The sequence below is a fragment of the Arvicanthis niloticus genome, chromosome 6 (assembly GCF_011762505.2).
Source record: "Arvicanthis niloticus isolate mArvNil1 chromosome 6, mArvNil1.pat.X, whole genome shotgun sequence".
NCBI classification, from domain to species: Eukaryota; Metazoa; Chordata; class Mammalia; order Rodentia; family Muridae; genus Arvicanthis; species Arvicanthis niloticus.
Genome location: NC_047663.1, coordinates 87706904 through 87995261, shown reverse-complemented (window position 1 = coordinate 87995261; position 288358 = coordinate 87706904). Strand labels below are relative to the sequence as shown.

General features: G+C 46.3%; 5 protein-coding genes and 2 long non-coding RNA genes across 20 annotated transcripts; 2 read left to right on the top strand and 5 right to left on the bottom strand.

Moving 5' to 3' along the window:
- Window positions 1-33764: 33764 nt before the first annotated feature.
- On the bottom strand, window positions 33765-44576 carry Bnip1 (BCL2 interacting protein 1). Of its 2 annotated transcripts, none has more exons than XM_034507908.2 (6): window positions 44287-44576; window positions 41894-41986; window positions 38989-39080; window positions 37286-37387; window positions 35304-35422; window positions 33765-34357 (listed from the first exon to the last, which is right to left on the bottom strand). In XM_034507908.2, exons 1-6 carry the CDS (start codon window positions 44368-44370, stop codon window positions 34161-34163), a joined length of 687 nt encoding a protein of 228 aa, XP_034363799.1. In that variant the 5' UTR covers window positions 44371-44576; the 3' UTR covers window positions 33765-34160. The 2 variants fall into 2 exon arrangements, with proteins under 2 accessions (XP_034363799.1, XP_076793189.1); XM_076937074.1 differs by having other exon boundaries at window positions 44162-44296.
- Window positions 44577-51106: 6530 nt separating this feature from the next.
- Crebrf (CREB3 regulatory factor) lies at window positions 51107-103871 on the bottom strand. 3 transcript variants are annotated; one of them, XM_034505481.2, is made up of 9 exons: window positions 103712-103871; window positions 83604-83798; window positions 81013-81138; window positions 77432-78518; window positions 64329-64523; window positions 62591-62780; window positions 60254-60327; window positions 59113-59235; window positions 51107-54264 (listed from the first exon to the last, which is right to left on the bottom strand). In XM_034505481.2, the coding sequence occupies exons 2-9, from the start codon at window positions 83610-83612 to the stop codon at window positions 54149-54151; spliced, it is 1920 nt and encodes a 639-aa protein (XP_034361372.1). In that variant the 5' UTR covers window positions 83613-83798; window positions 103712-103871; the 3' UTR covers window positions 51107-54148. The 3 variants fall into 3 exon arrangements, with proteins under 3 accessions (XP_034361372.1, XP_076793187.1, XP_076793188.1); XM_076937072.1 differs by having other exon boundaries at window positions 83604-83771; window positions 103712-103865; XM_076937073.1 differs by lacking the exon at window positions 83604-83798 and having other exon boundaries at window positions 103712-103866.
- Window positions 103872-120078: 16207 nt separating this feature from the next.
- Atp6v0e1 (ATPase H+ transporting V0 subunit e1) lies at window positions 120079-143736 on the bottom strand. Of its 2 annotated transcripts, XM_034507840.2 has the most exons (4): window positions 143541-143728; window positions 137370-137417; window positions 124897-125027; window positions 120079-120527 (listed from the first exon to the last, which is right to left on the bottom strand). In XM_034507840.2, the coding sequence occupies exons 1-3, from the start codon at window positions 143642-143644 to the stop codon at window positions 124934-124936; spliced, it is 246 nt and encodes an 81-aa protein (XP_034363731.1). In that variant the 5' UTR covers window positions 143645-143728; the 3' UTR covers window positions 120079-120527; window positions 124897-124933. The 2 variants fall into 2 exon arrangements, with proteins under 2 accessions (XP_034363731.1, XP_076793186.1); XM_076937071.1 differs by lacking the exon at window positions 124897-125027 and having other exon boundaries at window positions 143541-143736.
- An 11341-nt stretch (window positions 143737-155077) lies between these two features.
- Window positions 155078-158794, bottom strand: LOC117711595 (uncharacterized). The gene is given in 5 exon segments (XM_076935272.1): window positions 155078-155184; window positions 155186-155361; window positions 156483-156538; window positions 157455-157806; window positions 158651-158794. Coding segments are annotated over 5 exon segments (801 nt in total). The 3' UTR covers window positions 155078-155111.
- Window positions 158795-164981: 6187 nt separating this feature from the next.
- On the bottom strand, window positions 164982-258152 carry Ergic1 (endoplasmic reticulum-golgi intermediate compartment 1). Of its 5 annotated transcripts, XM_076937067.1 has the most exons (12): window positions 219581-219608; window positions 211331-211392; window positions 208685-208889; window positions 205413-205485; window positions 195658-195752; window positions 191799-191923; window positions 186997-187101; window positions 185540-185600; window positions 182907-183007; window positions 180079-180201; window positions 171146-171203; window positions 164982-166884 (listed from the first exon to the last, which is right to left on the bottom strand). In XM_076937067.1, the coding sequence occupies exons 1-12, from the start codon at window positions 219591-219593 to the stop codon at window positions 166757-166759; spliced, it is 1149 nt and encodes a 382-aa protein (XP_076793182.1). In that variant the 5' UTR covers window positions 219594-219608; the 3' UTR covers window positions 164982-166756. The 5 variants fall into 5 exon arrangements, with proteins under 5 accessions (XP_076793182.1, XP_076793183.1, XP_076793184.1 ...); XM_076937068.1 differs by lacking the exons at window positions 208685-208889; window positions 219581-219608 and adding an exon at window positions 220726-220928; XM_076937069.1 differs by lacking the exon at window positions 208685-208889 and having other exon boundaries at window positions 219581-219639.
- Window positions 204793-220719, top strand: LOC143442844 (uncharacterized). The gene is made up of 3 exons (XR_013111384.1): window positions 204793-205180; window positions 212591-212658; window positions 219341-220719. It is a non-coding gene; the product is annotated as an uncharacterized LOC143442844 (long non-coding RNA).
- LOC143442843 (uncharacterized) lies at window positions 256402-281635 on the top strand. Of its 6 annotated transcripts, none has more exons than XR_013111383.1 (4): window positions 256402-256639; window positions 256941-257097; window positions 257289-257662; window positions 263979-265302. It is a non-coding gene; the product is annotated as an uncharacterized LOC143442843 (long non-coding RNA). The 6 variants fall into 6 exon arrangements; XR_013111381.1 differs by lacking the exon at window positions 263979-265302 and adding an exon at window positions 281477-281635 and having other exon boundaries at window positions 256486-256639; window positions 257289-257548; XR_013111380.1 differs by lacking the exon at window positions 257289-257662 and adding an exon at window positions 263619-263760 and having other exon boundaries at window positions 256486-256639.
- Window positions 281636-288358: the final 6723 nt, after the last annotated feature.

Below are 288358 nucleotides of genomic sequence, written 5' to 3'. Positions count from 1 at the left end.
CCAAGCTGGCTTATTACTCTCATTGGTCGGCAAAGGACAGTTTTTTGAGCCCTGGAGCAGTACTGAAGAGTCGGGGCAACCTTGGGTCAGGAGTGCCCTAAACTAACACACTGAGAGTCCCCCTCTGGTCTCCCTCATCCAAGTCTGTGCTAGTTTTGTTTTCAATTGTCCCATAAAGGATGTGTGCAGGATACGAAGATTAAACTAGGGCAAAAACATGGGAAGCGGGGTAGCTGTCAAGAGGTTAAGAGTCAGCCGTGGGGAGGTGCAGGTCTGGCGTCGGTCTTGTGCACCCGGTGGCAGTGGGGAGCACAGGGAGTTGGTTTCTCTTGTTTATTTTCAAAAAGCACTGGAACAGACCATGCACAGTTTAAAAATATTCTGAGAAAAAATGGTGGTAGTGGAGGAAGTGAGGTCCTGGAATCGGGAGTCCATCAGGTGAAGCCAGGTCATCCCTCCCCATCCAGGCCCTGCGGCACCCAGCCCAAGGTTTGCCTGATTGGAACAATTCCTGTCTTAATTAGAATAGCTCCGCCTTCCTTATTAACATCATTATTGTTGCTTTGTGTGTACACTAGAATGTGCGTGTGTGTGTGTGTGTGTGTGTGTGTGTGTGTGTGAGAGAGAGAGAGAGAGAGAGAGAGAGAGAGAGAGAGAGAGAGAGAGGGGGGGGGGGAGGAAGAAAGTTGGCATGTGATGTTTGAGGGTAGCCATGCAAATGTCACCACACATATGTGGAACGCAGGCCTCCTGGTGACCAGACTTTGCCTTCTCATTTTGCTTAAATTGTCGCAGAACCCAACACCAGGTTATGTATCTAAAACCACTATTTAGCCAAACAGAGGGGACCTTAGGACCCAGACCTGAGAAGCACCCACATGTGATCCCTCAGGTCTTTGAGACTTTCCAAAATATTTCCTCCCAACTCTCCTCACTCCCAGCAGATCTTGGCTGGAGATAGCAGCCCCATGTCCCCCAGTCTAAAAGGCTGGGCTCTTGGAGGAAGGAACTGCGGCTTGGTGTCACTGAGTCCTTCAGAGGTGACAGTGAACTGACTGCTTTGGGACTGTGAGCCCTTTGAGCTGTACTGGGAAAATTCGTGAAAAAGTTGTCTTGTCCTCCACCCCCAAAGGAGCAGGAGCTTGCCCAAGGGCACACAGTCAGAGTTTGCTTTCAAATCCCAGCAACCCAACTCCAGGGCCTCTTTCCCTGTGCTGCTCAGGGCTGGTAAAGAGCAGACACCAAAAAGGTCTTTAAGTCAGTTAAGCAACACAGTGATGAGACTAGCTCCCACTCGGTGGGAGATTTCCTCATTCCCCTCCCCCAAACCTGTTAAGCGAGGAATCCCTCAAGGTGAAGGCATGCTAGCTGCTTGGATCTTGGATTACTGGATTGCCAGTCTAACCTGCTGGCGCCATTCTGCTCCTCTTCAGAGAGTCTGTCTCCAGAATATTGTGAGCAGTGAAGGCAGATTCACAGATGGTAAGCTAGAGCCAGTACACCGGCCCCACCGCCCACCCCATTTAGATGGCTCACTGCTTTACACCCCATGGTACAGGCTGGGGTAGGGTGGGGTGATAGTGCTAACAGGCTGACCCTATATCTCTGTTATCATTCTTCTCAGAAGGAAATCGACAGCCAGACAAGTTAAAGACATCACTTACCATTCAGGTTTGAATCCAGAAGGTTCCAGGAGAACCAACTCCCTAGGCACTCAGTAGCAGTCCTCAAACTTGCCAGAAGACATGCGCTGCCCCTGGAGCCCCTGCCTGCCCAGCTTCATAGTGGATGCCTAGGTCAGGGGGAGACTGTATCCATAACCTGGAGGTAGTAGGCTCCAGCTCTTGACCTCGGAGAAACCTGGAGTCAAGTTTCTAGGCCCTGCTCCTTGTACTCAACTTGTATTGACTCTGTATTCATTGTGGTCCCTGGCAGAGACAAAGTCGGGCAGCACTTAGGACCCCAAGGAGTTGGCAGAGAGTGGGGGAGGGAGCCACTTGCTTTGACTGAAAAGGCAAAGGGTCTGAGTAAAAACCATCTCTTGCTAGAGACATTTTCTTTGCCCAGATTCCAGACTGCACCTTGGTGACATCTTGCAGAAGAAGGAGGGAGACCCAGCCCATATTGTCTGACTGTGTCAGTTGTAAGGTTACTCCTTGGCTTCATTGTACTGTGGAAGGGAAGTAAGGCTTTAAAACGTCATGTTTCTTGCCCTGTCCCTACACTCAAGAAGTAGCTAAGCCAAAGGCTGACACCAGCCCTTTGCTTTCAGGCAGACCAGCCAGCCTCCAGCCAGCCCCCACTAACCTCCAGCTTGGTGAGAACCACACTTGGCCCAGGTTGGCTCTGCCGCTCCCACTGTCACAGGCTTCTACACTGACAGTGGGGTAAAGAGGGCTCTCATCACCAAGGAGGCCCACAGAAACCTTGTATGACCGACCTCTCATAGGAAGCATGACTCCCTGGTGACTTTGTTGTACACCCTACTTTGCATTTGAAAAAGGAGTTTGGGGCTGGAGAGAAGGTTCTGTGGTTAAGGGCACTTGTTGCTCTTGCACAGAACCGAGGCTTGGTTCAAGGCCACCTGTGACTTCAGTTCCAGTGGATGATGTCCTCAGGCACTCCAGGCAGGTGGTCTATACACCCATAGACATAAAATAAAAATAAAATACAAGTTTCCTCTTCTCCCCCCAAATCCATCAAACATTAAAAGTGTCACCTTATTTTTCCTCATTGAACCCTTCCTGCCATCCAGTTTCCTAGCTGACTAGGACAAGCACTTACAAACACTCTTGGGGGAGACTTGAGGTTCATAACATATAAATGCTCGGTACTTTAAGATGCCCCAGAAAGGCCGATGGATCTATGTAATCCCGAAGTGTAGTGTAATACCAGTATGCTCTCTGTAACTTCAGAAGTTTAGAAATGAGAGAGGAAACTAGGCTGAGTGACTCAGTGGTTAGAACACTGCCTGCTCTTGCAGAAGACCTGGGTTTGGTTCCCAGCACCCACATGAAGTTCCAACCATTTTTAACTCTGGATCCAGTGGGTTCGATGCCTCCAAAGACACTGTCCTCATGTGATACACAGACACACACACAGGCAAAACACTCAGACACATAAAATAAAAACAAAGAAGATATTTTTAAAAACATAGGGAAATACAGAGAAAGTATGAAGGTCTAAGAATAGCCAAAATATTTGTAATAAGTGAGTCAGGGAGATCTTTCCCTATCAGGCAAAGAAGCAGGTAATATCACAGTGTGATGTCAGGGAGACAGATTGTCCATCAAGTAGAAGAGTGTCCAGAATCAGAACCACATAGGACTGGAGACAAGTGTGTTTCTGAAGGTCAGTGGGAAAAGCATGGGTTTTCTATAAATGATCCTCACATCCTAGAGCTAACCCAGCCCAGCCCCACCAAGCCTCTGAGACAGGTCATGTGGCTGCAAGTCTCCATAACACAGACCAAATGAAATCAAGTCCCTACCTCACACCACTCACAAATCACATCCAGGTTGCAAATAAACCATTTGCAAAATAAGTCTCCCCAACATCTAGGGATAAAGTTGGAAAATGTTCCTTGGTCTTAGAGTAGGAAAAGAGCACAAGGCCAGAGGGAAAGGTTTAAACCATCGCACCACACTGTGGGAGACAAGGCAAGTTGGAGTTGGAAGAAGTGTTTGGCCATATAGACAGACAGACAGACAGACAGACAGACAGACAGACAGACATCTATATGTGTGTGTGTGTGTGTATATACTTGTGTGAGTGTGTACATGTGCGTGCGTGTGTGTGTGTGTGTGTGTGTGTGTAAATTGACACCCAGAATACATAGTAAGATTCTGTCACTCACCATTGCTGTCCCACTCTAGTCTTCAGCTTCCTTGACATTAGCAGAGCCTCATACTTTCCTGCCTCAGGGATTTGCATTAGCTGTTGCTTCACCCAGAACGCCCTATATAGCTGCCTGGTAAATGTCTCCTCTCTTTAAATCTTTACTCCAATGTTACCTTATCAGAAGGTCCATCCTGGGCATTTCATTTATTTTGTTTTGTTTTGTTTTACTTTGATTGAGACAGGGTCTATTATGTAGCTCTGGCTGTCTTAGAACTTGCTAAGTAGGCATAAAACTCACAGAGATCTACCTCCCGAGTGTTGGGATTAAAGGTGTTGTGTCACTGTGCCCAGCCTTCTGGGTATTCCACTTAAGATAGCTATCTATACACAGTCCTGGAGGCCTCTTTCAGCCATGGTTTTTTTCTCCATTAGCTTTTTTGACTTCTGTATATTTGTGTGCTGGGGATTAAGGCTTTACCTCAGAGCTTCGCTCCAGTTCCTCCACTATTCTCTGAGGAACACTTTGCTCGGTGATGTAATCTAGCACCAAGAAGGTCTGGATGTGATGAAAGGATGTGATGGATGGATGGATGGATGGATGGATGGATGTGATGGATGGATGGATGTGATGGATGGATGGATGTGATGGATGGATGGATGTGATGGATGGATGGATGGATGTGATGGATGGATGGATGGATGGATGTGATGGATGGATGTGATGGATGGATGGATGTGATGGATGGATGGATGTGATAGATGGATGGATGTGATGGATGGATGTGATGGATGGATGGATGGATGGATGGATGTGATGGATGGATGTGATGGATGGATGTGATGGATGTATGGATGTGATGGATGGATGGATGTGATAGATGGATGTGATGGATGGATGGATGTGATGGATGGATGGATGTGATGGATGGATGTGATGGATGGATGGAAGGATGGATGTGATGGATGGATGGATGTGATGGATGGATGGATGGATGGATGGATGGATGGATGTGATAGATGGATGGATGTGATGGATGGATGTGATGGATGGATGGATGTGATGGATGGATGGATGTGATGTATGGATGTGATGGATGGATGGATGTGATGTATGGATGGATGTGATGTATGGATGTGATGGATGGATGGAAGGATGGATGTGATGGATGGATGGATGTGATGGATGGATGTGATGGATGGATGTGATGGATGGATGGATGTGATAGATGGATGTGATAGATGGATGAATGTGATAGATGGATGTGATGGATGGATGGATGTGATGGATGGATGGATGTGATGCATGGATGGATGTGATGCATGGATGGATGTGATGGATGGATGGAAGGATGGAAGTGATGGATGGATGGATGTGATGGATGTGATGGATGGATGATGGATGGATGGATGTGATGGATGTGATGGATGTGATGGATGTGATGGATGGATGTGATGGATGGATGGATGGATATGATGGATGTGATGGATGGATGGATGTGATGGATGGATGGATGGATGTGATGGATGGATGGATGTGATGGATGGATGGATGGATGTGATGGATGGATGGATGGATGGATGTGATAGATGGATGTGATGGATGGATGGAAGGATGGATGTGATGGATGGATGTGATAGATGGATGGATGTGATGGATGGATGGATGTGATAGATGGATGGATGTGATGGATGGATGGATGGATGGATGTGATGGATGGATGGATGGATGTGATAGATGGATGTGATGGATGGATGGATGGATGTGATGGATGGATGGATGGATGTGATGGATGGATGGATGGATGTGATGGATGGATGGATGTGATGGATGGGTGGATGTGATGGATGGGTGGATGTAAGGATGGATGTGATGGATGTGATGGATGTGATGGATGGATGGATGTGATGGATGGATGTGATGGATGGATGGATGGATGGATGGATGTGATGGATGGATGTGATGGATGGATGTGATGGATGGATGGATGTGATGGATGGATGTGATGGATGGATGTGATGGATGGATGGATGTGATGGATGGGTGGATGTGATGGATGGATGGATGTGATGGATGGGTGGATGTAAGGATGGATGTGATGGATGGATGGATGGATGTGATGGATGGATGTGATGGATGGATGGATGTGATGGATGGATGGATGTGATGGATGGATGGATGTGATGGATGGATGGATGTGATGGATGGGTGGATGTAAGGATGGATGTGATGGATGTGATGGATGGATGTGATGGATGGATGTGATGGATGGATATGATGGATGTGATGAATGTGATGGATGGATGTGATGGATGGATGGATGGATGTGATGGATGGATGATGGATGGATGGATATGATGGATGTGATGGATGTGATGGATGTGATGGATGGATGATGGATGGATGGATGTGATGGATGTGATGGATGGATGTGATGGATGGATGGATGGATGGATATGATGGATGTGATGGATGGATGGATGTGAGGGATGGATGGATGTGATGGATGGATGTGATGGATGGATGTGATGGATGGATGGATGGATGGATGTGATGGATGGATGGATGGATGGATGGATGGATGGATGTGATGGATGGATGATGGATGGATGGATGTGATGGATGTGATGGATGGATGTGATGGATGTGATGGATGGATGGATGATGGATGGATGGATATGATGGATGTGATGGATGGATGGATGTGAGGGATGGATGATGGATGGATGGATGTGATGGATGTGATGGATGGATGTGATGGATGTGATGGATGGATGTGATGGATGTGATGGATGGATGTGATGGATGGATGTGATGGATGGATGGATGTGAGGGATGGATGGATGATGGATGGATGGATGTGATGGATGGATGTGATGGATGGATGTGATGGATGGATGGATGGATGTGATGGATGTGATGGATGGATGTGATGGATGGATGTGATGGATGTGATGGATGGATGATGGATGGATGATTGTGATGGATGAATGGATGGATGTGATGGATAGATGGGTGGGTGGATGGATGTGATGGATGGATGTGATAGATGGATGGATAATGGATGTGATGGATGGATGTGATAGATAGATGGATGGATACAGAACACACAGATATTTTATACCATCTAAGGACTAACTTTATGTCAAATGTCACATTTTCAACATTTGCTCATTCCTGGTTCACAATACCTCAGCCTGATGAGTCCAGCTGCTGTTTATACATAAAATGGAAGTGAAGTAGGCCCGCTGAATTAAGAAGTTTGCAAGTCCTGAGTGAGAACTCTCTGTCTCTCTGACCCACGTCAGTCCATCACACCAAATCTTTCTGAGGAGAGGACTGATGGGGCGGTGGAGGGATATGTACCACATGGGTTGGTCCGTGGTACAGTGCTCCAGCACTTCTTCAGGAGACTCTCCCTCAGACCTCACATGAGCTTTGCACACAGGATCACATGGGAAATACAGTTAGCTCAATGCCAAATTTACAGTACTGGGCAATGGATGGTTTGGGTCTCATTCCTTCAAATGCTCACAACTCAAACTTTTATACAGTATAAATGGGCATGGTGGCAGAGACCCACCCAGGATCTGAGCACCCAGGAAGCTGAGACAGGTAGACCTCAAGGTCAAGACCACCCTGAGCTGCATAATGATACATTTCCCTTTAAAAACTTCATATATAAGTGTTGACTTCCTTATAATCCATCTTCTACAATGTACATTGCAACACCAGATACAGCCTTGGTGTACAGGTAAGTACACATGAGCAGAGCAGCATGTCTGAGAGAGACTAGGCACTATATGGTAAAGCCAGAGGAGGTGGTTTACTGCCTTCTCCCCAGACCTTTGGTTCTCTGGTCATTGTCTGCATATCTGCAGCAGAAGCTCCTCACAGTGGTGCTTTGTTTGAAATTCCCAGGGCCTAGAACATTCCTGCAGAATCTGGATCAAATATTGACTATTTAGCACTTTAAACTAATTTTTAATAATGTGTGTGTGAAAGTATGTACATATGTGTATGTGTCCGTGTGTGCATATGTATGTGTGTGTTCATGTGTATGTGTGCTTATACATGTGTGCATGTGTGTATGCATGTGTATGATCATGTAGGCAGTAACCATTCACTTCTGCATCTGTGTGTGGAGGCCAGGAGACAACACTGGGTACCATCCTCAGGAGTACCATCAACTTCCTTTGGGTCTTTCACTGATCTGGAGCTCAGATGAGTGGGCTACACTGGCTGGCCAGAGAGTCCAAGGATCTGCCTGCCTGTTTCCCCTCCTATTTGAATCACAAGTGTGAACTGCCTGTAAGCTTAGAGTTTTGTAAAAACTAATTTTAATAAGGGTTTTTAAATGCTTTGATCCGCCCCCTTCTAGCCCACTCTCCAAAGGTGGGGGAGAAAAGATGGTGAATAGGGTGAAAGGATGTTTAGAAGTAGTTCTCTGAGGCGATTCCAATCTCTATTTGTCAGGATACCAATCACAAATTAGCAGTGGTGGCATGATCCAGCAGAAACTGCCAGGCCTTCACCAGATCAACATGATCAATGGGAACTACCGGAATCAGCCAGGATGATTCTACAGGAGTCAGAGCAGTTCTCTGCTGTTCCTCTCTCAATAAAGCAAAGATCAGTGAAGACATGAAACCAAGGATACAAATATGTCATCACTGTCTGTTGAGTCCCATTTACACTCTGTACGTAGAAAAAAAAAAACTCCTTATAAAAACATTTACTACTTTGGCTTTGGGCAGTGGCTTCACTTGCCAAGGAAGCGTGAGGACCAGACTTAGGATCCCAGCACCCATGTAAATGCCAGGTGGGTGTGCTGACCCATGTGTAATCCCCGTCCTTGGGAGGCAGACTCAGGATCTCCAGAGCAAACCAGGCAGCTGGACTAGCTAAGTTGACAAGCTCTGGGTTCAAGTAAGACACCCTGCCTTGAAACCAAAGACAAGAGCAACTGACAGCAAATGCACATGAACATAACCCCTGACATACAAATGCCACACGTGCAGCCACTTACATGCAAATGCATGCACATATACAGAACTGACAACCAAACGCATGCATGTACATATACATGTTATGTTTTTGTTTTGTCTTGAGGGCAGTTCACAGTAAGGGAAAACAAGTGCTGTTCTTCCTCCTCCTCTTCCTCCTCCTCTTCCTCCTCCTCCTCTTCCTCCTCTTCTTCTTCTTCCTCCTCCTCCCAGTCTACTTGCTACAGGGCAGCCCAAGTTGAGCACAAAACCAGCATCAGGTAGGTGCAACCTGATGTTTTAGTAGCCAAGACAGGGAAGTATATCACTATCAAAAAATAAACAAAAAAACCAAACCAGAGAAAGAGAGAGAGAGGAAAAGAAAAAGAAGAAGAAGAAGAAGAAGAAGAAGAAGAAGAAGAAGAAGAAGAAGAAGAAGAAGAAGAAGGAGAAGAAGGAGAACTCCGTATCTCATGGATGTGAGTACTTCAATCTGCCCATCCTCCACCCCACCCCTACCTCCACTTCTACCCTGTATCCTCATTGCTCTCTAGGTCACATTAACCATACCTCAGAGGTCCTTCTGTTTCTAACATCCCTTCGTCCTACTCGGCCTGTATCCCTTCAGGAGTTAAATGTTACTTCTCAGAATGGACATGCCGAGCAGTGTCTGACTGGGTCCTGAGTTCTGAGATCTGTCACCTGTATGCTGGCTCAGCAGCAGGCGTGGGACAGCAGGAATGGTGTCACCAGAGCTCATACATGCTCTTGCAATTACAAAGGACCAGGCTGTACCTGCCAAGCTACAGTGAGCACTCACAGTCACCCTGCACATTGACACTCTCACCCTCTTGAGTTTTTACTGATGTGGCTTGAGTCTCAGCCCACAGGACAGAGAGAAGGAGCAGATCCAGCAAGCACCTAAGTGGGCTGTCTCCAGAGCCAGTGCCTTCGTGCCCATGGTCCCACAAGGCCTCCGTCTTAGTGTTCACTGTTGCTGGGCACAGTAGTTTCACAGTAAATATGGAACACATGCAGGGATGTGACCTAGAGGTTTCCTGTGTGTCATAGTCTGTGTGGACCCCAAGTGCCACAAGCTTGGTGCCAGTGTAGGAATATTAAGAGGCTGAGTGGTATCTTTAAATGATGGAGCCTACAGAGAGGGAGGTTTTGGGTAATTGGAAAGGAATAATAGTGCATATGGGACCCCAGCTGCCTGCTGGCATCCAGTCTCACTGTGTGACCAAGCTCTTGTCATCTGCCACATGATGCATCTGGGAGAAGCCTCACCAGAGCCTGTGCCACGTTTGGCCTTTTGGTCTCTAAAAGCATCAGCCAAATAAACCTGTTTTCTTTATAAATTGACTGTATTGTTTGTTTGTTTGTTTGTTTGTTTGTTTGTTTGTTTTGAGACAAGGTCTTACTGTGTAGCTCTGCCTAGCCTGGAACTTTTTATGTAGATCAGGCTAGCCTTGAGCTCACATATATGTCTGCCTCTTGAGTGCTGGGATTAAAGACTTGTGCCATCCCACCCAGCCCAACATGTGATAATTTATCACACTAACAAACAATGGACAAATACAAGGCTCTGTCTTAAGGCTGAGAATTTGACACATTCTATGGGGAAAGTAAGGCTAGACAGGCATCCATGGAAACGAAATTCCTAGGGAAGTTCCAAGGTATCAAACTATGTGGAGCCACCTGTGCCTCTACTGCCTGCCCTGTGCCACTTTGTCCCCATTAAGGGCAGACCCCAAAGAGTCTCATCTTGCTGCAACGGAAACTGAGCCCCTGAGTGGCAGTGTTCACAGACAGGGCAGAGCCACCTGGAGAATAAGGGCTTTAAACCTGACAGTCACCCTCCAGAAAATTAGCATGGTGGCTCTGCAGGAATCATCTTCAAAGCCAGAGAAGCATTTAAAGCGCACGTGGAGAAGGACTGATGGGGCCCCAGCCAGATGGCTGGACTGCCCATTCTCTCGTGAGATGAGGAGCCAGTCCCCCACAGCTGTCCAGACTGTGGGCTGAAATCAAGACCTGGAATTCAGTTTCTGCTTTTATCCACAGCCTCTGGGGCCTGCGGTCTGGAGTCAAGGGAAGGTTGAGGGGTCTGTGGCGGGTGAGGCAAGCAATTAGCCTCCCCCGAGCCCTGCTGCTGCTTCTCTTATGCTCCTGATCATTTCAGCCATAGCACTGCTACCGTCCCCAGGCTGTGCTAGCTGGAAGCATCAGTCTCCAGAGGACTAGAAATGAAACATTTTCAAAGGCAAGGAGGTCCCGGCTGACGATGGCACCCACTCTGTCTTAACAGCCCCCCCCCCCCCGAAACATCACTGGAGAGCCAAGAAAATGGATATGAGCTGGGCAACAACGAGGACCTGCAAAGAAAGAATTGGTGCAATGCCACCACAGCACACAGGCAAATAGAGTGGCTGCACCAAAATAAAGGCTTTGCACATCAAACAAACGCCATGGACAGAACAAAAGACTGCACGGGGTGGGAAGAAGAAAGTGTCTGCAGTCACTATGAGTCTCTTCTCCCAACCTTCGGCTTTCTGAGACAGGGCCTCACTGTCCTGCAAGTGGCTATGTAGACTAGGCTGGCCTCGAACTCAAAGAGATCCCGAGTGCTGGAATTAAAGGTCTGTGCCATCATGCCTGGCTCTCTGTTATGAATCTTAATCCAAGACGTTCAACAGCCTGCCACAACTCAATAGCCACAGGAAACAAGCACCCCAATTTTAAAGTGGGCAAGTGAGTAGAACAGACATCTCCCCAAAGAAGCCCCAAGAATGCTGACACATACATAGGAATCTGTTCAGCATTATTATCAATGGGGGGGGGGCTACAGGGCGGAGCCAGAACTAGATGTCCCCTCCTTCCTGTAAGATGCAGGGAAATGCATTCCTGATGGAGAAACTATTAGATGGTACAGCTTCTAGGACTGACAGCACACAGCAAGCTTCAGACAGTGAGACAAAAACTAATCACAAGTTACAGCAAATGCACTCATGAGTACCTGACCAAAAGACATAAAAGAAGGAGGCAAAGGAGGTGGGGAGACCTGGGTTCACAGCAGCAATATGCACAGCAAACAGTGGAAAGTTGCAAACAACCATCAGCAACGATGCAGAAAAAACTATCCACTAGAACTCACAATGGACACTCACCATACATGACAAGGACACACTATGTGTTATCCACATACACTGGACACTCACTGCATGCCTCCCATGCACATGGATGCTCTCACCTCATGCTCCACATGCATGGTGGACATATCATGTGCTCTGCCATAGATAACAAGGAAGTAGACTCTGGTTACATTCTGTGCAAACCTGAAAGGCCCTTTGCTTGTTGAAATAAGGCTGACAACCTAGTATGCTTGTAGTTCATGCCTGATTCCAGCATTTCAGAGGTGGATGCAGGAGGATGCAGTTTTCAATACCAACCTTGATGCATAGGATCATCTCAAGATGGTGAGCATTATTGCATTTCGGGACAGCATCAGGAGGATGCAGGAGGGCCACCAGCCAGCCCCTGTCTCTGGCTGGTAGAGGCTTTTGGAGGGGTCGCAGACATGTAAGGGACCAAAGTGGCCCCAGTGGCAGTAAAGAAGAGACATAGTCTGTTGGATGTGCCACATGAATTTCCATGGAACTTGCAGAGGGGGTGACCACAGGAGTGAAAGGGTGCCCTGAGAACAGGCCAGGCAGATGTCTCAACCGCTTACCTGTACATCCCCTATTTCTGGTGGCCTTGGCTTTCCAATCTGCTCTGGTATTTAATTCATAAGGGACCCTGTGGGCAGGCAGAGGCACTTGGAAGCAGCACCATGCTGGGTACCAGAACATTCTGCAGTGACCAGTGGAAAGTCTCTGAAGCTTACAAAGTGACTTGACTGGGTACCAGAAAAATGGGAAGAGATCGTTGTTATGATCAAAAGGGGGATGGAGATAAGGGAGAAAGGGAGAAAGGGATGGGGTAGAGGGAGGGAGAGACAGACAGAGACACACAGAGAGACAGAGACACACAGAGAGACAGACACATACAGAGAGACAAACAGAGACAGAGAGACAGACACACAGAGAGACAGAGACAGAGAAACAAAAAGAGAGAGGGAGAGAGGGAAAGGGAGAGGGAGAGGGAAAGGGAGAGGGAGAGAGAGAGGGAGAGGGAGAGGGAGAGGGAGAGGGAGAGGGAGAGGGAGAGGGAGAGGGAGAGGGAGAGGGAGAGGGAGAGGGAGAGGGAGAGGGAGAGGGAGAGGGAGAGGGAGAGGTATCACGAACTGGACCACACATCTGATTATCACCACATTCGGAACCTCAGAGCAGCTCTGCCAAGCAGTCCCATCAGTCAAGGACCAGTCCTGGTCCAGAATGGGCCCTGCACACATCACCCAAATCCTAACAGCCACATGATACCTTGGAGTCAGGTCCTGGCTAGTCAGATCCTTGCCCTTCAGTCTCTCATTCTTAGGTGTGTGGGAAGCCTTCTTGGGCAGAGCTGTACTTGGTGCGTGTAAACCACCAGGCCGGTCTCCAGCAACACCACAGCCAGGATAATGAATGCCCCAGCAGTGGAATGGGACTCACCCTAGCTCTGTCCTCTGCTTACTGTTTGCTTAGACTTACCTCCAAATTCCCCATAACGGACTTCTGCCTGCGCTCACCAAGTCCCCAGTCATCATGGGCATGAGATTACAGCTTTGATGGGGCAGCTTTTCTTTCCCCAAAGAACTTGGACATAGCCAAAGTCCCTTACCCTGGACTGTGAGGGCTCAATGTGGTTGAGACTGACTCACAACCTGGGTTCTCAGCACTGCTGTCCAAGCTCAGATGGACTTCCACGTTGGCTGTATCACCCACTAACGGCTCTAACACATGACCTTGAGCAGACAGCAGAGGCAGCCTCCTGGGTATGAAGGAATTCTTTTTAAGTAGGAGTTATGAGCTGGCTAGAGGTCCTGAATGGACAGAGATGTCTACCTGTGGGAGGCAGGGCCACGCTCCGTACCCACAGGCCTGCTGGAGAAGCAGCTGGGGCACCTCCCCAAAACGCAACCAAATAAAATCCAGCAAGAGCCAGTCCTCTCCATGTGGCAGCTGTCTGCACCCTGGCCTCTGGGTCACAGTAGCTGTATTGACACCTCTGTTGGTAACTACCACAGTCAGTGCATGATGTCAGATCTGGGAACACCAGCCTGTGTCTTCCCTCTAATCCAGTCTTCACACTCTTTTGAAAAGAGTTCCCTGTGGTGGTCTCATCCAAACGGTCATGGCCTCAGGTGTCTAGAGCCAAGGTTGTTCCTAGGCACGTGGCTTGCCTGGGTGCTCATGTAACACGGCTCACAGTCTGCCGGGAATACAGGAAGTAGGCTGACACTGGTCACACAGCTCAGGGAGGCGGGCTCTGCAGCCAGACTAGCTCCTCTTTTTCCTAGCATCTTGCTTCTTGTGGCCTAGCATGCCGGGGACATACTGCCATCGCAGGGGGCTTCTGGCCAGCAGGCAGGCCTGGGCTCAGCTCTTCTACCTGATGCTCAGAGTAGGTGCTTTACCAGAGACCTGTGTTCCCTGTGTTCATAAGCATGCTGACTTTAAAATCAGATTTGGTGCCATGAGATGGTTCAGGCACTTGCATTCAGGCCTGATTCATCTGAACCCCAGATTCTGAAAGGTACCAGGCTAGAAGTGATTCCCAAGAGTTGTCCTTTGACCTCCCCACATGAATCCAGACTTTGAGAGTTGGAAAGTTAAGATACCTGGCCACAGAAGGTGGCCTTGTTTCCATGTGACAAATTAGAGACGCTGAACTGCAATCTGACTGGGGGCACCCACACTCTAATTTGCCACAGTCGGCATGATTACCCGTTGCTTTCTGTGGTAGTGTGGCTCCTAAGTGTTCTGTAGCACAGTGTGGTGGCATCTTCAAGAGGTGACATAATAGGAAGCTCAGCAGATTTGCTCTGCCATGGGCCACCGCTACAATTCGATGCTCTGCCTCACCCAAAGCAGCAGGGTCAACACTACAGTCCGAAGCTGTGAGCCGAAACAAACCCTGGGTCACCCCAGGTGTTAGTTACGGTCACAGAAAGCTGACTGACACAGCTTCCAACGAGCAGCTGCCGTAGAATCTTGTGGTTTCCACCGAGAATTTGTTCCTTCCTCTTACTGCTTAAGTTTGTGGTCTGGGAATCAACCCCAAGGCGGTGAGCTTGCATGGAAAGTGCTCTATGTGCTCATCCCTAACGTTTGTCTGACTTGTGGCCTGACGGGAATCAGACTCTTCCTATCTTATTCTGAAATTCACTGTCCATGTGCAGCAGTGAATTCACGGTCTGAGATGCCTCCACCATCAACATCGTGTTCCAGCCAGTGAGATGGGAGTGGGGGCCGGGGAGGAGCTCAGGGGGTGCTCTTGATCCTTTAAGAACACAACCCAGAATTCTCATTTGTGTTCCACTATCACCGCTACACCATAACTAGTTAGCTGCAAACAAACAAACAAACAAACAAAATAAAACAACCCCCTCCCAAAAAAACAAAACAAAAAACCTTCCTCAGTGTAAGTTTAACCAGGTGTTTAGTCCTGGCCTGTTTGCTTTTTGTTACTGTAACAAAAGACCTGCAGTTGTTTACTTTTTTTTTTTTTTCCTTCTGGTTGGTTACTTTTGAGGGGTTGGGGGTTGGCTACTTTTAAAAGATCTACTTGCTCTAATTTTGAGAGGCTGAAAATCTAAACAACGTAGTGCTGGTTCTGGTGAGAGACCTCTGCCCTGGGTGTGTCACTTCATGGTGGAAGCTGCAAAAGGGGTGCTGTGAACGGCTGTCCACAAGATGGGATGTGGCTCCTGCACATAAGAGCTCATTGCAACCCTGGTCACCTGCACAGCATCACGGCTAGGTGGCAGCACCTCCACCTGCTGGGCCATCTTGCCACCCTCCTTCTTCCCCAGCCTCCATAGGCATCAAACACATCACCAACCATGGGAACAGGGATGTCAATGGAGTGTTAGCCAACAGTGGGCCAGCAGAGGCTAGAGCAGCAGGTGCATGCCCAGGCATGCAGCTCTTTGTTCAGGGGCACGCAGATCCTGCATTCCAATTTCAGTGTGTATGCCACTGAACTGGGCACTCACGCTCACATTTCTGCCTTTCCCATGAAAGGAGCAGGAAGCTGTATATTCTGGGAGACAGCAAGGCATGCCCAGTGTTGGCCAATCTCATCTAGTCCCCAGATGGCTTATGACAGCCAAAGAACTCATCTCCTGCTTGCTGCTTTCTGCTACTGAGATTCCATACTATACTTTGTCACATGGCATTATCATGGCGGTTGCAAAAAGATACAAAAAGAATTATTAAAAAAAAAAAGCAAGTAAAATATAAGAGGGTCAGTACTATAGTAACAATTAGAGGTGTGAGATTGTGAACCAGGTTGTGTCCCCTTAGAATTCACGCTTCTAAACTCTGCTTTCCCTGCCCCCACCCCGCTCCTCCTAGACTCAGTGCTACCTAACATTTTGTGAATGAGATAAATAGTTTTCCCACTGATGCCTCAGGATGCACTGTAAGGACACTGGTCCTTGTGTACTGTCTACTTCCACCAGTTACAGAATAGTCCCACTCTCAAAGCCCAGGTGGCCCATAAGAGCCATTTGGCTCTAAAAGGCTGTTTCCAACCGTGGTCTTCTCCAGCTCCATCCTTTCCATGACATGATCTAATTCCTTGTTACCTGAAACCCCATTGTTTTTGGGTTTGTTTTTGTATGAGGAGGGATTGAATCTGGGGTTTCAGGCATGTCATCCAACGAGGAAGTCCTGGCCCAGTAGGCCAAGGCTAGCCATGGCTAGAGCAAGAACGCTTGGTGTGACAGATGGGAAACTGATTTCTTGGGGAAGCCAAAAGCAGGGTACAGGGGGTGTTCTTCCAAAAGAGACCCAAAGTCTGCTGGGAAATCAGTGGCTTTGTCATTGGTTGACAGGTTCTGAACCTGATGCTGCATAAGACTCCTTCAGCTAGCCAGGTAGGGGTAGCACACGCCTTTAGTCCCAGCACTCGGGAGGTAGAGGCAGGCTGATCTCTGTGAGTTTGAGGTCAGCCTGGTCTACATAGTGAATTCCAGGATAGTCAGGAATACACAGAGAAACCCTGTCTGGAAAAAAAATAACAATGACGAAAGAGAATTCTTCAGCACATCTTCCACTTGTGAGCCCTTACTTTTCTGAGTATGAGCCAAGGCTAGCCACCCCACCACACCCTGTTGTGGGACGTACAAAAGGGGATCCTGAAGAAGACTGCATCTACAAATACAGATTCCCTTTTCTGAGCTCAGCTAGAGCAGGAAACTGGGCCCCAGCAATTCCCACTGGAGCCAGGACTTCTTGTAGACACTCCTGAAAAGCAGAACCCAGTGTGAGATGGTAGACTGATCACCACCCAAGCCAGGCAGCCCTCAGTCCTGTTTCAAGGATGTATGACTTTGATCAAAGCCCTTTACTGGTGACTATCCATCCCCTTCCACAGTGCTGCCAGTGGACATGGAGGCCCAGAACCATGTCCACAGTGGCTGCTCAAGGACCAGAAAACCACAAAATGGTTCCAAGTCACAGAGTCTGATCAGGATGACGAGGTCACAGGCTCCACAGCTGCTGCCCAGCAATGGCCAGTATGGTCATTTCTTACAATGAGGTCTGTCCAGCATATTGTCCACTCCTCTCTATCTCTGTTCCCTAAGCACCTCAGGCCCATTTAATGTACCAAAAACAAAAGGTGTAATGGACCAGGGTGGGCTGAAAGGTGTGGGTGGCAGCCCCAGGTCTGTCATATATGAATGCCACATGCTGGAGGGGGGCTGGGACTGCATTGTGGCTTTCATGTTCTATATTTACCACTACTGGCCCATCTGATCCCTGTCCAGCGCCTGCCTGGCTCCTGGGGCACTGTTATCATTGGGCTGGGTGCCTTATCTCTAAGCAAGGCTCAAGCGGCATTCTGCTTTCAGGTTGGAATCTCCACAAATCAGACTTCAGATGCTTTCTACGTGACAGCCTATGTCCGGCAGTCACCTCCCTGATCCCCCTCGACTTGGTCTCTGTCCTTCCACAGTGGCTCAGAGGGGGCTTCCCACTCGAGCCACTCCCAAACCATTCTTTGGCCCTTTGAACTTTCCTCCCAAAGTGGGTAAATAGTCAAAAGGCTGCCACTGGTCCATGAGCCATCTTGGATGCTCAGACCTCTTCCAGGGACCTATGCAGACCAAGCTAAAAGATGATCTCTGGTCCTCTGCAGACCCCTCCCAGCTATAGGATGCCCCCTGATTGTCTGCACACCACTCCACCATTCGTCTTCCCTCCCTGAACTCTGCTCAGATGGAAGCTGAGTCCTGCCCAATGGTAACTCCCCACCGGTCCCAGCAGTGGAGCATAAGGCACTTAAAGGGTCGACTTTAAAGCCTGTAGTAGGACTTTGAAGACCTCAGGAGTAGTGGCCAGAAGAAACCTTAGAGGAGTCATTCAAAGGATAAAAGCTGAGTGGAGCTGTGGATGTGGCTCTGTTGGAACTTGGTATGCATGAAGCCCTGGCTTCAGTCCCGACTATCCACTAAAACTAGGTGTGGTGGTACATACCTACACAGTAGAGGTTCAGAAAGTCAAGGTCATTCTCAACTACACTAAGAGGCTAGCCTGGGCTACATGAGACCCTATCTTGAGAGAGAGAGAGAGAGAGAGAGAGAGAGAGAGAGAGAGAGAGAGAGAGAGAGAAGCAGTTAGTGGAGGGCCCACACTAGCTCTGCCAGGCTCAGCTCTGGGATTCTAGACGACCAATACCATCCCTCCTCCCTCCACAGACCATCAGACCAAACTGAGTTCACATTTTGTCTTAGCCAAGCCTAATGGTGGGAGGGGTGAATTGTGCTTCTCAAATATCTGTCTTTGTCAAATTCCTAGAGCATGTGCATATGGACTCCTTTTGAAAGGGGTCTCCTGCATTACCTAGGGACTCAAAACCCAGTGTCAAGTGTCCTTACCCACCTCTGAGGGGTACCCAGAGGGGGCAGTGAGATAGGAGACACTGTGTAAAGACAGAAGAGATACAGAGGTAGCCTCATGCAGCCGGGAGGACCAGGAAGGTCTCTCCCTCATATCCTTTGGGAGTGGCACAGCCTTCACATGCCTTCCCAGCCTCTGCCTCCAGACTGGAAGAGCATACACTTGGCCACTTTTGCTCACTTCTTATAGGAGCTATCATACTGGACAAGACATCCCACCTTCCTATTGAGTGAACTTGGGATACCCCAGTCCCAGTGTTGTAGTAAGGATGACCAACATAAGACAGTTTGTGTCACATTTAGCCTTACATAGGACAGGGGCCCAGGGAAGGCTGGTCCTTTCTGTTGGAAGCAAGGTCTGCTCTGTAATGGGTCTCAAAGCAGGGTGCTGAAACATGAAGACACAAAGCTCTCCTCAACTACCCACACCCTTACTGGCTATCTGTGGGGTACTGTCAATGGCCTTTGGGCTCCTGGACAAGAATGAACTCTAAGAGGATCAAATGTACTAAATCCACAGCACCTAAAGCAACTGACACATGTCTGCATGTCTGTGTGTCCTGAGCAACCCCTAGTGAACCTGCCTGCAGGAGCAAATGAACCTCAGGGGAGAAGAAGGTGAAGGAGAGAGAGGCGCCGCCATGAGTCAGGGGAGCCATAAAAACATGGTCCTGAGGGCGAACCAAATGGAGGTAAGAGCAGCCCAGATAAAACATAGCAAATAGTAACTCAGGGTTATGGATAGAAGATTCTAATAGCACAGAGGGTCGATCTCTGCCCAGCTCTTGTGCTGTTTAAGGATTATTGTAAATAATAAAAGTTGTGTGTCTTTTATCCAGGAACTGAATGATCAAAGATAGGGTAGAAACCCTTGACCGAGATTAAAAATCACAACAAATCCCTGCCATAGAATAGAATGTCCTAAGGACATTCTGCTATGACCATAGAATAATGTCTTGCCCAGCCTTCATCAGAGAAGTCTCTTCCTGCAGTAGACAGGAACTAATACAGAGACCCACAACTCAACAGTGTGCAGAGAGTGACTTTGGCCACTTCATCCTAAAGAGGAGGTCCCCATCCCCCATCAAACTCCTCCCCTCGCTGCTCAGAGATCTATGAAGAAGAAGCAGAAAGATTGTGAGAGCCAGAGGTGATGGATGTTACCAAGGAAACAGCGTCTTCTAGATACAGCAGGACTGATGCACATAAGAATTCACAGAGACTGTGGCAGCATCCACAGGGCCTGCACAGGCTCAAGCCAGATGGGGCCCTAGTGCTGAGATGGAGAGGTGGACTCAGGTAAGAAGTTGATACCTGCTGGCCGAAGAAAAAACTCAGTTTTCTTCAGTAGAGTCTCACTGGGCTTATTAGTCACACCCTAAGACAGACTGGTGCCCAGGAGGAGCTAACACAAAATGACATTTTTAAAGACCTTTTTTTTTCTCATTTTGCTTTGTTTGGGCATTTTTTTTGTCTTATCGGTCTTTTGCTTGTTTATTTTTATTTTCATTTGTGTGTGTGTTTTATTGTTGTTTTATTTCTCTTTATTTGTTTTAAAGAGAGAAAAGACAATGTTGGGTGGGTGGGAAGGTGAGGAGGATCTGGGAAAATTAGGGGGAAGGGAACATGACCAAACTATATTATATAAAAATTTTTAATTAAAAAACTTAAAAGTGTGTGTGTGTGTGTGTGTGTGTGTGTGTGTGTGTGTGTGCGTGTGTGCGTGCACACATGTGTCGGGGACCGCTCTGCCAAATGTTGGAACCCACACTGCCAAAAAGCTTGGGGGCCAAAATTGTTAGAGCCCGCACTGCTCCAAGCTTTTGGGGGCTAAATTGTCCCGGCTCGTACTGCTGCTCCGGTCCGCGGGTCAGGGTTCAGCAAGAGAGAGAGTGAGGGCAGACGCGAAGAATGGAGACCAGAGTGTGATTCAGTCCTGTTTATTCTCAAGTCTCTATTCTTCTCTTTTTCCAAGTCCCTCGTTCCTAGTCCAAGTCCCAAGTCTTGAGTTCCTAGTCCCTAGTTCCTACTCCCTAGTGCCTCCAGGTTCCAAGTTTCCAGCCCTTCATCTGTCTGCCTCTCACCTTTTATAAGTCTCACTTCTTAAGTCACGCCTTTAATTCACACCTTTAAGTCACACACACCCAAGGGAAAATCCTGGGTATATGAAACAAGATGTTATCAGAGTGTGCTCAGCTGTTGTAGGCTGTTGAAAACAAGTCTCTTGTCAGGGTATATGGCTCAAGCTGGCTGCAAGGATGATAACCGCCTTCTGTCAGCTCTCCACATACATGTGTGCAGATGAATGCAGGTGCCCCCCAGAGGACAGAGATATCAGATCCCCTTGGAGCTGGAATTACAGTGGTTACAGATGTGGATCTGGGACTTAAAGTCAGGCCCTCTGCAAGAACAGTGGTCCAGTTTGTTTTCTGATAAACACCATGACTAAAACCAATGGAGTTTATTTGGCTTACAACAGTTTATCAACAAGGGAAGCCAGGACAGGAACTCAAGGCAGGGACCTAGAGGCAGAAGCTGAAGCAGAGGCCTGGAGGGATGGGCTTACTGGCTTGTTCTCAGTTAACTCACAGCTACCTTTCTTACCTAACTCAGGGACACCTGCACACAGTGCTGGGAGCACTCCCTCAATCATTATTCAAGAAAATGTTTCATAGTTGTACGTGAACATCATGGTGGGAAGCAGACAGGCATGGCACTAGAATAGTAGCTGACAGCTTTACATCTGCAAGCAGCAGGGAGAGAGAAGGAGGGGGACAGGGACAGAGACAGACTGGCTGGGTCTGGTGTGGGTTTTAAAACCAAACCTCAAAGCCTACCCCTGATGACACACCTCCTCCAATAAGGCCACACCTCCTAATCCTTCCCAAATAGTTCCACTCTTTGGTGTCTAAGAGTTCAAATATGAGCCCACTGGGGGCCATTCTCATTCAAACCACCACAGTTGTGGTCCCCATAACATTTGGGTCAGCAGCAGACCTCACATGTATGATGATGGTTATATAGGATTGTATGACCTCGTGCGTCTTAGCCATCTTCGTTTGGGTAAGTACACACATTTGCAAAAAGATGAATGTCAGACTGCGTCCTCACAAAGTGACACACAACTTTAGTTGGAATTCAATATCAAAAGGCAAATGAAGCCAGGTGTGGCAGCTCAGACCTGCTATTCCACAGCGTCTAATTAGCATATCTTTGGTTAGATTGTGTTAGAATGCTTGATCCTAAAAGTATCTGTTTGCATTACTGATAAATTTGATTTTTTTAAGCGTCATCCACATGTTGAGTGGTTCTGAGCATGTGATGCTCTTGCAGAAGACCTGAGTGTTGCACATACCCTCAGATCCTTATGGAACACTATTCACAGTGCCCACATCTGTCAGATCACAATGGTCTGTAACTCCAACTCCAGCCAACACCCTTTTCTGGCTTCTGCAGGCACCTGCATACAAGTGATGCACATAAACTCACACATGCAAACACAAATACACATAAGTAAAAAAAAATGTAAATCTTAAAAATTCATTCATTGAATTTTGCCTTGGCATGGGAATAGAATTTCTAGTAAGTTCTGAAATGGCGCTAAACGGTGCTAAACATACTTCTGCCATTTGTAACTGTTTATTTGTGAAAAATAGCACTCTCAGAAGTGACCTTTATAAAATAAAAATACTGATCTATTCTGAAAAACATGTAAGATGCTCTACACCCCACAGCATCAAATGTTTAATTTTTATGGAGAATCAAGCAAGCACATCCATGTCATCCTCAGGCCCCGTTCTTCTCACCCTGTTTTGGAATGCACTAGGTTCCACCTTAAATAAACCTATTCCTTATGCCTAGGAGACAGGAGACTTTCACAACAAGACAGTCAAGGTCAGATTGCAGTAATAGGAAAAAGAACACTAAAGAAAAGGTGATTTGGGAACTGGTCCCCCATGTATGAGGTGTCAGCACAAAGGATTTCAGAGTGTGGCCCAGAGGCTCTGGCTCCCGCTGCCCAGGGTCTTTCGCTAGTTGGAAGAGAGCTTCACTCTCCCCTTAAATCCCAGCAGAAATGATAGAGCAGAGATGGGAGTGACAGGAGAGAGTCCTGGAGTCAGGACCCTGAGCTCACCCTGGTCCCAAGGCAGGCCAGACTCCCACAGCTTTCCTTCTAACCTGGGGCCACTCCAAAAGCTTCCAGTCCACTTAAAAGCTTTATTGCAGTGAAAAATGCAGACATTGTGTACCATGTACTCACAATGCACGAAATGGACTCCAGTTATCTTATGTAAGTGGGATTATGAAGTATTTGTCCTCTGGTTCATATCCATATTTCTGGGGTTTGTACCTGGAGTCAACTAAATATAAATCAAAACTCTTCAGGAGCAGGGGCTGCAGAGATGGCTCAGCACTTAGGAGGACTAATTGCTCTAGCAAAGGAGACAGGTTGGGTTCCAAACACCCACAGAGCGCCTAACAACCATCTATAACTCAAATTCCAAAGGATCTTCTGTCCTCTTCTGGCCTCCATGGGCACTTCATGCATGTTGTGACCAACATACATGTAGGCAAAATACCCATATGCATAAATATTTTAAATTTAAGAAGCTAAGGGAAAAAAAAAACCACTACCTACAATTCCACCGCAAGCTATCACATTCACCACTGGAAGGCACCCAGAGACGATTTACAGAGACTGTGCACAGCAGGTCCTAAGCAAATGCTACACTCTTCTAGATAAGGGACTTTGCACTGTGGATTTTGTGAATGTAAACAGGGACTGGGCCCAGTGCAGTGGCTTGCACCTGTAATCCCAGCATTTAGGAGATAGAGACAGGAGATTCTGAGTGCAAGGTATCCTGGGCTACAAAACAAGTTCCAGGCTAACCCAGGCAAGACACTGTTTCAAAGAGAAAAAATAATAATAATAAATGAAAACCAGGCTGGCGATGTAGCTGAGTCAATAGGACTGCCTGCCTAGCACGTGCAAAGGCCCAGGTTCCAGCCCCAGCATATCCATGGGCCCAGTTGTACATGCCTGTCATCCGAGCAATCAGGAAGTGGAAGAAGGAGGATCTGGAGTTCAGAGCCATCCTTAGGTGCACGTTGGGTTCAAGATGAGATGTGGACAAAACAAGTAAAGAAAATGTCAACCAGACCTACAGGTACTGAAGGGTGATTGTACAAAAAACCACTCAATTTACAACCCCCCTTATCCATGTTCCCAGGTAGAGATAATTTAGTCCCAGGACATAGATTAAACAGATATCTGAGAATCAAAAGGGCAAAAGAGAAGTGCATATGGGGGCAACACAGGCAGGAGCTAAAGGACAGCCCCGCCCTACAGCCCACCAAAAGTGGGAGGGGGGAGGGGCAGAGACCGCTGTATCTGGGGAGGGGTGTTTAGCTGTTTCAGTGCTTCTGAGGACATTGTCAGAAGCTGGCTCTTGGAATGTGAGGACAAACCATAAACCAGACCAACTACAGCTGTAAAATTTTATCATCTCAGACAAAACCAAAAAACTATTCATACTTTATGTGTATTTGCCGCTGTGCCTCTCTCCAGCCCAGCTCACTCAGTAATGCCCACGGATGGCAAGCTTCTCTCTGCCTTCCCCACACGTTGCTTTGTGCAGGGACCCACGTGATGATGCAGGTCTCCGCATACTTCACCTCCCACACTGCCACTTCCTGCCTCTCTACTTGCTTTTGGGTATACTGCCCCGCCCTGCTGTAATCCTCCGGCCCCGCCCTGCTGGAACCTTCTGGCTCCTCCCTGCTGTAATTCTCCGGCCCCGCCCTGCTGTAATCTTCCACCTCTGTGAGTCAGGGTTTTTATTCCATTCCTTCCCCCTAGAGACAGCACCTGGACTTCTTCCTGGAGACCACCACCCTACTTTCTTGTCTCAAGTGTTCTACCACCCTCTAGCTGTGTGATACCCCTCCCTAACTGTATGACACACACACCCCACACACAAACACACGTAAAAGTTAAAATCTGGGACCTGCATAAGAAAGAAAGCCCAAAATATCTGAGTCTGGTTTATTTTACTTACCACAAGAACGTCTAGCTCTATCCGTTTTCTTTATAAACATTTTTCTGCATGGCCAAATACAATTCCATTGAATATATTTACCATGTTTTCCTTATCAGTTCATCTGTAGATGGGCATCTTGGTTAGTTTCGTTTACCGGCTATTGTGAACAGTGTAATAGTAAACATGGATGCGTGTGTTTAAACCTGTGACAGGGTTTAACATCCTTAGGGGGTATATCCAGGAGAGGTATAGCTGGGTCATCCGGTCTTTCTTTTATTTTTATGCTTATGTATATGTGTCTGTGTGAATGTATGTCACATGTCAGGTGCCGAGGGAGGCCAAAAGAGGAGCCAGCACCATTGGAGCTAGAGTTAAAGGCTTTGTGAACCATTTAACACGGATGCTAAGGAATCAGCTTGGGTCTTCTGCAACAAGTTCTTTTAATCACTGAGCCGTCTCTCCAGTCCCAGGTCATTCTGGTTTGGGTTTATTTATTTTATTTATTTTGGTTTTCCGAGACAGGGTTTCTCTGTACAGTCCTGGCTGTTCTGGAACTCACTCTGTAGATCAGGCTAGTCTACCTGGCTCTGCCTCCCAAGTGCTGGGACTAAAGGTGTGCACCACCGCGCCTGGTTTATGTTTAGTTTTTTGAGAGCCCTCCACAGTTCACATTCACCCAGCACTGAATAAGACATCTTTGCCAGGATTAGTTTGCTTGTTTGTTTTCTCTCCCTCTTTTTAAATTTAAATTTTATGTATTTGGTTGTATGTGTCTATATACACTGTGCCTGGTGCCCGTAGAGGCAAGGGGATGGAATTGGATCCCCTGGAACTAGAAACAGATGGTTGTGAGCTGCCAGGCGGTGCTGGGGGTCAAATAAGTCTTCTGAAAGAGCGGCCAGTGCTTCGACCCTGAGCCCATCTCTCCCTCCAGCCCTCATTTGCTTTCTTGATGTTATTCTTGATGTCATTCTGACTGGGGTGAGATAAAATCTCAGAATACTATTTTTATTTATATTTCCCCAAAGGCTAAGGATGTGGAGTACCTTAAGGAACCTCTATTGACCACCTACCATCCCTTCTTTCTCTTTCTCTTTCCCTTTCTTTCTTTCTTCCTTTCTTTCTTTCTCTCTCTTTCCTTCTCTCTCTTTCTTTCTCTCTCTTTCTTTCTCTTTCTTTCTTTCTTTCTTTCTTTCTTTCTTTCTTTCTTTCTTTCTTTCTTTCTTTCTTTCTTTCTTTCTGTGAACTGTCCATTCAGGTCATTGGCTCATGCACTGACCAGATGATCTGGGCATTTTCTGCTGTTTAATTTCTGCTTTACATAGCCTATGCTTTACATATTTTAGATATGCACTCCTCAGGAGAAGTAACATTGACAAGGGCTTCCTGCAGCCCTGCAGTCTGCACTCTGATCTCTTGTGCTCTCCCTGCCAATTCTAGGAGTCAGTGACTGTGCTTCTGGACTCTTCCAGAAACACGTGACTTATGTCTTGAACTGTTTTCTCCTGGCAGTTTTGGCATTTAAGTTTTTTGTTGAAGACTTTGATCCATTTTTAATTGTGTGTGTGTGGTGTGGTGGGGGTGAGAAATATGCACTTGTTTCCCCTTGCTTTGGCTATTTGGGGGTGTCTTTTGTGTTTCCATATAAATTTTAGGATTTTTGTCTCCAGCTCTATGAAAAAATGTCACTGGAATTCTGGTGGGTTTTTTTTTTTGTTGTTGTTGTTGTTGAATCTGGAGACCACTTTCAGTAATATAGAGATTTTCAGAATTTTCTGCCAGCCTGCTGCTGTGCATTCATTCTGACTACCACTTAGGTAGTGTTTCTAGGGGGTACAGAGACATCTGTGTGGAGTCACATGGAAGCCCCACCGGCACTTCCTACCCTTTGATGTATTTGTTCGGCTTAAGGTCAGCCAGACTGCTGGACCTGAGAAGGGAGTGTGAGTGTCCCCTTCCGTCTTCAGGACACATCGGTGTCCCCAGCTGCACATCCACCAAGAGCAGGATGGACAGGAGGAGCTTCTCAGGAGCTTGGCACACCTACAACCACACTTGGTCCTCAAACCAACTGCCTCACGAAGGCAGATGGCCAGATGTGGTTGGCACTCTTGTCAACTTGACTATATCTGGAATTAACTAAAACCCAAAATTAGGGCACACCTGTTAGGGACTTTGCTTAATCAGAAGTGGGAAGATCAAATTTGAATCTGGATCTTTGAGGTGGAAAGACCAGTCTCTAATCTGGACCATGCCTTCTACTGGAAAGACAGACATGGAAGATTTTGCTTGCTTTTGTCTCACTAGCGAGTTCATTCCTTCAGAAGCGTTAGAGGTGGCGTCTTCAGGGTTCTGGTGGCTCCTGAAGGCCAGCTGAGACATCCAGCCTCGTGGACTGAAAACTTATAGGCAGCCATTGTTGGATTAGCGCCATAGCCTATAAGTCATTCTAATAAAGTCCCTTTCTCTGTCTCTGTCTCTCTCTCAATATATGTATATGTATATGTATATGTATATGTATATGTATATGTATATGTATATGTATATGTATATGTATATGTATATGTATATGTATATATATATGTGTGTGTGTGTGTGTATGTCTCTATGTGTATAGATATATAAAATAAATCCACAGAATAGCAAATTAATGTGACTGACATGTGAATAGCCAGTCAGTTTTCCTTGAAGAATTGATATACATATATATCATGTGTATTTTTATATATAGAGAGAATATTATAAATATAATATTCTCTCTATATATAATATTCTCTCTATATATAATATTCTCTCCTCTCTCTCTCTCTCTCTCTCTGTGTGTGTGTGTGTGTGTGTGTGTGTGGTTTCTGTAAGTAGTTTCCCTGACTAGCACACCAGGGAAGCACCTTTTATATGTGCCAGGAGCCTTTGTTTGAAACCATGACATTTTGGTTGGGGTCACTCTTGTGGGTTTACTTTTGGGAGGGTCATACCCAAGTCTTCAATGAAAACTGACTGGCTATTTGCTCATACATCAGTCACTATTAACTTGTTATTCTGTGGATTCACTGTATCTATGGATACCCTGCCAGCAAACAATATCACAGGGGAAGGGGAGGGGGAAAGTTGGAGACCCAGAGTGAGAACTTCACAAGCAGCAGCTATGGATTTGACCCATTTGCCTCCAACAGAATGAGAAAGCTGGCATGTGGTTGGGCCGCTCTGCTCAGATCCCTTCCCTCGAAAAGGTCTACCCTATCCTAGGTCTATCAGTCAGGCTCTCCTGAGGAACAGAACCTCATTCTACATTCTAGAGGGCCTTTCCTAGAGCAGATTCCATAATACAGGCTGTGTAGTCCAACAATGGCTGCAGGTACACGGGAGAGGCTGGTAGCTGCTCAGTCCACCAGGCTAGGTGCCTCAGCAGTACCAAACTGGTGCTGAAAGCCAGGGGGATTCCTAGAGAGCCAGAGACACTGGTGTTCACTCTATGTCAGAAGCTGAAGAAACTGGGTTCTGAGGTAGTGGTGGCAGAGGTACCGCCAGTGGCAGATGCACTCACCAGCAAGGAGGAGAATGGGCAGGCAAGGGCACAGTGTTTCCCTCAGATTTCCTTACATTTGTGTGACTCCTAGAAGGCTCTGCCATACTGTGCCCCCAGCTCAGTTACTCCTTTCCCAGGAAGTCCCCTCACAGACTCACCGGAAAGCATCTTAGTTGATCTCAGATCCAGTCAAGTTGAAAGCCAAAGATCATCCATCACACCTGGTCCTGATTTCTTTCCAACCCCAGCATCTTTATTAAAGCACATTTTACTCAAAATGAGAAAGAGGGATGAACCCATTTGCTTTTGCTTGGTGGTGATCAAAGAGTTTCTACACAAGTGACATGTGAGCAGCTGCTGTATTCATCCTGTCATCCTCCCAGGACTTTCTGAGACACTGTTACTGCCTAGAGGTGCCCTAGTCACAGACAAGGACTATAGCACAGATCTGGGACACAGGCCAGGGAGAGTACAATTAGGATTCAAGTCTCCCTGCCCATGCTACCATGGCCCATGTAAAGATCCAAGTACATATACACGCCCAATGCTGAGGGTCTCTGGGTGACTCTCGTAGCCTGAGCCCACTGTTAGAGTCTGGAGGGACGGTGGTGTGATAACACGCCCCCGCCCAGCCCCAGGCTTCACCCCTTCATCCCTGACAGCACCACCAGACCGTCTATCTCTTAGATAACTACAGCTATTTTTATTCTGCCCTTGCTCAAGCGCAACTTGGGGAAAGCGGTGAGGAGAGGCCGAGGGAAGACCACCACTGGCTCAGGGAAGAACACTGTTAACTCAGAAAGAAAAAAAAATTTTATAGTGCTGTCTTTAAAAAAAAAAATATCTTCAAGTTGGGTGTGGCATCGCACAGCTTTAATCCCAGCACTCAGGAGAGGGAGGCAGGAGGAACTCTGAGTTTGAGGTCAGCTTGGTCTACAGAGTGAGCTTCAGACAGAGAAACCCTGTCTTTAAAAATCCCCCTAACAATCCTTTTAAAATCATTTTGTTCCTTAAAGCACCTCTAAGTTGAATTCTCCTGCAGAACCCCGCACTGGGCATCAGAAGTCACCTACAGCTGGCAATGCAATGGTTCAGAATGGCTGGTTCAGTAGCAACACTGCAGTCTTACTTTCTGGTTTGCTACAAGGTTTTAAGAAGATGGGGTGGGTGAAGGGAGAAGGGACAGTGATGAAGGAGAGCATGACTGTCGTGCTTCCAGGATCATGGACCAGGCTATAAACTAAATGAGAATAGATCCGCACCAGGAAACCACACTTGGTTTTCTGTATGTGCACATGAAAATCCTGCAAACTGAGACCGTGAATGATCTTCCTCCAGCATCTGAGGTGCACAAGGAGCAAAAGGAGGAGGACCTGGGAAGAGATGGTGACTTTTGGTTGTTTTATGTAGCTGATGCCACTCAGGGAGTCAGGTGTGTGGAGCAGCCCTCTGCCACACAGATATGGCCAGATGTTGCTTTCAGTTTTTTTTAAAAAAGATTTATTTATTTTATATATGTGTGTACAGTGCAGCTGTCCTCAGACACAACAGAAGAGGGCATCAGATCCCATTACAGATGGTTATGAGCCACCATGTGGTTGCTGGGAATTGAACTCAGTACCTCTGGAAGAGCAGACAGTACTCTTAACCACTGAGCCATTTCTCCAGCCCGTTTTCATTTTTTTTTTTTTTTAAAGGAATGCCAGGCATGGTAGCACATACCCAGTACTTTGCAGAGACAGGCAGATCTCTGAGTTCAAGGCCATCCAGGTCTACAGAACAAGTTCTAGGACGGCTAGGGCTACATAGACCCCATCTCAAAACAAACAAGCAATTTTTAAAGATTTATATTATGTGTATGAGTGTCTGGCCTGTATGTGTGTATGTACCTGATGCCCACAGAGGTCAGAAGAGGACTTCAGATAACTCTGAGGTGTCATGTGGGTGCTAGGAATTGAACCCAGGTCCTCTGGAAAAGCAACAACAAAGTCATGTCTCCAGCCCCCAGAGAAGTCTGTCTTGAGTAGCCTATTCTGATCGCACACACTCACATTTTGGGATGGCGTATCCTTAGCCCTAACAGCCTCCAGGAAGAATTTTGTTGGGGAAGATGGAGCCTGGAGAAGGCCTAGGTGTTTGGCAAGAGGAAGACACAGGGACAGAGATGCCTGTGGTCCGAGCCCTGAGGAGGCTGTTCTGTCCTACAACTCTGGGACTGTTGATGCTCTTCCTCCATATGACTAAAGCCGTGGGCACATAGACCTCGGCCCTGAGAGATGGTGCAGGGCAAAGCAAGGGGAGCCTGATCTAAGCAAACACTCAGCACTTAGTGTTCAGAAAATGAACACACACACACACACACACACACACACACACACACACACACACACACACACCGTGAGAGAGAGAGCGAGAGAGAGAGAGAGAGACAGAGAGAGGCAGAAAAGTGAGGGAAAACAAGATGGCGTGTCACCTGAGAGCTGGTTAGGCCTTCAGGCCTGCGGGTGGCTGGCCCCACTTCTATCAGCTGACTACCTTTTTAAAAAAATTTTTCTCAGACCTAGTTTTACCATGCAGCCCTGTCTGGCAGGAAACTCAACATGTAGATCAGGCTGGCCAGCCTCTGCCTCCTTCGTGCTAGGAGTAAAGGTGTGTGCCACCACACCCGGCCCGGACCATGTTTAATATTGCAAAGCAACAAATGAAGTCTATGCAATATAAAATTTTTCTTTTTTTAAATGTTAGGTTGGTTGAATCTGCAGATGGGGAACACAAGGACACAGAAAGCTCACTGCTGCATCTTCTGGCATACTGAGGACATACACATTCAGCATGGACATCACTTATCATCTGTTGCCCTTGCCCACAGACTGCAGCTCCATGACACACGATGGCATACGGCCGATGCTCAGCACAATGCCTCTGAACGAATGAATAGCCCTTGGAAGCCTGCTCTGGATTCTTGATTCCATTAGCATGGGCCAATCGAAATGTAGTATATGAGCTTGCCTTACTGTTTAATAGAATATTAAAGGAACTTACGGAACAGAGCCCAACCCAGGCCTTGTGTATTTAGTTGTCTTTCCCCCTGCTCCCTCCTTTTTAAGGTAGCCTTGAGAGCATTTCAGCCACTGGAGATAGCTCTACTACTGTGAGAGTGCAGAGTAAGTGTGGACACTGCCCCCTCATGGCTGAGTACGGAAGGCTGCTTTCTGCACAGGAAGTTAGGCTGCAGATGGGGGAAGAAGAGGGTGGTCAAGATGCGGTCCTGGTGACTCATATAATAGGTCAAATCAGACTCTAGTCTCAGGAGGCAAGTAAAAGGGCCAAGGGGACACTTTTAGGGAGCGCAGAGCCCACACATTTGCACAGCATGAGAATGTTGACAGTTAGTGGGGAGGGTAAAGAGAAATGTAAAGACAAGACAAATCCCTGCTGGAGAACCCCCCACCTGCCGCTTCCAGCTGGAATCCCAGCGGGAGCAGTCCATCGGTCCATCGATCCATCGGTCCATCGATCCATCGGTCCATCGCGGCTGCCCTCTCAGATTAATCTATGATTTGTGTGTATAGTTTGCACCTCCAAGAGTCTATGGAGATCAAGAATTGTTTAAGAATGTATGAGTGTATATGTGGTGTGTATGTGTGTGGGATGTGTGTGGTGTGTGTGGTGTGTGTGTGTTTATGTGTGGGATGTGTATGTGGTATGTGTGTATGTGTGTGGGGGGTATGTGATGTGTGTGGTATGTATGTGGTGTATGTGGTATAGTATGTGGTGTGTGTGTATCTGTGGTATGTGTACATGGGGGTGTGTTTGTGTGGTAGGGATGTGTATGTGGTGTTTGTGTATGGGTGTGGGGTGTGTATGTGTGTGGGGTGTGTATGTGTGTGGGGTGTGTATGTGTGTGATGTGTATGTGTGTGGTGTGTATGTGTGTGGTGTGTGTGTGTGTTAAATCTGACTTTACATACCTTATCTGTGACGTGGCTCTTCATAGCTTTAGCTATCTATGGCCAACCACAGATGAAAATATAAAATGGAAAATTCCAGAACTGAACAGTTCATGGGTTTTTAGTCACACACCATCTTTACAGAAATCTCACGTATTTTTCCACACTGCCATGATGGAACCAACAACTTGGGTCTGTCCAGTGCAAGCTCTCTGTATATGCAATTCACCACTATGCCCTTAGGAGCTTTCCCAGTCAGCTGACTGACTGTTCAGTGTGAGTGCGTGGGATTACCCGTCGTCACACACACATACACACACACACCCCTTTCCACCTGCTCCTTCCCATTTCCCTTCATCACAACAGCCCTGTTTGGACTCTGACCTCTACTGTGTAGATGGGGAACTGGCCTGTAAGGTAACTTGCTCTGGGCCATGAAGTCTGAATATTTCCAGTTCTGGGCCTGTGATCTTCCACTCACCCTTCCCAGACCCTCCAGGGCTATGAACAGGTTATGAACTTCAAGGGCAATGCCAGCCAGATTTATAACATAGGGGACCTCTAGGGATGACCTAGCTGGGAGTCTGTACCTGGGACATGGATAGTACTGGCTTCTCACTATGTCATGCTTAGTCTGGACCAGAGAGAAGGGGGTCAGAGAGTTCCTCAGACACTGCATTGTCCCAGGCCCTGCCAGGCTGCTGGCAGAAAGACCCATCTCAGCACTTAGAGACTGCACTTGGAGCTGCTGCAGGCTGCTCCAGTTGCTGCTCTTTGTGGTCTCTCTCGCTGACACCTCTCCTCTGTTGCTACTGGAGGGAGAGTGTCAGCTTTACAAGTACAAGTGTAATGTCTGGTGCTGTCTAGGAGTCAGCCTGTGGCAGCCGCTCCACGCTTCTTTACCTTTTTTCTATTTGTGTGTATGCAGGGACGCAGCACACGCCACGGCTGCACAACGCCCTGGAGATGCGTTTCTCCTTCCACCCGTGGGGCAGAGGGAACTCAGGGCATCAGACTTACTCGCAAGTACCGCTAACACTGAGCCATCTTTCTCACCCTCAATAAATTAAAAACAGTATGTGCACGAGTGCTTGCCTTACATATGTAAGTACACCTTGTGCCTGCCCGGAGCCCACTGAGGGCATCAGGTCCCTGGAACTAGAGTAGCTGTGAGCCACCATGTGAGTGCTGGGAACAGAACCCTGGTCTTTTGAAAGAGCGGCCAGTGTTCTTAACCTCGGAGCGCTCCCTTGGCTGCAGTAACTCCTTGTCTAATATTAGAGTAATGTAACGTTACGTCCTAGGAGCTGGAACATGAGGAGGCATACACATTCCCAGAGACGTATCTTCTAGTATTAAGCATTTACCACTTCATTACATAAATGAGGTTTATTCAGGGAATAGCCATGAGCTGTAGTCACCTCCCCTCCCACAGGCCTCTCCTCTCTTCCCTCCACCAGACCCAGAACTCAGGCCTCTGGACAGGCAAGAGGAAGTGCACCAAGTCTCAGAGTTGACGTGCTCTGTGAGGCAGCTGCAGTCCTTGGAAGCTGGGTGAATGTGGAGTGCCTCTGTCCTGGAGGTTCCGGTCTCCTATGTTCCACACACCTTTCCAAGCCCTCTGGCAGGAAGCTGCGCTGCTGTGTTTCCCTCCGTTGGATTCACTGAGCACCTGAGGGAAAGGGGAAGCCCAGTGCGGCAGCCCGGCCAGTCCTTGAAAGCCTCGGGTCCTGACGCAGGAGTGCACAGGTCAAAGCTGGCAGCTCTCGCTTACAAAAATGGAAAGAGGCGCTTTTTCACAATATAGAGGACCGTGGCAAGGAACAGGGCCAGGGCGAGGAAGATGAGAAGTTTGTCCGTCAGTTCGCGGCGGTTGTATTTTGTGATGAGCTTCCGGCCCAACTGGATGGTTCCTGACATGGACTTAAACTCTTCGTTTGCATCCAGGAGAGTCCGTGAAGAGCTGACTGCAACAGAAGAGGAAGAAGCCTGAATCAGACTGTCCTGGTGATAATGAGCTGAAGCTGCTGGCTGGCTGTCAACAAGGCCTGAGCGGGTGTGTGTGTGTGTGGGGGGTGGTGAAACATATTCTTATTCTTGTTAATTATGTGCATATCTGGGTGTATGATGCACATGGGAGATGCCCTCAGTTATACACAATTGAAAGCTGCCTGACACGGGTGCTGGGGACTGAACTTGGGTTTTCTTCGGGAGCACTTCCCGCTTTTAACCACTGAGCCATCTCTCCAGCCCCCTTAGTAGTAGCTGTTAGATGTGCGGAGCTCTTTTCCTGGATGATGTCTGGGGTAGAGGATGAACTAAGGGTAGAAAGGAACCAAGATGGCTGAGGGACAGCCCAAACCTCGCTTACTTTGGTGGGCATGTGAAGTCTTATGAACAGCACACTCCTTTCCTGTTTCCTACACTGAAAGGCCTTGGAGGGGCAAAGTCTCTCCAGGAGCCATGGCAAGAAGGTACCTGGCAGGACTGCAGGTGTCCAACAGCCTCTCCTTGGCCAGTGGCTGGTACGTTTGAAAGGAACTCACAGTAACAGTCTTGCCAGTGGCCCCAATTCCCAAACCTTCCTGGCAATACTAGACCCATGAGCCCACACTCCAAACCAGACTCCCAGACCCCTTGTGAGCACTGCTGACACCATCTCCAGAGAGGCCAGCCAGTTCTGCTTCATAGGAACCTAGCAATGCTTCTTCTGGGAGGCACTGATGGCGCACAGTGTGTCTAGCACAGCTGCATAACTGGAAGAAGAGGAGGGTAGGACAGCTCCCCAACAGGAGCAAGCAGGCTCCTCATCTCCTAAGACACACTTGGGAAGCTTCGGTGGGGAGAGCCAGAGAACTGCGTGTGCAGAGGTTCCAGGGCGTGTGCTCTGGAGCAGCCTCCTCTCCCTCTTACCTAGAGTCTGCATAGCCTCCTCACTCTGTTGCACCTGCTGGGACATCATCCTGCTGATCCCCATGAGACTCTCGGTGATGGTGCTGGAGGTCTGGGCCAAGCTCTCTTTGGTAGTTTTCCTGCAAGTCCAGAGGAAGGAGCAGTAGCACAAAAGCCCAGCTTGCAAACGCATCATTTTAAACCTATCACATCAGTGCTTTTCTGTTTGTGCTCTGAGATGGGGCCTCAAAATGTAGCTCAGGCTGGCCTAGAAGGCAGAGTGTCCTTACTTCAGCCACCCCCAGGTGTGGGGAGCCGACAGAAGGCGACTATCATCCTTGCAGCCATCTTGAGCCATATACCCTGGCAAGAGACTTGATTACAACAGCCTACAACAGCTGAGCACACTCTGATAACATCTTGTTTTAGATACCCAGGATTTTCCCTTGGGTGTGTGAGACTTAAAGGTGTGTGACTTAAGGGCATGACTTAGAGATCAGATTTAGAAACAAGGCCTAAGGGCATGACTTAAAGGCGTGACTTAGAGGCGTGGCTTATAAGTGAGACATATAAAAGGTGAGAGGCAGACAGAAGAAATCAGTTAAAAATTAGGCATTGAGGAAGAAGGATTATTAAGTATTAGGCACTTGGAGTAGGCACTTGAGACAGGTAACTTAGCACTTGGAAGGTAACTTGGAAGAAAGAACTTGGAACTTGGAGGTACTAGGGACTAGGAACTAGGGACTAGGAACTAGGGACTAAGAACTCAAGACTTGGGACTTGGAGAGAAGAGAGACTGAAGAATAAATGGGATTGAATCACACTCTGTCTGGTCTCCATTCTTCACGTCCGTTCTCACTCTCTCTCTTGCTGAACCCGGACCCACACACCGGAGCAGCTTGGGGCAGTGTGAGCTCTAACAGTTTAGCCCCCAAGGCTTTTGGCAGTGCAGGTTCCAACATTAATAGAGTGGTCCCCGACATTTTGGCCTCCAAATATGGAGTAGTGCAGTTCGAAACACCCAGGTGCTCGGATGACAGGTGTGCGCTGACACAGCCAGCTAGCACACATTTATTTCCCTCCTTCCTTCCTGCCTCTCTTGTTTTCAAGACAGGGTTTCTCTGTGTAGCCCTGGCTGTCCTGGAACTCACTCTGTAGACCAGGCTGGCTTCAAACTCATAGAGATTCACCTGCCTCTGCCTCCCAAATGCTGAGATTAAACGTATGCACCACTGTTGCCCTGCTTGCACGTTTCTAAAACATCAGGCAGTGTGGCTAAAGATGCATGCTGTACCCACGTTCTCGAGCACTGCTGGGGGAACGGAAACCACAGTGCTGTCTGTAAAGCAACTTGCACTAGGTACAGAGAGACTCAGAAATGTCTGTTCACTCCCAGAGAACTTCTTCAAATGAACCAGACAAAGACCTGCCTTGATGCATCTCATATAATACTGAAAAGGCAGAATGCAGACACACCAACAGGACTGGTTAGTACCATAAATACTACTCATGTATGGTTAAAATGTCTTAAAAAAAAAAAAAAAAAACTAGGGGGGGAGGGCGGGACTGGGATAGGCATACTGGAAAGGCTCGGTGGTAGAATATCTGTCCTTTATGCATGAGGCCCTTGGTTCAACCCCCATTACTACAAAACGAAAATCAACCAACCAACCAACCAACCAACCAAACAAACAAACATCCCCAAACCAAGTTTATTCAAATTTAGTCAGGGCTGGGAACATAACTTGGCTAGTAGATGCTTGTCTCGAATGCACAAAGCCCTTGGTTACATCTCCAGCACTGCACAAACTCGGTGTGGCGGTACACACCTGTAAGATCACAGCAAGTTTGAGACCAGACTGGGATGTATGAGAGCCAGTATTAAAACAGAAAAAAAAAAGTTACTTATACAATAACATAAAGTGCAAATGTTCTGAAAACAAAAGGTCACCTCCCTTTTGTGGTGCTGAGACAGCAGACCCAGAAGGACAAACGGATGTTACCTTTGCCGTAAGGAGTCTCCTCCTTGCAGAAGTTCTGCCTTCTCCAGGTTGTCGATGGCAAGCTTGCACGTAAGATTGGCTTTCCGCCATGAGGTCTGGTTGCTGGAAAAGGAAGGGTCACAGGTGAGGTCCTGGTGGCTCCACCAGGCTGCTCTGTCTAACCAGGTCATCCTCCCTGGTGCGAGCCGGAGTTCAAGCTTGCCTCCTACACTTCTTCTTCTTGGTAACTGCTTTAGTGAAGTTTCTAACACCTCTCCCTTCAGTCTCTGGAAACAGTCTCTAAAATGTTGATATCCCTCTCCTGATTGGCACCTGGGAGACTCTGCTAGACAGGGCCGCAGTGGCTTTTCTGCCTGATGAGTGTCTGGGTGTCATCCTTGGAAACCGTGACTTAGCACTCCCCTCCATCCCTAAAACCGAGGCCCATTTCTCCCACAGGGCCTGCTACAGGGGTAAAAGCCACAAGAACCAATATTCTTCAGCATTCCTCCAGGTTTGCTACTTTTTGCGCATTTGACATCAAGCACAGGTACTACAAACATCACCGGGCGGGCGCCCTGACTCGTGGAGTTTATTCACGCTCTTCCCCTGCTCCTTTGTAAGCGACAGCTCGAATGTAAGCACCACCTGAGACTAGCAAGCGGTTCTTCACTGACAAAAGAAAAAAGCCAACTGTATCCCCCTGAGAATACAACCCAGGCTCTGGAACTCTCATATAGAAAGATCAAGACAAGTCTGCCAAGCCCTGGACACATACAATACTCAAACAGAACAATGAACTAATAAGGTGGCTTTTTCTTTAAAACAAAGTTGTTTTTAAAATATATGTGTGTATGATTGGGGTGGATGATGCATGCCACAGCGCATGTGTGGAGGTCAGAGGACAATTTTGTGGGTTGACTTTTTCTTTCCATCTTTTTTGTTTTGTTTTGGAGACAGGGTCTGTCTATTTAGCCCTGGCTGTCCTGAAACTCTGTGTAGACCAGGCTGACCTTGAACTCACAGAGATCCTCCTGCCTCTGCCTCCTGAGTGCTGAGATTAAAGGCGATTTTCAGATGGGCTCCCAGATGCCTGCATAGCACCTACTAGCCCATTCCACACCTGCCACTTCAAACAGCTCACCAGGAGTGCACATGTGCAGTATAGTAAGTTGCACCAAACACTGTCAGCTTAGTGTAGACATAAAATGAAGCACGCTCTAACCCCAGCAGAGACAGGAGGATCAGAAACCCAAGGCCATCCTCAGTGCCATGCTGAGTTTGAGGACAACCTGGAATACAAGAGACTCTGTCTCAAAAAATAAACAAATAATAACAGAACCAGGGCCATGGAGATGGCTCAGAGGGCAGAGGTGCTTGTGTACAGGCCTGATGAGCTGAGTACCACCCCAGAACTCAAGAAGTGTCAGGAAAGAACCAACACCACACGCAGCTCCCACACCTACAAAATGTACAACTCCTCCAATATAGATAGTGCCACACAAGGGTAACTATGCAAACGAGGTGAGCGCTGCACACATGCACAGCTCTGACTGTCTGTGCAGACTACTTATGCCCTCTCTCCTACATTTGAACTAGAGAACTTGCAGCCTGTGTGCTAATGATGCCACTATATCACCATTAAGCCAGATCAGACAAATACAGGTACAAGGCCCAAAGTCAGCAAGCCACCCAGTAGGGTGGCTGTGGGGAGCCCTGCCTACCTGAGCATCTGCTTTTTGTGGTTCTCCACTTCCTGAAGTAGAAGCTGTTTCTCTGACTCTTTGTCTTGCTCCCTTGCTGACTGCTCCAGCTCCTTGGAGGGGGAAAACAGCTGTTAGCCAGGATGAAAACCCAAGAGCACTTCTGTTTCTAGCAGAGGCACAAAAGCAACGGAAGCACCCTTTACAACAGACACTTGGGAGTGGGAGAGAGCATGCCCCAAATAATCAAATATCCTTTTAAACATATAGGCAAGTCTGCAAGAGGAGAAGGAAATCCTGGCAGCCCAAAGGTGAGCAGGAACCTGGGTGCTGGAGTGGTCAGCTCTACAATGCTGCCCTGGCTAGAGCAGGGGTTGCCACTCCTACAACCTCAAGCCTACAGAAACAAAGGAAGAAGAAAATGTCAAACAAGAGCCCTCCATCCCACTGTAATGCCAGAAGGACACCACACTGTCATGTGTTTTCAAACGCTGTCCGTTTCTGTGCTTTACTCCAACAGAGCTTTGGGGGTTTGAGCTCATATGTGAACATAACACGGAAGCCTAAGGCCACCTGGGGCTCATGCTGAGCCGGAAGCGTCACAAACCCAGGACCCACAGACGGTTTCAACAGCCATAAAACAGTCTCTGGATGTCCACTCTCCAGCAGAGCGAAAATGTGGACACATTTCTGGTTACTCTGTTTGGTTGGTGGGGACAGAAGTAAGTGCCCTATGAACTTTGGAAAGAGAAAAGATTTCTCTTTCCTGAGTGGTTTGAAAACTGAGGAAGCAAAACTAACACAAGCAGTGTCCCCAGACTTGTGACAATCCTTGGAACTGGGAGATGTGCACCTGCCTGACCAAGCTGCACGGACTCCATTAGAAGTGTGCAGAAGATGAGAGCTCATGATCCCAAAGTAACGAAGCACCCAGGGAAGGGGCTACCATGAGCAAAGGACGGCAGACCTGACCAACAGCATCAGTCCTAAGAACTCCGAGATAATGGAGTGGTCACTACTGTAAAGATGCCATACCACTTCATGTCTCACACACTGTAAAGATGCCATGGAGCTAAAACATCCACATATTACTTTATTCAGATAACAATCTACTTATCACTGTACAAATCTGGAACAAGCATGCATACCTATGTCATTTGAACAGCTCAGAAATTACACACCTTTAATCCCACCGCTCAGGGCAGAGGCAGTTGGGTCTCTGTGAGTTTGAGGCCAGCCTGCTCTGCAGAATGAATTTCAGTACAGCCAGAGCTACATAGTGAGACCGTGTCTCAAAAAAAAAAAAAAAAAAAAAACCCAAACAAAAAACAAAAAACAAAAAAACCCAAACAAACAAACAAAAAAAAGAAAAAGAAAAAAAAGTGCAAATCTCACCTATTCGCCATATTTTTTTGTTTAGACCCACCCCATTTCCTACAATGCAGTCACTGCACAAAGGCTTGTGTTCTATTTTTATCTCTTCTGCTTGGCAGTGAGTCACTGAGAGGAAGAATGGATGACAAGGAAGAAGGGAGACAGAAGAGAGGCAGGAGAAACGTACAGTCTCCTTAGAAAATGCTGCTTGGCAGTTGTCAGAGAGCCCAGACTCTCTGGAGAGATGGAAGTGCACTGTCACTGAATTCCAGCTGAAGAAACACAATGCAAAGACAGATGCTTACACACAGCTGTGCTGATGTTGACTGACTATGTAGGGAACAGCCAGTTCTCTCCTGTTAGCATACAACCTTACTGAAATACACAAAGGGCATTCACCTCAGAGCTTTCTGTGTCTCCAGGTCTAGACCATGCAAATTCTGAGGAACCGCAGATGAGAGCTGGGATCTCATTCACTGGCTTATCACCCTGCTAGATGTCAGCAACACATCTGTGCTGAAGGAGAGGCTGGAGCCAGGGGCAAGAGCATGACAAACGTGTAAATATATGGTGAGGACATTTACTTAAACCCAAGGAAGGAAATAAACACCAGGTTAGCATAGAGGTACTTAGGCAACAGTAGTAGTTAGAGTTACAGAGTTTGAAGAAAGGCATTTTAAGAAAACAAATTAGCTCTAAGAATCAAACCAGGCAAGCATCCCAAATGAATACTTGTTAGTAAAGAAATAGCTAGAAAAAACTACAGCTGTATACACAGGTCGGCAGGCTGGTCAGGTGGAGCTCCCCCACAAGGTTAGGCTGCAGCATGTCCACTGCCACAGGGGGAAGATACCAGAAAAACAAACCCTGGGAAGATGTGGAAGAAACAGAAAAGAGGAGGGGTGTAGAGAGGAAATAAAGGACGTCATCGAGACACATGATGGAGGCCAGAGGCTGTGGGCCCACACATATGCACATGCAAACGTAACACACAGGAAGCAAGATGCTTTGGAAAGTTCAAATGGTGGAAGCGGTAACTGAGATGGAGATCACCTAGGTACAGTGACAGTGCTGAAATTCTGAGGTCAGCTTTGAGGGCGGAAGCACATCTAAGCTTGCTAGCCTGCCAACTTCTCCACCAGCTCTGAAGAGACTGTCTTTATCGGCTAAGGAACGGTATCTGTTGAAGGACGGTTTGGGGACAATGTCATTTACCACGTGCAGCAAAGCCAGGTGGTTCTAGACCCACCAGGTGATAGGCAGAGGTAGCACTCATCCCTGGGGCACAGCAGTGGTAATGGCTCTGCTAGTCACATGGTTCCTTTCTCACTCTCTTAGTGTTTTGAGACAGCACAGACACGTACCTGGTCACAAACAGTGACTCTAGAAACCGGGAGGAGGCTACTACGCAAAATAATAGCTCGAAAACACGCGCTGGCAATGGGTGCAAGCAGGGAACTAGCATGTAGAATCCAAACTTTGTTAGTCTAGTCAGTCACCCTCACCCCTGCTACCCACCCTTAGCTAACAGTGGCTCTGTGGCCTCGCTTACCTGGATCCTGTGTTTTAATTGTTGGAACTTTTCTTTCACCTTAGTATTAAGTTCAGTAAGCTCACTTAAGGGCCCGGAACAATCTCGAATATCCTGGAAGACAATGAAGAGATAAGGGCCTTTCTCCTGTCAATGAGATGAAATGCCCTCAGCAGCACAGTAAGGAAGCCGATTCCGTCCACACTGCTGAGGTTACCCAAGCCCCTTGCTACCTCCTCCTGCTCAGCGCTGCTCTCCTCCGCACAAAGCAAAGCCACCATTTTCAGTTTCCTCATCCCTCTTCAGATTAACACCCAACCTAATATAAAAAGGGAGCTGGATGTATAGCTCAGTGGTACAGCATTTCCAGAGCATGCTTGGGGCTCTGGGTTGCAGCAGCAGCAGCAGCAGCAGCAGCAGCAGCAGCAGCAGCAGCAACACACACACACACACACACACACATATACATACACACACACATACACACACACACATACACACACACACCTGCACCTGCATAGACTCCATATGTATTGTATGTGTGTAGATAAGTAAACAGGTAAACCTCAACCTTAACTTAGACGTTTAACAAAACGCTATTCACTAGGAAAGGCTTAATCAGCTTCCATGTTCAACAAAAATGGACATCTAAAAAACACTGTAACTTCAAATCCTTCCAACTCTAAAATCCGGATGCCTAAATTCCTGGTAAAATTAATTTAGTCTGCTTTTACAAACCATCTGCTGCAAGTCAAAATGTTTTAAGATGGACTGAAAATTTGCTTCTGGAAAGAAAGTCGGAATCACGAGAGCCAAGTTTTAGAGCAGGCTCTAGACTTAGGCTATGTATATTCAAATCCTGGTTACAGCAATCTGTTAGTGCAGTCTTAGAAAACTTACGTTCTCTGTGCCTCCATTTCTTCATCTTACCTTCCTCAAGATTGCACTTCTCTTCATAGAACACTTACAGAACAGCTGGAACACCGTAAGAATACAATGTCTGGGGCTATGCTTACTCATTAGTAACCATAAGAACCCAAAACACAGATTTTATGATAATATAAAGTATTATGATATTATATAATTTCACATTATGATATAATATGAAAACACAACTTTCAAAATTTTGGATGGTATGGGTTTTTTTGTTTTTTTGTTTTGTTTTTTGTTTTTTTAAGACAGATCACTCTATGTAGTATAGGTTGGCCTCAAATGCATGACGATCCTGCCTATGCCTCCCAAGTGCTAGAGCTGCCACACTAGCAACTTTGTGTGAGTGTGTGTATGTGTGTTTGTGTGTATTTATAGATGCATTCTGAGGACTGAAACCAGAGCCTTGCACATGGCTAAACTTTAACTCTACACTAAGCTAAATTTAACCCCCCAGCCTCTGTTAATCTCACTTGTATAAACCCAATCTTGTTTATTTTTCTAGAATTGGCCCAGACTTTTTGTTTGTTTATTTACACATCTCAGGAGTGAAGTATGGGAGATGTAAGGTTGGCGGTTCTTCACTTGTTCTCCAGCTTACTCACGAAATCAGGCTTCCTCACAATAAACTGTTAATGTGGTATAGTGTACACTTACCAGAGAACACTACTCCCCACCCTCCTTTTTACAGGGGTTCACAAAGCAGAGCATACACCAGTAGACACAGCTCATTTATGTGGCACTGGGGATGGAACCCAGAGGTAGGCAAGTCCGCACCCCTACCCTTTCCTTATTTTCTATCACATCTTGTATTCTGAGCCGGTTGGGTTCCTCTTGACAAACTCTGTAGCCATTTCTACATTCCCTGCTCTTGCCTGTGTTCGATTTCTTGCGCCACTGTGCTCTGTCTCCTACTTAGACCTGCTTCCGGATAAGGGATAAGCACCTCGCTTTCTGGTCTGTTTAGCCGAGTAGGGAAGCTCTAAAATGCTTTTCCTAATCTGGCTTTCCCCCCAGGTCCTAGTACTGGCACTGCCTGCCTTCTGAACCAAGAATTAGCACAATATTTGATTTCTTCATTCAAAAAATTACAACCACATCTCAGGTTAAATTAGCAGCTTCGGGCAGGGACTCCAGGGCCACATGGCCTTGGGTCCCCTCCGGTGCCTAACTCAAGGAAGTGGGCGTGGGTGGCGAGGGGGGCGGGGTGAGGGCGGGGCTACCGCCGATACTGCAGGTGGGCGGGCTAGCCCAAGACCTCTACAATCCAAGCGGCATGTTATCGAGTACTCCAGGGATGGGCAAGCCAACAGTACATGAAAGAAAAGCGCTGAAGGTCAGTGTCCCCGGGAAACCGACCGAATGGTGCCTGAGGAGCCGTCCTGGAGTGGGACCGTGGGCCTGGGAAGCTGGATCGGGCGCGAATGTTCTGGAAAATGCCAAGACAGCCATCAAGAGCCGGACAGGAGCCTAATAATATGTACCTGGATAAGCGCCTTCACCTCCAGGTCGAATTTGACAATCTCCTGGTTACAGATCCGGACGTGGACATCCTGGGGAGCCGCCATGTTGGAAACGCGGCTACGGCGAGCAGCGGCAGCCAAGCTTGAGCGCGTTCGCGTGGGCGCCTGCCCGCCTTTCCGAACCTCTCCGAATGTGGCGCCACGGGAGACCCGGTGTGGAGCAAACCAGGTCGTCAGTCCCGACCTGGAACTTTTCTTGTCATGTAGAACACGCACAGCTTCTCTGGTCTGCTCCTACTAAACGGAAAAGTGAAATGTGATTATGAAGAACCATTAGGGTTGAGGTGGGGGGGGGAGGGGGGTTACAACTCAGGTAATGATGGGCTGGCATGCCACATGGCCTTCAGTTTTGTTCCCAGTATTAGAGATACAACAACCTGCTATTCTAGTGACCTTTTGGATAGAGGGGGGAAAAAGGTCCAATTTGACAAAGTTGCATTTTTTTTTTTAAATTTTAAAGCAAAATTTCTACAGTAAGTATGCATTATGGAGTAAGACACAAAATTCGTAAAGGTGCAGAATTAAATACAGGTCACTGGAGCACTTCCATTAGTACAGCCATGATCCTGGGGCTTTCTCATATACAGAACCTACACCTCCTTCCTCACATTTCTATGGCGCTGCTTTTGGAGCCTGAGCATCTCGCAGGAGTAGTAATGACTGTGTAATCTAGTTTTAATAGAAACAATGTCAGTGCAAACCTCAAAGGAGGGTAGTTCTTTTAAAAATTATTTCTTAGTGAGCCATCACCACCACTGTCCACTTTCCTGTCCCCGGCCCTTTGGTATTCTCCAGGCTCTGTAGAATCTTCGACGTGGGGTTCTCTCTTTTTAAAATGTTTTTCTCAAACTGCACACAGAGACCCGTCTCCATACCTGCCTGTCTGTTCCCAAGCACCCTGTACCACCCACTTCCTAAAAAGTGCTCAGGAGCTCGCTGCAAGTAACAAAGGCCTGGATTCCAGGCTTGTAGTCAGCAACCCTGCTCTGGTTTCCTCAGAGGAACGTGATCATCAGTATCATCACTCCTAAGGTCGCCTGGAAGGTGGAATGAGGTAAGACATGAACCGCTCCAAGCACTGTTTATAACGTAGTAATGAACTCAGTGCTTGGTACTTGCTATTCATGTACTACAACACTCTGGGAGCACTTCTCTATGTGCAGCCGTTTTCTATTAAGTGCTTCTGCCACATAGCTACACTTGATTTGTTGGGCTATGGAAGTGGAAAGAGGAGGATGACAACAGAAACACATGGGACAGGTGAAAGGCCTTAAGTATCTTTGTTTTTCTGAGGCATGGTACTTGTAGCCCAAGCTGGTTTCCAGCTGCCTATGTAGCTAAGGATGACATAGAACTGCTGCTCTTCCTGCCTCAGTCTCTCAACCGCTGGAATTACAGGTACTGATTAACACCACAACTGTCGGACATTTTAGCTCCATAACAACTTTTTCTATATCCTTTTTATCTGGATGTGGTGGCACATGACTTTATCCCAACACTCAAGGAGTAGAGGCAGGGAGATCCCCCACGAGTTCCAAGCCAGCCTAGTGTATATAGTGAGTTGTAGACCAGCCAGGCGTAAAGCCCTGTCTTGTCATGCTGGTTCTATCAGTTTACACTGCACCAGAAAAATTGTGGAAATGCCTATTTCCTTTAGCCCCAGCAGTTTGGTGTGCTGACACTGGGGCTCTTATCATCTAGTTTCTTTCCCAAAAATTGTCTTTCTTTTGCATCTCTCATAATGAATGAGACTGAGAAACGTTTCAAAGGTATCATGTTTCCTTTGCTCATTTTTCTACTGGGTTATCAACCTACTCGGAATTAGTTTCCAGGAGCCCTTTCTGTATTGGTATTCACATGCGTTGCAAACTTTGTAGACTTTTGACTTTGTTGATGGTGCTTTTTACCTTAAGGAGGATTTAAATGGTCATAGTTTCCCATAGTATTGGAAGATCTTTATGACTCTTGGACTTGGGTCTATGTTAAAAAGCCCTTTCCACTCGACAGGATTTAGGATTGTCCTCATCCCCTTCTAGTGCCTATGCTTTTGTAACACTTGTATCCTTAGCCATTTTAAATATATATGGTTCATAGTGTGAGATGCAGAACCAACTTCATGTTGTCTAGGTTCCTCAGTAGCTCCAACACTACACCAGGACCCCATGTATTTCACCTTGGTTCTGAATGCCACACTGACCATGCTGTTTTTCTGTATATTTCAGACTATTTTCAAACTCTAATCTACTTGCCTGTCTACTCTTGCACTACATGTTTCTATACAGAGACTTTTTGTGACAGAGGATTAAATACTTGATTTATCCTCTCCCAACTACATGGCTCACCTATTTTTCCCTTACAACTTTAACACACTCTTGGTTTGTTAAGATAGTGTCACATTCTTAATGTGACTCAGAACCAGTAATTCCTAAGCTGTTGACAGGTTCTGTTGTGGAATCTGGTGTGTACTTTCATTCAGGTTTCTTCTGTACTCTCTATAGTACACTTTCCTTTCAATTTTGTACATTTTCTGTTCTTTAATCCAGCACTATTTTAAGATGAAAAACTTTTAAAGAACTAGGTTGCCATTCAAATCACCATAATGTTCTGAATAAAGCTATTTAAGACACTGGGAAAAACCCCAAAGTCAGCACTAGCCAGAATTTTCATGCTTTTGCATCCTCGCCTATCATCCTTCTTGGGGAAATTTCTATGCAATTAGCTGTCTGCAGCAGCCAAAGCAAGGAGCTCCCCATCTCTCTTACTTTCTGAGCCATTTTGTTCCAGTAAGATGACCTAAGCTGGAGGCTATCTTGAAGGAGCAGTTGCATGCCCTCTGCACCCAGTCCTGAATCCCTTCTGACTCTATTTTGCTCCTTTCACTCAGTATCTGATTTGACTACTACAATGGCTAGCTTCAGTTCATTTTGACTTTCACATTCTAAACAGACTGCTTTCCTCTGTGGGCATTCTTACAAATACTGGCCTGGTAAACCTGACATAGATATGAATTGTCCTCAGAACACCTCAGGCAGACTGGAATGTGACCCTAACTTCTCTATGATCCTTGGCTGGATATAGGGCTTGTCCTATCATCTGAGTGCTGTCAGACTCTTCTGGAGAAGAAACAAGGCCACCACCCTCAATGAGCCTGATAGTAGTCGAGGGCTCTTATTAAGAGAACAACTTGCAAGGCTTAAAGGGTGCCACCTCCAAACCTAAGGACATCTACTACTACCTTCTAATTCTGAATCTTTTAGCTGAATTAGGACAGAACTTAATTATTTTTCTTTCAAATTCTTCATTGCACTATAGCTTAAGAATTCACCAGTTAAACATGTATGGTGGTGCATGCCTTTAATCCCAGCACTCGGGAGGTAGAGGCAGGTAGATCTCTTCGAGTCTGAGGCCAACTTGGTCAACAAAGCAAATTTGAAGGACCGACAGCCAGAACTATTACACAGAGAACCAGATCATGCACTTCCCCAAAAAGAACAAAGGAATTCAGGAACTCACTAGTTGATGTATCTCACTGATGTTATCATGGAAGACTTAGTTCCCTCAAGACGGCATTGACCCAGATCACTAGCTACTAAGAGCACCCAACACTTGGAGAAGGATCCTCGTAAAGAATGGTCTTCAAACTTAAGTCCTGAAGCAGAATCCACCACAGGAAAGAACATTTACTTTGCTTTTTTATGGCCTCAGTATCACTCAAATGGGGGCATGTGGTGTCAAAATGGTCAAGTCTTATGTGTCTATGCGTAAGTCAGCTTCAGGTGTCATCCCTCTGGTGCTGTCCTGTTTTGGGGACAGGTCACTGGCTTCCAAGTAGGCTCTACTGGCCCGTGGGCCCCAGGGATCTACCAAGTGTCTACTTCAGACCTTGCTGTTCATTTGAATGTGGGAGATTGAACTCAGGTCCTCACATTTGCCTGGCACTCTAAAAACCTTGCACTCTCCCCAGCCCCCCATTGTCTTCTTTAACATCCCCACAGGATGTTATACCTTGAACTTCTTTTGTGTTTTCTGGCCACATGCCAACCCCGTTGGTGGACTGATTTTGTGGAGATCTCTTCAATCCTTCTGTAACCCAGCATCTACATACCCACCCTGGCAGAGTAGGTTCTCAACAAATGCTTGTTGCTGAAGAACATCTACTCCTATGACAACTTCACCCAGACAGGTTCCACTGGCTTAGGCTCACAGCTCCCCTGGCCTAAAGACAGTTTTGATACTTGTTTTTCTTGAAGAAATCTCTTGTCCAAGTTATCAAAGGACAAATTAAGTATAAACTATTGTTTACAAAAAAAGCAAATGTTTCTATCAAATAATTTCGGTATAGCTAAATCTCACTGAAAAAAGTTAAAAGCCAGCTTAGGGTGTCAATAAACCTTAGCTCTCTGTACATGCCCCAAAGAGAGGCAACATAGTCAGCTCCCTCTGCTCTGTAAGGCTGGAATAGTTTTTGAACAGGCTGTCTTGAGGAATGGATGGCTGCTGTGTTGCAGGCAATGGAAAGGAGAAAAGACAAAATATGAGGCAAACAATTCAAAACCTTTTCTTTTCATATTTTTTATTTTAAATTACAAAGGGTGCTGCATACACTGATGATTCTGTGTCTGACTACAAGTGCTGACAGGTTAGAGGGTGACAGAAAACAAAGTAACCTGTGCATGGCCTTCTCCTAAAAGGAAAACTGCACAGCTATTAACCAACATTGAATCATTTAAACAGCTCATGCGTGAACAAGGTAACAATTCTTTCTAGACAAGAGACAAGACTGAATCCAATAAAGTGTCACAGCTCCAGCTGGGGACAGGGAATAAACAAAACTATGGAGTATTTATAATCATATCACAGACAGGATCCTAAGCACAACTATTCAAAGAGGCTGCCAAACCATAGGAGAAAACGCTTTGTATTCTTGCCCTTCCATGTTGGCAGCTCCGGAGTCACTGTTAACTACAAATGCTACGCCATAGGAGAGACTCTAGGGCAAGAAGACAACAGCAGGCAGTGGGAGTACAGTGTCGTAAAACATGTAGAAAAGCAGATACAGTACACATACACTTTTGTTATTTAGTTCTGAAAACAAATGAACAAACAAAAAACCCCAAAGGACAAAGGGCAAGACACAGAATCAGTCCCACTCCTGGCACCCGGAACTGAATAACTACATAGGTGTTTACACTGTTACTAAAGAGGCAAGCCCAGTTGACACTTGGCACGCTGAGACATAAACCTGGGTGCTCTTTCCTAACCATGACGTCTTCAACTCCAAAATACTATCTGGAAGTAGCTATGAGGTTCCATCACCTTATTACCACCTCCAAAAGTCTCTTCAAAACAAAATGGCAATTTGGCATAGTGCAGTTCCTAGGTGTGATTTCTATTTTAGTCAGTTTTCTAAGCATGGGGACTATGCTTCAACACATAATCCCACTTGCCCGTGGAAGTGTGTAACTCTCAGTAGTACATTTTCATCACATTCCTCTATTATGCTTATTCCTTAAAACGAAACCACCATCCCTACTTCTGACATCATTGTTACATCCCACTGTGTTTGAAATAATAATAAAAAAAAAAGACATGGAGTCATTTTCTCATAATGCCCTTATTTAAGATGACAAAGATCACGGTAGAATCCACAAGTATCACGGCACTGTGTGAGACTCATTTGTCACGATCCAGGGAAGAACAAGACTGCAGTTCTGTGCAAAGTTGTGCAAGTGGTCGCAGTTCCATGGGAAATGGTATTCCACAAAAGACTCCACTAGAAACATAGTTGAGACCTTTTCTATTAACACTGAAATTCAATGCATTCTCAAAATTCAAGTTTCAAGATTTAGAGAGATGCTAACATTCTGTCACATAATTAACTAGAAAGTAGTTGAACAGAATTTTAGGAAGACTATATAAAGAAAGGGGACATGAGTTTTGTTAATTCTTGCTGAAGGCAACTTGAATTCATTTCTTAGGAAGTTAACTAAATCTTAGCAGCTAAAATATTGTTTAAATGTATGGAATAAAGAAAAGCACATCCATTCTTGACATTTTGGTGAATAAACTAACAGCTTTATTAATGAAGGCAAACATCAGGTAATTGTATGAATATTATATATAAAAGAGAAATTCATACCAATAGCATTGTATTTCAAAAGTACTGTACTTCAGTTTCTTTTAAAGAGACTTGTCATCTGTTGTAAAAAAACAAACAAAATGGGTATTCTCCTAAAAAGTTCTGGAAAACAAAATAATCACTTTCAAGCAGATGAAGTGAACACACCTGTCTGTAAATGCAGACTCTTGCTTAGGTGTGAATGAAGCCAAGCATCAGAGAGACGCAGGACAACCTCACAAAAGCCAGAGAGAAGGGATGTAGCAAGATTACTCGAAGGTCATTCAAAACTGTTCTTTCATACAAGTATAAAACAACTACAAAGAGAGGGAACTATGAAACCACGCCCATCTGAAATCCTTCATGATGCTTCTGGAATAGTTCTGGTTCTCTTACAAAAAGGACAAAGTTACGGTTTGGGAATTGGGAAGGAATGAAGATATCTCATTTAAGTGTACAAGTAAGGCACAAGATCAAGCCACACCTGAATCTCTCATGAAGGACGTGGAAAGAACAAGAACCCATACATGGTACAGCACAGCAAGCAACCACACTGACTGAAAATCTCACACACGACCTTAATAGGAGCAGCCGGCAGCATGCTCTCATGTGGGCACAGACTAAAGAATCCAGTGTATCTGAAACCAGGAAGCAGAAGGGTCATTGTTATTTTTTTTTTTTTTTTTTTTTTTTTTTACTGTAGTAGTACTATAGTCAGTTTATGGTTGCTTTTGGAACAGTGGGTTTATCTAAGGAGAATTCACAATTCCTTCACTTGAGGGAAGGTTCTGGACTTCATGAGCTATCTGTATACCATGTATGAACACAGAAAACCTATAGACAGCTCTCACGCTAATGATTTCCACCCAAAAATACATGCCACGATTTAAAAAAAAAAAAAAAAAAACACAACATGTACAACTGCTGGGTTTTTACATACTCGTGAGAACTGTCTGTGATGCACTAGGTGTAGGTATTTTAAAGACAATAGAGGAAGCAGTTCATTACTGGCATTGAAAGTACAACCATTTCTAGACGGTTTTAAATGCCACAGAGTCCCCTGGTTAAAATGTAAAGCTGCACAGCTTGCCTATGTCATCTTAAACAGCAAGAGGATTTAACTTGCACTCTACATTTTACTGCCAGGTTTTTATTTAGATCAAGTATCGCTGCAGCGTTCTGACCAGCCCAGGTTTAGCAGCAAATGGCAGGAATCATATAAAATGCAATTTTATAACAAAGTGCTTTTCTAAGATATACATACATATATAAATAGGTACAAAATAAAGTGTCAACATTAAAAAGCTCAACTATTTAAAGGCTTTCAACTATTTAACTTAAGGAGTACATATAAAACACTGAAATGCACGGGTATGGAATCTACTAAACAGATTCAAAGTTTTTTGAAATGCAAGACCAAAAAATCAGATTCTGGTTTGCAGACAAGAAAAGGGTATCAAAAACCAGAATCCCTAACAGGGCAGCTAGAAGGGGCGATTTTATAAACGTCACCAGCTGAATCACTGCCATGAGGCAATATTCACTTGACTGCAAAACGGCCACATTCTTGAACACTTTCCAGACTTCATACACTTTCATTTGTGAACCTATGGTTTGCTTTTTCCCACCTAAAAAGTAAAACCTTGAATTCTAGTAACCATGCCATGTGAGCTTATTATCTGTTAGGATGGATAAACTAACAGGTACATTTCCACCAAACACACAGGAACCTTATCAAAATTTCAGCTAGCGTGTCAAGATAAGTCTTGGTTTCTTATGATTCATGATGTCAAAGAGGCAAGTAAGACACATTTTTGGATTGTAACTGTGTTCTCAAATTGAACCTTCATGTGCTATAGCTTACAAAAGGGGAGGAGAAAGAAAAGGAAAGAAACTCCTGTGCAGACCAAGGACAACCATCTTAGTTCTATCAAAGTGTGGTGGAGAAACAGCAACTATGTCTGACATTTGAGGCTTTTCTTCTAGATATGTTTGTTTTTACTTTTGAAGCCACCAGTTTTCATAGTTCCAAACACAAGATTTGAGATTAAACAGTCAAGAAAGACAGGATGGAAGGAACTGTGGGAAGGTTTATAATGCTGCCTTGACATAGAAATTTCTCATCAAGAGGTAAAGCTTGAGCACAGTTAAAAACTGACTAATAAAGCCGTTTACGTGAGCAAAGAGCACCTAAAAACTAAACGTGTTCATGTTTCTCAAGTCTAGAAACTACAGAAGATAAGTCACATGTAAGTTTGAAGAAAATACCTGTACAAAAATATAAAAATTTATAAATTTGTTTTAAGCTTGTGTTGATCTTTGAAAATATTACATGCACAATAATACATCAATTGGAAAAGTGGCAACTAAAGTTATTAGATATTTTTAGCTTTTTTCTTTTTTTACATATATATACATAATACAATAAAAATAATCTGTATTTTGGTTGTTTGGTGGAAGTATACTATAATAAGCTAAATAAACTTTAATTTCAAAGTCAAAAACTATTTTATCAATAGCTTACTAGTATGAAATATATTAAAATTTTCTACAATAACTGCAGAAATAAAAGACACCTAAGTGGCCACCAACTTATCTACTATGGAAGCAAACTAGAGGACAGCAAAATAATATTTGTATTATGGATGCTCCTTCTGTAGATAATTGGACCCAAACAGAAATAAAATTCACAGTTGAGTAAGATCCCTAACCCTGACCTTTTAATTTTTCTCTTTTTTTCATACATTCATACAGTATCATGTAAGCTGTGCAAAACTTTACTTAGACTGGCAGTCTGCCATACCAGTTGCATTTGTCTTTGGTAGAAAAAATAAAACAATCGCAATAATGTGCAAGTATTTTCTTCCGGTCAAGTACCGAAATAGGAGTTTTCTAGAGCCATCTTTTTTTGTTTGTTTTTGTTTTGTTTTTTATACAATACACAGACTCTGTGGCATATATCTACATTTCAACATAGTCCTATATACATTCAAAAAATCTGAAAAAGAGTTGGAACAAAAAGACATTTAAACCCCATAATTTTCTCATCTATATATCTTGGTTTTCTTCATTAGGGTTTTCATCATACAAAATATTACCAGTTTTAGAGTTTTCCCAAAATACAAGGCACAAAGAATATGCTTTTTTCTTACTTGCACAGACAATTATATATATATATATATATATGTATTTATATATATCATATTGAGCTCTGAAAATAAACATCTAAACATGGTACACACGTGAGTGCTGGGTGTGCCATGTACAAGTGAGATTAATGGCTGTAAAAAATTAGAACAAAAAGCAGTCATTCTAAAAACAATCTAAATGGACTTTGAAAAAAAAATGCTTCCTCGGTATTTTTGTGTGGTTCAGAGCATAAACCCACTTTAACACTTAGCATTATACTAATATATTCACTCATCCAAAACGTTCTGCTTCAACAAATGTTTACAATCTGTACCTCACATTTACTTAATATGTGAGCTTCTTTCTAATGCCAGCAGCAGTTACTGGTTTATGCTCTGAAAATGCAATAATCAAGTATTTTGGATCATGCTTCACTTATGCTACAAGTTCTTAAAACAATGTAACCTAATTATAAATGTTTACATAATGCTAATTGACATGCAAAACAGAATGAAAATTTACAATGGATAACATGACAAAAACAGACATTTCTGACCAGTGGTCCAATGAGGCTGATTACACTTTTGATGCTGGTATCCTTAGTCCTACAAGGCCTCCAGTAGGGTTGCCTTCAGCAGTCTTCCCTAACACTTGGTTAACAAATTCTGAGGTTTGCCCAGCGACTGGGAGACCTGTAGAGAATAAAAGGCATACTTTTAAGACACAAATAGGAGAAGACATAAAGGGAAGGGAAGAAGTCTGAAACCTGATACTGGCCCCCAAACAAGGGCTCCAACACTTGCTACTGCAGCCCAGAAAAACCATCCTATGGCAGACTTCACTCCCAAGGAAACCCACACCAAGAGTCATGAAGTACTTTAATGTGGTAGATGATAAGTAGCAATCCCCAAAGAAACCTGAGGCCCACTGGCAGGCTGTTTCCTAAGCCTGTGAGTTTGTTGCCTGTGTCCTTCACCTGTTTGGACTTCACTGTGTTCTGTAGTTAGTGTGTGTGTGTGTGTGTGTGTGTGTGTGTGTATACATACACACACCTAAAACTGTAATCATAACAGATATACCTGACAATTTTTAAAATTACTCTGTAAGTTCCTTTGTCTTTATTTTAAATAAAAATGAATATAAAAAGGTAGAACAAAAGAGGGAGAGAAAATAGCAACATCACAAGTATGTTGACTTCCTTATCCTCTTCATTTTGGATGGCCAGGAAAATATTTCATGTTAGTACTTAAATAGCACAGGTATAACAATGTTACAGGTGCCGGGCAGTGGTGGCGCACACCTTTGATCCCAGCACTTGGGAGGCAGAGGCAGGTGGATTTCTGAGTTCGAGGCCAGCCTGGTCTACAGAGTGAGTTCCAGGACACAGAGAAACCCTGTCTCGAAAAACAAAAAAAAAAAAAAAAAAAAAGAAAGAAAGAAAGAAAGAAAGAAAGAAAGAAAGAAAGAAAGAAAGAAAGAATGTGTTACAGGTATAAGTTTTTTTTTTGTTGTTTTGTTTTGTTTTTTTAAGTATTAAGGAAAATGAAACTAGGCAGGATAGCACAAGTAATCTTAGCACTTGAGTGGTTAAGGCAGGAAGATCATGAGTTCAAGGCTAGCCTGGGCTACATAGTGAGACCTTGTCTGAAGGTGAAATGGGAAAATGGTAACACATAAGAAAAAGAGAGTGGAAATAGAAAACATTAATTTAATCACTGACTAAAAGACATATAACAAATCATAAAGATAGCAATGCTACCTTAACTGTTCAGTTAAGCTCAGGATGACCGCTGATACAAGCAAACTCACACCACACTCTTGGCTAATCGAACAGGAGAGATCTATTCTTACCAATAAACTTAACTCTATCTTGTACTCAATCAGTGAATCACTTGCTCCCCAAGCAGGAGGACTTGAGTTAGAAGACAAGCAGGAAAAAGCTGGGCTTGGTGTGGTTATGTGTTTGTCTATCCCAGAGCTGGAGTTGGAGATAGGAGGATCCCTGGGACTTGTTGGCCATCCAGCTTAGCCTAAAACCTTATTCAAAAAACATGGTGGATGACTTCTGAGGAAAAATATCTGATGTTGACATCTGGCCTCCACACAGGCCTCTACAATATATGCATGTACACTGTGTGTATGTGTGTACCTGCACACACAGATACAAAAATCACCCCACTTTATATGAAGAAACAGGTAAATCCAAATGTTGGGGCACTCAGAATCAATTACTTAGAATTTTCATTAAAAAAAAAAAAAGCTGAGAAAAAAATAGACAAAAGAGATGTAATTAAATCCAATGACTTACTCTCAAATCGAACACATACAATCACACACAGAAGGAGGAGAGGAGGTGGGGAGAGGGAGAGGGAGAAGCAGGCATAACTGAGCAGGCAGCAGGGTTTGTAAGCTTGGGCTCCATACTGGAGGTCACAACAGTACTCATGGGTCTAGATATAATTCTGATCCTGTGGCTAAGACAACATACTTGCTGGATGTAGTGGTGTACACATTTAATTCCAGCACCTTTGCGTTTGAGGCCAGCTTGATCTACACAGTAAGTTCCAGGGCAGCCAGGGCTACATAGAGTGACTCTTAAAAACAAAATAAAGCCATTTTTTTGTTTTAAAAGATGCATGCTGAAATAGGAATAAAGAATCATAATACAATTTAGCTCCAAATATTCCCCTCAAATATACATGTACACAGGAACAGAAATAAATAAGAATAAATATCAGCCATTGGTGAAATGAGGACAATGAAATACAGACATCCATTGTGCTATTTCTTTCTCCTCTTCCACTGTAGGATTCACATCTTAATACATAATAAAGATCTAGTAATACTAACTCCTATTCAAACATTAAGCATTTCAAAACCAAATAGGAGGTAAAACTCAAAACACATTTGCTAGAGCTTTTCTCAGTTCTATTAAGAACATATGGACCTATAGACAAAGAGGAAAACAACATAAAAGAGAAAGGTGAACTTCCTATCTTTGGGGGAATTTTATTTCACTTTTTTTGAGGGAGGGACTTGTGTAGCATAGGTTGCCTTAGACTCTTGATGTAGTTCAGGATGACCTTGAACGATCATCTTGCCTCTACCTCTGCCTCTATGATGCAGGTGCTAGGAGGTCAATACCATGATAGGCTGGGATTCTGTGATAACAGCTGTCTAGAGCTAACTCATGCTCTCTAAGCCAAATAAATGTACTAGTTCACCACAGTGAACTTGTGAGAGACCATTGCTTTGCTGTTGTTGGTATTTATCTAGCGTCAACACGTATTAGTTCATGTCTCTCCAGGAAAAAAGCATGCAACAATCTGTAAGTAACTGATCCAAGAAATAAAGAACAGCACAAAACACACACACACACACACACACACACACACACACACTCTCTGTCTGTCTGTCTGTCTGTCTATCAGTCTCTCTAAAATAGAGTAGCACCTACCATGGGCAGAGAGGAAACTAAAAACCAAATACTACTTTTGCACAATTTTAGTAAATTTAAGGATCTGGAAGAAACAGAATTTTCTAGAACTATATAAATGATCAGCTGACTCAACAAAGTTTCAATGTACAGCTTTCCATAAAAGAGATACAAGATTTCCAGAAGAAAAATTCTCTCTCTAGCCAAACAGCTGTTCCAAATGTTCTAGCAAACTAGTAATACAAAGGAACCCCAATGCTTTTAACCTGACAGAGACTCTGAGATGATAGCAGTCAGGCATTCAGGCATTCATTCATTCAAATTTTTTAGGATGAGTGTTTCTTTGTATTGGCCAGGATGGTCATGACATGAATTCAAGTAACTGTGATGTCTAGAAATGTGTCACCGCAACTGTGGTAGCAGAGATTTATTTTTATTTCTACACATACAACAAGTAGGCAGGCAAGATGCATAGCTAAATCCAAGCTCTCCATGGGTACATAGCAAGATCCTATCCTCAAAATAAATAAATAAATAAATAAATAAATAAATAAATAAATAAATAAAAAATAAAACAAAACAAACCCACAAATATTCTACCCCTGGAAAGCTGAGCTCATTGGTGCTCGTGTCTGCAGTCTCAGCAACCCAGAGGATCACGCTAGCTTAGGAGTTAGAACACCTCACCCAAGCCCCAAGCCCTAGGAAACACAACTCTTATCAACTCTTTCCTTTTTCTCTTTTTCCCTATGAAGCTTTAGATGGCTCAAAATTGGGCTTTTCCTGCTTTAGCCTCCCAAGTGCTAGAATTATGGATATGAAGCATCACATTTGGTAGAAACCGTTTTTAAAAATAGCCAGCCCATGGCACAGTGAAAAGGAATCTCTGTGAGATCTGGACTTTTCTGCATCCCTAACTTTCAAGGTATGAACAAGGTACCCAGATCTGCAAGACCTGCATGATGTCAACATTAACAGTCTATATGAGGCAAACAAAAGGAACCATACACCACACCTCACAACATGACACAAGAATGCTGAATAAGAAAAAGTGAACATGAAAAAATAAGGAGATAAAAAAGGTTAAAGAAGAAGCAACAAAGAGCAGAGATAAGCAAGGGTGATCTGATCTATAGGTAAGAAGATGTACCCAGGAGAAGCAGAGCAAAGTCAAGTAACAGAAACCTCAAGATGCACACTGAGAGAGACAGGTGAGCGGGACCTGAGGATCTGTATCTAGGCAAAAGTTACAAACAACCCACCAAGACACACCAATGCAGTATCAGCTCTCTAATAGAAAATGTTTTATGACAGAGGAGAAGGAGAAACAAGTTCAATACAGGCAAGGAAAGAAACGTGTGCCAAGCACTTTGTAACAGGTCAAGTTGTCTGTCTAGTATAAGAGAACATACATTAATGGATATACAAAAGCCTTTAAATTAAAAACCAAAAAGGTAAAAAGTAATTTTATCTTATAAAACTAAGTTCTCCCTCAAACTACTACACAAAAACCGAGATGCTTTTAAAGAAAAAAAATAATGGAAGTACTTTAAAAGAATACATAAAATTATCCATCTACTCAGGTCAAGCAAACTGCCTTACTGCTTCCTGTATGTAATTTCACAGGTACTAGGTGACTTTCTAGGACAACACTGGTGTTTAAGACCTGCTTTTCACCTGAGATTGTTTTTGATTATATTCAAGATGAACATCTGGCCTTTTAATGTGCTATGTGGGGGTTTCTGGGACAGCAATAGGCTGTACAGCCCTCAGGAAGTGTGACCTGACAGGTCATTTGCTCTTACTGTAACTGAGCTCTGACCCTGTAGCATCTCAAATTATGTACTAGATACTCATCCCACAAACCACCAACCAGCCTAGCCTCTCTGTGCCTGCCTCCTTGATCCTCTCCACAGTGTACAATCTGGTGAGGGATGAGAAGCCAGATATCCAAGTTTGTTAGAACCCTGTGAAAATACTGAGGAAGATAAATCCCTACCAAGAGGTGGAGGCAGATGGAGCAGGAGTGAAGGGGGAAAGAATTCCTCTTTGACTCTGGCACTGTAAGTCATAAGCTGTTATTCTCTAACAATGCTCTCCTTACCGAGTGTGTCTTTAATGAGGATTTCAAGCTTCTGCCCCATGCTGGGTCCTCTCTCCTCTCTTGGATTCTGAACTCGGTTTACAATGTCTTGCTTGATCGAGTTGATTACAAACAATAAATTGTCTACAAGACAGAACAAAAACACTTAGAATGTCACTAACATGAGAGAATTTACTTTTACTTTTACAATAAAACCATATTCAGTTGAAAATGGAAGGGCTGTAAACACAGTTCACTGGGTGAACACTCACCTTACTAGCATGCACAAAGCCTTGGGATGGATTTCTAACCATGAAAGAAAAAATAAGAGAACAAAATAACCCAGAATCTGGGGAATACAAAAAATATGGACTATGTTGGATATGATGGTGACTCTCTTTAATCCAGTCCCCAGGAAACAAAAGCAAGGAGAGTCTCTGCAAGTTTGTGACTAGCCTGATCTATATATAAGTTCTAGGCTAGCCAAAGCTATAGACTTGAGATATTTAACAACAACCAAAAAGAAAGTAGGAAAGAAAAGAAAAGGAAAGAAAAGGACTCCTGGGCTCTATTACAATTCAGAAAGTCTAAGAAAGTCCAGGACTCTACATTTTATTTTTATATATATGCATGGATTTATTTCAATGTGCAACTAATCTGAAAAGCACATATCTACATGATCTACACAATTCAAGTGAAGGGAAATACTCAAGTCAGTTGTCTACACTGGCTAGAAACACAATTACAACAAGAAACAACAAGCAAGACCTAACTACAGATTAGCTCATGAGAACAGTAGTAACATTTGTCTAAGGGACCAGAGATCCAGACAGTCAAACTTATAGACAAGAATGAAATGATGCTGGGCATGTGGCATTCTGAATAGATGAATGCAAAATAAGAGAGCCAAGCTGGGTGTGGTGTACCCCTTTAATCCCAGCACTTAGGAGGCAACAGAAGATAGATCTCTGTAAGTTCAAGGCTAGCCTGGTCTATATAGTAAGTTCCAGGACAGCTGGGGCTAATGTTGTCTCAAACCCTCAACAACAACAACAACAACAACAACAACAACAACAACAACAGAGGAGAGCTAAACAGTATATGGAGCTCAGGGAAGAATATGCACAGCAAAGAGAAAGCAAAGCTGAAGACTGAGGTTTACCATATTCAGTGTTGAGGCCCCACAACTTCACTTTATTAGCTTCATACTGGGCTTTCTTCTTTAGCCTACAAGCTCTGTGAAAGGAAGAGCTATTATTAGTTCATTTTCCCTTTTAAGAGACTTCAGAATGTTATTTCCCTAAATAAGAAAATTTTTTTCAAAAAATGAGTATGCTTCTTTTTATCATGATCAGACATTTTTCTCTTTGAAATTTTCTTCTTCATGTCTATATTAGAAAATGAGAATATACACGAGTGTGTGTTATGTGTTAGAGAACAAGAGAATGAAGAGAGTGAATGTGGGTGAATGAGTGTGTGGAGAGGTGGTAGAGAGCAAGAGAGTGTATGTGAATGTGTCTATGCGTTCAGACACATGTTATATGTATGCAGGTCAGAGAACAGATTTTAGAAGTTGGTTCTTTCCTACTGTGGGATCTGGGAATTGAATCTGTTCATGAGGCTCTCTCTATCGGCAAGTGCTTTCATATGCTGAAGCCATCTCACTGGCATCCATAGGCCATTTTCTTTTACTTTGTAAGATGTATTTTTATTTCCTGTGGGTTGGTGTGTATATAATGCTGTATGTTTGCAGGTACCTGCAGAGACCAGAAGAGGTCGCTGGATTCTTAAGGAGCTTGAGTTGTAGGCAGTTGTGAGCACCATGTGGGTGCTGGGAACAGAACTTGGGTGCCCGGAAAGAATAAGTGTTCTTAACCTGAGCCATTTCTCAAGCCTCCAAATGCTGATAATAGTAACTAAGTCACTTATTTACTTATGCTTATCAAAGAACCTAATTATAAACCACAAATCACCATTCAGCCAAATCAACACTAAAAAACTAAGTACACTTTCAAAAACTAAACTGACTTTAAAAAAAAAAAGGAAACAGCATCAGATAAGGCCCCAGCTGTTGTAGAGGATGTGAATCGGGTAGAGCTCTGTCTGTCTTGGGTTAAAACAGTTGTCAGAGCTACTCTGGAAGACAGTTTGGTTGATAGTTTTTTGGTTTGGTTTGGTATGGGTTTTTTTTGAGACAAGGTTTCTTTGTTGTAGCCCTGGCTGTCCTGGACCAGGACCACTCTGTAGACCAGGCTGGCCTCAAACTCAGAGAGATCCAACCTGCCTTTGCCTCTTGAGTCTTGGAATTAAATATGTGTACCACCATTGCCCAGATGACTGGTAGTGTTTTTGTTTTTTGTTTTTTTTTTTTGCAAAGAAAAACCATATAGACCTGGGCATATATTAAAAAAAAAAAATGTAAGCTCATACCCACACAAACATCTCTAATTCAAAGTTTATAGTAGCTTTATTCAAACATGCCAAAAACTGCAAAGATCTCAAAGGCATTCATCTGGTAAGCACATAAACTGTAGACTATTCCTATAAAGACTGTCTATACAGGAATCAAAGAAACCAGTTGTCCATGTTGTCGCATGATGTCAAAGGCATCCCATTAAATTAAAGACAAGACAGATTCAGGCCTCTATAGTACATTTCATCCATGTGACATTCTGGAACAGGACAGATCACTATGAGACACTGTTAATTTTTTAAAAGATCTTGGGGTCTTGAGAGATGGCCCAACAGTTTAGAGCAGTGGTTGCTCTTCCAGAGGTCCTTGGGTTCAATTCCCAGCACCCACACAGTGTTTCACAATCATCTGTGGCTCTAACACCTTTTCTGGCTTCTGTGGGCACTAGGCCCACAGAGGCTATATGGACAGACATACATGCAGGCAAAACACCCATACACAAAAAATAAAATAAATCAATGGTTGTGAAAGGATGATAATGAAAAGTTTGTTTTATAATCTTCCTCCTTTTTTTGTTTGGTTTTCCAGACAGGCTTTTCTTAGTCCTAGAACTAGCTCTGTAGACCAGCTTGGCTTTGACCTCAGAGATCCACCTACCTCTGCCTCTCTAGTGCTACAATTAAAGGTGTGTGCCATTACCACCAGGCTTGTAAGTTTTTAAGGTGTAATGTTAATGTATCTTGACCACATTAGGTGGTTATTTAACTGAGTACATGTCTCAAATTCATAATAGCATACTTAAATTAATTATTGCTAACTATATAGTCAAAAAAGCAAATCTAAGTTTTAAAACTTTTTAGTTATACCATAATACAGTACACTTACTGTGTTTGCCTCACCCCCAAAACTTTTTCTTATAAGCATAATGCCATCTTTCACTTAAAAAGTACAATTAACAACAAAAAACAACTCATTACAGTAGTTATTTGGTAAGTAAATTCTGAAGGTCACCTCTTCTATAAAATCTCAAGGTCTAATCTTACCTCCTAGAGACTATTCACATGGGTGAACAGCATTAGAATTTACCTGGAAGCCAGCTTATTTTTTTCTTTCCTTGACCTTGGTCTCGCTGTTAAGGGAAGCTCACTAACTGGAGTCAGATCACTGATCACCTTATTCAGCTTCCGTAATTCATTACCAATCTGGAGTAGTTTTTTAGGGTTTGGAGTCAGGTCTTCCACATCAGTTCTCCGTGACTTCTTAACTGCATATTTCCCTACAAGTCATTTGAAAGGAATGTAAGTTATATCATTTTAGTGAACAAGACATGCAATTTCTATAGCTACCAGCAGCACCCGTTCTTCATTTTAGATCTAGAACATTTCAGGAGGTACAGAATGTCCTAACTTAAAAGGACTAGCCCTCTCTCTTTCTCTCTCCATCTAGTCCTGTGGCTAGAGACATGACAATATCCTAGGGCTACAGCTCAGTAAGCAACAGAACCATTGGCTAGCTTACACAAAGCCCTGGATCCAGTCTCCAGCTAGGAACAAAACAGGCTGACCCCACTGTCTCAATACTGCCTCTCTGCTGCTCTCCTCTAGGTCTGATTCCCAGTGTGACAGAGTCGTAACTCTTTGCATAGTAGGACTAAGTATCTTAAATCTCAGCTTGGAACACAAATTCAACTGTACACAAAGTCCACGAGAGTTTACCTAAACCAAGCCATGAATCTGGGAATAAAGTAAAATAAGACAAAAGCTCTTCTTCAGCTTCCTCACTCACTCCCCTTTCTCCTCCATGTTTCCCAAGTGCTCCAATCCAATAACCACAGGGCCTCAAGCACACTAAGTAAACGCTGACCACTGAACCACACACCAATGCATTCCTCTCAAGTAGTATAGTACACCCAACAGATTTATTATGAGCTACAGGGAATTATTTACTGGACCTTATTTTTTTCATTTTTGATTAAAAAAAAAAAAAAAAAAAAGGCCTGAATGTAAAAAAAGAGAGATAAGAGTACAGACCTGGGACTAGGAAAACAAGGCCAGAGTAACAAACATGCTGGGAGTTAGTTCTCGTCTTCCAAAGTGTTCAGCAAGTGAAGTCTATGGCATGACTGTGCTTTCCTTACTGAGCTCATTCGTACCTTCTCTCTGCCTTTTTGGCAGACTACTTGATGTTAACGTGAAACAACAGAAGAAATTCTACTCAATCACAGCTTTCTGGATCCACAACTCTAGGCTTGATCTATCTAAACCATAAGCTTCTCCTGATTCCTATACACTCCTCTACTCTTTTTCCACAAACAGGTTTCTTTTTTTTCCCCCTCTGTTTTCCTCCTCATAGCCATTAAAGTTAATCTCCCCATTAAATGAAGTCTGGGGTGGAGGAAAATGGGAAGAGACTCATGAGAAAAGTCTTTTTTCTTCGACTGTGTTGCTTCTTTTTTCACAGGTCAAGAACCAATCATCTTGGCCATTTCTTGAAGGAAGTGGACCAAAAAGGGACCAGAAATGATGGCTCTCCAAACTGCTAGAAGATGTGTGTAAGAAGGGGCAGTTGTGACAGAAAAGCTCTCTCTGATGACCTCAAGTTGCCTATGAATGGCTGAAAACCCAAGCACACTAAGCATTTGGTTCCTTATCTCTGTTTACAGTGACAGAGTCCCAGAATCTAGAAGAATGAGACAGAGGATTCAACATTCAAGGCCAAACTGGGCTACACACTTAGAGGCCAGTCTAGGCTATATACTCAAAAAATATCTCCACCCTCTAAAAAAGAGAAAAGGGCACTAAATATTTTTTTCAAACCCTCTTACCATGATGTAAGCCATTTTTCTGGTACATATTACTTGGCAAGGTGTCTCGATTCCACTCAGATGGCCTCAGAATCCTCTCTTGCTGGGATGGTGTAAGCTGCTCACTATACTCCCAGAAGTACCTTCTTTTTCCTCTCTTCCGAGAAGATGTGGAAGTCATCTCCTTCAAGTCCTCTACAGAGTCATTTTCATAGCCTTAAGAAACATGGTCCCATAACTGTCAGAATAAGTCTCTCAGAATAAACAAACAAAAATCATTCTATTTGTAATGAGATATTTCTTTCATCTGAAGTATCAACATCAGAAACAATTCCAGTATGTAGATCTCAAATTTATAGTATCCAGAAATTAATAAACATTTCATTACATAGTTATCTGGCATGGGCTCCTTTTTGTTTCTGGAAATTAGTATAAGATATTGTAGTACCTTCACATGATTAAGAACACAATTAAATACTACACAGGAATCAATGTGCCATTATAATAAGTAACTATTAAGAAATGGTACCAGGCACCAAGCAGAAACTTAACTTCACTGATGTTTAGCTTTTTACAAATCAAGTATGCTGGATGTTTATAAATTTGTTCAGATGATGCAAAGTCTGGAAGAGATGCCAATGCTGGTGATACATTGAGAAGTATTCACACATATGTGTGTAATTTGAATTTTTAGAAAGTTTAACAATGTTGTCAACTATGGACAAAAGTACCCCAGTTTACCATGTTGGTTTAGGGTTAGACAGAATTAGCCTAGAAGAGTTCAAGTTACATTTATTCCATGTGTACAAGAGTATTGTACTGTATTAATGTTGTCCTTATCTACATGGAGTTGGTTATAGAAATTAATAGTCTATAAATAAAAAGGTACCACTATAGAATGGTACTTAGATACTACACTGTGGTTTCTAAATGTCTCCCTTTTAATATTTATGTCTACAAAACTGCTCACAAAGAACTGTGTCTACAGTGGCATCCTAGTTCCTTAGCAGCAGTGATTTTTCTTTTATTCTACTTCTTCTGAAAAAGTACAAAAAAGACAGTTCCTAAGCAAATAAATATACAAGTCTATTCTAGGTCATTCTTTAGTGGACTTGTTATTTTATTCTATACCATTGAAGGGTATATTTTTCTTACTAATGAAAAGTTCCAGAAAATATTTAATTCTGAGCTGCTGGAATTGTTGAACAAAGTCAGTGTAGGAAGCCTGGTAACCTAAAATGCTTCAGAGAATGATCATCATGGATGAAATCCACAGGGCAATGGTGGAAGGGTGATTGTACATGCCAAGTAAAATGACCAAGTTTTCCTTCTGAAACATGACTCTGGAACTCTCCCTACAAAGTGATGATACCTGTTCACTGGGGAGAAGGCTCTCTGAATATTAGAATTTTACCAACTTTCCTTCAGAGTCACAATCAGGAGAGAATGATTCTATTTTTATAAGAGAAGGCAAAAGAGGTACTGTAGCTCTCAGGGTTCAAGTAGAATCAGGGCTAATTATCTTGATTGTGATGGTTGTTACATGAGTGACTATGTTCACGTGTCAGAACTCACTCACCCAAAGTACTCATACAAGGGTGCATGACAAGCAGAGTCAAGTTTTGCTGTGTGAAAACTGTACCTCAACAAACAGGATTTAAAAAAAGAAGTCTGGATTCTAACTCAGTGTTTAGGGCCACTTAGTTGGCCTGTATGAGGTTTGTACTCAAAGGGGGCCGGGGGCGGGGCGGGGGGGAGAGGATAAAGTCACAGAATGGTTTCTGAGCACCAGTGCAGACAGACTCTGTGCTTCATTCCTAACATTCACAGTATATTCTGTGTGGCTCAGCAATGAAGAGAGATGTGACGTTTCTGCCTTTTCTGGCCTTCAAAGAGTTTACACAGAGATGATGAGGTACATGCTGTTGTATATGTTGAATGTGTTTCACTTCACCCCTGACCAAACTATATATCACAACCATTGTAGACTACCTTTAATCAAAAACAATGTGGAATGCAGAGTGACAATAAACCCTACGTTTTCTTAATTAAAAAACAAAAAAGGTGCATGGGCAAGTGAGATGGTTCTGCAGGTGAAGACCCTTGCTGCCAGATTCAACAACCTGAATTTGATCCCTAGGACCCAGACGGTGGACAGAGAGAACTGACTCCTACAAGTCGTCCCTGACCTCCATATATGTAACTGTGGCACCTACAGAATAATCAAACAGAGATAGATAAATAAAATACAAATCTTTTTAAAATGGTTTAATGTATATATTTTATTTTAGATAAAGAATTTTACCTTGTTCTAGTTATTAACCTATCTTTGGAAAAGAGGAAAGGGTCCCATTATGCCACCAGCTGAGGCTTTTTTGTTTTGTTTTTTGTTTTTGTTTGTTTGTTTGTTTGTTTTCGAGACAGGGTTTCTCTGTGTAGCCCTGGCTGTCCTGGAACTCACTCTGTAGACCAGGCTGGCCTCGAACTCAGAAATCCGCCTGCCTCTGCCTCCCAAGTGCTGGGATTAAAGGTGTGCACCACCACCGCCCGGCCAGCTGAGGCATTTTTAGTTGGTGCTTGCTCCATAGTAATTAAGCAAAAAATTACTGGCTTACAGAAATTACACAACACCAGACAGACAGATAACCAAAAGTATCTTGTCTCCCTACTAGCACCCATAACCAGTGTTTTGCACATTTAGTTCTACTCCAAAGCATAGGGACAGACTTTATTCCACTTTCTTAAGCACCCCCTTTCCCTCCATATTTCAGTATGTTCCCTTGGTCAGCATCTACCTTTGCTAGACTGCAGGTGGCAAGACACGTTCATTCACTCAATACTCATGCAATTCATTTGATATTTCTAAGAAGTGACTGCCTCAGCTGCACAGACTGACATGATGAGAGGCCTGGCATGAACAGGAGAACTGAGCTGGGTCAGCTCTTATGATTCAAGGAGCCCAGCTCCGAGACCACATCTTGCTCCACTTCCTAACTGATCGAGTAGTCTTTCTTACTTTATGCTGAATTTAGAGTCACAGCAATATTTATGTCTTCATCCCACTTAAACCAGGTATTATATTTATTTATGTGTTCAATTTGTTTCCCAAGGAGCATTTAGGAGCTGCCAGTTTTCTGACCCAACCTTTTGTATTAACGTGTCCCATAAATTTATTACCACTCCACTGCCAACTCACAGAGTGTCTCCAGCCATACATTTTTCAATATAAAGGCCATGGTAACCAAGTAAAATATAGAAAAATGACATACTTACTCACTGATCTAACATCCAAGACCATTCATTTTTCTCACAAAATATGCCCAAAGGAACTCTTTTCTGTAACAGAAGTCTAACTACCAACACCCAAAATGAATCTGTGGCTAAGGTAGGTTTTACAAAACTATGTTCCTGCATCCCTGGCTGGCCAAGCCACAGAACACATAAACATATTAATCGATTCTGAAAGAGCCTGGTATAGTGGTACACACATTTAAACCCAGTACTCAGGAGGCAAGTACAGGCATATCTCTGTAAGTTTGAGGTTAGCCTGGTCTACATGGTGAGTTTCTAGGACCCAGGGCTACAGAGAGACCCTATCTCAAAATAAATAAACAAACAAATAAATAGAAAAAGAAAAGCATGACTTTCAGAGGATCTGAGGAGGCTGCTTCATGGTGGAGCTGGTTATACCATACTGTGTGGAAGGCTGAAGGTTCAATCTCCACCACTGCAAAGGTAGGGAGGAATAACTGAAAAATTCCAGGAGCAAATAACTCTGTTCAACTCTAATTCTATTAAGGTAAGGATTCCATTAATCTCCATATAATTAAAATTAATACCTAATATATGCAATGCCTAACATAAAAGATACTAAAACATGTTTTGATAAATGATTTCTTGATTCCCTTCTCTATCCGCTTCTTTTTGTTGATATACTGCCATAATTAGCTAACTCATTTCTTGCTGACATGATTAAATTGAGATAGGAGTATGGTGTCCACTTTATGCTGGTACTTGGGAAATGAAGGTGAGAGGATCAGGAGTTCAAAGTCAACCGTAGGTATATACCAAGTCTAGGCCAGCCTGGACTACAGTAGATCTCGTGTCCCCAAAAACCAAACAGTAACAACAAAAAGGAAGTAAAATGCCGTATTTACAAAATGTCAAGCCACACAGCTATGGTCTGAACAGACTTACAGGTAAAGTCCACTGTGAAAAATGCTCAGTGAGACTTTTAAGGAAGTGAGTTCTAGTTCTTGAACCATGCACTTTTACAACCCAAACAGTTGTAGCCAGCCTACAGAATAGGCTCTATTAGCACTTGGCAGTCAGTTCAGAAGAAAGACTGAAACTCTATTTTGCACCTCTCCTGGAACTTTGCAAGCTCATCAACTGCATAGCCATTTGCCAAGAAACAGAATCTCAGGAGCTGGTCATCACAAAAGGGCCTTTGTAAACCAATAGCCCAACCCCAGACTTGTGCTCTGACAGGAGTATAACTAGCCTTACTTTATTGATTTCAAAAAACGTCTTCTTATTTCTCAGCCACAATTTTCTTTTCCACCTCTCAAGCTGGGTTAAATCTTTCTTTCAAGAAAAGAAATAATTTGTACAAAAATTTTTTTTAAATCCCAAATAAGTTCTACAAAATTGTGTTATATCTATGGTTCAAGTATGCCACTCACTAACATCTAGAGTACTGTACAAGCAATCGTAACCAAAAGATTCACTTCAAGTCAACTGAAAGTAAATGAATTTAAATGGCATATTCATCCAGACATTAAGCAGCATTATCATTTAGATCCAGGAAGAGCATCAGAGTCCACAAAATACCTACTAATACATAAAGCCACTGCCTCGCTGCTCAAGAAGAGCAGTTTCCAACCAAGGCTTATGCTATGGAAGAAAAGGAAAGAGGATGTGACTAGACAGATTAAAAACCTTGTAGTCTCTGTATAAATCAAAATTCTAAGAAAATGGAAATGCTGCCATGGGGACTGAGTTTTCTTGAGTTCACCTATGTGATCTCGAAAAACCAAAAATGCAAATCCAATAGCGTGGTCTGTTAGAAGAATCTCTGGGGAATAAACTGGGAAAAGCTAAATGCCTGCCATTCGAAGATGTGGACAGTAGCTGCACATCCATAGTCCAATAGTAAGAAAAACAGAAATGTATAAAGCAAAGAAGGACCTTTCTAATCTGCCAGCTACAGTGGAAGTGGTGTCCAGACACAGTTTTCCTGACCCTTATCGGGCAGGCCATCACATGCCTTCTAAACCCTCAGATACCATGGAAACCATAAAGGCCACAATCCAAGATAAGGAAGAATTTTTCCTGATTGGCAAAGGTTGATCTTTGCTGGTAAGCAACTACAAGAGTGATGTGCTTTGTCTGACACAACATTCGAAGTTGTCTACCTCCATCTTTTGTTGAGACCTTGTGGTGATGCTAAGGGAAGGAAGAAGCCACATACTACTAAAGAGGTTAAGTTGACTCTACTGAAATAAAAGAAAAACCCACAAGACAAAAAGAGTAACAACAAAAGCTTGCCAACCCATACTCTTGTAAAACACAAGAAAAGCATTACTGGAATGTGTGCTGAAACCTGGCAAGCAAACTGACTAAAACTGACTAAAGAAGACTGCATCAGAACCAACAAGTATTCAATAATGGCTGGAGACAGAGTTGGCAAAGAAACATAAAAGACATAAGTTCCAAGCAGCCTTGAACTCTGGAAGAACCTTCCCAAAGACAGACCAGTGACCTGTGACCCCAACTATGAAGAACAACTCAGAGTTTCACAGACATCTGAATGAGCAGGAAGGACCACTGAGAGTTGAGGTTGCAAGCAGCAATCAGGGGATACTGCATTCAGACTACACCCTACCAAACTCTTCCCTTTATATTTAATACCCAGTGCCAATTTAACCAAGTCGGTCTGTCCTGTTCTCCCTTTTACCTTTACTCATCTGGTCTGCTTTCTTTTTTCTTTTCTCCTAAGCTTATACCCTTTGTCTTTTCACCTTCTATTTGGTAGGTTTCCCCCAAAATTATAAGCTAACCTGATTTGCGGTTTCCTTATCTCATCCTGATGGGCCCTGGGAATCTTTTAGATTATTCTGTTGAATTTCTTTCCATCTTTCTATCATTCTCCTTTAGGGAGACTGACTGTGTCCCTATTTCACCTTCTCTCTTTACTTTTCCTTCCTCTATTTTTCCTGTATCAACCCAATACTAATCACTAAGTCTTTTCCCATTTTTACTTATCTGACAGAAACTGATATCTCAGTCTATCCTGCTATCAGTGTTCCTTTATTTCCTAAAATAATTAGAGCTTAAGGGGGAATTGTTACTTAACTATGACTATAAATTCATAGTAGGCCTATATTTTGCTAGTGATTTTTTTTCTGTAGACAATATTTTAGAGTCCTGGAGACTTAAAACTAGTGCACCAAGTACTAGTATAGCAAAGCAAAATGGCATCTCAACCCTATTACATCCTAGTCTCTCTTAAATGTTTTAAACATTTCTACTAGAAGAGTAAGAGTGATTTAAAAAGAAAAAATCAACAACCTAATTCCAGACGCATAAATCCCTATGCAAAAATATAAAAGCAATAAACCAAAAAGGCAAAATGACCCTTCCAAAATTTACCAATCTGACAGTAATATCCTCCAATGACAATGAATTAAATGAAATTCCAGACAACAATTATATTAAGAAACAAAAAGGACATAAACAAATTCCTGAATGAATTCCAAGAGAATATAAACAGCTAAACAAAAAAGGAAGTCAGCACTAGACACAAGTGCTGGCGAGTTTTTAAATGATAAATCAAACCAAAGAGATTTGTGATCATCTAACCACCTCTACAGAAGATACTTGAAGTAATGTTCTGAGCTAAAGAGAAAGATATACCCCACGAAGGGATCTGTCTATCTTATAAGGACACATATGTTTTCTCTCATTTTTGATTTCCTAGATTTTACATAAGATAGATGAAATCATCTATAACATGGAAGTACAAGTGACATCAGGGGAAAAAGGGGAACTACACAGGAAGGGGAAGCATGAAGATAAGGGACAGAGCAGTAGCAGGGCAGTGCTTCTCTGCCTTCCTAAAGTTCTGACCCTTTAGTATAGTTCCTCATGTTGTGGTGACTTCCAACCACAAAATTATTTTGTTGCTACTTCATAACTCTAATTTTGCTATTGTTATAAATCATAATGTAAATATTGGATATGGGATCCCGGTCATGACCCACTGGTTGAGAACAGGTATACTAGGGTATGAAGGGAATATACTCAATATTATATGTGTGTGTGTGTGTGTGTGTGTGTGTGTGTGTGAGAGAGAGAGAGAGAGAGAGAGAGAGAGAGAGAGAGAGAGAAAGAGAGAGAGAGAGAATATGAATGAATATGAATATGAAAGAACTAAAGACAAAGATTAGAGAGGCAGGAGGATTTCTGAGTTCGAGGCCAGCCTGGTCTACAGAGTGAGTTCCAGGACAGCCAGGGCTACACAGAGAAACCCTGTCTCGAAAAATGAAAGAAAAAAAAAGGGAAAAAAGGACAAAGATTAGAAGTATACCAACAGTGGTAGAATACTTTCCTAGCATATGCAAGTCCCAAGATTTGTTACCAGCATGTCAAAGTTACATGCTGACAGTCAGAAACCAACAAATTGAATAAATCTCTACCTATCAACACTTAATGATATCACAAAGTAAAGTGTGATAGAGAAATGCCTCTCATTCAGTACTTGGGTGGGTGAGGCAGGAGGACACAAGTTCAATACCAGTCTAAGGTACATAGCATATTTCAGGCAAAAGAGACAATGAAGTGAAAGTGAGATGGGAAGGTGGTCCATGACACTGTGGTACTAGACTTGGAGCAGACTTTAAGCAACAAGCTATCCCCAAAGATAAAGAAAGGGCTGAAGAGATGGCTCAGCAGTGAAGAGCACCGGCTGTACTTCCAGAGGCCTTGAGTTCAATTCCCAGCAATCCAAGGAGAATGACACTGAATTCACATATATAAAACTAAAAATAAAGAAAAGCTGTGTATGCTGATAAAATAAGTTAATTCATCAAGAAGATATAACTTGTAAATATTCTCACATCAAAACACCTAACTATATAAAGCAAATAACATTACTGACAAGAAAAAAATGCTTACTTTAGTGGTGAGGAACTTAAATACTACCCATCTTCAATAATGATAGATCAAAAAGAATGACTAAGGACATAGCAGACTTGAACAACATTGAAGACAAGATGGACATACACAGAAGTTTCCATCCCATAGCAGTGAACTTCAGATTCATTTAGAGAATAAACAGTATTCTCTGGGAAAGATTATTAAAACTACAAAACTAAACTAGTCGCACAAACTTATAAAGGATGAAACCATATCATTTTTAAAATTTCTGAACACACACACACGATACAATGAAAAACAAAAATGGTTTAAGGATTTTATTTCCAGACATGGTGGTTCTTGTCTGTAATTCAATTGGCTGTGGCAAGCGTGCCATGAGTTTAAGAAAAACCTGTATGTACTACACAGCAAGTACCAGGTCAACCAGGACAATACCATAAGACTTTGCAAAAAGAGGGAAAGCAAGAAAGGGAGAGAGGGACAGATAGGAACTACACAACAAAGGCCAACTGAAGTTTTTCCTTTTAATTCCTGTCTTAGTCAGGCTTTCTATTCCTGCACAAAGCATCATGGCCAAGAAGCAAGTTGAGGAGGAAAGGATTTATTCAGCTTACACTTGCACATTGCTGTTCATCACCAAAGGAAGTCAGGACTGGAACTCAAGCAGGTCAGGAAGCAGGAGGTGATACAGAGGCCATGGAGGGATGTTACTTACTGGCTTGCTTCCCTTGGCTTGCTCAGCTTGCTTTCTTATAAATCCCAGTCCTATCAGCCCAGGGATGGCACCACCCACAATGAGGCCTCCCACCCTTGATCACTAATTGAGAAAAATGCCTTACAGCTGGATCTCATGGAGGCATTTCCTCAAGGGAAGCTCCTTTCTATAATAACTCCAGCTTGTGTCAAGTTGACACACAAAACCAGCCAGTACAATTCCTTTTTATACAAGTATAGAGATTGTATATTTAACACACAAACCAGACAACTTTTAAGTAAAAAGTAACCTTATGTTTAATGTGAAGGAAAACAGCAGAGAAGAGGAGAAGAGGTGGTGGTACAGAGAAGAAAGAGAGGAGGGAGAAGGAAGAGAAAGGAAGAAAGAAGTAGTAAAGAACAGGGAGGAGACAGGAGCAGAATGGAGAAGACCACAGATCTTCCCCAAGTAACAAAGGTGATAGAAAAATCATGGGGGATGGTTCTTGATATTGATCTGGTAGATGAAAATCTTAGAGGTAAGACTCCATAACATAGACAATGCAAGTAGAAACAGAGGAATGGGATTTTGCCAAACTAAAAAGCTTGTGAACAACAAAACCAATCAAAAACAGTGAAGAGACAGCCTATAAAACAGAAGAAATATTACTAACAGTATATATAACATTATGTTAATATCTAAAACACAAAAAAACAAAAGATAACCTATCTTACAAACATGGTAAAGATCCTAAATAGGCATTTCTCAAAAGATATCCAAGTGTCCAACAAGGATATGAAAACATTCTCAATACCACTAATCATCAATAAAACACAAATCAAAAAAAATCAGAGAGACACTATGGCACATAGGTCACAATGATTCATCACAAGTTGGATAGACACTGTTGTCACAGAATTAGGGAAGAGAGAACTCTTTTCATTTTCAGTGAAAATGTAAACTTGTATGGTTTTTATGGAAAGCAGTATGGAAGGGCTTCCAAAAAATTGAAAATAGCTGGCATGGCAGCATGAACATAATCCCAGTACTCAGCCTGTGTTACAAGAGGACATCAAGTTAGAGACCACCATCCCAGATTATATATTCGGTGCTAATATAAAGGAGAGAACTAGACCCTAGCTCAAAAAAGGCAGGCCAGACACTGAGGATGTATCTCAGTGATATAGGACTTGTCTAACACAAGGAACAAACAGTTTTCCCCGTAGAGAAAAACAACAATGGCCATAGCTCAGTGGAAGCCCAGCACAGAATACACAGGCCCTGAGTTTGAGCACCAGCATCTAAACTAACTAAATACAACTTAAAATACCAAATGATTCAGCACTCCCACTTCCCTGAAAAGAGGCCTGGGAAATGGCTTTGCTCTTTCAGAAGACCAGAGTTTGATACTCAGTATCCATGTCAAGCCACTCACAACTGCCTGCAACTCCAACTTCGGGGAATCTGATACCTCTGGCCTCTGAAAGCACCTGCACTCAGGTGAGCATACCCACACACACATAATTTTTTAAAATAAGATTTATTTATTTTATGTGCAAGAGCATTCTGCCTGTGTGTGTTCATATACACCACATGTGTATCTGCTGTTCAAGGTCGTCAAAAGAGGGCATTGGACTCCCTAAACTGAAGTTACAAATAGTTGTAAGCCACTGCTTGGGTGCTGAGAACTAAATTCAGGTCCTCTGTAAGAGTAACAAAAGTGCTCCTAACCACCGAGCCATCTCTCCAGCCTCTCACAAACATAATTTAAAATAATAAAAACAAATCTTTTTTGGTTTGTTTCAAAAGGCCAGATGCATGCCTTTAATCAGAAGATATTCAGAAGACAGAAGCCCACAAATCTCTTGTGAGGTAGAGGCCAGGATGGTCTGCACAGCAAGTTCAGACTATGTCTCCAGAAATATTAATAAAAATAAAAAGCATTCTCTTGAAAGCTACCTGTACTCCTCCTACATTTACCACAATACTTCCAACACCCAAGCAAATGTACAGATACAAAAATGCAAGTACATACAATATAACTTATCCTCTAAGGCTGACATTTATGACAAGGTGAATTTACTTGTTATGCCAACTAAAACAGAACAGGCAGAGAAAGACAGACTGCAAAGTCTCCACATGTGGGACTAAAGTCAAACATACAGAAGTAGAGAACATGGTAGTCAGGAACTGAAGACACGTGGACATGTGAGGTGTTCATCAAAGAGCAAATTGCTGTATTGCAGAATAAGTTCTAGATATCTAATATACAAATAGTAACAGACAGTACAGGAAATACAGTTAATACTCAAAAAAGAAAACATAATTATGTCAAGTAATGGATGTTAATTAGCACATGATAACAACAATATAATAAATATATCAAAATACCATACTGTGTATCTTAAATATTTTTCAATGAAAGTAATACAAAGTCAAGGAAAAGCAAAATCACAATTAATATGGCATGAACAGCACACCTATTGCTTGCCTTGGTAATCCTAAAATTTAGTGATCTTAGGATCCACCTGCTTACAAGCACCACTGGAGAAGGCACTTCCTTCTTTACATTCCATTCCCCTTAGTTCTCTACCCTACCTGTGATAATACACTCCTTAGCACCCCACCTTAATTCTGTACAAGACTCTCATCCCTAGATTTAATCTGCCAGTCTTCAAGAGCTGCACCTGAACAACAATAGATGAAGCTTCAGAAACTACCCCTACTATACCCAGTCCAATTTCCTTTCTACATCTCAATGTAGACTTTATCAATGTACTATGAGAAAAATGGTCCTGGCAAAGAAAAAAGACAATTCTATCTAGATTATCCAGGATTCTAAAGTAAATCAAAGGAAAAAAGGTATAAACCCTTTTCCTCCAAGTTAACCTTGAAGTACTTTTTACTTACTTAAAAAATACCCAAGCCAAACAATTTGTGGTATCAAATGCATAAATCTAAACATTTGAATTTAAAAACTTACAAAATGAGAAAATCTTTGATGAATAATAATGCTTTGGAAGGATGTGGCTCAGAGGTCAGCTTACTTTAGCCTATGTGAGGCTGGGGGTTTAACCCAACATTGCATTAGCCACAGTCACAGCCACACCCACCCATGTGCTCTTGCACACACATATATATGCACACGCACAGACATACATACACAAACAGGCACACAGACACAGTGCTGCACTCTGACATAGTCACTGTCCACAGTTTCAAAAAATGTCAATATTTAGAGTGCCTGAAGTCACCATTTTAAACAAAAGGACTCTTTCATAATTTCATAAAGTTTAATTTTTAATTGGTTTTATGCAGAGTTATTAGTATCAAGACTAATTCTGAAGCAAGTAACTTTTGCTTAAAATTTAAACTCTTCACTTCTTTGTGTATTTTTAACCATGTGCCACTTGGCCACAACATTTTTATACATGTTTATAAGCCAACAGTCGCTCTAACCCAAACATGTAAATGCTGAATTGCACCAGCTCCCCACAGATCTGTTCCTTTTCTGTTTCATTTATACGTATTGTACAGGAAATGAAGTATCCTCCTTCATGCTCTTCAAATTGTAGCATCAACTTTCTCATCTTATGGCTTTTTGTTTTTGTTTATTTTTCGTATTTGTTGCTTTTTAAAGACAAGGTCTCACTATATAGTCCTGACTGCCCAGGCACTAACTAGACCAGGCTGACCTCAAACTTTTGGTGATCCTCTTACCTATGCTTTCATGTGTTGGGATTATAAGCATGTAACATATCTAGCATAATATATATTTTCCTATTACAGCAGACACAAAGAAAACGCTTGTCTTCAAACTGTTGACTGAGTAGGCTTTTGTTAACTATGAGCAAGAGTGACATGAGCTGACACCACTTGACTCTATTCTATATACACCTATCTTAGCCACATTAGAGGGGCACACGCAAAACAGGGCAACCTGTTTTAAACCAACATACTCTTGGAGTCTTTACTTAAGTGCTCAAGAGGGTGGTAAAATAGATAACAGAAAAAGAAAGAAAGAAAATAAGCCCTCAGAGAATCAAGATAAACTATGACATAGGCACAAATGATCATAAGTGCAAATAATGGTTTTAGAATCATGTGGCTAAAAGAAAGCTACTTTTAATCCAAATAAAGACATTAAGTTATTTATTTATTTATTTATTTATTTAATCCCCAAGCTAAAATATAGCAACCATCCAAATAAAAGCTTCCTATTTCCAACAGTGACTAGAAAGGTCAATTTAGTAGGCTCCAAGAGGTATACCTGGTTCAGAGAACGTGTCGCTGATATCATCATCTCTGTCATCCTCATAATCCTCTTCTTCTTCTTCTTCCTCGTCATTTTCAGAAAGCTCATGCTCACTACCAAATCCTTCATCATGGTCCTCATCATCAATATCATCTTCATCATCCTCATCGTATTCAGGACTGTATTTGGTTGGCTGTTCTCTCATGTTGTCAGAGACAAAAAGAGAATAATTGTGCTCTTCTTTTTTCTGGGATGAATCTGAAACAGAAGTGCTGGCAGAAAGGCCTGTCTCTGCTGTGGCAACCAACCCAGGACCATCCTGGGGCAGAGGACTAAGTAATAGTTCCTGGGTTTCTCTGAAAGGCAAAGCAGGAGTGCCATGACCCTGATGAGGCTCCAACCCCCTTCTCTCCTGTCTCTTTGCCACAGCTCCACAGTAGCAGGTGTTCTCCTTTGCAGCATCTATGTGGACCTGGCTCAGCAAGGGCCGACCCTGTTGCACAGGGTTGATCTTGACTTTTGCTTTTTTTACATAGTCTTTACATTCAACATGAAAATTCACCTTTTCATTATGATACATGTTGGTCTTCACCATGATCTGTGTGCTTGAAGTAGGTTTGCTTGCTTTTTGGACACAGTCTGACAATGGGACCTCAGCCTGAAGTGTCTTTGAAGAACACACAGGGGCAGCTGCTCTACTTGTGATCTTTTTACTAGGAAAAGAAGAGGGGGGCAAGGGATTTTGTTTGACACTGAAGAGTGAGTCAGGATAATAAAGGGAATCAGAAACAGACTGAGAGTCCTCACTATTGAGCTGGGCCAAGGTTGGAGTTTTACTGATGACCTCTTCATCTTGGTAAGGGCTAGAAAAGTCATCAAGACCCAGGTAATCCACTTCTTTTGTCCCCCAGATGTCACAGCTGGTTAGTTTGGTGTACTTAGTTAAGTCTTCACAGTATGTATCCCACTGTTCCCAGTTTGAAGTTAAAGCATCCTCATTATCCAGGACATCTGTGAAAGTTTCCAGATTTTCAATGTCTTTGCAGTCTTCCAAAGAAAGGAAGTTGTCTCTAGGATTCTGTTGATAATTCATCTCTCTATCCTAAGGAAGGTTTAAAACGGGAAGTCACATACCATGCTTTAGGAAGAAAATATTCACCTCCACCCATACCTGTAAATGCCAAAATAAATACTCTACCTCTGGTCTGTTTTAAGATAAAGGCTACTGACATGATACCTTCTGCTTATTTATATCTATATACCTTTATTTCATTGAGCAAGAAAAAGTGGGAAAACGCTTTCTTTGAGAGGCTGAAGTATGGGCCTAAACATCAAAGCCCTTAGAGGCATTCTTTAGAAATAAACGTCAAGGAAGAAATATTGAAGACTTCTTCACAGAATTCCTCCACTTAAGGAGGAAATTATATATGGAGACAAAGTGCCTAGAGAATGAAAAAGTTAATTGTAAAATTGTTAGGACTTGGATAAGACCTAGGTAACAATTCTTGGCATGGTAAGTCAAATAGTCCTCATGCACTACAAAAATGTGATTTTATGCTGGGCGGTGGTGGCGCACGCCTTTAATCCCAGCACTTGGGAGGCAGAGGCAGGCGGATTTCTGAGTTCGAGGCCAGCCTGGTCTACAGAGTGAGTTCCAGGACAGCCAAGACTACACAGAGAAACCCTGTCTCGAAAAACAAAAAAAAAAAAAAGTGATTTTATAATGTAGTGAAAGGCCTGGAGTGGTGGCACACACCTTTAATCCACTCAGAAGGCAGAAGCAGGATGATCTCTGTGAGTATGAGGCCAGCCTGGTCTACATAGCAAGTTCCAGGCCAGCCTGGTCTACATAGCAAATTTCAGCCAGAGTTTCACTATAAAACCCTGTCTCAAAAATAAAATAAATAAAAGGTAGTTATATTCTATAGCCATGGCAAATGAAGTTGAACCCTAACGTACTAACACAAAAGGTTGTCCATCACATATTTGTTTGTTTGTTTGTTTGTTTGTTTAGAAAAAGCAAACTCCAGCTGAAGAGAAGGCTCAGTGGGTAAAGGCTTAATGACAAGCCTGGCCACCTCGGTCCAACCCCTGGAACCCATATGATACAAGGAGGTAACCAGTCTCAGTTATCCTATGACCTAAACATATACACTGTGACATGTGTGCAGACACATACACGCAGACTAAATAAATGTGGGGTGGAGGCGGGGAGCAAACTATATATCGTCCATCCAAAGTAAAAGGCATATCCAAATGTTTACATATTCATCTACATCTGCTAGCAGTAGTTACCTTTTAGGGAAAAACTGAAGAGTGAAGGCTCGAAAAAGGAATGAGTTTTCATTTTCCAGTTTACTTCATTCCAATGAATTTTTAGCTTGTGTATGTGTGAGTAGCTTCACTTTAGTAGTTTATATACCATACTCTACTTTTATTAGATATAGAATTCAATGATTTTTAATGAACTCACAGGCTGATATATTCAACTTTACAAACTTTTAGCATCTCTGTGATGTTTAAATAACATGTGATTAAAATTATATTGGGGACTAGAAAATTGGCTCAGCAGTTAAGAGCACTTACTAACTTTTTAAAGAACCCAAGCTAGGCTCCCAGCACTGTTGTCTGGAAGCTCAAAAATCACCTTTAACTCCCAGCTCCAGAAATATGTGTCACCTCTGGCCTCCTTGGGTACTTTCACTCATTTGTACAGTTAAAATATAAGTTGCCCACCCCTGACCCTTGGGCTAGTCAAGGTGGCAAAAACCTTTAATTCAAGCACTCATGCGGCAGAAGTAGGCAGGTAGCTGTGAGGTTTCAGGCCAGCCAAAGCTACAAGTGAGATTCTGCCTTAAAAAAACCAACCAACCAACCAATCAACCAACCAACCAACCAAAAAGGAGTGGGTCTCCAGAGATGGTAGAGGTTAAGAACACTGCATGCTCTTGCAGAGGCCATGGCTTCCATTCCTAGCACCCACTTGGTGGCTCACAACTATCTAGTGCCACAGGATCACATACATTCTTTTAGCTTCTGTGGGTACTGCATACATGTAGTACACAGACATGTGCAGGTAAACTATCCCTGCACACAAAATAAAGTGTTATTTTTTTACCTTGGGAACTTTTTGTCTACCTCAGAAAATGACTCAATACCCTATGACACTGCTTCTAGTTGCTAATTTGTCTTACCATCTCTATCATACATCTTGTGCGTGTAGCACTCCTTCATCTGTGAGCTAAAAAGCCCATTAGCAGTTTACTGTATCACACAAATAGCTTACTTTCCTCATGAACAACTGGACAGATAATCTCTTCATATACTACTTTGATCAGTTTGGGGTATCTTTCTAAAATTTCCAGACTTAGTCACAAGAATCAAACCCAGGCCCTAATCACGACCCTATTCTTAAAACCAGACCTGTGTGGCCCCCACAATCCTCCTTCCTCAGCCTCTTGGGTAATGGTTTTACCTGTATGAGGCTCCACATCATGGACATTCTTTTCTCTTTTCAGACATTTATAAATAAAAACTCTACATCATTTTGATTCAAATTAATTAAAATAAAGCCAAAAAAAAAAAATGTTGCTTACCAGCTCATACATGAAATCTGGATCAGAACTGTTGGCTAAGAGATCTGTGCTCATCAGAGTTTGTTCTGAAAAGGTGTGGCTTCGAAAGGCATCCCCAAAAGGCGGGTCCATTCCGCTTACGCTGGGCTACAACAAAACCATTTTCACATTTCATTTACAGAGCTTCAAGCCCAAGTTACTATATGTAAGCCCATCCTTACCCCAGCACATAATTTATTTCAAGAAATAACCCTGTCTCTTTTGTGTAGCACACCAAGAGTTTTCCTAGCACTGAACATGGACCTCTATGAAGAAAAGAGCTAAGATATATATAAAAAAAATTAAAATAGATAAAAAATACCAGAACAGTAGATCTTAACAACTTCTAAAATTTGAAGTGTGGTCACTAGAGTCAGCATACAACATCGGGCTCTTTATTTTTTAAGCTACATAAACATTTCTTAAAATCCTCCTCTAACAAAACTCAGTTCTAATTCCCCTAAAGAAGAGAATGCCCTCTTGTTTTCTGAGGGCTGCAGCAATATTAAGTCAGACCTAAACTATATTCCTAAGTCCAATGCCTTACTTCCCCAAACAAAGAACATCTGGGTATCTTTTTAAGTTTTCTTTGGGGGGGAGGGGAAGGGAAGTTACTGGACAACTTGCGGATGTCAGTTTTCTCTTTCCATCATGAGGGTCTAGGAGACTGAACTCAAGCCAATCATGATCCGTGGCAAGAACCTTTCTTTATCCATGGAGCTATCTTGCCAACCCAATTTAGATATTTCAGTACAACCAAAAGGAACAACACAATAGCCTCCTAAAGTCTCTAAGACATGGCTAGAAATATGAACTTGCTCTCCTGTTTTCCTCTCTCTCCCTTTTATATTTCATCGCTTATCCAAACCACTTCAGCTGCACACCCTGGCTTAAATAAAAGAGAAGCCACACTCTGAAATCTAACTGCAAAAACTAAAAACATTCTTCTTACTCTCCTACAAGTTTCAAGAGTTTTATAAGGTATAGTTGCCTACCCACTTACTTCCTACTTATACCCCTCCTCACTTCCTACCCTGACCTGCCTTCTCTGTTCTCCTAGGTACTCTCACATCGCATGTGCTCAGCCTTGTTTGATTTCTGCCAGACCCTCCAAAACTTTGAGGTCTTTATTTTCACAAAAATCTAGCTTAAGCAAACAAGTTTCAGAGTCCTAATTCAAGCAGTCAACAGACAGCAGACCACACCTTGTGTGTGAGTCTTTGGGCACAGAGGTTGAGATACAAGTGACTTCTGGTCCATTAAGTGTCAGTTACCAAGTCTTCCTTGTTAGCCTCTGCTGCAAAGTCACCAAGCCATCCTGATTTTTCTTTTCTTTTTTTTTTCTTCTTTTCCTTTCCTTTTCTCTCCTCCCTCCCCCCTTCCTCTTCCCCCCCCCCCCAACCTCTCTCTCTCTTTCTTTTCTCCCTGTGCCCTGGGGATTAACTGTGGTGTGGATCCCACTTAGAGTATTCACCTGTTCTTTATTTTTAGATTTCTTCCCAGTACTCAAAATGGGGGGCGGGGCGGGGGGAGTATCCTGAATGAAAATTAGCCATGAATAGAAATAGGGAAAAGTCTGGATAAGAAAGTGGGGACAAATTGGGCAATGGTGGCGCACGCCTTTAATCCTAGCACTTGGGAGGCAGAGGCAGGTAGATTTCTGAGTTCAAGGCCAGCCTGGTCTACAGAGTGAGTTCCAAGATAGCCAGGGCTACACAGAGAAACCCTGTGTCGGAAAAACAAACAAACAAAAAAAAAACAAAAAAAAAAAAAAAAAAAAAAAAAGGAAAAGAAAAGAAAATGGAGACAAATAAGCTTCTGGTTTTTATTTAAGTGACTGCCTCAAACTCAAGAGACCAATTAAAAGGAGTTGTCTCAGCCTGATGTGGTACTCTATGCCTACGGATTCCAGCATCTTCAGGGCCAGGGCAGGAAGACTGTAAAATTGAAACCAGCTTCACCTACACTGCAAAACCAGGTCAAGAGAAAGAAAGAGCTAAATACACACACACACATACACACACACAGACACACACAGAGGTTAGAAGGTAAGAATATGAATATACCACTCTTGGATATGTTTACAGAACATACAGAAGCACATAAGTGTGTGCTTCTACGGGTGAGACAAAATCATCACTTATCAACTGTTGTAAAAGGGAAAGTTGGGAAGCAAAATATCAGAATATCAAAAATGAGAGCCAGGACTACACAGAGAAACCCTGTCTCGAAAAACAAAAACAAACAAAAAAAAAAAAAACAAAAAAAAATGAGATTTTGGTGGCAGATTATATTTCCGAGTAATTCATTCTGTCCTCAGAAGGTCAGCAGGTTTAGCAACTAACCTACTTACCTACCATGCTGCTTGTGTCAAGCCCATTGAAATCTTCAAGGCTACAACAAATAAGGAAACTGAGGCGCACATACTCACATCTAGGTGAGGGCAGAAATAAGCTGTCTTTGAAGCTAGTGTGCCAAGCTGTGTTAAGATGCAGAAGGCTTCCAGCAGCAACACCGTGCCCTTTTTATCACCACAGAGAATCACAGTATATACTATTCCCCATGTGATTTACCTGAGGCATTTCCAAGCCCAGATCCTGTGAGTCCAATTCCAAACTTCTTCTTTTTCTTGTTTGTAAATTCCTTTCCAGCTTTACTTTTAATTCCAAGATCAAAGATGGTTTTCACAATAAACAGCAGATTTTCCCAGAATACTTTCAGTTCAACTGCTTGGGTCACCACTTTTTTAAAAAAATAAATTTGCAGTTCTGTCAAATAACAGAAAGTAACTTCACTGAGCTCCATTGAAAACAAGTTAACCTTTCAAATGAACATTAATAAAGAAAAGAACACTGTGCTTTAAGTAAGTTTTATAGTTGAATTTTCAAGAATTTTGTCATGCTGCAATATCTACTATATCCTTTAAAATATATCCTTTAACATTATTTATTTCTGAAACAGGCTTGTCAATAACCAATTAGCAACTGAAAACAATGGCATGCACCTATAATGGGGTGTGGGGCAGCACTCTGGAGATGAGACAGGCAGATCACAAGGCTGGGCTACCCTTAGCTACAAAACAATTTTTAGGCCAGCCTAGGCTAAAAGATAAGTAAACAAATAAATCAGTAACAATCTTTTAAAAAAATCTTTATATTTATATTCTCACCTTTTCTGTGATTTGAAAGATAGATTAATAAATTAATTCTAATTTATTAATTAATTTAATTCTTTTAATTAATAATTTAATTCTAAAGTCAAGTTTTCATTCCCTTTATCACTGTTGTGAAGAAATAAATCTTAACATTTTACTGTATAATCATTGACTGAAAAGTAATCTATAGTTTATATATAGAGCATAACTATACAACTGTCATGAATAAACAGAAAGAGAAATTAACATATCCTCAACATTAAACATAACATCTGTAGATTCATCAACGTCATCCTTTGATTTATATATACATAAAAGCTGTCCCTTAGAAATTACTGTTTTAGGCTGTGAGGAGCTCTCTACTTGCTGCCCAGTCAAGTTCCCTCATAAAGTATACTCTAAACTATTGCTCCCAAAGAAAGAAAAAGCTACTCCATTTTTAATGGCATTCATATGGTAAATGGAACAAGAACTACCTTGCACAGTATTTCCAAGGGCTGGGTTAAGCTGACTGTAATCACCTGGCATGGGGTCTTAAAGAGGTGGAAGCTTTCTTTCCTTGCTTATGAAGACCTTAATGGAAAAAAATGAAAAGCTACACCCACCTGCATCCTCTCCAAAAAGTGATTCTTAGGGTATGATCTTAGAACCAACAACGTCAACCTATCCAGGCATTAGACATACAGAATCCTAGGCCCTAATCTCACCACCAGAACATACACTGAGAAGTGGAGCTCAGCAGTGCACTTTCATATGCTCTCCTAGACTCTACAGGGGCTAAGAACTAGTGTCCTGGTCTTGCTCTCAGTAGGTCCAGACACAATGTCACATCTTTAAAAAGAAAAAAAGGCATCACTCCCTAAATTGAACTGCCTTCTACAGTTCTCGAATTCAGCAGATTAGAGGATAAGAGTGGTACACTGCTCTGATTTCAAAGATTGATTGCTTGAACAAATAAGACTGGAGAAGGAACTCTAATTGTTCATTTAATTAGTCTAATGAGTTGACAGCCATTTGTATTTCCTGGATGGCTGCTGGCCCTTCCATAGCTGGCTCTCTCGCTCCTACTTATACAGGTCTAGCTGAGGAAACAGTGGCAGAGTAGGCCCAGAAACAGAGTCAACAATGCCTTTCAGCCCAGTCCAACAGTCTAAAGCAGTGGTTCTAAACTAGGTCTTGATTCCTTTGGCCTTTGTCAAAGATCTACCTCCAAGAACATTTATATTACAGTTCCTAACAGTAGCAAAATAATTTTATGGCTAGGAGTCACCACAACATGAGAAACTTTATTAAAAGGTTGCATGCAGCATTAGGAAGGTTGGAAATCACTGGTCCAAAAAGAGAAAAGACTATGCACACACCTGACAGACAAGCTTTTGCTCAGTTAACCTCCTGATGAGGCCCTACAGGTATGCAGCCTAGTCCTACTCTGATCTTCCCACCTGATTCCTGTGGGAACAAAGTCATGTCATCTTTTCCAGACCGAATATTTAGTTCCAAGAAGACAACTCCTTCATGCCATGCCACTCAGCCAAATAAACTAGTAAAACCCTGGTATCTACATCAGCTGAATTTGGGGCTGTTACTTTCTAAAACCTGAAACTTACCATTACAAGCACCAGGGTTTGAAAATGTGGAAAGAAATAAAATCCTAGTTCATACATACTTACTGGTTGTTTTATCCTAACAGCCTGGCCTAACAGAGCAGCCAGAAAAGGGCAACTCAACCAGTCACAATTTTCACTTGCACATTACACAGCATTGAATCATTTCTAAAAGGAAAAAGAAAATGAGAATGAAAAAGAAAAAGGGAATAGGAAAGGAAAAGAAAACACCTAATTGGTGAGATGCCATGTCTGCAATGCCAGTTACCCAGAAAACCTGCAGCAGAGAGTGGGAATTCAAAGTCAGCCTAGCTCAGTCTAGCTCAGAGGGAGGTAAGAAGAAAAGGCAATAGAAAACATGACATGAAAGCAGTAGGGGGACTATTCAGAGGCAGGAGTGGTGTAGAACAATGGGGGAAAATGGATGAATAAAGTATAATTACACATATGTACAAAGGTGGTGTAATGAGGCCCATTACGTTGTAAGGTAACTTTAAGGACTAATTAAAGGGCTGACCAGAGAGTTCAGAGAGCAAAGGCACTTGCTTCTCAAGCCTGAGCTCCATTCTCAGAACCCACATAAAAGTTGAAGGAGAGAAGTGACTACACAAAGTTGTCCTCCAACATCCACATTCACACTCTGGCATGCACATACACACACACAGCATACACAGCAATACATTTTTTAAAAAACTGAAAGGGCCTAGTGCACACAGCTTTAATGCCAACCTTTTTTCTTTTCTTTTTTCTTTTTTTTTTAAATGGCAACTCTTAGGAGTCAGGTAGGCAGATTTCTTTGAGTTCAAAGCCAGTATGTCTACATAGTGAGTTCCAGGCCTGCCAAGACTACATAGCAAGAGACCTTGTCTTAAAATAAAATAATGTCTTACCACTTAGATCTGTGATGTGGGTTATTTTTCTTTAACTGTGTAACAAGAGTGGAAGAAAAGAAAAAGGTAATAGCATTTACCATCACACAGCATCTCCCAGAGAAAGAACACTCTCTGACAAACAATGCTAAGAAGATTAGATATTCTTAGCCACCATATACAATATTAACTCCAGTGGAGAAAAGACCAACATTTAAGAGCCAACACTATAAAACATAAGGGAAAGCTTCATGATCTTGAATTTAGCAATTAAGAATGTTTGGAAAAGACACAGTAACAGTAATTCAACAACATTTCCTAGGTATCTTAATCAATTAGGCACCAGAGAGCCAGTTCTCTGAGGCAGGGAGGTGGGGGTTAGTAAATGCTGAGCAACAATAGTACAAGATACTTTCTAGTCTCTTTCATAGTCCTGTTCCTGCTCTCAGGTATTTCATTCTCTGAACATATGCTAAGGCTTACTATATATTGTAGACAAGGCAACAGCTAAAGCAAGGCAGTATACACAGTTAAAGGTCAGTTTATAAAAGTTTATTCCTAGTGCTCTGCAAACTATTCATCATAAGTGACTTCAAAAGCAAATCCAAGAGTTGACTAGCAAGCCCCCAGACCCTCTCTCTGCTCCTGGGTTTTGGTATACTCCCTAGTCACATCAAGAAACATAGAAGCCTCTTTATAGACTACTGGAAGCACGGTGGCTTATGCCAATAATCCCAGCACTTGCGGATTGAGGCAGAGGGATCATTGCTCAAATTCCAGGCTAATTTGGACTACATAATAAATCAGTCTCTCTCTTTGTGTGTCTCTGTCTCTCTCAAGATAAAAAGGAAAGAAACACACAAAACCCTCTTTATAAATATCTCATGAGTAAGCAGATACTATACATGACAATCAGAATTCCTTTTTATTGCCTTGGTTTAGGCCACTGACTCCTTTTAGTAACTTGAAAATAGCTCCTCACAGTAAGTAGTAAACTGCTTTCTGAGTCATCTAACATCACCAGAACAATGTTTTAAAATTTTTGACACACCCAACAGTATAGCTATTATCTAAAAAAAATTAAAACTAACAAGTGTTGAAGAGGATCCTCATGAACTGCTTGCTGGTAGAGATGTAGAATGATACATATGGTAAGGGAGAATCTGGCAGTTCCTCAAAAAGGTTAAAGGATTATCACATGATCCAGCAGCTCTACTCTTGATTTAAACAGCAAAATCCAAACAGATGTGTATTTCCACATTCAGAGTAGCATTAAACACAAGAATCAAGAGGTGAAAACAACTGAAATAGCCATGTATGGACACACAACAGAATATTGTTCGACCATAAAGATGAATACAGTTCTAAAAGATGCTACAACAAACCTTGAAAACAGTATGTGAAGTAAAATAAGTCTAATACAAAAGGACAACTATATGACTCCACTTATATCACGAGCCTAGAAGAGACAAAATTCATAAAGACAAGAAGTAGAACAGGGGTTACCAGGGGCTAGAAGTTGTGGTTTAATGGACAGTTTCTATTTAAGATGGTAAATCTAAAATGTTCTAGAACAGTGGTGATGGCTATACAAAACTGTCAATTACACACTTAAAACAGTAAAATGGTACCAGGAATGCTACTGACATGCCTGTAATCTCAGCACTGATGCATGAGGCTGAGGCAGAAGAATTGGCACAAGTTGGAAGTGAACCTTAGTAACACAGCAAGTAGGATCAGCCAGGATCACACAGTGAGAACCCATAACAAACAAATGTAAAATATTTTTGTGTATATTTTATATTTCTAAGCTGTTATTAGTAACATTTTATTATAAAGAACTTGTAAATAAAGGATTCCATACAGAAAGATTAGAATGACGTGAAGTCTACCAATCTCAATGAGCAGAGTTAGAGCAGCCATGCTGAAGCTATGAGATTCCCTTTGGATTTACACTTTGATTCACTTTGGATTTACACTTTAACAATCTATTATATGTTATGTACTTATTCATCATACAAAAACAAAAAATCCATGACAGTTAAAACTAGAAAAACAATTAGCTTTCTAGCAACTCATGTGTCCATTACTTGAGTTCTATCCTTTCTCATCATCTCATCACATACTTAACCTTTCTTGATCTCCTATGTGTTATACCCATATGTTCATTATGCATATATGCATATACACATTACAGGCTAGGAACTATATGAGGGAACATGTGGATTCCTTCTTTCTGAGATTGTGTGGCCTTAATCATAGTAATCCACTTTATGTATGCACCAGATTTTCATTATCCATTTATACCTGTTGATGAACAACTAGATTGGTTCCAATTCCTAGCTATAATGAATAAAGCAATAAATACTGGAAGGTGTGTGTACAAACGTCTAAATATTTTAGGCAAGAAATACCAATGCATTTTATATTATTATGTAATTCACAGACCATTGCTTATTTTGATCTGTCCTAATCTTTACTAGTGTGTATTCAGATTTTTTTCCCATATGATTAGAGGTCTTGGTATTTGTTATCTTTATTCTTTATCTTTATTTGTTAACTATACAGGCTAATAATTCTAAAATAAGGGAACTGAGATTGGGTACATTGCTCACATCTACTATGTCGGCATTCAGTAAGCAGAGGCAGGAGATCTTTGTGAGTCTAAGGCTAGCGTAGTTACACACAAGTTCCAGAAGAGCCAGGGTATGTATAAAGAAATCCCAGCTCATAAAAACAAAGAAAGGGTGGAACTTTTCCAACAGCTAATTTATATAATAGGTTTTCCCAGAGGCTTAAAGGAAGGGAACAAAGGAACAAAAGTTAGGAAACATAGAAAGGAAGAAAAGAGAAGACAGGAAGAGAGGAGGAGACAGTAAAGCAGAAGGCTAGACTACTGATTTGGATATGTATAAAGGTTTTACAATGGGTAAATCACAGAATTTCCTTGTTTGGCAAGAAAAACAGCTTACCAGTCATCTAAGGACCTTAGCAAACCAGAGCCCATCTGCCACACATGGTCTTATCCTGCCACACTTCATTCATTCTCTTTAACAATTCTTTCCCTTTTGAAAACTACTCTAACTCTGGTCAAATCAATCCTCCAGACATTATTAATTAAGCCACTGATTGCTGGTACAGCAGAGCTAAGAGGTCACAAGACCTTTACACCATTGACAAAGCAAAGGCCTCATCTGCAAGGATGCACTGGAGGCAAGGTCAGGGTCAAGAGCCCCACACAACACAGTCCTGCCTTGTGAAAAAAACTTCACTGCAGTTTACACTCTGCTAGAGTCCTTTAGACTCAAGAATTTACAGACATGTAAATCCCCAAATAGACAAGTACAGGTTGTATCAAGAATTATTAGCATAAGACCCTCATTGTTTATTTCTCAAGTCCTACTGCTGGTAGATCTTAAAGAGACAAACAAGGCAAGACAAGACAAAGAAGACAGATTAGATACGTTTTTTTAAGACCAAGGGAGTGAACTGGAGGGGAGCTGAGATTAATATGATAAAAATTCAGTGTATGCATGTATGAAATTCTCAAAGAATAAGTATTATTAAAAATAAAGATCAAAAGGTCATTTGAGAAGCCCAAACAGTATTGAGCCATTGTGATGCTTCTGCACTCCTACCTTGTAAACCCCTTTATTGCAGTCAATTCAAATATTCTATTAGCTTTACAGAATTTTAAAAATATAGGGGCTGAACTAGGTTTGTAATCAAAAGAAATAAATAAAAAGAATGAAAGCCACATTTTGCTGAAAATCCTGAGGAACTAAGAGTATCTTCAAGTCTCAAAAGTGCTTTCTCTTAGGGCTGGAGAGATGGCTCAGTGGTTAAGAGCACTTGTTAGCCAGGCGGTGGTGGCACATGCCTCTAATCCCAGCACTCTGGAGGCAGAGGCAGGTAGTCTGTCTACAGAGTAAGTTCCAGGACAGCCAGGACCAGACAGAAAAACCTTGTCTTGAAAAACGAGACAACAACAAAAGAAACACTTGTTATTAGAGAGGTTCTGTTCTCAGCATCATCATGGTGGCACACAACCATCTGTAACCCAGTAGTTCCAGGTGATCTAAAGCCTTCATCTGACATCTGTGGGCGCTAGGTACATGCACAGTGCACATGCATATACATAGGCAAAACACCCATGCACATAATAATCTTTTTTTTTAATTATCTCTCTCCTTGAACTTAAGTCTTGAAGACTTCTCACACTCTGTTCAGTTCCTTCAGAAGGCTGGGCTAAAAAGCCCTTTTAAGCAATAGGGAAGACATTAATGAACCAATCTAAGTTAGATGGAAGGGCTACTTCTTAGTTCTAAAACTTTCGTAGAGCCTGTGTTTTCTATTTAAATTGTTCCAGAGCACAAGGGCAGGGGTAACTTCTTGACAGAAGCAGAGACTTCATTCCTAACCTAGCTACTCTTAGTGATCACTATCAACGAAATATTCAGTTTATAGTTGTAGTGCTGTTTACAGATTCAAAGTACATGATAGAATCTAGTGAAGTAACAGGAGTCACTGTTTTGATAAAATTATACTGGTGAAAGTTCATCACTTTCTCATGTTGTCTATTTTATACTAATTTAAAAAACACACTTCAGTAAGAGTAAGAGATCTGCCTAAGGTCATTAACTAAATGATGCCTCTGAACAAACCTACCACCACAGACACTGTACTCTCAATTCCCCAATGTCTAAAAGATTCCCAAATTCCCTTCGACCTCCACATACACATGCATGTGCCTACCATCTTCAGCTAGGGTATCTCTGGGCTGATATCCCACCACCTCACCAATACTATGCCAGCAACTCCATTAAAGTGCTTGTATTATAAAACCTGTATCTCTCTGACAGTCAGGCATGGAGGACTGATCTCAGCTTCAACTCTCCCCTGACCACTTTACTAAATCACATTGTTGATTTATTAATAAAGATCTACTAAGCACACAAATACATCCATCTAACTGCAACCTTTACTTGGCTCTCATTATCTTGAATCATTCTAACATTTGCCTATACAGTTTTCTTCTCTCAAATCCTCAGGCTTTACTTCTATTTTTGTTGTTATTTTTAAGACAAAGGTTTCATTATATAACCCTGGCTGGCCTGGAACTGGAACTCACTATGTAGACCAGCCTGGCCAACTCACAAAGATCCTCCGGCCTCTGCCTCTCTGGGATTAAAGGTATATGCCGACACCACACACAGCCCTATTTCCCTAAAGAGCCTCAGGCTGGTCTTGAACTCAATCCTTCTGCCTGTGCCAGTTGGATGCTAGATCACAGGTTATGTGCTATCACACCTGGCAAAAGGCCTATTTGGAAGTTAATCTCCCTTGCCTGCAAGATCCTACTTAACACTGTACTTGGAAGTCTTCTGTAATATCTAAAATATTCAAGATAACAAGTAAAACAATCTTGCCAACCCTATAGTCCACTTTAAATAAACATGAATATTATACTGACCTCACAAGCTTCCCTGGCACCCTTGAGGTGCTTACAATCCAACTTCGCTTCCCCCAAGGCTCTCCAACAGTGAGACTTTGGCTTGTATTTTTTGCTCACGTTTTTCTTCTTCCTTTCTTTCACTGACAGAGATGTCTCTGAGACTAATCATCATATTCCTTTGTCTATTTCACTATAGTGCCAAAACCAATGCCAGAAATTGGACAGCTTGGCTGACAATGAATGAAAAATTTCTAAAGACCACAGATCCTTGGGGACAATGAGTCAGAGGTAAAACACTCTGACTCTCATACTCAATGAGGTCACCAGAGAGAAGTCTGACATTCAATATTTTGAGCTCTCTGTATGTGTGCCAAAGTATCTTACAACAACTTCCTAATTTGTCTTTAAAACACTAATGTCAGATAGAAAAAATATTAAAAGTTGAACTCTTGAATTTTTTTAATTCCCAGAAACCCTATATGAACTTAAGTTGATTTTAGAGACCTGCAATAATTCTTGTCTAGGGAGGAAAGCATGGAGGAATAATCAAAAGTAAAAAACAAACTCAACCCATGCTTTGAACTGACATAGATGTCATTTGTTCAGACTGTTTAAAATAATCCATCTCCCTTAACAAAACTGTTCTACAGAAAGTTAAGACTACAGGAAGAGAAACTATGATTAAGAACAGCAGCTTGAAAACCAGCACTGGTACAAGCTGCAATGTGCACATGCGTGCACCACGACAAGGAGACACCTGAAGACACCCTCACAACTCTAGTACTCCTGTCCTCAGTGACTTGGGCTGCTCTTCAAAACTCACTGTTCCCCTCTTTTTCAGATTTCACACTTTTCAATGATAACACAAGCTGTAACATGAGCATGGCACTACAGCAATAGGGCCTGTGATAGTCATCTCTTCTCAACTCAAAGACAAAAGCTGAGTGTTGTTTTAGCTTAGTGCCCAGAAAGACTTCTAAGAAAAAGAGAGTCTAGATAAAATACTCTGCTTAAGATGGACATAGTAGCCTATACTTGAAATTCTTACACTAGGGAGAGACAGAGGCAGAGGCACCAGCAGCAGCATAATGATTTCAAGTCATCTTACTTGAGGTACTGAGTTTCAGTCTGGGTTAAATTCAGACCCTTTCTCAAATACTAACTCTAAGGGCTAGAGAGATGACTCAACATAACAATTTGAAGCTCTTCCAGATGACTGGAGCTTGGATCCTAGTACCTACTTTGAGTTGCTCACAACTGCCTCCATCAAAACCCACAAGCATGTGACATACACAGACATATACACACAAAAAAACAAATCTTCAGGGGGAAAGAACTGTGGCTGATGAGATGGCTCCCTGGTCAAGAGTACTTACAGCTCTTAGAGAGGTCTTGAGTGAGGTTCTCAGAACCCATATCAGAAACCTTAAAACGACTTCTAACTCCAGCTCCAGGATCCCATACCCTCTTCTGGACTCAGTAGGCACGTTCACTCATATGCGTGCACACAAACATACACACACATACACTTTTTTAAAAATCTCAAAACAATAAAATCCAGACATAGTGACTTAAGCCTATGTCCCAAAGCTCAAGAGGCTGAGGCAGGACTACTCAAGGTATACCTTCTGAACCCACAAGTTCTGGGCCTGCTTAGGCTATAGAGTAAACCTTGTCTCAAAAATAAAACAAAACAACAACAACAAAAAAAACCAAAACAAAGAAAAGCTCAAAGACAATTTTAACAACTATCACCAAAAAAAAAAAAAAAAAAAAAAAAGTTTCTAAAAAGAAACATTTATTTTTGAGTCAGAGTCTCACTATGTAGCCTATGACTTGCTACCGGCTAGCCTAGTCTTTTCCCTTTTTCACAGTTGACTTTTCTGTTGTTGTTGCTGTTCTTTTTTTTTTTTTTTTTTTGAAACATAGCCTCACTACTGCATAGCCCAGTCTGGTCTCAAACTAATGATCCTTCTACTTCAGCCTCCAAAATGTTGTGATTAACCACCATGCTAGGGCTGGGCAGTGGTGCCACATGCCTTTAATCCCAGAACTTGGGAGGCAAAGACAGGCAGATTTCTGAGTTCGAGGCCAGCCTGGTCTACAGAGTGAGTTCCAGGACAGCCAGGGCTACACAGAGAAACCCTGTCTCAAAAAACAAAAAACAAAACAAAACTACAAAACAAAAAAACAAACAACAACAACAACAAAACACCATGCTAAGAAAGGGTTCTATTTCTTAAGTAAATATTGGGAACATCATTCCAGACATTTAATTGCCATTTTATATAAGAACTGTTCCATCTTACTTTGCAGGGATATTGTAATTCTGTGTTAAACTGTATAGCCAGAACACACAAAAAAAGACAATAAATGAAGGCCATTTTCTCAGATTCCTTCTTTGGTATTTAATCAAGTTCTTGGGATTCTGCTGTTATAAAGGTATAAACCCAAACCAAGTTCAGAATCTAATCCTTAAACTTATTACAAAAACTTAGTTGCCTGGAATTAAAGTGAGGGATACTCAGAGTGAGACTGTGGCACAAGACTACACTCCAACCTTCCTAGGGTAGTGGTTCTCAACTTGTGGGTCAATACTCCCTTGGAGGCCGAATGACTCTTTCACAGGAGTCACATATCAGATAGCCTGCATATCAAATATTAAGATTATAACATAATTAATAGTAGCAAAATCACAGTTATGAAGTAGTAACAAAAATAATTTTATGGTTGGGAGTCACCACGACATGAGCAATTATATTAAAGGGTTATAGCATTAGAAAGGTTGAGAACCACTGTTCTAGGGTAGAGGAGAACTATAATTTTAATAAATACATTTACTCAGGCCATTCAAGGTTATTAAACACTCTTGTCTGTTTTCTGAGTGTTACTGTGAATTATGCTGGCTTAACCAACAAAATGATTTTGGAAAACATATTACAAACCTGACAGCTAATCCCTAGAACCCACGTGTTGTCCTTCCCCCTCCAGATATGTGCCATGATGAGCTCATGCATATAAAATAAAATGTAAACCTGGGGCTTTCAACAATAACCAAGTTATTATGCTCAGCTATTTAAAGGGGGGGGGGGGGAGTTCAACATAACTAATGCATTCTGCCAGTAGAGAGTGCATTGCATTTCAAAGCAGAAGACTGAGTTGAGGATGTAGCTCAGAGAATGTAGCTCTGCTGGCAGACTGGGCGCTTGCACAGCATATACAAAACCCTGGGTTCCATCCCTAGGACCAAATAAACCAGACATGCAGTGCATGCCAGTAATCCCAGTACTAAGGAGATTTAGGCAGGAAGAGTTCCAAGATAAGCCTCAATACATAGTGAGTTCAAGGATAGCCTAAGATATGTGAGACCCTGTCTGGACAGTAAATAAAACTGAAGGCAGAAGTCAACATTTTAAAGCACAAGTATCAAAATGGACCACAGCCAGAAATCAATGTCCATAGAATGCTTCTGTTTAGCTCCCATACAAGGGTTGCTTGGTTTGGGAGTAGGGGAGGTCAGTTAACATTTTAAAATTTAACTACCAGCACTTAATGGAGAAATTTCAATTTCAAGTTTCTAATTTCTACTATCACTCTCTTGTTGGTAAAAATCAGACCCAACAACACTGGGCACATACTCCTAAGAAGATGACCACTGAACCCTGGTGAGACTATTTCCTCCACACTGTGCTCCCTAACTTTCTCCACTCTACCTAGACCATTTACATACAGGCATCTAAGCTGAAAGATGCTCTAAACTACAGACCTCACGCAAAGCCAATTTATGAAGGTAAACTCCAGGAATTTTCTTTCAACACTTCTGCAAGTATGTCAAGTAAAAGGTGGTTAATATTAGAAAAGTTATTTAAAAGACTAGCACAAAAATGTTTTCACCCACCATCAGCAACAGCCTAAAACCTGGATCAATTCAACTACCATGAACTGGTAATCAGAGAATCACTGTGGTATAGCCATGGGATAACTGATAAAGACCAAACTGGGCACACAGGGCATTTCAAGAGCTTTAGAGGTCAGGCTCAAAAGACAATGCAGTGTATGACATCATATATAGGAAATGTAATTGCTGACCATAACAAGAAAAACCAATTTCATGCCTGGGGCCTGTAGTAAGGGAAGGGGGCTAACCACAAAGGAGGCACTATGAAGTACTGTACAGTGTGACAACATTACAGATTTAGTCACAGCCATGGCTAGATGGTAGTATTTATTAAAGCTCAAAATTCTGTGAACTTTCTACTTCTATGGGGGGGGGGGGCAAGAGCAGTGTTGGGTCTGAATAAAGATTTATGTGATGTTCTTTAATAATGCTGATTTTAAAGAGGTATCTATCTGGGCATGGTGGCACATGCCTGGAATCTTAGCACTCAAGAGACTCAGAAGGGTGAATTGCCACGAGTTCAAGGGCAACCTGGGCTATAGAATGTTTCAGACCAACCCGGGCTTCATTATGAGTCCCTCATTCAAAAAGCAAAATAAGGTTGTGTATGGTGGCACACTCCTTTAATCCCAGTCCTCAGAGAAGAGGTGGATCTCAGTGAGTTCTCAGCCAGCCTGATCTACATAGTGATCATGCTAGTAAGGCTACATAGTAAGACCCTGCCTCAAAAAATTTTTTTAAGTTTAAAAAAAAAATGAAGGCTCAGTGGATAAGGGCACTTACCAGCAGGCTTGATGATCTGAGTTTAACTACTTAGGACCCACATGGTGGAAAGGGAGAACTGACTCCTCCGAGTTTCCACCACATGCGCACCATTGCAAATGTGCAACACAGGTACACATTCATCAACAAGCACATCATAAACACAAGTCAATTTAGAAAGGATAGTAAATAAGTGCAAATAAAATGTTAGACACACACACCCCTCCAAAAAGAAAGCACTATAGAAAGAGAATTAATCAAAGTTAAGAGTGTGTGGGGGTGAGATAAGGGGAAAGGAAAAATAGAGACAGACATATCAGAAACCTAACTGCAGGTGTCATCTCTCCTACTCATTGGACAACTCACTTCCAAGAGTACAGGCAAAAACCTTACTGAAAATCAGTTTAAAGACCTACTGTAAAAAGCTGAGAGGTGATGGTGCACGCTTTTAATCCCAGCATTTGTGATTAAAGTGGCCGGAGGATCTCTGAGTTCAAAAGTAGCCTGATCTACAGAGGGAGTTCCAGGACAGCCAGGGCTACACAGAGAAATCCAGACTTGAAGATAGGTAGGTAGGTAGGTAGGTAGGTAGGTAGGCAGACATACATACATATATATATATACACATTACATACAAACATACATACATACATACATACAAACCTATAAAAGTTGAGCTGTGAAATGGCTCAGTGGATGAAGTGTCTGCCACAAAAAGTACAAAGACCTAAATCAGGTCCCCAGAACCTATGTAAAAGTAAGGTGCTGCCACTGCATCTGTAAGCCCAGCACTGGGACTATGTGTGGTGAGCGGGAAAAGGGGGGACAAGCAGTTTCCTGGAGTTTACTAGCCAGCTAGTGAGCCAGCTCCAAGTTCTGTGAGTTCTGTCTCAAAGTAATCTCCCTTGTGACCTTCCCACTCTTGGGGAATCTTTTTTCTTTTTCCTAGTAAATCTGTTCACTCTGCTAAAAATGGAAAGAGAGTGAGAGGGGAAAGATAGCTCAGTAGGTAAAGGTGTTTGATGTGTAAATCAGTTATTCTGAATTAAATCTACATGAAAGTGGGAGGAAAGAACCAACTCTACAAAGTTGTTGTGCCAGGGTACAGATACCCACCCACAAACATCATGCATGCTCAAGTGCATAAATAATGTGTGACTAAGGAAGACACTTGAATAAAAGTATCACTTTTACCCACACATACATTACAAACACATTACACCATGAGCATGCTCACAAGCATACACACACACACCACCAGATAGTAACATTGTAAAAGTCTGACTTTAAAGTTTTTTATTATATTACAATTTCTTTGTGTGAATGCACAAGTAAGTCAGAGGAATTCTTACAGGAGACTGTTCTCTTTCCACCAGAGGACTGAATTCACTGTATCAGGCTTGTGGTAAGCACCTGTAGTCACTGAGCTATCTATCTCCTCAGATCTCCTCCACAGTACACTAAGCCTTGCTGTTTTAAGGTATTCTGAGTCTCTGTTTAAAATATTATTTACTGTATTTATATGTACAAGTGTTTTGTCTGGATGTATGTCTGTGCTCTGAATGTAAGAAATGCCTGGAACAGCCAGAAGAGGTGTAGGATCTCCTTAAATAGGAGTTACAGATAGTTGTGAGGTGCCATGTGGGTGCTGGGAAATACATGGGTGTCCTCTGCAAGAACAGCCAGTGTTCTTAACCACTAAACTATATCTCCAGCCCTTCTACACTGAAACTTATGAATAGACATCCACGCTATCCCTAACTCCTCCCCCATAACCATAAGGACTTTTTAAATTTTATTCTTGTAGTGTTTGAAATTCCTCAGTGAACAGCAAGTCTGTAACAGAGAAGGTGACAGGTCCATCAGGAAAAGCAAGCAGCAGCAAACCCTCAGACACAGTATTATATTCAATAAGGTACATGGAGACACCCACGAAACTGCTTGCCTGTAGTAGTGACACACACCCAATATCCAAGTAGTTAGATCTCTTGAGTTCCAGGCCAGCCTAGTCTACAGAGTGAGTTTCAAGACAGCCAGGGCCACACAGAGAAAGTCTGTCTGGAAATACTAAAATTATCAGCAAGCTTAGCAAAGTACTAAGACATTGGTCTTTAAACCCAGCACCTAGGAGACAGAGGCAGGTGGACTTTTATGAGTTCAAGGGCAAGCACTGTTACATAGTTAGATCCTATCTTAAGAAAGAAGAGATATTTAATTGAAAATAAAAGATATCACATCAGTGTTGGTGTTGAAAGGACAAAATAGTTGTTAAACTTGGTGTCTCATGCCTTGAATCACAGCACCTGAGAGGTGGAGGCAGGACTACTGGGAGCTCAAAGCCAATTTCAACTATATAGAACACAAGCCTAGTCTGAGATAGTCTCAGCAACTTAGAGAACTGCTTACAGAGTGACTTCAGATACAGATTTGGGGGTGAAAGGTCATAAACTTGGTGAAAAGCAGACAAGATGTGGCTAGTGATGGAACAGAACAGTACTACAGACATGAAGTAACACTGAAGTCCTCTACAAATCTCGTAGTCGACTTTGTCCCAGAAGTATGACTCAGATTAACCAGCAAGAATGACTTTACAGCCTGGCAAGATGGCTCAGTGAATAAAGGCACTCACTACCAAGCCTGACAACCTTGGAGTTTAATCCATAGGATCCAAACAATGAAAAAAGGAGTATCAACTCCTGCAAGTTGGCACCTGATTTTCTTGTGCATGTACATGTGATCTGTACACACAAATAAAATACATTTTTTTGAAAAAGAATTTGTGTTCCCCCACCTAAAGGGACCTTGCTATATAAAAGAAAAATCTTCACAAAGCAGATGTAGCATGGTGGCACACACCTTTAACCCAACCAAGTACTTGGAAGGCATCACCAGGCAGATAGATCTCTGTGAGTTCAAGGCTAGACTTGTCCACATAGAGTGTTTCAGGACAACCAGGGCTATGTAGACAGACCCTGTCTCAACAACAGTAGCAGCAACAAAAACCTCAATTATCACAAACCAATAAAATACAAGGCTCTTTCGAGCATGGTAGTGAACACCTATAATCCCCTCCTAGAATGGGAGATTGTAAGAGAATCAGGAATTCAAAGTCATATTCCTGGATACATAGTTTGAGATCAGCCTGACCATCAGGAGACACTATCTCAAAAAAACAAACAAAATCACACAACAACAAAAGTTGTAGGCCAGTTCAAAGCCAGCCTGGAATATATACCAAAAAGAAAGTCTCAGAAATGGAGGAGGGGACCTCTAAAACAAACAGGACTATACTAATATATACCAATAGTTAAACAGTTTCAAAACATCTACATGGATGCAAACTTTTGCAATAAGATTGTGCCCTATGTTCTTACAATGAAACCTTCTCAAGGTAGGAGATATATACAATAAACTATTGATCCAATACTATCTGAAATGTGTATTTATGTCCTCTGCCATTCCCTCTGCAAAAACTACAAATCAAGATGTCTTAAAAAGGAGGTTAACAATGATCATGGGCTACCAATAGACACATTTTACTCTTGTAAATAAAGTTTTATTGGTATATAGCCCAAATACATTTTCTATAATATCTTATCAGTCAGCACCATACAAATAGAAAAGCTGAACAGTCATTATGAAGATTATTAAATATTTACTATTTAATCCTATGCAGTAAAAAGTTCAACTACTCTTGTCCTGGTATAATTAGAACCAACAACTAGGCACTGTGGCATATCAATATGACTCCAGTAATGAAGGAACCTGATGCAGGAAGATCAGGAAGTTCAAAGCCAACCTGGACAATACTGAAAGGCCCCATCTCACAGAACCAAACAAAATAGTGTGATTTATGACCAGCCAAGTGTTTATCTTAAAATGAGACACTACTAAATGTAGTAAAAGTCAGTGAGACTGTTGCCAAAACAACCAGGTACAAACCTAACTGGAAATAAGCCTATGCTGATGACTCTCAAAACCCTTTCATCAGTTTTGACTAAAAATTAAGCTTTAAAAGCTAACAGTGAATTCAGTTTACTATTTTAAGATCCACTACACTGCCAAGTGTGGTAGTTCACACCTTTGATCCCAGCACTTGGGAGGAAGAGGCAGGCAGATATCTGTGGGTTCAAGGCCAACCTGGTCTTCACAATGAGTTCCAGCACAGCCAGAGCTACAAAAAACAAAACAAAACAAAAACAAAAAAAACACCCCACAAAAATAAAAACTACTATACTACAGTACTACAGTTAAGATGTTTCTGTACTCCCATTATCCAATGGATTTAGTCACCACCACCACCAATGACCCTTATCAGTTATCCTTTTAAGCCAGAACTTAACACTAATCAAACAGGTTATTTTCTTCATCAAAGTTTGTCTTCAGTTTGTTATGCAACATACAGAATGACAAGGTAAATGGAGAACCCAATATTGCTTCTTGAAGTATCTCTTGTTCTATTCTTACTATACTAATTCCTGAGCTACGCACAGTGGTACTTGTCTGTGGTCCCAGCAGGAAAGAAATGCTTGAGGCCCAGGAATTCAAAACCAACTGGACTACAAAGTAAAACCCTGTCGCAGTAGCAACATTTTGTAAACCCCAAAGTATATTAAGCATATGCAAGAATTTTAGCCAAAATAAGCTCTAATGTATATATTTGCCATTCTTAAGAAATTACTACATAAGCAATGAAAACTAACTTTTCATACAAAATGACAGTGAACACCCCTTGATTAAGTGTTCTAGGTTATCATCGAAACAACTCTTGCTTGATTTTAACTTTAGTTATACCCTTTTATAACTGATTGTGGCATTATGGCAGATTGGGACTTAGCAATAAAACATTAAGTGATAAAAACATAAAGCTAATACTTTATTCACTATAAAAACTATATATAGCCGGGTGGTGGTGGCCCATACCTTTGACCTTAGCACTTGAAGAGGCAGAAGGATATATGGGTATTTTTGAGTTCCAGGCCAGCCTGGTCTACAGGGTGAGTTCCAGGACAGGCTAGGGCTATGCAGAGAAATGGTGCCTCAGAAACAAACAAAAAAATTAAAAATTATATTTAATTGTAAAAATATATCAAATAACCTAGGATTATATTTTTACCAAGTTTTAACAAAACTGAGGATCAGTCACATAAAACCAATACCAAAGTAGATGAATAATCTATTTACTATTTGTTAATATTCTTCAGTTCAACTCTTTAAGAGCCTCCTAAGGTGATGTATCTATGATGTATTCCTACTCCTAAGTACTTAACCAAAGATGTATCAACAGCCTAGGACCTTTGACAATATGAATGTGGTCACAGTTATAAGCCCATCTTAAAAGAAGCTTTAAAAAGCATTTAAGAAAGCTAACATGGTGCCAAAACAACTCCAGTTTTGTATCCACAGCATTTCCCCCTTTGGTGTATCTCTCAGCTGTTTTAAACTAGCTAACACTGAAAAATATTTTAAAGTAGAATCAAGTGACAATCATTTTACCACAGATGACAAATTTTACAAAGGTTCCCTATTTCTGCTTTTTTAAAAAATAAGTCAGACCTTCATCCTTTTTCTCACCTGCTGGTACTGGAAAAATAAAAGTCCTAACGACTCATCAGACCTAAATACTTTTCTCAAGGTTCAGTTTTCTCATTAAGTTGATGCATGTCAGCTTCCAATTTATGTGAGCAAGGGAGACAAATTATGACTTGAAGCACAGGGGCCTAATCTTTGGAGGGTATCCACGTGGGAAAAAAAATACAAACGCCGCTCGTTCCTCAATTTTGTCTGCTTTTCCAGTCCCAATTTTCTCTTTGCAATACCCAGAAAAGCAGGAGTTCCTCAGAATGCCTGCCTCTAGAAGGAAGGCCCGATACAGGCACACACCCCTAACTACCGAAATACCTTCTTAAGGTAGTCTTAAGACTCAAGCCTACTCAGAAACAGCAGAACTGTTTGCTTTCTTGGGTTAAAGGAGGGCGATTACAGGGTTTGACGGCAGGATTTATCAAGCAGCCTAGGGCCGACCAAGAAGGAGAAGCCAGAGACTAAGCTCCATCTAGTCCCAGGAACCGCCCCCTGGGAGGCTAGACTGCCCTCGGCACTTCCCTGGCCGCCTCCACTCGGGAGCGGCCGAGCCGGGTCAGGCTCCTCCGGGCGGCTTCCGGGTCCTCCCGGACGCTAGCCCACACCCCGCCCGGCCCCGGCCCGGCCCGGCTCCGTTCCTTGCCCTTTGCCCCGTCTCCGCCCCACTCAGTGACCCCTTCAGGTCCGTCCCCTCCCATCTAATATGGCCGCCTCACCGGCCCAACCCCCAGGACAGCCTAACTTACTGGGGGCCCGCGGCACCGCCTCCCTGCGCCCATTGGCGCCACGGCCCCCGTTCGCCTCTTCCATTGGACAGCATCGGCCGCCACTCGGCAGCGAGGGCTCCGCCTCCGGGCCTCTCAAGCTGCTTAGAGAGGACATATAAACAAATCCCGAGAGGGAGGCCCCGGTCGCCCGCCGCCTCCGGGGAGGGGCCGGGGGGAGCAGCAGCCCCACGACGCCCCTGCCCGGAGTTTTCCCGGCCCGCTCCTCCGTCCCTGGCCTTCCGAGCGCCAGCTGTGCTGGTCTCCCTCACACGCCCCTCTCCTCCCCTCCCTCCCGGCCCCTCCCACCCGCTCGCCGCTCTGACAGGCCGGTTGCCGGCAGTCGCGGTCCCCGGTTCCCGGGAGCGCAAAGGGCACGGCCCTAACGGGGCCGCCCGCCCGCGCGCGCCCGCCTTTTATATAACTGTCGGCCGCGGGGGCAGCCTGGTCCGGCTGGCATCGGCGACCCCGTTCCGCGCGCCCTCGGCCCGGCGGCCCCCGCCCCGCTCGCCCGGAGCCGGGCACCCGCGCCTCACACCCGCGGTTCTCTGCCGCCGCATCCCGTCCGTCCGTGCGGCCGCTCGCCACTCACCTGAGGCTGAAGGCGGTTCAGGCACTGGGTCCGGCCGCGCTCCGGCGGCCGCGGCCCCTCTCCATGCTGCCTCGGTTTGTTTTGTTTATGTCCTTCCTGACGGGTTCCCGGAAATCGCGTGACTCGCCCCCCTCACGTGGGCCGCGGCGAGGAGGAGGAGGGAGGCGGGGGCCCGCCGCCCCAGGCCAATCGCGAGGCGCCCTGAAGTCTGGCCAATCAGGGGCTCGGCCCGGCTGGCGCCCTGTCACGTGACACCTGAGGGGCGGGTTGCTGGGGAAAACCAGGAAGAGAGGGCGGAGCGGGGGCTCTGAGGTTGCTCCTGAGCGTGGGCGTGGGCCGCTGGGGATGGCGAGCCATGAGCTCGCTTTCGTGCGTGATGTTCTTCTCAGAGGCTTCCATATTCAGCCTGTAGGCTCAGAACTAAGATGAGGACCGAGGAGTCCGAATGCCCACTTTACAGTTTAACTGAACCACGGGGGATTAAAGGGATATTAGTACTAGGGGCCTGCATCGACATTCTCTTTAGTAAGTGAATGTCGTTCCTGTTCCCGATAGAATTGGCCTTCAGTTGTTTGTTCATTCATCAACCCTTATTTATTGAGTCTGGATCCCCAGACCCTGAAGTCAGCTGCATGCACCTTTGGGGTAGGACCTGTATTCAGCTGTACAAACTGCTACTAGATGCTCTATGGACAAGGCTGTCTAACCTGTGATAATGTGATGACTTAAGCCTCTCAATTCCGTTCACAGCATCGGATGTGTGGTATGTGGAAGGTTCATTATCCCAAATAGTTCTCCCAACAGACACAATAAGAGAACCATTTTTTTTTTCAAAAGGAAAAATAAAACCTCAGAACTATTGTTCAAGGAAATAACCTACCTAATTATCACAGCCTGTGTTTCCAGAATTCTCTTTATACTCTGGATCCTCCTGTCTTAGTCTTCTGGGTGCGGGGTTACAGGTCTGCACCAGCACACACATATGAACACAGAAAATGCATTTTCTTAAGCATAGGAAAAAGATGAAAGGACAGAGAAACCTCATCAGATTCCCTTTGAATATCAGTTTTCCCTTGGGAGTACCCGTGGCTTCAAAGCAGGCAGGGATGGAGGACGGGGGTGTTGTGGTTGACCCTTGTGATCTCAGCACTGGAGAGGTGGAAGCAGGAGGATTGAAGTTTATTCTTAGCTACACTGAGTTGCATGCTGGGTCTTCATAAGACCAAGCCTCAAAACAACCTTATGCTCCCCACCAAAATAAGTTCCCCCTCCCCCATACACATAGCCCCAGGCAAGTGGTAAATCAGTGGTTCTCGACCTTCCTAATGTCTCAACCCTTTAATGTTCCTCATGTTGTGGTGATCCCAACCATAAAATTATTTTCATTGCTACTTCGTAACAGTAATTTTGCTCCTGTTATAAATCACAATGTAAATAACTGTATTTTCTGATGGTCTTAGGCAACCCCTGTGAAAGGGTCATTGGACCTCCAAAGGGGTCACAATCCACAGGTTGAGAACCACTGTAGTAGAGTCTCAGTGTCACAGTCATGGACTGGATGAGATGTGATGACACACATCTGTGACTCCAGCACTGGAGAGCCTGAGGCAGGTATGTCTGCATTCAAGGCAAGTGTGAACTACATTATAATGTGCTCCTTGATTCAAAAGCAAGCAACCATGGATTTGGAGATAAAAAACTTTGCCTAGACCATAGTCCTGAGAAAGGTTCGATGGGACTAACAATGTCCCTTGTCCTCTGTCCTCCATGCCAGACATATTATATAGCTGGTCACTATGTTACTGGCTTAGTAATAACCTGGATTGGAATCCTCTACCACATGTGAACCATGAAGCTAAATTTCTACCTTTGTAAAAATGGGATTGGTGTAAGAACTAGGTGAAATAATTAACATAGGGTTGCTACGATAGCTTAGTGGGTACAGCACTTATCACACAATTGTGAGGACCTGAATTTGAATTCCCAGAACCTATGTTAAAAACCATGTATCAGGAACATCTGTAATCCCAGCACTCCTTCAGGAAGATGGGAGTCTGAGTCACGAGAACCCCGGAAATTCATAGGCCAGCCAACCTGACACACAGTGATGCTGAGACCCTATCTCAAACAGCGTGGACGCTGGAGTACATGTGCATGCCTACATTCACACACCTGTGTTTAAGCAAACACATACACACACATAAACTGTATACACACATGCATAGATAATATAAAAATAAAAAGACTGTTTAAAAATAAGTCATATAAAGCGCTTACCAGAGTGCCTACCACATAATGAACTGCAGTAGCATTAGAATGGTCCAAGAACATCGTCTGGAAGACTAGCTGTAGACTGAGTAGCAAGCAAGGATGATTCTGGGGAATTCAGCAATTTAACAGCCAAGCTAACCTGAAACTCGTGACAATCTTCCTGCCTCTGCCTCCTGAGCACATGTATTACAAGCATGAACCTCCTCGCTGGGCTAAAACAAATCTTTTGGACTTCAGATTAATAGGTAGTATAGCTCCATAGGAAGAAAATAAAACAGTAAATCTCTCCCCTGAGTGCCAACTACAAGTAGGACCCTGATACCCAACAAAGCAATGAGTAGTTACCACACGGAAGCTAAAAGGATTATAATTATCTCCTTAAGTCTGACCATAGCTCCTTCTAATTTTCCCTACTAGGTGGAATTGAAAATTGAAAAAAAAAAAAATCCAATAGAAAAATTGGCTTGAGAAGTTGGAGCCAGGTTCCCTGGACTTGTTTCTCTGAGGCTCATGCTGTCAAACGCTAGGAGTTTGAGCCTCGCTTGTTTATCTTCTCAGAGTTTCATGTTTGGAAACATTCCCACAGAAGGCTAGCCCTTCTGCTAGCACACTACTTTTCAGGCAGGCATATGTACATCTACCAGGCTCACATCCTGTCACAGGGCTCTGCCATGAGTGGCATGTGCTGATCAGTTACACTGTCGTGGCCAGTGGAGACTTTCCATCAAGGTTTGTGACTGACTGTATATCCTGCTCTGGATGGAGTCAAACCACAGGCTCCTAATTGATTGGTGGCTTTGCGGGGGCTTGATGCAGCCAGATTCTACCACAACGTTGGCAGAAAGTCTCTGGGATAGTGTTGGCTTGAGAGTTAGAAGGTTTTTATCCTAACCACAAAATGGTGACCAGCTGGCATGCCGCTTCCAAAAGCATGTAACAATGTTCCTCAGAAAAACTTATGTTATACGACAGGCTGAATCAGAAAATTGAGAGTTATCCACAAAGGTGAGACAATGGCACAAGCACAGTAAAAGATACATTGGATGCCACTAAATTCTTCAAAGTAATTTAGTTTTCAATAGATGGCATCATATATGGTATAATATTCAAAAGCTCAAAAAGAACCAGGCACAGTGGTTCATACTTTATTCCAGTAGGCCAGCCTGGACTGCATAGTGAGTATGGACCTTACCTCAGAAAACAAAAGTATGCTAATGTATTGTACACAAACATATTTGACAAGTGTTAAGTAGCTTGGGCTTTGCAGAAGCTTCACAGGTATTCACTGTATACATGGACATCTCCCTCACTTTAAACCTTAGAGTGTGAGAGGCTGAAGCAGGTAAGCAGCTTGACTCCAGGGCTTTAGGGCCAGCCTTGGTAACACAGGGTATTCCTCTCTCAAAAACGGAGAGATTCAGGAAATGGTGATGCACACCTTTAATCACAGTATTCAGGAGGCAGAGGCAGTCAGATCTATACTGAGTTCCAGGCCAGCCTCATCTACACAGTGAGTACCAGGCCAGCCAGAGATACACAGTGAGATATTGTCTCAAAAACAAACAAACAAACAAGCTTTGGCCTAATTTGAGCTATGAGATCCACGGCAACCAGGGTTTCAAATTACTGTCCATCATTCTCTATGACCCTGTATGCTCTCACAGAGAACTAAGGTACTTTGTCCTGCAAAGTCGTGCTGGCAACTGCAACGTAAAATTCAGATGAAAAAGAGAGAAATTATTTTCTAAGAAACCACCTGTCAAAGCCTAGCACTTTCTTACTATGTGTTTATTTGGAGTCTAGGCCTTTATGGGGCTAAGGCTGGCCTTGAACTCCTGATCCTCCTGCCTCTGAATCCCAAGTGCTGGGATTACAGATGAACACCAGCATACCCAGCCTACATTGCGTTAGGACCTAAAGAGTGTACTGTGTGTGAATCCTCATTAGCAGACTGGGTTCTGCTTGTTGATTCCTGGTGCATCTTTTTAAGTGTCAACATTTCGGGACTAAGCGTTACTCTCTGAACAATGTGGACTGTGGGATACGTTCGGACGTCACAGCTTCAAAAGTGAGACTAATTAACTCAAACCTGGAAGATCTCCAGGAAAAGCTGTGTCGATCTGATATTTGGCACTGACTTTTTCCTGAGAAGATGACAGTATTGCTGAGTAGTCTAAAAGAGACTCATTGATGCTGGTAATTGGATCCCATCCTCATTCATCTCATCTAAAAAGTATTCTTTGGGGGAGAACTTGTCCCCACTGTGATCTCTCAATGGAACAGTGTCCTTACTTGATAGCTCTGAGTGTCAGTTTCTCATTTCTCCCTGAAAGTACCAAGTTCAGCCCGAAATACCCCATTATGTATCTATCCTGATTTAGCAGCCTACCCCAGACTCAGCAGCAGGCCTGCTGTGGCATGTGGCAGGCTTGTGGATCTGATGAACCAATTAAGATCCAAACCCTAGCCCATTTTTTAAGGTGCAAGGCCCCCTTATCCTTATCCTCCATGCAGTCTGCTTAAACCCTCACTCCTCTCCTCTTCCCCCTTACCCATCTAAGCACAGCATATAATACTTGCATTATTCATGCCGTGCATGCTGGTGTTGTTTCCTCAGTGTGCCAAGTGGGCATACACTCTAGCTACTGAGTTAAACATCCAAGCCTATCTTTATTGACAACTCATGGAAGGAGAGAAATGGACATTTGTTTGTCAAATACTGAACGTGCACACATGAGACACTGTCCTTGCCCCAAAGGGCCTCAGACCCTAGTGAGGGAAGATGATAAAATTCATGAGAAAGGACCCTCATGCTGATGGAGGCGTGGGCCACAGGCTTCAGTGTCCCTTTCTGTTAGCTTACTTGGGAAATTCCTAGCCCATCTGATGCTACATCCCTCTCCTCACTAGCCTCCCAGGTTGATCTGAAAGACTCTTGGTGCAGAAGAGGCTCCCCCACCTCTGCCTCTCGGGGAGAGATGTGACCAAAAACTTCTTAGAAGAAAGGGAGGCAGTTGAAAAGAAAACTGTCTCCTGGCAGAGCGGTGGTGGCAGGCGGCCGAGCTTGTCCTCTTATCTTCCAATACGGCACTCGAGTGAAAATTGTTTCATCTCTTTTGCTGACCGAACACTCCTGGGACAATGAATCGGGTTTTTAATTTTGTTTTATCAGTGCTGAGCTGAACATACACTGTTCGGCTCAGTGGCTGTAAGTGATAGCAAACTGGGAGGCTGGGGAGTGGGAACAATCTAGCGTTTGTTGTGGAAAGACTCCTTACACACAGGTATAATAAGACATTCTGCTGGCAAGGCCAGAGTGGGAGGATGAAAGCCAGAAGCGGAGGGACTGATGATAAGAGGTGGGAGCCCAGGCCTGCAGCCATGATAGCTTGAACTAGGAGAGGAGACTTGTTCCAAAAAACAAACAAACAAACAAACAAAAAAACAAGAAAAAACCCAAAAAACAAAACAAAACCCCCCAAAACACACAAAAAAACACAAAACAAAAACCCAAACTGGTATAACCACAAGACTCTCAGGGGCAGGAAGTAAACAATTCAGAAAGATTTCTAAGGGAAAGAAGTAATAAGAAGTAATAAGCTAAGAGAGTGAAGGGTAGAGCCAGGTCATCTGCAACTGAAGGTTTGAGTTAATGCAAATTTACTAGGTCACAAGTTTCCCAGAGATGCAGGGGGGAAAACCCAGGACATGCCCATCAGCTATGAGATATGACTGCTTTTTAGGTTTCAGTTTTCCTTCTGTTTTCCCAAAGCCTAGGCTCACTAAGTAATTAATCGGTTCAACATGCCACAACTACATCACCAAGTCACAAACATGATTAACAGTACCCAATAGCAGCTGCAGATTGTGTCGAGAGGCAATGCTCAGAAGGGCCAGGTCCTTATCTCAGCGCTTAGCTTAGCCTGCAAGGTATCTCTCTAGGTCCCCACAGAGTGGTAACCTGCCTTTCCAAACAGTTCCCAACTGCACCTGCTAATACTGCACTGAAGCTTGCTCCCCTTGGGTCGGGAGAGCCAGAAGATTCTGCCCACAGAGCTGGCTGGAACTCACTAGCTCCTAGCAACTAGCGCCTGTCAGCCAGGGAGTCCCCTCTTCCTAGCCTGGCGGAGGAGGCAGCTACCTCTGTGAGAGAGGAGTAATGATGGAATTGATGTGGGAATTAGAGCAAAGAATGCAGCGGTTACTCCTCCTCTTAACAAGGGAGGTAAGGGCAAGGTTAGGCTCCTGTAAACACCGTGGAGGAAGGGAGGGTCCAGCAGCGGCTTTCTTCTGTTCTGAGGGTGGGTAACTGAGGAGTTGAGATCAGGAAGGAGGCAAAAGCTTTGCTGCTCTTTGCTCTGATCCAACTCAGTTACAGTCTGGCAACATATACAACCAGCCTCGCACATGGCAAGCAATGCCTAAATGTTAGCTAGTAATATTGTAATTATTTTGAGGTACAAAGGCTTGAACCCCACCCCAGGGCTCTGCTATGCTAGAGAACTCCCCCCAGCTCCTTCTTATTTTTAGTTTGGAACAGAGTCTCACTAAATTGCACAAGCAGGCCTTAAACGTGTGTTCTTTCACAAGCCTTCTGAGAAGCTGGGAGTAAGGTGTGTACCACGACAACCGGCTGTTATCACTAATAAAAATGGTTCTGAATATTTCTGGGGGGGGGGGGGGGGGGGGGCGCAAAAGAACACCATAGATACAGGAATTTATGGATCCCAGCTAGGAACCATGGAACTCAGAAAGAGGCACCCTCGTATGCAGGACCAGCTATATAATTTTCAGAGCCAAATAAGAAACGAAAAGACCAGGACCCTGGTTCAAAAATGATGGACAGACTGAGACTGTCCTGGTGATGCATGCCTGCAATCCCAACATACTAGGGATGTTGGGACAGGAGGAGTACATACATGTTCAAGAACAGGTGGAGGTAGGGGAATCCGGACTACAGCTCAGTGGCTATGCAGTTGCCTTATACAAACACATGCACAAAGCTTTGGACTTGATACTAAGTACCATAACTATGGAAAAGAAGAGAAAAAGTATCATCACATCTCTCTGTCTGTATCTCTCTGTCTCTGTCTCTGTCTCTCTTTCAGTTTTTCTGGTTTCTCATGTAGCTTAGCTGCCCTGGAACTCACTCTGCAGCCCTGCAGCCCAGGCTGGTCTTGAACTCAGAGATCTGCCTGCCTCTCCTTCCTGAGTGCTGGGATTAAGGGTATGTGCCACCACTGCCTGCATCATAACTTTGAGCACAGGAAAGAGCATCGAAAAGTCTTTATAACTTTACAGCACTTGTGACATTGCTTTTTATTAACTCATTTCCCAAAGATCAGAATTTACCAAGTCAGAAGTCATCTCCCATGAGATTCTTTTTTTCCCATATTAACTTTAAGTAAATGAGCATCTCTGAATAACTCCTGCAAGCACAACTGTGGAAATCAAATACTGGAATAGGCCAGGTGTGTGGTGGCTCACTCCTAGAATCCAGACAGGATTTCTAAGCATTCAAGGGCAGATTCATCTATGTCATGAGTTCTAAGCAAGCCAGGGCTACACAGTAAGACATTTATCTCAAAAGAACCAACCAACCAACCAAATAAACCAACCAAATGATAACCGTATCCACAGAAATAAGCGGAGATTGCTGTGAGAAGCCAGAGGGGCCAGGTACCCTTAGGGGACTGCCTGGGCTCTACAGAGCTAAGCTGAGAGAAGGAAGGTGTCTCTGCAGATGACAGACACTGGCCTAGAATTCAAGTCCCTCCTCCCTCAGTCTCCTTGAATAACTGGGAGTACAGGCATGTGCTACCAGGTTCAGCCCTGGTAGGCTTCTAATAGGAGGTATCACATATTGTTGGACACAAGGGAAATGTCTGAGGTAGAGAAAGCTGTAAGTACCATGCAACTGAAAGGAGAAACTGAGAAAGACCATAACTGATCAAGGGGAGGAATTTTACCCTGGAAAAATGTCAAGGACCCTCAATAGCAGCCTTGGGCCCTAAAAGCAGACTTTCCTGTGCTTTGGTTATTTGTTTTACGTTTAAATTATCATGTGTGCATCTATATGTGGGTGTGTGCACTCATGAGCGTGGGTGTCCACAGAGGCCCGAATAGGGCATTGGATCGCCTGGAGCTGGAGTTATAGGTGGGGGTGAGTGATGGACGGACGTAATGTGTTAATGTGGGTGTAAGGAACCAAGCCCAAGGGTTGGTTTTTGTCAAGAGCAGTAGTGTTCTTAACCACTCCTGATGTTCCCTCAACTGCTGTTGCACCTGAGGCCTAAGCACTGGTAAATGGAACTGCCATGTTGTTACAGGCTAAACAACGGTAAGCAACAGCAACCCCCGAAACAGCTCTAAAAGTGCCCGAGATCTCAGAAATGGGATGAGACGTGGGTATAGGGCAAGTTGAACAAGAGCTGGTTGTGTTCATTCTTGGTTTAAATGTCCCCCAAAACTCCTTGGGCCATGGTCCCTTCAGACGGCTCCTCCTTACAGACTCCTTCTTCAGCTTGCCTCTTGGGGAGGGGTGCGTGAGTGTGAGGGTCTCTAGACATTAGCTTTCCTCACACAATCATGAGTCCCCCAGCTGTCTGTGTCAGCCTCTTAAGTCTCATCTCCAGCTAGACCTTCTTGCCCTCCAGACCCCGGGCAGCGGGGCCCCAGTCACTATCCCATGCAGACACCTGAGCTGTCAACAAGACTCGTCTATTGCTGAACTTCACTCTGCCAGGGCTACTGGATCACTGTGTCCTGATGGCAGCTGAAAGGATCCCCTCTACCAGGGACCTGGATGCCATCCTTAACCCCTCCCTGTCCCTGTCCTGCAGCCAACCTATCGCCACTGCTGATGTGTGGGAGCTGATGGCTACGGTCAAGGTGGCTGCTTCCTAGCTTCCTTTTCTTTCCGTCTACCACAACCCTGCATGTTTTCCTCTCCTGGGTCACGCAACCTCTTCTCTCAGCCTGGAATTCTTTAAGCTCTCTTCTTCTATGGGCTTGCCACTAAAGGCCTTTTTATTTTTCTTCTTCAAAATCCTTTCTCCCAGCATTAGTAATTTTAGTGCCGTACTTAGTAAATGTATTTTCCTAGGAAAAATTGGATGGGGTGGGAGTTGGGGTATAAACACATAAAGCAAAAGGCTTTACTTTAAAATTTTCAATTCTGTGTACATGTGTGCATCTGAGCATGCATATATATATATACACACATGTGTATATATGTATATAAGTATATATACACATATATATGCATATATACACATATATACACATGCACATATATACATATATATGCACATATACATATATATGTATATACATACATACATATATGTATGTATGTATATACATATATATATGTGCATGCCAGCAGAGGTCAAAAGACGGTGTCAGATCCCCTGCAGCTAGAGTTACAGGCAGTTTTGAGCCACCCAGTATAGGTGCTAGGAACCGAACTTGGGTCCTCAGGAAGAGCATTTGTACTCTTTTTCTCTAGCCACCTCCCATTCCTAACACTCCCCAACCCCACCCCCCAAAAAAAGGTTGATGGGGATCAAACCTGGGGTCTAAGCTTGCTATGTAAGTTCTAAACAACCCCTCTGGCCCTATAAGCAACCCTTTATCATGTGTCTCCCTTGATGCACAGGGCAGGGTTACCAGTTTGCTTATCATTTGCAAATAGGCTTCTCCTGTACAAACAGGGGCTGGAAATACCTGCTGAAAACACTGGGGTGGGAATGGGGGAAGGGGGCTGAGAGAGCTGCCCTCAGCTTGCTAAGCCATACTTCCTCAAACATTGGCTTACTTTATAAAACATCTACCCTGCTTGTTCCATTTTGGAATGGCAGCCCACGGTAGTAGTGTTCTTTGGTTAGTATGAAGACACTTTGGAAAACAAGCCAAAATCCTGAAAATGGTCTAAAACAGACTCTTGTTTGGCTGGAACACTGGGGCTTTCTTTAACCCATGTGGGACCCCAGCACATTTGCAGCCCCACAGTTCCACTTTCTACGTGGGCAGAATCAACATCAATGTTCCCTTTCATCACCGTCAAGGTCACTGTGAACACCTACACAAAAGGAAACCAGAGAGAGGCCTTACACCCTGAAGGCTCTGAACTGCCAGGGCCGTTCACAAGTTCCCTGTGAACCCACTGCTTTTTGATGATTCAGAACAGCTTCTGTGTCTCAAGAAATCTGACTGCACTCTCCCTGACCCTGAATGCTCAGGGGGTGAGGGAGGATGGAAGTACTAACTTTTTTGACAACAGTCCACAAGAAACACCTCCCCCCCTAAGAAAAGCATACATTAAGAAGTAATGCATGCGCCAGGCGGTGGTGGAGCACGCCTTTAATCCCAGCACTTGGGAGGCAGAGGCAGGTGGATTTCTAAGTTCGAGGCCAGCCTGGTCTACAGCATGAGTTCCAGGACAGCCAGAGCTACACAGAGAAACCCTGTCTCGAAACCCGCCCCCCTCACCCCCCAAAAAAAGAATGCATGGTTTCTGACAACTTGAAAACCATACAAAACTGTTAAAGAAGTAATCATTTATGATAAAACTGTGGACTACTTCCCCAGGGATTGTCTTTTACTATTCTATTATCATTTATCAGTAAACTTTTTTTCGTCATTATTACATTTGTGTTGGTTGAGACAGGATCTTGCTATGTAGTGCAGGCTGCTCTGGAATTCACTCTGCAGCCCAGGCTGGACCCTGATTCCAGACTCTCCCACTTCCCAAGGACTTGCAGGCAAGGCTTACACTTGCCTTTTAAATGTATTGTTTCCTTAGGGGCTGGCGAGATGGCTGAGTGGTTAAGACACTGCTGTTCCTCCAGAGGACCTGGGCTTGGTTCCCAGCACCCATGCGGTGGTTCACAACCACCTGCAACTCTAGTCCCAGGGGATCTGATGCCATCTTCTGGCCACCAAGGTAGCACATATATGGCACCCAGAAATACATGCAGGCAAAATATCCACACACATAAAAATGTTTTTGAAAATTAAAAATGAAACATTTGTGTATATGAATGTATGAATGTGTGTATGTGTGTGTGTGTATGTGTGTGTGTGTGTGTGTGTGTGTGTGTGTGTATCACATGTATGTAGGTGTCTGAAAGGGCAAAAAAAGGCTATTGGATTTCCTGAGCTGGGTTATGAGCAGTTGTGAACTGACACTTGAGTCCTCTGAAAGAGCAGAAATCCCTTTTAATTGAGACCCATACCATCTTTCTAGTTTTCCCCACAAGTCTTTAAATAGATTACATTTTTGCTAAAGAATGTGCTATAAAAGTTTAAAAAAAAAAAATCATTTGAAATTATTTAAAGGCACAGTGGTTTCAATGAGAACGGCTCCCATAGGCTCACGTTTGAATACTTGGTCCCCAGTTGGTAGAACTGTTTGGGAAGGATTAGAAGTTGTCGAAAGAGGTGTGTTACCATGCCTGTCTGCCTGCTGCCATGCTCCCTACCAATGATGGTGATGGACTCTTATCTCTCTGGAACATACGTCCTCAATATACCCTCCCTTCCATAAGTTGTCTTGGTCGTGATGTCTTATGACAGGGATACAAAAGTAACTACTATAGATGTTACTCTGCTCTTTCTCTTTCAAGTCTCTTCTAGAGAGACAATTTTAAACAGAACAGGCCAGTTATTAAAATGTGGCCTAGGAGGGACAGCTTCTATTTACCTATCCTCTCCCCTCATCTGTCCTAACTGTGCACTACCACACCTTTGTTTATTTACTCATTCATTCATTCATTCTTGGCTTCATTGAGACAGGGTTTCTCTGTGTGGCCCTGGCTGTTCTGGGACTTGCTCTGTATGCTAGAATGACCTTGAACTCAGAGATCCACCTGCCTCCTGAGTGCTGGGATGAAAGGCATGTGCCACTGCTGCCACCCAGCTCACATCTTGATAAGCCTTTGGCCTAGGACAGCAATGCTGTTTCCAGCTGTTCCATGACAAAAATTTCCTTTATGTAGTATTTCGGGTCATTTTCTTTATAAAATTCTAGATTTTCTACAACTTCATCCACTTAAGTAGAAAGCTTCAGAAGACACGCAGCATGGAAAAAATGCTTGCCGCTTAAGTCTTCATTTACACTGTAAATACATCTGTTCTCAAACAGGGGTATGAGTTACAGTCATTTAAAAATGCCTGGATCTAACAAAGCACTAACTTTTTTAGAAAAAAGATTTACTTGTTTTTTTATATATGGATGCTTGTCTACTGTACATACGTGCATCATATGCATGCCCGGTGCTTGTGGAGTGGGAAGGACATTAGATCCCCTGGAACTAGAGTTACAGATAGTTGTGAGGCCCCCATGTGGGTGCTGGGAACCACACTTGGGTGCTCTGTAGAGCAGCAGTGTTCTTAACTGCTGAGCCATCTCTCCAGCCCCGGTGCCAACGCTTATGTTTAGAAAAATGAAATCCAATCAGTTTTCAGGGTCTTAACAATAATTTTAAAAAGTTTCAGAAGCTAGGTGTGGTAGCCGTGTCTAAAACCTCAGCACTCAGGGAGCTGAGAGAGGATGCACAGGGCTCCATCCATAGCAACGGAAAGGCTTTTCTAAAAGATACTAGAACCCCTGAGGTGAGGTGGTAGAATCTGTAAGCCAGGAAGGGTGGGGTCCATGGCATGATCTCAGTGCTTAGGACAGGCACAGTGCCTTTTATTGATTTTTCTGGAGCCCTCTAAGTCAAATGACCTATCAAAAGGGAAATCTAGGTAGGAATTTAAAAAAAAAAAAAAAGTCAGCTGTCCCTCTGGGCTCTCCTATTCTAACAGAAAAGTACTGCCAGCATGCTCTGAGGATTTGAACATTAACTGGGCAAACATCCTGTGTGTATTATTACACTTTACAGATTGGTATCACCATCGTGACTTCATTTGGTAATAGCTTTGCATAATAGAAGAGGAGGGTAGAAGCTGGTTGTGCCAGCTCACACCTGTAATCCCACCTTTTAGGACACAGAGCTCAAAGGTCAGCTTGACCTTTTCGCATTGACAAAATACCATGAGGTGAGCAGAGGGCATCCCTGGCAGTCACCCCTGGCATGCTAAACAGACAGGCGAAATGAAAATGTCTTAAATGAAGAAACTGGAGCTCAAGAATAAACTGACTTCCTGGGAGAAAACACCTTACAAAGCTTTCCCCTTCCAACTGAATAGATGTCATTATCCCTTTATTTCAAAGCCACTAACATGGCTGAGTGACAAGAACAGCACCTGCCCTTTCAAGGCTTGCAAGCTTTTTTTCTGAGAAGTCTTCCATCTCCAGTTTGGCCAAATTCCTTTTTTCACCTCTCATGCTCTCCTGCTTCACACTGGTGCTATGAGGCCTCATCAGAAGAAAGTCACAGAAAGGCTGAGAGACAACACCGTGGGTCCAGGCCTTGTCCCTTGAGGGTTCTGGAGCAAGACAGTCACTACCTCAGAATCATCAATACCTGGCTGGCCCAGTACAGCCCCAGACTCCTCCACACGCACATCTGTCACTGACACTGTTGTCGGTAGAGGTAATAACACAGCAACCATCCTCACAGATGACTACAGGAAGCGACCCCACCAAATTGGAAACAAGATCACAAGCAAACCAGCAGAGTAATCCAGACCACTTCCTGATGAGTAATTTAATCAGAACACGGGAGAAGCGTAAAAGCAAACCCTCAGACACAGGTCAGCTGGGGATGTGAGTGCCTTCAACTATAGCTGCCATTAAGCCAGTCAGCCCCCAAAGCTGAACTCCACCGTCACTGCAAGGCACGACACAGCTAATGCTGTCCTCCCCCTGGCCAAGTGCAGCTACCCCCGCAGGATCAAGTGTGACGCAGCTTGAAGAACCCTATCTCGAAGCCACGGAAAGGGACTCAGTGGAGGGTAGCCCTGGCAACACAAGGAGACCAAGTCTTTTGCAGCAAACAATTGGGCAGACGCTTTGGTCTGCTGGAGACGGGGATACACAGTGGGAAGTAGAAGGTTCTGGATGGATTATCAGTGAGAGTGGGCTGCAAGGCTTCTCAGGGGATCCGTGGGCACACGGCTATGGCAGTTAACACTTCTGAGTGCTTAGAGCTGAGGCCTAAAGAGCCCTGTGCACCTGCTGTTGCTTCCATGACAAAGAATCATTAAAGGTCACATAAGTTGCTCTGGGGGGAGACAGCATGGTGCTCTGTAATGACAGATTCCTTTCCAAACCAGATACCCAGAGCAGGCTACTGGCCAGTCTGAGCGAGGCAGGGGTGGGTGACCAGGGACAAAGTACTTTAGAGTGGAAATTCTAAAGCTGGGGCTGGAGAGATGGCTCAGCAGTTAAGAGCACACTTGCTCCTCTTGTAAGAGGACTCTGGTTTGGTTCCCAGCACACACATGGCTGCCCACAACTATCTGTAAGTCCTGTACTAGGAGATCAAATGTCCTCTTCTAAGGGTACTAGGCACACTCAGAGCGTACAAACATACATGAAGACAAATCACTCATGTAGGTTACCATGGCAACTTCAACCTCAAATCTTTCTTTAGTGTTTAGTAGATTCCATGAAACTAACTAACTAAAGAGGTTCTTTGTGGGCCACCGAGATGACTCAGGGAGCAAAGGTGCTTGCTGCTAAGCCTGACAATCCAGAGTTCAATCCCCATAATTGACACTGTGGAAAGAGTGGGAACACTAACTTCTGCAAGTGACCTCCACATGCAGATTGAGGCATTTCCTTCCACCTACCCCCCCCAAATAAATACATGTAGTAAAAAACACACTTTTACATTTATAATATTTATAAATACTTAAATATAAAAAATAGGCTTCTTGGTGGGAAATACAAAGCATGGAGGTACCTAACTCTAAAAGAACTCTGTATATGTGTGTGTGTGTGTGTTGGGGGGGGGGGGAGGGACAAGAGGGTAGACTCAGAGAAACCCAGGGCTTTGCACATGCTAGGCCATCTACCTGAGCTACAATCCCCAGACAAACTTATAGACAAACTTTTAAGTTTAGTGACAGTAAAGGGCTGGGACTATATCTCAGGGCCAGAGCACTCACCTATGTGAATCACCTCACACTCACCACACACACACACACACACACACCGGTGAGGCTCTAGCTTCAAGCCCCAGTATGCAGAAAGAGTAGAAAGCAGGGTGGAGTCAAAGCTGAAATACAGAAACGAAAGCAGAAGACAGCTGGAGGGCGAGGCAGAAGGATCACAAGATTCGAGGTCAGCCTAGTGAGTCCCTGTCCAGCCTGAACTCAGACTTTGTGTCAGTGTAAGGGAGCAGGGCAGACACTTCAACTTGAAACTCTCTTTGGTCCTATGAGCAGAAGCCACGAGTCCAGACAGTCCAGGATGACCAGAAAAGTGCACACTGCAAAACAGGAAGTAGCTCTTGGCTAGCTGTCAGAGAACTGCGAGCTGATGAAAATTCAATCTATTTTAATTTTGAGTTTCTGAGAGCTTGGTATGTTCAAGACCCTTGTTCAACCCAGCACGGCAAGACAAAACTCATAAAGCCTTAACTTAGCAAATTTAAGATGTCTGCTATTAAAACATCCCCAACCCAAGCCTTTAATCAGCCTAGATCTCTTTTATCAGATTTCTGGGAGTGGGACAACCCTACCCAAGCCATATTTACCATCTTGTCCCCGTGGCTGGACATTGCCCTCAACTGTGTTACCTGGGCTGGCTGCCAAGTCCTGAGCTCAAGTGGCCCTCTTAGCCCAAGGAGCAGGGACTAAGCGGTATGTACCTGCCTCTCACCAAAGGTCAAGCATGACGTCATCCGACAGCTCTACGCATATGAACAATCTCTCCCCAAACAACCCGTGAGCTCACGAGCATGCAGGGAACCCGTTTCCAACATCTTTGCTTCCTCCGATGCCTTGTCTGCAGTAGGCACCCAAACAGTTATTAAATGAATGATCAAGAAAAGTACTTACCAGTCTCTTCAGGTCTCAAACTATGGGGCCCAGATGGATTATACATCCAACCTAAGGTTAGACACAACCTCACTTTGAAAAGGCATTATCTAGAGACAGAAGAGCTTAGGAAATTGAGCTTTTTAAACACTGGAGCCAGATTTCCATAGAAAGAAGAAAAATAATTTATTCCAAAAGATGTAGAAGTAAGAAATTCATCCTGAAAATAGAGCTTGATGTCCATCTGCTGGGGTAGAAAGCTTCTCTTGAGCAGGCGCTCCTGACTGGGCCACCGAGGCTTATTTGTCTCGCAGCAGTTCTTAAACACATCCCCGACTCTCATGCTGTGAGCTGGCAAGAGCCATATTCAAAGCCGCAGGCTTCAAGACAAGAGTAACAGATTTCCCAGAACAGCACCTTTTCTCTCAGCGGAGTGCAGACACATCTCAGCTACGCAGGCACATAATTCAAAGTGTAAAAAGGGTGAAGGAAAAAATACTGTATGCAGAGGAAGGTCTTCAAGTGTAAGGCAGGTAACGCCGGAAGAAGGCTATCGAGGAAGGAGGTCCGGTGCGCAGGTGATTCTGCATAGAAGGCTTCTGTCTGTGACCTGCAAAACAAAACTGGTCTAGTAACTTAAGGGCCTCTAACACCTCGGCCTTCACCCTCCTTCAAAAGAGCTGGAGAGACGGCTCAGCAGCAGCACTGGCTGCTCTTCCAGAGGACCTGGGTTCAATTCCTAGCATAGACATAGAGGCTTACAACCATTTGTAACTCCAGTCCTAGGGGACCTGATGAGGCACTACATATACACGGTGCCCAGACAAACATACTGAAGAAAACATCCATACACACAGGATTAAAGAAAGGGGGTGGGGTGGGGACAGGGACAAGAACTAGAAGTAGCCAGGGCTACAGCTTACATGCAGCAAAATTCCGTACGTATAAAATTTAACAGTGGCAGACAGCAGAGAACAGAGGAGAGCTAGAAGACAAAACAGGAAAGCAGCCAGGCCTGCAACCCCAGCTACCTAGGAGACAGAGCAAGGAATCAGAAAGCTAACCTCAGCAACTTAGGGAGATACTCTCAAAATAAAAAGTGAGCCAGGTGGTGATGGTACACACTTCACTCATGACCCTCGGGATGCAGAGGCAGGTGGATCTCTCCGAGTTCTAGGCCAATCTCTAATGAGTTCCAGTTGAACCAGAACTACATAGTGAGACACTGTCTCAAAAATAAAAAGTAGAAAGGAGGATTAGGGATAGAGTTAGTATTAAAAAAATTGAACCAAAGCTAGGCATGGTGCACCCAGGAGGCTAAGATAGCAGATGCTGAGCGTGAGACCAGTCTGGGCAATACAGTGGACTGTCTCATCCTCCTCCCCCTGACGCAAAGTTAACCAGACCAATACTTTTAAAACTCCGATGAAGAACAGGGTTACTCATCACACAGGTTTGGGTAGGTTCTAGAGCAGGTCCAATTACCAATTACTCTCACTTAGCTACACAAACAGCAATGTGACTTGCCAAAAGCAGGAGCCACGGAGCTGACCAACACAGAGCTGGCACTTAGTGAGTTCCTGTGCTTTTCACCTCCCTGTCAGGACAGACAGCTGGATGCCAATATGGGCACCCTCCATTCTGCCTTCACTGGCCTCCTGACTAGCAAGCTCCCTCTGTGTTGTATCCGCAGGACTCCAGGCTGCCTTTCAGGCTGTTCCCCATTATGACTACCCCAAGTACAGGTGACAGTGACAATGTCACCCATTTCAGGATGGCAAATGTCACTATCTTTACATGCTGGGCTGCTCAGTGGGAGCAGGACATCCTTAAGGTGTCCAGTGGGGCTGGGCAGTGGCCCAGCAGTTGAGAGGGTTTGTTGCTGGGCTGCAGAGGTGGCACCATTGAAGTAGGGCTCACAACCAAAAAGACAAGTGTTTGCTGCTCTTCCAGGAGCCCAGCTTGGTTCCCAGCAACGCCACCCAGACACTCACAGTCACCTTCTGGAGTCCCATTAAGTCCCAGTGCAGGAGACTGCAAATGATATGCATTTGACTCAAGATTTAATTAGAGGAGGTCTGGGGGTGTGGCTCCCTCACAGAGGGCAGCACAGAGAGCGTGACAAATGGCATTGCTCAGGGTGCCCTGGGCCCTCAGTTCAATCCCCAGCACCAGAAAACACAGAGGAAAGTGGAATTAACTCAAGGATGGTTTTTACAGTGCACTAGGAGAGGAGCACCAGGCTAAGGTGGCCACTGTCAGAGCAGACTGTTCCTGTGGTCACTTTCTGTCCCTGGCCTGGGCTGACAGAATAGCTGCTCTGTAGACACTCTGTTCTAGGCGGATGATAAAGTTGGCTCAAGAATGCAGATGTTTCTGTGGGAATCTTCTATGAACAGCACAGACAGACGTCTTTACCCTCTGGACTTTTTAAAGATGTATTTTATTTTTATGTGTGTGTGTGTGCACGTGTGTGTGTGTGCACGTGTGTGTGTGTGTGTGTGTGTGTGCTCATGTCAGTACAAGAGCTCTCACAGTCCACAAGAGGGCACTGGGTCTCTTGGAATTGGAGTTGCAAAATGTTGTGCATGGTCCAGTCTGGGTGCTAAGATTTGAACCTGGGCCCTCTGAAAGAAGAGCATGTACTCTTAACTCCTGGACCATCTCACCAGCCTTTCTTTTGGCTTTTTTTTCTTTTTTTTTTCAAACAAAGAATCACAAAGCAGGAAAATGACCTTTACTTTTTAATAAACCCACACAACTAGGAACTACTTTTTATTCATCTTCACTGGTGACAGCTGAACTAGAGTTAAGTGTGGTGCTCAGGGCGTGGTTCTGTGGTTGGATTAGCTAGGAAGTATGGAATCCTCTCCATGATGTGGAAATAGCTAGCTGTGGATGAAGCTGGAACAAACAATTCAGAATTTACAGTATTCTGTGTAAAACAATGGAATCACTAGGGTAGCCCAGAGAAAACCTGGGAATGGTGATGGGGAAAGGGACTAAGAAGCCGGGAACTTAAAAATACCAAGGCCAGCTGGGCAGTGATGGGGCACACCTTTAATAACAGCATTCAAATGGATCTCCATGGGTTGAAGGTTAGTCTGGTCTGTAATTCGAGTTCCAGGACAGCCAGGACTACACAGAGAAACCTGGTCTTGCAAACAACCAAAAACAAACAAAACAAACAAGAACAAAACAAAAACAATCAATCAACAACCAACCCAAAACAAAAACAAACAAGGCCAGAATGAAGAAATTCATTCAAAAAGGGTATATGAATGAATGTGTCTTTGTCTGTCTGACTCTTGTTTCTAAATCTTTGTTTTAGGTAAAATTTCAAACCATTCTTTATTATAATATGCAAAGGTAGTTTTATTCAACTACAAGACTTAGCCAGTCAGCACAGGCATTTAACCATTCAAGGGAATGTGCCGAAAGAGTGGTTAACAATTAGAAAACCACATGCATCTAGAGATGAAAGAACTCACGTAGAAACCATGGTCAGGAAGCAAGCACAGGATTCGCAGGATGAGCCCTGAAACATCTGAAGCATTAAGAGCTGGTGGGGGCTGAGGCAAAGCCAAGGCCATGTCCAGAGACACGTACTTGCTGACCTGCCTTCTAAGTGCAATGAACACAGTAGGGCAGTAAGAGGCAGAAGAGCTAAGTGTGCGACCAGGTCGAGAGTGTGGAAACATCAGGCCCAGAACCTCCGGGTCAGGAGCAGAGCAAGAAGGAAGAAGAAAAGGAGGTCCCAGGGCAGGCTAGGCAGGCCTTGAGGGGAGACCACAGTGGAGAGCTGCTCATAACCCGTAGATCAAATGTTCTCATTTTTCACGTTCCTGGTTCTGTGACTCAAGGGACCTTTGGTGACCCTGACCAAAGCTATGAGCATACACCTTACATTATGTCTTGAGAGGTGTGCTGTTCAAACTAGACACCTTAGGTTAAAGTAACAAAAGCCGAGCCCACCGCAGCCCAGAACTCTGCAAAGCTGCTAGGCAAACAGCAGTCTCTCTCTTTCCTCCTCAGGCACTCCACAAATGTGATTCATAGACACATGCAGAGAAACATTCATACATATAAAAGTAAAATAGATATGTAAATAAATAAATTGTTTTTAAAAGCAGGCCAAGAATATGGCTCGGCTCTGTTCTGAACACCTGACACTAACTTCCATTTAATAAAGTAGCAGAGAAGAAGGAGTCAGGTGACAAGGGACCTGCCACTCAGCCAGTGGACAAACCTTTGCACGCTGCCACTGTTTACCGCCTGGTCTCAGCATCAAATAAAAGCTGCAGTCTTGAGAGTCAGCCTCCTCTCTGTTCTGTGCTGTTTGAGACAAGGCCTCCTCACTCTGCAGCTGAAGTGGGTCTGGAACTTGCTATATGTAGCCCAAGCTGGCTTTGAACTTATCATCCTCTTGCCTCTGAAATCAGTGCTGGAATTATGGGCATATACAACTCCCAACCTTCAAAAGATGCTTGTCTCCCTCTCCCCAAAGCATTCTAAGACATTAATTTTCAATAGTTTAGCCACTTCTTCCTGTTGCTGGGTGTTATTAACTAAGAATACTCACTCTCTAATCTGTCAGAAGCCCGCCTGAGAGCTTACTGTCATGAACCACACACAGGCATATCAGAGAACAAGTGGCAGTCCCAACAGGTGGGTCATCCCAAAGACTGACCTCAGGTCTCCGGGCTTGGCAGCGAGTGATTTTACCCTGTGCACCATCTCTCCGGCCCTAAACTACACTATAAAAGGGCAGGGTAACCATAGACCCTAAGAGAAACTTATGGATAAATCCCTAAGAAACACTTGAAGAGAATGGTTTTCTCTAACTGTGACCTTGTTCTTTAGACCATATATCTTTTCAAACCAGTCTGCTCTTCAGCTGTCTTTGAGGAAGAAGCCATAGCAAACACTGTAGCTCACTGGCTGGCAACATCCACAAGGAAGGGCAAAGGCATAATCACCTCAGTGCCTGGGCAGCTGTGCAGCATGTCCTCCTCCTCAAGGCCAGTGGTACTTCAGATACCAGATGGTTTCATTTTTCAACTGTGGTCCAAACAGAGGATTGAGCTGCGCCAGAATTGCAATCAGCCAACTAAAATTCATGGGAGGAACAAAAGCAGAGAGTTGTGAAACTGGCTAGAATACAACCATTTTCATATACGATGGAAAAACCCATGTTAGTTCAACTTCAGTGTAGTCCATTCTGACCAAGCCTTCACTACACACTGCTCTCCTGGGACCAGAGAACACTCCCCAGGTTGCTTTGTGTCTTCATTTGAGACAATCCACAAAGTAGGGAGGCTCCACCACAGCTGAGTCTGCTTCTTCTCCATGACTTCATTACTGTGTGCCAAATATCTGAGCTTAAGACATCTTCGCCACCAAGTCAGTTCACATCCGCACAGTTTGTCACTGTTGCAACTTCCAGGCAAAATAGATGTATCTTCTCCAGCGTGCAGATATTAAGGTACTATTTTAGGGGTACACTTAAGATCTGGTTTCAGCCCACGGGGTTCCTAATCACCACCACAATAAAACATGTCAAAGCATTTTGTGGGTCCTACCACATGGAACCAAATGGGCATTTACTTCTGCATCTAAATCACAAGGTGCGCTTCTGTATTGCCCACGATTACAGAGGAAATACAAGCATCTCACATTATCTCAGAAACGGCACAGTTTTTTCTTATGCTGTTCACGGGGTTCTGTATAAGCCATTTTCTATCTGATAAGGTAATTCACAGGCCCAGTGACATCTGAGAACCAGGCTAAGGACAAAAGCAAGGAATAACAAGAAAAGCAGCCTGCAGGTGTCCGGCTAGTCAACCATTCTGTCTTACTTACTGAACAAATATTTAATGAGCAATTACTAGGTCTCAGGCCCCGGCAGCGCAGGGAAGATGACACGTCGGTCCTCGGAGATCTTATGTAATATCGGACTGTAACTGCTAGAGAGACGAAAAGCAGGGGAGAGGGATGGAAACAGGGCTGAAAGGGTGACTAAGCAAGAACGGAACATCTGAAGACACCGGACTGACGCCAAATACACTACCTTTAGCTCTTATCCAGGTTGTCTATGGAGGGGATGGAGGGGTAGGCTAAGTGTGGGGGTGCAGACTACAATAAACAGGTCCTAGAAGAATGAGTTTCAGTGATATAATCCATGTTATTGATCTCTTGAATGTAGTCTAGGGAGTTGCTTTCTGAGGAAAAGGAGACAGATAACTATGGTGGTCTCTTCTTAAACTCCCATTCAAGAAAGGGACCAGCCAAACCCAACTAGGCCATTACAGGCTGGGTCTCTTCCTCCTTTGGCTGTCATTTTTGAAATCCTTCCAATCATAAGATCAAAAGGCAGATTCTAATCACCAATGGAGAGGCTGCTGGCAAAGCAGCCAGCACAGCGTCAGGAGCCGGTGCCCACAGACACAAGGTGTGTGCAGCTCCCTGGCCCACAAAGGGCTGGTTTGTGATGAGAAACGTGATACGGAGGGAAACCAGGCCAAGACAGATACTTTAAGCTGACTCACTTTACAAACAAAGAGTTAATTCAGATGAGCGTCTCTGATCACCCTTAGAACTAGGGTATTAAACATAAACACAACAGCAAGCCTATCAGTAAGGCTTCATACAGACAGGCAAGCAGGCAGGCAGACAGACAGACAGACAGACACATGCACACAAAGAGCGGTGGGGGAAACGGACAACACAGGCGGACACTGCACTGCAGAAAAGCTCTGTGGCCAGAGAGTCATGGAAAATTCCACCCAAGCCCAGGGTTTCCCTGTTTCCCAGCAGGAGAGGCAAGCTGCCTGCAGGAACAGCTCTGTGTTTCATAAGAGACTGAGCTAACTGGCAACACTTAGAAACATCAAATTAAAAAGATAAATTAGAGCCCACGCTGTCCTCATTGTCCTTCCTCACCAAGAGTGTGCAGTAAGCAATTAAAACATCATCTCGGGACTGGGCAGATGGATCAGTGGTTAAGGGCAGATGCTGCTCTTCCAGAGGACCCAAGCTTGCTTCCCGGCACCCACACTGGGCAGCTCACCATTGCCTGCAACTTCAAATCCAGATACGACGCCCTCTTCTGGTCTCTGCACTAACATACACACAGACACACAGATACATCCCTCCTCCCTTTAGGGGTGTAGGGGGTATGTGTGTCAACCTCAGACTAGTCATCCAGGAGTTTTTCTGAAAATCCTTGGAGCAGGACAGAAAGAGAAAATTAAAGCGCCATGAGAAGGGAGAGGCCGGTCGGAAATCTCTCACTAGTAGCACAATTAACAAAGTTTTCGATGGAGACTACCTCATAGAGACAACATTCCTTTCTTACAGAGATACTGCAAAGAAGAACATTAAACTGGGAATGAACTATGTAGAAGGCCAAAGCAGATCTGACCTTTGACCTTTGCCTTTAATCTTATCCCTTTCTTAGTTGTAATCTGTGACTTCCTGTGGTTCTCATCAACAAAATCAGGAGGTTTGTTTACAGTCAAAAATGTCTTAACTTCCCTTTGCTAGAGCCACTTCGACCCTTGTGACCTACAGCTTAAGAACCGATCTATGGTCTCATTTACCACAAGAATCCTTTAACAATGGCACCTCAGAAGCTACCAATATCAGATATATAGCACTTCTAAGACACAATCATGAGATTACTGTCTCATGTAGCCCAGGCTGGCCTTAAACTCCTTTAAGTAGCCAAAGATAACCCACACTACCCAGGTGCTGGGAACATAGGTCGGTTCACAGACACTGTTACTCCCCAGAAGCTACCCACTTTTTGATAAACACCAATTTTTCTTCATAAGTGACTCATCTTAAAATTCTTCCCAGGAGCCTGGCTACGAGTGACAAGTGAGAGGAGGCGTCTGAGAGAACTGCAGGCACCTGCAGGAGGCAGCGTGCAGCTGTGTCTGTCTCCTGCGTGTGTGGCACCACGCTGTACTCACAGTTATGGAGCCTCAGGCAGAGGCAGGCCGAGTGACATGGATGTTCACAATACCGGATAGGCAGAAGCGGGCAGCAGAAGACCAGAACTGAGGCCCAACGTATGCTGAAGGCTGGCCTCTGAGGTGCTTTAAGTGAGGACTCAAGTTTAGCGAGATCTAAATTGGTTGTGTATTACAGAAGTAAGAATCCAGCCTTTGGTGCCTGGTCACAGTAAAGAATAAGAATTAGAATTAAGAACGAAGGAAAGCCACTTTGCTCGCTCAGGTTAGTCTTTGGAAGCTTCCAGTGTTTACCATGCCCTCCCTGTCCTGCCTTTTTTGAGGGGTGGATCTCATTACCTTGCCCAGGCTCATTTCAAAGTCCCAGACTCAAGGGAGCCTCCTTAGTAAAAAGTCACCATCCCTCATCCATTCAGCTTGTAGAGATGGGACAATTTGTTTCGTTTTGTTTCTTCAAACTGTTGAGAAGATAGACAGAGCCCAGGGCCTTGTGCACAGTAAGCAAGTACTCAGATCCTGAGCTATAGGACCAGCCCCCAACACTATTTTCAATGTTTCAAATCAAAAGGGGAGAAAAAAAAAATCAGTCTTAACCCTCTCACCTTAACCCTAATACACACCACAAAACAAAACACAACCTGTTAGGGAAATGCCTGGAGAAATAATACGGGCTATTTCGATTGAAATTTTAGAGGAAATTCCCCCTCCAACCAGCTGAGTGAGCTCAGTGCCTGCCCTTCTAGCTACCTACAGACGTAAAAGTTCCCTCCAAAGCTGATAAACACACACAGCTTTGGAAGGCAGAAAAGCCCGCTGTGACCTGATGGGAGTAGTGGGAAGGGCCTGTGCTCTGGCCGAAACCTGGCTTGTTGTGTAACCAGAAGGAACAGACTGTACCCTTCCGCTTGCCCAAACTGTTCCACATGGTTCCACAGCCCAGAGGCCTAATAACCATCAACTGAGAGGCTCCTCTGCGATGGCGGTGGCACAGTTACAGCTAGGAGAGCCGCAGAACTGGGGTGGACAAACGCAAGCTCCTCTTTCTAGGAGCTACTGGATTGAAAGTAGGGCCTGAGGATGCCAGGCAAGCACTCTGTCACTGAGATACATCCCAGACCTTCATCGCTATTATTTTCTCCTTTGGGTTTTTGAGACAAGGTTTCTCTGTGCCCTGCTGTCCTGAAACTCATCTGCAGACCAGGTTGGCCTTGAACACACAGAGATTTGTCTGCTTCTGCCTCCTGAGTGCTGGGATTAAAGGCATGCACCACCATGCTCAGTCAGCTATTATTATTTTTCATTTTGAGACCGGGTTGCAGTAAATTGCCCAGGCTGTTCCTGAACTCGCTGTGTAGCTCAGCTGTCTAAAGTGGCCTCACCTATTCCACAATCACCCTCAGGGGCCACGGTTATGTCAGGCTCTGAGGATGCTGGCTGAAGGGTCTGATTCACCTGGGAGGGCAAAGGAGTGTGCTCTCTACAGTCAGGCCAGTGGCCCAGCTCCAAGCTTAGGGTACACTGTTCTGCACAGGAGCCGCACCCAGCCCTCAGATAATCCTGTTTAATGCTTTTGTTCCACATACAGAAGGAAGAACAGAGAACATGGGTGCAGCCTAGCTCCTGGAAGGCACAGGGGGGACCTCAGCTTCCTTGTAGGAATAGGGAAATCCGGTCAGGGATGGCTCCTCCATCCACTGTCCTCCCAGCCCGAGCCACAACAGGAGTGACCTCTGCCGGTGGGTGACAGCAGAAACATATGCAAGTGCCCAGGGCATCAAACCCTGTCTCCAATCGAATGACAGACACACTTTGAAAGGCAGGGAAGCCACATCGAAGCTACCAGAAAACGGGGAGATCTGGTACTGGACAGAATTGGGTTTTTACTCTAAGCTGCCGGAATGGCTCTAGGCAGTGACCTTACCACCCAAGCTTGTTTCCAGTCATAAAATGGAGCCAAAATACTTGCCACCGAGTGAAAGTACAGAGATAATAGGGGCTCTTGCAGTGGCTGGCAAGCCCTTGCTTTTCTTTTTATCTATGAAACAACTTAAAGTGTGCCCAAGCCACAGAAGGAAGAGCAAGAGATTTACTTTGGAGTTTCTCAGAGGCTGTGGCACTGGGCCATTAGCAGCCTCTACCATACTCACACCCCTAGCCCTGCAGCCCACAGATGTCTAAGATATCCCCCGCACTCCGGCTCCCTCTAACACACAGTGCATGTGACAGATGCTTCTGTAGATGGCATCATGCCAGACAGCAGGCTGAGACAGGGGCATGCATGTTCCTGGGTAGAGACCTGAGTAATTGGGTAACTTCTGAAAAGACACTTGTTAAAGGTTGCCTGGTTTCTGAACTCACTGCTTGCTGGTAGTGGCAAGGAGACACTATAGAGTTCCCATACTGACCCTTAAAATGAGCTTGATCCCTACCCCCCTTTCTCTCTCAGAGGACAGAGCTGAGGTGACACTTGAAGGCACAGGCTGGAGGCCACTGGGTAGGTGTGAGAACACCGTGAGAAGCTCCTACAGGGCTCTCTGAGCTGAAAGTCCTTGGCCTGGCAGTAACTTTTTTGCAGATTTTGCAACATGGAACCAGAACCCCCTTCGAAGTATGTGCTCCAGAGACTAGCACAGGGGCGCCCTGACCTCCTGACTGTCCTCTGGATCATCCACTGTCTGGTAGCTCTAAATCAACTTAGGCCTGGCTTGATCAATGAATGCAGCTCCCTCATAGACTGAGCCCTCCCTTCTCCAGTAACATCTGTATCCCATCTAAGGTTTTCCTTTCTTGGCTATTCTCCCTCCTTCAAACTGTTTCCCTCTAGTGCTGGGGATGGAACCCACAGCTTCTTGCATGCTAGGCAAATGCTCTGCCACTTAGGTATAACTCTATAGCTACTAAAGGTGAACAGGGCCAGAAAGATGGTTTAGGAGGTGACAATGATTGTTACCAAGCTTGACAACCTGAGTTTGACATAGCCTCTCCCTCCAGGACCAGAAACTACTCCAAGTTGTCTTCAGACAAACCTCCCCCTCCACCCCCCCCAACCCCCCCACCCCGTGCTAAATAAATAAAGGTGGGGGGAAAAACTAAAGGGTAAAAGGAATCACACACAAAGGAGATGCTGCCGCTGGCTTTCAAGACGGAGAGCCGAATGGAATGTGAGTGGTCCGTAGGGCAAGGCGGTGGCTAACCACCAGCCAGTGAGGAAACAGGGACTCCAGTCTTATTACCACAAAGAACTGATTCTGGCATAGCCTGAGGGCTTGGCAGAGAACACCAAGCTCCAGATGAGAAGACACAAACATGTTTTCTATTAACTGGCTGCCAACCTTACCACTGTGGGCCCTTTGCTACCACAGGAATACGCCCTAATTTTTGCCAATTTTAAACTTGAAATCTCTTCCCTTTCTTGCCCCCAGGACTTCAAGACAACTGGTTTTCTAAACTGGGCCTTTCAAACCAAAGTGTCTAAGGAGCCCTTTGTGTGCTAGGGATTGAAACTGGGGCCTCACAATACAAATGGGGCACAATCCCAGCTCCAATAATCCCCTTATCTGCCACATTATAATGGGAAAGATTCTAATATATGCCTCCATACAGCAGGTAATAGCAGCACGCTGGGCCCCACCCCATGGTCTCACTTCCCCCATTCATAAGCATCATAAACGTGCCTAGGAGAGAAATGATACAGTTCTCAGATGGCAAATTAAGTGATGGCAGCTTTCCAGGGTAGGAATGAAGTGGCTGTGGGGGTTCTCCGCGGCTGAGGGACAGACAGATAGCAAACCACAGGAGCTTGGGCTTTCACCTGCAGACCTCGCCAGGCTGAGAAACACCAAAGTCCAGGGTCCATCCGGAGCAGAGAGTCAGAGAAACCCAAATATCACTCAATCGAGTCGGAACCCCAAAGCCTTTTATTGTGAATCATGAACTAATCAGACAGAGGGACTGGCAAGAAGGCTGAGGTTAGAGCTACTTGTTGCCAAGCCTGACAACTTGAGTTTGGTGTCCACAACTCACAGGATGGAAGGAAAGAATGGACCCCTGAGGACTGTCTTCTGAGTTCTACATACCTGCTCCATCCCAAATAGATAAATTAAACATGGGTTAAGAAAAGGTGGTGGCAGTGTGTGCTTGCATGTGTGTGTGTGTGTGTGTGTGTGTGTGTGTGTGTGTATTACCAAGATGGCTTAGCAATTAAAAGCACTTGCTGCTTTTCCAGAGAACCCAAATTCAGTTCCCAGCAACTATACTGGTTGACTTACAACCAACCTCCTGTAACTCCAGTTCCAGGGTATCCAATGCCCTCTTCTGGCCTGCAAAGGCAATGCACTCATGTGCATAAGTGCATGTGTGCATGCAGGCACACACATGTACACACACGCGCGCGCACAGACACACACACACACAAATTAAATTTTTTAAATTAAAAGTGTGGTTAATATGCTCTTAAAGAAATTTAAAAATCACTAACATTCAGTTAACATTATTTACAAAACAAGACAGGAACAAAATCTGGTGAAATAATCAAAACAATAAAATAGCCTAAAGTTAGCACATTAATAATTATATTGATTTTATATATTTAGAAGACATTCATAAGATAAAGACTGCTGGGTGTGCAGAGCCATGTGCCTGCAATTCTAATATTTGTGAGGCTGAAACTGTTAGTTCAAGGCCAGCCTGGACTATGTAATCAGACTTGTCTCAACAAACCAAAGCTAACTTAAACTAAAAGGCAAGGACCCCCAGTGCTGACTAGTTTCACCGACTGAGTTCCAGGCCAGCGAAGGCTACACAGTGAGACCCTGTCTCTAAAAGAAGGGGAAAAAAGAGATGAATGACAGAAGACACAGTCAGGAAGGAAATTCATATTCAATAGCAAAACTATTTTGAATTAAAAAGCCAAAAAAGGGGCTGGCAAGATGGCTCAGCGGTTAAGAGTACTGACTGCTCTTTCAGAGGTCCTGAGTTCAAATCCCAGCAACTACATGATGTTTCACAATCATCTGTGATGAGATCTGATGCCTGTGTCTGAAGACAGCTACAGTGTACTTACATATAACAAATAAACCTTTAAAAAATAAAAAGCCAAAAAAAAAAAATTAATGAAGCAAGGAAGTTCTGAAAATCAAGTCGAGCATGGCGCCCATAATGCTAGAATTCAGAAGACAGAGGTAGGAGAATCAGGAGTTCTCTGCCAGCCTGGGCAAACTACTGAGACCCTCTCTCAAAACCCGGAAGCAGCAAGAAACAGTACAAACACTGAGATACTGAGATCTGGGCAAGGCTCTGGATTCAATCCCTAGCATGAAACAAAAAAAAGACAACTGAAAGCCAGGCTGCAGTGACTGCCTGTCTTCAGTGGGAGTGCAGCCAGTCCTAGTGCCAGCAGCCTAGAGGGGCAGAAGTGCCTAAATGCCCAAACCTGACACTGCCTAGTACTGTGGGAAGTATGCAGACCCAAGGCCCACCTAACAGGTCTACAGGAAATAAGTCAATGGGTCTCCTATCTTTGCTTACCCCAGTTTTGCCAGAAATTCAAACCTCCCAGGTTCACCCCTCATGATCTAAACGTCATTCCTTTGGGGCCCGGAGTGAGCTCTGCATAGAGGGTATACCTAGGCCCCAGCTCAGAGTCTAGCACTGCAAACAAAACCACCCCAGGCTGCTCCAAGTCTCACCAGTCCCTCAACCTCTCTCCTAAGTCCTCCCCGTGGTCTCTGTAGCTCTAATTACCTGCCTCGGTCACACTCTTTTCTGGTATTTTCCACTGCTTCCAGGTGAGCTGGCTCCTCCCCCACTTCTCCAAGCTCTCTCAAGCAGAAAGCTGACTACTCTTGGGCAATGAGGTCAGAGACTTCTTTGCTTGCCCCTGTGCTACCTTCAGACAGTTCCCCTCCGTCTTCTGCAGCTGCTTTTCCAACAGTCAGCCCAGCCTCCTGATGCAGAGGCTGTTGTTCTATGTGGCCCTTCTCAGCCACGTTTTCATCTAAACAGTAATCCTGCCTCAGTTATGTGGGTCCTGCTCCAATACATCCAGAAGACCCTAGATCACAGATAACCAACCTTACCCACAGTTTCCTGTACACACACACCCCTATGGGAACACTGAAGTTCCCATACACTGAAGACAGAAGATACCACAGTGAAAGGTATCAGATCTCTCTCAAGGGAATCAAGACCAATACTACTATTTACTACTATTTTTGGGCTGCACCTGATCTTGAGTGACTGAACTATGGCAAGTGGAGGCCCAAGAAAGACAGAGATGACTATGCTACATGTCAGCATCGGCACTACTCAGATTTGTCTCTGTCCAAAATATTCTCATATTCATTCATATTCATTCTCTCTCTCTCTCTCTCTCTCTCTCTCTCTCTCTCTCTCTCTCTCTCTCTCTCTCTCCTTTTCTCTCTCCTTCCTTCCTTAAGGTCAGGGTTTCTTAATACTGGCACTACTTACTAAGTTTTGGACCACAACCTTATTCATAGGAACAAGGGAGGAGTGTCCTGGACAGAACACGATATTTATTTATCAGTGCTCCTGGCTTTTACCAAGGATGCCTGGCAGTGTCAATGCAGCACCTCCTCAGGAACACATCCACCATGTACAAGGTGCTGTGCCTCTGTGGCTCGTATTCACTCAAACTACGAAGTTAGGAAGACAATCAGGGAAGTGAGGTGCACAGGATTTGTGGTGAGACAGAGGAATTACCTACAGCGCATGGTAACATATGGTGGTTCTGTCTGACGTGGTGGTTATAGAATAAACTACGTTTGCCAAAAACAATCTGAGGTAGGAGAGAACCCTAGGGGTAGCTTACAGGCTTGCCTGTAAGTTGGTAATTTCTGAAGGTTGTAAAATTACAGAGAGAATACAGTAGGTTTAGGAAGTCAAAATCAGGCTGAGCATAATTTTTTTAATCCAAGTGCTTGCAAAAAAGAGGCATGTGAGTCTCTGTGAGTTGAGGCTAGCCTGGTCTACATGGTAAATGCCAAGGCAGACAGGGATACAGAGAGGGAGCTGCTGTCTCTTTGTAGTTGACACATGAACTTGCCCTTTCCCCTACAGCTAGCTTCTGTAAGAATACCATTCCACTTGGTCCATGTCAGGCTTCTACCATAGAGGCTAAGCCATCAGCTGGAAGCCCTGTTAGTCTCTAGCCAAAACGAACCAAGAGGCGAGAAGAGACAACTTCAGCCAATGCCACCAGCAAGCTCAGTGTTGGCGCAGCCAGGCACCTTGAGATCATTTAGCTTAGGAGTCACTGAACTCTCCTCATTACACACTTCCTTAAAAGCCTTAGTGCAGAAGCCCAGTGCACTGGACATTGCAGGTGCAGAGGCACAGAAGGAGCCAGCCCTTCATCTCAGGATGGACTGCGACTGCTGTTTCCTGCTCATGGCTACACTAAACAATACTCTGGCCAGCACCATTTCCACCCCTACCATGAGCAAAATTCCAGGGAGCTAGGAAGCTCTCCAAGAGAAGAGAATGCATGGACATGGTGGCTCATGCCTGTAAGCCCACATCTGGGAGCGCCCTAGTTTCATTTCTGCCGCTGTGATAAGATAGTCCATAGAAGCAGCTAAGAGGAGAAAGGGTTTGTTTGGTTCTCCATCCCAGGGCACAGTCTGCTATGGCAGGGGAGTCAAGGCGGCAGGAACTGAAAGCACTAGTACCAGCCATTCCCGAGCAGAGACAGAGAGTGTCTGTGAACTTCTGTACTCAGCCCACTCTCTCCACACTCACACCATCACTCTCACACAAGCCCAAGGAAGGTGCAGTCCACATACAGTTACATACTAAGTTCCAGACTATCTTGGCTACAGTGTGAGATCTTGACAAGAAAGCAAGCAAATGAGGACGTTCCTAAAGGGGCAGCTTTTCTGCAGTGGGTGTGGCCTATGTTCCAGTTGTTTAACAAAGAAGAAATCATATCCCTTCAAGCACTTGCTGGTAGTTATTTGCTCCAGGAGTAGATTAAAACTCAGGGGGGTTTAACTCTGCAATTTGGCTGGCTCTGTATTCTACAGGAAGGGACAGAGTGGGAAGAACTGTGAGGCACATCTCACACATTTAAGCTAGCTCAGGGATGTTCTGCCATTTCTTCATTCACGAAGATCGATGGGAAAAGCAGTATCCCAACGTGGGCTCGGGGGAAAGTTACCCTACACACACACACAGTCAGCTTTCATCCAACAGTGTATCCAAAGTTACCCTACACACACACACAGTCAGCTTTCATCCAACAGTGCATCCAAAGTTACCCTACACACACACAGTCAGCTTTCATCCAACAGTGTATCCAAAGTTACCCTACACACACACACAGTCAGCTTTCATCCAATAGTGTATCCAATCCATTCAGACAGAGGCGTATTATACTTTGATAGAGCTTATAATGATTTAAAGAAAACCTATCAAACCTATCCTTCCTCTACCTTGTTATAATCCTAGTTCCCCTTCTGTTCATCAGATAAACAAGAGTCTTAAGAAGGAATGGGTGGAGGTGTGCACCCTTCAATCTCAGACCTTGGGGGACAGAGACAGGCAGATCTCTGTGAGTTTGAGGCCAGCTGAGACTACATAGTGAGACCATGTTCAAGGGAAAAAGTAAAGATGAAAAGGTATGTATTTAGTATCATATATTTATTTAATAAATAAAACAAAAAATGAAAGAACGACTTTATTTAGGGATAGGGGCTCAGGGTTTACAAGGCCCTGGGTTCAGTCTTCAGTACCACACCTCAAAAAAATTTCTTTAAAAAAACAGGTTAGAGACAGAGATGGCTCAGCAGTTAACAGATGTTGAAAAACAACAATAACAACAACAACAAAAAACTCTCCACATTTTAGCTTGGTAGTGGTAGTCCATGCCTTTAATTCCAGCACTTAGGAGGCAGAGGCAAGCAGATCTCTGTGAGATCAAGGCCAGCCTGGTCAGCCAGGGCTGATATACAGAGAAACCTTTTCTCAAAAAACAAACAATCTAAAAAAAAAAAAAAAAAAAAAAAAAAAAAAAAAAAAAACCTAAGCACCTGATACTCTTCCAGAGAGCTGATTCCCAGCACCCACACAGTGGCTTAAAGCCAGCTGCAGAGGATCTGTAGGTGTGTGATAATAACTAATGTTTTAATTAAAAAAAAATATTACATTCATGTGAGAGAGTAAGTAAAATGAGTAGGCTTAAATAAATATTTCACAATAGTAAGATATAAAGTAGTATAATTATAAGCGTTACATTCTCAGCAATTAAATTACACTTGTACTCCTGTCTTCAGCTCTTACCTAACACTGAGCGCTTGAAAATGTGAAATTCTGAGCACATTCAATTTGAGGATGCTATTTGTAGATATTAAACAGATATTAAGTGCCAATGACCCATAATGTGTCAATTAACACATTATAAATAACAAGAATAACTGCTTTTAAAAAGAACAACTATGTACAAGAGACAAGATACTTACAAGAGATAGCAGCAAACTGAACAGGTCACCAACATGGTGATAATAACTCTAAAAAAGAAAGAAAAAGCCAGTATTAGACATCGGTGAGCACATAGACCTTGCAGGATGGTTACATCCCTTCCTGCTCTCCCAGACTGCAAGAATGCATACTGCATACGGAGACAACGGTCCTGCACTTATCCAAACATCTGTCACATCACAGTGTGCCCCAGGGATACTAAGGACAGGTGTAAGTACATAATCAAACACGTGTGTTTAAGGGAGTATGCTGATACCACAGTTTGATCACAAACTCAGAAGTCTGGACCAACAATTCATTTTGACAGAGCTACCATATTTGACAGTATCACAGACAATGAATTACCATTGTTACAACTATGCTCACTAGCTGGACCTTTCCCCGCCTCTATTTATTTATAAAAAGTTAAAGTTGGGTCTCCAACCAGCTGAATAAAACTCAATTCAGTAAATTCTGTTCTTGCAGAGGACCCAGTTCAGTTCCCAGCACTCTCAATTGTCCTTAACTCCAACTTCAGGGGATCTGTTATCTCTGGCCTCTATGGGTTCACATAAGGGAAGCCTAGGGTCCAGTCCCTACACAGTACTCCTCGTAAGCACTGTTGTTTCCCCTGGCTAATCTCCTCTTCACTCTCATCTGCTCGAGCTTCCTCTGCACTGTGGTGACCAGGCTGTGGATCTGTCCTGCAGAGCGTCCTCTCTCCAGTGGATTTCTTTCTTTCCATTCATTTGCTAGCAAGAAAATTCACTGCTTATTCCAGGCAGATTCAAAACTTTCTTCCAGTCCTTTTCTTCTCTCCACAGTCACTCAGATTGTTCTCTCAGAAATATCCTTTCATCACTCTCTTCACGGGAGGCTGTCTCGCACAGAAGTGACTGCCACACCCCGGGAGCAAACAAGACAAATGTCAGAATGTCTGCTTATGTTCGTTAAGCCTTTTGAAGTTCTGTGCTTGCATTTCCTGTGGTTAAGCTATTGGTACTGATACATTCCTTCACTCCTCAGATCTACCTGAGTACCCAGGGTATATCGAGCTCTAGAGAAGTAGCAATGAATTAAACTGACTTAAAATGTCTACCCTGGTAGCTGGAGCGATGGCTCAGGAGTTAAGATTACCACTGGCTGTGACCACTTTCAGTAGATGCTGGTTTGGTTCCTGGCACTCACATAGTAGCTAGTTGTCTGTAACACCAGTTCTAGGAGATCTGATGCCCTCTTCTGGCATGTCTAGACACTGCATGCATGTGGTTCATAGACTTATGTGCAGACAAAATACCCATACACATATAATAAAAAGTAAAGTTTATCCTGCCCTTCCCGAGGAAGGTTCCAGGCTGGGGAGGAGGGGAGAGCAGACAACACACAGATGAACGACAGACAGACAACAATCATCATGAGCACGTTGAAGGGTCAGCAGCTGCTGACCTCAAATAACAAAGGTGGGGGGGGGGAACGACAGATGTGCTGGGGCTGTGGCAATGTTAAACAGGTGTGATGAGGCCTCAAGCGATGGGGTCTGACTGCAGACTTGAGTGAGTGTCCCCAGCAGTAGGACAGAAAACTCGGGCATGAGCTGAGAGGGGTCTTGGGGCTTCAGAGGAAGGAAGCCTGGGTGGCTGAACAGACAAGCAAGGCCAGCCTGGGAAGCAGGAGGTAAGGTTGAAGAGGTAAATCTACCTATCTCACAGCCTTTGCAAGGCCTCTGCCCAAAACGTTATCAGGAGGGAGCAGAAAAAAACTGGTAAAATCTGGCCTGATTTCTGCCTCCATCTTTCCACTGGGTTGAAGTAGGCTGGGGAAACAGGGACAGCGATGAAAAGGCAGACCGATCAGGAGTGTGAGGTTATACAGGCTGAGGGTACAGCACTCGAGGACAGCAAATGTTGGTCAGACTTTAGATGCGTTTCATCTTAATTATTTGAGTGAGGAAGTGAACATGAGTGGAGATGACCATGGTGGCCAGAGAGTTTGGATGACCAGAAGCTGGAGTACAGGTGGTTACCCCCGATTTGAGTCCTAAGAACCAAACTCTGGTCCTCCACAAGACAGCAAACGCTCTTAACTGCTGAGCGTCTCTCCAGCACCTCTAGATGCATTTTAGAGACAAGAAACAGTTGTATTGACAGTTGTGCAATAAATTAAGAATAAATTAAGTGTGGCCACTTGTAGTCTAAGCCCTTCACCCAGCTGCCTATGGTAGTGCACACCAGTAATCCTAGCACTTGGAAGGCCAAGGCAGGAGGATGGCAAGTTTAAGGTTAGCCTAGGCTACATAAAGATGGACAGGTGGAGAGACAGAAGGCTAGTCTTCCAACTCTTCTTTTCAACCCTTTATTCCTGAAGGCGGGTGCCTTTACCACAACTTCCCACCCCCAACACATGGGTGTGAGTCTCAGTGCCGAGCTCCTGCTCATCCTCTCCGGTTCCCGAGCCTAGCTTAGCGTCTTTGCTGTCTCCTCTCTTCCCCAAAAGACATCTCAGAGCACAGAAACAGCTGAGGAGCCTTTGTATTACACCCCAGTATTAGCTGCCACGGGAAAACATTCCCCTTACAACAACTGCTCCAGGGGCTGGAGAGAGGACTCAGCGGTTAAGTTCACTGACTGCTCTTCCAGAGGTCCTGAGTTCAATTCCCAGCAACCACACAGTAGCTCACAACCATCTGTAATGGGATCCGATGCCCTCTTCTGGTGTGTCTGAAGACAGCTACAGTGTACTCCTATACATAAAATAAAATAAAAATCTTTAAAAAATAAAAAAACCTTCTCCATAGGAGCTATGCAAGAGTGGAGAGTCCTAAACTGAAATTAATTTTCAAATGTCTTAGCAAAACTGTATATAACTACATATACACATTCACATGCATTCATAAAGCAAACATGAATACATCTATTATGACATATGGCCTTGGGATGTGACCTTTTTAAAATTTTTTTTTTTTTTTTTTGGTTTTTTTGGGGTTTTTTTTTGTTTTGTTTTGTTTTTTGTTTTACAAGACAGGGTTTCTCTGTGTAGCCCTGGCTGTGTCCTGGAACTCACTCTGTAGACCAGGCTGGCCTCGAACTCAGAAATCCACCTGCCTCTGCCTCCCAAGTGCTGGGATTAAAGGCGTGCAACACCACTGCCCAGCTAAAATGATTTATTTTAAGCTGGGCAGTGGTGGCACACTTTAGTCCTAGCACTCAGGAGGCAGAGGCAGGCAACCAGGTTAGCCTGGTCTAGAGAGTGAGTTCCAGGACAGCCAAGGTTATACAGAGAAACCTTGTCTCAAAAACAAAGAAAAAAAACAACAACAAAAAATGATTATATTGTAATCCTGTGCATATAAGCAGGCATGCACACAAGTGCAAGTGCCCTCAGAGGCCAGAAGAATGAGTTGGGATTCTCCAGAGATGGAGTTATGTGGGCACTGAGTATTGAATTCAGGTCCTCTGGAAGAGTACTAAATGTTCTTAACATGCCATAGTGTGCAAGGAAAGACTGGAGAACAATTTGTGGGGTGGTCAGACATGGCAACAAACACCTTTACCCACTGAGGCCACCAGCCAGCCTTTCCTATGTGACCTTCTACTTTCTACACACTCCAAAATGTTTAGGAATAAAACCCCCAAAAACTGGAGCTGACATAATCCCTGGTCTACTAATCCCTGTGCAATCCTCTACATCTGGTAAGGAGGGCTTGAAGCTTTTGGCGGATCTGTGGGCTCCCAAAGAGAAAAGAGGGAGATCATGAAGGACAGGCGTGCTCAGGACAGCAGGCACAGGCTGGATTTTGTCCTACCATGTCCCACTGCAGAAAAAAAAAATCTAAAGAATTGCAAGGGGCTGGCTTTCCCACTGCCCACACATTCAGGAGGGGACTGTCCCTGCCAGCCACCTTTTTGCTGTCTCATCAGGCCCCAATACCCTTCTCATTGCCCATTTTCAAAACACTGAGCAAGGGTCTCTCAGAATCAACACAGAAGCCTGCTGTTTCGCTCCTTTCTTGCACAGTTCCTTATTTCCCTAAAGAAAATCTCCGAATCCCACAAGTCAGAGATGCTTTCCTATATTAAATATTCAGTTCATCGTGGTGGCTAGAGAAACAGCTCAGTGACAGAGTGCTTGTCTAGAAGGTGGGAGGCTCTGGGTTCACTTCTCAGCAACTCCCCCCACCTCCACCCCTACCATCACCACACAGAAAGAAAACATCAGCAGAGCTCATTAAGCAGGCCATTTCTTCCATAATAAAAAAAACAAAACAAAAAAAAAACAAAACAAAACAAAAAAAAACCTTTTGATTTACAATCTTTTGGGGAGGAGAATGTAGAAGGGACCTGGTGATAATTAACCCTAAAATGTCCACGTTTTAGTAAAACATAGGGACATGGACAAGCTAACTAAATCTTCCAAGGTCACAAGAGCTCAGTCACCTTGGGGCAGGGTTTCCTAAAATGAAAGTCTATAACTCCTAGGAAGCACCATTTCAAGACCTGCTCAATCCTGCCAAGAGCAGGAAACACAAGGACTGCAATGGAGCCTGTAAATGGGCCTCAGATCCAATCTCAATGCAGGTCAACTAGAACCAGGGGTTTCATTACTCTGCATAACAGGAGTGGCACCTGATGCCGAGGATGGGGAGAGCAGAGCTTTAAGAAAGGAGTGGTCCAAACTAGGTGTGTTAATAAGAGCTATTCTGGGGATGAAGGCCAGAAAGACAGCCAGTGGTGGAATGAGACAGGGTTGGTTGAAACACAACAGAGGCATTTTGTTGTCTTTAACTCCAAGAAGAAAAAAAGAGGTCTAAATGAATTTGGTTAATACAAATTACTTCGAGAACTCCAGAACTCAGATACCGCATCGGCTGCTATAAACCGAAGATGGGCCTGTAGAACTGTTCTCGAGGGGTGGGACTTGATGCTTATAAGTGACAGAAATTCACCTATCATTTCCCTTTCAAAAGCCATTTATTTGGGACCCAGAGAGATGGCTACTTGGTTAGGAACACTTGCTCTTCCAGAAGACCTGGGTTCAAGTCCCAGCACCCACGAGACAGCTCAAAACCATCTGTAACTCCAATGCCAAGGGATCCAAAGCCCTCTGTGGGCAATGCATGCACGTGACACCCTTACATACCTGCAGCCAAACACTTATATACATAAAATAAATAATACATAAATCTTTAAGTGTTTTCTTAAGCTACTAGAAAAAAGGTTTTTTCTAAGTCAATATATTCCAGACAGTAATAGACAATAATATCACAAAACACAGTAAAACTTCCTCTAATCAAAATGTCCCACTTGATATACATTGTCTACAAAGTGCTGTGGAGCTAACACTATGTACCCACCATTCAGTGTCTAATCTATTAAAGCAAGAGACGTTTCTGACACACTACTTAAGTTCAAGTGTCACCTCCACATGATCTTGAATTGAGAGGGAAAAAATTAGTTAATTCAAAAGAGGAACTAGAAAGAGGGTGTTCCAGGCTCCTCTGAAGAGGTCTGTTTTACACTGCAATACAGAAGTTTACCTCCAAACAAAGAAAGCGGTATTCAGCAAAACCTTAGGTGGGGGAATGAAACTCTACCTTGGTCAACTACTGTACATACTCGTTGACAAGCAAGGGCAGGAGCGCCCTGGAAGGTATGACGCAGAGGTTTCTAAACAATACCTTTGGCTCTGGGTGATTTAACCTCGCTTAGATCAGGCTCACCCCCACCCCTCCTGGGTTGGGCCCACTAAATGCAAAGGCTGAGCTCAACGCTATGCAGCAAGCTTGTCAGAGTCCGCAATTGCGACAGCATGGGGGCAGAGGGAGATTTTTGTTCTTAGATCCCTTTCTTTGAAGTTTGGGCAAAAAGCCTCCCTTGCATAAAAGACGGGTCCAAAGCAGCAAGAGTGGCTCGGGGGGGGGGGCACCCTAACTTCTCTTCAGTCGATGTGCACGCTTTTGGTCCATCAAGACAAAAAGCACTCCCTAAAATTCACTTCCGGGAGGGGCTGCCAAAGGTGACCTCACCCTCCGGCCGGGGACACTGACAGGCTCTGAGGAGCGCATGCGGTCCTCCTGGCCTCATCCTCCCGCCGTAGTCCTCCACGCACGATCCTTCTCTCCGTGATCCTCCCACCGAGGTCTTCAGCTCCCACCACCTCGGGCCTGGCGCACTTACCCCCGATTAGGCCCCTTGGGGATAAACCAGGGCACGAGGAGGCCCACAAAGCCCCAGAACACGCTCATCACGATCAAAGGCACAGTGAGGCCGTGGTATGCCATGCCTGCGCCCCAGCAGCCGAATCAGTCCACCGCCTCGATCTCGTCCCACCCGGAAGTGTCAACAGAAGCTCACGTGATCGGCGCGCGAAAGCTCCGCCCTCTGCGCTCCGCGTGACTCGCCCGTCGAACTCCGCCCCTTGGACCGGAGCTCCGCCCTCACCTGGCCTGTCTCAAGGCTGCGGCTTGTTGGAGCATGTCTTGAGATGAAGTGCCAGCCATCAGGGAGGGGCTCAGCAAAGTTTTCTGGCAAGAACTTAGGCCCATTTTGGTGATGTGTTATTTACAGTTTTATCTATATTTTATGCACAGACGTAAAATCTACAATAGTGGATTACTGTTCTAGAGTCCTGTATGGTAGGCTCCTGGTTGTAAGCTTTGCATTCTTCTATATAGCCTATGAACTACTCAGAATTGCCATCTCTACTCCAAGCGAGGAACTTGGTCACAGTCACATTGTAAGTGACTTAACGGTTGTAAGGTTCTTAACCGTTGGTGCTGTTGTGTGTCTTGTACAGTGTGCCAGGGTCTGAGTTACAGAAATACATCTGACAGCCGTCTGACAGAGGTCACATCTCCGGAGAAGATGGCCCTGCAAATAGGCCACAGTGCAGAAAGTCAGCCGAGGATGATCAGGTTCTGCTTTGCATTCCTGCCTGTTGTTACAACAGCTTCAATAAAAATAGGAATTAACCAGAAATATCAGAATTGTGGTGCTTGCCAGAATTGTTGTAGGCTCATTGCAACATGAACTTCCTGAGGCACAGAAGAGGGAGCAGTTCTTGGACAGTTTTTTTTTTTTTTTTTTTTTTTTTTTCCTTTTTCTTGGGGCCAGGGACTTGTTATGTGGAACAGGCTGGCCTCCGGCTCCCAAGTGCTGGGATTACAGGTGAACCACCATGTTGAGCTGAGGTTGATTTTGAAGAAGCTTGCAGACAGAGTAAGATGGAAAGGAGATCTGTCAGCTGAATCCAGTGTGATGGATTGTAGGTCAGTTTCCAGGCAATAGCTACCGCTCCTCAGTTCTTCATCAAGTAGACTGGGTTCCTGAGTTAATTGGAACTTTCAGCAGCTGTACCAGCTTTTCAAATGATTTTAAGACTTTAACTGAGCCAGCTGTGGTGGCTAAACACCTTTAATCCCAGAATTTAGGAGGTAGAGGCTGGTGGATCTCTGTGAGTTCGAGGCCAGCCTGGTCTACAATGCCAATTCAGGACAGCCAGGGCTACATAGAGAAACCATGTCTCAACAAACAAACAAACAAAAACACACTTTAATTATCCAGCATACTTAGTAGTTAAAACGTGTTGGCTAAACAGTCTTAGAAGCAAAACAATAATGTATTCTTTCAGAATTCCACACTAAGTATTTTGCTTCTGTGTTAAGGTAGAAACATTTATTGTGAATCATTTGGTATTCTTTGTGCTGATAGTTCTTTCCTGCAAAACTTAGCCCAGCAGGAATTATGTTTTTAAGTCCCAAGCCAAGCACCACCAAGGCCCATTTCCTACTGTTAGCACATCTGCATGTCTACATGTGACCTGTTCAAAACTTTCAGTGTCCAGCCTGTGGCAGAGGATAGTGATAAATGTGGCCAAACACAGAATCTTAAACATATTTAAAAACCTTTTAGCAGAGGTGGGGATGGGTGGCTGTCACTCTATTGTGTGATTCTCAGGTGTGAACTTTGTAGAAGACAATGTCATGTTGTAATGTGCGTTTGCAGGTTTATATCAGTTGCTCCTGGAGACTAAGCATTGTTCAGCTGTCTGTTTCTGGGAGTTTGTTAGACATAGAATGCACTCGAGACACCATTATGCACAACAGATCTAGAGTCTGCCCGCTGAACCACTGTGCGGCTGAACTGAGCAGACAAGACAGGGTGAGATCAACCAAAACTGACATGGAGAAGGCTGCTCCTTCCGGCTTCCCTCAGCACACCACTTCTTGTTTCCTTAAGATCTGCTCCGATGCACAGAGCATCCAATGTATCCTCGAGGCCATTTTCAAGCAGTTGTTTACATTATTGTTCCAACAAACTCTAGGACTCACTTCAGAGCCCAGAATAGGCTCGACCCTGTCATCCTCCTGCCATGGCCTAGGATTTCAAGCAAGTGCTAACATGCTCTCTAGATGTTTCTCATATCTGTTAACCAATGGTTTTTTTTTTTTTTTTTTTTTGGTTTTTCGAGACGGTTTCTCTGTGTAGCCCTGGCTGTCCTGGCACTCACTCTGTAGACCAGGCTGGCCTCGAACTCAGAAATCTGCCTGCCTCTGCCTCCCAAGTGCTGGGATTAAAGGCGTGCGCCACCACCGCCCGGCCCAATGGTCTTTGCGTTTCATTATGATTGACGGTTCCAGGAACCCCCTAAAAAGGAACCACACATGGCTGTCCATGTGGGCTTATTTCACATAGCATAATATCTTCAAGTTGTGGGTATGAGTGTGTGTGTCTAAGGGGTTGTTTGACTATATAGACTAGGCTGCCCTAGAACTGAAACTTGCTATATTTTCTTGTCTCCAACAGTCTGAATGTTAGGATTGCAAACAGCTCTATTTTTAAGGCTAATAGTCTATTGGATATATATTGTTAAAAACAATCAGCATGTTTGTTAGGAACATGCAGTTAGGAATAGGCCAAACTGGGATCAGAACTCAGTTTGAAAGGGAGGTCCATCTATTGGTTATGTCTCCATAGTCACTCATTTCACCATTAGTAATCTGGAATAATTTGTTTCTTTAAAATAGTCATGTAATTTATGTCAGGTGATGGTGATACACACCTTTAAAAGCAGCACTCAGAAGGCAGAGGCAGGTGGAGCTCTGTGAATTCAAGGCTAGCCTGGTCTAACAGAGGGATTGTTAGGTCAGCTAGGACTATATAGAGAAACCCCGTCTTCAACAAACAAACAAACAAAATAAATTCATGGACTTTGGATGCCTATATGGTGTTACAACTCACAAAGCACATTTATATTGGAATATGTTGGTACAAACCAATTTCTAGGAGAGAGTATAATTTGAATTTACTGGTAAGAGATACAAAGAATCAGAATATAGTTATTATGTGATTTTTCCTGGGTACACAGGAACAAATGACCATTTACCCCAGATAAAGCATGGATGGCAAACTGAATAATTCATTCTACACAAGTCCATCTTACTGAACCAGTGAATATTAGAGTTACTTACAGAAGCATGGGTGACACAGTCATCCCTGGAATTCTCTGCACAACTTGCAAGCAGCTCAGCTGGCCAGTTTCCTCTCCTGAGCAATTGTTACTGTTCATACAACTTAGGGAAGGGGTATTGTGAGTCTTGTAACTTTCAGAGGCTTCCTGAGCCTTCTGTGTTTCCTTTACTTCCTGTCTTATGAGCTTTGTTCCAAGGGAATGTTCACACAGCATACAGTAAGGAGCTATGTGACAGTTTTCTTTGTTTGCTTGTTTTTAAAGATTTATTATATGTGGTTAAGTGTGCTAGTACATGCCTTTAATCCTAGCACTTGGGAGACAGAGGCAGGAGAATCTCTGAGTCCAAGACCAGCCTGGTCTATAAAGCAAGTTCCAGGACAGCCAGAGCTACACAGAGAACCCCTCTCTCAACAAACAAAGCAAAATCACAAAAATATTTACTGCATGTAAATATGTTTTGTCTGCATGTATGTCTATGCAACAGATATATACCTAGTGCCCTTGGAAATCGGAAGAGGGTACTGGATACTCTGATACTGAAGTTATAGATGGTTGTGAGCTGCCATAGGGGTTGCTGGGAAATAAACCTGGGTCCTCTGCAAGAGCAACAAATGCTCTTAACCACTGACCCATCTCTCTAGCCCCTTCTCTATGTGATGAGTATTTTAGCCCTAAAGTTTCTTATTTTAAGTGACAAAATCTATTAAAATGGAGGAGGGGGAAGAGGCTTACAAAACATGTTCAAAAGACAACACAGGAGATAAGCCACAAAATCAAAGTGTAGGTGGCTTTTTCTACATCAGACCACGATGAGGCCTGAAGGAAGTAATCTCCCAGTCACTTTAAGATCACGCATATTGAGTTTTGTTTTCTTTGTTAAATAATTGACTAATTAATTGGTTTTCCAAAACAGGGTTTCTCTGTGTAGCCTTGGCTGTTCTAGAACTCACTCTGTAGACCAGGCTGCCCTTGAACTCTCAGAGAGCTGCCTGCCTCTGCCTCCTGATTGCTGGGATTAATGGTGAGTGCCTCCCACTGCCCAGCTTTGTTTTCTTGTTTAAAAATAATCATTAGTACCTCTGCAGAGGCCAGAGGTCACCATAACTGAAGTGGGGTGGTCCTTGAGTGCTCTTAACTGCTGAGCCAACTCTCCACCCTCCCTTCTGCTTTCTTTTTAAGTTGTTTATTGTTTTTAACAGTGATGCTCAAGAATCCTGCATGTCTGCCTGCCTGCATCAAGCTTGCCCCTGCATGCCTTGGCAGCAATTGTAAGTTGGCTCTCCCACCTCACTCCTGTGCTTCTCGGCACATGCTTCAGCATACAGACAAAGGCCACAAATCACACTAACGAGTCTAAGTGGCTCCCTAGAAGCCTGTGGTGGTTTGAGTAGGTATGGCCTCCGTTGGTTCATAGATTTGAAAACTTAGTCACCATAGAGTGGCACTGTTTGAAAGGAGTAGGAGATGTGGCCTTGGTGGAAGTGTAGGACTTTCAGGTCTTGGTTTGAACTTAAAATTGAAAAAATTCCACTGTCCCAGGACACATTCCAGAAGGAGCACATTCCTTAGTCAGAGGACACTTGCTGGATTAACATTCAGAGGAAGAAGGGAGAGGCTGATAAACATTCCTCAGACCACAGGGAAGGGAACCCACCTGCGGGTGAGGAAGGCCCAGGGCACATAGACACATTTCAGGAGAGGGGCCCAGGATGGGAGGTGGTCAGGAAATTGAGCCCTTAATGTAATAAACCTGGGCAAACGGAAGACACTCATTGTCATAAAAGCTTTGTGTGAATCTTAGTCACCTAACCTGGGAAGGTCAGCCTTTGTGGTCCTTTGCGGTTGTCCTCCTAAACTCTGTATAAAAACTGCTCCCAACTTTGGCTCGAGGTTCCTCTTGTCTGCGTATAAAGGAACCCCAGTATACTGGCTAACATCTTATCATCAATAAACCTCATGTTGTTGCAGTGAATCCGGTCCGTGAGTGTTTCTGGGGGAGTGTGTTCCCTGGTTTTGGATCTTAGAGTCCAACAGAAGTGAGTCACTGTGGGTTGGGGCCTGAGTTTTCAGAAGCCCCAAGCTGGGTTGCCTCTCTGTCTCTCTGTCTCTGTCTTTCTGTCTCTCTGTCTTTGTCTCTCCCTGTCTCTCCTTCCCTTTCTCCCTCCCTCCCTCCCTCCCCTATAGACCTCTGAGCTGCTTCTCTAGCACCATGTTTGTCTATCATGCTTCCCAACATGATAATGGACTAAACCTTGGAGACTGTAAGCAAGCACCAGTTAAATGCTTTCTCGTATAAGAGTTGTTGTGGTCTTGGTGTCTCTTTACAGCAATAATCACTAAGGTATCAACCATAATGTTAGCCCTCTGAGGAATGTGGAGCAGGCTGGGTTGTGTGTGCTTGTGTGATCTGTGAGCCAGGAACACAGCCTCATGTTACACTCAAGCCACTGTACCCACAGCAGCCACATCTGTACACACTGCTCCTAAGCAACCAGGCTGTGTGGTGTTTTCTGTGTTGGTTGTCGACCTGCCTGAATCTGGACTTAACTGAAAGACAGTTGGACACACCTGCAAAGGATTTTCTTGATCAGGTTATTTGAAGAGAGAAGACCCAGCATAAAAGTGGGTAGTGCATGGAGTGGCAGTCCAGACATGAGATCCAAGGGAAAGGCTTATGAAGTGAGCGTAGTGACAATTTTGGAATTTTAGGGTTTTTTTTTTTTAAAAAAAAACACAGAAATATTATAAGAATATGCTTTCGTTTTAATCCCAGGTGTGGGATGTGCAGCTGCTTCAAGGCTGTCTACAGCAGCTGATGATGATTTGATTCCTGCTCTAGCAGAGATGTGATTTTTGCCAGCTGCAGATAGTTTCTGCAAGTGTGTAATGTTTGGAATTCTTGGGACTTTTTAGAGGGTATATAAATGCTAGGGCCCTGAGAGGCAGAGGGGGTTGTTGGTTGGTTGGTGGTGGTCATAGTTTGTTAAGTAGTCATGCACAAAGAAGAAACAAGAAGAAATTCGATCTTGATGGCAAAGATCAAACTTGCCCCAAGGAACTTGATACCCCTAATCAGCAGGAAGAAGTCTGTTATATCAACCCCTTTCTGATCCCTGACTTTGTTCTGGGATCTCCTTCATTTCTTCTCTATCCTTTCTTATCTAGTGTTAGGGGCTGAAAGGATTGAGGTAACAGAGTAGAGAAGGCTGGAAGAAAGAAGAACCCACAAAGAAGCCAAAGACCCGTTACAAATGACACCCAAAATTTAGGATTTTGGAAATCCTAAATAACTGGGCTACTCAAAAGTCAATTATTCCTTAAGACTGGAAGGGATTGGTGACAGCTGTACCAGAGGGTGGCCCACAGTTGCAGTGGTTAACATGGTGGAGGGAAGAAGCTTTGAATGTTAAAAGTGAGATATTAATTGGTATGGAGTACCACTGGATTAACTACTCACGAGACTCCAGACCAACTCCTTCTTGGATTCAGGCTCCATCTTAGAGAATCTGACCTAAGGTTGAACTTGAGTTAAGCAAGAAGCCTGAATGTAGCACTAGTTTCCAGGTCACTCTCTAACAACCACCAATCCAGAGAAAAGCAGAAGTTAAATTTATGGTTTGGCTTCCAGTCCCAGCCAATCATTTTAAAGGGCAGTAAATTTCATAATAGCCCCCCCCCATCAGATATGTAAAAAGCTGGAAATCCCCTTGCTTGTTTGCTTGCCTCTATAAATGCTTGTTTGAAACTGGGCTCAGGGCTTCACCCTCCCATTCTGCTGCATCACTGACTGTAGTAAGGCAAAGCTCAAGCTTGAATATAGACCCTAGTGTGACTGCATTGGAATGGGCTCCTTGGTGGTCTTTTGGGGTTTGCAAACACTTCCTGAATGGGCATAGCACTCAAGAGTTAAGTAGTTTGCCTCAAATGTTATAGTCCAAGATGATTAACAGCTGAAGCAGAGAGAGAGAGAGAGAGAGAGAGAGAGAGAGAGAGAGAGAGAGAGAGAGAGTGTTAGAGTTAACTTTGGTAGAACAAAGACTGCAAGATGCATATGTGGACTGAATTGATTCTATGCTTGATTGTATTTTGGTTATTTTGCCTTCAATTCATCCTTCTACTGGACCCATTATGCAAAGGGAAGATAGTATTATAGAATGAATTTTCTTAGACATTGACAAAGTAAAAAATTAAAGATTTACATCAAAAAAAGTTTCTAATTTAATCATAGAAGGTAGAATAAGACTATGTCAATAGTCAGGAACAGACCTGACAGATATTGTAATACCTTATACTAATGCTGAGATTATGCCATTATTGGCTATTCAATGAAGACTGGCAAAGAGCTTGTAGCAACTCTTTGGGAGAAACTGACAACAAATATCCTAAAAGCAAGCATCTTTTTTTTGTGTGTGGTTTTTCAAGACAGGGTTTCTCTGTGTAGCCCTGGCTGTCCTGGAACTCACTCTGTAGACCAGGCTGGCCTCAAACTCAGAAATCCGCCTGCCTCTGCCTCCCAAGTGCTGGGATTAAAGACATGTGCCACCACCGCCCGGCAAAAGCAAGCATCTTTAGTTTGTATAGTAAAAAAAAAATTGGATTGTTCCATGTGTTATAAAATTCCGGAAGCACCTACATTCTATAATGATGCCAATAAGCTGGGAATGGCAGATTATAAGTCAGACAAAATGACCAAAGTAATACAAAGCCCATATATTTCAGTTCACAAATCAGAGTTGTATCCAGTTCTTATTAGGTATTATTAGATTTTCATGATCCTCTTAATATTATTACTGACCCTCAATATGCAGAAAGAGTTGTTTTGTGTATAGAAACTGTTGAATTTATTCCTGATAATTCAGAGTTAACCTTGTTTTTATGCAACTGCAACAGACAATCAGAATTAGAAACTATCCATCATATATATCACCAATATTCAGTATTATACAGGCTTGCCAGGTCCATTAGCACAAGGAAATGAAGAAATTGACTAATGTGTTTGAAGCTTCAAAATTCCATATAAAACACCATGTTAACAGTAAAGGTTTAAAGAAAAAAATTCTATCTTGTGACAATAAGCCAAGGAAATGATAAGGAAATGTCCTACTTGTTCTTTGTACAACCAAACTCCAGTGTCTGCCAGAAGTAACCCTAGGGGCACTAAAGAAATGAAATCTGGCAGATGGATGCATTTCATTTTGCAAAATTTGGAAAATTAACGTTTGTACAACATTGATACATATTCAGGATTTCCATGGGCAACTCCTTTGAATTCCGAAAAGGCTGATTCTGTAATTATACATTTACTGGAAGTAATGACTATTATGGGATACCTGTGCAAACTAAGACTAACAATGGTCCCACATATGTCTGCAGTTAGATGAAGCAATTCTTCGAGTATAAAGCACATTATGGGTATAACACACAATTCTACAGAACCAGCAGTTGTGGAAAGATCTAATCGCACCTTAAAAGAAATGCTTATAAAACTAAAAAAAAGAATAAAGACCCCCCAGAGATATACTTAATAGTGCTCTGTTAACTTTTAATTTTCTGAATGTTAATGAGAAACACGGTTATAGAAGACACTGTGAAATTAAATTAGCCTATATATGATAAGAATGTGTTAACATCAGATGGAAGCTAGGGGTGCTGATTTGTTTATATTTCTACAGGAAATGGAAAGCTCTGGATATCAAAAGTTATACAAATTAGATTTGAGCAGGAATCTCCTGAAAACCTTGGCCACTGACTCAAAAGGCACTTATTTCATTAAAAATGTCTCCATTTAAAATTCTCTCCTTGTTCTTTGTACATGTTCTATGCACAGCACAATTAATGCCTTAAAAAAAGAAGAGGAAAGTTATAGTGACAATTTTTGAATTTAGTTTTTTATTTTAAACAAACCAGAAACATCATAAGGACGTGCTCTTGTCTTAATCCCAGGTTCCACAGCAGCTGACTATGATTTGACTCTTGCTCTAGCAGAAGTGTGATTTTGCCAGCTGCAGATAGTTTCTGCAAGTGTGTGACATCTGAAATTCTGGGAACTTTTCAGAGGAGATATAAATGCTAGGGCCCTGATAGGCAGGCAGGCTGGATTGTTGGCTGGTTGTTGCTGGTTGTGGTTTGTTAAGTAGTCATGCACAAAGAAGAAATCTGATATTTTGATGGTGAAGATAAAACTTGTCCCAAGGAACTCGACACCCCTGATCATCAAGAAGTAGTCTAACAATAACACCGACCTCTTTCTGATCCCTGACTTTGTTCAGGGATCTCCTTGATTTCCTCTCTGTCCCTTTTTTCTCTTATCTAGTGTTAGGGGGTCAAAAGGGTTGAAGAAAACTGGTAGAGAAGGGTGGAAGAAAGAAGAATCCGAAAAGTAGCTAAAGCCAGCTACAACTGAGTAGCTACTGGGTTCTTGGCTCTCCAGTGTGAAGATAGCCACCTTTGGATTACCCAGGCCATACTGTGTAAGTAATCTAATAAATACCCTTTTTATATATATCCATTCTATAGGTCTTGTTCCTCTATCGAACTCTTGTACAGCTGTAAAATTAGTATAAAATCTAACTTTTGGACTCCCAAACTTAAGCTTACTGGGAATGAAGATAAATCTCGATAGAAAATATCATTAATGTGGGTCTGGAGACCATACTCAGCAGTTAAGAGCACTGGCTGCTCTTCCAGAGGACTCCGGTCTCATTCTCAGCACCCACACAGTGGCTTGCAACCCTTTTGGTTTGGAGTTTGGATGCCCTCTTCTGGCCTCCACAGGCACTGCATACACATGGTACACAGATATACATGCAGGCAAGACGCCTATACTAACATAAAATAGAAATAAATCTCACAATACCCAAAGTAACAAAAAGCACAGACACAGAACTTCCTAGTTGAGTTGCTCGTTATATCACTTGACCTCACTCAGCAGGTTACAGCTCTGATGTGGTAGGCAACCACTCTATAAGCTGGGTATATATTCTACAGACACAAATCAAGTTTGTATGGACTCAAGAATTACTGAAGTTCAAGAGATGCGTACTTCGCCACCAGGAATACGAACAAGTGAGAGATGGAAACTAAGGGTAACAAGCATGTCACCCCTACAGTCAGGCTAGGGGGTGAACTGATACTTCAATACTCACAGCCTTAAAGACAGGCACTGCTTACCTGTTATCCCCACATTCTGGAGACAAGGATTATGACTTCAAGGCCAGCCAGCTAGGGTTACATAGTGAGACCTTATATAAAAATTACAGTAATTGATGAAAAAGTAAAACAAGAAAGAGTAGTGTAGTTTTTGTTTGTTGTTTTTGTTTTTTTTGTTTTTTGTTTTTTGTTTTTTTTAAGATACTGTCTGTAGACCAGGTTGACCTTGAATTCAAAAATACACCTGCCTCTGCCTCCCCGGTGCTGAGATTAAAGTTGTGTGCCCCCATGCCTATGAATTTTTGCTTTGCTTACAGAGACAACAGGAAGTGGCTAGATGGTACAGCATATGTCTGACATACTCAAGGTCCTGTGTTCCATTGCAGCATGCAAAGGAGTAAAATCTAACTAATGCATTCTGATCAAAGGATGACTTCCGGGGCTGACAGTATGTCACATCTATCCTAAAGCTTAATCGTGAAATGTAATGGAGTCTAAAATCCACATGCCAGTAGGAGCCAGACAAAGGCAGGGAGAGGTCAAGCCTCAGCCCCATGCAGGAGGGAATGAGGGCGCCATGCAACCAAGTCTAACAGGATTGAAATCCCACATCTTAAATGTCAGAATTGGGTAAAAACCAAAATACAAGGACAAACAAAATGAGAGCTGAATCTCAGCACAGACTGCTAGTCCTGTGTTAGTTCCAGTGGGGGAACACTTCAACTAGAAAACATATTTAGGAAGTCAAGGCCTTGGGGAAGGGAGTGTGGTCAAGGCGCTGTGAGTGACTTGGTTCATACGGTTGGGAAGGGATCTGGGAACAGCAGTCAGGAAGCTTGAGGACCATCTGTGAGGCCTGGGGTGCAAACGAACAGCAGCAGGAACCCAGTGGGTTCTGAGGATGCCAGCTGGTATCCTGATACCAATCAGGCAACCCCCTGCCTCAGAAACCAGAGCCCTGCCCTGCCCCCTCCTCAGGTACAAAGAATGAGGCCTATCACTGCTACTGTGCTGCTCCACATATAAATATTTGAGAGACTGGCAGAGGGACAAATGGCCTTTATTTATAAAATAATGCAAATGCCACATGGAATTAGGAAATGATTCCAGTTTTTATTTGTAAATTGTCAAAACTGCAAAAGGAGACTTACAGTCAGTAGCAAAACAGGTGGACGATGAAACACCTCAGACATACTTTGAAAAGAAGCCGCACAAGGCCTCTCTGGTCAACCCCTACAGCACAACACTTATGCTCACCCTTGCACTCTCAGTGAACTCCTTACATTGGCCTTTCTCTTTCCCAACTTTTGGAGACTTGGCTTTGCGTTCAACAATTATTTTCCGGTCTTTGCCTGGTTCCAGCATGGCGATAACCACCTGTCAGGAGACAAAAGAGTTGTAAGTGGAAGGACTTTAAAATCTCCAAAATCCCAAGCAGTGGACCCTGCCTTGGGTTCCTCCTGCCAGCCAGCCTCAAGACCCTGGATTCTCTGAGGTTCCCACAGCTCAGTGACTGCTGACAAGGGATGGAAACTTTGCTTACATTCCTAGATGGCAAGATGCACTGCTTAGAAAAAAATCTGGATTCTCACCAGTTACTAGGTAACAATTCAAGAATTAAGAAGACAAGACCCTAACCATGCAGTTTACAGATCTGAGGTCAGAGAAGAAAGCTTCTTCAGCATGTGAAATGAGAGTGAATGGGTGAACAGTGCTTCATCAAGAATGGCAAGACAGAAGCGCCTCTAAAATAATGGTTCTCAACCTTCCAAATGCTGCGACCCTTTAATACAGCTCTTCATGATGTGGTGACCCCAATCATAAAAGTATTTCATTGCTACTTCAGAACTATAAATTTGCTACTGTTATGAATCGTAATGTAAATATCTGAGATGGAACCTCTGTGGGATCTTGACCCACAGGTTGCAAACTGCTGCTGTAGTCTCTTGTTGATGCCACTAGGCCTGCCTAGACACGGCCATCTGTTCAGAAAGCTCTGACATGCCCTCACCCAGCCAGGGAACCCTTGCTGGGTTGGATGTCCATGTAGACAACTGGGTCCTTAGCCTTCTTATGCTGTACCCACTTGATGTAGGTGACATACTGGTTTCTGCACACTGGGATTACCTTGCTGACCTTTGTGATACCCTCAGACCACCTAGGACAGCACAGCACAGGGAGGAAGCTGTCAGGAACACGTGGGCTGAACATATAAATTTGTGAATAAAACAGTCTTGGCAGCCAGGGCTAGCTTTGTGTGTGTGTGTGTGTGTGTGTGTGTGTGTGCGCGCGCACGCGCGCGCGCGCTGTACACTTGTCCTGTGGTTGCCTGATGTCTTATGTCAGACCCCAGCACCACAACCACAAAACTACCCTGTGCCTGGTTGTGAAGTTGGCAATGGGGAATGCGCTTATAACTCACAGGCCCTGGCACTGCAGCGGTCTACCATGGTAGTGCATGCCGTAATTCCAGCACTCGGGAAAATCCTAAGTCCAACGTCATCCTCAGCTACATGTTCTGCATTATTTAACTTGAGTTTCAGTTTCTTCACACCTAAAAGAGAACATAATTCACATGCACGTATATGAGGTATGAACACACACACACACACACACACACACACACTCCTTTATATGATACTCCTTTATATCCTTTTATATTCATCTAGTTAATACATTTTTCCCCCTGTTTAACAAGTGTTGACAGAGCCCTGTTAGGAGCCAGGCTCTGGACTGAGACCAGCCAACAAACAAGACGGCTCTCTGGCACACAGAGCTAAGTGTGAGAGGCAGTAAAGAGTTAACAAGTAAATATACAAGTGTCACCACTGATCAGGAGACATGAGAAGTGACTAAGCTGATACGAATGGCTTTTGTCGCAATAGGACAAGCGTTGGGATTACAGGGAGATGACCCCACTCTGTGAGGGCTATCATGTCGAGTCTTGACATGTGCTGAGATATGACACTTACTAAGATATAGAAGTTGAGAAGAAAGTCAGATTTGAGAAGCAGCATGGATGTTAGGACCAAGACTGCTCTAGAAGTCTGAGCCGGTGTCTTAGCAGCAGAGTGCTTCCTAGCACAGTCAGCAAACAAACCCCAGCTTAAGCTAAAAGTGACATCGTGTCTCAAGTTAAATCCAAAAAGTGGGGAGTTGCTACCACAGTGCACACATCCTAAGCTCGGAGAATACAATGCTACCTATTGATGTATGTGTGTAGATAGAGAAACATTAGACCAGACCCAGGTCTTGAACTCTAGGAGTTAGGGATCAGAGGAGAGGAATAAGCAGAAAAGAAGTCTGAGATGTTGCAAGCAACTGTATGCATTAGCATGTTTACATAGATGTGGTGGTGTCACCTCCAATGAATGTGGCCACTGGATCTAGTCACACAGGTTACTGATAACCTCAGCCTAAGCAGCCAGGACAGGGATGAGACTGGAGAGCATCCACTAGTGAGTGCTAACACAGCACAGGCCTCTCTCTGTCTCTCTGTCTGTCTCTGTCTCTCTGTCTGTTTCTGTCTCTCTGTCTCTCTTTTGAGACAAGGTCTCTTTGCTGTTCTGGAACTTGCTCTGTAGACCAGGCTGGCCTGAGAGATTCGAATGCCTCCATCTCCTGAGTGCTGGGAATAAAAGCGTAGATCACCATGCCTGGCAGGTGTAGACAACTTCTTCTGAGAAGCCAGACTATGAAATGGGGAACAGAGCAGTAGCAGGAAGGCTATGTGGAGAAAGAAGAGAATATCAATTTTCCAGCTTGTTTGCAAAGGAGAGTTATTTCCAAGGTTGTGGTGGCCTGAAGCCTCTTGACTTTCTCCTTTAAATAAGGCAAACATTTTCAGGTTCATATTGGTTTTTCAAGATAGGGTCTCTCTCTCTCTAGCTTTGGCTATCCTTGAACTAGAGTTGTAGACCAGGCTGGCCTCAAGCTTAGAGATTTGTGTCTCCCTCTGCTTCCTCAGTGCTGGCCTATGTGTAATGAGGTGTATAAGTCTGTGTATGTCACATGACTGCAGTGTCCACAGGGGCCAGGGCATGCAATCCCCCTACAGCTGGAATTACAGGCAGTTGTGAGCTGCCGGACATGGGTGCTAGGAGCTAAACTCTAACCCTCTGTAAGAGCAGTGCGCACTCGGAACCACTCAGCACGGCCTGCCCATCACTGGCATTGCCCTTACTCTTTCCACTTCACTCCAGTTATATTTCCTTACGAATCCCCCCACCACCACCACCATCAGATGTCCAATACGCAAAGCCCCTCACTTTATCCCACTTCATTCCCTAAAACAATGGTTCTCAACTGGGGACGATCATCTAGCAGTACCTGGAGATAGTTTGCTTGTGACAAGGGCAAAGGGGACTCAATGCACTGTAGTGGCCCCGGTCTAGCACGTCAGCAGTCGCTCTGCCGCCTTGCTGAGGTCTTGGTGGTATGTAACTCCTGCAGGATTTCATGTTAAGGGGGTGAATGAGCTATATGCCCCTGGGTAACTAAAACTCGAGGACCCTTGGATGTACCCTTGTCGTCCTTGCAAATGGGCATGGAGCAGACGCTCTACTTCTGCCGCTGTTCCTTGGACAGAGGGGAAGACATGGTCTTTCGGAGCATGGGAGGGGGCAGTGAGATGGCGTTTAAGGCTTATGCTGCGGTCCGAGGTCACCAAGGGATGAAACTGCCTGGTGATCGCCCCCAAAAAGCGGCGCAGGAGGTAGGCAAGGGGCTGACTCAGGGTCCTAGAGCAGCCACTACTGCTCACTCGCCGGTTCCGGTTCCGGTGGCGTGTGCGCAGGCCCGGAAATGACATTTTCTGTAGCCAAAGCACAGAAGAGATAAGCGTCTCCGCTTCCTGCCTCAGGAAAGTGGAACAGCGCCCCCTGCGGCGGGAGTTGAGCTTTGGTATGGTCTCTCCGGGTAGCCGAGTAGGCAGGACCTCAGGCTGGAAACCCTAAGGGAACCGCTTTGTGGGGCCTGAAACAGAAGCTCATCGATGCTTTTCTGGCTTCAGTTTCTGGTTTTGTGTCGGGGACCGAACCCAGGGCTTTGGGACCCTTTCTAGCCTGGCTTGATGTCTCATTCCTATCATTCTAGTACTGGGGAGGTGGCGCCCAGGGGATCAAAAGTTAAGAGCTAGCCTGGAGTGTATGAGACCCTCTCTCATAAACAAACCAACCATCTAATTTGTATAATATCTGTTGGGTATTTAGACAGGCTTTAGCCGACTCGGACACCACTGAGGATGGACTCCCTCCAGATCTGCTCCGCTCCCCCCCCCCCCCCCCCCCCGTTCCGGAGTCTGTAGAAGTATTGAATGAAAGAAAGAAAAAGAAAAAAGAAAGGAAAAAGAAAAAGGGAAGGACATGACTGCTCCTAGGTATGGTGAAAAAGAAAGGTTACTATAGATGAAGGAGAGACACAGCCAGAGGCAGACACATCTGGGAGAGTCCAGAATAGTCTTGACCCTGAGCCACATGGGGAGAGGGGGAGGAAAGGCAAAGGCGGGGGTGGGGGGGGTGAAGGGTGGGGTGGGGTGGGGGGGAAGGGACCAAGTGCAGCAGTCAGGAGGCCAAAGGTACAAAAAGGAAGGGTGGGTAACCAAAATGTCTGGATTATATAGGGAAGAACAGTGCAGGTCAAGCTCAGGGTAGAGGGCAGGGTATGCCGGCCATACCATGAAAAGCATCCCTAGGGATGCTAGGAGAACCTGGAGGCCAGATGCACTTTAGTATGTTAAATAGGCACCTCAGTCAGGGTTTGAAACTTAACAGGTATGTACTACACAGTTATTCTCAGCATCCTGGATACAGAACCTCCGTCCATGGATATTCAAATCTATTCCATCATAATGTTTGCGCTCTCTCTCTCTCTCTCTCTCTCTCTCTCTCTCTATATATATATATATATATATATATATATATATATATATATATATATATACATATACATATATATGTACATATTCAGTATAGATGAACTTTAAAACAAATCTAAATATTTTCCACTTGTGTCTGGTTCATTTTGGGTGAGCCCTACCCATGTGACAGTCTGATTTGTACGTTGTCCAAACTTTACACCATGACAAACCTTTCAAAAGCCATCTGACTGGCTTCTTCAGAATTACTAAGAAGTTCTGTATACAAAAATTTGGGTCCCACTACAATTCTATAAAAACACATGGTCGAAGGTCACGGTTATATCTGAATTATTTTAAATTAAAATAGAATGTAATTTATTGGTGCTAGAGATAGAATCTAGTAACAACATATTAAACACATACAATACCACCGACTTACACTTCCTTGTCCCTCAAATCTGAATTTTAAAAAAAGCATTCTCTCACCTTCCAAGATTTTTAGGGAGAACCAATGTTTGGACTCCCTCTGCCCCCTCCCCCTCCGTTGTTTGTTTAGCCCTGGCTTGGATCATAAAGCCATACTTGGTCCCAAGTGTGTCTTATTTATTTATTTATTTATTTATTTATTTAGGTTTTTCGAGACAGGGTTTCTCTGTGTAAGCCTCGCTGTTCTGGAACTCACTCTGTAGACCAGGCTGGCCTCGAACTCAGAAATCCACCTGCCTCTGCCTCCCAAGTGCCGGGATTAAAGGCGTGCGCCACCACTGCCCGGCCAAGTGTGTTTTTCTTACTGGACATAGGACCTGCCCAGCTTTATAGTTCTAATTTTCTGATCTGTAGAATGAATATGATCTTAGGTTGTCATGAGAATTAAACGAGTTTCCTAGAGTGTTCAGAACAGCATCTGGCACATAGCAGTTATAATCAGTCCTCCTAAGAAAAATCAGATGCGTGGGCTCACTCCAGATAGTCCAAAAGACAGCCTTTGCATCTACAGTGCTCTTCACATTTCGGCTTTTTATGCCGGGGACTGGCGCTCAGCGCTGACTCCTAAAATTAATCACAATGATGCAAACCGTTAGCTTTGTTTGATGGAAATATGTGCAATGCGCCACACTGGCGACAGTGTGAAGTGTGCTTTCTCTACTGTTTATTTTATTTATTTATTTATTATTTATTTATTAATTTATTTATTTAAACTGAGCGCTTTGGGAAAGAACCTTCTTGAGCCAGCGCCCTCCCTCCCCACCCCCCACCGCCCACCTTCAGGCCCTTGCCTTCCTCTCCTCAACCTTGCACAGAGCTCCGCGCTCCTCTGTTAGAAGATTTCTGGTAGCGCGGGCGCCACCTGCAGGTTCGTTAGATTGGGACACGCTGCGCATCCTCTGGGAGTGAAGTCTGGTCCTTCCTGGCTGTGCCTGAGCTGTGGAGGAGGCACTTGCCCTGTAAAGGCCCCTCCCTCCCTGAGCACTGTAGTAGCGAGGAGGGAGGGAAAGGGCTTTCACTTTCTGCTGTTTTCATCTTAGAAACCTAAAAGTGATTATTCTGTGCAAAGTATTATTTGTTCGTCCTCTAGCCCTCCCATTCATCCACTCACGGTGCATGGGCTGAACAGCTACTTTGTGCCAGATTCTGGATAAGAGGTTGTAATGTTCACTTAACAAATGGAGACCCTACGATATAGAAAAGATGTCTTGCTCAAAGCCAAAAAGCCACCTTCCCACTGGTCCTGTGCATATTCTTAGTTTATGAGAGTTGGTAGTATGCAAGAGAAATTGTCCAAAACAGTATTACTGAAGCTCTGACGATTGCAGGGTCCCGTTTAGTACTTTATTCTAGAGGCCTCTGCAATCAGTGTTGGAGATTTTTGAAGGCAGGCTCCATCTGGACAAAGTGTGCTGCTGTAGTTAAAGAGACCACGGCAGCGGAAGTGCCACCCACTGCCAGTGTGTCCAGGTAGGAAGGCTTTGGGAAAGGCGGCTATCGGTGGCCTCTATTGTGATTAAAGGTGTGTGCCACCGTGCCTAACATCAGTCACTTTCGACGTTTCTATGGAAACTCGGGAGCATGTGTCAGCATGACTGTGCCCAGCAGGATCACAGTTGTCCTCACAGCAGACCTTCATGAGAGTGAGTTCATTCATTCTCTGGCTCCTTTATTCAGACTCTTCTGCACATTCAGGTCTTTCCCTGCTGTTTTCCCTCAGACGTTCAGTCAAGTAGTGATCATTCGGCCTCTCCACAAGGCCCATACAGAGCTTTGATAGGAGACACGGGGGCACTGTTTATCCCCACTCTCTCAGCACGGTTTAAAATAATAGTTCTCAACTATTATTTATCTAACTACCTATGGGTCTCGACCCCTCAGACAACTCTCTACTTCTGAGAGTATTTACAATTTCTAACAGCAACGATATTACAGTTATGAAGTAGCAACAAAAACAATCTTATAGTTGGGGGTCACCACAACATGAGAACTATATTAAAGGGTCTCAAGATTAGTAGGGTTGAGAACTATTATTTTAAAGGAAAAAAAGACCAAAGAAAAGAGACAAAAGGCCCCCTTGCTCTGATCCTCCCGCCGTTTCTGGCTATTTTGATACAGCTCTGATGACTTTGGGGTTGAGGAAGGCCCCGAGTTTCTTCAGAACCCCGTAGTCAGGCGGTTCTGGGTTGGAATTTCAACTTTACCACCTGCTAGTTGTGCCAGGGTGTGATTACGCCTCTGTTTCTTCCTGGCATGCTGAGAATGCTCAGTCCTCTCAGTGATGGGTTAGAATGAAATGCATGACCTCACCAGCAAAGAACTGGCTGGGAGCAGCTGTGGGGAGGGAAAAGGGTCTTCAGAGAATGTTCTCCTTTACGAGTTCCTGCTCACATTCACAAGCTACAGTGTCTATCTTCAGATAAGGAACCTTCTAGAAGCACATACCAGGCTTCTTTGGTTGTTGTTTTGGTGGTGGTGGGGGGGTAGGGAGCTACATCTCTAGCCAGAAACCAGTTTTAAAATAAACTAATTTTATTATTATACGGGACAGTGGTCATATGCCATGGCACATGTACATAAGTCAGAGGGCAAACTTTGTGATGGTCTCTCTCCTTCCACCTTTACATGGGTTCTGGGATTGAACTCAGGTCATCAGGTACACCAGCTGAGCTATCTCACTGGCCCTTAGTTTTGTTTTGTTTTGTTTTTTTTTAAAGTTTCATGTCTGTATTTACGTGTGTGTGTAGACATTCATACATGATGTCCCATGGCATCGAGGGAGGGAATTCTCCCATCATATGGGCCAACAGGACTGGTGGCTGTAGTGACAATTTTGGAATTATGGTTTCTTTAAAAACACAAAAGTATAAGAATGTGCTTTCACTTTAATCCCTGGGTGGGCTGTGGGGCTGCTTTGGACTGTCCGAAGCAGCTGACTGGGACTTGCCTCATGCTCTAGCAGGGGCGTGGTTTTGCCAACTGCAGATACTTTCTGTGATTGTGCATTATTTAGAATTCTGGGAACTTCTCAGAGAGTATATAAATGGTAGGGCCCAAAGAGGCATTGTAGGTGGTTGTTGGTCGTTTGGGGGTGGAGGGTGGAGGGTGGAGGGTGGAGGGTGGAGGGGGGAGGGTGCGGGGTGGGGGGTGGGGGGTGGAGGGTGGAGGGTGGAGGAGGGTGGAGGAGGCTGGAGGGTGAGGGGCTTGGTTGCAGTTTGTTAGTAGTCCTAAACCAAAGAAGGAACAAGAAAAAAATTAGATTCAGAGATCTCCCTTTGTCTCTCCCTTCTATCCTTTCCTATGTATTGATAGCGGGTGAAACTGCGGGGAGGGGGGGGATAAAGGGTGGGAAAAGAACCCAGAAAGTAGCAAAGACCAGCTACAGGTCTTCCTTTTACAGCAAATTCCTTTACCCGATGAGCCATCTCCTCTATCCTCCGCCCCCAAATTTTTCTCTTAAAAAAGGATTCAGACCTCTAATGGCTTGTCATTGTTTCTAGTATATAAAAAAACTTAGCCTCATTTGAAGGACTTAAACCCACTACTGCTCCTCCTTCCTTTGAGCCCCACTGTTACACCTCCCTTCTTTCCAGGCTTCCTCCATGATGGCACCCATCTATCCAAGCACTTGAGCCTCTCCCTGGGATGCTCCTCCACCACTGCCTCTAAGAAGCACTGCAGTCCAGGGCCCCCGCCTACGATTCAGTTTTCTATGGGCCTGCTCTGCAAACCCTCGTCTATAGTTTGGTAGAGGTCATCAAAAAAGGAGAAATCATAAAAATGAAAATGTATCTCTTCAATGTTCTATGTCAACTTGAAATACATTTGTCAATTCATTCATCCTGTACCAAGGAGTATCCATGGAGAAAGTTCCTTGGTGGTCTGTTCTCCAGACATGTGGCATCCCCAGTTGGGTCTCTCAAAAGTTCTGGAAACTACTGCCTGAGAACAGACAGGAAATGGTTCTTTTGTTTTTTAGCAAACACTTTAGCAAAACTAGTTGTTCTATGGGTGAGTGGACTGCCAGCCTGGGCGCCTCACCTGTGGGCCTTCCGTGACATCAGGATCCCCTCCTCCCAGGGTATTGTCCTCCTAAGGTAGCCATAGGTAAACTTGATCAGAAGAAACCCTCTCTTCAGAAGCTCCTACAACCCTCTACAGATAGTCTGACTGGAATAAAGCCAACTAGATTCTTCAAGGTCAATGGTTTGTAACCTTATCCTACAAGAGTCTCTGCAGACCTCCTCTTCTTCCTCTCCCCCCCCCCACCCCTCCTGCTCCCCTTCCAAATCGTCTCTCTGTAGACTGGGTTGGCTTTGAACTCAACGTAGATTTTGCCAATGCCTCCCAAGTGCTGGTATTAAAGGCATGTGCCACCACACCTGGCTTTATTACTCTTGTTTTTCTTGACAGGGTTTCTCTGAGTAGCCCTGACTGTCCTGGAACTCACTCTGTAGATCAGGCTGGCCTTGAACTCACAAAGATCTGCCTGGCCATGCCTCCCACAAGCTGGGATCAATCAAAGGCGTGTGTCACCACCTGGCTCTCTTCAGCATTGTCAACCTCTGTTCTTTCTGTAGAATTAAATTTCACTCTCACTCCTGACCTAGCCTCTGGGCTACCCAGCCACCACCAACGTGGAGTCACAGCAATATTTCTGAAAAGCAGCTTTTAATATCTAATTGAACCCAGTGAGTGGGAAAGAATCAAAGCATATGTCCCTTTGAGAATGCCTTTACAAGAACAACAGGCCAGAGGCGTCTCTTCCACGGGAAACTGACATCCCCTGTGTCCTTACAAAAGTGGGATTTCAACGCATATGCATGCCACACAGTTCCCACCCCATCCCACCCTGCCCCACCCTCCACAGGTGACAGATTCACACAAACGGACTGGTTTCTTAAACTGTGGAACAAAATGTTTAAAAGAAGTTAAGAAATCTAGCCAAGTGGACAGATACCAGAAATAACTCAGGGGCAGTTTACATACACAATAAGAGTCAACTCATATAAAAAGGGAAACTTTGCTAATTAGAATCAGAGGCAAAAATTACAAATGGCAGAGAATCCAGCTACCCATAAGAGATCAAGAAAAACAAAAACAAAACCAAACAAAAACAAAAAACCCCCAAAACTTCCTACTGGAGACTCCCGTCATTACAAAAGTATGCAAACAATCTCGATATAAACGAAGCCCAGGCCTGTGGCTCTCTCTCTGGACGTGAGAGCATAGCTAAAATTCTCTGCATGGAATTCATGCCTGGACCACTGCCCCTCCCTTTAGGAAAAAAAGGGAAGGATGAGGGAGAAACAGGAAAGGGGAAATGGGGGAGACACTGGAGCCCCCTGGGGCTAAGAATGAGTTGGCATGTGCTCAGCTAGTAGGGGATCTCAATAGCAAGTGGGTCCCAGATGCTGGGCATCCTTTGGGAGCCTGCAAGGTAGAGATGCAAAGAGAAGAAACTCGACTGCTTCATTTCCCCAGCTAAGGCCTTGGGGCCAAAGGTGGACATCAAGACATGATCATTTGTGGTTCATGGGGAGGGATGCTTCAGGTTTGGACAAAATGTACAAACTGTGCCTTATGTGGCCATCCAAGGATGACCTTCCAGTCACATGGCCCTATCCCTTGGCACTGCAGAATGTAACTGGGCGGGGGGTGGGGTGGGGGGAGGGTGGTAGTTGCCATGGGAACCAGCCCCTTCACCAAGCAATGCTATTGCCGCATAGCACAGCAGCTGAGGCACATTGGTGGGGGATTCAGAAGAGCAAAGACAAGAGAGGAAGGGGCACCTGTGAGCTGCCTCAGGACTGGTGGGTAAATCTGAGTCTCCACCATTCTGCCAAGCAACTGGGCATCTGTTCCGTAGGAGGCAGGGTTGGGGTAGGAGATAAAGACCCAGGCTCTAGGTTGGGTGTGAAGCAATGAGGCAGAAGCAAGTTGCAGCTACAGTGCCGTGTCTACAGGCTTCCCTGCCAAGTACCGTTCCATGTCGAAAGTGTCAAGCAGCAGGACCTTGGGCAGTGTGGTCCCAAGGCTGAGAGCGCAGGTTGGCTGCCCAGCGGACAAATCAAGCTGTTAGCATGTCCAAATGGTGGGGCTTAAGGATTGTCAAAGCCTGTCTGAAAGTTTGTCTGTTTGGACTCTAGGCTCTTCCCTAACGGAGAAAAGACTACAGCCTTCCCACGAGAGGTCACCAGCATCCCCGGAGTACCTCCCTATGCCTGACCCTGGTCTTGGGGCTCTGCAGGAAAAGGGACACCATGACTCCAGGCAGTGTTAATTTATCTAAAACATGGGGAGAGAGGTAGGTGCGGAACCTGGTGCCACCTGTTACCATCACCCCCCTCCTCCCATACACACTGGGCCAGAGAAGGCAGAAGGAGATAGGACGCTGGAGGCAGGACTAGCAGGGTTCCTGGTCCTCAGTCACTGGGCTGAGCAGGAGGTCAGTGAATTTTGCCCAGCTGGATCTTCTTCCACGCTTCTGAGGCTGTGAAGATGCAGGAGTCCAGAATGCCGGCGACAGTGAAGGTCCCACCGATGATCGCACAGATCTGCAAGAGGGTGAGAGAACAGAGTGTGTCAAGAGATCAGTGCTGAGAGGCACCAGGCTGGAACCCTCCTGCATCACGAGAAGCTCACTCATGAAGACACGCTGCCCATAATACCCAATTGGTTTGCCACCTTGTCGCTGATGGTATTCGGGGATCAAAGAGAACCACTTGTTGGATGATGAACTAGATAACAATAAAAGCAATTATCACCTGTGTCAGCTCCTTTAGTTTCCAGATGAACTTTCTAAAGGAGGAAGGGGAGTATTAGACCCATTTCACAGGTGAGGAAAGTGAGGGCACTTCCCAAAGTTCACCAAGTAGCTGTGATTTGAACTCAGGTCTGACTTGACCTTGGTGCCTGTAATATTAACCTCTACTATAGGCTTCCCAGCTATTTATGATCCATCTTCAGATAAATGATGGAGGGTCTGAAATGTGGTGCCTGATCCCCCAAGGTCATATGTATGCAGCTCATCTGGCACTGGAGTCTGGATCTGACAGATCCAGTGTCTGCTGTGACTGAATAGGCAAATGGCCTGGATGCTTAGGACTGGAAACACTCAGTCTTTGGAGCTGGCATTCCCTCTGCTGATAGGCAGTAATCCAGCAAACTCCAAACAGCAAGGTAACAGCCTCAGAGGGGACTACTAAGGAAGCTTCCAGTGGCCTCCCCGACATTTGGGTCTAGACAGATTTTCATCATAGCAAGTCATCCCATGCATTGGCAGATGCCAGAATTGTATGGACTTGCCCTCTTGTTGACACCAAACACTGTTCAGTGTAGCCTGGAAGTGAACATTACCATTGCTGAGGCTGGCAGGAGGGGGCGGGGAGAGGGAAGAGGAAGAGGGGGAGAAGAGGAAGGGGATGAAGAGGAGGGGGAAGAGGAAGAGGAAGAGGTGGTGGCAGCTGTCCAACAGTTAGAACACTCCCCAGCCACAGCACAGACACTGTTTAGAGGGCTCTGGCATGGCCTATGACCTCAAAGAATCTCCAGGTAAGCCATAGGATGTTGGGGTGTGTGTTTAAAGTTTTTTTTTTTTTAACGAATTACTTTATGTATGTGAGTACACTGTCGCTGTCTTCAGACACACCAGAAGAGGGCATCAGATCCCATTACAGATGGTTGTGAGCCACCATGTGGTTGCTGGGAATTGAACTCAGGACCTCTGGAAGAGCAGTGCTATTAACTGTTGAACCATCTCTCCATCTTTTATTTACTTCATGTGTATGAGTACTCTGTTTTCATGGACACCAGGAGAGGGCATCAGATTCTATTACAGATGGTTGTGAGCCACCATATGGGTGTTGGAGATTGAACTCAGGACCTCTGGAAGAGCAGCCAGTGCTCTTAAGCACTGAGCCATCTCTTCAACCTGATGCCCCCCCCCACACCCCCTTAAATGTCTATCACAAGGCTAAAGAGAAGCTCAGAGGTCTGGAATCATGTTCAACAAATGGCTGAACTGGGGCTCAAAATATTAGAGCCTGTGTTTTTTATTTACTCATTCTGTAAATCTGCCTACTTATTCATTGAGACAGGAACTTATGTAGCCCAGACTAACTATATTCAAATTTATATAGCCAAGGATGACATGGACTTCTGATTCTTTTGTCCCTGTCTCCCAAGTTCTGGGATTACAGGAGTGCACCACCATATCCAGCTGTGTCTTTGCTCCTAACTTGACTGCTTTTTCAGTAAGAAATGCACCAGCTAAATGAGTTAGAGCCTTTGATTTGTGTTGGGATCACAAAGGTCCTTGTGCCCACAGAGCACTAGGGAACCAGGAATGTTAAACACACAGGGGCCTCTCTTCAATGGATGACAAAAAATACCCGTTTTCCTGCCCAGAGGAAATTAATGACCTGGTGATCTTTTTGCTATCTGTGGCGGACCTCACCCATCTTTTGCTATAGAGAAAGACCTCACCCAAATCTCCCAGAATGATTATTCCAGATTCTGCCTCCCTAAACCTTTAGCTCCCAGTTAAACCCAACTTTAGGGGAGTTGCCACATGTACTTTATATTTATGGCCTGCTGACCTCTATGCAAGCTGCCAGAGACCACACCAGATTCTAGGCCTTTTTTAGCTATAGAAGCCACCCTCATGGCCATATGTACTCTGCAAAGGAGTTTCTATGCAGTCACACCTAAAGCTTTATTGGGCATGCAGAACTGAATGGTTGGCACTTGAAACCCTTTCCCTGGAGTCTGGTCCAGGCTGATGAAGCCAATATGAACTGAGTTGTCTTTCTCACCTCCTCAAGGATTTGCTTCCCGGACTGACACTCACAAGGCCCCCCTCAGACCTGACTTAGGATTGTCCAGCTTTACTGTGGTGCAAAGGCGTGTCCATAACCACAATTTCTCCACTTCAGGACAACGTTCAGTAAACTGAAGGCCACGTCCTTACATTTCACTGCAAACAGACCTCCTGTTGGGTGCCTCTGACTAACTATAGGTGTGATGGCTACTGTCAGTTGTCAATTTGACTATATCTGTGAAGGATTTTTTTTTAAATTAAGTCATTTGAAGTGGGAAGACCCACCTTTAATCTGGGCCACATCTTCTGCTGGCAGCCTATATATAGAACATGGAAGAAGAAAGCTTTTTGCCTGCTTGCTCTTATTCTTATATATACACACATATATATGTATACATATAATTTATACATATTAAATATTCATAATATATAATCATATAAAATATTATATTAACATTATATATTCTATGTATATTTACGTATATTAAAATATTTATATAAATGTTTATTTAATATACAGTATATTAATATATAAAATGATATATACATTATATAGTTTGTATACACACACACACACACACACACACTTAAATGGGGTATCTGCATATCTCTGGCTGTCCTGGAACTCACTATGTGAACCAAGCTGGTTTTGAACTCACAGAGCTCCCCTGCTTCTGCTTTTCAAGTGTTGGAATTAAAGGCATGTATATCCTAAGTATATTTTTTATATTGCTGTTTTCAACTTAAAATAAGAACATGAGGGGCTGTGAGATGGCTCAGCAGTTAAAACTACTCCTCAGGAGGTCATGGGTTCAAATCCCAACAACCACATGATGAGATCTGATGCCCTCATATGGGTGTCTGAAGACAGCTATAGTGCACTTTGGGCTGGAGCAAGCAGGGGCAGAGCAAGGAGAAGGGAAGGGGAAAAAAAAAGAAAGAAAAAGATGAGAACATGGAATGTAACTCTGACATACACGGAGGAGCAGCTGTATCTTTGTATGCCTTAATATACATACATATATATTACATTTTTGTTTTGTTTTTAAGACATGGTTTCTCTGGGTAGCCCTGATTACCCAGTATGTACATCAAACTGGCTTCAGACTCACAGAGAAGCACCTGCCTCTACCTCTCATGTGCAGGGATTAAAGGTGCACACTTTCTTCTGTTGATTACTATTTGCACACTTATACAGGGCTCTGGGTGTGCACCCGTGAACGGACATAACTGACACATAACTGCCACAGGACTCTGGGTGGCAGTGGTGCCGTAATGGATCAATTGATGCCAAGGGGTGGGAAGCCAGAGGACAGAGACAGTGACAGGAGAGCAGCCACACTGGCATTTATCTTTCAAATGGTGTTTTCATGAGATGAGCTAAGCAGAGGCGTGCAAGGTCTAAGACAGAGCAGGTCTGTGTGGATGGCCTAGAAGCAGAGCAGCTGGCATTCCAGTAATAACAGCCTGAGAAACCCGAGCAGCCCCCCAGGGAGCTAAGAGGAAGGGGGACGCTGTGGGGATTATGATGAAGTGTTTTTAAACAGGCCAGGCCTCTCCCCACCAGCCCTGGTGCATGACGCAGCGGCACTTTTCAGGGAGGATGACGGCAGGGAGCTGCTTTATTTCGGTAGAGTCGGTCAGATGATGGCAGATTTTATACCACAAATGCTTTTAGAGCTTGGATTGAAGGGCAGGAAAATGTGACTTAAGTGCAATGGAGCAAAAAATAAAAAACAACCCCTCCATCTGCTCTCATCTGCACATAACTGGAGGCCTGGGTTCCTGTGACTCACACACCTGGCACCCGTCTGAGGTCTGCTTTCATTGAGCTGGCCCAGTGTAGAGGGAGAGGACCTATGACTGAGGCCCACAAGAAGATGCTGCCTTTGGGGAAACTTAGGGGACATGCAAACTAAGCAAAAGCCCAATCCCAGAGTAAGTCACTGTCAGCCTGAAGGCTACAGGGGATGCCGAAGCAAAGCCTCCATGTTTACCTACTGATGTCAGCCAACCCACTCCTACAGAATGTCTGAAGGGACTGGATTCTGTGGCCTGCAAGGAAGAAAGAAATTCTGATACAATTCTGGGACCTCTGTGGAGCTGAGAAGATGCTAGTGGCCTGCCCTTGCTTTTACTCCAGTGGTCCCTCAGCCTTGGGGACTCCCAGAGGTGTATGGAACTAGACTGTTTCAAACTTAATACTTAATGTACACTTTTTCAAAATTAGTACTTACTAATTTTTTAGCTTACAAATTAGGCACAATAAAAGACAAAGGAAAATAAAATAGAAATAGTATGTTTATAGTAATGTTATTTAAAAATCTACGAACCATTGATTTCTGAAAATTCCCTTTCAGTGCGTTCACACTGTGGCTGACTATGAAAACAAGCCCTAAGGGCAATGTGGTATCTCATCCCCATCCTTAGTCCCAACTAGAATGAGGTGGATGACAGTTAAAGGCACAACCAGGAGGCTTGAAGCATGGAGTATCCTGGAGTCGACATACAGAGGGACGTGGCAGCTACCAGCACCAGGGTGATACCACACCAGGGCTCACTGGGGAAACTGTCAATCATGGTCATCTTTTGTCCTGAGAAGGTCAGGGCTCTCACATGGGAAATGAAGCCGCTGGCCACATAAGGGTGTCATGATCCTTCCTGACCACTGATGATGTCTTGGGCAACGTGGGAGAAAATGAATGGAGCAGCTGTGAGATGAAGCTAGAGGTGGTGCAGGAGGGATGCTGAGAGTGGCCTGAACATAGGACAGGACACTGGACACTCGGCATCTCCCGGACCTGCAGGGAGGGGCCCAAGAGCCACATGAATGAATAAATATAGAGGTGGAGTAGGAACTGCCGGAGACCCTGAATCCCCAGTCTGTTGTTGCTGGCAGCCTCTCTAGGGTGCAGAGGTGAGGTAGGGAGGCATGGACCCCCTTATACAAATGACCAGGACAGGTAGGAGGTGAGGACTGGGGAGTCTGCTGGGGCCTTCCCGGCTTGCACAGCAGAGAGAACTCATCCTTTGGGGCTTGAGCCGTGGCTGCCATGCAAATCTCTCGGGGCCTCAGTTGTGCCATCTGTAAACAGGAAAAGCACCCTCCCCTCATTGGCAGTCATTCTGCGGAGGAGACCCCCAGTGTCCCTGGAATTCAGTAGGTGCTCAGTAAGTGATACCTAGTTTCATCTCTCAGGCTCCAACCTGGTTACTGAATGTGGTGCTCTCTATGTACCTGAGACCCGCTTTCATCAGAAAAAAAACAGGTAGAATCCTACCGATTACTTCTTAGAGGCCTTTTGTCTCCATCCCCATTCTCCTGGCACTTTAAGAGGAAAATAAGTCAATCGTATAGGAATGGCATAGCAAGATTCTCTGAAGACTTCAAAGCTGCCCAAGACACAGGGTTTTTTTGTAGTCAGCCTGGACTGTAACAGGTAACTGCTGTCCAGGATGGCATGGCTCAGGGGCATGTCATGGAGTATTTACGACGAAGAGCCTCCCTCTGGGCCTGGTTCCTTAGGTCAGAGACCCTTCTTATTTCCCTAGTCAGGGAGGCCCTGGTGTCCAGACAGTGCTAACTCTAATGCTCTTGTGCTCTCTTATCTTCAAGGCCAAGGGAGAGAAGACAGAAGGAGTCGTCGGTACATGAGAAGCATTTGCTAAATGAGCAGACAGTGCATGAGTGCTAGAATGAACAAGGGGTAGCTGAATGGGCTTGAGAGCAAGCTAAGGGATGGTGGGCTCCTTGGTCTGCTTTCAGCAGGTGCCTGCAGTTGGTGCAAAGGTGGGTGTGGATGTGGGTGTAGGTGTGGGTGTGGAGGTGGGTGTAAGGTATGGGTGTGGATAGGTGTGGAGGTGGGTGTGGGCGTGGAGGCTCATGAAGAGGAGACAGGTAGCAACCTCACCATTCCCACTGTGGCTCCTGAAATCTCTGAGCCAGGGCAGTGCTGCTGCAGCATTGAGGTTTGCTGTTTAAGACGGACTGGCCTCCGTATCTATAGAACCAGGTTTAGGTCTTTCCCCTCAGTGTGGCTGTCTGTCTCCTAGTGTCGCCCTGGCTATCCTGGAACTCACTCTGTAGACCAGGCTGGCCTCAAACTCAGAGGTCCTCCCGCCTCTGCCTTCTGAGGCATTGCCATCACCAGGTGGCTTGGAGAACTATTTCTTGTGACCAGTGTGCTGTGACCTGAGCCTATGAGCACGCACACACACTTCAGCGCTTACGACCGAAGCCATGCCTCCACCAGGCCTCAGGACAGAGGGATGACGAGGGTGAGGGGACCTCCCTGTGGCGCTCAGGGAGGAGAGCTGCTGAGCCACAAAGGGACACTATGCCTCTTGCCTGACTCCCTACCTTGGTCAGCAGCCCCAACCCCAGAAACAGGAGCAGGACAACTCCCTATCCAGGCCCCAGTGCATCTGAAAGAAGCAATTTAATGAGCACCAACCACCAACATACCTCTCCTCTGATCCAGGACCTTCCTTCCGAGACCTTACAGCTTCCCAACCTTCTGTGGTGACCAGAATGAAGTCATCTTACCTGAATATTTCACTTTGTAAGCTCATTCATTCTGAAGTTACATTTATTCATGTGCGTGCAAACGTACGGGTTGTGGCGCCCACACGGAGGTCAGAAGGCAACGTGCGAGAGTCAGGTCTCTCCATCCGCCACGTGGGTGACTGGGTCGTTGGCCTCTAGGTAGATGCTTTTACATGCCGAGTCATCATGTCGCCTGGCCTAGTTCATTACGTTTCTTTTTTGCAGTGCTTGGGCCTCGAGCATGGCAGGCAAGTGTTCTGTCCTGGAGTTTATACCCAAGCCTAACTTTAAAAGATGTATTTCTTTCCGTTGTAACTGTGGCCCTCAGTTCCTTACACTATAGAAGGCCTGGGCTAGAGAGCTGAGTTCTTGTCTTACCAGGACTAACACCCCCTCTGGACCTGTGTTTACTGCTCAGTGGCTTACTGTGAAAAAGCCCGTATCACCTTCACTCTGGGGAGGCGCCAGGGCAGATCCTCCTGGGTGGAAGCCAGCTCTGTGATTTTTGGCCAGCAAGGCCAGTGTACTTCTCTGGGCCTCAGTTTCTCTCACCTACGAGAGGGACGGCTATGAGGCCTCTGTGACCACAAATGCCAGGAACTGCTCATCTTTCCTCAGGCAGGCAGTGCGGTTTCAGAGCTTGTGGAAAAGGCACCGTCAGAGGAAATAAATAATGAACTGAGTCTCATCACAGGCTGCCGGAGGCAGACAGGCTGGAGCCGGAGATGAGAACACCCAAGTCGCAGGGGCAGAGTGGGGCCATCGGGAAGGGAAGCTGGTCATTGGGCTCAGGAGAGTTTGGGGATGGGAGGAAGGGAGGGACAGTGGTTGCCACTCAGCATGTCCCATCTTCCAGACCTCTTATCCTAGGTCCCTAACTCATGTTAAGTTCTGAGGGAAAGGGTGCTTGACTGAAAAATACACATTCCCACCCTGCCACAAAGCTTCAGCTTGGTTGAACACCTACAGCCTGCCCTGGGACACTGTTTCCTTCTGCTTTCTTTCTCATTCAGTGCTTGTGACTGTGCTATAGATGAGAAGGTAGCTCGCCCAAGGGCTTACAGCCACCAAGAAAGCAGGCATCACCAAACCTTGGTGCAACTCGTGAATGGCGAACTTCTAAGCCTATGGTATTTGTTTTCTTGGTTCTCCTATGAGACTCTTACACAGCAAATATCCTGCAATCAGGATGTCTGAAACCCCTGACTACAGAAGTTGGGAGGTTAGAAGCTATGTATCATTGAAAATATACGCCCCCCCCCCCCCAGGCACCCACTGCCATCTTTCCTATCCCTCTCACCCCGGAGAACTCACTTTAGAGACCTGAGTATGAGACCTTCCATCTCAGTTAGGCCCGTTCCTCCCACCTGCCCTGCCCCAGATGCTCCAGACTTCCTGATCCCAAGGCCTCTGCACACTCCAGCCCTGAATCACAGAGCTTCTGCTCTGGGCGTTGTTCTGTCCTGTACATTGCAATGGTGGCAGAGGAGGGGACCAAGGTGAGTACACCTGTAGCTCTTGGTTCAGGGGAAAAAAACAGGCAGAGGAGAGAATCTAGGCTATCCAGAGGAGACTGTTCCTTGTCCAAGTGGCAAAGTGGCCTTTTCTTAACTACATAACCTTAGAGGAGTATAAAACTAACTCTCTCTCTCTCTCTCTCTTCTCTCTCTCTCTCTCTCTCTCTCTCTCTCTCTCTCTCTCTCTCTCTCTCTCTCTCTCTCTCCCTGGTGTGTGTGTGTGCACGCTCGAGTGCCAGAGAGAGGCCAACCCTAGGTGCCATTTACCTTGAGTCAGGGTCTCTCTCTGGCTTGGAACATGCAGAGCAAGTTAAGCTGGCTGGCCAGTGAGGCCCAAGGAGCCAGCTGTTTCTGCCTCCCAGTTGTGGGTTTACAAGCACACCTCACCATACCTCAGCTCTTTTCTCGGATTCCAGGGTGGAACTCAGGTCTTTTCACTTGCATGACAAAACACTTTTCCAACCAAGCTAAGATCTTAGATCTACCCACTAAACAACCAAAACTAAACAGTGCTAGGGGCCAAACACCAGCTTCCTCCCTGCTAAAGCAGGCACCCTTCCACTGAGCTATGTCCCAGTCCTGCTGTTTCCAACCAACTCTTCCTGCCTCCTCAGCTCTTACTATGAAAGGCAGGCAGACACCAAACATGCAGGTACCGGCAAACAACCCTAGTGTCCTGTACCAAGAATGTCATGACTTCTGGGGCCTCTGTGGCTGTGACGCTCTTGAGAGCCCTTGCTTGTGAAGATGGAAGTGGTGAGGAGAAGAGGTTGGTGGGCATGGGGGTCAAGTTCCAGTTCATCATTTATGTGCTGTGTGGTCTTGGAGGAGTTTCTTTACCTCTCTGAGCCTTAGTTGAACTCATATCTAAAACACAAACAAGAATCTACTCAGAGGTTCCTGGGAAGGTTAAGGGGATAATTACAAAATTGCCTGATATATACTAGGTGCTTAATAAAGGTAGCTGCCATCACCTCTTTAGGCAGCTGTCCCCTACACATCTGTGAACAGGGTCTGGGCCAGGCCCTATGCGGCAAGCAGGGGACACTGATAAATGAGTCATGACACCTGGAGGCTATAACTGGCCCTGACAGCTGTGAGGTGCAATCTCAAGCATGGGGCATTCTTCTCCGGGGAAGGAAAGCATGAGTGTGGGGGGGAGTAGGAAGAACATGGGTGGGCGGGGCTTACTCCAGCAAAATTCCCTCATCTGGAGGCCCCTAAGTGTCTCTTCAGTTGGAAGGCTGCATGGTGACGCTCAGTGGGAGCATGCCATCAGCCTCTGGTACTTTCTGGCGGGCGAGAGTTGTTACAGTCACACCAGCTCAATTTGGCACCTTAAGGCTTCTGGGTATTCCCGCTCTCAGGATAAAATAAGCCATGCGAAGACAGAGATCTGACACCTCAAGTCATCCAATCTGTCACCACAGCCCACTTAAGGCAATCTCGGCTGACAGCAGGGACAGATGAGGAGGGCTGGGGGAGATGCAGGCACGTGCATGCTGCCAAATGCAACGGGGGAAGAATGTTCTGGTAGAACAGGTGGAGGTTTGACTGAGGTGTTGTGAGGTCCAGAGAGAGAAGCCTTGGGCAGTCTGGTACTGGGTATGGCACAGCATGTCCTCTGCAGACCCAACCCTGAAGAGAGCCCAGAATCAGCCAGGTACCAGGTCTGTGAAAAAGCTTCTCTTGGAAGCTCTGCCATCCACAGCTGCCGCCCTTCCTGACACCATCACATGACATCTCGGCCTAAGCCCTTCAGCAGCGCCCCCTCTGAGCAGCTATTTGCAGAGGGTGCCCACTTGAAGTTTAGAGCTTTGCACGCAAGTGTTTGGTATTAAGAGGCGAGGAGGAGAAGACCGTGGCAGGTGTCTCCACTCTGCTCAGCACCACCCACCCTCCGCAGGCTCCAGGGGGCTTTGTGTAGTGTGTCTGAGAGCCAGCATCATCCTCACATCTGCTGTCTCTTGACAAGAGGCTTTGAAGCTCCACAATGACGCCATCTGCTAGGAGCCAGCTGGTTCATGAGCAGACCCTACGGTTGTCATGGCAACCAAGATGGCAGCCTGGGGGGTCTTCCGGAAACAAACCAAGCTAATGTCAGGAGGTACCGTGGAGTGGTGTGGTTAGCAAGCCTGGAGATTTATGGGACCTTATTCCAGCAGCAGTGATGGTTAACAGACTGGGGGCTGAAGGGAGAAGAGCAAGGGGAGGAATCGTGGTGGTGTTGGGTGAGGAAGATCTTCCCTGTGGAACATCCAGTTCTTGGAAGGTCAATGGCTCACCTTGACCTAAAAGGATCTCTCCCAAGGAGAGCTGGTTGGCCTTGGCGAGGCCTGCTGGGTTGGTGTCTCTGGATCCACAAGGCCCTTTCCAAGGCAGCCTTCTCGCTTTTTGTGAGGCCTTTGCTGAAGAGGTGCAAGGGCCTGCTCCCTGCCACGGTGAAGCCCTTGAGCAGGGAGCTCATGGCACAGCGCGGTGCTCTTATACGAATGTTCCACACCACTGGGAAGGGCCAGGCTCGCTGAGGCCTCCCATGGCGAACTCTGGCAAACAGTAAAGGGGTAACCAAAGCCACCTCGTTTCTCGGCCACTCGGCCACTCGCCACGGGGTTGATGTTTAGGGGCTCAGCTGCTTCCCATGAACAAAGGGGAGCCGGGGGTTCTGGAGCCCACGGAGGGACCTCCCAGCCTCGAAGTGTGGTGTGTCCATGCTACTGTTGACAGCACAGCCCCCAGGGCCTCTGAGGACAGGCCACACCTGCATGGAAGCACGGGGAACATCTGCTTATATCTCAGCGGCTAGCTTTTTCTGGGTATGCAGTGGGACCAGAATAGGAAAAGTCAGCGCCCACATGCACTTTGCACGTGCTCCCCTGGGGGATCTTGGGGAAAAGCATTTGCTCATAATCTCTTGATTTGGAGGTGAAAATTCTTATAACTTTCTTCCTACATGTGGGTCCCTAGTTTTATCTCCTCGCCATCTTTGCGGCAAAGGGCAGACATTGAATACCGCTGGATATGTAGGCTTGAGCAGGTCTTAACATTTTTTTTTTCAAGTTCAGGTGAAGATACAGGTTTCACTGTCTGCCTGGGGAACAATGGTCCTTAGCAACAGTCTTTAGCAACAGTCCTTAGCTCAGGCCTGGCTCCTTTTGGCCACTTAGCTGTTCCTTGCTGCAGTGAAGTCTTCTATGTAGATGCTATTGACTGTTCCTCACACACTTGTGTGACACGCCCTTTCCAGCCCCTGTGTTACGGTACTATTTGTTCAACAGAAGCTTTGGACTCCCGTGCAGTCACAGAATGGCAGAAGGCTGCTGGAGGCTGATCTAAGCCTCAGGCTGACGATACTCAGTGTATCTACCTGCTCTTTTTATCTGCAGTTTTCCCTTCCAGGATGTTCCCTGAGCCTCACAGGCCCAGGAGGTAGTGAGAACAAAGATCATTATTCTTATGTCACTAGTTAAAAGCAATGCCTGGCTGCAGATACCTCCCTGACCATATGCCTGCTCGTCCCCCTCCCAGAAACTGGCCTTGATTTTCCTCTTGAGTAAAGCCGCCCCTCACAATCTCTGGTTCCAGAGAGGACAAGAGACCTAGCCCAGGCCAAGGATTAAAGAATTCCATTCTCTAAGCCAGAAGGACAGAAGGACCTCAGCTGGGACAAGGACAACATTGTCCTTTCTGGGGTTTGGCCTGGGATTAGAGAAATAGAAGGCTTCCACTGCTAAGTCCTGTCTGAGAAGTACCCAGGATAGAGGAAGACAAACTGAAAGATGTGGAGAGATGTGTGACTAGATGCAGCCATGCCTGGTGCTGACCCACCGATCACAGCAGCTCCATAGATCCTGTCTGTTCTAGAAGAGTCCTGACCAATACAGACTCTGCCATAGCAGGAAACGGAGCAGCCACGATTTAGACCCCTGATCTCAAATCATTATTAAAAGTATGAAGTTGGGCAAAGTGGCACTCACCCCTAGCTACGTGGGAGCTGCTATGCTTGGGCTACATAGTACGAGCCTGCCCCCCTGCACCAGGCCGCCTAGCATCACACACATCTTTAGGCCCAGTGTCCAAATCTGACAGGTAGAGAGCCTGTCCGTCACCTTCGCTGACTCTGGCTCGCCCTAGATCTCCAGAGCCTCCTGGGTGGAGTAGGCACTGTGAGCCACCAGCTCTGTACCCAAGAGTGATCAGATGGAGGCCAAGAAACTGCTGACATGACAGGGAGAGTCGGTGTAAGACAACCAACATCCTGCTGCTGCTCAGAGTAGAAGACAAGGTGGAAAGAAGGAAAGACAAAGGGAGAGAACTCAGCCGGGAGAAAGCCCGCTCTGCACCCAGGACGGCCGGACAGCAGAAGACGACAGACACGGAGAAGAAACTGAAAGGTCATGCCTTTAATCCTGGTGCTCAGGATCTCGGTTGAGTTTGAGGCTAGGCTGGTTCACAGAATGAGTTCTAGGACAGCCAGGACTGCCATAATGAGACCCAGTCTCAAACAAATAAATGTTTTCCACCGAAAGAAAGAAAAGAAAAGAAAAGAGAAGAGAAGAGAAGAGAAGAAAAGAAAAGAAAAGAAAAGAAGGAAGAAAGAAAAAGAAAAAAGTCACCAGTGTCCTGGAGCCAGTGGAGATTTCCCTCAGGCATCAGATGCGTTAAGCAGCACCTCCCACAACACATCAGCTAGGGAAAAGCTGGAGGTTCCAGCCTGCTCCTGGTAACACGGGTCAGGGAGTCAAAGCTGACTGTGCTCAACTGGGGCCCGGCAGGCTCCACCTGCTTCCAGCCAGTATAGATGAGGACTGCCTCACAAAGGGAGCCGACAGCAGGTGCATGGGTGGCTCTGGGCCCTGGTACTTACTGTGGTGATGAACCTGTACAGCGGTTGCCTTCTCTCTGTGTACTTGACCGTGATGGGGCTGAGGTCATAGCGGAACCAGATGGCGGGGATAATGCGGCCGGTGTGGCTGTAGGCAACATACTCCTGCAGGAGAGAGGGCGACGGGAATGTGACAAGCAGAACCAGCCTCAGGTGGGTGGGGGTGTGGACTGCAGAGGGTGTCCAGGCAACCTCCTCTCAGCTGCCCCGGAGGCCCTGGACAGGCAGCACAGAGGGGCCACGCTGCGAAGGGAAATAGACCATGTAACTTAGAAGTGGAGCCAGAACGGAGCACAAATCAGGGTGACACGGAAGAGGAGAGTGGGCTTTGTACTCAATCTGCGCATTTCCTCCTTTAATTCCCAGCGACACGAAATCTACTCTTTTATTCTGTTGGCCACCTCTGCTGCTCTGAGATTCCTGGGGTGACGAAGCCCCTTCCCTAGAGGAGTCATAGGCGGGAGGATGAAGACACCATCACATCACTAGCTTCCAACGTTGTTCACGTAGGGAGGAGGGGGGTCAGCAGGCCATACGTGAGCCAGTTCTCCTCAGGGGGACCTGGCAGGCTCACTGAGGAAGAGGCATTCTAAGCCACACCTGATGAATAAGAAGACAGCCTGCCTGACGTGTGAACCGAGTGGGTATGAGCTTGCCCAGAGAGCAGGGCCAGCACAGAGAACAGAAAAGGTGTGGTGCCCAATCTGCCGTGGCTCCTAAGAATGCACATAGCAATGGCCAAACGGCCACCAAGGAGATAAAGAGACAGTCATCTTTGGGGCAGTTTCACTTTCTCTTGGAAGGCTTGGCTTTTCCCATCTCCACCTCAGTGATCTGAGCTGATGACCCACAGGACTGTATTTGGGCACTTCAGGGTACTGAGGAGCTTTGAGCTCCTCTCTCTTGTTTACAACAAATAGAGATGGATAGTCCCCAAGCCCAACCCCTAGGATGTCCCCAGCACTGGTCTTGAGCAGCTAGACTGATCCCATGGACACCACTGAGTCCTAACCTACTGGACAGCCACTTCCATTCACAACAGGCTGGGCCAAAGCCACAGAGAACGCTGAGTGAGCCAGCTCAGCCACCAGGCCCTCACCAAAGCCTTCATGGAAAAAGCCTGCAGCAGAGAAAACTCAGCTTTCCCAGGGTGATTGTCTGGGACAGAATGAAATCTAGCAGCAGGAGGCACCAATTACCCAGCCTTCTTAGTGGCCGAGCATTTTCTGAAAACGTTGCTTCATTTGACAGCAATCTTATGAAGTAACTACCACAGACATATGACAGGCGAGGACATAGTACTGAGCTGGGATGGGGCCTTGTGGTTCGGGACCCTTGTTCCCTGTTTATGTGTGGCAGCGATGGGGGGTTATATAATGAGTGCCATGGTTTAAATACGCTCCCCAAGAAGTCATACGCATTTGCTGCAGTGCTGGGTTGAAGCCCAGAGACTTGTGCATATGAGACAGGGGTACCACGGCTATCCTCCACCTAAATTTACACAGTTCTTTTGTGTACATCAAGGGACTGAACCTGGAAGTTAGTATACACTGGTAGGAACTGGAGGTGGTAATTTGGGAGGTGACTGAGTTAGACGAGGCCATGAGGGTAAGTGCCAACGACAGCATTAGCTCTCCTGAAAGAGAGGAAGGCACTCCTAAGCTTGTATGCTTTAGTCTCTCCATGTCCTGCCCTCCCCTGAACAACACAGCAAGAAAGTTCACCACAGGCTGGGGCCAGTCTCTTTGACTTCCTCTTCCCAACCCATGAGATAGGTCAACTTCTATTCTTCATTTACTACCTACTCTTAGGATTTTGTTATATCCCCAGAGAGCAGGACAGACACCGTCTGAAATAGCGAAGGTAAGCAATAAGACTCCCAGAGAGAGTTACGGACCAAAGGGAGTCAGAGCACAGGGACCCATCACTGAGGGACTCCCCAAGTGGGCAAGCCTGGACAACCGCTATTCAGACTAAGAGTAATCAGGGGGCTCTGGAGCCTAAGAAGAACCTGGTTCTAATCCCTACACCACAACTATACAGCTCTCTGAGTGCCTGTCGCTCGGTGACCAATACGTAAAATAGGACTGCTCCCACGTCCGGGCAGCCTAGGTGACTGACACTGGTGATGGAGGCAGGGAGCTGGGCGTGTCTAGTTCCTAAGTACTCAATACACAACAATGCCCACCTCAGCCATGATGATAGTTAATTGAACTAAACGGTCCATCATATACTAAGGGTCTGGGTATCCCTGCTATAGCAGAAATAGGAGTCTCGTGGTAAACAGGGGAACCTACTCCAAGTGTTTATGTTCCATCGGCACAAGCCATGGTTTCTGGAGAGGCCCAAGATGCTAACTGCTGTGCCATCTCATTTCTTTGGCTTGGATAACCTTGGCTTCCCATAAGACCTGTGTGTCTCTTGGAGTGTTGGGGTCCTGGGACATCCACAGCCATCCTAATATGATTCTCTGCCTGATCCAAAGCAGCTACCATGTGCTGATCAACAGGAGCCTAAAGAAACCAGGACCAGAAGATGTCAGAGCTGGATGTTTTGGGTTGGTCCTCTGCCTATTTCAAACAGATCACATCTTATCTCCTTGTCAGAGTTTCTCATCTGGACCTTGAGGCCACTACCATGGCAAGAACTGGTATTTCATCTTTACCTAGATTAGACTAGTCTGGTAGGCCTACCTACTCCCTGCCTCACCACCAAGAAATTCCTTTCAGCAGAATGTGCGGGGCATCGCCTATGCCCTCGGCCAGCAGAGGGCGCAATTGCAATGCTCAGCCCGTTCCCGGCCCACTCACCTTGTTGGCCACTGTGTACTGGTAGGAGTAGCGCTGCTTGCCACTCTTGTCCTCATACACTGTGGGCACAATCTTCAAGATGTAGTCGTGGGAGGCCAGGGCTGCAGGGAGCACAACACAAGATGAAACGGGGTGGGCACTGCCTGGCAGGTGGGTCTGCCTGTAACGTCAAGTTCAAGTCCTACTGGCATTGCAGGGTCCTCTCCCCTTTCTCTTCTCTGGAATGTGGCTTGCTGGGATTGTTAGATCTGCATTGCATAATATATAATACTCTGAGCCGCACACTTGCAAATGGGACAGCCATTAATGAGGGGTGCTGAGAAGGCATTTTCTCTGAGATCCAAGCCCAGGATCAGCATGTGCCTGTGAATCAGGGGCCAGGGGACACATCCTCTTTAATGCGTGGACACAAAGAATTATCGAGAAAGATCTCCAGGAAATGGAGCAGCTTCAGCTTCATCCTTAGCTAGACTAGAGAGAGACTGGTAAAATTACATTCCCGACCATTCCTCACACCCCCCCCCCCCGACCCGTGATATTTTCCAGGGAGAAAGGTGGGATTCGAGAAAGAATCCCCATTTCATTGTGGGTATCGTCTGTATGCTTTTTACTTTTAAAATAATCGGGGCTTTGGGAAGAAAAATGAAAAGAATGCTCCAGAAAGAACAAGGTAAGAACTGATGGATCCCCGAGGGCTGGGGTTGTAGCTCAGTGGGCAAGCATCTGCCTGATATTAACATGGCCTTGGCCTCAATCCCAGCACTGCCAAAACAAACAACAAAATCTGGTCAGTGTCTCTCCTCTTTCTCAATAAACTGCCAATCCTTCAGCCCTATAATATTTTAACACAACCTTTTACCCAGCGCCCCCATCTCCTCCCAGCCTGGGTGGTGAAGATGCTGAGTGCAAGGACTCTTACATTCCTGCCCCCAAACCCTGCACCGAGCCTGGGATGGGGCGGAGAGTAGCAAGTCCTGCTGAATGAATGAGAGGACAGGATGACTGGACAAAGGCTGAATGAATCGATCAGCTACTGATAAGCATGAGATAATTGGAACCAGAGCTGCCCCAGCCTTCCCGCACAAAGACTGGGGCCCCATGTCCAACCCTCTTATTGCTTCTAGTACCTTGGACTAGGAACCATGGAGCTAAAGAACATGGGAATTTAGTCTTCTGGGTTCTAATCCTGGTCTCTGCAGATCGGATTCAGACTCCTGTGTAGGAGTGGTGAGTATGGAGAGAACATTCCAGCCCTGACTAGTTCTGGCCCTGCTGTTACCTCAGGAAAGGGCAGCACTCCTGGAATGGAGATGATCCCCGGTACCCCAGGAAAACTGGGGAAAGCCCTGTAGCCTTTAAGCTAAGCCCAGGGGACCCAACACCTCTTGCTCATGACCACAATGGCTCTCAGAGTTCTGAGTACTAGGGTCACATGGGATTAAAGGCCAATCCTGGTCCTCCTCCCTGGAGACTCCCATGAGATGGGCTCTCATCTATACCTAAAGGATCACCTTGAAGTATGTTTCAAATTCCCACTATCCAAGGAGAAAACCTGAAGAGAGGAATGCCTTAGCAAAAATTGCAACTCTAATATTTTTTGTTATTTGTACAAAACATAGGTAGTCACAAAAGAAAAGAGAGAGAGAGAGAGAGAGAGAGAGAGAGCGCCACCCCTATGTATACTGTGCACAGAAAACCAGTTCACATTCCTACCCGAGCAGAAACATGCCAGATGGATGTCTTCATGGAATCATAGGGGTTCCGCCTCAGAACCAGGTATTGCAAACACCTTTCCAAGTTGACAGCACAGAATGGAGGCCTGTAGAGGCTGCTTGCCTTCATTCGCTCACCTCCCTGCCTCTAGAACCTGGTACCATGCCTGATCAATAAGCATTCAGTGCCTGACTGCCTAACAGTCCTGAGGCATCATGGCCAGCAGCTGCCCACACTCCAAGATGCAGGCTCCTACCACATGCTAGAGCTAACACTAACAAACGCTTCCTCAAAGTGACCCAGTGAACATGATTTTTCTTAGCATACTGTGTATGTGCATGCACACACATGCACATGTAGGTATGTGTAAGAATGAAGGTGTGTGTGTGTGTGTGTGTGTGTGTGTGTGTGTTTGTGTGTGCATGTGCACACTCTTTGGCCCTGAGTAGAGATTCAGTACTCTCTAAGACTTTGGAAGGAGCCAATGGTTGGTAGGAAGGGTTTGGGCAAGAGGGGAGGGGCCAGCTGGTTTCCCCACTGGCCATCTATGGAGCTGGTTCTCATAGAGTGGAATCTGCTTTGCTAACGTTCTATGGGATCCAGGTGACTGCCTCCACTCAGGACAATGGCAACACAGTGATTAGTAGCAGTGACAGGAGCTGTTGTCAGAGCTTGACAATTGTCCAGGGCTGCAATCTACCTTCCCTAGGGACAGGCTACTCTCTTCCCTTTCCAAAAGACAGGAATGAGTCTGTGCACCTCACAGGGCAGCTGTGGGAAGGGAATGGTGTGAAGCTATGACCTTGGCTTGCAGCAAGCACCTGACTGCCCCTTCTGCCCCCTGGCTTCCCAGTCCCATGCCACCTGCTGGATGAGGACTTCTGTGGGGGTAGGGAGTTGCTCCATGCTAGGATACTCACGGTTGGAGGTGAGTCTGTCTGCTCCCCCGAGAGCATTGAAAGCTCCGTGAACATTCTGGACCTGCAGAGAAGCACAGTGAGAGGCTGTCCCTTGGAGGCTGCCACCTTCAAGTTAGCGAGGGCTTCTGGAAGGAGGGATGATTGACATGGGTTTGGAGGAGGGCCCAAAGTGGGCCAAATAAGCAGACCCTGCAAAGGACTGAGCCTGGAGACTGGGCCAGACAGAGGCCCATGGGACCTCAGGGAAGAGGGAGGCAGGAAGATCAGAGCAGTCGATCGGGTAGGCTCCTGTAGAGAAGATGCTTTAGGAACAACAGGTGAGTGACCTGACCCTCCGGCTGAACCCACTCAAGGGGGTGTGTCCATTTGCTTTCTTGGGACGGTAAGTGTGAAGATTTGGTTTCTGATCCCCAAAGATGGAGATGTAGGGTGTACCTGCCCTCTAGGCTGGAAGTCACAGTGGCAGGACCTACCCTCAGCCTGGCCAACATGTGCAAGACCTGGCACACAGTAGATGTTCGATAGATGTTTTTAAGTGAGCAGATGGACATGGGTTGGCTCTGAGCTAAGAAAAATCTGTGTACTCATGTGGAACAGAGCTGTAGTCCCTGGGTTCTGAGCCTGCACGTAGCCCTGGTCGGCCCTCTCCGCTGCCTTAGCCTAGGTCCTCACCCTCCTTACCCAGGTTACAGCCCCTCCCTCATGTCCATGCCTACAGCCTTGCTTCATGGGTCCTTCTTTCTCATAACAGATGTATACCTGGTGTGCAGGGCTTCATCAGCCTAGCACGGGTCTTCCCCACACAAACCCAGGTCCCTGCTCCCCACCTCCTCAGTCAGATCACTTTGGGTGTTCAGCCAACTGAGAGCAGTAGCCCTCATAGGTGACTCAGGCCTTTGGCATTTCATGTCTACATGTGTCATTCCGGGGTCACAGATACATGCTTATTAATTCTCCTGAGAGTCAGCTTACGGGTCTGTTAGTGTAAAAATGAAGGGTTGCGGACAGCATAGAAGGGCCTTCTGAGAGACGGTAATGTGCCTGACACTCCCTTGCCTGGGCCTTGTGTCAGCGCCCATCATGGGCCTGGCCACGTTTGGACGGAGGAAGAAAGAGGCCTTCTCCATAGTACCATGCTGGTCCTATGCTCTTTCTTCGGAGCCTCCAGAGCTCGAGTTTAGGTAGACTTCAGTTCATTAAACACCACCTAGTCTGTGCTGTTAGGTAACAGCAACAGAAGATAGACTGAGATAGCTATGAGGGGACTGAGGTAAACCCTGGAGTCCACCTCCCACCCAGTCCAGGTCCCAGCCTGAGCATCTGAGTCTGTTGAGTGGTTGGTGACACTACTGACACCAAGCCACCACAGACATCCTCAGAAGACATGACAAAAAGGACCTTGTGTGGGTGACCCTTAGAAACCAGCTCACGGCCATGTGACCCTGTCCCCTGCTTACCTGTAGTGTATCCCCAAAGGAGAGCTTATGGATGATATGTGTCATGTCCGGGTTCTGTGGCTGGGCTGTGGCACTGTGTGTGGACACATGGAAGTTGCCGGGGACCTGGAGGGAGAAAGGCAGGTTTCATATATCTGGGTGGCTGTCCAAGGGGGCTGTGTAATCTGTGCATGGCATGGGGCACCGACTCAGACATTCACTGGCACTGGGACCCTGGCTTGTAGCATTTCCAACTATATGACTTTGAAGAAGAACAGTCCACTCACAAAAGCTACTGGAAGAAGTATCTGGGACAACCATAGCCACAGAGCAAGAGGGCCTGTGTACTGCCCACGTGGGCCCCGGACACAGAGCCTGGACTCCAAATGACAGCAGTCTCTGCCCATCTCTGAGGATTCGAGGTTGCTGGCTTAGCAGTGGTGAGGGGCACACTTTGAGCCAGGGGACTGAGGTGACTTCCTCGAACTCTAAACCAAGCTCATACCTACTGCAGTCGGCCTCATCGACACAGACAGAGACTAATGACGGGCCTTGCAGGCCATTGTTATCTCTAACAAGATCTCTGTGGAGGATCTCAGAGTAGCTTCTGCCCTGGTTCCCAATGTCTGCTTACCCTTGCCTCTCCCCGCAGACCCTTCCCCAGGGCCATGGGAGAAAGCCTGTTAAATCCTATCTTTGATCAGGCCACACCTCAGCCCTAAACCCTCCAAGGCTTCTAGGCACCAGTCTGTTCTTTGAAGGGGACCTATTACACAACGTGCTGGGGTTGTGGCCATGAGCAAGGTGGCGCCTAGGTGGGGGTGGTAATCCTTAGGTCACTGAGGGACACCGATCTCAGAAGGGGCTGATGTGATTCTTGTGGGACCTAGGCTGGTTTTTAAAAGAGGAAGCCTGGCCTGACCTCTCTGCTTCCTGTCCCACCACACCACCCTTCTTAAGGATCCTCTCTGTCCTGTGTCTGCCACTGTCATGTCATCCACTAAAAGATCCTCATCAGAGGCCAAGTGACGGGCACCTGATCCTGGATTTTCAGCCTCTAGGTATAAATAAGTTTTTTCTTTATTCATTATTGCCTCAGTATTTCACTATGGTAATGGAAAAACTGAGTGACCCGGTAGAGCCCACATGCTCTTGTGATGTATTCTGGCCACTGGTCACACTCAGTCTGCCTCCCTAGTCCTCATCAACACCACCCTCACCTTTGCTCACCCCTCAGCCTCGCTGGCTGCCCTCCGGCACTGGGAGCAGTATCCTGCACAGCCCCGCCTTGTAGGTTTGGTGGCCCTCTTCTTCCTGGAATGCTTGTCTATGAAGCTTGCCCCACCTTCCTTAGGGCTATGCTCAGGCTGGAGAGGACCCTCAGCTCGATTTCGGGTACAAGATATGGAGAGGTCCTCCAGGGTAAGGGGAGGAGTCCCTTGTGCAGCGGCCCTGAAGTCTGCATTTCTTAGGAAGACAGGGAAAGGCCTCAGAGCACAGGCAGTAGAAGCTAGCCTGAGAGGTAGCAAGGCCCTGAATAGAAGCTGGTCAAGGTAGAGGGAAGGTGTGGAAAGAAAAAAAAACAGGCAGGTGAGGCCAGTTAGCTAAAATCCCAACTGACACACTGAAAACCCAGGGTCTTTCTTATTCCAACTGCTGGGGTGGGGATGGGGAGCACTGGTACAGCCTGGTGTGTGATCATCCCTCAGGGAGTCAGTGTCCTGCTTCAGGCACTGGACCCGGGGTCTTCACCAGCATCAGGCTGGCTTCAGCAGTAGCACACAGCCCAGGGCATCTGGGGTGTCACAGAAAGGTCTCTCGAGTGAGCAGGGCATCAGCACGGTCTGCCTCGGGGACCCAATAAAAGTGATTCTCCACATCTGGCACTTGGGCTCAAGCCCAGTTATCACTCTGTGCCTCAGTTTCCCCATCAGAGAATGGGGATGACGACCACAGAGGTTTTAGCAATGGCAGGAGGTGCACAGGCACACGGGATGAGCAGGCTTCGGTACTCACAGAGAAGGGGCCTGGGAGGAGCAAGCAAGAGGGCGTGAGGAAAAGCCACTGCTTTTAAAAACAATTTCACGCTTCCTTTCACAGTGTAAGTAGTACCTGGATTTATTTCCATTACAAAATCTGCACAGGGCTAGGGTGTAGCTCACTGGGGATGTAGCTAGACACCTACGTCAGGAAGAGCACCTTGCCTCACATACACAAGGCCTTGGGATCCATTCCAACACCAGAGGAGGCAGTGAAAAAAAAAAAAAAAAGCCCTTTACATGATACAGTCATAATTCCTAAGAGTGAAGGTGTCCTGTTAGGTTTTCTGGGCAGTGGGCCAGACCACAGGTACAGAACGCCTTGGGCCTGGGGTCTGTATCCCCAGGGTTAAGAGAGTGGAGAAGGCTGGCTCCTGGGTATCTGCCAGCCGCTGCCAGCCCTTTGAGGCTGTGACTCAGTAATCCACTCCACTCCACACCAAATCCATCACAGGGGTCTGAGTCACACCAGCACACGCTGAGCTGGAGAAACAGAAGGCGACGCTTTTAGAACCTGTGACTTAGGCACCTACGTCAGTGTCTCTGATGGATTTTAAAAATATATAGCTGGAATCGGGCCCCCCTTCCTTTTCCTTCCCTCCAGGGGCAGCCATGATTAGTGAGGCCACTGGGCAGGCTCAGTCTGCGCTGCTGGGGGCTGCCAAGGCACCTGCAGTGAACTCTGGCATCTGGCTATTGGTCAATGTCCCGATGGTTGGATAAAGGGGCCATGGGACAAGTTTATGTCTGATGATGTGAGACTGGGGAGGGTCTGCTCTCCTTGCCCTCATACCTACCAGGCTGTCACACTGCTATCTTAATGACAGCTCTTCAGAGACACAAGACCCCAACAAGGGAGAGGGAGTGCTGTCAGAAGAGACTCTGAATTCTGCAAAGGGTTGGAATGGACAGTGGTCCAGGTTGTACCTGGAGAACATGGTCACTCTAGTTATAGCTTGTGTAATACAGATGTTAAAAAGAAATAGTCACATGCAGGGCACAGAGGCCAGTGGCCAGACTGACTTGGGTCAGGCCTAGCCCTGAACTCTCAAATGCTACCTGATTCGTATGCTCCAGTTAAGGTCCAGATAACATTGAATGGTGGCCATGGCACAAGGACTGGATAATCCTTCCACAGATGCCCTGGCCTCCATCCTAGTTTTTTGTATGTCTGTTGTCCATGTGCAGTGTACAAACAGTTATACCAAAATGATGACGAGCATACGGCAGCAAGGGCAGTGCAAGCCTCTGGCGGGCTACAAGGCAGGCGAGGCTGTCTAGTTACCACTTCATAAAGCACTTTATATGTCGATTTGGTCATATGAAGTAGGCACGACCACCACTGCCGCCACCATTTTACAGTCGAGGGAACCAGAGTTTAGATTCGCCTGAAACACTCAGAATCCTTAGCCAGGACACCAGAGTCAGGCTTTTTGAACACAGTTGGTCTGATTTGAAAAGGCAAATTCTGGTTCACCCAGAGCTAGCTGGGATCCACAACACAGCCCACCCAAGGGAACGGAGGACATGTTTGCCAAGAGGTAGGTAGTGTGACACCTGAGTCGTCAGGAGTGTGCATATTCAAAGGCAAGTAACCACACATCTCAGGACTGGGAACTGAGTACGTGTCGACACGTGCCGGCAATCTTAAAATACCACAGTAGAAATCTTTCCCCACAGCCCCACCGAAGCACCCGCTTCATTGTCTGACTCTATTATCAAAGTGGTGTATTTTTTCCCAAGTATTCACCCGTGTGTTGGTGGGGATGTGTGCGCAGTCCCTGGAGCTTCTTTACAACTGTAATGTAGTGTGAATGCCAGCAGCTTCCGTAGCAAAGTCACAAGCATTGCTGATGCTGCTTTGTTTTTTAATTGTATTAACTAAAGAAGGAAATGCTAAATTAAAAGTTAGCACTTAGTTAAAAAGATGGGATTCACTCCACATTCTTTGGGGGCATCTGCAGATAAATTTATACTCTCTCAGGGGTTAGTGGACCCCAGGTTTATAACATGGCTCTACACCCTCCTTAGGAGACTTGGCATCCTCAGAGTTTGGTGGCTGCAGTCTTAGGAGGACTTCAGGATGCTGGAAGTAGAGTCCAAGGTTCTTCCCCCCTGACACTTCCAAGGTGATGTTGCTGGGGGTCCCCACTAGGAGTGGCTGCAGGCTAAACCTATGGTTTCCCACACTGCTGTCTAGTGCTCACTCCCACAGGAAAGCCTGTTGACTGTATATCCTTTTCCACCTCAGCTCTTGGCCTCCTCCGGCCCACCGCCATGTAGCCCACCAAGGAGACAACCAACCTACACTGAGCTGATTGGCAGATCTAAGGCAGTGATGGACATGTTCTGGCCGTGTATCTCCTACTGCCTTGGGAGCTTGCTCGTCTGTTTATGGTGTTTGTTACCAGAGCCTATATCCGACCCTGAAGCGTATTACACACCTGGAATAAACGGTGTGTTCTCTCGTTTATACTTGTAACCTTTGTGACATGGTGGATGCCACTGTGGCATTCCTGCCATTGCAGCTGTAAACGCCAGTGAACTGTGGGCCACTGTTTGCTGGAGAAGAGGAGGACCGGAAGCCAGGTCTCAGCTCCTCTGGTGCTTTCCACTCCAGCGAGGAGCAGCTCTTTCTGAACCCACCATCAGAGGCTCTAGAATCTCAGGGAATCCAGAGCCTACCCAGTCTCAGGAGAATTCTCAGGCAGTCATGTGCTGACTCTGTTGGGGATGAGAGGGTAGGGGGCAGGAAAAGGGCCCAGGCAGTGTCTCCCTCCATACCTTGTTGATGCTGAACTGGCCCTCGAAGCGGCAGCCAACTCCATTGTTCAGTGGGATCTTCATAGAGTTGTCGATGTGGCCCACTTCATGTCTGCCCATCTCATCTTGGATGTCAAGCCCGACCACTGTGGGGGCCAGAGAGAGCAGTCACCCACAGCCATGTAGAGTGGGGACCAGCCCGCTTCTGCAGAAGCCCCATTAGCCCTCCATGAACATGATGCCCAGGAAACCCAGGCTACATGGGAAGTCAGCCAGTAGGAGAGAAAGGGGCTGCTTGGCTAAGAGTCACAGTACCCCAAACAGTTCACCCCCCCGCAAAGTCACAGCACCCAAAACAGTCCCACCCACCCTAGAGTGATAGCACCCCTACCACTGCCTAAGGCTAGAGAGGACGAAGGAAGAGCTAGGAAGAAGCAGGAGCTAGACCAGCCAAGGATGCAGAGTCCAGAGTGACTCAGCTACATGCAAGGCCAAACGAAGGCTGTGGGGTAAGAGGGGTCTGCATGCTGGTCACCTGGGTCCTGACTGTGCCTTTCACCAGTGAGGCTGTGCCTCAGGCACTCAGTAACCTCAATGCCTCTGTTTATTATTTTTTTCTGACATATGAGGTGATAATCATTGAACCTTCAGTGGAAGAGTGTGTGGCTCAAAGGGTAGGTAGGTATGACAAGTGCTCAGCCCAGTGTCTGATGGGCAGCACGTGGCAAGCGCTGAGCCAGTGCCGGTACCCGCGGTGCCTCACACTCTGGGGTCACTGAGTGAAGAGGCTCAGGCATCCGTTCCTTCTTTATGTCTTTCATTCCCACCTTCCTTTACTCAGTCCCATGCACCTGCCTAAGCACCAGGGGGCATCATGGGAAGAGTCAAGCTACAGCCTCCAGGAGCATAAGCCCCTTCAGAAGGTTCTTCAGCTCACACCTGTCTCCCCCTCCCCACAAGCCTGTCCTGACTCCAGCATGGCTCTATCACCCTACCGTGGCTTAGCTTCTACATTATAACAATGAGCAGGCTGCCCTACTGTGTTCTATGAGATGGCCCCAGTACTCGCAGGAAGAGGCTCCTGTCTGCCGGGCGGGGAATGTAGCAAGCTTCCTGGAAGGCAACGCCATAGGACGCTTGCTTCAGGCAAATAGCAGCTCTTTTTAAATAAGCTATTTTAAAGACAACCAGGCATAAATGGAAAATGGGAACAGCCACGTTCCTCAGTGGGTGTAGGGAAGTATGTGCCAGCCAGTGTGAAAGGGCACATGACACGGCCATCACAAATGATGCCACTGGCCTGTAATGAGAAAGCTAAAGAGACGCAAGCAATCCTGGCTGACTCAACAGTTCCACTTGAGGCCAGACTGCATCCCATGTGACAGAAGCTTGGTCCTCAGCCTGTGGTGCTTCAGGGCCATGATGAACCTTTGGGAGTGGGGTCTAGTGGGAGGGAGGTCCTTACTGTTATCAGGCTAGACCCTTGGAGGGGACAGTGACATCACTGCTCTTTGCCCTGTTTCCTTTGCTCCCTTGACTTAAGCGGAACAGATCTGCTCACCCCATGTTCCCACCACACTCTACAACCATGGGCCGGGCGAACACAGGCTGAAACTTGCAACGCTGAGACCCTACACACCTTTCTCTCCACGTGCTGGTGATCTCTGGCATTTTACACTAACAAAATGGTAACACAGTGACTTCCAGAGCCCTGCTGTTTAGGAGACAAGTATAAGAAAAAAAGGTCTGTATATTTTCAGGTCAGATACCATATATTTTTTTTTCTCTGAATGTTTTTGCCCGGAGGCTCTTGAATCTGAGAGTGTGAAACTGCAGGTATAGACAGTGTGTTTACAGATGCACACACTAAGATGGAAAAGAGGCCTCTGCTGTCAGCACAGGCTGCTTAGGGCATCAAAAACAAACACACAGGAGTCCTTTCCTGTCTTTAGAAATGTATTTCTATTTCCCTCTGTACCGAAGCTCTAACTCATGCTAAGTGAGCACCCCGCCACTGGGCTGCGGCTCTGTATTTTGAAAGTGTACCCTGGGAAGTAACTCCTGTATTCAGTGCATAAGGAAAAGCACCACTGTCACAACACATTTACAGTGCTGGGAATGAAACCTGGGGCAAGGCGAGGGCTCTCACCCTCTACCCCAACTAAAGCAGGCTATGAACGGATACCTGTAGTATGACCTCAGCCATGTTCAGAAATGCACAAGAGAAGCCAATGGGAAAGAATGGTGTCAGAATGTCCACAGGTCCTGTCATTGGGTAGTGGAATTATAGGTGATTTCCTCTCTTTGTTTCTTTGGGGTTTCCAGAGGTACAAAGATGAACAGGCATTTTTATGTATAACATTTTTGAAAGTCTTTTTTTTGTGTGTGTGTGTCAGTGGTGCTGGAACCAGGGGTCCTTAGCACGCAGGGCAAACCGCTGAGCTATACGCTGCCCTGAAGGTCTGTGAAAGAAAAGCCACTGTGCTGAGCTCCTGAGGGTTCATGGCATAACCCTACGGACCTGGCAGGACCCATGGGGACCACAGCCCAAGGACTGGCATAGTCACCAGCCAAGGACCCCTGTCCTGTCTGAAGTCACACTGTGTGGATCTGGGACAGAGCCTAGAGCCACATCCCCCAAGTCCTTGCTCTGCTGGTCCAGTCCTCTGACCTGACTAAGAATTTCCTTGCTTCAGAGATACAAGCGGCCCTGAAGGAGAGGCTGCCAGATGAGTTATTTTCCTAAGAAGAGAGAAAAAAAATGAAAACATAAAAATAAATAAAAGTGACCTATTTCAACAGGTTCCCTGGCCCTGTGCCCACTGTGGGCTAAAAGCTGTGATGTCACTCTCACCAAAAGCAGGAACAGAGCTGAATGTCTCCCTGTCTCTGTTTGGGCCCACCCAATGTTCTGTCCCTGCGGGCTGTGTTCCTAAGCCACGTCCTGTGATCGGAAGGGAGGTGGCTAAATAGGCCACATCAGGTTGCAGACCAAGTGGGGCTGAGGGCTGTCTTGAACCTTCACTATGGAGACAATAACAGGTATGGCTAGGTACCACCTCACTGCAAGCTCTGGTAATGGTTACTAAGTCTACTATGCTAAAGGAGAAACAGACAGCTGTGGCCAAGGTTCGCCTGAGCAAAGGAGGCAGAGCCTGCCTCCACATCAGATTTTCACTGTGTTCTGTTTTATAGAAATCATTCTATTTTGATTAAAACAGCAAATGAAGAGGTCTAAGGTTAAAAGGGAAGATGCCAGCGGACCCTCTCACCGGGTGTCTCACTGGCTATGCAGGCTGGGGCCTGTGCAACTGGCATCTCACCATAACTGTCTGAGAGGTCATGTAACTCCCATAGGAACTGACTGTGGCCATCAGCCACCGATGGGAATAATAACAGTCCTGACCCCACTGCCACCAGACGAGGCAGATTTATGGTGTCCACACTTCAGAGTCTCACACGGGGAGGTCGGCCTCAGACCAGACCTCAGCTGCACACACATCTGGGCTCATCCTCTTGTCTGGTCAAGTCCCATTTCTCTTTCCCTTATAGCTTCTTCCTCTCCAGAAGCCACTTGCTCAAGGATCTTAGGCTTAACAAATCGGAGAGACTCCACCACCCAGTGCCACCTGCACCAATGTGGTTGCTCTGCAGAGGTATATGAGGCATCTTTGATTCCAGAAAAGCTCCAGGTACATGCTTAATTATATTTATCAAAAAAAAAAAAAAAAAAAAAAAGGTGGGGGCTGCCATAGGCTCTGTGTGTGGTTTGCAGCTGGTGGTATGTATGTATTTCTCTCACCCCAGAAGGCTCAGCATATCTGCACACAGATCACCCACAGGCTGGCTAGCTGAAACGGAGGTCTATTGGGATACTCACATTCACAGTGCAGATTGGGTAAGCTGATGTTGAGACTAACGTCAATTTTGCCTCCGCTGTCCTTGTCTGGGTCATCGACGTAGAGCTCATTCACCCTGAGGGGCAGACAAGTGCAGAAATCCAGACTAAGATGGAGACACCAATTCTGCCCAGAGGGGATGGACAGCCAGGGGCCACCTCACTTGGTGGCCAGTGCTCAATGATCCAGAAACCCACGTGGGTACAACAGCATGCACACATCCAGGTCCCAGGAGGTAGGGCTCCAGATTCAAAGCCACTCCCCAATACAGCTTCACCAGGAGGGAGAGCAGTTACTCAGGAAGAAGGAGGGGTCCGCTAAGAACATCTACCCAGATTCAAGTTCAAATCCTGGCTCCAGCACTTCCTACAGTCACCTCTATAAACCCATCAGTTGACTGGGAGTAACACTGCTGAACAGTAAAATGAGAAACAGAGCCATACATTGCTCAGGTCCCGGCACCAACAGGCACACAGCAGTCAGGGTCCTGACCCCCACCTATGGCTCAGGGTCTGGCACCAAGAGGCACAGAGCACCCACTGCCTATTCTTCTGGAGCTCCTCCCTATAAAGTCCCAGGGATGAAGTCCAGGTCTCCCACAGGACCAGACACCTGTATTGAATTTCCAGGGCTGCTGTGACAAGTGTCACAAAGCCAAAGGCTCAACTAAAGCTTACCACAGAAGTTTCCCTCCTCTCCCTCCTGCACCCTTACACAGGACCCCTGTGGTTCTATCTGGCCTGTTGGGGTAACCTAGTCATTCCCATCCTTCCTTCATGTGACCACATCTGTCATGTTCCATGTGGCATGCAGGTAGCACGACCTTAGGCTGCAGGGGTAAGCAACGAGATCATTATTCTATCACTAGAGTTACAGGGCAGGTGGACCCAAGACAGCCATACCACCTGGCAGCCAGGGACAGTAGCAACCCAATTCATTCAACACTTTGGAGGCACCTATGGTCTCTCAGGTTTGAGAAATGGCATCAAGTTGGATCTAGTCTCTGTTTTGATCAAGGTCACAGGCAGAACCAGACCTCACTCATCTCCTAGGTAAAGAAAAACAGGACTTTGAGTCTCCAAGATGCTAAAAAAAAGCATGGTCTAAGCAAGGGGTGGGGGAGGGAGGCCTCCACAGCATGTGTCAAGGCCTGAAGTAGGGAGGGTCAGGGCAGATGCAGTATGAGAGCTGAAGAAGTGTGACCTATTTCAGCCATGTTCTGGTGCTGGGATAGAACTCGGGCAGTGTACGTGACACGGAGCATAGCCACATGGGCAAGCTTGTGCCTCAGCAGGCTTGAGACCTGGAGGCACCATGTGCCAAAGACACCAGATTATAGGTGTCCATAGTGGTCCAGAACCCATGGCTGCTGGGAACAGGCATGGTGTGCTGATAGCATACCACGGGGATGAGCCAAGGGAGGCACGGAAGTGGATAGCTCCAGTTCTTCCCTTCCTCACTAAGCCAGGGGCCCTTGAGAAGGAAGCAGAAGCAGTAAAGAGGGAGAGGGGCTGAGTTTAGAGGCGAGCTGCCCAGATAATTCCCCCTGGGGAGGAGGAACCCCATTTCTAGGCCTGGCCTCAAACACTGCTCAATTGAACAGTGTTGGAGAAGGTGGGCTGGGCTATCCTGAACACTCATGGATGGGGACCAGGGATGCTGGCCAACAGAGAGGAAGTTACAGATGACAGAAGTCCTGCTGTCCTATTGCACAGGCATGGTGATTGCAGTAACAACACACTGAGTACTGCAAATCAGCAAAAAGAGAAGCTCCATGGTTAAGAGCACCTACTGTTCTTGCAGGGACCCAAGTTTGGTTCCCAGAACCCAAATTGGGCTGCTCACAATGGCTGCAAGACCAGCTCTAGGAGAACCAATGCCCTCTTCTGGCCTATACAAGTACCTGCATTCACATGCGTGTATGCACACACACGCACCACACACACACATTTTAAAATGATAAAAACTCTCTTTTTAAAAGCTCTAAAGCAAACAAAATAACCCCTGGGTCCTGCACACAGGTTGTGCTAGGCCCCCAAGGGAGCCCTAGGAATGGCTCTTGTTGGGAAAGAACAGATCGGCTCCAGCAAGTGAATTCTGTTTTAATTGAGGCCCCATCTGATGTGATACAGTCAATGATTAATTAACAAGAACTGTGGCTCAGGAACAGTTGGTGTCTTTGTGGAAACCACAAAAATAAACCTGGGGACATGAAAGTCACAGACACGCTTTGCTCTTCGGGCTGCTGAACACTCAGCCCATAAGCTGGCCAAAAGGGAAGAGGGATGCCTGCCAATCAAGGAAGGCAGATAAATGCCTCTGTGTCACCCTATCTGCTCCTGTGAGAAGTCCTCGTTCCTACTCTAAGCTCAGGAAACCAAGGTTCAAAGGAGGGCTGTTCTATCCCAAGAGTGCACGGCAGAGAATGACCGAGTTCCAAGTTTTCCAGGGTTACTTAGCTTCCTCTTCTCCTCATTATCCATAAGGGGTGTGGGGAAGGACAGGCAATTGCTCAGGGTAGTGATACGTATTGTACAGAACCAGCAGGCAAGAGACGCACAGGCCATGGGAGATCCAGTCTGGAGGTTACATTTCTGCCCAGCCAGATTTTGCCCTTCTGACTCTCAGCACCTGTTTCTACTACAGCCTTAATTCCCGAGGACCGTCAGTCTAGTAAGGAAAGTGCTGTGTGATTAACTGAGCAGTGGCCAAGGGAGAGGGCTTCCCTTCCCAGAGAGACTCCCCCATGAACGCTCACCTTTCCCACCTGGTAAATCTAGACCTCTGCGCACTGCTTGGGGATTATGGGATGAGGTCATCCCTGGCAATCATGGGAGATGACCTCAGCAGTGAGGCAAATCCCAGGTGTGGCTCAGGTGAGCTCACCGCCCCTGGGAAGGCTTCTCTCAGGCATGGATCCCTGTCTCCTAGCCAGAAGAACTGGAGTGGTCAGCTGCCAGGGCTGAAGAGCCACACAGCATGAATGGGCTGAGGTGTCCGAGGGGAAGATAAATGCATGGCCTGTGGCAACCAGGGCCAGTGGTTATGTAAGGGCAGAACTGGCTGTTCCCCCTTGGTTGTAAGATGTATATGGCTCAATTGTCTGCACCGCCTACTGATGAGGTCAGCAAGGCTGCCTTCTGTGTCCAAGGCAAATGTTCCAGGCCAGCTAGTTTCCTGCCACCTCAGGTGTGGCCTCAGCTGCCCGTGCAGGGCTGCCAAGGCTGACTGGGTCCACTGGTTGGGGCTGAGCAGATTTTAAGAGGCCAACAGCCTGCCAAAAATCAGCTCACCTTGAAGAAAAGAAACATTTTTGTGGGTATACTCCAGCTTAGGGACTCTTACTGGCCTGACACCCCCATAGCCAACTCAGGAGGTAAGAAGTCCTGTGGGCTCCCCTCCCACTTTTGTCACTTAGAAGCTGAGGTACCTGGAACAGGCGCTTCACCTCTCTGAGCCCCAGCTTCCTCATAAGGGTAACTGGAGAAGTCCTGGGTGGAGTTCACTAGAAGCAAATTAATCCAGGACAATAGAAGTCTAAAGAATGGCAGGAGGAGGGGATACAGAAGAATCTTCTAGATGGCAGAAGTCATGGCTCATGTATCTTGGCTCAGCTGAGATGATAGCTCTGAGGGTAAGACTCACTGACTACCTCATTCTGGACTTGGCCATCTGCTGTAAGTCATCCACGCTTTACCAAGAAGCAACCAGTGAAGGAAAAGGGAGAGAGAAAGAAAATGAGCAAGAATTCTTAACACCTCTCAGGGCTACTGAGAGACCAAAGCTGCAGGCTGCCCAGGCCAGGCTGTGTGTGCATGTGTGTGTGTACTCAAGTGTATGCGTGGTATGTATATGTTATGTGTATATGGTGTGTATGGTGTGTGTGTGATGTATGTGTGTGGTATATGTATGTGTGCATGAGAGAGAGAGAGAGAGAGAGAGAGAGAGAGAGAGAGAGAGAGAGAGAGAGAGAGCTCATGTCTCATTTTCTCTCCAGAGCAAGTGACAGGCCCTACTTGGCAGAGAAAACACAATGCTAAGAGGAGCCCAAGATGCCAAGGTTTGCAGTGCCTCCTGGCTGCAGTGCCTCCTGGTAGACTGAGCTTGGACAATGGGGCTTTGTCCTCAACAGCCTCAGTTTCCCCAGAAATTAAAAGGGGCTTTCCTAGAACAGTTGATACTCCACTTCTACAGGGTTTCAACCTTGGGTTCAACCAATTGAAGTTCAAAAAACAAAACAAAACAAAACAAAACAAACAACCCCCCCTCAGAAACAGACATGGAGTCTGTACTGGACATGCACAGACTTCTTACCTCGTTCCTTACACAATATGGTGCCACAACTATGTGCATGGCATGCACTGTGGGAAAGTGTAAGTCATCTGGGGGATCTGAAGTAGACAGAGGAAGTGCACAGGTGACATGAGGATGCCACGCTCTCTAAGGTCCCGGCAACCCCCAATGACGCTGTATACATCAATAATGAGGCTGCTGAGGTGGCCAGTCTTGAGCAGAGTCTCACTACAGACTGAACACTTAATCTCCAGCCACGATCTTTATCATCAACACCAACATTTAATGAGCTAAAACAATAGGGACACTAATCCATGGCAAACCATTGTGATGAAGGTCAAGGGCGTTCTGCATGTAAGAGGCAGAGCACAGCCCCGCCCAGTGTATTCTGCCCCACTAGAAGCTGGAAGGTGCCGGGCTTTTGCATGTGGCAGCTCCTGTAACATAGCCAAGCAGTGCTGTGCTGGGCAGGATCTCTGTGTCTTCAGTGAGCAGTACAAATAACTGGCTGAGATCACACAGTCTAGGGGAGTAAGAGGAGGATGCTGGGGGGGGGGGAAATCTGTGTCTTGCCTTTCCTACTGTGCTAACACTGTCTGGAGAGGACAGAGATCCCTGGAAAGCAGGGCATCCCCTAAGGAGACTTGTGATGCAAGTGTCACTGTCTTTTCTTGTCATCTTCAGATGTGCCACCCCAGGGCGTCAGGGCCTATGGGATATAGAGGTCCCTAGGTCCAATGGCTTTCGGTTCTGCAAATCTCCCTCTATCACCTCCTGTCACACCTGAGGAAGCAACAGTGTCACAACCCCCAACCAAAATGAGGACTCCTGAACATCTTCTGTGAAATGAACACAAACTTGGGGGTTACACAGGAGAGTGTGGGTGCAGGTTCTCAGAAGTCCCAGGAAGTGGACGAGTGTGTGCTGATGGAGGCGGGGGGATACATCCCAGGTGGGGGGGCACCAGCCAGTGCATGTGCCAGAGGTGGGTGAGAACCGGCCTTGTAGGGAGAGAGGATGAAAGGCCCGCGTGGGAGGTACTGGTTGGGGGATGTAGCTGGAATATAGCCGAAGGCCTTGAGATTCTAGGCTGAGGCGTGAGCCTGGTGACATCTATGGAAAACAATTTTATTTGCTTTTTGAAGAGCACTTGAATAGTTCAGATTCCTGCCCAAGGTTGCTGGCCTCCATGCTGAAACAATCTGGTCAAATGGAAACTTCCATGAGGCAGGGAGGCCGCAGTGACTGGTGGGTGGGAGTGGGAGGGAAGGCGGGTAGGTTGACCAGTAAGCCTCAGGACCTTGGCTTTTAAACCCTGACTTCTGTAGGGAAAATACAACTGCTGCCTACTGGGTGGATGCCCTCCACAGCCAGCTGCCCAGCTGCCCTTCTTCCTCCTGGCAATCATCTGAATCCTTACCAGGGCCTGTGGCTCTGCTCACCCTTCCCCAGACCCACCTTTCAGGGGTGACCTGAACAGCGAATCTGTCCCTCTGTGCCCAGGAGCCTTCAAGCCTCCCACTGCTAAGGGCGAGGATGCCCTATGGTGTGACAGCTTAGTCCTGTCAGCTACAACTGAGACTCAGTTCAGGGGTGCTGGGCAGGATGGAGCCCTACCCTCTTCTCTTGCATAAGCTCTTAGTCTCCCCAATTTTGGCCCTGTGTAGGGATGTTTGAGGAGCCAGCTCAAGGTAACCCCGAAGCTCCTACTTCCAGAAGTGGCCTCTTCCAGCTTGTGACCTAATTCTACAGGGGACTCTTGAATCTCCAGTCAATAGGTTTGAAGTTTAATTTTAATGTATTTCCATTGTTGTGCATGTGTGTGAATGCACACATGGAGGTCAGGGGACAACTTTGTGGAGTAGAGTAGGTTCCAGTGACCCAGGAACTCAGGTCAGCAGGCTTGCATAAGAATATGCTTGTACTGCTGAAGCTTCTATCCCTAACCGTCAATAATCCTGACCAAAAAGCTGTGGCTCTCATGTCCTTGAGGCTTGAAAGCATGCCCTGCAGAGACGGGTGGGATGGCGGGGTGGGGTGCCCACGCTGTAGATGTCCACAGGTCCTGGGCTTAGACTCTGCTTCCCCTTCCCCCTTTTACAAACCTTACAGGTTTTAAGCTTCTTGGTGCCCCAGTTTCCCCCCAGAAACTTCAAGGGGTTGTGTGACAGACTTTGAGGCAATCATTGGAGGATGCTAACCTGGGCATAGGAGACTAGCATGTGGGCATTTACAATACCTAGAAAGCACCATAAGGGATATTATGTTAAAACTGAGTGGAGTGTCTGAGTAACTGTTTTACTATGATAAATGCCCACCAAGTGACTAATTATCAAAGCCTGCAGGGGCTTGGCAGTCAAGGGCTGGAGCATCCCACAGTCGGTCACTATCTGGGAGATGGGTACCTCTGAATATCCCGTGGGACACCTTCTTTCCTCATTGTCACCAGCCTGGACAAAATTCAGGTTGGAAGTCAAGCACACAAACAAACCCACCTCCCTCTAACTCTGTGGGGCCAGCATGAGCACCTCACATCACTGGCAACCACAGGCCAGGGCTGTGCCGTGACTTCATTTCCCTGAGTTATGTACACATCCTTGTGGCAAGAGGCATCTGCTGACCCTCTGTGCTCACAAAGCCATCAGACAGGATCAGTGGCCTCCCCGAAAGAGGATGAACTCTCCTTCAGTTTTCCCCAATCTATATGCTTCCTGAGCAAGGTTGCCTCCGTAAAGAGAGGAGCCCAGTGGGGCAAAGCAACATTTCTGGGCTACGGTGTTAATTAAGTCTTGGGCCTGCCTGGACCCCTGACAAGTCAGTACCACAGTAAGGAAGAACTAGAAAGGGAGCTGGGGGGACATTAGGTTCCCACCAACAGTAATGAGTAGCCAGTGGGCCAGGTTTTTGAGCCTCTTCAGCCCTCTTCCTTCCTCCTGGGACCGCAGCATCCAGGAGGCAGTAAGAGGAAGTCCCTGAGCAGGGAGGGTGCTGTGGGGGAACACACTGTACTCTGACACTGACAGCCCTGCCCTAGGTAAACAGCGGGCAAAGTCCACTGTCTGGGCTTGCTTGAGCGGCCCAGCCTGCTACACAGCCTTTGCAGGCCCAAGCTCTGACATCAAAAGTCCCTTGTATGTGGCCATGCCTCAGTGCTGAAGGCACACCTTCACTGGGCTGAGCTGGCTAAGGCTTCCTCCAGTGTTATAGGGGAAACACAGAGGCACCAAGAGCCAGGGTGACAGGAGACACAGTCCACAGGCCTTGGGCCTTTAGCCAGGTCATTATGTTCAGTCTTCAGAAAGCACCGGGTCTGTTCTGTGTCCTCCCTCTCTGGGTCCTCACTATCTCGCTCCACCGCATCCCACGGTTTCCTCAGAGCACCTCCCACTATTCCCCTGTGATTTTGCAATGACTTGTATTAGATAGATGTTCAAGTAACATGAAGACAGTTTGAAGTACACAGGGGGACTGTGCATGGTGACATCCAACTGTGATTCCAGCACTCAGGAGCACAGCCTGGACCTTGTAAGATCCTGTCTTGGAAAACAAAATAAAAAACAAAATAAAAAACAAAAGCAAGAGGCTGGAGAGATGAGATGGTTCAGCTCTAGCAGAGAACCCAGGTTCACTTCCCAGCATCCCACGAAGGCTCACAACCCTTTGTAACTCCAGTTTGAAGGGATCTGATACCCTCTTCTAGCCTCCAAGGACACCATATATGCACAGTGCACAGAAATACACGCAGATAAGCATTCATACTCATAAAATACAAATAAATAAATCTTTGCAGAAAAAAGAGGATTATATGCAGCTTTATGTAAATGACATGCATATTTATGCAAATCTGCCATTGTACAGAAGAAACTGAAATACTGGGACTTCTGTGGTAAGGGTCCCAAAAACAAATTCCCAAGGACACCAGGGAATAACTGCAGTGTAGCTGCTCTGCTTGTGTCCACAGCTAGCAGACACAGATGCACTGTAGTGAGAGCAGCTTTAGGAGCGCATAGCCAAGGCCCAATCGCTGTTGACGAAGCCATTACAGAGCTGTGGCTCCACCTAGCCTGGCCTCTGAGCCCCTGCTTGCTCATTTTGCTATAGCCATGACAACCTTTTGGTTCTTCAGACCCCCAAGCCATCCCTGCCTCCCTTGGGGCCTTAGCACCTGTTGCTGTGTCTGAAAGCCACCTGCCTGCACACCTGCACCTTCCTGCTGTCACAGGTGCATGCTACCACCACCTACTCAGAACACGCTGGTCTGCAGAGTGGCCTCCATCCAGGAGGAGAGCACAGCCTGCAGAGGCTAGCCTGGCACACTGTTGAGGTGCTTCCCATGGTCATAGTCACCTGTTGGAGACTGTGGGGGACTTCTGATGATCCCTACATGTCTGTTACCATGGAAAACAGACAAAGCTTTTCCAGAGCTGGAAGTGAAATCTGAGTCTGATCTACTCTCACTTCTTTGACTCAGGGAGGTTCAATAACTTTCCCAGGGTCACACAGCAAAGTGTATTCTGATTCTGGGTCTTCTAATGTCTTATCTGGTGGTCTCTCTACAAGCCCATGAAGCTCCCCAGGTTAAAATCAGTATCAGGGTGACAGAGGACAGATGCTCCCAAACCAGCGGCAGGTAGGCAGCTATACCCAGATGTGAGCTTCTCAGAACTCGGGATCCACCTCACTTGGTCACTGCGGGTGGTACCTCTCCCTCTCAGAGCCTCAGTTTCCCCCATAAAATGGGAGCTGTTTGGTGACAAAGGTAATAAGACCCAGCTGCAGCCATGACGCCTGTTTTTAGCTTCCTATTGTCTCGTGGCTGAGAAGGAAGCAAAGGAAACCAAGACATTCCATGAGCAGAAAGAGAAAATTCCAAGGCTGGGCAGGAGAAGGGGGTGCCAGGGCCCAGCCCCATGACAATTCCGCAAACTGTAAACACAGCTACAAAGAGGCTTTGAAGCATGAGGTCAGGGCCCAACGCAGGAGGGTTACCAGGCTGTGGATGACAGCTAATTCTGGAATCAGGGATGGATGACTGTGGTATCAGCTGCCGGGAAACCCATGCTGACTCCGGAACGTGGGCCTGAGAAACGAGAGGGGCTTTCCAGGAGAGCCACCTTGCCCTTTGGGAGGAAGCTACCTGGGCTGCCTGAGCACCTTCCAACATCAAAGGACTCATGGGAAACTCACTAGCCAAACTCGGGACCAGTGGTGGTGAGTATGTGATTCTGCTCTGTTCATGGGCCTGGGGACCCCAGGTCCAATGGAATGTGAAGGGCTTTCACAAAGTGAGGCTCAGCTCTGCTCCAAGCTCAAAGCCTTTCTATGATGTCACATACTTAGAAATAGAAGCGAACTGCTTGTAAGGCTTCCCTCTCTTTCCAAATTGCCCCCTCTTCTCATCTGGACCCCAACAAGCCAGTTGCCCCAGAGAAAAATGACTTACACTTCTGTCGTGATGAATCCGGTGAGCTCTGACAGGAAGAGGAAGAGGATGAAGAGGCAGCAGCAGATGGAGACTGTGGGAAACACAGACAGAGTTAGGGGTACAGGATGCTCACACGGGAGGCCAGTCCCTGCTGCCCCTCTTGCTACCCTGAAGGAAAGCTGCTTAGGGGCTCTAGCATACACACAGAGTGAGGGCGCCTTTGCAGAGACCATCAAACCCCCCTCTTCTTCACTGCCTCAGTGTGATTCCCCTTCTTACTCATGGCCTCAGTGTGATTCTCCATAAAGTTCCCACTGGCCTGACTCTGCTCAGGTTGGCCTCCCTACACAGGCAATGGGCCCTGCTCGACTCCCCACGATCTCTTTGATGCAGAGGTCGCCCTGGCAGAGGACTGCATGCTGGTAGACGAGGTGCTTTGTCTGCTTGAGTGTCATGCATGCTAGAATCCCAAATCCACACTGAACATCTGGGAGATGACATGTGACCATCCAGACTTCACTCTCTCACATCAGTGAACCAAAGACTGAGCTTGGCAGAGCTTGCCCAGGTCTCTTGCTCTGTCTATAGCCAGTGTCCACCTTGGGAGTTGTCAGCTTTACAACAGAGGGAGAGCAGAGTCCCTCACCAGAAGCCATATGGCAGTTACTGATATGCACAGTCCTGTCCTGATGCTGGCCATTGGCAGTGGGCCATTTCTGCTGGTCAACATGCAGTCATCACAGGGACAGCCAGCACAGCACCAGGTTGAGCTGAGGTGTGCTGCAGACTGGGGTGGACTTCCATTTCTATTTATGCTCTTTTGAACTGACAGCAGCACTGCTGTGACACAGGTCTGTAGATAACAGTAGAAAAGCATCCCCATCCATGTCTGTCTGTCTGTCTGTCTGTCCATCTGCCACCTATCTAATTTCCTATCTGTCTTCAGGGAAAGAAGGACAACCATTTTTGAGCACCATGGTGGTACAAACTACCCCACCATGACACTCTGGTACCAGCCTGATGGTGGCTCTGGTGTAGAAACGCAGGATGAGTGACAGAAGACTGGGATTCCCTATCCTCTAAGGTCAAGACACCTAGAAAGACTCCTGAGAACCTGGGCTGCAAGGGAAAGATGGGATACTCCCAAACTGCCTGCTGAGTCTGTAGCCACACAGAGATGGGGACTCAGAACCTCTGCCCCACTTGGACGAAGCTGTATAGAGAGAGCATTTAAAGCCTTTCCTTTGGGGGAAAATAGAGAGTGTGTGCATATTATAAACAAGAAAAAGTTTCAACTGGGAATATTAGCACATGTAACTATTAAACATCAAGTATTAATAATTACACAATGTAGTTTAAATACTATACACACACACACACACACACAAATACACACACACATACACAGAACATACATATACACATACACACAAAAGTATTTGTTGGCCGGGCCCAATAGCCCACATCTATAAGCCCAGAATTCAAGAGCAGAGGTGGGAAGGACGGGTTGAATTTTAAGCCCAGCCTAGACCACATAGCAAGTTCCAGGCTAGCCAAGACTCTCACTCAAAGCCAAAACAGAACAAAAGTATATGTATTCATGTGTATATGCAGATGTACATACTTTAAGCTCCCTTTTGCTCTAAATTTATAATAGCACACACCCCCTTTCAGCCATGCTCCAAGCGCTCAGCAATCTGAACAGCTTGGGCCCAGACAGTGGCCTTGCTCTGTTCTGTTCATGGCATGAAGATTAAGCTCAAATATCCTTTCCAGCTGTGAGATAAAGCCCCTGGCGTGGCTCAGCTACCAACCCAGCTCCTGGCTCCTGCTCTTCTGCCTGCAGTGGTGGTTACTGCCTCTTGGGGAAGAGTCTGCCAGCAGGCAAAGCATTCTGCAGCTGGACCACGTGCCTCTCTGTCCAGCGCCACCCAGGACCCACATTTCAACACCACTTTGTCCATACCAGCCCCAGTGGATGCAGCAGCGAGTGCACGCCACAGGTTTTCTGAAGGTCGTTGCTGCTGCCTTTAGGATAAGTGACAGTCTTCTAGCTGTTCTTCCTGCCCCACGCCTGCAGATACACCCCAAAGTCCTAAGTACCCACACTGTGGTGGGGGGAAGGAGATTGGGGAGGCCTTTCTCTGAGATCTGTGTGCTTCTGCAAGGTTTGGCACAAAGCCTGGGTAGCCCAGCAGGTAGACAGGATAACTCAGTGGGGTCCAACGGCCCTGTCCCCACACGTACTTAGAGTAAGAGCACCTGACTCCAGTCTCAAACTCAGGAACCAGAGGTGAGGTCTTGGCACCACTGTGGCCTCAGGGCCTAACAGTGCTAGCTCAGAGAAGGCACAGAAAAAATATTTACTGAATAACTGAATGAGTGAGAAACCACAAGAGCAGGGAGGAAGTATTCCAACCAAGACCTTCAGATCTCCGAGGCTGGACGAAGGCTTTCAATCCATGTTTGGGCAAGGCTTGGAGGCTCTCTGACTCCAGACTTCTGAAACTGACTCAGGCCTGGGGCAGTTGGAATGTAGCCCCAGGAGAGGCTTGCTTGGAGTAAGCCAGGTGCTGCCAAGTCGAAGGGACCAAGCTTGAGACCCTTATACCCCGAGGGAAAGTCAAGGAGTCCCTCTGAGGTCGAAAGAGCCATGTAGGGCAGGAAACAAAATCTACAGGCTGACGTTCGAGCCCCAGAATTTCGCTGTCTCCTTCAGCTATTAATAGCAGCCACCCCACAGCGTAATTCGATGGCGCAGGCCTGAGTTGGCCTGCCTGGCTCGGCTGCATGAGCCTCAGAGACGAAGACCGAAGCCCATTCATCAGCACTGTTCCGGCTTGGCACAGGGCCTGGCCCTAGGTCTAGCTTAATAAACATTTGTGTACTAAATGGTAGCTAAGGGCTGGCTTCCCATGCCTCAGACCTTCCCCTCGTGTAAGGAAAAGCTCATCAAACCACGTTCCTGAGGGCTGCCAGGCAGAGCTTTCTGAACAGTTCAAAAATGTACGTCCTTTTTGACTCAGTCTTCCTAAACCCTGGAGACCTACTTCACAGTAACAGCCACAGAAGATTCGAAGACATGCCGAGGACATCTGTGTGACAATAGGCTAGAATCAGGCCAGCAGCCCTCGGTGCCACATGAGATAGCTGGATAGAATGCAGAGCTGTTGGTGGAGGTGGGAGAGGTGTGTCCAGCAACAGAGACAAGGGGGTGGGGTATGTAGCACAGCTGGTCCCCGGGCAGGACAGTGTGCGGGTACATCCTGGGTTTCTAAGAAGGCACATACCTGATTTTTCAACAGGTTGGGTAAGGGAAGACCAGAGAAATCTGCAGGGAGGCTGAGCTGCTATGTGGTGGCACAGAGTAGAGCAGGAGCCATGCTTCTCATAGTCTAGGCAAGTCTTTTTCCTGGGGTTTGGGAGGGCCACCTTGCCCAAGGACACACTGGTGCTAAACAGGAGGATGAAGCCAGCTCTTCCTGACAGGAAGGCCTGCAAACACCCAGGAAGATTCGTCACAACTAGAGAAGGTACCTGCTGCTTTAAGAGATCCAACTGAAGAGAGGGCTAGAGGGAACTGGAGTTGTGGGGATCCCCAATCTACCTGAGAGTGGACCGTCTGGCCTCCACTCACACAGCAAGGCCAGGGCAGTTCTGAGGCTCTCTGTCTTATACCGAGCATCCAGGGGGGCATCTAAGACCTAATCCTGACTGCCCCTCCGGTCAGCAGTGACATTTTGAATGAGTCAGTTCCCTCACTGAGCATCTGAGGCATGGAGCCGAAGCCTGCCCGCTCACTTGCTGGTGACTTTGGTGTGTTCTGAGTATTCTTTTTTAGGGCGGTATTTTCTGTTGTAGGACAGCAATGGATGTAAAGCTAGAACAGTGCCACACAGCTTCTCCTGGATGCCCTGTCCACATCTGACATAACCATGGCACTCCGTCACCCTTTGTCAGTGTGGAGGAATCCACCCTGTTGCATGCTCCTAACGCTGCCACAGGTTTCACCAGCTTCCCAGGAAGGCTGTTTCTATGCAGGAGCAGATCCCGGATCGTACCCTGCCTTTACTCCTTCTGAGCCTTTCTGTGACCCATCCTTCCCTCAGCTTCCCTTAGCCCTGCTTGTACTGATCAGGTATCTGGCAGAAGACCCCTTCCCCAGGCTGGGACCCTGCTGCTCTGTCACATCTGCCAGGATTGTAGCTTAGTGGAGAAGATCCCTCAGCGGCAAGGCGCACGTCACATCAGGTGTTCATCCATCCATTTGACCAATCATGGTGATGGCAACTTCCTTCCCGTGGCTGAGCTGCCATCTGCAGGTTTCCCTACAGGAAAGCTACCATCTCACATTTCTATTCTCTTTTCTGTGGAAGAGAGTTGTTACAACTGCCCCACACTTGAGAGAGAGGGAGAGGTGTTCACAGGGTCACCAAATTCTTGAGTGAGTTTGTGTCCTCTCCTCAGTTCATTTATGACAGACTCAAGGCCTTTCCCCTAATTCTTTGGGTTCCAGGCCACCAGAGTCATCGTCTATGCTCCAGTTTGGGTCCTTGGGTCCTCTTGTCCTGCTGACATGACGCTAGCCTATCTTCCCTGCCTGGTATTGCAAATGGCCACTTTTCTGGTTCGTCTGATTGAACTAAATCAGAGTGAGTTTGTGATTTCTTTTAGTGGCTAAAATGATTAACAATTCAAATTCTTTCAAAAGCAGAAAGGTAAAAAGCAAGCCTCCCTCCTGCACCTTTGATCTGCTTGCTTGGACTTTTTTTTGTTGTTGGGTTTTTTTTGTTGTTGTTGGTTTTTTGTTGTTGTTGTTTTGACAGTGTTTCTCTGTATAGCCCTGGCTGTCCTGAAATTGGATCTCTGTAGATCAGGCTGGCCTTAAACTCAGAGATCCCCTGCCTCTGCCTCCCAAATGCTGCTGCAGTAAAGAGATTTAAGTCATAGGCCACCACTACTCAGCTACTTTAAAAAAATTTTTTGTATTTAATTTACTGCTATTGTTTGATGATGATTGTGTGTATGTCTGTGTATGTTTGTGTCTGTATTTAAGTCTGTGTGTGTCTGTGTGTATGTTTGTGTGTGTGTCTCTCTTTCTGTGTCTCTGTGTATGTCTGTGTCTGTGTGTGTGTCTCTGTGTGTGCATCTGTGTCTCTCTGTGTGTGTGTCTGTGTGTGTCTATATGTATGTCTTGTGTGTGTCTGTGTGTGTATGTCTGTCTCTCTCTGTGTGTGTCTATATGTATGTCTTGTGTGTGTCTGTGTGTGTATGTCTGTCTCTCTGTGTGTGTGTCTGTGTGTATCTCTGTGTGTGTGTCTCTGCGTCTGTGTCTCTGCGTCTGTGTGTATCTTTGTGTGTGTGTCTCTGTGTGTGTATGCCTGTGTGTGTGTGTGTGTCTGTGTACGTGCCTTTCCACCATGGGTTCTGGGCCTCTAACTCAGGCCACCAGACTTGTATGGCAAACACTGAGCCATCTCACTGGCCTCTATTTAGATTTTAGGAGAATGGAGCCCAAGTGTAAACAGGCAACTCGTGTTTCTGGCGCACTTATCTCTACAGCCTGGAGATACTATCACATCTTCAAAGCTTCTCATCATACAGGGCCAGGAGTGGATTTTCCACTTACAGTGCATGCTAGGACTCTGGAGTTCTGAATCTAGAAGACATAGCTTTGGATTTTGAGATTGAGAACCCTGAACCTGCACTGGTATTTTTCTGCATCCTTCTAGTTACAGCTGGCTGCTCTACCTTGCAGGGTTATATAGCAAGGATAGAGATGATTCATGGAGAGAGGTGGGTTGCTAGGCACGTCTCCTCTCCCACCTGCCTTTCCTTCCTTCCTCCTTGCTCCAGAGCTCTGCAGAGACTGAAAGCAAGGATATTTGAGGACCAGGCAGAGGGCTGGGTTAATGGTGGGAAGGGCAGTTACTCACTAATGGCACCAGTATATGTCGGCTGCGTGAGGTCCTTGGGCACCTTCCTGTAGATGTCAAACCTGTGGGGAAGAAACAGGGGGATTAGACAGGTGTGGGGTACATGCCTTGAGGCAGAGACGGGGTGCTGGCGGCATGCCACCTGGGTCAGCTACCACAGCTCTTACTGAAGAGTCCTTTCCAACCTCCTCCGAGAGGCCTTACAAGGGCCCTACTGTCTTAGTCAGGGCTTCTATTGCTACAACACCACCACAGCCAAAAAGCAAGTTGAGAAAAGGACTTATTCAGCTTACACTTCCACACGGCTGTGTATCACCAAAGGAAGTCAGGACAGGAACGAAAGCAAGGCAGGAACATGGAAGCAGCAGCTGATGCAGAGGCCATGGAGGGGTGCTGCTTACTGGTTTGTTCCCCATGGCTTGCTCAGCTTGCTTTCTTATAGAACCCACAACCCCTAACACAGGGATGGTACCATACACAATGGGCTGGGCCCTGTCCCATTAGTCACTAATTAAGAAAATGCTCTAGAGGCCGGCCCACAGCCTGAACTTACAGAGGCATCTTCTCAATTGAGGTTCCCTCCTCTCAGATGACTACAGTTTGTGTCAAGTTGACATAGATCTAGCCAGCATACCTACACATCCCTCTGCTATATCCCATCATGTCTCCATGACGACCCAAGCTCATCAGCCATTACTTTATGCACTCATATGTTTACGCTTGTGCATGTGTCTTTGTGGGTCTTGCCTCTGTCAGAATGTAACTTATTCCTGAAGACAAAAGAACCTTGTGAAGTCTTGTCCCTAGCTCAGGCTGACAGGTGGTAGGCACTGTCCAGTAACAGCACACTGAATTGAGGGAACATCTGGGTCCAGGGAGCCAGGGGAAGCTCTGTGTCCCTTTGACACCGTTATACTATGACACTGCTTTCTTGCTCTGTGCCATCTCTTCATTCCTTTGCCTGCCTCCACCTCCCCATCCTGGTCCACTGTCCCCATCATCCCTGCCAGCTCCTGCCTACAGGATAAGGTAGGGTCAGCTGGAGGTAAGGCTGGCCCTACCTCTGGTTGTCCACACTGGCTTTTTTCTAAACACATCGCCAGGGCCAGGGAAGTCCTGGAATATGATGGGGATTGTGGGGCTTTGGAATCAGATTTAATTCTCTCCGTCCTGGCCAAGTAGGGGTTAGGACTCTGGAATCAGGATTTCTGTGGTTTAAACCTTAAATGCTCTTCCTTGCCGTGTGTTTTGACTTCTCAGGGCCTCGGTTTCCTCAACTATGAATGCAGGGCTACTGCTGCTAAACCTTGCAAGGCTACTACTGACAGGTAAGAAAGCCTGTCTGTGAGGGATTTGGAACACAGTCCCACGGGAGGCTTCCACACACTTGGCTTTCTGCCTTTTCCTTGGCCATGAGGAACAGTCTCCTCAAAGCAGAGCTCTGTCAACAGGGCCCTCAGTCCACACACCCTCAAGCTAGAAGACAGAGCTTGACTTCGGTGATTGGGAAACCAAACACACCTGATACACCTTTGTCTCAGTCAAGGCCGGTACCCTACTCTGCTAACTACACACAAGCCTGGAGGGAGAAAACAGTCCTATGCGATGCCAGGCTCAAGACTGACACTTTCTCTGCTGTCTGCTCTGTGCTGAGGGCTGGGGTGTGACTGAGCAGCTGCAAGGTCTGCACGCCTCACTTCTTAGTGGCACACCTCTAACCCGGAGAGGCCTATGAGAGGCTCAGACATTAGCCCAGCACTGAATATCATCTTACACATGTCATGTAACTTCTCTGGACTTCACCTACTTTGCAGCCACAGGAGGGTCAATGGCTGGCTGCATATAAAGCTCTTAGAATCATGCGTGGCATTCAGGAAGTGCTTAAGTCTTAGTGTTCACCGGTCCTCTAACCCTCACTTGACTGATGGGGTCCCTACTCCACACTGAGTCCTCTTAATCAGCCCGGCCTGTAAACACACAGCTTATCATAAGAGACAAAAGTGGGCAGGGAAATTCAGTGTTCAGGTGGGTGAGCTAGAGCCAGCATGGCAGGAAGCATGGCCCTTGGGTCCCAGTGAGGCTTTCTCTAGGGAGTGATGTCTGCACAGGGAGAGGAAGGGAAAGCGCTCCTAGGGTATGAAGACTGCAAAGACCAAGAGCCAGACACAAGTGGGGTTCCTGGGATGCTGTGTTTAAATCTGGGGAGCAGGGGAGAGGGAATGGCAAGAGGTAGAGAGGTCCCCTGAGAAGGTCCTGAATGTCAGGCTGTGGCCAGGGGGTCCCATGTGTGGTGCACTGCATGCTGGGAGGCAGCAGACTGGGGAGGAACTCGGCTGGGTGTAGATGGGTCCAGAACAACAATTCGGTCGGCTGGTGGAGTGAGAGTGACATTGATTGGGACCTGTTTACTCTGGATCATTGCCTAGACTGCTCCTCTTCCTCGAGCAGTACATGAGCAACCCACAGAGCTTCACTCTCGGCTCACATGTGTGCGTCAGGTTAGGGAGCACCCACAGGGGTGCCAGGTGGAGGTATGGGCTTAGGATAGCCAGATGTTCTGATTTTTGTAAAAAAAAAAAAAAAAAAAAAAAAGAAAGAAAGTAAGAAAGAAAGAGAAAAAGAAGAAAGGACCCTGAATTGAAACTGCACACGGAAGGTCCCAATTCTCAAATGTTGTATAACACAATACAAGACAAAGAGGCATTTATAAACAGGCAAGGCCAGGAACCCAGTATGTGACTCTGTGGGCTGAAGAGCGGAAGGACATGAGCAGCCTACCTTTAAAAAGCCACCGGGACAGCGGAAGCCATGTGGGACTCCAGAGATAACCAGACGGCTAAGCTGCAGGCAGGGAAATGGTCTTAGAAATCCCTGTCCACTGCTGGGCCTCAGTTTCCCCGGCTGAAAAGCAAGGATGTACAACTAAAGATCTGACAGGTGCCTCCCAGATGAAGACAGGGATGGCAAGAGTGCCCGGGGACTACAACCTAGCCTATCTCTGCCCATGTCACCATCAGGGTCCCACGGGCAAAACCAGCCTCATGGTTTAGAAGTATATGAAGTACTGTTCTCAAACCAGAAGTTTGTGGTTAGCTAGAGGCTGCTCAAGAGGAGCAAGAAGTGGTGGAGGGCGGAGCATCCGAGTCTACTCTGGGCAAGAAGGAGACAGAAGGAGATGGAGGGAGGTTGATCACCTATGTACTGCATCAAGGCATGCAGGGCCCGGGGGCCTCAGCACTAGGGAAGGAAATGCAAGTGCAGACAGCTGACTGGAAATGAAGGCAGGAGTGTGAACTTGGCACCTCAGCCTGTGCAGCCACATGGGAAGGGACACGTGCACGTCACGCACATATACATTCCGCAGCTCTTCTCACAGACAGGGCTCACAAGGCTGTCACAGGCAACAGCTAACAGCCCAAACCGGATCTGTGAAGGATTCAGACACGGCTGGTTCTTGAGCTGAATGGAGAAAAGCAAGATAAGCCAGGAGCACCTGCTTAGGTCAGCACCGTGGACCGCCATCCTCTGGGTAGAACATGACCATTGCTGTCTTAAATTCACATCAGCTGTGATAGGACCCATTCATGTTCTATCATGGAGGGAAGGGTGGGCTCACCAGGCAGTGGGTTCTGAGGTGTTCTGAGAGAAAGGGTTCAAGAGGCATGGACCACTCACCCAAGGCTCCCCTCAGGATACACAAATAATTAAGAGGTGCTGGGGGAGGGGAAGCCACAGGTAAGCTCAGGTAACTCCTCGACCGCCCTCCACACAATTCTAAGTAACCCCAATTAAACTCATTGGTTCAGCAAGCTAAGCTCTGAGGTATTTATTTGGTCTGTTGTGAGCAGCCTAGTTGGAGTAAAGAGATGCCGTGTCTCCCAGGAACAGTTATGTGACAGTATGAACTCACTCTAACAGTGGGGGTAGGTGTTCAGAGACAAGAAGGTATAAAGGGGCTCCTGCCGGCCAGAGGAGAGACAACAGATGGTGAGGCCTGGGAAGGCAGGAAGGCAGGCATCCCTGTGGAGTCAGAGGAAGAAACTGACAGAGGAGGAAGGAACAGAGAGAGAGATGACAGAGGCAGAGGAGGAAAGGGACAGGATATTGCTGTTGCTCCAAGGCATGTCCCCATAAAAGTGGGGGATTATAAAGTGGGGGAAACTCGGCAGACATCATGCTGATCGAAGATACCACCGTGAGATCCTGATACGCTCCACATAACATCACCTCAGGGATGGGGATTGATGTGTTTATAAAAAAAATAATGAGAGAAGAAATATGTTCTATGTGTGTGTGGTGAGGGGGAGGGGGGACCAGGATGTCTCAGTGGGCCCATGCCCAGGCATCCCTTCCCCTGAGGGACCAGCCACATGACAGTATAGTATAGAATACTCAGGGTATGAGGAGGCGAGTTAAGAGGGTAGTAGAGGCAGAGAGAGGGAGAGAGTAGAGAAGTAGAGGCTGGCCATGAGCATGTGGAGAGAGGGGGAAGGGAAGGGGGAAGGGGTGAGGGGACAGAGGGATCCAGAGATCAAGAGAGAGCAAGAGAGAGAGAAGGGGGCAAGCAGCCCCTTTTATAGTGGGCCAGGCCTACCTGGCTGTTGCCAGGTAACTGTGGGGTGGAATTTAGACAGAATACTAACAGGGATCTTGTCCACCACGGACATCTCAATCTGATCACAAGAAGCCACTGCAGAAATGACATACGCCCAGTGTGTGTCATAGGTGGGAGGTTATAAAGTAACCCAGGCACCATCCCAAATAGAGGAGACTTATGGGACACAATGACTGAACTTGGTGAATCTATTGTGAACACAATGGATTTCTTCTTCTGGAAATAACACTTGAGCAAGCCCTGTGGTACTGCTGGTAGCACCATATAATGTTATTGTTTGTGTTTTGATGGTGGCATTATGGTTATGTCTGACAGCTTTCCATGGCTGTGACAAAATAGCAGAGAAGATGAGCTTCTCAGAAGAAAGGTCTGTTTTGGCTCAGAGCTCCAGGGCTTCAGAGGTCTCAGTCTGTCTGTTTGCTTCTGCTGCTTAGATCCTAGGGTGCAGTAGGGCATCTCATCTCAGTGGTGGGAGCAGGCGGAAGAGGAAGGAGGTCATCAGACAGACAGACAGACAGACAGACAGAGAGCAGGTGACCAGGGACAAGACTGCCTTCCAGGTCAACCCCCAGTGACTTGCCTCCTCCTGCTCAGCCCCAGCTCCTACCCTTCCCACTTCATCCCCAAAGCTTTGAGTATAAAGCCACTAGTGGTTGAGCCCACGGATGACGCTGTCCTCATATCCAATCTGCTTTAACACTGCTGTCCTGGGACCACGCCTTTAAGCACAGGGCCTCTGGGGACATTATAGATCCAGCCCAGGACATGATGTAAGATGGTGACCTTTGGGGACACTTGGGTAAAGGGCATATGGGAACTCTACTATTTTTTGCAATTTGGGGTTAAGTATAAAATTATTTCACAATGAGTAGAGATTATTTTTAAAATTCAGATGGAAAAAAAATTCAAATGAAGCCGCCACTCAAAATTTGTTTTGAGAAGAAGCTTGGTCCCCACAGGCACCTGAATTAAAGGTGCCATGCTTGCTGGGTGTCATGGGGCAAGTCGCAGTTATGGCTTTTTGGGGAACCAGAGACAGGGAGATGTCCAATTAAGCTGTAACAAGGAAGTGAGACTCAGGACAAAGAACAAGAGGCAAAGTTCTAGAAATACTGATACTGAATGGTCACTTCCAGCCCAGGCCGCGCTCTTTCACACACACATTTACCTTTGTTGTAGGCACCCACCTCTCCGACTACGGGTGTCTCACTCTCCTGGGGGAGATCTGAGGCTCAGGGAGAGGGAGTCCCTATGTCACTGAGCTCCTGGGAAACACAACCTGGTGTGGAGACCCCAGGCCATCATCTTCTCACCACCCCACACTCCGGATAGGCAAGGGAAACATCAGAAATCCATCATTTGTTCAGCAAATATGTATTAAACATGTTCTGTATGCAGCAGTGTTCTAGAAGGTCGGGAAAAGGAACCGACCAAGGCAGATATGGTCCCTGCCCTCAAAAAGCTGCCAGTCTAGCAAAGCTTTGGGTCACTCAGCAGAGGCCACCTGTGACAAGTGACAGAGATCTATTCCCACACAACAGTCCCAAGTTGGAGAGTAGCAATAGGGTAAAGGGAGAACAGAAAAGGAACCTGGTTTCAGAGGTAACCGCAAAACAAGTGACTCAGGAATGACTGTCACTGGGGAACTGGCCCACCAGGAGGCTAGTGAGAAGCCCAGGCATGTGACAGATGAGGAAGTGAGCTGTGCATCCTCTCTGGCTTGGATTAGTCAGGCCCTCGCAGTGGTGATGCGATCAGTCTTAGCCATTCTGCCTCAGAGAATGTGGAGGAAAGGGTAAAGAATGCGGGAGAGAAACAGGATGTTTGCTGTTGCCTATGTGCTAAGGTTTACCTGTGTTCTCAATTGACTCTGGACCAGCCTGAGTTAGGTCTGGTCTCATTTCGCATATGGAGATCAGAAAGGAAGCGCCTGGCAGGGCTCTGTGTGCCAGCCTTTCACATTCTCACTGATTCTACTTAAGAAAGGTTCATGATCTGTGGATGCTCAGACACACACAGAGAAAGATGAAGAGTCTGTTCATTTCCTGCCCACCCCACAGTTTGGGAGGTTCTTAGTCTTATCCTTTCAGCCAATGAACAGATCAATACAAGAATGAGGCCTGGCATTGGGCACAGTGGTGCATGACTTTACTCCCAGCACTTGGGGGGCAGAGGCAGGTGGGATCTCTGTGAGTTCGAGGCCAGCCTGGTCTACAGAGCAAATTCCAGGACAGCCAAGACTACAGTGAGGCCCATTCTTGAAGCAACAACAACAATAACAACAAAGCAAACCAAACAAAAAAGTCTTAAGGGCAGGGGTGTTATTCTGTCTGTGGAGTGCTTGCCCACCGTGGGCAAACCCCTTGGTTTGCCCTCCCCGACCCAACACCATATACACGGAATGTGTAATGCAGGCCCCTAAGCGGGAAGATCCAAAGGTCAAGGAAGTCCAAGGTCATCCTCAGCTACATAACAAGTCTGTGGCCAACACAGGCTTCACGAGACCCTTTTCATCAAAAGAATGAGGCCCAAGGCTGCCCTGGGAGCCCAGAGGAAGGTCCACACTTGTAGACTGGACATTTAGGCTACATTGGGAGCTACGGCAGGAGGATCATAAATTCCAGGCCAACTTGGGCTATAGGGTGAAACCCTGTCCCAGCAAAGAGAACAGTGGGGCCTGGGGTGAAGTGGCAGCAAACCCAGCACACACACATAAGCACTCCAGGCCAGAGGCAGGCGGTTCCGGGTGCTGGTTGGCCAGGAGAGCCAAAATAAAGAGTTCTAGGCTCAATGAGAGATCTCACAAAATAAGCTCAGGCTGTGGAGGAGATGGCTCAGCAGCTGAAGTGCGGACCGCACAACTGAAGGACCAAATTCCCAGAACCCACACAAACACTGGGGGACATGGTGGTCCACCTCTCATTCCTGTCTCTAGATTCTGCTTCAAAAGAAACAGACAGAAGGCTGATGGAAGAAGATACCCAACATCAACCTTGGGCTTCTACATGCACACGTGTATACCCCCCAGCACAAACATGCATACATACTCATGTACACCAGCACACAAATGCATGAAAGGGGACACAGGTAAACTGAAGAGGCACCTGATGACAACTTCTGGCCTTCACAGACACCACAAGAGTGAACACACACACACACACACACACACACACACACACACACCAAAACAAACCAATGAAACAAACAAAAACCCAACCAGCCAAATAACACCAAAGTAAAAAAAAATGCCAAAATTAAATCAACTAAGGCCCTAAAGCACAATAGGCAGGCGCAGTGGTCAGTGGCGGCATAGGGTGGCATGCATGGGTTGTCATTTGATGGAGATTTGAGGTTTTTTTTTTGTTTGTTTGTTTGTTTGTTTGTTTTTTAATAAGCTGAAATTAAAGCAAGAGAACAACCTGGACTGAAGAAAGCCCAGCCTGGGTGCAGATGCCAACGAGATGAGAGCAAGACCTGGAGTGGGCAGAGAGGTGGGCAGACAGGACCGTGACCACGTGCTGGGATTGCTCCAAACACCTGTCCCCACTCTCAGCTCTGGAAACATCCCTGCAGCCACCCTATGTTATCCGCTCAACTTAGAAGAGAGACCAGAGGCCCCGAGAAGAGTAGCTTACCCAGTGTAAGCATTTAAACCAGAGCCTGGCACGGCAGCGCACATCTGTAATCCCAGCTCCTCAGGAAGCTGAGGCGGGAGACTGTAGGGCCCAGCAAAGTGACAGTTACAAAATGTGTAGCTGTGGGTCCATGGGTATTCGTTACTTTTCCTGTTGCTTGAGAGAATCGACAAAGGGTTTTATTCTGGCTCTTGGTTCCAGGGCACAGTCTATCAAGTAAGGAAGGCGGGGCAGTAAAGCATGAAGCAGAAGCAGAAAGATAAATGCTGGCACTTGGCTCCTTGTTCAGTTTGGGATCTCAGGTCCTTCGGGATGGTACAGTCTGCCCATGTTCAGGGTTGAGTCTTCCCTGCTCAGTTAAACCTTCCTGTAAACATCTTCAAAGACACACCCAGATGTGTGTATTTCCATGGCGATGCCAAATCCCATCAAATTGACAATAAAGACTGGTCACCACAGCCTGGCAGCTTCTGTGGCCTTGAGAAGCTGCATGCCAGGGAATCTGTGAGGAATAATGGTGCCACTGTGTCTCCCAGGAGGTTGTTAGGGCTGAGGCGTTAGTGGCACCTAGTGTGCAGAGGCCAGGGATGCTACTGGCCTTCCAGCTGCATAGACAGCTCCAGGAGGGAGAACAGCTATAACCACTGTCCACAGGCCTGTTCTTTGCAGAACAGAACATCAAGGAAGGGGCTCACTTCCCCACCCATTCTGTGTCCTCCTCTGTAGGCCTCGGCGGCTCTGCTCCTGCTACTGAACTCACAGCCATGGCCCTGTTGGCCCCACAGACACCATGATCCTGGAATTAAGTAGTCTTTCTGGTCTTTCTCACTCTGTATCAGAAAAGGCAATGTTTATGTGGAAAAACTGGGCAAAGAAACCCACAGGAAGAGGGTCAAACCTCCTGGGTCTGCCTTCCGCCTTGCCATGAAGGCATGGTTAAATATGCGTGTGTCGCCATTTGTTTCACAGGGCGCTATGGAAGCCCTCCCTCGGTGCTAAGAAGGAAATGGTGCCGTGGGAACATACGTCAACAACAGTGCTGGGAATCAGTGAGAAGCAGGATTTACTCACAGCAATTCAATCTGCAGTCCACCTCCAGCCTATAGAGGGAGGGGGCCACAGCCTGACTCAAAATAAACACTCACGCCTTCTCCACTCCAGCGGGGAAGTGCTTGCTGGAAGGACTGTCTGACTTCATCTGTGACTTCCTTCCACAGCGCAGTGCCTCAGCTGAGCTATTTTAACTGTATGCCCTGGGCCTCGCTTCTCCCTGTTCTTGCAGTTGAGTCTCCATAGCTCTGTGCTTCTCTGAATGTGGGTGGCTCCAAGGCAGGAGGCTGGGATGTCACTGTTTCCAAAGCTTAATGAAATTACATGACGTTTAGGAGCAAGTCATTGGGTAGTGGGCCATTTGTTCCCCAAAACAGCTGTTAAGACACTTAGCTGGACCTTTGGCCTGGTCAGCCCTGCCCACTGGCCTGGCAAAGCCCTTGGTGTGGGGCCAGGGAGTGAGGCAGAATACACACACTCACTCACCCTTAGTCATTCTTTCATCTCACTGAGCATCAGTGGGGCAGGCACGCGTGAACACGATGCACATGCAAGTAAATACAAGTACCTAGGCCTGGAGGGGCACCGTGAGAGTGAACCTTAGAACTGCTGTGGCTACAGGAACCCTGAAGGGACATTCTACGTGGTAATATGCACTCCTACCATCATGTCCTGTGGATGGGACACAGCCCAGGCTGAGTGAGAAGCATCGATAAGAATCCTCACAATGGTGCTGCCCCTCCCCTGTGATGTGGGCTCACTTGTGCTCCAGGCTTAGACTTTGACTCACTACTTTATCACTTTCCTAACCCTATGCAGCAGGCAGGTCATGCATCTCCCCCTATTTCGTCCCTGATGCAGGGCTAAAATTTGAACTCAGTTTGCCTCGGGACATCTGCCTTCTACCCAGGCTGTCACACACCTGCTGGGAGGAGGGGACAAGCAGAGGGAAGAGTAGGGTTTGGTGTGATGGCAAGCACCTGTCGCTGTGTGACACTTAAGTCCCTAATATGGATATGGTTTTCTCCCTCCAGCCCCAGCCTCTGAGCTGTTATCATGACACCTGGTACCCGCACAGAGCCCTCTAGCCTCTGCACAGCCTCTAGCTTCAGCAGCCTCCACTTCTGCCCCCATCATCCCACATGTGACCTCTCCAGTCCCAGAACACCCTGTGTGGTCACAGAGTCCTGGCCTTTCTCCTCCTCCCTTCCCACAAACACCAAGTGTGGCTGAAGAGGAAGAGGTATTGCTGTGGTAACCACACATCTCCCTACAAGCCTCCCAGCTTGCTATGCTGGCCAGGTTAGCTTTGTCCTGGACTCTTCCCTGGGTCTTGCAAGGCTGAGTAGTTTTGAAGTTGAAATGTTAAATGGTACAAGCAGAAGCCTGCTTACCAGAGTATCAGCTGCAATAGCCAATGTCTGAAGCTAGGCCAAACCCCCAGGTAAGAGAGGGACGGAGGCCAGGCTAGAGAGCAGCCACAAAGTGGAGTTGTCAAGGGGAACAGAGACTCTCAGGAACACCAGGATCCTTCTAAAGCACAAAAGGAAGCGGTCAAGGGCTAGGACTGGGTTGTGTGGGAGTTGGGTCCAGAGTGAAGAGCAGAGATGGCAATTTATACTTAAGGTGAGACTGAAGTGTAAACAGACGACCACACCCACAATTCCTAAGAGATGCATGAAATGTTAAATATTCAGGACAAACCTGACAGAAGTGTAAAGCCTGTGTGTGTATGTGTGTGTGTGCGTGCGTGCGTGTGTGCATGCGTGCGTGGAAATGGAAGACTAAGAAGATGAGGATGTACACTAAGGCAATGAACGTGTCAGTGTTAGCAAAGGTCACTACCTTCCTAACTAATCTCTGTCCAATTCACTTCCAACCCAAACCACCACAAGCATGTTTACAGACACTGACAGGATGGTTCTAAGACTCACACTGACACATAAAGTTCCTAGAACATGCAAAGCTCTAACTCTGAAAAAGGAAAAAAAAATTAGAATCTTGTCTTAAAAACAAAACAAAACAAAACAAGAAAACTTCCAGTCGATACAAAAATCTGCTCATTCTCTTCTAGAAGATTTATGGCAAGCCCTACCGGGGACAAACTAACACCATCTGACCCATGCTACCTTGGCATACTTACTGCAGTCGGCAGTCAGCCATGTTGGCACCTGTCAGCCCTGTATCCCTTTTGATCTGAATAGCACCTGATTCGTGGATATTCTGTACATATATCTGTGTCCATAAACATCTAGGTTGTTTCCCTGTTTTGTTCATCATAAATAACTCTCTCTGGATGTTTACATACATAGCCCTGTGTAGCTATAAGCAGATCTTTGTGATTTGAGATTGGGTAGAACTTATTTTTCAAATGAGACACCATAGAGTACACTCCATGAAAGAAAGAGCTGATGAATCAGGCAGGCATCATCAAAACAAAAAACTTCTGCTTTTTGAAGGAGAGATGTGTTTTAAAAGAACATATACAAGTCACAGAATGGGGAAAAAAAAAAAAACACCACACATCAATCACATGTCTGATAAAAGACTGAAGTCCAGGCTAAAGAACTCTCAAACTTCGGTAACTTAAAGCCCCACACTGTGGTTGGGCAAAGGATTTGATCTGATACTCTTTCAAAGATTTATTGACGTCAAAAACCACCTGAAGGGATGTTTTGCATCAAAGTCACTTGGGAGAACTTTCCAAACTAGAACCACAGTGAGTTGTCACTATGCCTATCACGGGAGCTGGAGCTATGGACCAGTGAAGCAGCCGGAACTCTCGTCCATTGCCATTGAGAACATAAAACTGTGTGGCCATTTAGGAAGAATTCAGCAAGGTCTTAAAAAGTTAAATGTCTATTGTTTTAGTCTACTGTAGTAATGAAGTACTGGGTAATTCATGAAAAGAGGTTTGTTGGGGTGTAGAATTCCATTCATGACAGCGTGGCCACATCTGGCCCACTGCTGGCAGAACATGTGCTAGATCAAATCACAGTAGAGATATGGCAAGGAGAAGTTTCCAGGTATACACAGAAGAAGCACGTGTATGAAGAGAGAGACAGAAAGGTGCCAAGTTCCTTTATGATTATGTGGTCTCTGTATTAGTGAATACAGTCCCTTAAGACCTTCACTAATTCCCACAACAGCAGCCTGAGCCTCAAGCCCCCCCTGGAGTCACAGAAGAGCTGATCCACCCTGCAGAAAAGCACTCACTGATGGCTAAGTGGAAGGCCTTCGTCACCTGCCAGTCCTGACATCTGCACGCTGAAGAGCTGAGCCTCGGAAGTCATGCACAGTTAAACTGTATCAAAACCACAGCACACACTCAGTGGATGACCCAGCCACGCCATGTTAGGCGTGCACCAAGGAGAACTGAGAAACTACACATACACAGGATGTGCACATGAACGCCCAGGATGTCTATGCCCATGAAGATGGACCATCCACAACATGGGATACTGTGTGGACAGGTGCATGTAGGCTGAGTAAAGTTAACTGGGTTCTAATGGGGGTAATTTCATTCATATTAGATTCTGGAAAATGCCAATCAATCTAGAGTCTCAGAAGATCAATGCAGGTGGGAATACAAGGAAGCTGAGGGGAGTGATGGACACGTTCATTGTCTGGGCTCTGATGACATAATGGTATATACGTATCAATAAATAGGTGACACTTAACTGTGTGTCATATACAGGCCAATAAATTTAATAACAGTCATGATTATAATGTATCAAATAATGTAATATAATCTAGGCCATCCAAACCACAGCCTTGCTGGGCCACCAGCTAGAAGGAAAACACTCATTTTTGACTCTTTTACAATATCTATTTCTAGATCACAGAACAATTGACGGGGCAAAGTTCTGTCTTCCAGAAGGATTTCCAACAGTAAATGCAGACCGATGGGGATCAGAAGACTCACCCAGCACAAGCTCTCCTGTCCAGGGGATACCCATGGGGCGTGGGAACCTTAGAAAGCAGAGCCAGGCCACCGTGCCATCGCTGCAAGTCTCAGGGACATCAACACAAATGCACAGCACTACCAGAAAACAACCTTGGGCCCACCCAAGGCTTCTGAGCTCACCAGTGACAAGGACTCAGAAAACCACATCTGTATCTTGGAGAATTCTACAGAACAAGTGGCGAAATCTCCATCATAAATCAAGAGATGATGGGGGGAAAAGACAGAGGCCAGTATCTTTCCCTTACCACCTTAATTGTTTGAGACATAGCTCAACCTGAACTTGGCGCTCATCCACTCGGCTCCCAAGGCTGGCCGGGGTACCCCAGGGATCCTCTTAGCTTTACCCTGACCCCAGTGCTGGCATTGCAGATACATGCCGCTACATCCAGTTTTTCAACGAATGCTGGGTATTCAAACTCAGGGTCACATGCTTGTATGACAGGCACCTTACCCACTGGGCCATGTCTCCAGCAGTCCAGCCAATGAACTTTAGATTGTAGCATCAAAGGGTCAGGTGTTTTTTGCTCTAACTACACTACCCTCATTCTTTCCCTCCCATCTTAGGTGTAGATGTGACACCCCAGGGCTGAGGCAGCTTTTTGGGGACTACAGTGGAAACAGTTAGCTAACAGCAGAGACAAAGTCACTGACATCCTAGAGCTATTGGAGCAGAACCCGCAGCTGCTTACATCTCCAGACCGCATGTTACGTTAGGAAAACAAAACATATCCAGCCACTTCCATTTGGGTTCTCTGTTGTTTCAGCCAAGATCTTCCTTTACAGATAAAATGGAAAAGATACAGAAGATGGCTTAATTGTTTACTCTGCATCAGTGGAAGAACTTGGCACGTGCTCCTTCCTCTGTAGTCTCCCCACCTGTGGGGAACATGCTATGAATCCCTGAAACCAGATACCCTTTTCTAAGCATATCTATGAGAAATTTAATTTATAAAGCAGCCACAGGAAGACGTCAGCAACAATGAACAGAATAATTATAACCTTATACTCACGTGTTTTAGAAGCATTATTAAAAATATAAAGGTTAACTGAAACAAGCCCCGTGACAACCACAACAGTGGGCCAGACGACCAGGGTGACCACTAAGTGACTAATGGGTGGTCAGCACACAGGGACACTCTACACAAAGGGACACTCAGACTTTAGGGTGACAGATTCATTGTGCTACGTAGGACATGTTTAAAACATATGAATCACGACTTCAATTTTCCATTCAATATTTCTGAACCAATGACGACCTCCCATAAACAAACTTCCTGTATCTGGAGTGTGTTCTCTCAGCAGTGTGGCTGTTCCTGCTCCTGCGTTCAAACGTCACCTTCCAGGAAGGCTACCACTCCGTGGCACTCCTCTCTGATCTTTTCTTCCCTCTCTGCTTGCAGCTGCATATACACACATCCTTGTGTACTGTCTGACTCCACTGTTGGGCTACACCGTGATAGCCAGAGCCTCAGGCATCCCACAGAGGCCCCAAGAGATAAGTGAAGGTGGGAGGAGGGGTGTCGCGCCTCCAAATGGGGTCCATACACACTCCCTCAGAATCCTCCAGGAAACCATTCAGTTCTCAGATGCTGGGCTTGACTGTAGAATGAAAGCCCAGGGTGGGCTGAGGGTCACTAAGTGTGTTCAAGAGGGGCCCTGCTGAATCCTGCCCACTACCCAGGGAACACCATTAACCAATGCAGAAACCAAGGTTCAGAGAAGCCAAATCACTTGGCCAGGCTCGCGGAATCCAAATTGGGATTGGAGCCTGCTAGGGACCAGAAGGGGGGCACCTGATGATTTTCCTAGACCACACCCAAACTGTTTTCACCCCCGGGCCTTCACTGCCCATGCTTGCTTATCTTGGCCCTCCAGTACCCTTATAGAACCCCGTGCTAACAGAAGGCTGTGAGCATTTGGTGTGTGAATGAAGGAGAGAGGGTGTCCCAGAGCCGCAGAACTGCAATGCTGTACTGCCTGGGGACCCTGGCAGTGCATAGCTGGCAAGGGGCCTGAGTCCCCACCTGTCTCCCAGCCTGGAATAGTTAGATTAGCTCAGACCCTGGAAGGAGAAAGACACCTGGGGCTTGGCCTGGATTCAGGTTTCCTGCTAGTGAACAGGAACCCCCCCAAAGTGTTTCCAACTCAGTGAGACAGGATGCTCTGCCTAGCCCCACACCCCCTGGACAGATGCTGTAAACGGAAATGTATTCTTAGAGGGACAGAGCATGGGCGGGGGCTGTCAAAAGTGACCCGTCATGGGGTAAAAATACAGGCAGCATTTAAACGCTGAGTGGCAAGAGCTATTCCTGGACTAGATTCTCATGCTCGTGGCTTCCCGCCAGGGCGGTCGTCCAACAGGTTTAAAAGCAGTAAACAGGGGCTGGATGATGGGGGGGTGGGGTTGGTGTTTCTCATACTCAGGAGGGCACTGGGGAGGGTGGCCTGTGGGGATAGCTTCAGAAGGTGCCCTTGGGTGGAATCTACATGTCCTTTGGGCTTGACATTGGGCTCAGAGTTCTGAGAGCTGAGATCATTTGGACAGCGTTCTATGATCTTGGAAAGTAACTGAAGGCCAAGTCTGGCTAGGACTGGGATAAAGGGACCAGACGAAGGTTTTAACCTGGCGGTGAGCTTGAGTCCTAACTCACATTGCCTCACCTGATCTTCAAAACTAGATGGCAATTCAAGGCACAAAAATTAGATTTAGCCCCATTTTTAAAATAAGAGTAAGAACGGCTCAGAAAACCCGGAGAAGCAGAGGCTCAGATGGAGATCCTGATTCTAGAAAGACAAGAAGAAATAAGTCTGGAGAAAAGTATGGGAGGAGCCATGGGCTCCGGGCAGTTCCAGTAAAGGCTCATGGTCACTCAGTGAGCTGGGGTCAAGGTGGGAGCTCCATCTGGTCAGCCTTCACAGCTGGGATGCTTGACTGTGGGACCCGGCAGGCAACTGTGAACTTGAGAAATCTGCCCATCACAGTACAGTGAGGAGACTTCTCACAGTCCTCTGCGGTGGGGCCTGGAGAAGGAATGAAGTGGGCTGCACGGGCCTGGCTACTGGTTATGAAGAACCGTTTCCTATGGCCAGCTGTACTATTGTCTGACCTTCTCTCTGCCCCATGGTGCCAAAATACTCTTGTCTCTGGAAGACCCACTGTGTCAGGTTGAGAGTCAACTCAACCTTTCTACACACCTGTGCCCTCTGCACCCTGTCTGCTCCCCCACCTATCCACCATTCTCCCATATTACTGAGTAACTGCTATGGACCTAGCACGGGGCTGGGGGCTGGGAATACAGCAACGTCACACCCCAACCTTCCTGCCTTTGCTTCATCTGAGCTCTGGTGGGAAAGACAACAATCAGTGAATGAACACACATCAGCACTGGTAAGTATTTGAAGAAAAGGGAGACAGGGAGGGAGTGAGCAGAGAGGTGCCTGCCAAGTCTCCAAGGAGCCAAACAATAAAGACCTGGATTAAACAGGGCAACAGCCAAGTGGATAACTAAGGACATTCTAGGCAGCAAGGACAGCAGGAGCAAAGGTTCAGTGGCCAGCACTCGCCTAGAAGGTTCCCAGTACACAGGGAGGCAGATTCAGATGGAATGGGAGGAGCAAACTGATGTCCAAGGTAGTTTTTCAAAACTGAGCTCATACATTCCCCTTGCAGCTGAAGCCAGCTGACCCACCTGATGTATCCGCAGCCCTGTCATCACGTTCGCTCTGTGGTCATTAAACCCATGTGTGCCGTGTCCAGGAATGAACAGCACAGACTATGCTGTCTTACTTACATGATGGTGGTATCTTGTCCTCAAAGCTATGAACACTGTCTGAGGACAGAGAGCTGTTTCACACATCGTGGGATCTCCAGTGCTTGCCCCAGCAGTCTTGAGGTGGCAAGTATCATCTTGAAACAACTAAAGGCCCACTGAGCCACGGGTGCCTGGGACTGTACAGAGCTATGAGTGTTGGAGCCCTGCAGTTTCCTGCCTCTCTGATAGTGACAGTCAGATGCCATGGATGTGAGCAGGAGGTCAGTGGCCACAGCCTGCACTTATCTCCACAGCTTCCAGCACACCTGGCTCTGGCTCCAAGGAAACCACACAGGAAACCAGAAGCCTAGTGCCAATTCCCCAGAGAAGTGTGTATAGAGGAGAGCAATCTTACTTCTAGAAACATTGAGCCAACCATACCTCACATGTCTCCAAAGTAAAGAATGTTGAATAAGGCTCAGGAGGTCCTGGACATGGAGAAAATGGGCCAAGCAGGCCCCGAAGTGACTGGAGAGGCTCTAGAAAGTACTGGTTCATGGGTTGAACAAAGGGACCTAGGATTGTCAGATCTGGGAAACCCAGAGATCTGGAGGTCTTATGTGGCATTACTAACTGCCAACTACTGTTTTAAAATAATAAAACAACATGCCAAGCAAATATCTGTTCATCAGATTTGGTATGAGGACAACCAATCAGCTTGTGAATTCAGCCTTGAATCTTGACAATGAGATACACTTATATACCGGAGCAGACAGCACTGCAGACAGCAGGAGGGCAGAGACTTAAGTGAAAGCCCTCAATGGGGATTGGAGTCCAGAGATTGCCCTATGGCCCAGGAAGTTTCCATGAAAGGGATCAGGTCTACTAAGTCTGCAGGCCCTGAAGTGAGGCCAAGCCCTGACCTATATGTGCATGCTGCAATGGATTAGTAATGTCTGCCAAGGACACAAGCGTGGGAATGTGATGTATGCCTTCCAGGTGTTCACTGAGGCCGACTCTATACAAGTACTCCTACATTTGTTGATGTTGATTATTTATTTTTGTTTTTGATGCAGAACTCACCACACTGCCCCCAAATTCACTCTATACCCAGGCTGGCCTTGAACTCTCAATCCTATCTGAGCTTCCCTAGTGCTGGGATTATAGCTGTGCATGACCATGCCCTACTCAGACCCATTTTAAAGGTAGGTGGGGGGTTAGACGTCTAGAAAGCTTCCCCAAAGTCACCGTGCCATCTGTGGCTCTTCCAGGGACATGGAATGCTGACACACCCCTGAGGTAAACCATGGCCTTTGGGCGACCCATGCTGGGCTGGCTGACAGCAGCAGGTGACCTCCAGCTGGGGACACTGAGGCGCAGCAGCAAGCACATGTGAGGACTCACTACCTGCCACTCAGTTTTGCTGTGAACCTATCCTGCTGTACAACATGGTCCTTTTAGAGGCTGATGGTGTACAATGGTTGTAGACCTTTGGTCTGGTGTGTGAGGCCCTGGTTTCAAACCCCTACCCCCACCCCAAATAACCTGTTTTGAAGAGAACAAGTCCATCATGTGCATGTTGGTTCTTGGGATGCCACCAGCCTGCTCTTCCTGCACCCAAAGCATTGGCTCCATGACTCTGCACAGGATGGACTTCCCGGTGGGATAGGCTAAGGTAGGACAGGCTGAGGTTTGTCTTGGCCAGTTCTCCTTCCAGGCCTGTTTTGTGGTGTCATCTGAAACCTAGTTCTGCGGTATGTGCTATGTCAGGGCCTTGAGAGAGGCAGGCATTGGGTATTTCAGGTGACGGCTGGCATCAGGAACAGGGCTATGCCAGGGGAAGGGTTAGGAAAGGGGTGGAGGAGAGAGAGATGATACTGTGTTCTGTGGGCCCCACTCCCCAGGACAGCATGTGCCGGTGTTGGGGGCATGGGAGAGGCTGGCCTCCCTCCTGCCAGGCATTGCAAAATACAAGTGGAGTTGAATCAATGTCTTTTGGAAAAGTACATTTTGCTCAAGAGCCAAGTTAAACTGGAGCTTGGGCAGCCAGAATGTTGAAGTCTCAGGCATGACTCATCCATGGGAGGGATGGGCTGGGCCAGAGGTGGGCCATGAACACTCAACGGACCCAGGCACTCTCTGTGCCATGCCACTTGGCCAGCTCTGGGCCCACAATTGGGGGCAGCTTGTGTGTGTAGGTGGCAGGGGCCAATGGCTTCGTCAAGGCTCAGACACTCCTCTCTGTTTAGAAAAGATGTTGTCTCTAAGAAGTCATGGATAAAATGAATCTCTACCAAAAAAAAAAAAAAAAAAAAAAAGCTTTCTTACTTGTGCTACTGACACAGAGATGGATCTTCTCTTGAGATGAGCATAGAGAATTGGGGACAGATGTGTAGTGACACTGACCTAACTCTCTTGGAATGTTGTTCACGTAGAGCCAGTGGCTCTGGGGCTTTTGTAGACCAGGTTCTTAGACTTAGTGACACGTACTGAAGGATCCTCCATGTCTTCTCCCACCTTTCAACTCACTACTTTTCAGTGCCAAACAATATTCCATTGTCCGGATGTGGCCGGGTACCTGGTTTTCAAATCCTTATTGACCTGTAGGCTCACTGTTCCACCATCTGTGCTTTAGCTGAGAGGCTTAGAAACACTTTTCTCTGAACCTCCAGAGTTCTTCATCTGTTAGATGGTATGTGGGTTCTTTCTTCTACCTTCTCCACCCTTTCAACACCCTAACACTAGATAGGAGAGAAAAAGGACAGAGGGAAAGGGGGTGACATTACCGTCAGATTACTTCCTGCTAATTAGGGCGTGGAGTTCCTTGGGGCCAGTTTGACCTCACCCCCAGGATATCTACTTTCTCCTTCCTTCCGTGTGCATGACTACATAATGAAGTACAAGCATCGGCAACCGATCAATAGCCAACAATCCAGTCTGCCTCTCGGGGCACTAACATTAATATACACTCTGAAAAGTCCCCAGAATTCCAAATGTCACACAATTGCAGAAACTGTCTGCCACTGGAAAAACCACACCCCTGCTAGAGCACGAGGCAAATCATGGCCAGCTGCTGTGGACAATCTAAAGCGGCCCCATATCCACACCTGGGATTAAAACGAAAACATATTCTCATAATATTTCTGTGTTTTTTTTTAAAGAGACCAAAATTTAGCACCTGCTAGCTGTGACCCAGAGGAACTTACTTCACTGTGCAGTGCCTCAGCTTCTCCAGCTGGCACAGGTGGGGGGACTGCTCTGAGAAAGTTTCTGCTAGTACACAAGAGTGCTTAGTGCAGTGCCAGCCCGCTTCCCCAGAATATGTGGACATGAAGCATTTCCAAAGGAGGGTGTCCTGACCCCCAGTCCCTTGGAGGGCTGCCTCAATCAAAAGCCCATATCCAAGGAGGCAGGAAATGAGTTCCTATACATGCAGGTTGTATTCCCAGTGGGTTCAAGACCAGACAGAAGCCCAGGCAATCCAGAATTTTCCTAAGGCTCCAGGTTACTCCTGTGTACTTGTGTGCCTGCATGCCTGCCTCCCTGCCTCTGAGTCTCTCTGCCTTCTGCACACGTTTTGCTGCTTCCTGGCCAGGCTTTCCTTCTCAGCTTTAAACCTCGATAGCCCAGTGCTGAGTGAGGTACTAGCTCCCAGAATGTCTTAGCACATGGACAAAGTTAACTGGATGTAACAGAGCAAATAACCACACCTATCCACGTGTGTGGCGTGTGCAGATGCTTTCACTCAAATTAACAATCTGTTAAAGACCTGTAAGTAGGGAGAGCCGCCCCCTCCCCCCCCCCCCCCCCCCCCGTTAGTCATGGGTAGGATCCTGAACATGTCCAAACTGGCTCTGCTGGCTCAGATGGAAATAGGCAGGTAATTGTTGGGACGGGTCTGCTTTTTAAGAGAAAAAAATGAGTGTATGCTATTTTCTGAGTGTTCTTACTCTTATTTTTTATTTTATTATTATATATTTTATATTTATTTGTTAATTAATTAATTAATTAATTTTTGGTTTTCAAGACAAGATTTCTCTGTGTAGACCAGGCTGTCCTGGAACTCACTCTGTAGACCAGGCTGGCCTCAGAGATCTGCCTGCCTCTACCTCCCGATTAAAGGCCTGTGCCACTATGCCCAGCTCTCTGCATGGTTTTATGTTTCCAATATATTCTATGATTTTTTTTTAAACTTTGAATACCACAAAGAATATCAGACACTATGACAACAACAAAGAATGGATTCCTGAGTTAGCCGCTCGTGTCGCAGCCACCGATCTGGAAGGTAAAAGCGATCCAAAGCTCTGACACTCAAACTGTGACTTCACACATGTGACACGCAGGACAGAACATGGCAACACATGAGAAAGTTAGGAGACAATTTTCTCTTTCATAACTATCAGCCAGGCCTGGGACTCCTTCGCTTGGCTTCGCGCCATGTTTCTTTCTCCACTGCCTTATTGCTAGACCCTTCCTCTCACACATGCTAGCCACACCCGCTATAGGAACAGCCTGAATTCACAACCACAGCAGGTGTGTGGAGGAAGTCCCCTGAGGCCCAAGGATAAGGGCAGGAGTCAGCATGACCTAGGTTCTGCAATCTGACCAGCTGCTTTGTGAGCTGGGCAAAATGATGTTCCTCTGTGAGACCCGGTGGCCTGACACACAAATGTGGCTGGAGTTACATGAGGCAGAGTACAGCACTGTGCACAGCACACAGTAGGTAGTTTTTTTTAAGTAGGTAGTTTTTTTTTTTTAATGGGCCTTGTTAATGTGTTGCTAACTTTAACCCTCTGAAAGGAGGCTTCCCCAAACACAAGTTCTAAGGATTAGTGAGGTCAGAAATCAAGCTAGTGAATTATAATCAGAAAGGAGGGGGGAAAATAGGAAAAAAAAAAAAAAAACAAACGGCTTTTTAATCTGGGGTGGGGGGAGCTCTGCCACATTGATGTTTAAAGGTTTGACTTGTTCTGCTTTTGGGGTGTTTTGGGTTTTTTGTTTTTATTTGTTTGTTTTGAGATAGTCTCACTATGTGGCCCCCGGTTAGCTTTACACTTGTCATTATCCTGTCTCTGCCTCCCAAGTGCCAGGATTACAGGCGTGATGACACACACCTGTCACTCAGAAGGCATCAGCTCAATATGCCAAAATCCAGTTCTCAGAATTAAGCAAGAACAATAATGCCACACTGGAAAACAGCCCCCCATGCTTCTTAGAAGAACACATATCTAACTTTTGGCTTTTTAAGAAATGCTATGAAATTGTGGAGGAGAAGGCAGGCCGCTTAGAGGAAGTGGCTTCAGACTGGATCTCCAAGAACTACCAGCCCTGAATTCCTGGAAGAGGTAGGGAGGCTCCATGAGCAGCGCTGTCCCCAGCCTGATAGCCAAGCCTCCTGTGCCAACGGTGGATCTGGCCAGTGTTTGTGCGTAAGGTCATGCAGATACCCAGGACAGACAGCAAACACTTCCCAGTTCTCTCTCAAGTGTCTCAGTAAGCTTAAAAGAAAATCTCACCTGGTGTCAGTAGACCTTCAAATATCTGATCATCTCACTTTGGTGGAGAGGTGCTGGGGAGGGGACCAGCATCTCATGCATGCTTGCCGAGCTAGTGGCCAGCGAGCCCCAGAGGTCCTCCTGTCTCTGAGCCCTATCCCCCAGTTCTGAAGTTACAGGCTCAGTCACGCGCCAGCTTCTCATGTGGGTGCCTAGCATTTGAACTCAGACCCTCACACCCGCGTAGCAAATGCTCTTGTCCACAACGCCATTTTTCTAGACCCCGAACATGCAACTTTAAAATATAAACCTGTATTCCTTGCAAAATAATGAAAATAATCTAATACCACAGTGCTTGGGGTAGAATCCAGGACTTCATACACACCAGGTAAGCACTCTACCACGGAGCTACCTCCAACCCCCAACCCAATAATCCCACTCAAACCTCGTTGCTCACTTAGGGATGCCCGGGATTCACTGGTGATGACTGTTTTCCATTTGTGGGGATGAGATCAGTGTTTGCCTTTGAAAATCTATCCATTTGAGCTTTTAAAAATGAGACTACTCAAGTAAAATATGCTGTGTGCATAGGGTGGTGGACGTGTGACAGACACAGCAAACACTGCGAGGGTGCCAAGAGCGGCTGCTGTGTGGGCCGTGCTGGAAGAGATCATAGGACAAGTCCCCTTTCCTAACCTGGAGTCAGTGACGCCAGCATGGGGCACACTCCCCCTCGCAGGAGGTGGGACCCAGACCCCATCAGGAAAAGTTACTCCCGGCAGGAATGAAGATATTCTAAAGAGATGTGTGTCCCGTTCTTTGGCTCTCAGAAGAGTGAGGCAATGTAGCTCAAGGAACTGGAATCTCCCTAGGAATCTCAAGCTGGAGAAGGAAAGGCTTTATGGAGCCTGGTGCCGCCAGAGAGACATTCCATGGAGTCCTGACTTGTCCACCTAGCAGGAGAGACTGCAGCCCAGGGGAAGAAGAGTGGAGCACACTTTGATGGGGGAGTCTGGCTTCTATTTAAACCTAAACCTCCCATCAGGAGCCCACAACAGGGGCTGCTGGATCTCCTGATTGGTTCTTTTTCCCAATATGGCCACATTGAACTGGATCCATGGGGACCACTGAGAGTGGTGGTCAAGACTGGTTGTCAGTTGCTGCCAGGGCCCAGGTTCTGACTCTAGCTTAGATAACAAGGCTAGCTAGCCTGCAGGGGACAGTTCTCATGGAAACTATTTTATGGTTATAAAGTGTCTACCTTCCCAATGCCATCTTCCACCAAGCCTTTCTCTAAACATGTCTGGTTGTCCCAGGCATTCTGCAAGACTAGCTTCAGGACTTCCTCAGAAACTCCAGGGATACTCAAATGTGTCATATAGAATGTATAGGGTAGGCAGAGAATGCACGCATCCTTCTGTATACTTGAAATGAAATGCTTCTCAGCAGTGAAGCCAGGATCATGGGATTTCCTGAGTGAAGGAGGCCTCTGAAGAGAACCCCTCAGACTGCTGCAGTCTGTCCCTTCCCTTGATGACATTCCCCTGGTTTTACTGTGGAAGGCACTTAGTTAGTTAGTTAGTTAGTTAGTTAGTTAGTTTCTGGAATGTTCCCAGCCTGGGTTTGTTGGATGCTTTCAGGTGTCACCTTCTGTAGCTCTAACAGAATCGGGTAACTTCTGGCAAGAGGTTTACCTGACCCGTGGTTCTGAAGTCTAGGGTATTTGAAGAGCATATCATTGGTGCTCAGGCATGGCCCTGTGCTGCCTTGGTTAAAAGGAAGGGGGCTCTTAAAGTAACCCCCATTCTGCCCTCTGGAGATGCAGCTCAGCCGTAGAGCACACATGCAAAGGCTCTGGGTTCTATCCCCAGCACAGCACAAACAAGCAGACACCTTGAAATGTCATCAAGTGACCCCTCAGAAGCAACCAGCAACATCTAGGCATCAGCTGAATCTATAGCATGGAGCAAATAAAAACAGCCCCACCCCCTACCTCAGTACCTGTCGACCCCTGCCACTCATGATATACTGGACAGCCCCACTGTTTGTAAGCCCAGTGCCTGGGGCTATGCCTGGTATACAGCAGGAGCCCAGTGTATTCCTTAAACGATCCAAGAAACCAAGTGATAGATTCAGGGGACATGGCGAGCAGCAAGTCTGCTTCCCGTCCACATGGGCTCCAGCGCCAGTCTACTCTAGCAAACCCTCCTGCTCGCTGGAGGAAAACAGAAAGGGAGGGCAAGTTAATTTTGCCCTGGAATGTGGCCTTTTTCAGTCAGCTGGAGAGGGTGATAAGGAAGTGGCCATGGGAACCGTGGGAATGGGGAAGGCAGACCCCATTCACGCAGAGCAGGAGGCGCTAGTCCCGGTGGAATGTGCAGGGTGTGGGGCGCCAGGAAGCAGAATTCCTGAATGACTGGCTAGGGCTGGGCCTCAGGACCGCAGTCCCCTAGGGAACCTGTGCGGCCAAAGGCAGTGTCTCATCAAAACAGGAAGATCATAGAGGAAAAATGCACATGTAAGTGGACTGGTATTTACAGGGATCGGCCCCACCGTGACCCTAGCAGGGGTATGGAGGGGATGCAGGGCGCAGAGGAGGACTTAGGCTCTGCCTGGATGCCAGCCATGCTCTGACTCCCTGGCGTGCTGCAGAGCCTTCCATGGAGGCCACGCACCACCTCACAGGCCTTGCAGCCCAGGAAGCTATAAGGGAAAGTATTAACAAGGGGACCACAGAGAGGCTTCCTGGGTATGCCTCTAGGCTGCTAACAAAAGCCCCTGTCAGGGCTTTCTCTCACCAAATGCCTAGCCTTCAATGGCTTCTACCCTTGGACAGTAGGAATTGCTGCTCCCATGTTCACAGGGTGTTAAAAAGGCTAAGATAACAAACTTTGGCCAGTGTGCACACACTGGCGAGCCAGGGTGGTCAGCCGGTCCTGCTTCTGGGCTGGGTTGGCACTGTCACGTATCGTGACCCTGGAATACTTGACTGAGATGCCTCCAGCCCCGTCTGTGCTCAGATCCTGGGATACTCAGTCCTGCACCTGTGACTCCTCTGTGAACCTTTTCTTCCAGGATCCTCCCCTGCCTAGGAGTATGCTAGTCCTGGACGAGACACTTCTGGTCCTGGAGATGGGCAAGGAGCAGTTGATGTGCGTTACACCGTTTTGCCCTCATGCAATGCTTGGGTCAAGGGACCCCATTATCACCCCATTGTTACAGATGAGAAAGCAGTCCCACAGTGATGACGGACCTACACAACTTCCCACAGCCAGGAAGGGGCAGAGCTCAGGCTGTGTGACTATTCCCTACTACACACAAGGGGTTGGGGGAGGGGAAAGAGTCTCTGGTCCAGAGTCCCTACAAGGAAGTGACAGGAGAGAGGCATCTTCCTGAAAGCACTAGACAGGAAATGATGCTTTGACTATGGAAGTGGCAACAACCTGGATCTTCCAGGATGTGAATGAGGACCGACCCCAGCCATGCCAATTGCTGAGGTGTTCTCCAGCATCAAGCAAGCCACGTCATCTCTGCCACAGTGCCGTGGAGCAGACACTGGCCTCCGTCCCATTACAACCAGCAAACTGAAGCCCCATAGGTTCCTTTGCTCACCAGTGCAAGAGTCACCACGTGGTGTGAATGGGAATGGACATATGCCAACATGGCCCTAAAGTCTACTGCCTGCAGGGGGTGGGGGGTAAGGGGGCTGGCCCTTGGCGACGCTCACCCAGACCTGTCTGCACACCCGTAACTCTTCTGTCATTTCCTATGTGCAGCGCTTGACTCTCACCACACCCCTGAGGGAGGCAGAACGCTGCTCCTGTTAGTAAGTGGAGGTAGTGAGGTATGAGGCAAGCTAGAATTCAGTCTTAGTTCTCTGCCCCACCTCCATGAATGAGGCTAGGTAACGGACAGTCATCCTAGAAGACAGAGCACATCCTCTGCCATCTTTGAAACTGTGCCCACCCATGCCACCAGGCTTTCAGCTCCTTTCTTCTGCGTGGGTTTCTCCACACAGCTGCTCCTACCTTCCTCAGAATGACATCTGTTCTAGAACTTTCTATGGCTCCCACGGAGTGACCAGTGTGTGAAGATCCACCTCCGTTGCCTGTTCCACCCCCCCCCCCACTGCCCTCTCACCTCCCAGTGCTCACTACAATGTCACACTGCCATCTCTTCCCTCAGACTCACACTCTACACACCACACTTCCAAGAAGACCCCCGCCACGCTGACCCCCTTACACATCTGCCATTTGCTTCTCTTCCAGTCATATGTAAGTGCACACGCGTGACTCCTCCCCACCTTCCCAGCTGGGCTCTGTTTCTTGTCAGTCGGGTTCCAGTCTACCTGCCTGAGTCCTGCTGAACACTCAGTGTATCCCCGCTTCTCCAGCCTTACTGCAGCCCTTGCCACACTGTCAAGCCCAGCCCCTCACAGCCGGGACATGCTGCCTGCCCTGGGACACGGGTATCACTGGGTCAGGTCTTCTGTGGCTAGAGCGTTTAGGCGAGCTCCTGCCAAGATGCCATGTACTGAGTCACTCGCCCATTGTCTTTTCATTAGCTGGCTGGATGTGACTTACAATTTAATAAGGGACATGTGATGAATTGAAGGTCAAGGTTTTCAAAACATCTCTCAATGTGGAAAATGTGAATCAAAGAGAGAACTTGGCACAGGCTGGCCGCTGCCAGAGCCAGCTGCTGCCAGCCTGGCGGGTTGGTGTCAGAGCTGAGCCTGTGCAGGCACCCGCCCCAAGAATCCTTGGCCTGCAGGCAGCTGGTCTTGGCTATATGAAGCATGGAGGGCATGCTCCTTCCCAGGCCTCAGGAATCTGCTTGTCCACCACGCAGACCCATTCATAACTGCCCTTTCCTCCACAGCAGCCTGGAACTTTCTGCTACAGCACCAAACCAGCTCGGTTTATCATTAAGGTCTCAGAATAAAAATCGTGGGAGAACTTTCTAGAATCCTGAACAAAGTGAAAGCTAAACATCCCTAGAGTTAGTTTTCTGGGCATTTTTGCTAGAACATGTTTGATCATGGAAACGCTCCCATAGAAAGCAAGCCTCACAATGTCCATGGAGGTCAGGTGGACACCCATCCTCTGCCGGGTCAGTGGCATGCGGTGCTCAGTGTGCAGCTGTCACTGTGTGAGTGAAGAACTGACCGGTGACACTTGGCTGGGATTGGGGTTGGCTTAGTAGATTTGATTTGCATTGAATTTTTGGCCCAGCCAAGCCACCTGTGCAGAAGCCTGGGGAATGGGATGGAGAAGCACTTAAGCAGCCACCCTAAATCCTACAGAGGCAGGAAGATGTCTTCCTCTCCCACCCTCACTGTCTTCTGTTCCCACTCATGCCCTAGGAATCTAGGAAACAGCGCTTTAGGGGGGTGGGGCTGATGCAGTGACCTGTAAGACGCTACGCCCGCCCCACTAAGGGCGGTCAGCCCCGTGGAGGCCTCGTCCATTACGGGAATACCCCAGGCAGCTTGCAAAAGGCTTCATTTCAGGAGCCCTAGGGCCCCTCGTTAGTTAGCTTTTCTTTGGCGGCGATGGGGGCTGAGCAAGTCTGACTCTAGCAGCATATACGCAGGTCCCAGCTATAATAATCACTTAAAGGAGGCGGGAACCATTATGACGTCACGCTCCTGGGCTTTGCTTACTGTTTCTTAAATTGCTTTTCAGACAAGTCCCAGGTGGTCCCATAGCAACAAGCAATGGCTGAATACCTCCAACACACCAGGCACACATGAGCCTGGTCTGGACTTTTCAGTGTCTCTGAGAGGCAGGACCCTGGCTTCCCTCCATTTCCAAGCCAGGAAATTAAAGGAAGACAGAGAAGTAAAGGACTAGGCTGCGGTCATTCGGGGCCTGGGGGATCCAGAGTTCCTGCTTCCTGCTGCACCAGGCCACACCCATGGTGGTGCTATTAAATGGGGGATAGGGGTTGTTGCTATTGTTGTTGTTGAGACACCAGGCTAGCCTGGAACCTGCTATTCAACTTAGGTTGACCTTGAACTCCTGACCTTCCCAAATGCTGCTGATTACAGGCCTTCTCCGTCATGTCCAGGTGGTTCTGGCTCTTTTGAGATAAGAGTCTCACTCTTTAGTCCAGGCTGATCTGACTCACTATGTGAAACACCTCTAGGCAGATGCCTTTGGCTTATCTGGTCCTGGAACCTGGGCAGTACAGGGGGACATCAAAAGCCAGCCCGTGCAGCAGGGGATAAGGCTAGGATTTCTCTGCATGCTTCTCCCTGAAGCAAGAGGAGACCCTGAGGCCAATCAAATCACCATGACAGCTGGCCCTGTAGCACACTGCACATCACATGGTTCTGAGCAATTATCTGAAGAAGAGCAACGAGGCACACCTGGTGAAAGGGGACATAAAGCCCAGGTTCCATGTTCCACACTAGGAAGCCTCAAAGGTGAGACCACTGAGGCACAGATGGGCACAAGTACACAGCCTCACGTATGTACATATTCCTATGTATGTGTACACACATACATGCACATAATACTTGTAGGACATTTACTTGGTGGCTCCCCCAAAAGTCCCCCACCCTCAGATTGAACCAGGTACCTCTCTTCTCTAAACCATTATCACAGGGTAGTGAGAAAAGTCCAAAAGGATAGCTGAACCCTTTACCCATAAGACTACAGTACCATACAGAAGCCTGTATGAAGGTCCAGATACAGAAATAACTGGGCAAAACCATAATGATTGAGACTCCTATGCTGACTGTTGATCATGGCTGGATGCAAGGCTGAGTAACTCCCAAGTGTCATCTCATGGAAACTCCAGTGTCCCCAGAAGGAAGATCCATCCTCGGTCAGGACAGGACAGGGCTTGCACACTAACTACATAGCTCTGCCACATTCTTCTGTGTCTTCAGTGTGCCTGGCACATTCCTAGACCCCAAGGACCTAATGATGATCAAGACAGAGCAGTCCCTGATACTGGGCACACTGAGTACTTAATGACTAGTCCATACTATCTCCCCACAGACAGCCACTGACTCCTTTCATAGAGACACACACCTCTGCCGAAGCCCAGTCCCTACTGTCCCTTCTAAGGAGGTGGTTCATGCTAGACGCTATGTCACCGCTTTGATTTAATAACAGTTGACAGAACCCAGGTCCTGCAGGCTAATTTCTGGCTAAGGACACGAGAGCAGACCACGCCTATGTTCTGGAAAATCAGAAGCCGTCTCCCTCACTCCCTTGTTCTGTGTCTTTGCCACTACTGCACTTCTAAGCATGGCACTCAAAGCAGACCCACACCCCATCCTCGCATCCCCAGGCCTCAAATGGAGACAATAATCAGATGTTTTGGCCACTCTTCTTCAGCTGGTTCAGCTATCAGGAAACACATCTGGAGTCTCAGATACTCTCACCAGGAACCTTGGGAGCACCCTTGTGGTCTCCAGCAGGGGTTATGGCCCAGTGGAAGAGTGCCTGCACGCCCGAGGACCTGGATTCCACTCTTAGCTCTGAAGCACAGCAGTAGCTGTGGACACTCGGATCTATGCATCACACATTAATGACTATGGTGCTTGTCTGGCAAAGGAGAAAGAGGGGGCACAGGAACTTTACAGACCTCGCCTTGAGTTATAGAGCAAACCATTTTCACCCAGAATCTGCCTCAGACACCCAGGTTCCTGACAACCACCATAGATTCAGTTTGATTCAGTGACAGTTCTGACATTCCAGAAAGACCCTGAATTGACTACAGGTCCTGCTGTGTCTGTCCTGGGTTGACCCCAGCCACTACTCCTCTCCACAGTCAGAGTGCTACAGCTTTACCCAGTCTCACCTCTGCCATCTCCAGAAACCAGCCCACCAGGAAGCAAGGGAGTGTGTACACTCGAGGTTGTGCTTGTGCACAAGTGTATGCATGCGTGTGTGCATGTGAGTTTGGGGGAGGATTCCTAGTATGTGGGAGCTGGAAGATCTAGCCCCCCTCAGCCTTGGCTACTGACTGCCATGTAGTTAGTGGCCAGCAAGGTTCACTTTCCCACAAGTATGAGAAATCAAAGCTATTACATGAAATATTCCCATATGCTTGCATTTAAGCCACTTTCCTTTATTAATATAAGCTCAGGGGCCCTGGTTTGTATCCTGCTAGATCAAGTCTATCTGGAAGTTTCATAAGAAGATAAGGGCTAACTTTGACTTAGGAGCTGCAGGAGCCTGGCTGGGGCTCAGCCAGCTTCTCACTGTGCAAGCAGCCCTTCCTGCAGCCCAGTAAAGTGGCTCAGAGTGTTAGTGAGGGGCCCAAGGAGACACTGCAAGGGGGTCCAGACCTGGAACCCAGGCCCACAGGAAGCCCGGGGTCCTCCCCACCCCTCCACTTCACCCCACCCCAGCTGTCCCAGTACAGAATCCTAGATGGCTGACTCGTCATGCTCAGGGGCGTGAGGGAGCAGGCAGAGGTGATTGACGTACAATGTGGCCCCACTGTGAGGGACCTGGCCCAGGTGGCAAACTTTCTTATACCCTCCCTGACTCAGGGTTAACTCATATGTGACAAACCACCGGGCCTCCAGTTTGACCCAGTTTTGCAGATGTGGAAGGCAAAGCCAGCTGCTGCCCCTGGCTTGCTGGTGAAGCTGGACAAGAACTATACACTTCCAGGAACTTAGCTCCCCCACTCTGAAACAAAGAGCTGGCTGGTGCACCCCATCTCAGGCTGCTGTACTTGCTGATTCTCACGAGTGCAGGAGCTGTGCATGGCAACTCTCCACCCGGCGTTCTCGGTCAAGGAAAGGGCAAAGAAGCACCTTCAGCCCGCACTGGCTCAGAGTGAGACCCAAGCACAGTGACAGGTACTCCATGTGCACTGGATGATGACACTGCTGTCACCATGCTGCTCCCCCCATCTTCCTGAAATCGAGGAGTCAAAAGCTACAGGCTGTCACTGAGAGGTCTGGGGACCTAGGATTCAGCAAACCTCTGCAAGTGGACACTTCTGCTTACCATGAACTCTGTCAGGCAGCCTGGGGGAGACTCTTAGCTCTACCATTTGCTGGCTTTGTCACCTGGGACAAGTTACCTGAGCCTTAATGTCCTTACCTATGAGACTGGGCTGTTGTTAGCACCCAATAACAGATCCCTAGCGCCCAGTCTAACTCCGAGTACTTTTTAACACACGTCACTTACTGAACATGACAGCTCACCTTCATCTGTTTCGACACTTCACTAGATCACAGCTGGGCAAAGGTGGCTGGCACAAAGTCCACGCTATGATGCACAGCTCAGGAAACTGGTGCTGGGCACTCAGCGACATGGCTACAGGATTCCTACGTCATCAGCCAGAGGAAAATCTGTGTTTCTGTGACCACTCTTTCCAGCTGTGTGGCTCCAAATTGCCACTCACCGTCCCCTGGGGCCTCAATATCCTTATCTGTGGAGACTCTGAATTGTCTCTGAAGGCCTTTGGAAACTCTCAAGTCCCACTGGCTGCTTTTGAGACTCAGTACAGAAAGGTGGTCCCAGTTCACGGCCCCCAACTCCCTGACCGAGAACTTCTATAGTCAGTTGGTAAAGGTACAGATTCCCAGGTCAGTTGAAGCAGACCCTCCAGGGGCAGCACAGCCCCCAGGCAACTGGGAGAACTCCAGATAACTAACACTGCTACTGAGTTCCCAAGCCAGCAACACGGATTTCTAGGTCCCATGATCTAGCCAAACACTGGATTTAGACAACATTGCCTTACAGCTTGGCTCCATGACTTTATCACCTGTCTGGTTCTGAGCCAAGCTTTGGGCCTCTCCGAGCCTCTGTCTACTCCTGTTACAAGGAAGCACAAGTTTCAAGCAGGGGTGTGTGTGGAAAGTGACAGGTCCTCTCTTTCCTGACCTCCCTTATCCAGACTCTAGGGACTCATCGGACATTTCAAAGGGAGCTGGTGGAATGAAGGTAGAGTGTGAGGCCTGAGTAACTGACTCCCCTAGTCCTCAGGGCCCCATGACCCCTCCCTCCTGTGTGTTTACACTCTTAAGAGAAAGCCAGGAACATGGTCTAAAGTAGAGAGATGAAGCCACACAAGTTCCCAGTCAATCCCTGAGGAGGGAGGTGTCCTCTCACAGTGAGGGACTACAGGGTTCAGCGCTGTGTTATGGAGGTTGTTAGCTTCTCTTGCCTCCTTCTTCCTTTCTATACCCACAGGGCTAGAGGTGCAGAGCCCAGGCCCCCATAAATGGGTGGACATGGCTGTGTTCTCAGGTGTGTTCTCCACTAGGGCAGGCAGGGGTCAGCTGGACAGAAAAGTGGACCAAGTAACAGTGCAGTGGTCTGCAGAGCCTGGCAAGGGGGGTGGGGAGGGTGGGAGAGGAGAGAAGGGGAGCCAGACAGCCTGAAGGAGCCCACAGAGGCTGCCAGTGAGAGCGCTCCTGAGGAAGAGGCCTAGTTAACCACGTCATTGTTAGCTCTCTCTTATCACCACCTGCTCCTTCCTTTTTCAGGACTTGCGTGGAAAACACCCACTCATATTGTGGCTCCACCCACCCTCCTGGCAGCTAGAACAGCTGATGGGGGGAAGCAGTCCTAGCTTCTCAGAAGCCCCAATGAAAGAGAGAGGAAGGAGAGAGAGAGAGAGGGAAGGCAGGCAAGCATACCCTGGACCCCACTCACCTCTTACCCACAGTGGGAATCCCGATGCTCCTGACAGGCCAGCAGTGGGTGGGCTTTTGATGGACAGGGCTGGTGATGTCCTAACTTGGGGTGGATAGACAGACCCCAGAGGAAGGGAGTTGAGAGCGTGGGAGGAGCTTAGACTTGGGCCCCGTGAGCCAAGCACACCAGCTGTATCTGAGTTATCAGACCAACCTTGAGCACACGCCCTGTGAATTTTCAACAAGGTTGGTCCCATCCTCTCTGGCAGCCTGGTTTGCTGGTGCTCCCCATGCAACACACAAGTTTTGAGTACCCAAGGGAGCCAGGCCCTGTGCTAATACATCACAGAGTCTTCACTCTGTACTCATGGCAGTCCTGGGAGCAGGTGTGAGGTCTATCTTTCAATGAGGTCACTGTGGCCTGAAGCAGATGACTAGCCCTGTAATGTCCCCCTGCCTCTGCTGAGCACATCACCTGGGGGCCACCACCTGATTGTGTGCAAGGCTCTAGGCCAGGTCCTGCTAAGGACAGCACAAGCCTGCCACTGCAAGCCTGCCACTGCCACAGCCTTGAAAGCCCACTAGTGAGGAAGTGACAGGGCCTCTGAGACACATGCACAGAGCTGAGGAGACGGGAGGGCCAATGTGGTCGGGGATGTACAGTGTTGGGGAGGAACACTGGGCACCCTGGAGGAACAGGGAGGAGGGCTCCCTAGAGGAGCAGGAGGTACTTGAGGCTGGCAGCAGAGGTGAGGAGATGCTACCCTTGGAGCCCAACACTACCTCCTGTCCCTCAGGAGTAAGCTCAGGCAAGCCTGCTACCCTGTCTACAGTAAGGACCAGTAAGAATTCAGGAATAAAAGATACTGAAAATGGGTTAAATAAATAAAAAAAAAAAACCCTCCCGATGAAGAAAAAGCTCACAGACAGACAGCTTCACAGCTGAAGTCTCTGACCTCTGCAAAAAGAATCAACCGATGCCAGGATTTCAGCTCTTCCAAAAAGGAAGGTTGGGTGGCGGTCCTAATAAACCCTTTTATGAGGCTGATGTCACCCTAATACCTAAGCCAGGGAGACCACAGGAAAGTAACAGGCTAGTGTACATGGTGAACGCAGGCGACATAAACATCCTCGGCGCACACGAGGTCACGAGGCGGGTGCTTCACCCTGGTCTGTGAGGCTGGTCTGCCCTGGCAGCTGATGGGAAGCATCACACCAGCAGAGGGGACATCACACCAGCAGACGGTACCCACACAAGCCTGATGCAGAACAAGCTCGGCCTGCAGCTGCCCTTGAGGGAGGGAAAGGTCTTCAACACAAGAGTCATCTATGAAAACACCACGGCTGACTGAATCCATGCGGAATAACAGCTTTCCCATGAGATCTGGCAGAAGGCCGGGGCAGCTCTAAACGCCCCCACTCAGGACCAGCAGACAAATCGGGCAAGAAAAAGAAATCAAAGGCATTCACATGGGGCAGCGAAGGCACCTCTAACCACAGACAACATGATGTCGTAAGCCAAACCCCAAGACTGCACAAAAATCAGAAGAAAGTCTTAGACTCTGTATGAAGCCACAAAAGACTCCAAACAGCTAGAACAGGGATGAAGACATTCTACTCCATGAAATAAAATTATACTACAAAGCCATAGCAACGAGATCCGAATGATTCCAACATAAAAACCAACACACAGGCTTGGGGGCGGAGGACCAATCACACATGGTCAACTCACCTTGGCAAGGGCATCAAGAGGACACAAGGGATGGAGGATAATCCTGTCAGTAAATGGTGCTGGGAAGCCTGCCCTTTTACATGTAAATGGGTAAGATTGGATGCCTGTCTTATTCTACATGTGAAAATCATCCTGATGTGAATTAAAGAAAAATAAGCCATAAGACTTAAATGTAAAGTCAGAAACCACAAGACTCCTGGAAGAAGTCCATGGCTTGAAATGTGACTTTTGGGGGTGGGGTCAGGGTTTGGGGGTGAGGGAGGCTTGACTCAGGATTTCTCTATGTAGCTCTGGCTGTCCTGGAACTCGCTCTGTAGACCAGGCTGGCCTCAAATTCATAAAAATCCTCCTGCCTCTGCTTCCTGGGTGCCCGGATTGAAGGTGTGCACCACCAGCACCTGGCAGAAAATGGCTTATTGAATAGCATACTAGCAGATGAAAATACAAGAGTAACAAATAAACAAGATAATAACGTGTCATAGGTAATAAATGCACGGATAAGACTACAACAACCTCAGAGTATCTATCTACACAACAGGAGAGACAAATGAAAAGGTAGCTGATAAACAGGGAGAATATTTGCAAGCTGTGTATCTGATTAAAGAGTTAGTACCCAAGATTTAAAGGGCACATAAGCAGGCAGGTGGTGGGCATTTAAGACACTTCTTCAAAAATGAGCAAGATGGCCAAGAATACAACGACGAAAAGGTGTTTGGCATCAATTAACTGACAAGGAGATGCAGACCAAAACGGTCTGTGATGCCACTGCACAGCCATTAGCATGGCGGCCATTGAATCCAAAATGCAACAAGTGTGGGTGGGAGAGAGTCTGGAGAATGCTTGCTCACAGCTGGATTGGGGGGCGGAGTGTAGACTGTCGTGGCCATTATGATAAACAGGGGATCAAAAACAGAACAACCAAACACCCAGCAATCTCTCTTCTCGGTGCCTACCCAAAGGAAATGAAATCTCAAAGAACTACCTGCACACCCTGACTGCAGCACCAGTCACTAAAGTGGCAACGTGGAGCAGCCGCCACGGATGGAGGGACACAGAAAACGCAGCTCCTAGACAGCCTTAAAAAGAGAGATCCCGCCTTGTGCCAGAAAGCACCTGAATGGAAGACATGCTAGGTGAAATAAAGCAAAATGTACATGGGGAGGAGACAGGATGGCGGTTACCAGGGTCAGGGCTGGGAGGGAAGGTTGACTCAGAAAACAGACAGCGGACCGTGCGCTGAGCACACCTGGGAAAGATCAGATGAAGACACACATGGCATACCGTGTGCAGGACTTTGCTACGCAAGGTCGTAGCTGTTCTTTGTTGTGGCTATGGATCAGATATGACAGAGGTAATTTGCTTCCAAAGAGTCACATGAAGGAAGCTGGATCCCCACACGGTGATGCTTCAAGGTGCTGTTTTCAGTAAGAGCTGATGTCTCATGCTTCTTAAAACACTTTCCAGTGCTAAATCAAAGACCCAGCTACAGATTGGTTTTTGGCTTTGTTTTATTTTGCTTTTGAGATAGGGTCTTACTCTATAGCCTATGCAGACCTGGGTTCCTAGGATTCTCCGGACTTAGTTTCTATACCTTTCGTTATTGGCTCCTCAGGACTCTAAGTCAGTACCTCCCACCCTGCAGACTTGTGATGAAAGGAAGTTAGGTCCTGACTGAGCCTGTGCCTCACAACTCCCTCACCTGTGCCATTATATCTGCACAGACGGGAAGTAATCCAGCTGCCCACTGTGGTAGGGCTGCTGCCCTACTCACACAGGGCGATCCAGCACTGGGGCTCCACTTCCCAACAGAATGCCTATTAGCAGCAAGGTAGAAAGACAGGGCAGGGGTGAAAAATCAGAATGCATGTTGTGTGGTTCTGGTGTCCTGAGAGGGTGACCCAGAAGGGCCTGCCCACTCTGGCTGCTTCCCCAGCCCCACAACCTAGTCTACTGGTGAGAAAGGTCAGCAGGTCTCAGGAGGGAAATATGTTGCATGGCCCCTGGAGAGCTCTTAAGCCAGCCCAGGTCATGAAAGCCAAGGCTTGTGCAATGGCCCTGGCCAGTGGGGACAGGAGTTGCAGCATGAAGGCACGTGGGTGCCTGCATGGGACACTGGCCCCATGCCATTGTCACTTCCTGAGCTGAGCTGACCCATGTGGCAATGGGCAGCGTGCACAGCGGGGACAGTGGTTGGCTCTGCCTTATCTATAACTTGCTGGATACCTAAAGTTAGTTCAAAATTGAAAGTTCACTTAGACTTTAAAAATGGGAAATAAAATGTCAGAACTAAAACCAAGTCTCTGGCACTCAGTAGACCCTAGGGAAGAGTAAACAACTCTCCACACCCCGCTGCTTCAGCCTCTGGAAGGCGCTCTGCAAGTCCACACAAGAAGTCCTGTCCTCTTCTCTGCAGCTCCTTAGCACATGCTCAATGGTAACTTCCTACCCAGAGATGCCCACAGTGATAGGAATTAGTCACTCAAGCTTCACCATTGGCCTACTCCCGCCCCCCTCCCAGCTTCCATAGCAACAAACCATAACTACAACTAAGAAGATAACAACCAAGAATTGGGGTTTCTGTGGGATCACCCCAAGAAAATAAAGCAATAACACACCTTCCAGAGTACGCCGCCGCTGAGAAAGCCAACTCTTACATCACAGATAGGCACGTAAATCTCAGCTGCGTCATTTACCACTGTGGTATCTTAGCCACAGTCCTTTCTCAAGCCAGTGGGGACAAAGTTCCTCCCTGTCTCTGGACCGAGGAGATCTATGGCAAGCCTCTGGCCTAGCCAAGATGTAAGCTGCCACACTTGGTGCCAGTGCAGCATAGCCCCAGGGAGCCTGATGGTACTCAGAGTGGAGGAAAGGTATACCCCTCAGAAGAGAGCTGGCTAGCCTTGGCTACAACCTCCAGTGCTGCTGGGGGGGGAGGGGGGGCGGGGAGCTCAAGAGCCAGCCTCAGCCCTTATCTAGACCAGCCCATAGGCACAGAACCCTGACATACCCCTGTGACTACAGGCCAAGAATCCCAGGGGCTCTGCTCAAAGTGCTTGTCCATCCAGTGAGCACATGCTGGTCACACTGGCCAGAAAGTGTGACACAGGACTATCTGTGCACTGTCAGCCAGAGACTTGTTTGGCCCACACTGATGGTTAACAAAAACAAAACTGGAGTCAATAGCCGATCATCTGTACATCATTTTAAGCCTTTTGTCTTAAAAAATGAGGGAATCTGGGGGCCACAGAGACACACTGAAGCCACCTTTCCACACAGACATAACTTTTCAGCTAGTCCCAGACAGCTCTTGGATGATCTCAGTGTGCTACTTCCTCTCAGGTGAGCACGCTGATGTCACCTATGGTTGCTGCAAAGGGTAGCCCAGATCCAACTTGTCCCAGGAACCCTCAAGTGTGCCTCACTGGCCCTGCAGAGCCAGGACCTTGCTTCCCATGGTCATGCACCATGTGCCCCAACGCGTGGTTGGTACACCAGTCCCAGTGAGGATACAGGGAACTGCTGGGCCAGGGCCTCTCCAAATCCCTGCAGTAAGGAGCACCTTAATCTACAAAGAGGAAAACTAAAGCCTGCAGTTTGTCCAGGGTACCCCAGCTACTGAACAGTGAGAAAAGAGAGCCACTGTGAGAGATCCACCACACAGGAAGAGCTGATCTTGGGGCAGCTCAGAGCAGTCAGTTATCCTCTGGGGCACTTGCAATGGACAAGAGCATCCTGGCCCAAACTCTGTGTCACATTCCTGGGAGATCTGGAGACACTGTAGACTGTGAATGGACTCTGGAACCCAGCAAAACATCCGAGCGGGCCAAGCAACACCAGGACTCCAGAAGCTCTCTGGTAACGTTTTAGCTAATTCCTATACACTAACACCTTCTGGTGTAAACGTGAAGCAGACAAGGCCTCACCAGGATTCATGAGAACCAGTATGTTCAAGGTGTCTGGAAAAGCAGGACATCCTTGCAGTGAGGTGCTGGGCTCCTGCACACAACTCAGTAGCTGTATGCCTGGCCAGTTACTTTCCAGTCCTGGGCCCCAACTTCCTATTCTAATATGGAATCAGCAAAGGAAACAGTTACTGGAAAGGAACCTAGGCGATGGAAGAAAACATTCTCCAACCACAGATCTGACAAGGAGACAATATCCAAAACACAGGAAATCCTTCAACTGTACAGCAAAAGTACATGTGACCCAATGCCACCCCAATTAAAAGGTCCGAGCAGAGGGTACAAAGCAAATGGGTGTGGGGATAATCTCTTGTGCACTGTATGGGAGATTGAACTGTCAATATAAAGCTGATTAGCCAATAAGACGAGGCAGGATTAGAAGGTAGGACATGTAGGAGGAAGAGGGGGTTCTGGGAGAGGGACAGTCATGCTAAGAGAAGATTCAGCCCCACAGACAGAGGACAATGGTCACAGCCACCTGGCAGAACTTAGAATAGAATAAAGGGATTTAAGTTATAAGTTAGTCAGGAAAAGATCCAAGGCTTTTAGCCTAGGCATTTATTCATTAAAAAAAAAAAATCTCAGAGCCATGACTTTGGGGAACAAAGTGGCATGAGCGAAAAAGTTCACGGTTACAAACAAGTGGTCAGCGGGTATGAAAGTATACATGAATCCTGGAGCTTCACCTCACATCTCCTTGCATGACGTCATCCAAAGACAAGAGGTACTAAAGGCTGGTGAGGGAGGAGTCAGGTTCCTGGGACTAACAAGGGCAGAAACCACCATGGGAATTAAAAACAGACCACCTGAACCAGCAACCTCGTTACTTGGCATCTATCACTCCGCACAAGTTTAAGTCAGAATCTCACGAAGAGGTGTCTGCACATCTCTGTTCACTGAGGACTAAGCCCAACAGGCAGGCTGTGGGAACAACTTCAGGGTCCACTGGGAGATGAGCAGATGGGAATGTGGCGTGAATACACAGTGGAGTTACTATGTAGCACTTAAAAGGGAGGCCATGCAGATGGACTTAATGCTAAAGGCTCTGAGTCGGCCACAGGACAAATACAGAGTGACCCCTCTCTGTAAACTCTCAAAAACAGGCAAGCTCAGAGAAGTGAGTGGTAGTTGCCACGGACCAGGGAGGGGACAGATGGAGCTGTTCAATACCCAGTTTCAGTTTCAGTGAGGTTACCTTCTGTAGACCTGCTGCAGACATGTGCCCACCCACAGCTAACAATGCCGTCCCATACTGTAAAGTCGGGTCTCTTAGGAGAGTAGATCTCGAGTATTCTTCCTGCATTTCAAAACTCAAATTAATACCACCTGACTAAAACATGACAGCAAATAGTGAGAGTTTGCTAGGGTCCTGGACCTGTTCTGTATCCACATGGTGGTTGTGACTTCTTAAGAATGTCTTACATTTCATTAGAAATACACCAAAAAAAAAAAAAAAAAAAAAAAAAAAAAAAAGTCGATTTTATTTCATGGTAATTACAGAAGCAAATAAGGCAAAGACGATGAAGGACTATTGCCTGCGTCTGTCTCACGGACCAGCATGGTCGTCAGTGATGTGAGTGACCTGGCTCAGTGCCTAAGAAACCTCAGCATCACTTCCAAGACTCAGCCTCAAAGGGGAGCAAGAGGGAGGCTGCAGGAGCCACCGGGACTCCGGAACAGTGGGCTGGTGGTGGCCATGCAGCAGCGGCCAGGTGTGAGTGGTAGCTTAGAACTGTTTCGGTTTTCATTTCCCAGGGCTGATGTTGAACTTCTCAGACCCCCCACTGACCACCTGTCCATTCTTTGAGAGCGGTATATTAAGGTCCTCTGTGCATTTTAAAAATTGGGTTTTGTGGCATTCCAACTGTAAACACAGAAATGCACACATACACATAAGGTCCGTGAGCTCACTTTATCAGATGTCTGCCCACTGCCAGGCCTCGCATCTCGGGCAGGGCTCCCACTACTTGGATGAACACTTCAGATAGTCCTTGCTTCCTGTCCAGCTAGGCTTCAGGCAGGTTTCTGGAGGGCAGCTGGTGTTCCTGGACAGAGAGCCTGTACCATCTGGATACACTTGGTCCCAAGGGCCTCCTTGAAAGACCTACTTTGAGATCTAAAATTTCTGGGGGTTGATCTCCATGGTTGAGAAACACAATAAGTACAGCGGCCTCTGTGGGTGAGGTGGCTTCTGTAGGGCTTCTTCCTGCTTTCCCTGTGGGCCATGAACTTTCAGAACAAACGCACAGGAGTGCCGGAGGGCTGCCTATCCTGTACTCTTCCCACATGTATAACCAACGTAATTAGGTTAATAGACCTACACACTCAAGCTGACAACAGATGATTAGGCTAATTACCCCTCCTTAAAAGATCAATTAGGGCCGTGCTGCCCAAACTGTATTCTGAGAAATGGTGCCAGGCACACAACAGCAAGGCTCCTTAGACTACACATCTGGCACCAACTGGGCTGAACCAGGACTCTGGTTCCTTCCACGCAGCACTTCACAGCTGCTTCAGAACAGCGGCCAAGCATTGGGGGGGGGGGGGGGGAGAAGGAGGGGACATGACACAGGCTGGAAGAGCTGTGGGGTCCAATCAGTGGCACGGAGGAGGAGGGCTCTGTAGAACCCAGCATGGTTCTAATCGCCAAGGGCTGTCAGAGCACAGATGCAGGGTCAGGATGCACAAGGAGACCCTGTATGCCCCCAGGCTTGCTGTGATGCTGACGGCCTTCGGATTTCAGTTTCAAGAGCAAAGATATTAACAGAAAGGACAGGCTGCACACACACTACTTGGGGTGCTGAGGCAGGAGTATCTTAAATTCCAGGCTAGTATGGGCAACTTAGCAGTTCCTATCTCAAAATAATAAGGGGACAGTACAGCTCAGTGGGAGAATACCAGGCTAGCCCTGCATTCAATGTCCAGCAGACAGACAGACAGACAGACAGACACACACACACACACACACACACACACACACACGCACACGGGCAGGGCAGGCAGACAGACGAACAATCTGAGACTGGCTCTCTTTATTGGTCACTGTGGAAGTAGAAAACCAGACTACTTAAGGTCAAATAGGAGGTCCAGAACTTTATTCCTCAGGGTTGCTCACCAGGGTTCCTCCAATCCCCTGTTCCCTGAGGGCTCTAGCCCACTTGCCTGTGGCTCTTCCAACTTAGGGCAATCCTTCTCACCTCAGGGTTGGCATCAGTCACTGGAAGGCTTTAGCACAGACCCACAGCTAGTTCTGTTCTGATTTCAAGCAATGCCCAACCAGGAGCTGGCTCACTGATTTAGAGGTGCAGAATGCCTTCCTCACCAGAGTCAGGAATCGAAATGTCCTGAGAAGGGGACTATTCCAGGCGAGCCCATGAACACAGTTATTACCCAGACACTGAGAAGGACCCAGAAGATTAGAACAGATTGCAAGAATTAGTTTAAGGTCAAGCAGAGCAATCCAGTCAGAAGCTGAGAGAAGCCAGTTTGAGTCAGTCAGCTTAGACAGGAGTTTGGGCCAAAACAGCTGAGCTGAACCAGCCAGCCAGGGTTCAGAAAGAGTTTGAAAGGGTGAGTTTATTCCTGCAGTAAGCCTCCAAGACAACAATTACATCTGGCGAATAAAAGTTACATTTACATCTGGGATGGGGACTTCAGCAAAAATTAATTTTAGAAGCTTCTAGAATCAGGTGTTAGAGAGAGGAAAAGAGGAAAGGGGGAAGAAAACGAGGGATGGAGAAGGCCTTCAGGGCGCCTCTCTCTCTCTCTCTCTCTCTCTCTCTCTCTCTCTCTCTCTGTGTGTGTGTGTGTGTGTGTATGGGGGGGGTGAGAGTTGAAAGAGTCACCCTTGTGAGACTCCAACAGAGCTACTTAACAGAGCTCAGCACTAGAACAAGCTCAAAAAACCCCTGGGTTTTGCAGTTCTTCCGCCTCTACTTTGAATTTCCATAATATATTTATAAACGTGCTGTGAAGTGTGTGGACCCGACTCTTCCTGGAATGTGGAGGTAGAAATGGAGGCATTTGTGTTGCTCCTTCAGTTGACAGGGAACCATCAGAGTCTCAATGGTTGGTCAGCTTCCTACCACAGGGAGTAAGAGACTTCAGTTTTCTGCAGGGCCCCCTGGGGAAGGCACATCAGACACTGAGGAAACCAGCCAGACTTGATTCTCAGATCAAATGCCACTCATTTGGAGACAGAAAGTGGGGTGCAAAAAATCTCAAGCCAACTTCAAGAGGGTGGGGAGGCTCAGTGGTAGAACACTTGCCCATCATGTACAAGGCCCTGGGTTCCATTCTCAGCACTGCAAACATGAAAGAGGGAAACACACACACACACACACACACACACACACACACACGGGGGCGGGGGGGGGGGAGATGACACTTTGTAAGGTCCACTCAAGTACCCTAAGGAGATGAGAGCTTTGTAAAGCTAAACAGTGGAGGAGGCCAAACCAAGTCACGATGGGGCTACACCACAGGCTAATGACCTGTGCTATCACACAGGGTCACCTGTTCAGAGAGGTCCCCATACTAAAACTCTATCCTTTCTCAACAGAACTGAGCTTGCATTTTGTATGGGGTCCCACACATCAGCATTGGATACCTGGGCCCTACACTGCAGGGCAGCTCTCTTGCCCCACAGGTGGGCCCCTGCGTGAGGCAGCACACACTTCCATCCCTCCTTAAAGTGTGCAAACAGCTAGCCAGGGGAAGGGTGCACCACTCTTAGATCACAGGGTTTCAACATGGGGACTGCCACTGTGGCAGAGGCAGAGCCAACCATTGCCTCTTTCCTGAAAGTGGGGCTCAGGCTCCAGGGAAGGGGATGGCAGGGGGTGGGGGTGGTGTTAAAGCTTCTGGAGTGACAAGTAGCAAGTGCCACCAGCCAGCCGGAACTGGAGACAACACCCCCCGGACCTAGGTCACAAAGCCAGTTCTGTAAGTTTAATGATCAGTATCAGTAAAACCGTTCAACAGGAACAAAGCAAACACCGTAATCATTTAAGGCCCAGCCTCCTCCCTTAACCCCTAAAATTCAGAAAGGGCCAATTCAAGGATGAGGAGAGAGGACCTTGGGCTCGTTGGTAGAGAGTGTGCTTAGCATGCATGAGACCCTCGGTTCCCCTCCAAGCACCAAAGATAGGAAAGAGGAATGCAGAATTCTCCACCAGCAGCTGGCATATGCAACCACACTGGACAAGCTGGAGAGGCGTGTTGTGCCCAAGGGGAACCTCTGGCCAAGCACCATTCCACGTGCAGACATAACCACGTACAGACCAGATAGAAATCCTGGCCCTTAGGAGGTCAGGTACTGATGAAAGGAAGAGAAGATGCAGAGTAATTCACTAATTACAGAGCGGGTGCTTCAGTGAAAGCGTGCAATAATGGTGGCAGGCAGAGGTCAGGTGACGGGTCCCACACACCACCCGGTCTCGTGTGAAGATACCGATCACACCCATGTCATGGGCAGGAAAGCACACCCAAGTGAAGAAGCTGGTTTTCCCTTGGTCTTGAACTGGTGAGGAAAAGGGGTGTTCTAATCACTTCATGCCCACTGTGCTCCCCATTATTAAACAGGGCGGTGTCCCTCCAAGATCCCCCTTGTGCCCCAGAGCTATGGACAGCTTCAGTGCCAACAGACCAAACTCTGATTCCAGCTTTATCTATATCCACGCAACCAGAGGGGTCTCCCTCCCCGTGGTTTAAAAGGAAGATCCACTTAGTCTCTTCACTGAATACTCTATAGTGGATACTCCCAGAACCCAGTCATGTGACATGCCCCCCCCCATACACACATGCATACTTCACTGGCAATTCTACAGGGCTGGGCCATGTGCCACCCATCCCCTAATGACAGTACAAGTGACAGGTGGCTAAACACTGGGTACAACACTTAGCAAGTCGATGAGTGGCCCTGTACATGGGAAAGGTCTGTAGAATGGTGGAACCTTCCTAGACAGTGAGTCCTGGAGCTCTGCTGTGTCGAAGTCTGAAAGAGACCACACAGCTCACCCTGCATGAGGAGATGGGACAGTGGGGAATCCATTCTTACTGGTCTCCAGTGAGTCCCAGCAAGCAAGGACTTTCTAAACTGGCATTGATGGGGACCCTGTGGCACCTGGGCACTCAGGACCTGAGACACATCCAGAAAGCCCCAGGGTAGTAGTAACCCAGAGCTGAGCCGTGTGCTTAAATATCAATGCCTTAAACCAGCTGGTGACAAGCAGGCCCTGCCACCTACCCCCATCCCCCAAACTTCCAACTGGAACCCAGATCTGCTCAGCCCTGCCAGCATGCAGAGACGGGAGAGAGCTGACAAGATTGAGTAACCAGAGCAGCGGTTTAACAAACTCAAAATCCTTAGAACTTGCAGAACCTTGTGGGGACAGCGGAAGATCGGAAACCTTTACAGTCACCTTGGGAGGTGTGGGGGACCTGGATGTGCCCACTGCCCTTCTTCTGCATGGACACACTGAGGTAATGGGTATGCTCCTGAACGCCGGCTTGGAGCTCTCTGGGTTCAAAGCTGCCATGTGTCTGTATGCTGTTGTCTGAGCTCAGGTTTGGTCCCGAGGGCTGCCTCAAGCAAGCGGGAAGCTGGTTTGCCAGATGGTTTGCTCATGCTGGGCACTGGTTTTTACATTTTGGATGGTTAAGAGGTCTGTGGCCAATGTCCTCTCTAGGCCTGGACCCCAGGTTGCTCATATGATACAACATGATCTGAACCTTGGGCCTTTTTTTTAAGATTGTCACTCTGTTCTGTCTTTCTACACATCAGTAAGAGAGGAAGGAGGAGGGGAACCTGTGACAGATGGAGAAATACCCATTCTGGCTGTGGAGAGCACTCACAGAGCCCTACATTCATGGATGCCCTACTTCCAAGTTCCAGGCCGTGGAGACTGGGCCGGGGTGCCTTATGATCCCCTGTCTTTCAGGTGGGGACCTTATTTTTAGTACCAATTTGCATGAGGTGAAACTGGAATTTTGAGTGCGCCCAGACACCTGCTGGGGTCAGCCAGCTGAGCAGTGAGGGGCTGCACCCTAAGCCTTTGCTTCTAACACTGAGAACACACTAAGCAGCTGGGTGGAGAAGTACAACCAGGATTCTAATCCTTTTTCTTTGAAGAAAACGCTTTGAAGCATCCTACCAGCCCATGGCATCTCAGAGCTTCTTATCTCAAGGAATGTCTGGTGGGGAGGCCCTTCCCAGGCAGGCTTCCAGAAGGCCTGGCCCTGTACAATGGTGTTCCAGGAAGCAAAGAACCCTACAAAGATGCCCACTGTAGTCCCTGCACAGAGCCTGGCTCCTCTGCAGAACCTCAAGATCCCAGCATCCTCCTCTTCCCGCACTGTCCCCATGACTTGGGGGCCAGGCCTCCACATCTGGTAGGTAGAGGATTCTCAGACTCTGAAGAACTAAGCTTCTCCAGCTGCTGCCAGACTGAATGGGGTTGCAGCCCTGAGATCCCACCGGGCAAAGGCAGGCACGCAGCCCCAACTGTAAGCCGGGGTAGGGTCCACCAGGGAGGACAGGGGAGAAAGCCTGAGGATGCCTTCGCTCCTTTTATTTGGGAGTCGAGAGGAAATTTGGTTCCCAGGTTGGGAGAGGGGAATGCAAGATGTCAGGGGCAAGCTGGGGACCCCGCGCTATGGAAAGAGAGTGCGTGGGCTTGCCCGGGCTGCACGAAGGGTGGGGGTAGGGCTCGAGCCCCCGAGGAAGGCCTCGGTCTTCTAGGGCCTGCCAGGGCGTGCACGGTGCACCGGGGTCGCGTTTGCACTTAACGGGGGGGTCGTCGCCGGCTGCAGAGGGCCTCGGGCCCGGGGCCTCACTCACCTCCTGAAGTCAAAGGGCATCGTGCCGCCGAGCCGGTAGGAGCGTTGCAGGCCAGGCGGGCCGCAGCGCCGCGTGGGTCCGAGCCCGCTGCCAACGCCTCCTCGGCCGCCCCGCCCCCGCCAGCCGGCCCGACACTCGCCACTCGCCACTCGCCTCCCGCCGCCGGGAAGTGACGCTCCGCGCAGCCCATTGGGCGCCGCCACATCCCCCGGCCGCCCCTTCCGCCGCCCGGTTAAAGGGGCCCGAGGGCTGGCCGGGATGGGAAGGCCCGAGAGTGGGATGCTACCCAAGCCCAGGTCTCCAAGACTCACGCTTTGGTTCTTTTTGGCCTCTGATCCTTTTTTCCTGGGCTAAGTGGGGCCTCAGGGCAAATCCCTCTGCCTCTAGCAGTGGATTTTGTGCTTGTAAAACAAAGCCATTGCGTTGTCAAGATCAGAGAGAATGCTGCAAATTGGAGGTCCTTGCTTGGTGCTGGTTCTGGGTGAAGGTTAAAACTGGGCGATGGGCAACACAATCCTGGATTGAGACAGTCCACCCATCTCCCACCCAACCCTTGCTTCTTAGGAAAAGCCTTCTGGCTCCCAGGATCTACCACCACCCCTTTCTCTATCTGCATAACTGCTAACCCCGCTTCTCATAGGTATCATAGAAGACAGTTGGGGCCCCGATTTTGTGAACAGCCTGCCATCTTCTGAGAGCTTCTCCACCTGTTAGGGTTGAGCTTGGCTATCTGCTTTTATCATCTTTCATTTGGGGTTGGTGTCAACCAGTATTTATTGAGCATCTACTTGCCTAAAGTCATGTCCATGCAGGGTTATCCAGAAGCTCTGAGTATGCACAGTTAGAAATGGCAGTGCCGATTGCCCCTGAAAGCCTCGGTCTTTGGAAACACTGAAGTACAGAAAACAGCTCCCTCAACTTGCTGGAGGGGGCAGCTGAACTCCTGGGAAGAGGAAACCTCAATTGACTAGCCTCCACCACATTAGCCTAAGGGCATGTATGTGTCCTTTTGTTGTTTCTCTTAGTTCCTAAGTGATGATGTAGGGAGACCCAGCCCTCTGTGGGTAGCACCATTACTAGGCAGGTGGGCCTGGGACCAGAAGCTAGCTGAGTGTGAGCAATGGAGTCTGTCAGCAGCCTTCTGTCCTCCACAGGTCTTTGCTTCACTTTCTGTTTCACGGTTCCTACCTGGGTACCTGCCCAGATTTCACTCCCTAAGGGACTGTGGTGTGGAGCCAAATAAATCCTTTACTCCCAGAGTCGATCTGGTGGGAGTTTATCCCAGCAAAGAAAAAGCAAACTAGAACACGCATATAGGGGAAATCTGACTTCAGAACTTCCCTGGGTTCTGCTGCAGAGGCCTTCTTCAAAGTTGTGATCTAACTGCCAGTGGTGGCGCACACCTTTAATCCCAGCACTTGGGAGGCAGAGGCAGGCAGATTTCTGAGTTCGAGGCCAGCCTGGTCTGCAGAGTGAGATCCTGGACAGCCAGGGATACACAGAGAAACCTGTCAAAAAAAAGGTGGGGGTGGGGTGGGGGGACTGGAGAGATGGCTCAGTGGTTAAGAGCACTGATTGCTCTTCCAGAAGTCCTGAGTTCAATTCCCAGCAACCACATGGTGGCTCACAACCATCTGTAATGGGATCCGATGCCCTTTTCTGGTGTGTGAAGACAGCTACAGTGTTTTCACATACATAAAATCAATAATTCTACCAAAAAATAGTTTAACAACAAAACAAAAGTTGTGATTTAAGACAACAACTTAAGGAAGAAAGTGGGCCCCAAGTTCAAAAGGCAGGTTGGGGGGAGGGGCAGTGACCTGACATAAAAAGCTCCTTGGTCTCCTGAAGGATTCGGATGGGCAGCAAGATCCAGGGTCTGCAATGATGGAGCATCATTCTACCAGTTTCTTTTCCTTCTGACAACTGGAATCCCTCTTCCAGCCATTCATTCATTCATTCATTCAACAAGCACCTGTGCCCCATGCTCTTATGGGAAATGAGAAAATTTCAGCCTGTTGTGGAGCCAGAGAGCAGCAGAAAGAAAAAGCATCCTGGGCCTTCCAGAACCACTGGGTACAGATGAACCCAAGACAGAAGTTGTGTGGTGTGGGCAATTGATCTCATGTCTTCCCTTTCAGAAGGTGACCCAGAGACTAGCTCTTTGGACATCTCGGGAACTATCCTCATCTTTAGCCCAGACCTCCCAAAGCATCTCAGACGTGCCGTTGAGCATGGCTAAGGGTAACAAATGCCCAGCAAAGTAAATGAAGACAGGACTGACTGCTGTTGGTATTTTTTTACACAGAGAGAAAAGGCTCCCAAGTTTCAGATGGGCACATAGAGACTTGCATTTCACAGCTTCCCTTGCAGCTAGGTATGTCTATGTGATTGAGTTATTGAAATGTTACGGAGACGGCGGCTTTAGGAAGCGTTGATAGACGTTCTTTGGCCTATGCGTTGCTTTACCCAGCTGGCTGCCTAGAACATGGATGCTACTATCTTGGACCATGAAATGAAAACCACGTGGAACAAAGCAACGAGACAGAAAGAGCCCAGGTCTTATCACTCAGTCGTTCTATGTTTTTATACAAGACAGAAATAAGTGTCCATCTTATTGAAACTATTGTTGTTTTGGATTGCTGAACACTTACACTGGAACTCAATGGTAACAGTCATGTCCAGCAGTCATGACTGCTCAAATACTGCACAGAGAATACGCCAGTCCACTATTACCTAATGTCCTATGATTTTCCTTGGGAGAACTTGACACAACTCAGGACTGGATTAACTGGTAGTAACTGCACCCCCAATTTGAGTGGAGGCTTCCTGAGGGAACGTGGATGGCCATCATCCTGTTCCATAGCCACCCAGAGACTCAGTGTGTATAGAGAGGCACATTTCTACAGCAGAATGGTCACATGGTCTTCTCATAGGTCAAGAGAGGATGGAAGTGGACTGGCCATGTCACAAAGAGACCTTGTGGGGACTTTTGAGGTCTGGAAGCAAAGTGGGCTGCCCATCTCCTGTTAACCCACCCAGGAGACCATGGAAGATGGAACAGAGGGAATCAGACTTGGGCCACACGGCGTGGGAATACTCTAGACCTCTTTGAACACGGCAGCAGCTGGTAACAGTTGAGTTAGGGAACTACTGATACTGTGGCATCCTGTGGTAGTCAGTCAGCCTCCAGTGGTCTTCATCTGCCAATAGCTCCAGTCTCTTGAACAGTCACTTCCCATAGTGAGTAGGCCTGGCCTGTATAACTCAACAGGATACTGTAGGTGTGGCTTCTGAGACTAGGTTCCAAGAGGCGTCATAAGCCTTTCTGAGGGAAGTCCCAGTACCATGCCCTAAGGATGATCAGTCACCATTCTCTTAGAAGGGACCACACAGCAGACCTGAGGACTCCTGCCACAGCCAGGGGAGGGAGCCCTGCAGGAAGCCTACTGAACCCAGGGCACACACCCCAGAGCTGCAGCCTGGTCCATACTTTAGCTCCAGCTCTAAGGGGATCCTGAGCCAGAATTCCCCAGCTAAATTGCTCCTAAATCCTGACCCTTAGCAACTCTATTATAACAAGCATTTAGCCACTGAAATTGCTGGTAATCGGTTACATTGCAATCAAGGGACACACACTGGCACTTTTCTTCCTCCCTCACTCTGGCAAGCCTGGACAAACCACTTTTAGAGTCAGAGAAGTCTCTAGCTGGGTGATCTAGAGGCATTGCTTAAATGGCTATGCCCAAGCCTGAAGCTAAGGGTGTTAAGTTCTTATATCTGTGGCAGATAGCCTGAGGCTGCCCTAGTGATTGGAACTTCAGGTGCTGGGATCCTGGGTCATCCCCTCCCCCGAGCCATGGGCTGGATTTACTAGTTTGTGCCAATGAACAGAACACCACATATTGATGTCGGTTCTGAGATTATGTTACAAAAGATAGCAGCTTCTGTCTCAGTAACTCATTACCTCTTGGGTCAGTTGCTTGGAGAAGGGAGCTGCCCGTTCTGAGGCTGCCCTCCAGGGATGCCATGTAAATCAACAATAATCATGTGCATGTGATTGAGCAGGGACTGGTCAGTTCCAGCTGCATCTTGGGACATTGCAGCCCCGCGGGTTAGCTTGATTGGGCCTCTGAGATGCCCTGACCAGAGGCAACCCAGTCGATTCTCACAGGACAGCAATGTTTTTAATCTCCCAAACTTGCCTTGATCCATGACACAACAGCAGGTAGCTTGTAAGCAGCTGCTCTACAAGTTGTCTGAGAATAGAAAATGCCTGGCATGTAGTAGCTGCTCATTAAATGTTTGCTGAATAGATCAGTCTATAAAATGAGTGTCCGTAAGGAAAAAGCTTTCCTTGACCCCACATGCTCACTCTCTTCCACCCATTCCTGCCAGAAACATAACTGCTCGTTGTTGTTTTAGGCAGGGAATATCTGGGTTGGGTTTGTTTTCTGTAATGAGATACTAGTTCCTGTTCTATAGGAGTGGCTGGCTCAGCCTGGTCTGGATAAAAAGGATTAAAATACAATAGTCCTATGTCAAACTCAGCAAGGACTTAAAGGAACTTAGATCTCAGAAAAACAGGACTCTGAAAATGTATTATTCTTTCTTGCTCCACTGAAGCCCTCTGACCAGCCAGAAGGTGCTTGCTCACTCCTTACGGGGCTATTCACTGTCACCTCTTCATGGAACGTGTCCTGCATGTGGAGATGAACATGGCATAGCTTTGATTTCTAGAAACCAGGGATGAAGTTAGCAAAGGTGTGGGCCCATGACCGCAGGCAGAGTACCAATGTCAGGTACAGAGTAAGAGAAAGTCCGAGGGCTGAGCATCCCAGGGGAGGAGGCACCCAATGCTAAGCCATGGGGATGTTTGAACTCTTCCAACTGAAGGTGGTAAAAATCATCTCAAATTAATGTGAACTGTCCACGTCAGGAGAGAGGAAGAGAAGGGGAGGGGAGGGGACAAATGGGAGAGGAGGGGAAAGGGAAAGGGAGAGAAAAGGGAGTGGGGAGAAGGGAAGAAGAGGTGAGGTACCTGTGGCCCTGGGTGCACAGCCTCATCCTGTGCACACACACCAAATCGGCGCAGAGTAGCTGTCTAAGGCAGAGTAGCTGTCTAAGCTGTCTAAGAGTAGCTGTCCGGGTGGTATTGCTAGAGACAGTGTAGCGGATATTGGAAGGCTAAAGTATCTGATAACTTAGACAGGAAATTAGGGAAGGCTTCCAGGAAGAAGAGGAGTCTGAGCTAAGACAGGAAGAACAAGAAGAAATTAGTCATGGGGAGACATAATGCTGTCTCCCCATAATGACAAATTATCCCCGCCAAACCCACATGTTTCAGTGCCTGACCACCGGGGGTCTGGATCCCCAACATGGACCTCTGTAGAACATTGCTTGTGACATGGTGAGGGGCAGGGGAGATTGGAATAGATTTTTCTCATAAATCAGTTTCTGCTATGAGTTGAATCTGAAATGTCTCCACAGGCTCATGATTTGTTCCCCCAGTGTATGGGGCTGTTCTGAAAGTTGCGGGGAGTTTGCTGGTAAAAGTAGGCCTTTAGGGGCCTTTGAAGACAATTCCCACTGCTGGGCCTAACTCCAGGCTCTCTCTTACAGCATAGGCCGAGTTGCTCCCACACCAGGATGGATGGTCTTTCCCTTAGCTCTGAGACTGTGAGCCAAGATAAACCCATCTCCCTTTAAGTGGCTTTGTCCAGGTATCTGGTGACAGCAATGACCAGCAGAGTCTACACTCTTGGTAAAGAGCTGGAGAACGGCAGGCGGGCTGACTGAGTGGGAGCTAAACAGTAGAGGATATGGAGGGTCATGTGAAATATTTTTTAAAAAACATTTTTTTCTAGGCAGTGGGGGTTTGGCAACATTTTAAGTTAAGTCAGGTTGTAGTCATTGACTCTAGAGTTTGAGATAGCCCAAAAGAACATTCTTTTTCCTACCTGTGTTCTGTCTTCACTCCAGGTGGCTGGCTGCACAGAGGGAGTGGTGCCCACCCAAGAAAGAAAAGTACATTGCAGACAGGAAAAACCAGAAAGGTGGAGCCATCTAAGCCCTCTGACCCCAGATATGGAGCTAAAGGATTCAGATTTAGCTCAGCTGGGTTTCGATTTTGTTATGGTCTGGTATATCCCATTCCTCCTGTTTCAGAATGATAATATATGTTCTATACCACTGAATGTTTAAAGTATGTAATTTGCTTTTTATAATTTTTCTCTGTATAGCCCTGTCTTGGAACTAGCTCTGACCTCAAAAAGGCTGGCTTCAAACTCAGAGATTCACCTGCCTCTGCCTCCTGAGTTCTGGGATTTAAGGCTGCTGACACCACTGCCTGGCTGTACTTTGCTTTTAAATAGTGTTGAGACTATGGTAGACCCTGGGAACTTGAAGTTGGACTGAATGCATTTTGCATTATGGTATGGCCATCCACCTATGGGGACCAAGGAGCAGAATGTAGTGGTTTGAGTGAGAATGACCCCTATATGCTTGTATTTGAATACTTGATCCTCAGTTGGTGGAAATACTTGGGAAGGATTAGGAGGTGTGGCTTTGTTGGAGGAGGTACATCACTGAGGTACATCTTTGAAACTTCTAAAGACTTGAGGCAATCCTACTGTAACTTCTTCCTGCCTCCTGCTTGTGGATCAAGATGTGAACTCTCAAACCAGGTGTGGTGGCATCCACCTTTAAACCCAGCACTAGGGAGGTAGAGGCAGGTGGATCTCTCTGAGTTTAAGGCCAACCTGGTCTACATATAGTGAGTTCCAGGATAGCTGAGGTTACACAGAGTAGTGGTTCTCAACCTCCCTAATGCTTTGACCCTTTAACACAGTTCCTCATGTTGTGGTGATTGCCAACCATAAAAATACTTTTGTTGCCACTTTGTAACCGTAATTTTGCTACTGTTATGAACTATAATGTAAATATTTTTGGAAATAGAGGTTTGCCAATGGATTCATGATCCACAAGTTGAGAACCACTGATACAGAGATACCTTGTCTCAAAAAAACAAAAAAACAAAACAACAAAAAAAGATGGCTGTTCCTATCACCATGCCTTTTCTCTGCCATCATGAACTCTAACCCTCTGAAACCACAAGCCCAATTAAATGCTCTCTCGGTGGTGGTGCACGCCTTTAATCCCAGCACTTGGGAGGCAGAGGCAGGCGGATTTCTGAGTTCGAGGCCAGCCTGGTCTACAGAGTGAGTTCCAGGACAGCCAGGGCTACACAGAGAAACCCTGTCTCGAGAAAACCAAAATAATAAATAAATAAATGCTCTCTTTGTGAGCTACCTTGATCATGGGTTTTTGTCACAAAAATAGAAAATAAGAGCCGGTCTCTAACTCAGCAGTCAGAATCCACCCTTCAACCATGTCAGGAGTTAAAGAGAGTCTAAGAAGACTAAAGGAAAATCCCCATCATGCAAAGCAAAAAGGTTAGGGTGAGTACATCCTGCTTTGATAATTTACAGTGCCTGCCTGGTGGCAAGAGAGGAGTTGAGGTTGAAGAAGGTTTCTTAGTCTCTAAGCAAGAAGAGAGGTAGGGGGCAGGCAACAGTCTGGATGCCTGGTCTATACAGCGAGTTCAAGGACAGCCAGAGCTACAAAGAAACCCTGTCTGGAAAAACCAAACAAACAAGTAAACAAACTAAAACTTAATCCAGATCAATGTCTCTCTAGTGACATTACGCAGCCGCTAGCTGATTTAAGCCACCATTGACTTCTTTCACTTGAATCAAATGTTGATATCAGATGGATTCCTGCCCTCTTTCTTGCCGAATACATCCTACTCCTGACCCTATAACCAGAACCGAGTCCCATGTAAGTCAGGCATACTCCTCCTCTACCCTCAAAACCCAACGACGCTCCTTGTCTCACAGAGTAAGAGACTAGTGGTTCTCACGGCCGCAGCCTGCAGGGCTTGCCTTACTTTCCCATCTGACCTCCTTTCCCATTCCTTCATCTGCTTGCTTTGTTCTAGCTACAGTGAATTTTTGGCAGGCCTCAAACACAGAAGACATGCCCCTGCCTCAGAGTCTTTGCACTGCTGCCCTTATTCAGCACCCTCTGTGTCTCTGAAACAGAGTTTTAAAGAAAGATAGTATGGAGCCCGGAGAGATGGCTCTGCAGTTAAGAGCACCTACAGTTCTTTCAAAGGACCAGAGTTCAGGTCCTTTGAACTCTACCCACACCGGATAGCTCACAACTGCCTGTAACTCCATATCAGGGGGACTCAATGCCTCTGACTTCTACAGGCACCTGCACACTTGTGTACATACTCCCCATCCCTCTCTCTCTCTCTCTCTCTCTCTCTCTCTCTCTCTCTCTCACACACACACACACACACACACATACACACACACACACAATTTGTTAAAACAACAAATCCTTTTTAAAGCATACATAGTATGTGAATACATGAGCCAGCTGTGCAGTAACTTACCAAGTGCCTGGGAATGAGTTTGCTGCTGCTTCTCCGTGCTGACAGCCCCGCAGGCGTGCTTACAGGAGTCTCACCTCAAACTCAGGAAGCATGTAAAATACTTCCACGTTGACTCTGCTGTCCCTGCGAGAGGTTTTCAGCCTCGCCATCATCTTCAGGGATCAGTGTCTTACACACAGTCTGCCATCTTTCTGAGACTGTAGGATGCTATGACTATGTAGTGTTGGGCACAAGGAGGTGTTACAACCAGGGACCGGGAGACCTAGACAAGGCAGGTGGCTCAGAAATGGAACAAAGGCTTCTATAGCTTCCCACCACAAGAGCAAATACCCAAGATGAAAAACTTACAAAGGTAAACACTGATTTGGCCTCACAACTTTGGAGGTTACAAAGTGCCATGATTTATGGCAAAATACAGCCTCATCACTGGGAGGCCTGGGACCTAGGAAGACTGTTTATCTCTCTCGGGAGGAAGCAAAGCACAGGGTAAGGGCAGGGGTCAGTTTTAACTTTAGACAGCACACCTACAGAAGACAAGCCTTCAACCCACAGGTCCTTGGGAGACATTCAAGATTTAAACAGTAGCAGAGGTTTGCATGAGCTCATGGGTTTTAATATGTGTGCAGACGGATAAATGAATGGATGGATGAGGTGTGGATGGATAATAAAAAGGTGCATAGCGTGTATAGATATGTACATCGCTCCCTAGCTCTGTAGCCAGTCTGGGAAGGACTTGAAGAATCACACACCGTCTAAATCTGAGCAGCAGACTCACACATCACACACAGGGCTCCTAGCATCATGGGGAAAGTACCAGGTGAGTCTGCAGCCTTGTCTTTAAATGTCAGAAGGAAAGACATGTTCACCCCAGACTCCACTCACCACACACAGGGCTCTCAGCATGGGGAAAGTACCGGATGAGTCTGGAGTCTTGTCTTTAAATGTCAGAAGTAAAGACATGTTCATGGTATGAGGGGGGGGGCGTGTCAAAAGGGCACAGGAGTCAGAGGGAAGGCACTCCCAGTAGCAACATCTGGGGCAGTTTCAACATCACCATCAATGGTGATTGTCACGGATGACCATATGGGAGTAAATAATGATCTGCTGGTTTGTATTGCTAAGCATAAAGACATAGCTGAACAAATGGACAAGTTCTTCTTCCTCACAGTGGGGTACGGTACCAGTTGGGAATCTGGAAGAAAGAGTAGAATTACTACCCCATGTGTCACAGCTGCATAGGTGATCAGGTGACATTCAAGGACAAAGGCAATGCTGAGGGTAGCATTTGTTCCAACCAGCATTCTTCAGGCCTCCTCTCTCCAAGACACTTGAGGGGCTGGAGAGATGGCTCAGAGGTTAAGAGCACTGGCTGCTCTTCCAGAGATCCTGAGTTCAATTCCCAGCACCCACATGATGCCTCACAACCATCTGTAATGGGATCCAGTGCCCTCTTCTGGTGTGTCTGAAGACAGCTACAGTGTACTCATCTAAACTGTCAATACTTTGTGCCTGGACCCTGGAGGCACCACATGTATCTGGAGAATGGCAGCCACACACGCAGTAGGTACTCATGTAACATCAGCTGGCCCACTCTCGTTTATAGTGTGGAGAGGAGACACAAATGTCCTCCTGCCTTAGTGGCCAGCTCTGTATCACATACGTGTGCATGGATGTAAAGGAGTACATGTAAATGCAGTGTTTCCAGTTTGTCACACACTCCCCATAGCAGAGAACCCACCTTGGTCCCTGACTCCCGAGAGGTGAAATTCTAACACTTTCAGTGTACGTTGGAAGATGCTGGGTGCATTGGTCTGCTTTCTGAGCCCTGCCTCCTGCCTCCCTTGTCCTCACTGGGTCTCTGAACCCATGTCCATTTCCCTTGCAAGGCGTAGCTCAGACCTTTCTTTGATGACACATTAAGGCAGTGGTTCTCACCCTTCCTAACTCTGTGACCCTTTAATACAGCTCCCCATGTTGTGGTGTTGCTATTTCATAACTATCATTTTGATACGTTTATGAATTGTGATGTGAATATCTGTGTTTTCCAATGGTCTTAGGCAACCCCCCTGAAAAGGTCATTCAAGACCCCACAGAGGTTGATACCAACAGGTTGAGAGCCACTGCATTGGCTGTGTTGGACACTGGCTGCATTGTCTCTTGATGGTGTGCTTTGGACTATGCTGAGACTACATTTTAATCCGGTCCCTGTCTCGCCTAGGTTCTCAAGGTGTGTGTCCCAAGCAGGTAGTGAGCCGCTCTGGGCCTCATCTTACTCATTCCTAACCTGGGGTCGGTGGTGGCTCTAAATCAAGTCCTATGGCCCTATGTCTGGAATCTAGCTCACACCCTGCACTCACTGAAACTCTGCTTTTCACTCTCGGGAGACTATTGGTGGCAGCATCCAGACTACAAAGAGGGATCTTTTGTACAACAAGCACACGATGACCCTGAGGTCTGAGGAGTGGGCATTCCCGATACATTTCTCAGGGCTTTGAAGTTCGTACTCTTGCAAGGTCACACCCAGGGAGTGCTAACCTCACCTGCAGCGTCAGATAGCTCACGTAGGCTGTGTGACTCAGCACCAGCTGCTCACCTCCAAGTCATTCTGATCTGACCTGGAGCTCACCTGGCCCTTCCTCCTCAGTCCTCTAGTGATGTAGCTAGGTGGGGAGTGGGGCAGGCTCTTCCTTGCATTACTCCGAAGGTTTAGGACCTCCCCATCTCCCATGATCCAACGTTTCTCCTGCTTCCTAGCTAAACAAGGGGAGTCTGTCTGGGTTCCAGTGTCCTAAAGCCTGTGTGTGTCACTGTGTGGGTGGCGCTGCGCTGACGGAGCTGATGTCCGGAGACAGGTGTCTCTGCCCTCCTGACTGATGACTGTCCTTGTTTCCTCTGGGTGGGCTGTGATGCCCAGTGTCAGGCTGAGCTCCAGGAAACAGGAAAGCAAAGGAGGCTGGGTGACTCTGAACTCACTCACCACAGCAGGCCACCCCTGTGAGTCTCTTCTTTTGTAAACTAAGGCTCTGGGTGAAAAGCCTTCTTCCTCCTTTCCATCCTCCCTCATTCCTTTCCTTCTGGGAAGCCAGAGAGCTCTTTCCCTCCAAGTGGAAGTACTCAGCTCTCTGTGCAGTGACTGATCCTATAAACACGAACATTCTAATCTGCTCTGGTGCTTCAAGCCAGCTTTATGCTGTCAGGGGAAGAGCCCCTTTGAAAAAGTGGTTCACGGCAACCGCAAGTATTGATGAACACAAAATAGGGTCAAAGGCTTCCAAGGGAGAAAGCTTCCAGATCAGTATGGGATCCAGGGATGGATCCAGTCTTTGCCTCCTTAGGTCAGCTTGGTTGGGGTTGCCCAGTCCCCATTCTGACCTCAGTTTCTTCCTCCTCAAAATGGAGCAAGTGAGGATCAGGATGGGCTCTGTCCTGACTGCCTTGGACCTGCATCTGGCTGGATCTTGAGCCTCATCCGGGTCTCCAGGTGTCAGAGGCTCCCTGCAGGATCAGGGACTGTGATCAAAGTCTCTCCAGGCCCTGTATGTGCATTCCATTCTGTTCCCACATTTTCCCTCCTTTACACGAAGCTACATTTTTAGCAGGGCCTTGATGCAGCTTCCGACTTAAGTTAAATTCAAGCAACCTGGCCCCAAGCCCCAGGAAGTGTTTTAGCGTAGACAGGATGTAGACATCAACTGTATCCTGCCTGCCCCCCCAAGAGTAATGCCCTCCATTGTTCCCTGCTGGAATGGAGGGGCCCAGTCTTCTTCCGACTCCACCCCTCAGAATCATGCAGTAATCGGGTGCCCTCTGGTACAGTTCAGAAAAGAGAAATTTGCTTTGGAAATGTTCAGGTTTGATTTTGCCAAGTATTTAATTAAAGGACTACTATTTGTTAAGTTTCGAAAGTACTCTATTTGAAAAGACAGTCAAGCAGGAGAAGAGGCACACAGGACAGCGAGGTTCCTACACTCACGCTGCCTTGGCCATGGCTACCATGGCTGATGGCTTCTCTCATTACACTGGGTTTTTTTTTTTTTTTTTTTTGAGGGGGGGCAGGCAATGGGGGCTGGAGGTGAGCATTCCTTGGCTTTTCCAGTCAGTAAACTCGGGACCAGGATCTGAGGAAGAACTTGGAAGGCAGTCGTGTCACAAGATCCTGGTTAAAGACCCAGCTTAGACCCTCTGGTAGTCTCCACAGGTGTCACAGCCTTGAGAGAGCGGTCTGTTGTTAAAATTCATATCAATTGGAGATTTCTACCCCACCTTTGATAGTTTAGTTCCCAGACAAAAGACACAAAACTTTTATTTATAATAAGCCTCAAACGGCATTAGAGGTGGGCAGATGCCACCCGGAGATATAACTTGCTGTGTTCTGCTTGAGCTGCTCTTACTCTGATTGGCCAGCCCTCGTGACCATATCTTCATGATCCTATACCCTAGGGCATCTTCTTCTCTCTTAGTACATGGTACCTAAGTACAGGGAGCCAGCCACATAGCAGAATGTAGGTTAAAACAATTGGGTTATCTAAGTTAGGATCTTGTCAGAGTAGAGCCTAGCTATATGGCCAAGGTATTTGTAAATATATTTTGAGTCTGAGTCTTAGGTCTGGGAGCATGGGCCTGGGAGGAAGAACCTGACCGAACTTCTACAGGGGTCTACCATGAGAGCCTTTCAGTCTATTTTTGAGCCTGACAGAAAAGGGCATTTTTACAAATATTAACTGAAAGACTACAATGGGCCAGAAATAACTCTGGCCCAGACTTGGTTTGGAATTAGCCTGAATTAGGAAATGAAACGGCACAGACACTGGATTTTATTGTGTGAGTGAGTAGCGGGCAGCTAGCACTGACCCAACACTGACTTGCCATCAGGGCTCCTGTCAGCTTTTTTCAAGTTATTTTTTGTTTTGTTTTGTTTTGTTTTCTCGAGACAGGGCTTCTCTGTATAGGCTTAGCTGTCCTTGGAACTTACTCTGTAGACCAGGCTGGCTTCAATCTAAGAGATCTGCCTGCCTCTGTCTCCCGAGTTCTGGGATTAAAGGCATATGCCACCATGCCTGCCTCTTGCAATTAAGTTTTAATACCTAAGTCAATTCATAAGGAATCTGCATAAATTGGAAAACTTTACAGATAAAGCTCTTGGTCCCAACTGCAACCTTTGCTTTCTCTCTCTTTTTTCTTTTTTAAGAATTATTTTATTTATATGACTACACTGTAGCTGTCTTCAGACACACCAGAAGAGGGCATCAGATCTCATTACAGATGGTTGTGAGCCTCCATGTGGTTGCTGGGAATTGAACTCAGGACCTCTGGAAGAGTAGTCACTGCTCTTAACCGCTGAGCCATCTCTCCAGCCCTGCTTTCTCTTTTGGTGTGGTAATTTTATTTTTAATTTAATGTGAATTCTTACATGTCTTTTTTCATGTACCACATACATCGTGTTCCGTTTAATAGTACATACATGTAACTCAGCCACCTGTTTGGGGTCGGCGGTTCACATGGGGAACTACTTTAAGTCAGTCATTTTTCACATCATAGGACGTCTGAAAACTCACATCAACTCATTCTGCAGATGAACAACCAGAGGCTTAGACCACACTAGGGCCTTCCTGCAGCAGGTGAGCCATGATGCTTGTGCAGGCAGGCCTTGGTTTTACAGTTTGGTCTGCACGTGTCTTCAGTGGCATCTAGGGTGTCCTCAAGGCCCACAGATGAAAGGCAGTTGAGAGATAGTCAACTTCCAAGAGGCAGGACCTGCTGGAAGAAAGTTAGGTCATGGGGATGGATGTTACTTTGAGGGGGATATTGGGATTTCAGTTGCTTCCTGTCTTTCCTTTTGTGTCCTAGTCACCATGGGATGAACAGTCCATCCTCTTCTATCATGATGCATTTTAGCACCATAGATGGGAACCATCAAGACCAAGCAACTAGAGACTGAATCCAGGATCTGAACAAACCTTTCCGCTCCATAAGTTGTATGTCTTCAGTATTTTGTCACAGTGGTGGAAAGTGAACATAATACCCTTTTCCTAGTCTGCCTGTGCTTGGATGCGGTGGCTCCTTTTGGCCTGTGGGTGTCATTGAATGGCAAATTACTCAAAGGACAGAGGATCTTAGTAGAAGGAACACATTTGTTCCTCCCTTCCTTAGAATCCTTTCATGGGGTCTCAGGGCTCAAATAATGTGGTGAGTCCTTCTACCTTGTAGAAAAGAATGTTTGAGATATAACCACAGCTAGGCTCAGCTTTATCATCATAATTCTAGAAAAACAAACCAAAAAAAAAAAAAAACCTGCTTATAATTCTCCTCCTGCCAAGCTCACTCAGCCCTCTTTGCCTGGAAGGCCAACTCCCAGCCTCTACGTATCTGACCTCAAGATTTCCTTCTGATTGGCCAGCTTGGTGCACAAGGCCTGACTGGATGGCTTTCTCTGTGGTCCACAATGCCTGGAGCTCCTTCAAGGGGGTCGTTGTCTCTTTCACCCCAGTCTCAAGTCCCCAAGTCCCCAGCAGGGCTCCAGGTTCTGCTTATGTGTCTGTGAGACATGTAATGAGTCGTGTCTGTGAGACGCTCATTCGACAGAATGAGTGATTGGGTGTGTTGTCTTGATGGAGACTTCCCCTGCTCCTGGGAGATAAACTAGGGACACAAGAAGGCAGTGCTGGTCAGAGAGTCCTAGGGCAGTCGCAGTGTCTGCAGCATGGGGACTCATGGAGCATATTTCTGAAACCATCTCCCAGCCCAAACCGTTCTCCTTTGCATCTCCTTCATCTTGTCCTTGAAGCTGTTGAAGGAGGATTTGTGCCAAGGCTGTGCTCTGTAATCTCGAAAGAGCTGGCTGAGCTCTGTGGCATCTTGTTGGTTGAAAAGCCAGTGGTGTCAGAACCTCTACCCACTCCTGAAACTGACAGGGATTTCCTGGGGGGCCTGGGGAGTTGGCTTTAAGAGAACAGCCGCCCCCTTAAGATAATGGTCAGGCTGCATCACCTCCAAGCAGCACTTCGCCTCAGATTCTATTGTTCCTGGCAGAGCTGGGGGAAGCCCGGATGCTCTACCATCTCCTCTCACTTCCCCTTTCCTTGAACAAATCAGAGGGGGGGGAAAAGCTCTTTATTTCTTTTCTCTCTCCTTAACATAACCAAACACCGCTTTCCTATAAAAAAGTATTGTGGAGTGTTTTTTAAATAGACAGAGATCAGAATATCAAAGTCTCCCTACTGAGACGTCAGCGTGGTGGAGTGTTCCCCACCTGCCTTCTATACAAAACATTTTAAAGGTTTCACAAAATATACATTTATCAAAAGCGAATATAATACACATGTAAAATATGAATACCGGCATACCCACGGCCAGTGTCTCAAAAGCCCTCATGCCTCTCTTGGAAGACATGTCTCGACTTTCTAGTCCACAGAGAACCGCTACCTTGGATTTGAGGTGGCCCATCCTTATGCTTTGCCTTAGAATTTTAAATCTGTCTGTCTAGTTCCCAAATGTGATGGTTTGAATTTTCTCTAATTGGAGAGTGACGTTTCATAACCTGCCCTTTTCACTCCCCAGTGGGGCACATGCCCTGTTCACTCTGTTCACTGCTGTATACTGAGCAGTACAGCGTATGTACATACAGTTTCCCAAGTTGCCTCTTCTAATAATGTGGACATTTTCTAGGATTTTCTTTTTCAACTTCAAAACATGTTATTAAACACAACGACATGCATTTTTATCCCAGCGAACATGTGAGAACATATATAGCACCCATTTTATTATTTCTATCTTTTTAGTGGGGGTTGAAATAATCATTTTCAATGTGCAGTTTAGTGGTATTACACATTAACACTGTGTTTCCATCACCTTAAGCTGGTTAGGTTTTTTTTTTTTGTCAACTGACACATTTGGGAAGAGGGAACCCAACTGAGAAAATGCCACCATAAAACTGGCCTTCAGGCAGAGTCTATGGGGCATTCTTAATTGATTAATGATTGGTGTGGGTGGAGCCAGCCCACTGTGGGTCATATCACACCTGGGCAGGTGGTCTTATGTTGTATAAGAAAGCAGACTGAGCAAGCTACAGAAAGCAAACCAGTAAGTGGTATTCCTCCATAGCCTCCACTTGAGTTCCTGCCCTGACTTCCCTTCACCATGATTGTAAGTATAAGATGAAATAATCTCTTTCTCTTCAAGTTGCTTTTGGTCCCAGTGTTTATCATAGCAACAGGAAGCAAAACGACTTAGTACTCACCCCCAGGACCTTTTCATCTTCCCAGACTGAAACTGTTCCAACTCAGCAGGAACTCTCAGGTCTTCAAGGTGGCTCAGTAGGGAAAGGTACTTACTGTAAACCCAGTAAACCCAGTGACCCGAGTTCTCTCCCTGAGACCCACACGGTGGAACGAGAACTAACTCCCATCAGCCTTTATTTGGGCTCCACAGGCAGCCTCCCCCCAGAAAACAAAGAAATAAAACAATAACTCCATTGCTCTGGCCCTCAGCCCCACCACCATTTTGCTTTCTGCTTCTGTGAATCTGACTACCTGGGACTCTCGGGAAAACGCACAAGCAGGGCACGTCTCTGTCATCTCATTAACACAATGCTGTCAAATTTCACAGAGGTCATGTACCTGTCGAGACTCCTTTCCTTTCAAAGATTGAGTAACACCCCATCATGTGAATTTTATTAAATTTAGTATGAAGTGTCTCCAACTGTTCACTGCTAACATAGAGCTAAGCAATGAGCATGTTAAAATATTTTTATTTTTTGAAATTAAAATATGTGTTTTTCTATAATCACATCATTTTCCCCTTTCACTTTCTTTCCTCCAATACTTCCTGTGCACCCACCTTTGCTCTCTCCCAAGCTCATGGCCTCTACTTCTTTAATCGTAGATATATTTGTATCTGCCCACTCCATATAAGTTACTTGTATGTGTAAGATTTAGGGATTGGGTTGGTGTTGGGTAACAGTCTGGGGGTTTCCCCCACTGCTTCTTCCGTTCTCAGCACTCCTTAGTTGCCTGTGGTTCTTATCCTGGGGCTGAGGACTCATGAGCTTTCCCCTTCTGTGTCTCTTGCTGCTGTCCTTATTCAGGTCATGCAGATGCAGTCATGTCAATGAGACTTTATGGACATAGCCTTTCTGATGTTTCTAGGTCTCTCACAGCAGACTTCCAGTTCCCTTGTCTATGAAAAACTGTCCTGCCCTCTTCTGATACAGTTGATATTTTTGTATTAATTGTATAGTTTAAAGTTGCTATACTCAATAGGAGGTTTGTCTTAGAACTTGGGACTTTATAGGCAAGAAAAAATAAATAAAACACACACACACACACACAAACGTGTGTGTATGTATCCACCTACCCACCCATCCATCCATCCACCCACACATCCATCCATCATCTATCCATCCATCCATCCATCACATCCACCCACACATCCATCCATCACATCCATCCTTCCATCCATCCATCCACCCACACATCCATCACATCCATCCATCCATCCATCCATCCATCCATCCATCCACACTTTCTATCCATCCATCTATCACATCCATCCATCCATCACATCCATCCATCACATCCATCCTTCCATCCATCCATCCACCCACACATCCATCACATCCATCCATCCATCCATCCATCCATCCATCCATCCATCCATCACATCTATCACATCCATCCATCCATCACATCCATCCATCACATCCATCCATCCATCTTTCTATCCATCCCATTGTATCTAGAGCTGTCCTTACAGCAAGGTGGGAGGATGCACTGACAAACACATCAGCCGAGAACGGAAGCCCAGCTCACCAAGCACGCCTCCTGGTAAAGCAGCTCGCTATGGATTCTGCTGTTCCACCTCCTGACTGGAAACTTCAGTTCACTACTACACTGAAGAGTTGGAGAAAGCTCCACGAAAAGCCAACATTGAAATCATGATTTCTACTGACTGCGTACTGATGTCACACCATTATAAACCTGAACACCAGCTAAGTGCCATGATCAGAGTCAGGGATCAACTGTGCTTACCCCCTCTGCTTATCCATCCACCCTGGATAAACCCTTATGTGGCTTCACCTCCTGGTGACTGTCAATAATATCACAGACGATGTCCATTCAAATCCCCACTGTCAATTTGGTGCACACCGAAGTAGAACTGCTCTGCAATTGTTTTCCTTTTGACTTGTCGAAGAATCCCCGCACTGGTTTCCAGGGAAGCTGAGCTATCTTACATTCTTGGCAGTGATGCCTAAGAAATCCAATTTTCCTGTACAGTCATTAACACTTATTATTTTCTGTTTGTTTTTTTTTCTCCTCTTTAATAGATATGGATGAGGTGAGTCTAGGATATTGATCATTCTTATTTCCTAATGTTCTTATACCCTAATATACACCTATACGCCCATGAAAATGTCCCAGCTACCGTACTTAGCAGCAAAATTACTGGGAAGTGAGATACATGTGACATCTTCATGGTGGCAATGCCAACTACATTGCCACCAGGAGCAGATGGCTCTGGCACTTGCCACTGCCGGATTCTTTTTGGCTATTGTGTGTGGTTCTGGGGGTTGACCTCCGCTCGGTTCTAGTTGTCCATTTGTTAATCCCCATGCCAATCCCATGCTGGTTTGTGTAGCCAGTTTAACATGTTTTTATATTTGATGGGTCAGTTCTCCATGGAGGCAAGGACTTCTCCATTGAGCCACATTCCCAGCCCAGACTCTCAATTTTCACTGGCTTGTTGGGCATGGCATTGCATTTCATTGTGGTTTCAATTTGTATTTCTATAAGTAGTGAGACTGAACGGCTCGTCACACTTCCCTTGGTCAAGTTTGTTTTCTCTTAGGGAAGACATCTTTGGGTTTCTTTACCTGTTCTATTGGGTTGTCAGTTTTAGTTTTAAGGTGTTTTAACCTACCCCAAATCTTAATTATTTATTGATTATACATTGTAAATATCTTCTACATTTCTCTTTTTCATTTAATCCCTTGTGATGCTTTTTTGACAGGCAGAAATCATTTCAACATGAGCAAGTGTGTCTGTGTAGTTGTTCTTTCTGTATTTTAAGACCCCATCTCTACCTAAGATGGTAAATATAGTCTATGTTTTCTTGCAAGAATTTCACGGTTTTTCTTTACATGTAAGACAAGATCTGGAATCACCTGGAAGTGTGTGTGTGTGTGTGTATCTGAATTTGTACATGCATGGGTGTAGGTGTGTTGAGTGTGTATGGTAAATGTGTGTGGATATTTGTACGTGCATATGTGTATGTATGAGTGTACATGTATGTGTGTATGTGCATCTGTGTAAATGTACATGTGTGTACGTATGTGCATGCATGTGTGTAGATATGTGAGTGTACATGTATGTTTGAGTGTACATGTGAGAGAGAGAGAGACAGAGAGAGAGAGAGATTACATAGTTTTTGTTACAGAGTCACAGCTTATAGCCTTTAACAGAAATCAGATTTTCAAATATATGTGGCCCACTAGGGGCTTTCTGTTCTAGACATTATTTGTTAATTCCTATGCCAATTTTATGTCATCTTAATTATGGCCACAGTAATAAAATTTGGCATTAGATGAGTCAGTTCTGTGTCCAGAATTCTGATTTAAGGGTATCTTAGCCTTTCTTGACTCTTTGCTGTCTGTCTAACTGAACACTCAATTTACTAAATTATATGAAAAGCTCTATTGAGCTTTCATAATTTACTAAATTATATGAAAAGCTCTATTTGATTGGAACAGACAGTAATTTGTATACATTGTCATTTTTTGATCATGAACATGCATTCATCTCTATCATATTCATGTATTATACCCAGATCTCCTTTAACATCACCTAATTTTATAATTATAATTTCATAATTTTCCTGAAAAGATGATCACAGCTTACATTGGAATATTTTATACCTGTGATTGCTTTTGTAAATAGTATCTTTTAAAAAGATTTATCTATTTAGAAATTGTGTGTGTGTGTGTGTATGAGTGCAGGTGCTGTGGAAAGTGCATGTTGGGAGAAGGAGGTGGATTTCCTGGAGCTGGAGTTACAGGTGGTGTGAGCTGCTCAGTCTGAGTACTGGGAACCAAACTTGGGTCCTCTGGAAGAGCAGCAGAAGCTCTTAATTGCTGAGCCATCTCTCCAGCCCCGTGGAAATACTACCATATACCCCGTTTAGGCTTGTTAAAAATATACTGTAGTTTCACGGTGTCTAAGGTGTTTGCTTATTACAGGACACTCTTTATCAATAAATAGTTCATCATAGTCACAGGAAAGAATGTGTATAGACATTTTATGTTTCTGGGCCTTACTTTGTTCTTGTCTCCTTAGGTGTTTAGTTACCCCCACCTCCACCCCCCCAGGCGCTTCACTGAGCTCTGAGAAGTTTGCACTGTGCCAACCACCAGCACAGTGATCCACAGGCATCACTGCTCCCTGCGTTGGTGAGGTTTGTCAGGTGGAGGTGGTGCTGAGCAGCCGCTCCATGGGACAGCAGAATGAATGGCTAACATGGAGCCTGGTGCTAACGGAGCTCAGCCCAAGCTTGCTCTTGGGCTTTCTCAACAAAAGCCTTTCCTTTCCCTCTGCCTCGCCAGGACTTGATTATTCTAGCTGAAGTCAGTGCTTGAAAAGTTGGGAAAGAAAAAGTGGGCTTTGCATTTTCAGTTACCCTTTCTCTCCTCCAACTCGTTCCCCATGCTCTTGTTGGGGTTAAAAGCAAGTGGTCAATGCTGGGTGGAGGGCATGGGGGAGTGGGAAGTGAGGAACCTGCATCCCAGACAAAGCTGCCACCATGCAGCCTCTGTAGCCAGGACCCCTCCCACTCTCAGCTTCTCCTTGTCGCCAGAGTTTTCACATGTGTTCCCTGGTCTCGCAGCCTCCTTCCTGATCTCATTTTGTCTCTTGAACAACAAGTCTTTCATCTTAATTCTACCATCTGATGATACTGAAGGCAAAAAGCCTTCCTTGATTTCCTTGGTGCCTGAAGGATGAAGTCTAAAGTTACCGCTTTGTTTTTCCAGGTTCTGCATGAACTGGCCTGGTTAATTACTATCACGCCTTGGCTCCCGCTCCATGAGTTATACACGTCAGCAATTTACACTGCAAAATTGCTGAGTGAGAACCATGCTTTTGGCAGTAAAAGCCCACAGGCTCAGGGAAGTAAAATGACTTGAATCAGCAATACCTCAGCCCGGAAGTACGGAGCTGGATCTGAATTCAAGTCTCTGACTCCCAGGATCATAGATAATCTCATCACCTTGCTCCTTTCACCAAAGTATAAAACCTGATTTAGCTTAACATCCCGACGGCCCCGGGGGAACACAGGCCCACTCATTCCAGTTCGTTTGCTTAGCTTCTGCGGAAGTGAACCAGAGGGTCTGAAATAGGACAGGGAAAGGACAAAGGTCAAAGAAGCAGCCTGCGGGAGAGAAAGTGTGGCTCCCTGGCTCTTTTCACCTAAAGCTGAACTCCTCCTCAGATTAGGAGGTGGTGATGTGGATGGGAGGGGCAGGGTGGGGCAAGTGGTGACATCAGCAGAGAGGATGATGGGATGACGTAGCCTTTTAGCTTGGATTGAGGAAGTGAGTACAACCAGGAAGTAAGGGCTGGAAACAGTGTATCTTAAAGTCCTTGTTCTGGCATAGGAGAAACCTGAAGTAGTAAAATTGAGGATATAAAGGATTTACTAATTTGCTTAGGAAATAATAAGTTACCCAAACCAGAATTTCGCTAAAGGAGCACTGCCTCCGATATGACTGAAAGATAGCCGTGTACTAATCAGGCTTCTTAGAATCTGTCAGAAGGAAATTGTGTAAAATAATTGAAGTTTAGGGTTGCTAAGAGTTTATGCTAATGTTTTATTCACCAACATTGACCTCCAGTTGGACTCAATTCCCATAACAAAAGGAGACAACCTGGACTTACAGTCAGTCATTAGCTCTATCCCTATATCAGAGAATATGTCTCAAGGGGACAGTATCAGGTCCCAATCATCAGTAAGTCCTGGTCTGTCGTTAAGTTCCCTGTCCACTTAGAAGGAAAGTCCCAATTCTGCCAGGTGGCCCAGAGGAACCTGGGTAACAACTACTCAAAAGGAGCAACACTGATGTACTTAAATCAGTCTGGCAGTGTCTTTGTTGTGTGAATCCCCCATCTGCCCGAGTGGTTAGACTTACAGTCTCCTGACTCTGCTTATGTTGTTCAGAGTGTGACCTGGGGTCAGGACCTGAAAGAGCCATAAGGATGACAGCATATGTGGAGTGTATAAGCCCTTGCTAACAAGGAAAGTTTTGCTGAAGTCCTAGTCCACGCACAATGGTAACACAGCACATCATGGCAGAGGTGCATGATGGGAGCACAGCTGTCTACCTCACAGCAGTGGGAAACCAAAGATGGAAAGAAAATGGTTGAGGCCCCAGCATCACCTTTGAGAGCATACCCCCCATCCCATGGATGGCCAGAAGACTTCTCAGAATATCCTACCTCTGAAAGGTTCTGCCCCATTCGAATAATACCACTCTGGGGGCTGAGTGGAGGCTCTGACCCAGATCCTAGCAATTCTGTAAAAGTTTTCTTGTCGCTCTTCTTTGAGAGTGAGGAAGGCCTGGGTGGTAGCCCAGCCCAACTGATTTGGGGTCAAATGCTCAAACTTTTAGCTGTGGTCACGGGATGAAGGGTGGAGACCTGTATGGGAAAGAAGGAAGATTAAGAAAATACCAAGGGTGTTAATAGAGTTTCTAGGAGACTTTAAAAGCCCAGAGCATGTCACAGCTGCCTTGGGTTGTACAGGAACTTCACCGTAAAGTCTTGCAATATGGTGCGCTCAGTCACAAGGTTTTGTCTTCACCATGAAGAAACTTATAAATAAGAAATTTATAAGTAATAATGACCAGTCTTTGGATACAAGATGATGGGGTGCTTGATAGTGTTTGCCTATTTCTGTGGTACAATTGGTAGATTTTAATCTACCAACATGACACTAAGACAGTTAAGTATTCTGGAAAATCTATTTCTCAAAACAGGTATCACCCGGCTCCAACTCTCCCCACCAGGATGCAGATGTCATCGAAAGAAGGAGCTTGGCCTTCCTACTCCACACAATGTCACCAATGTATAGCAGTCCCCGGGACCAACATATGGTTTGGCAATTATCTATTAAACAAAGTGAATTCTTTAATCCAGCCTGGGGGCTTTGTGAATTGGCTATCTCATTGCCCTGGTGATTCTGATGGCCTCTTTGCTTGCATCCCTCTGTGCAGCTCTCCCAACAGCCATTTCGGTCACATCTCAGGCCAGACAGCCCCATCCCTGGGTGGTTTCTGCTGCCAGGCAGACTCAGCCAGAAGCGTGGACACCTGTGTTCTTGTCACGTCTGTGTGGTTGTGTTCGATTTGGCCCCTACCACCTGCCCTCAGATGGCTGCTTCTTCCTCTGCCCGTGGCAGCTTCTGATCCGTGTGGCTAATACCTAACAGGGCTCATACACCTCATATCCTGCAGGATGGACGGGAGAAGAAGCTTCTGAGACAGAAGGGTTAGATACCCACCTACGCTACCATGTGTCCAAAGGCTTCTCTTGCCTAGAAAGAGTCAAATTCTCTCTATGTGAGAGAATGGAGAGACTGATGAGCAAAGGCATTCCTGCCTCCAAGTAAGGATGATTAAAGAATGCTGAGAAAGGGCTCTGCTGGAGGTTCCAGGCACGAGAGAGACCTCTCGAGCTGAGGAGGGTGTTTAGGGGGGCGGGGACTGGCCTTATCGGAAGATGACAACCCCTCATTCCTTACTCGTTAGATCATCTAGCTCTGGGAGCAGGGCGAGGTGTCACCATATGAACCCCAACTTGACTCACTGCTTTTTAGAGGTCATAACCTGTTGAAGGAGGAGAAGGAGGTCTGGCAGGACAATATGTCTGTGAAACAAATGGGGCGACAGCAGGGAGCTGCATCCCAGACAGTGCTGGAAGGGCTATGTGAGATTCTGTTGGCCCAGAGCTCAGTATAGAGGTCAGCAGCATACGGTAATCACTCAGTGAAAGCAGGAAAACCTTGTGAGTGTGGATTATCTGTCTGATGCATGGATCTATCCTCTGTCCCTCCTCTGGATCCCCAGAACTGAGAAATGCTGCCTGACAGACAGGCACCCAATGTTCGTTGGAGGAACCAGGGAACAGATGACATAACCATTTTCTGGTATCAGCTCGGGGAAGACAGCTCTGTCCCCAAGCCCAGCTTCTACTTCACGTTGCCGCAATCCACTTCTTCCCCCTCCTGCTGCCCCTCTCAGTTCTGACAGGCAATGAACTCACAGGGCCTGTGACTCAGGGCAGTCTCTACTTCTCTAAACACTTGGTGGAATCCCCAAGGCAGCTCAGGGTGAATTGACATCTTGGGGTACAGCTGGGTCCACTTTCCCACTAGATGGACACTGGTCAGCAGGCTGGACCTAGACGTTCTGTGTTGGGAAAGGGAATAGAATGTTCAGGGCTAGAAGAGAGACCCACTCAGGCCCCACAGAACAGGAAGTGAGCTCAAAGCCGGGGCCACACCACAGTTTCTGTTTGAAGCTCAAATCTCCCTTTCCTCTGTCCTTGAACTTGCCGTCATCCTGGAAGGCTGCTCACAGCTGGGGAAGGAGGAGAAGATTCATGGATAATCGAAGAATTAGCTGTCAAAGGTGAACTAGAGGGCCAGCCTGAGCTATGACTTGATGCCTGGGCAGAAAGATTGCATTTCAGTCCCCTACAGAGGCAGCAGCCACTCCCCAGCCTCACGTCTCCTTCCTCAACTTCAAATGTCCTTCCCTCAAACCCACCTCTAGTGTCCAGGCCGCCCTAGCTTGTCTGAAACAAAGAACCAAAGCCTTTCTTGAGTGGTGGCACTTCTCTGAGTCCTAGTTCCCTGAAAAGCCCCAGATAACTTATCTGGCTGTGTTTAGATCTGAGGGAGATGATAGTGGGGGTCACCTTCACACACAGCATTGGTATTGTAGAGGTAGACTTCCCTCGTCCTGTGTTGTGAGATTTTGTGTGCCTCTCATCTGTTTGTCCTGTTTTCTCATTTTCTCTCTTTTCTAAGAGCGTGGCTTTATCACGGTGTAGTTATACGTAAGTGGAGATGTAGTGAGGTAACACCTTTTGGGAGGGCACCAAACGGGCATTCAATTACTTGACTTTAGAATCTGTAGTCACTGACAACAAGAAGTCATCAGAGGAGAAAATGGGACCAGGCACAGGGACTGACATTGGCTGTGATAATGACAAAGTAGGTACCATGGCGCCCTGTTTGTTGATGACAGATAAGGGCACAGAGAAGTAAGTGACTTGTCCAAGATCACACAGCAAGCAAATGGCAGAGTTGGGGATCCAGCCCCCTTTCCCTTGTTCTAACATTTAGATAGGAGGAATGTCCCCACAGTGGGGAAAGAAATGTGAGGGATCTTTCCAAAATGGACAGAAAGACTGCATCAGATCCAGACTTTGGGAGTCTCTCATCACTGCTTCCCAGATGTGCCAAGTCCTGCCTCCCTGGGGCAGATGTTAGCTGGCCTGTGCAGCTGCCCCAGATGCTCCAACACACCTAACTACTTTCCTTTGAGGCCATCCTGCCTTTTAAGGAGTATTTTTTTTCCTGTTTGTTTGTTCTAATACAGCTCTTGCCCTAAACACTTCCTTTTCAACTCTCTGGCCCAGAGTTTGGGTAATCTTTACCCCGCGGGGCTGTGTAACACCAGCAAGCCTCCAGGAACCCACAACTTCTCAATAATGCTGAACAGGGCGAAATTTCCCAGTAACCGCCTCCCCCGCCTGACTAATGCCGTAGCTTCGCACAGCAATGTCCTCTTTTTGAGGAACCCAGTCATTGGCTTGGAGTCATTATTTGTTATTCTGGAATGCCTTCTGAATCATTCACTTTTTTACTTTTGGACTGATTCACTTTTTGCATTTCCTTGTATAGCAACTCAATCTCCCTCAAGACTGAGCCCCATCACCAGCTTCCCTCTGGGTCACCCACATCCACGGCACCCTGGGACCCACCCCATTCCCCTACTGTTTATCCTGTTGTCATCATAGACCAAATGATACAGATTCTATGCAGCCTCTGAGTTATTTCATTTTGTTCAAACCAGACCTCTAGGAAGACAGTGTTATGTCCACTTTACAGACTGTCAAACCGAGCCTAGCCGATATCACACAAAAGAAGAGATTAGGATCAGAAGCTGAGCCTGTCTCCAAGCTCCAAAGCCAGAATCTGGAAGGTGGCTATTTACAGACCCCACGGCTGCTAGGTGGGTTTCGGCACCAGTTGAGCCCCATAGACTGTAACTTCCATGTCATAGACTACTGCCCTGTATCTGGAAGTAGCTTCAATCCCACAGACACTGACTCCTGGCTAGGGGCCTTTCTCTCCTTTTCCCTACAGCCGCCTGAAGCTTCTCAGCTTTGTTTCCTATTCTCTGAAGTGCTTTGGAGCAATTTGCATCCATCACACACTAAGTGGTCCCTGGCATGGCCTGGAGGATTCAATGGGCATGTGTAGTGGGAAGTCAGCAAGGGGAATTTTCAGAATCAACTCAGAAATTCTCCCATGCTTCAGAAGGGTGTTGCCACGCAAGACCCCTCATGACATTTTTCTGGGCTCAAGCAGCAGAACCTTGAGACAAAGGGCTCCGTACACATTTAATGTGTATCCATGGGGACAGCTTGGCAGCTGTGAGTGATGCTCTCCCTCTCCCCTCTTCTGGGAGGCAGGCTCCTGAGCTCCCTGAGGGCAGGAAGGTTGGAGTCTCTGGGGGAAAACAGAGGCTGGGGAGAGCACAGTGGGAGTGGGGGTGAGGGTGGGGGGGCAGAGCCAGAGTCTGGACATGGATGCCACTGGCTCATTCATAAGAGCAAAGCAAAGACAAGTGCTGGAGCAGGAAGGGACTGCAGAGCTAGGTGAGGTGAAAAGGTCTGAGCAGAGTGACAGGAAGCAAGCTGTGGGTTGCACATGGGGACACTGCTGCGGTCACAGCTTTCTTTAGTACCTTAGCTCTGACTTCTGCTTTTTGGTGTGTTTTGTTTTGTTTTGTTTTGTTTTTTGTTGACACTCCGTAGCCCAGGCTTCAATGATGCTTCTGCCTTGACCTCCCAGTTGCTAGGATTCCTGGTGTGAGCCGCCCCAGCCAGTTTTAGTATTTTCTTTTCTTTTTTTTTTTTGTTTTTTGTTTTTTTGTTTTTTTGTTTTTTTGTTTTTTTGTGCCTGTCAATATTGCTTTGTCTTCGTTCTGTTTGTGATTCCTGCTAACTCTGCAGGGCACCCCTGGAACCTTCCAGCCTGGCTTGGTCTCACATGTACCTCTCCGTAGCAGTTATTGGCTTGGGGGGCTAGGGCCTAGAGCATGCTCTTTGCTTTTGATAAGAGCAGTCTGTCAGGGTGCTAATGTTTCCCAGGCCCTGACCTTACCCAGCACCTCCCTGCCCGTTTTTACCCTAGGGCTGAGCACAAACACCCCACCTGGTAGACATGTAATTGAGGCCCAGAGATGAAAAGTCAGTACCCCAAGGCCTCAGAAGATAACATTTCACCCAGCAGGTAGAGAGCAATGCATTTAGAGTAGACCACTTGACTCTGTCCTGCTCAGAGCTCTCAACTGCTGGCTTCGGCCTGGAGGACAAGTGTCCTCTATGGCTCCTCCTCATGGACAAAGTGCCAGATAACGAGAAACAACTGAGGTGACAGCGGTAATAACAGCAGCAAACTCCAACACAGTATCCACTCCAGGCCAGCATCAGGACCAGCTTCACCCCTCCATCTTTCTCATCGTCCTAAGCATCAGAACAGTGTTGGCCTTTGAGGCCAGACAGCACAGGTATGAATTTCAGCTCTGCTACTTCCTGGCTGTTGTGACTTCAGAGAAGTTACGCTACCTGCCTGGGCCTCAGTTTCCTATGTTTAGAACAAGTTGTGCTCATACTTGACAATAGCACTGTAGCAGAAGTAGATGGTACACGGTGTTCCCCTACTCACATTGTAACGGAAAATATTAAGTCAAAATGCACTTGATACTCTTAACCTACGGAGCCCCACAGCTCAGCCCTGCCTCTTTAAACCTGCTCAGTAGCTCATATGGGTAAAAATGCCACCAAGCTGATGCTACGTCCACGGAACTCTCACCTTCCTCTTTGCTTGGATTATGAGAAGTCAAAAGAGAGAACTGTTGAAGGGAGCACCTTGCTCTCAGAGTTGTGAGTAGAAGAGAGGTTGGCACAGCGCCCGTGCCTATGAACTCAGTGCCTGGGAGGCTGAGGCAGGAGGATCGAGTTGGAAACTGCTGGAGAGGTAGATGGACACATGGGTACACAAGAACACACCTGAGTTCAGATCCCCAGTATCTACCTAAAAGCCCCAGGATTGGTGGGCTTTTGTAGGCATTTGTACAATGCACACATGTATAACACTACTGCTAGGGGGAGGGGACTCATGGTGACAGAGGACGGATGGGCTTGTTGATAAGCCAACTAACCTAGTTAAAGTATGGTGGCAGTTTTGGTGACAGACAGTGTCTCAAGGGGCAAAGTCAGAGGGTGATAGAGACATTGGCTGTCTTCTTCTGGCCTCCACACGTGTGCTCATTGTACATGCCCCTCCCTCACATTCACGTATACAGGCCAACACCATACACACAGAGAGAGTTGGACGCCTACTCAGGCTACGTGGGGGGAGACCCTGTCTAAAACAAAATGATACTGTAATTGATGGTTGTGGTCTTCATTTACAATATGGGAACCAGAGAAGGTAAACGAGCTGCTTACGGTCACACAGAGAGTTAACAAGCATCGAGGAGGGGATTTGAACTCAGATATGCCTGACATCACAATTCGTGTCCCGGCACCACACTGCCAGTCCTTGGGGTCATGGAAAGATCCAGTGCCTGGCTCTGCAACGAAAATGGAAGCATGAGTCACCAGCTATCCCTGGGGAGGGAGGAAAGCCCAGCTTTAGGGCAGAATGTTCCGCCAGATGCTGGAGAGCAGCTGCCAGAGCCCCTGAGTCTTTTTGATGCTGAGGAGGGAAGGAGGGGAGAGGGCACAGCAGTGTCTGAGCCAATGAGTGCAGGCCAACTGGGGCCATATTGGTCATGACAAGCTTGCACATCTGGCCTCAGGAATGCTGAGCCCCAAGATGGGGCTCCCGGCTTCTGCTTCTCATAGCTGCCTTACTTCCTTAAATGACCCAGCTGCTTTGTCTCAGCCTGGCCCCAGTGCTGACTGACTGTGAAATGGGCCTCTGAGCCTGCTGATGAAGACCAGGTCTCTAAGGACAAAGCAAAGGTAGCATGATGGGTCTTGCTTGGGGGCCCTGAGAAGCTGATAATTTCCTCTATGGAAGTTATCCACAGGGATAGGACAGGAGCAGGGACAGTGTGCTCGGTGCTGGACACCCAGAGAACGTAGGTCATGCTTATGAACCAACCCGCTGCCTGAATCAACAGAGTATGGAGAAGAAAGGCGCTTTGTTTGAGGCATGGGTGAACGGTCGCTTCTGGCTGGCCATCTCGCTAGAGTTCCATCCTCTGGGTCCAGCTTCCACCTTGCTTTCTTCCCACCTGCTGATGACCCATCTCGCTTTTTGCACACACGTTGGTTCTACCCAGGAAAGTTTGGGGCTGGCCAGTGTGACTTAGTAGCATAGATGATTCATTTTGGTTCATGAAGGAACAAAAAGCCCAGGCCTTCCCAAGGCTGCCTCTGCTCTTGTCCCCTGGGTTGGGAATGAGTCATGTTGGCCTTCTTTCTGGGGCTCTGATTTCGGAGTTGCGTGGGCCCCCTTGAGCAAACTTCAGCTTCTTTACATTGTTCCTGGGGAAGCCAGGTGAGTTTAGGAGGGGTAGCAAAGCAATAGTCACCGGTAGGGTGTCCAGCAA

Excerpts from the sequence above, each read along its gene's own strand:
- Bnip1 (XM_076937074.1), bottom strand. The coding sequence starts at position 44,254 with ATGGCTGTCTTGGCATTTTCCAGAACATTCGCGCCCGATCCAGCTTCC. Across the intron at positions 39,081-41,893 it reads AATTAAAACACAGGATCCAG|GAGCTGGAGCAGTCAGCAAG; the intron begins GTAAGCGAGGCC and ends TCCCCCTCCAAG. Across the intron at positions 35,423-37,285 it reads GGAGACTCCTTACGGCAAAG|GAAAACTACCAAAGAGAGCT; the intron begins GTAACATCCGTT and ends CTGGACTTGCAG.
- Crebrf (XM_034505481.2), bottom strand. Across the intron at positions 64,524-77,431 it reads CGACACGTTCTCTGAACCAG|GCTATGAAAATGACTCTGTA; the intron begins GTATACCTCTTG and ends ATGTTTCTTAAG. Across the intron at positions 59,236-60,253 it reads GGGCCTCAACACTGAATATG|ACAATTTATTGTTTGTAATC; the intron begins GTAAACCTCAGT and ends TCTGTCTTGTAG.
- Atp6v0e1 (XM_076937071.1), bottom strand. The coding sequence starts at position 143,644 with ATGGCATACCACGGCCTCACTGTGCCTTTGATCGTGATGAGCGTGTTC. Across the intron at positions 137,418-143,540 it reads CCCAAGGGGCCTAATCGGGG|AGTTATTATCACCATGTTGG; the intron begins GTAAGTGCGCCA and ends TTTCTTTTTTAG. Across the intron at positions 120,528-137,369 it reads TCAGTTTGCTGCTATCTCTT|GTCACAGACAGAAGCCTTCT; the intron begins GTAAGTATCTTG and ends TTTGTTTTGCAG.
- Ergic1 (XM_076937067.1), bottom strand. Across the intron at positions 183,008-185,539 it reads AGACAGACTCACCTCCAACC|CCCTGGCCTCCCACGACTAC; the intron begins GTGAGTATCCTA and ends TGCTCCCTGCAG. Across the intron at positions 171,204-180,078 it reads TGTACAGGTTCATCACCACA|GCCACAGAATCCAGTCCCTT; the intron begins GTAAGTACCAGG and ends TCTTCCTTGCAG.